The 288,358-nt window shown below is 39.7% G+C and overlaps 7 protein-coding genes across 21 annotated transcripts; 4 read left to right on the forward strand and 3 right to left on the reverse strand.

The window, feature by feature from the left end:
* Positions 1–11,177: 11,177 nt before the first annotated feature.
* RAD51AP2 (RAD51 associated protein 2) lies at positions 11,178–22,695 on the reverse strand. 2 transcript variants are annotated; one of them, XM_065833196.2, is made up of 4 exons: positions 22,611–22,695; positions 17,208–21,251; positions 15,046–15,147; positions 11,178–11,565 (listed from the first exon to the last, which is right to left on the reverse strand). In XM_065833196.2, exons 2-4 carry the CDS (start codon positions 21,211–21,213, stop codon positions 11,447–11,449), a joined length of 4,227 nt encoding a protein of 1,408 aa, XP_065689268.1. In that variant the 5' UTR covers positions 21,214–21,251; positions 22,611–22,695; the 3' UTR covers positions 11,178–11,446. The 2 variants fall into 2 exon arrangements, with proteins under 2 accessions (XP_065689268.1, XP_065689267.1); XM_065833195.2 differs by having other exon boundaries at positions 17,208–22,681.
* Positions 22,696–43,783: 21,088 nt separating this feature from the next.
* Positions 43,784–137,760, forward strand: VSNL1 (visinin like 1). Of its 6 annotated transcripts, none has more exons than XM_065835541.2 (5): positions 43,784–43,925; positions 44,460–44,592; positions 84,144–84,310; positions 135,305–135,520; positions 136,786–137,760. In XM_065835541.2, exons 3-5 carry the CDS (start codon positions 84,149–84,151, stop codon positions 136,981–136,983), a joined length of 576 nt encoding a protein of 191 aa, XP_065691613.1. In that variant the 5' UTR covers positions 43,784–43,925; positions 44,460–44,592; positions 84,144–84,148; the 3' UTR covers positions 136,984–137,760. The 6 variants fall into 6 exon arrangements, with proteins under 6 accessions (XP_065691613.1, XP_065691614.1, XP_065691615.1 ...); XM_065835542.2 differs by having other exon boundaries at positions 44,463–44,592; XM_065835543.2 differs by lacking the exon at positions 44,460–44,592.
* A 1,432-nt stretch (positions 137,761–139,192) lies between these two features.
* Positions 139,193–176,842, reverse strand: SMC6 (structural maintenance of chromosomes 6). 5 transcript variants are annotated; one of them, XM_065835535.2, is made up of 30 exons: positions 176,630–176,842; positions 174,244–174,396; positions 172,236–172,384; positions 171,292–171,409; positions 170,317–170,422; positions 168,060–168,196; positions 167,445–167,506; positions 166,684–166,764; positions 164,339–164,440; positions 164,040–164,159; positions 163,836–163,934; positions 162,009–162,155; positions 161,532–161,620; positions 160,901–161,065; positions 159,269–159,447; positions 158,017–158,218; positions 157,767–157,881; positions 155,905–156,065; positions 154,039–154,174; positions 153,067–153,147; positions 150,995–151,165; positions 149,685–149,822; positions 148,684–148,829; positions 147,879–148,004; positions 146,514–146,619; positions 145,174–145,326; positions 143,344–143,441; positions 141,941–142,059; positions 141,441–141,474; positions 139,193–140,937 (listed from the first exon to the last, which is right to left on the reverse strand). In XM_065835535.2, the coding sequence occupies exons 3-28, from the start codon at positions 172,377–172,379 to the stop codon at positions 141,951–141,953; spliced, it is 3,291 nt and encodes a 1,096-aa protein (XP_065691607.2). In that variant the 5' UTR covers positions 172,380–172,384; positions 174,244–174,396; positions 176,630–176,842; the 3' UTR covers positions 139,193–140,937; positions 141,441–141,474; positions 141,941–141,950. The 5 variants fall into 5 exon arrangements, with proteins under 5 accessions (XP_065691607.2, XP_071663190.1, XP_071663188.1 ...); XM_071807089.1 differs by lacking the exon at positions 141,441–141,474; XM_071807087.1 differs by lacking the exons at positions 139,193–140,937; positions 141,441–141,474 and adding an exon at positions 175,480–175,708 and having other exon boundaries at positions 141,615–142,059.
* Positions 176,843–176,844: 2 nt separating this feature from the next.
* On the forward strand, positions 176,845–197,777 carry GEN1 (GEN1 Holliday junction 5' flap endonuclease). 4 transcript variants are annotated; one of them, XM_065835540.2, is made up of 16 exons: positions 176,845–176,982; positions 180,756–180,953; positions 182,693–182,879; positions 183,871–184,047; positions 185,721–185,831; positions 187,691–187,764; positions 188,292–188,383; positions 189,161–189,311; positions 189,429–189,465; positions 189,572–189,652; positions 190,829–190,959; positions 192,719–192,780; positions 193,336–193,479; positions 193,698–194,819; positions 196,661–196,706; positions 196,968–197,771. In XM_065835540.2, exons 2-15 carry the CDS (start codon positions 180,793–180,795, stop codon positions 196,693–196,695), a joined length of 2,565 nt encoding a protein of 854 aa, XP_065691612.2. In that variant the 5' UTR covers positions 176,845–176,982; positions 180,756–180,792; the 3' UTR covers positions 196,696–196,706; positions 196,968–197,771. The 4 variants fall into 4 exon arrangements, with proteins under 4 accessions (XP_065691612.2, XP_065691611.2, XP_065691610.2 ...); XM_065835539.2 differs by having other exon boundaries at positions 196,661–197,777; XM_065835538.2 differs by lacking the exons at positions 196,661–196,706; positions 196,968–197,771 and adding an exon at positions 180,436–180,581 and having other exon boundaries at positions 193,698–196,002.
* Positions 197,778–214,138: 16,361 nt separating this feature from the next.
* Positions 214,139–214,651, forward strand: MSGN1 (mesogenin 1). The gene has a single exon (XM_065833215.2). The coding sequence runs from the start codon at positions 214,139–214,141 to the stop codon at positions 214,649–214,651; it is 513 nt and encodes a 170-aa protein (XP_065689287.1).
* Positions 214,652–223,081: 8,430 nt separating this feature from the next.
* Positions 223,082–235,500, reverse strand: LOC136099366 (zona pellucida sperm-binding protein 2-like). Its single transcript, XM_065833470.2, has 21 exons — positions 235,413–235,500; positions 233,838–233,930; positions 232,347–232,474; positions 231,584–231,727; positions 230,855–230,938; positions 230,149–230,316; positions 229,984–230,080; positions 229,664–229,887; positions 228,761–228,914; positions 228,476–228,684; positions 228,272–228,389; positions 227,911–228,116; positions 227,385–227,502; positions 226,501–226,670; positions 225,649–225,722; positions 225,443–225,570; positions 224,464–224,653; positions 223,909–224,050; positions 223,541–223,640; positions 223,320–223,398; positions 223,082–223,226 (listed from the first exon to the last, which is right to left on the reverse strand). The coding sequence occupies exons 1-20, from the start codon at positions 235,498–235,500 to the stop codon at positions 223,325–223,327; spliced, it is 2,709 nt and encodes a 902-aa protein (XP_065689542.2). The 3' UTR covers positions 223,082–223,226; positions 223,320–223,324.
* Positions 235,501–252,527: 17,027 nt separating this feature from the next.
* On the forward strand, positions 252,528–276,636 carry KCNS3 (potassium voltage-gated channel modifier subfamily S member 3). 2 transcript variants are annotated; one of them, XM_071807091.1, is made up of 4 exons: positions 252,528–252,678; positions 254,439–254,801; positions 272,036–272,220; positions 272,904–276,636. In XM_071807091.1, the coding sequence occupies exon 4, from the start codon at positions 272,953–272,955 to the stop codon at positions 274,435–274,437; it is 1,485 nt and encodes a 494-aa protein (XP_071663192.1). In that variant the 5' UTR covers positions 252,528–252,678; positions 254,439–254,801; positions 272,036–272,220; positions 272,904–272,952; the 3' UTR covers positions 274,438–276,636. The 2 variants fall into 2 exon arrangements, with proteins under 2 accessions (XP_071663192.1, XP_065691064.2); XM_065834992.2 differs by lacking the exon at positions 254,439–254,801.
* Positions 276,637–288,358: the final 11,722 nt, after the last annotated feature.

Below are 288,358 nucleotides of genomic sequence, written 5' to 3' on the forward strand. Positions count from 1 at the left end.
ATCTTTTCTAGGCAGATATACTTGGATTTGATTTCTCTGTGGAGTGGATTTCAATGGAACTGAGACTGAGTACTTAGACTTGCATACTTCAAAATTTATGGTTGTCTAGGAACTGAAGAGATGACACAGTCAGTAAGAAGTCAATTTGTTCTCCAAGAATCACAACTCATTACTAATGTTATCATCCCAGAGACTAATCCTCCTTCAAGAACTGATATTAACCTGAGACTGAGATGGCAAACAAATTCTTTTGGTACATGCATGGCTTCTGCTCCAAGAGTCACTGCATTCTTGCAGAATTCAGAGCTCCGCAACATAGGAATATGATTTTTTTTTTAAGTACCATCAAAACCATTGGAATTACATTCAACAAGACCACAACAAAAGCATTTATTACAATGTGCATTTAAGAGCAGAGATCTCAGAACACTATGTCAGAAAAGAGTATATGACCACTGCAGTGACTGCAAGGCATTCTAGCAGAAGTTGTTCCAATTCCTTCTTCTTCTGAAGCTCTTTCATCTTGTACAAATACTTAAATATTTATGAGGAGGAGATGAGAATGATGCAACAGGTTAAACACTCCTGCACTTACTGAGAAGGTGGAACAGGCAGCCATCAATTCCTGATAAATAATTACACAAAGTAGAACATCTGACATTGAATGTCTGAGTAAAGGTACATCCACATGGTATGACACCTAGAACATGCACCAGGTAGGCAGATGGTGAAGAAGTGAGGTTTCTTAGGGAGGATTTGAACTTAAGTCTCCCATACATTGTACAAGTGTCCTGACTGCTCACTGAGGGCAATGAGGGTAACTGGTGCTTAGAACTTAGTGCTGTATTTCTGTTGTTTACTTTCATTAGAACTATCTACACTGGAAACCAAATACTAAGTTTGATATTGAACTAAATGTTTCCTTAATTCAGAATGAATATTTTTAGCCTTTCATTACTATGAGAAAAACTTCAAAAAAAGTCTTCTCCAAAAAGAATATCTTTTAAAAAATAAATAAATAAAACTCCAATTCAGGTATTATTTTTCATGCTAGGCTCAGCCACCAAACAAAAATAATCTCTTGCACAGTGTTAAGAGAGATCACCCTTCTCATGAGGAAGCAGCATGACATAAATTGTCAGTAACTCACAGGAACACAGTAAGAACTGCCACAATTTAGAGTGGGACAAGTACGGCAACAACAGATGCAGTGTCTTGTGGTGGATACAAAGTCAGTACCACAATAGAAAGCCTCACAGTGTCAACAGGCTATGGCAGGGTCAGTTTGAGAAGCCATTAGCAACCCAGGCGTCAACAGCAGGAAGCACAGCAATGATAGATAAGTGAGCAAGAGACAGAAGAAAATAGTAGTTTAAAATTCTAAAAACCAGAGTTTTCTCCAGAACAGTAAAGCCAGGAGACACAGTCACATGGTAACATGGGAATCGAGAGGGATATTTGTAAGGTCATCACCTCCCTGAATTTCAGATGGTTCAGTGCCAATCAAACTGTATCAATTTTTATCAAATTGGGAAGCCCAATATCTCCTCTTTGAAACACAGCAAGTGTATTTGGTAGTCCAGAATAATGGATGATAGGAAATCTCTGATATCATATTTTTGAATTATCCTGGAGAAGTTGTTAGTATTTCTGACAGATTTCTACCCTGGTATTGTCCAAGTGTCCATCTGCAGTTACAGAGATATTCCTGAGCTCCTTGGAAAAGACTGTCAAGGGCAAAGCGGTAAATGACCATGTATGTAGATATTAAGCGCAAAGACTGACAGACTCCTACTGCTCCTCCTCGTGGTTGCCCAGGAACCTCCCTGTCCTATGCACAAGTGTCTCAAGGAATCCTTAAGGACCATCCCAAGGAATCAGGCTTAATTAGAATTTTTTCCAATCTTTTCCTTGCAAGAGAAAAAAACCTTGATGCAAAAAAAGAACCCTACAAGTATCAACCCTAAGAAGATCTGGCAATTGTCAAACTACTTCACATTTGACCTTACAATTAAAAAAAAAAAAAAAAAAAAGAAAAAAAGGACTTATTTCTCTCTTTTTATTTCCCCTCTCGCTCCTTGGAAGCCTCAGAGAAAAGGAGCTTTAACAGGGTAAGTGGGACTGCATGAAATATTGCTGTACTTTGGATTATTTTGTGCTGTTAATGACATAGTTCATGCAGGTGAAGATTCATTCTAGAAATAAAAGCAATTACAAATACAATTCCACGTTCAATAATATTAGTTCAGCATTTTAGTAAACGTTAACATTCACTTAATGAGTCCTAACATTGAACTATTTTTATTCCCTATAAAATCTAATTTCATTAACTTATCCAGGAAATGCAGGAAATTTCTTTGTTATTGAATATGAAAATACATTCAGCAATGTGCAGCTGGAAACTTGTTTGCACATATTCCTGGGGCAAAATGAAAAGTGGGTGGAGAATGAGTATAATGAAAGACTTGGTACAAGCTTGGACTCCTGATTTTTTTAATGGAAATTTTTTTAATAGAAGAGCACAAACATGTATTTTTAAAAGCTGGATGAACAAACAAGAATAGCTCTGGGCAGATCTAATCTGCACGGCTAGCACTTACATTATGCATTAAAGAATTCAAGCTGACATTGACCTTGGCAGCACTTACAAAGGAAGAATTTTCACAAGGATGAACACGTTCTATGCTGTGCCTTCAGTTTTGTGAACAGTCTTGTATTCTTAATTCAGTATTAACTATACTTATTTCTCATACCTCCATTCTTTGTACCCTATAATTATTTTTAAGCAATAACATACTAAATACAAGGGATAAAAGGGTAGTATAGTGTAGTATACAAGCATAATTCAAGCCTTCATCATCTTTTTAAAAAGATCCTCTCTGGAAATCTGTCAAAACATTTCTTCTACAGCTTTCCATCAAACTAAAAGCTTTTTTAAAGATATATTGCTAATGACTGGGTTAATATATATATGCATATAAAATAGAAAGCTACATAAAAAATGAACATAGGACTATCCACAAATACTTTTTTCATAGAGAGCAAAAGAAGAGTTACCTTTTAATTCTCATGGCACTCTCCTTACGGTATTTGCTCCAATATCAATATCATGTTCAGGTGCCCTTGACCATCACACTCCATAGGTTCCTGGAAATTGAAGATTTCTAACACTACTGGTTTTTTACAACATGCTAATCATTTTGAAGCTGGGTAACTCAGAACTGCCAGTGTTAATGCAGGCTTAGAGAAATGTGGTCAGAGAGGCCCATTGACACAATTCAACACCTGTCCATTCCAGAAGAACCTCTTGTACAGTGAAAATATTGGACAAGATCAGTAGTTCACCCCATTTGGTCAGTTATGGTGTACTTCTGAGGCATAAGCATAGAACATCTTTTCCATAAACATGGAGCGTTTTTCTTATGAGAAGAGACTGAGAGAGTTGGGTCTGTTCAGCCTGGAGAAGAGAAGCTGAGAGGGGATCTGATCAATACTTATAAATATCTCAAGGGTGGATGTCAAGAGAATGGACCAGACTCTTTTCATTGGTGCCCAACAATAGGATGAGGGGCAACGGGCACAGGCTGAAGCACAGGAGGTTCCATCCGAATATGAGGAGAAACTTCTTTACTTTGAGGGTGCCAGAGCCTGGAACAGGCTGCCCAGAGGAGTTGTGGAGTCTCCTTCTGGAGGCATTCAAGACCTGCTTGGACACATTCCTCTATGATCTGCTCTGGGCAAACCTGCTTTAGCAGATGATCTCCAGAGGTTCCTTCCAACCACAACCATTCTGTGTTTCTGTGATTCTGTAATAGGTGAACTTTGGCAAGCCCAAGCAGGTAAGTTGTGCTGGAGCAAGGCTGATCATAAGAAAGTCCAGCTCTTGTTGCTTCCCACCCTGCTCCCAGAACCTCAGCAAAATCTGGGATAAAAGCAGCTATGGAGAGGGAAGAAAGTGCGACAGCAAGAAAGAGTTGATACATAGGGTAAGGGGCACGAGGAGCTACCTTCAAAGCCTCAAAAAAATCTGCTTCAGAAAGAGTGGGAACGTTTGGAATTGATGAGAAGAATAAAACTCAAGATCCATCTTCAGACTAATCTATAGGACATTACCTTTCCCATGGTCAGCTCCCTGCCTGTTGCATACATATAAACCATGGCTTCATTCATGCATCCATCAACATACTCCTCCAAATAAACAAAATAATTTTAAAGATTCCTTTATCTACAGTGTAGAAGTAAATTGAAGATTGCTCTTTTTGGAAAGTTTGCTTTTCTTTTTGGCATTTTGCCTTCCTTAAATGTCAGAGCAATAAACAATTAATAAATCAAAGGTACATTGACAGACTGAAAAACTTATTGTAAGAAAGATCTTTGGGACAGAACCAAATCTTTGTTGCAATATTTTGCCATAAACAGTGAGTTTGTGATGAGAGGTCCTCAATGTTGTTGGAATGCAAACCTTAGAATAATACCATTTTAGTGGTGGAAAACACTTTAAGCAGCTATCTATTTCAGCCTTAGCTGCAAATTATAAATAACAAAGATTGTTCAACTCCTGCAGTCCATTGAAAACACTGACTCTAGAACATGCTTTCCCTAAGTTTCCTCACTAACCAATGGCAAGAGACAGTTCTGTCCCCAAAGTAGTTCAGGTCACCTTCAAGCCCACCTCATTGTCTTCTCTGGGCTTTCCCAAGTCAATTCAATCCATTTCCCACTTCTTCATGTGTAGCCATAACCTCTGTTGAAAATTGTGAAATATGTCATTGCCAACATGTTGCATTAGAGGATCCACAATTTCATAGTTAATGAAAATACATTTTGATTATACTTTAACACATGGTAGGTCTTACATGTACATATATAAATATATAAATATATATATATATATGCATGCTGACACACTTATTTTTCACCTTTCTTTGGTAAGCTTTGCGTATTTTTGCATACTTACAGTTTGACATAATGTATCTTAATGCAGAATTAGTCCAGGCATCTTTTTAGTGCATACACTGAATATAATTTGTATTGAATTTTCATTATGACTCCTGGCTAAAAATACTTCAATAATTCAAGGGGCCTCATGGTGGAAAGATGTTAAATGATGAAATGGAACATGCACTTCTTTTTAGCTATCAACACTTAGTGTCTTCTTCAGATCAAATATCAAACGGTAGCATATATAAGATTTCTGTTTTCTGTGGTTAACTTACCAACTCATGATGGAGTAGTTTTGCTTATGAAATTGATTATCACTTGTAAATGTTAAATTGCTGTATTTCATATAGACAGCTGTCAGCCTTTCATTTATCACCCGTATCATCAATGGAGAAATGTTAAGACCAGTGTCCTTATCTTCATTTTCACCTAAGTCATACTTAACAGAAGCAATTTTGTTCCAAATTAACTATGATTCTATGATTCTATCAATCCTTCTATGAAATTCTATTTTTCCAAGGTATTTTTAAAATGCATTCTGAGTTTACCTGACAGTCTTTCTAGAAATGCTCTGCTGATGGCTCAGCAAGAACACAGGAGGTAGATGCCTCAGCAGCTTGGCCAGGGAACAATGTGGGAACAACATGATGGGATGTCCATGTTGGAAGCAGAGCATTACAATCAAAATGGGATGTGAATTCTAAGAGCAAATGTTGAGCTCATCCTGAATCACACAAAGCTTCTTGGTAAGGTGTATTCACAAAAAGCCCTGGTACCATCTTGCTTGATGAAGAACGTTTTATTATACACAGTCATTCCAGCCATTTCTCAGACATTTTCCCTCAAAAGTTTGTCATCTGTTCTTGTTTGAGTAATGGCTTCAAACAGGAGAAGAAGTAACAGGCTTCATCACCTGTTTCAATTCAATTCCCTGACAGAGACAATAGCAGTACTTCTACTATAGAGGTGCTGTTATTAAGATGGATTTTAACAATCTTGCATTTGTTCACTTGTTAATCACTCACATTTATCCAAAATACGCTGAGAAGGGCAATGTTAGCTTTGCATCCAGCCATTCGAAAGCCAGATAAAAACGATACATTGAATTACTATTTATTAAAAATTCACATATATTTGTCCGTATAACAGAATTCAAGGCTTTCAGTAGGCTATAATTGAACCCTTTTGTATTAAATGAGCCATAACTATATCTTTTGTTCTAGTAGCTGATAAAAATGTTTCAGAAATTATATTTAACATTTTCTGCATAATTATTAAAGTATAATGGCACTTAACATTTGTATTTCTCTTACAGTCAGCATTACTAAGCTTAGTTAGTTCAAAAAATAACACCAGATACTATGTCTGGAATGAAAACATTCAAAATCTATACACATTTCTTTGAGAAAATATGCTAAGACATATGGCAGGATCTTTGCTTGGCGTATACACACACAACTCCAAAAATCATAGAATCATAGAATCATTTTGGTTGGAAGAGACCCTCAGGATCATTGAGTCCAACCATAACCTAACTCTAGCACTAAACCGTGTCCCTAAGAACCTTAACCAAAGGCCTTTTGGTTTTTATCCATCTCAGAGTACACCCATCCAGGTCATGAGCTGCCAGCTTCTCCAGGAGAACGCTGTGGGATACGGTGTCAAAGGCTTTACTGAAGTTTCAGTGCACAACATCCACAGCCTTTCCTCCATCTACTACATGGGTCACTGTGTCATAGAAGGAGATCAGGTTGGTCAAACAGCACCTGTCTTTCACAAACCCATGCTGACTGTACCTGACCACTTTGTTTTCTTTTATGTGCTGTGTGACGTCACTCAGGATGATTTGCTCCATGACCTTCCCCAGCACTGAGGTCAAACTGACAGGTCTGTAGTTCCCTGGATCCTCTTTCTAGCCCTTCTTGTAGATGGGCATCACATTTGCCAACTTCCAGTCAACTGGGACCTCCCCAGTTAGCCAGGACTGATGACAGATAATGGAAAGTGGTTCAGTGATCACCTCAGCACCCTCGGGTGGATCCCATCTGGCCCCATAGACTTGTGTGTGTCCAAGTGGTGTAGCAGGTCACTAACCATTTCCACTTCAATTATTTGGGCTTCATTCTACTCCCCATCCCTGTCTTCTGGCTCAGGGGGCTGCATACCTGGAGCTCAACTATTCTGCCTATTAAAGACTGAGGTGAAGAAGGCATGTAGTAACTCAGCCTTTCCCTTATCTTCTGTCAATGGAACAAAGCCAATTCATATCGCTGATTTACCCAGCTGAATGCTCACGTTCTTCTCTACGCTGTAAGAAGGTACCTGAGCTGTTCCAGCTGGTGGTGGCTAGGGAGTGGAGGCTGGCAGAAGGCCAGTTGAGCATCACCAGTGCCAACCCTTCCTCTGTTATTTAAGAGGAGGGCATGCTGTTAGTAGCTATCTCCAGCTGAAAGATCAGTGAAGCATAAAGTTTACATAATACCTCAGCTGGACTATTCTTTCTACTTGTCTGCATGGTCTGAGTTTTGTTCTGTTACTTGACTGATTGTCTGGGCCAATGGAGGTGGAGGACATGGGAAAATGGCTCAGTGGAGTAAACATATCTTTTCCCACCCTAGGTGTAGGATGAGGAATGACACAGGGAAAGGCTTTCCCAAAGAGATCAGAGAACGTGTTGTAAATACAGAAGTATCATTCCCAAATTGTAAGGAATCCTCCTATTATAGAATCACAGAATGGTTGGGATTGGAAAGGACCTCTGGAGATCATCTAGTTCAACCCCTCTGCTAAAGCAGGTTCATCAGAGCAGATCGCACAGGAAGGTGTCCAGGCAGGTTTTGAATGTCTCCAGATGTCACGGAGGCACCCCGAGGCTAATTTAAGGGACAACAGGGTCCAAAACAACTTTTATTAAACCGGTGAGAAACAGGGTTTTAGCACTCCAAAAGTGACTTAAATATAGGTTCGGGTATCAGTTGAGGAAAATTATTAAGGGGCAGCAACTAGTACAACAGGCGGTCCACAGAGTGCATGCACGTGGCTTCACCCAAAACAATGCCGGAACCACCCCCGAGTCCCAGAGGAGTACACACTTGCCTGAACACGGTGCGGGATTATTCTTAAAGAGATAAAGGTAAAGCGTACGCTCGCGATCGCGCGAGCGTAAATTTATAATACACTCGCAATTCTGTGAGGGATAATTTACTTACACGTGCGAATGTGCACGGAATACTACACGTGCTTATGTGGAAGCACGGGAGGAAAATCACTCGCGATTGTGCGAGGATAAATTTATAATACACTCGCAATTGTGTGAGAAAATAAAGTTACACTTGCGATTGTGCGAGGAAATAATTTAAAGTACGCGTGCAAATGTGCACGGAATATAAATACACTCGCCATTGTGCGAGGGTTTTACTCACACACGTGGCAGCAAGGCAAACGGGGTCTCCATCCCGGGGAGGAGGGGTCTCGGCGGCAGGATTTTCCTCGTGCTCCGAGAGACCGGCGACGATGGGCCCAGTCTCGACGAGAGAGTCCCGTTTTTATACTGGCTGATCAGACCTGACTGTAGGCATTCTAGAAGCTTCTCTGCACCCCCACACCGTGCGTGGGGCGCCCCTGAAGCCTCCAAACATCCCCCACACTGGTCACAGGTGCCCAGCAGCTCACTGGCGCCTGGGCAATCCCTTCTCCTAATGGCCCTGGCCAGGGTGCTCTGGGCCAAACAAAAGAAGCTGTTAGCCTCAAGTAGCAGAGGGAGGGAGATGTGCCTATTCCCTCCATACTGAAGGAGCGGGGGGGAGACAGGGGGGTTTGCATTCTGCCACACCAGAGAAGGAGACTCCACAACCTCTCTGGGCAGCCTGTTCCAGGCTCTGGCACCCTCAAAGTAAAGAAGTTTCTCCTCATATTCGGATGGAACCTCCTGTGCTTCAGCCTGTGCCTGTTGCCCCTCATCCTACTGTTGGGCACCACCAAAAGGAGCCTGATTCCATCCTCTTGACCCTTGAGATATTTATAAGCATTGATTAGATCCCCTCTCAGCTTCTCTTCTCCAGGCTGAAAAGACCCAGCTCTTTCAGTTTCTCCTCAAAGGAAAAATGCTCCATTCCCCTAATCATCTTCATAGTTCTCCGCTGGACTTCCTCCAGTAATTTCTTTTCCTTCTTAAACTGTGAAGCCCAGAACTGGACACAGCATTCCAGATGCGGCCTCACCAGAGTGAAGTAGAGGGGCTATCATTAACCTTTACCAATCTGAGCTAGAGAAGCTATTGGTAAGAAGTCACTCCTGAAAGCTAATTCATATTGGGCAGCACTGAAAGAGCTGTTCATCCAGCTGTGAGGACAATACTCCAGGGGAGACATTCAGATACCTACAGACCAGCTCTCCTTGCTCTGTGCTGGGTACACAATAAAGAACACTTTGCTAAAGAATTGTGATCCATTGGTACTTACTGGGATCCAGAGAAACTTGAGCTGATACTTCTTACAGAGCCCTGAGAAACCAGCATCCTTTTACTGCCTATTCACAACTAAAAAAACCTCAAGTCCTCACACGAGGGCTAAAATGAAGTACAAAGAAGACAAAGCAGTGACCTTCCATTGTCATTTAGGGGTTGCTACCAGCCACGAGTCCACAAGCTCCTCCACATTGTCACCCTGGTCTATAATGCCCAGTCATCCTCCCTGAGACAGAGAAATCTGCTCCTCACGGTGCAGGTGCTACCTAGTCCAGTCCATGACACACCCATCCAGCTGCCTGACTGGGCTCCTCAGGCTCACTGGCACATTCCCAAGGGAGCTGGTCAGTGCTCCAGCCTTAGGATCTGCTTCTGAATTGCTTTGGAATTTGTTTTCTAGTTGCCCATTTCCTTAGACCTTTTACACTTCTCCATGGATTGGGACTACTGATAAAGGAAGAATAGCTTCTTGTGCTGTGACCTCCAGAAATATGTTTTCCATTAGCATGGACAGATTTATACTTGCCTCCTCAAAGTATTAATGGGTAAACTAGTAAGTTTTACTGTGTAAAATTATTGTTAGACCAGGTGCATAGCACTTACTACACCTTTTGGACAACATATGGTCCACAGATAAGTTTAGAAACTCTTGTTTTAGAACCAGCTGTTCTTAGAAACAAATGTTCATTTGACATTTTTACTATTTCATGTGAGAATAACAGAAATCATAAATGAAATTGTAACTATTTTCTTAGATCTTATTGTCTTATTTATTTCCATCAATATTGTGTACTGAATTTCCTTTTCTTATTTAGAGATGCATACTGATATATTTACTATTAGGTATGACATATTCTGAAGGTTGCTGCTAAAGAGGCTAAACTATATAGTGATTTAATCTTTGCACTGTTGTTAGAGATTCTATGGAATAACTTATCTATCAATGTATTTTCCTACCGATTCATCTTGCTCAGCTTTCCTTCTGTCAGCTGCAACCAAGTACTATGTACTGGGGTTTACCATCACTATTCTGTAATGCTTGTTATACTGAAATTCTCGTACACCGCAATGTAAAATATGGTCTTTCTAAAAAAACTTTGTTCAGCTGCATACAGAGGGTTAAAAGATTTTTTCTTGGTATCTGTTATCAGATCACTCTTGTTCTGACACTTTCGTGATTTTTTTCAGACTTCACCCATATTTGTTTCTTGCTGTACTCTAGTTCAGTTGAAACTGTTGCTTTCTTTACTAGATAACAACAATATAAATATATTCATCATTATTAACAGATGTCCCCAACCAATATCTGTATGCTTCAATCAGCCCAAGTTTCCCTATTTCTTGGGACAGATAGTCTCCAGAATTTCTGTACTGGTATTTTGCCTCCATATTGTATGCAATGGAATCAGCACCCTCAGAATAAGACATTCTGTCTGTAATATTTACACTTTTCCTCCTTCCCAGCTCTGCACTGAAATTCAAGAGTTTTCTTTCTCTATAAGGACAGGTGCAGGGAACTCAAAGGAAACCCCTCCTGCACGGCAAATGATTTCTGAAGCCTAAAACATAATCTCCCTAGTTAGTAATTTAAATTTAGCTTCCTGAAATTCTCCTGTACACCTCTCCAAACATTTGTAACAAATTGTAACAAATATTCTTCAAAATACTAATTTTTAAAAAAATATATAAACACACAGAGAATTCTAAGAATGTCTGAGTAAGCCAAAGAATTTCAACAGTTTGTTTTAATAGATAAGAAATATATGTCAGATTTTATTAATATTACATAAACTTTAAAAGGGCCTCATCTTTCCATTAACATTTCTACTAGTAAACATTCATTATAATTCCCTTTGCTATCAAATATTCACAGGAGTATTCCTAAATAAATAACTAGCAAATACTGCAATATTAATATCTAAAAAAAACCCCATAGACCACAAATATCAAACTATCAACATAAAAACTTAACATAAAAACATTTCAACAGTTTTCAGGCAGAGTGACTCCATTTGAAGACTAGTAAAGGAATCCAGCAAGTCATTTCAGATACGGATGAAGCTGTTTGGGCCGAGCTTTTCTTGATAGTCCAATCCTGATGGGGCCCTTGCATGTTTTAAGAGGCTGCACTCTCATAACTTCATGGGACAGAAAGTATCCTACATTAAAAAAAAAAAGGAAATAAAAAGTGAAAGTAAAACCAGAATGAATATGATATACACCAGAACTACATACTGCCAAGATATGTACATTAGATGAAAGTTAATTACAGCTTCTCAGTCCTTTACTACATCCTGTCCCATTTCTATTTCTTTCAGGTTTAGAGCTTCTAAAATATTCTTTTTGGTTGAAGTTGTAATGCTAAGAGCTGGGTCACTACTTAGATTACTTCTAATTAGGATTTTCAACCTAACATTACAGAACTTTCCCGAGAGACTGGCAAAGGCACATAATTCAATACAAATTACCATTCTGGGACAGAGGGGACACGCTGAGGGGAGTCTGCTTCAATACTTGCCACTAGTCTGAGGGGTTTAGATGCAAAAATCCAACTCATAGAGCCCACCATCACTCTACTGGTGGTAACAATCATGATGCCTTGTCTTGTGCCCCTCATTTTACGGCAAGCAGAACTTGTATGAACAAGTAGAACAAGTATGTGGACTTTCTGTTCCATAGTCTATTAGGTAAGGTATACACCATCTAGCAATCTGGACCACGATTCAGTCATCCTTTAGAAGCTTTTTTGTTTTGCACAAAATAATACACTCACTGGGGAAAAACGGAAATCCACGGCCTAGTAAACTAGAGATTAGGACAATGAGTTATCTGGAAGAAGTAATAAACACATAAGAAGGTGTCAGGTTTCTCAAGATCCTTTCCAGTTCTCTTTTCCATTGTTCTATAATGAGATACTAGAGAGAGTGCAGAGGAGGCGACGAAGCTGGTGAGGTGCCTGGAGCACAAGTCTTATGAGGAGTGGTTGATGGAACTGGTGCTGTTTAACCTGGAGAAAATAAGGCTGAGGGGAGACCTTATCACTGTCTACAACTACCTGAAAGGAGGTTGTAGTGTGGAGGGTGTTGGTCTCTCCTCCCAAGTAGCAAGTGATATGACAAGAGAAAATGGCATCAAGTTGTGTCAGGGGAGGTTTATATTGGATATTAGGAAAAAATTCTTCCTGGAAAGGGTTGTCAGGCATTGGAACAGGCTGCCCAGTAAAGTGATGGAGTCACCATCCCTGGAGGTGTTTAAAAGGTGTATAGGTGAGGTTCTTAGGGACATGGTTTAGTGCTAGAGTTAGGTTATGGTCAGACTCAATCATCCTGAGTGTCTCTTCCAACCGAAATGATTCTATGATTCTATAAAACTATGAAACACTGAGCAATTAGCTAGGATATCAAATAGTGAGCCTATCAGAGCCTTAAGCACTCATTCAGAATTCTACTAAAGAGAGAGAAAAAAAAAACTCTAAGCCTTTCACAAGAATTTTAAATTATAAGATGAGAAAAAACCCAAAGCTTCATTAAGTAAATGATGAAATAGTTGTGCTGCTATGTGTTTTACAAGACTCATAAGAGTCAGTTGGCAGAGGAACTTGCATGTGCCAAAAGCAAATCAAGTGTTAAGGGTCTATATGCAGCCAGTAAACCATGGTGGTTAGTCATGCAGCATTGTAAAACTGCTGAAGTGTAAATCTTCTTGTCCCACCTAAGGATCTCCGTTCCAACACAGCCACAGTTTCTGAGGTAACAGTCACTTCACACGACTGAACAGTGAAATGTAAAACAAAGAACTCATTGATATCAGCAAGTATAAAAGCTGTACCTCCTAATTTTATAACTATGGGAGCAATATGCTGGATTAAGCCACAGGATTTCGGCAACTAAACTGGCTAAATTAATAGGCTTTGATTCCACAGCAGAAACAGAGTGATCATATCCAAGATACATAACCAACCCAAATCATTTAAGAGCATATGTGATGGCTCAGAATCCTGCTGAAAAATGGAGGGAGACAACCACATAGTAGCAAAACTTCAAACCTTAACTCCTATCAGTAGAGTAAACATAGTATTCCCCCTGACAAAACCAGTTATATTCTTTGCTCCAGAATAATCTGTAAGGCAATGTTCAATGTGAATGGAAGAAAACTGTCTCTGCCAACCACAGATTACAGCACAGCAGCAATGTACCTCCTCAAGGAAAGAAGATACTTAGCAGTTCCCTATTTGATATCAACAGAGAATGAATGATGAAGGGAATATTAAATTTTTTCTCATGTCTTCTACTGGAAGTGTACTGGGTGTCTGTTGATTCTGACAAAGCTCTGGAAAATAGGTGTAGAATGCCTTAGAAATCTGCCATTGCCCCAGAAATTTGTCATTGCCCTAAAAACTTGCCATTTCTCTAGAAATCTGTGTGATTTCTCAGCAACTGTGGGGAAAAAAAGAAGCCACTCATTGCTCAGGTTTTCTTCCAAATATTTCTAGAGAAGCTCAGATGGGAACTTAAAAAAGACTAGGAAGCAATGTAAAGGGACTATTACTGCTAATGGCAATGGAGAAAATGTTTGGTTTTCTTTGCCATTGGCCCTGTGGCCCAAAACAACAGGGAAAGAAGAAAGGGAAGATGATCCAAGTTCAGCCATATTTTGATCTTCTTCAGGATCCCCAATGGTCCACCTAGCAAGCTTCAACCCCATCTGAACAAAACTTCCAAGATTTTAGTATCAACCACCTTGTACTGTTACGTACAATAAACATTCTGGGATTTGAATGTTCCCTGAGCAATAATAACACCTACTACAAAAGTAAGAAAGAAGAATCTACCTGCCACAAACAAACAAAAAAAAAAAAAACAACAAAGAAGTGTAAGAAATATTATCAAAAGTTGACATATCTTCAATTAAAAAACAGGTGACAAGAACACCACGGGTCATCTGTAAATGTTCAAGATTTTCAGTCTCATTATTTCACAGAATGGCCTGAATGAAGGAAATTATTTTCTGAATTCTGGGAACAGCAAAGTGTGCACCAGCTTTAGAAGGTGCAATGGGGAATAAAAGTGAGTGAAAATATCTGTACATTATTTTACTTAGTGAAACAGAAGCCATCTGTAGCCTTTTACTCACAAAGTTTAAGTATTTCATTTCAGAATAAACCAATAGCTTTGTTTTAGTAAATGTTTCCAAATGTTACAAAAAAATGCAAAAGCTTGCTTTTTGAAATCTTAAGGAATCAATTGGCAACATCCTTCTGAATTTCCTTCCACAATGTGTCCAAATCTACAGCTTTTCCAAGAAAAGTATATAAAATCATGTTTTCTTCATAGTACATCTTGTTTACAATGTTTGAAGGTGCAAAGATGTTTGTTCCAAATGGCTCCAAAGCAAGCAGAAAAGGAAACCCCACATTGTTAGAGTTCTTTGCTTCAATCCAAAGTACAAAAAGGCTCATCTGCATGACTTGCTCTGTGACCCAAGCCAAAGACAGGACAGCTTTCTAGTAATGTACAATTAAATAAAATGTGATTGCTATGGAGAGAAAACTAAAAAGATAAGAAAGAAATACAGAAGTTTGATAAATAAGTTTATTAGCACTCATATTTGTGGCACATATAACATAATATTACTCTTACCTGCCTCTTTCTGTAAATTATACTTTTGTTCCTTAAGAAGTGTGCAGGATAAAAAAGCAGGGTTCCACGTGTATGGCTTATCATAAGCTGCATCAAAATAACCTTAAAAAAGAAGCATAAATACATTTAATACTTTAGCTCATTTCTATAAACAAATAACTAAGTGTATTTCATCTAGTTATCAATTTGCAGTTCGTGTTGATGTGACTAAAACAGATACGTGTATATTACAGGAAATATTAATGAAGCTACGAAGTCCAACTCTCAGAGGCTTGTCAGGAGCTATCTATACACGTCATGAATTTCTCCTTTGTACAGATGCAATGATGCAGTTTTTTAATTCTCTGATGACATATTATTTTTTCCAACTGGATCTTCTTTTTCCAGACTTAGGCAGAAAAGTGATCACTTAGTGAGCAATTTATCCAGTATCTGCTAGGTTTACACCTCTGGGGCAAGGCACGCAGGTGTAACTTGCAGCACATTACACTGTTAAAACTCCACTGAAGAGAATCTCCTCCGGGACTTTTCCGTGACACTTTTCTAATTGCTTCACAAACACTAATTACATTCACAAAACCCCTACAATCTTCACTTTATAAATTTAGAGCCAACTCTCCAAGAAATTGATTTCAGATGCTAAATTTGAGATGGCTGCATTTTTATCACAGAATTCAGCAAATATGACCAAAGTATATCTATTATTGACGTTATTTGCAGCTGTGAGAACTCATTATTTCTGCAAACTGAATTTCAGATACAAAATCTGATAAACATGTTGTTTGAAAAGTGGCTGAATAATTTACTTATCACACAGGAGTTATTTGTAAAAAAGGTACAGCATTCAACTGCTTTTCTTCTCAGTGTCCTTCCTTTACTCATTAAACATCTCTTCATTCTGCAGCAAATGGGGTAGGAGGGTTAGATTTTACAAAGCGGATTTCCTGGATATTGTTTGAAGCAGAGAATTCTGTTTCTTTAAGAAAAAAATATTTTTTTTAAAGAAAGGCAGCATCTAAACTTTAAAGAAACATAACTATAGTACTGCTCAAGTTTTGTGAGGGTCTGGTCTGGAAGCCAGAACTGTGAAGTACATATGCTCCCTTTATGGTGGATGGAAAAAACAGAATTCCATACAAGCAAAGAGACAGGCAAGAACTGCTTAGGGCAATGCCATGAGAAAGATTAAATGCAGGATACATTTAGAAACCTCCTGCTGCTTTCTGAGCTTAAGAAATTTAGTGTAGTAAACTTCCTTCACCTACTTGGGATCTATGGCCCAGAATTAACTTCCGAGGACAGATAATGAACACACTCTTAAGAGAAATATACAAATACCACACATGACAAGTAGTGCCTGCCACTCGTGAACATACTCATATATCTTTATTAATCTCTTACCCGGACTTGCTTTAAACTACTTATTTTCCCTAAGTAATGCTCTTTAAGCAGAAGATATTAGTATCTGTTTCAGAGGCAAACACATGTAAATGCTGCAAGACTGGCTGATGTGTTCACCTCCAGGTCTTAAACAAATCAGAGAGATTTAACAGGTGACTGTCACCACTGATCACTTAACTGCAAAATGATTTTTGGCAACTATTTGACTCCTTATTAACATGGCCTCCCAGAGAAAACAGACCTCTGAATACTATGCAAAATCCATTTTGAAAAGATGAAGTTCATCGTCATGACACTTCAAAAGCTTTCAGTAGAACACACCAGTTGTAAGGAAACAGTTGTCTCCTTTCTGAATATTGTATTGTGTATTTATTGTGTTCTCTCTGCAAAAGTGCATCTTACTGAGTTTTTAACTCTTTGCGGGATTTTAGGTCTCATTATGATGAAGTCCAAGACAAAAGAAATAATGTGCGCTAGAATTTGCATTAAGACAGGTAGGAGCAAGCCTGAAATTGGCTGTGTTCTGCGCTACAACTGCTACAGCACAGTGTGCAAACAGCAGTAGCAGTGTAGTTGTTTTGCATTTGGCTACTCATAGGCAGGTATCTTTTGTCCCACAAACCTTGTACAATTCAATGAAAACTCAGAAATTGTTACAGAATTACCCGAGTTGAGAGATACACCTTCACAGCAAACCAAATATTTGCCTAAAATTTTATATTTGCTTATTAACATAACAGCCAACAATTCCATGTGCTTACCTTCTGCAATAGGTGAATGCAGCAAATCTTCACTTGACAGTCTTGAAACACAATATTCCTTAGACAGTTTTTGGTCATCACTGTCATTCGACTTTTTTTCAGCTAATGAAATTTCATTACTGTCAATTATGTTTTGTCCTTCTACAGTACCACAGACTGAAGAAGAAATACACACTTTCTTTTGAGAAACACTTGTCACATCTTCAGCTACACCCTCAGAATTATTTAATTCACAATAATTGTGTGAGTTTGTTTCCAAACTAGATAAGTTGTTTTCATTTCCCTTGCTAATTTCATGAAACATATGTAGCTCTTCTAGCACTAAATCGAATTTTCTCTTCAGTTCAAATTCGCATGTGATTTTGTTTTCTAGAGGTAAATACTTATCTTTCACCACTTCAAGACATCCATTGTTCATTACAGATACATGCATTTTTAATTTCTCTTCTGCAGCAGTGAATGTTTTAGATTCATCTTCTGAATATGACATAATCAAGTCTTTCATTACAGTCTCACATTGACTTTCATTAGTCACATGCATTTGTTCATCACTTATCTCCTCCTGTTCTTTTACACATTCAGGATGTCGTTTCAAAGCTGCTGGCTCTAAAATAATGGCCTCTTTTGTCTGTGTGTGCCCTTGTGAAAAAAACTGCACTGTTTCCTTAGCCTGTAATTCCAAGTGTGTATCTGTCACGGCAGGACTTCCTTTGGATGGATATTGTGTCATGGCATTCATTTTTTCACTTTGTTTTTGTTTATCCACACTTGAGGAATCCCTGCAGTGTCCATCTTCACTTACTGCTTCATCTTTATTGACGAAAGATCTGCTGTCTAGTGGCAAAGGCACAAACTGATAAACACTTGAGGAAGCAGGAAATACATTTTCAAAATTCAAATATGTATTTTGATATTCTAGTTTTTCACTCGCTAAATGTGGGCTATATGCATCTATTATTTTGTAGCATTCAGGTTGCTTTGTTTGGCTATCTTGTAACAAGAGAGAATTACATTTTTCCGTAGTTGGCTTTGACTGTTCAGGTAGTATTAAGGTATCATTTGATTTAATAGGAAAATTATGAACCCCTTTTGAACCAGTGACTTCATTTTCCTCAGACAACATGTTTTTGACAGAATTGTCTTGGTTTACAACTGGGATCTGGTCAAAGTCTTCAGAATCAGTAGTAAGCGGAATTTTTTCATATATGTCAAAAATAGAAAAAGATTTTTTAGAAAGAAAATTATCAGAATTTATTTGCAACTTTTCTGACTTGGGAAATTCTTTTTGATCAGCATTTATAAAACTGGAAGTACCCGAGTATTTTTTCATGGTATATGTGGTTTCATCTGTGACTTCATTTGTAGACTTCATGTAATTTCCACATCCAGTTGTTTCAGCTTTTTTATTTTCACATATAACAAAAGGCAAAGCTTTTAAACTTTTCCCATGAAAAGAACTATTAAACATTTTACTTGGTTTCTTCTTCTCCTTCTTTACTGTATTTACTGATATTTCCAGATTTGCACCTTTACTATTTAGCTTTTCAAATTTCAGTTTTGAATGAGCAGAAAAGTAATTCCAAAATCTAACTTGTGCTCCTATCAGATACTGCATTTTTGTGATATTGCAGCAATACATCTTGTCTACTGAAGAACAATCAAAAGTGCCCTGCAGCAAGATTAGGCATTTAGCAACTAAAATCTGTCTTTTCATACTGGTTTTGTGACTGACTGACCCCAAACAGGTGCTGAACCCTCCACTCCCTCTGGGTAAGAGGTGGTGCTTTCTGACATGTGTCCCCTGACATAATCCACTCTTTTGGTGATGAAAGAGGGTTCCTCTTTTTAGGAAAGTGGACTCTTCTTCACCTAAAGATCTAGAAAAATGTCTTCTCTGGTATTCACTCTGTAATTGAAAACCAATTTGTTCCAAAAATTTAGAACGTACAAAGCAGGGATACACTTCATGTTTTTTATGAAATTCCATGTTTTGCCTCAAAGCAGGATCTGTGCAAGAGTTTAACTGAACTTGCATTCTGCCACATAAAGAATGTTCCTCCACTTGCATAGACTTTCCTTCAGCTGGCAAGGAAGTATTCCTACTATTGAAAAAGGAGGCAAGAATTGTCTTTAGTACTTCCACCTTCAGATGCTTTGAAATAATAGCCAGCAAACAAATACATATTTTATTGTTCTGGCTCATATTTATATTGCTCTTTACTAACTCTTTAGTATCACACTGCCCGTTTAATGTTTCACAAAAATAAAATCGATGTGTAATACCATCACCCGGACACGTGGGCATGTCTTTATACAAAGTTTCATTCCATGTCCTGACCCTTCGTAACAAAGTATTTTGAAATGAAAACTTTAATTGGAACATTTCCATTCTCTTAAATAGATTGAAACTCACTTTTGTATCGGGGAAATTCTGCACAATAATGTGAGGACAACTGCTTTCAAATAAAACGTTTTTAGTGAAGCACCTTTTGAAATCAAGTATTTCTTTTGTAGAGGGTTTTGATTCTGCTTCATACAAGCTAAGGTCACTGCTGGAATTGCGCGCACCACAGTGTATATCTAACTCATTTTTCCCCAATGCCTCTGTTGTTACTGGAATACTTGTCTGTATATGAAAAGCTGCCACACTCTCATTAGAATTAGTGCTTTCCCTTCCCGTTCTCTTCAAAAGATCATTATTGCTAACACATTTATCCTTCTGAATGCTTTTAGCGCTAATGTAAATGAGAATCCTTGACTTCTGGTCATCATCACATTCTGAATTCTCCAGCATTTCACATTTCAAATAATTTTCAGCAAATATTTGATTACATTCTGTGTCAGCGCTGTTGCCTCTGGAATAAGTTACAGATACTGTTCCTCCTTCTGCTAAAGGACTGCACTCTTGTTTGCTACTTGATGGGTAATTATTTTCTTTAAATTCAGAATCAACAATGGAAACTTTTACCCTGCTTTCATCATTTTTCAATTTTTGTTTCCCTGTCTCAGATACTTTTTGCACACCATTTATCTGTTTAGATTGAAATAAAGATGCTTGGTCTTTAAAATTCTTCCAATCCATCTCCTCCAAGTTAGTTGGTGGCATTTTACTATTCATTTTATTTGAAATGTTAGAAAATTGAAAATTTGGGATTTGCATTAGTTGTAATCTTTTAAAAGGCTTTAATGTTGGAACTAGAGATGATGAAATATCTTTTTCTTTATTATCTCTTTCTGTAGTAGTTTCACTATCACTGCTGGAGTAATCTTTATTTTCTGCATTACATACTTTTGTCAGGAAATTATTTTTCTCATGTTCTATGCGTGAAAACACAGAACTGGTGCCACAAAAAAATGGAATTTGCAAAAGCTGGTATTGTTTCCACTTTTTATCAGAGACAGACCTATGATTTAACAATTCCATCTGAAAAAAGTCTCTGTTGAAAGGTGTAACTGAAGAATTTTGATCGAGTTTGTTATCACCGTTTCTTTTATTACTGTATTCTATATTGTTGTTATGCTGCACTTGGGGTGTATTTAGTACCTGTAGGTTTTCATATGTGTTACCAGCATTCCACACATTGCATACTTTTGTTTCAGGAGGCTGTCCATGCACATTCAATGAAATACCATCTTCCATAGTAATTTGGTTTTCATTTTCAGGACTCCATTTTTTGTTGGGCAGTTTAGTTTCTGATACTCTACCTGGAAATCTTTCACTACTACAAGTTTGAAAATGGAAAAACTCTCTCATGCCAGTTTTTCTTGCAGTATCACAACTTTTCTTTTCTACTGCCCAACTGTTTTGTCTTTCTGATAAATCTGTAGGCTCATGTGGTGATGTTTGGTATCTGTCCATATAGTGTATGCTTTGTTCTAACTTCTGCTGCTCCTCTTTTTCTATGTTTTTTTGATCACTTTCTATTTTAATTCTCTTTGGATATAGGAACCATTCAACTTCATCTGACGATGCAGATGAAAATCTTTCAGAACATGTATTTTCCATGCTCACAAAAAATAAGTTCTATACTTGCTGAAACAGTCCTGAAAGATAAAGAAATATTGAAGTATTAGGCATAAACAATCTTTCAACAGTTTCCAAAACGTACAGGACACAAAACCAGTAATTCTATCATCTACCTGTGTTACCACATTGATATTTGTTCTGCGTACATTACATGCCTGAGATAAAGGCAGGATCACTGAACAACATTTAAAACCAATATGTAGCATTTAAGATAGAAGTTATTTACTGAAGTAAAAATGCAGACGTATGCAAAATTAAAATAAGTGATAATTTTACTGTGCCAACAAGTTACAGATTAATTACATTCTTCATGCATTTGTCACACTGTATTTTTGCCAAAAATGAATACTGAGAACAAATATCAAGAAAATAATGTCTACTGATTAACTTGGCTGAATCTGGGGAGTGGACTCTTTAAAATTGTTAAAAGCTGAAAAAAAATTCCAATCTTGTCTTCACTGTGTGTTGTCATGTGGAACTGCAGGCAAGTTTATCAAAAGTCCTCAGGTTTGATGAAACACTGTATCAGGTTGTCGCTTCATATATGAAAACCAGTGGTGTCACAGGCACAAATCCAGGTTGCTGAATGTCCTGGTGCCCATGGTGTTTAAGTGCACGCCTCCTCAAGTTAAGTGCACGCAGCAGGTTCGGTTTAGAAGTGATCTACCTAGTGTGTGGAACATAATTTGAGCAAAATGAAATTTCCTATGTCGATTGAGGGGATTTATTATGCTTGTGACAGACTGGTTCACCAGTATCTCAGAGCAACCCAGTCACCATGCAGAGCTGGCCTCAGAGAGCATACAGGAAGGGGTTCAAAATGTTTCATGAAGTGTATAATTAAGTTCTGGTTTAGTTTGTTTTGGTTTTGTTTTTTTAACCAGGACTACATGATTCAAGAATCAAGTAGCATTCCTAATTGGACAGGTTTGCTTCTGTAACGACACAGGTTTTTGGTAAGGAACGCTGCTGTGACTGCAGGAGACGCCTGTAAAACGCAGAGAGTTAAAATCAAGCCTGTGGCTCCTTCTCCTTCCCCGCAGGGCTGCTCGCCTCCCCCCATGGCGTCTCCCCCTCGCTGAAGGTGACAGGTCCCGCCTGCCCTGTCCCTGAGGTGCTTTCCCCCTCTAGACACCCTCCTCTTTGCACCAAGTTTTACCGTGAGGGAAACCGGCTTTCCCTCCCAGTTCGTACAACCTTTTGTCCCGACCCCGCCCGGTGGTGCCTCCCCTCACAGTGGCGAGGGGACACCCCTCAATCCCCCTCAGCCGACTCGCCCCGCCCCGGCAGCCCTCCTCGGTACGGGGCAGGGCTCTGGCTGCCCAGCACCCGGCTGCTCTCCGAGCAGGGAACACGGGGCAGCCTCAGCTGGAAACCTGGAGAACGGGAGCACAGCCCGAGGAGCGATCGGTCGGCGAAGGAGCCGCCACCCCCGCCCGCTCCTGGCGCCACGGCGGGGACAGCCCGGGGAGGCGGGAAAAATCCCTCCGCCCAACAACGCAGCACCGCACCGGTTGGGGGCCACTGCTTCCCTCAGCGTCTCCCTCCGCCAGCAAGGAAAGAGGCCGTCGGCTTCTCCTCTCCCGCGGGCTCCCAACGGGAGAGACGAGTTGGGATTTATACACCAAAGGCCACCAAGATGCTGTAGAAACTGCGGTTTGGTTGGAAAGTCCTTTCTTCCGTGCCTGAGCAAAGAGGTGTCACCGACTAGAGCCAAGCAACCTGCTGCCAATTATTTTTACAAGCCAGATGTATTTTTCTAAATTGCCTAATTCCTTAAGCATGAGATCCTGTATGTACAAAAGCTCGTGTCCATGGCCCTTTTCCACGCTCCTTCTGTGATTAATACAGAGCAGAAGATGCTTCCTTTTTTTTTTTTTTTTTTTTTACAGTAGGAAGAGTTGATTCAGCCAAAGACTTTATTCCAAAAATAACAAGTATTCATACAGCTTCGTGCTTTTGAAACAGGTGTTTCCTCTTCGACTGCTGAAATTTCATTTCTAAAAGGTTATTTTTTAAAGTTTGCGCTAAATTGGTGGCTTTAAAACCGTCAAGGGTGGGCAATAAAAATAGAAACATCCTTAGGGCCTGTTGCTGCAAATATTTTTTTTTAAGGATTATCGTCCATACTACAGTGAACAAATCCACTGAAGCCCAACAGATCCTTTATTCCTGGTAGTAAACATTATAACAGGAATTGTATAGAACTAAGCCTTAAAATAGCTTTCTCTTCGATATTTCTGCTTTTGTAAATAAATTTGGCTAATAAAAGCTTTCTAATACTTAAGAATTAATATTAATTGAATCAATCTTTAGTTAACAAGATATGTTTCCTGTTTATTTTTAAGCAACAAATAGTCTGACTGAAATCAATTGGATTACATTCACATTTTAAAATACGTATAATACCGTGTGTAGTGAAGGTCATGATTAAAATTAGAAATAAGATTTTAAGGCATGTAAGAGAGCAGAATATTCACCACGGTACTTACGTTTGCTACTTCTCTGCATTGGAAAAGCATCTAGGAAGCATTCCTGGCAAATAAATTATTGTGTTTTTCTGAAGTGGAATTGCTGTAGTGTTCACAACTGTTCATAACATCTTCTGAATAACATATTCCCCCACTTCCCTGCCAGGGAGAAGTCCCTCAGTATGCAGGGCAGACTGCAAGTAAATAGGAGTCACTTTAAAATAATTGATGTCTTTGAACAGTGGAACAAGGCAAACAACCAGAATCACATGAAAAAGAAGAATGCTTTTTCTTGCATCTACACAGCTGTAAATCAAGATTATTTATTAAACTGCATCCACTCGTTTCACGTCTATGGCTTACTTTGTTGTATATAACTTAGATACGTAGCAGAAGCTGACAGACTTCCACTGAAGCACATCCTGCATGCTTTGCACTTTTCAATTTGCAACTCATGGAAAAAAAAGTTCATACTACTTGTTTGCTGATGTTACAAATTGAATATAGCATATTTCTACTAATGGTGTGGAAAAAGACATAATTGCTTTCCCTGCTACTCAGTTCAATAATATTTTAGTAGGATGTAAACACCACATTTTTGTTGTAGAATTTTGATAATTTCAAATTTTCACTTTCTGTCAATTGCTTACATCTACATCACACATACCATGTATATCATTACTGTTATACTATGTTTGCAAGTTGACAAAGTGGGTCGTAGATCAGCTTCTTGATGAAGTCGGCAAAGAAGTTTTGGGTTCTGATGCAGCAATCAAATCTCAGAAATATTTCTTCACTTCAGACTATCATTTAAAACTCTTACAAACTCACTCTCTTTTTTTTGTGGATTTTGGTTTGTTTGGTTTTTTGGGTTTGTGTATGTGTGTGTTTTGTTTTTGTTTTGTTCAAAAATTGAAAAGAAAAACATTGCAAAATATTAAAAAAGAAAGGTCAGGAATAAATATTAGGACATTAAGTTAAATATCAACAAAGACATCACCAAAAATATAAAGATCAGGAAGACAACACAAATTTTACAGTCTTAATTTGTCAAGTGAGGCAGTGTCATTTGGCTCAAGTGCTTTATCTTAATTTAGCTGTGCTAGCTAAATGATTGCAGCCTTGTCCTTACAATCCATTGTAAGTAAACTGCCATTTTAGAACATGAAATTTCAAGACAGAAAGACTATCATGAACTGTAATGCTAAAAAATTCCACTCTGAAAGGAGCTCACCTTGTAACACTGATTGATCCAAGGTCATAATTAAGATTCCAAAGGAAATGTACTGCTTTACTAGGAAAAAGTTCATTTTGATACTTGTCTTATAAATGGGAAATTGGTCATTAACATTCCTAAAACTGTATTGTAAAAATTATGCTTTTTTAACAGCTTACTGTCACATGTCACACAATCACTTCATCTTTTAAAGTATTAGTAAAAAAAGTTGATGTATGAAAATACTTTCTATACTTTCTGTCACAAGTGCTGCATCTGCAGCCACAGATAACATACTTCCTATCTATAGATGGAATTTTGCAATAGTTTAAATAAAAGCTTCAGTCCTTCTCTTTGTTCCAGGGTAATCCTCAATAACTAAAGGTTAAGCTTGCTTAACATTCTTTGCTATAATAAAGATAGCATCACAACTTTACTCAATATACTTTCAATCATAAGGAAGCTAATGTCTGTCTGTATGCATTGCATGTATTAATTCCATATTCTGAGCAGTATGTCCATACTGACTAACAAAGAAAAAGTACCACACTGGGGGTACACTATGTTACTATCGGTTCCTCTGTGTATGTGGACAACAGTCCTAGGGCAATTCAGCAATATGTTAGTCCTTCAAAGCTGGATATGGAATAAAATCATTGTGAAAATCAGAGACTCCCTGAAAAGTTATTTAGCAAAAATTTGCTAATTGCTCAGCAACATTTCTTGAGATTATATTATTTTTATAGAATCACAGAGTCACAGAGTCATAGAATAATTTGGGTTGGAAGGGACCTTCAGAGCTCATCTAGTCCAAGCCCCTGCCATGAGCAGGGACATCTTCACCCAGATCAGGTTGCTCAGAGCCCAGTCCAGCCTGGCCTGGGATGTCTCCAGGGATGAGGCAAAGATGGTTTGGTGCTCTGATTTCCTCTGGTAATAGACTCTTCTGTCTCTTTCAAAGGCAGTTCTTTTACATCTTGAGGGATATGAAAAGAACAGGCTTAAGAGGCGTTTAAGAACTTAAGCCAGCCCCGTTTAACTGTAGAGTGAATCATATCCCTCTGTGACCCCTTTATTTTGTCCGCTGCAATGAAGTCACTGCTCGACTGCCTCATGTCCTATGCATTTGACAGCTGTCACTTTGAATAAAAACTGTTGTTTATTGGACTTGATATTTTGGACACATTCTGTTCCTATCACCTGGTACACTGCTTGATCATACTGCTCCATTGCTGAGACCATATCATTCTCTATTATATTAACTCCCTGTACAATCCGAAAGATGTTCTCATTTTCCAGCTGAAATACCTTGTTTACAGCTTAATGCCAAAACAGAAGTAGCAAAAAAATGCATTTTGAATACAGAGCATTAAACACAGAGATACAAAGGATCTTCATCCAATTTTAGCTGCCACTATCCATCTTCTTCACAAAGGGCAGGGAAAATAGTTCTGCCTGCCAGACAGTTCAAACCTCTTTGCTGAAAGTCTGCAGTGCTGCTGAATCCAGGTCACACACGTCCAAAGGCACTTGGAATGCAGCGTTCTTCTTTTCATGCTAGCAGGGCAATTAACTCAGCCCATATGATCCCTAAGCCTGATTGACTTTTGCTCAAGATACTGCATAGAACATACAGGCTTGCTCATAGAGCCATAGAAAAATTGAGGCTGGAAGGGACCTCTGAAGATCATCTGGACCACTCTGCTCAGAGCAGAGTCAGCTTTCCAGTTGCATCCAACTTCAGTCCTTGATCAGGCTGCTCTGGGCTTTTCCAGTCAAGCTCTGAGTATCTCTAAGGTTGGAGATTCCCCAGTGTAAGGCTGGAGATTCCCCAGTGCCTCTGGAGTGGTTGCTACAAAAAGCTAGTTGTAGCTGTCTTCTTTAAGTCTCTATCATGTACAGACTAACTAAACCATGTGTAACATGAGTTATATGCATAGTGATTCACTTTAGTCTTATAGCAGTATGTATTTCTGATAAAAAGCTAGTTAGAGAATAACAGATCACATTCACATGGCAAAGCTTAGTCTTAGCCACATCTGCTTATCACCTGTCTTTGACGTCCTTGGAATTAAGTCTGGTTAACAACAAACACAGCGTGTCTTCAGCCATCTCTAACTGGGTATCTTGTAGAAGTTGCAGGGTTTAGCTGCTCAGGCAGCTTCTCACACAAGCGGAGCCAGGTAAGAAGTGATAAAGTATCGCAGAAACTTGGGGAAAACAGAGTCTGTATTGGGAAGTCCACAGTGGAAAAGCCAAGTGTGAGCTGCACCCACACAACCTTCTGCCAAAGCATGTAATCAAAGTGCGAAACATCCATGGGGCAACTGAGAAGTTTCATAAGATTGTTTTCCTTATATTGATTGCACCTCAGTTCCTGTATATGGAAAAAGACAAATAAAATAGGTATTCTGCGGTTTTATGGCAGTAAGAGCAGTGCCAATTACTGATTTTGGTTCCTGGACTTTCACACAGAGGTATCTGACAAAGTGCATGACGTTTCATTTTGTGATAGTTTGGGGACGTATCAGAGGCAGGAAAATACTAAACTCTTCTAGTTCTCCTATCAGGGAAATTCTGAAGTCTTGTTCAGCCCCTTCTCATCTAGCTCCTTAAAATTAGGCAGATTATAATGCCTTTTTTATTGGCAAGAACAGACAAAAATTAAGTGTGCAAGATGAAAGCACCTTTTGAAGCGGAAAATCAAAAACTGAAGTGCACTTTTCAGTAGTGTGTATTTAGTCTCTACCTATGGCCATCAAACTTCACATGAAAACAAACTGACGGGCTTCACAAAGCCTTTGTTTGTTCTCTTTTTATTTCTGAAAAACTGTGCAGTTCAACATACTCATAAATTACCTGGAAAACTATGTAAGACAGATCACAGTTATCAGAGGTACTCAAAGCTATAGTTGATTGTGAAGAATCCCAGAAACATCCTGCAATACTAAATGACTGCATAACAAAACCATAGATAAATTCAGCTATTGATAAATGAGAGCTAATATGTAGAAGAAAAATAACCCTAACAGTACATATGCATTTAGTTTATACTTACTCACTACTGCTACTCAAGAATAAAAATATGGAGGAATCTGCAGAGAATCTCTGAAAACAGTAATTCAACATTCACCCATTCACCAGCACTGAAAAAAAAAAAAAAAAGAAAAAAAGAAATTATCAGGAAAACACTATTGATATCGCTATAATCCACAGTATGTAGAAATCTTTAATAGTGAGTGGTACTCTGGTCATCCCACCCAAAAAACAAAAAAAAAAAAAAAGAACTGGAAAGTGTAGAAAAACCTATAGTGATGATCAATATGAAACAACTTGCATACAAGAAAAAAAAAATACAGTGGGGTTTTTAACTGAAGAAAGGGGATGATTAATGGAGAGCAAGATATGATCCTGTAAGTAATCGGTAATATAAAACAGGAAAAGAGAAAAGGAATATTAACAGAAACTGGAATGTGGCTGTATTGGACCATACTCTGGTCAGTCTAGCCCAGTGTTCTAAAAGCTCAGGCATGTTGTCAAGAGAATAAGATTGGGATAAAACGTATGTTTCCTAAGAAGTCTCAGACCGCAACTATTTCTAGTTTGGTCACTGTCTACATGTGCAGGATTTCCATGTGTTTTTTTTTTTTTTTTCTTCTATATTCTGATCTCCCTTTAATTCCATGTGAACTTTTAGCACCCACAAAATTTGGGAACAAAGAATCTCATATCTTACCCTCAATAATTTAAAGAACAATCCCTTTTCATTTATTTGGAACCAGTGCTCTGCTTTGATGCCTCCCCTTTTTGTGTTGAAAGACACAGTGAACACTTAATCTAGATACACACCTGCCATGCTATTCATGTTTTTCAGACCTCTACCACATCCTGATCAAGTGTCTATTTTCCCAGATCAAAGAAGAGTCTTATTTGGTTGACCCCACTCCAGCAGCAATTCCATACATCTGATCATCCTTGGTACCCTTCTCTGAACCTTTTTTAATTCTACAATATCCTCCATAAAATGAGGGATCTGAAGTGTTTATAGTGGTCAAGTTGCAGGAGCTTCACATATTTATGCAGAGGCACACTAACGTGCTGTGGTTTGTTTTTTTATTTCTTTCCTAATAATTCTTAAATTCAGCTTGTTTTTTTTTGACTGGTGCTGATCACTGACCTTTTCATTGAATCATCTATCACAACTCGAGGAGCTGGCTGCCTTGCAGTAACGGTCATTTCAGAGCACACAGTTTTAAATGTGAAGCTAGGACAGTCTTTTTCTCCTCTGCAGCAGTTTACATTGCTCCCAGTTGAATTTCAGCTGCCAGTTTATTGCCCAACCTAACAAGGTCCTACAGTTCTGCACATGATTCCCATTTTTACTACTCTAAATAAGCCAAAATCATCAGTAAACTTTGTCACCTTTGTATGCATTCTCTTTTTTTCCAGATCATTTTTGGATGTGTCAAATAGGATATAAGAAATTCCTGGCAGGACAAGAAACAGGATATATCACTAAACTGACTGTTCCAGAAGATTAGCACAAACAAAATACAGTACTTTACATGCATAAGTAAATCGTGGAACTCATGGTAGCATGTAGTGATAAGGCTCAAAGGTAAAAGAGGTTTCAACACTAATAAAAGTAAAATTCAGGAAAGATACCTCCATAAAGGACAATGCCTTGACTGCAGACTAAGGTTCAGAACATCACGAAATGTTGATTGTCAGAAGGTGGAGGGTACTAAGCAGAGGATTATTTTATATTTGCATTACTTCATAGATATTTTCTCAAAGCATCAGCCAGCACTGGAGACAATCTACTGTGCCATCTGTATGCAGATGGGACATACACGTCTGATCCAGTATGGCCATTTTAGATTATTTTATTAGATATGTATTTCAGATTGTTATTAATGCATCAAAAATGTGCTGTAAATTTGCATTTTCAATAAGATACTTTATTCCAAAATGTGCTACTGGTAAAAAGTAATCAAGCCTAAATATTCATGAAATGATAAACTACTGGCCTTTTGATCTCAGAGCCCATTATACAGGTTGAATATCCATCTATCTTTAAATCTGCTAGAGATTTTTGAATGAGTTCTTCCTTTCTTTTTTCATTATTTGAACTATTTACAAAAAAGTATATCTGTCCATTGACAAAAGAGAAGATATGTTGATCTTTCAGCAGGCAGGACAGCATAATGGCATGTTTTGTCCTAATAACAGAAGGTTTTGACTTAGAGAGGAGTTGACTGGAAGTTGAAGAGCACATTACTCCATGGCAAATGATTCAGAGGGTGTTTTCATTACACATTAACCTCCCATAAGTTCTTCAAAATTAAAATGTCTTCTTTGGACATCAGAAACTGTTTGCTGTAATAGGATTGCAATTGAAGATATCATATTTCTTAGCAAAATATCTACTCCAAATTAATCACCTATGCAATCCATGACTAAAGCTCTCCTCCAGACACATGTTCCTCTGTTCCTATATATCAGCCATGGTAAATATTTTCTGAAGTCTTTAATTTAGTGTGATTGCAACACATTTGTCTATCATGAAGCAAGATTTAAATATCAAGAAATCAAATGTATTGCTTACATTGTAAGGGAATTGGGATATTATAGTTGATAGATGCATTATTTTTTCTTTTTTATTCTCCCCTACCAACCTGATCTAATAAATACTGTTATTTGTGGGCATAAAACACACTCGTTTAGTGAAGTGTCAAAATGCAGTTGTCAGGGGTTCATTTCTAGCAGGCACACAGAACTAACGAGAAGTAGCTGAAGTGGGTCACTGAGCATGCGGGCAACTTATGTGTTCCTTGTGAATTTTGTTAAGTCTCCAGATGTCATGGCTGTTAATGTAAATAATGCAGGTGGAAGCTGATTCCTGATTTTCCAAAAAGGGAAAAAGATTAAGCTTCTGAACTACAGAAAAGCTCTTCTCCTAGGTCTTAGTTGTCATCCCAAAATATAATTTGCTATCATTATACCAAAATGAAAACATTGTTATAATACACGGATCAGATCTGTATGAGCCTTGTATTTTGGAAACTGAAATTCTTAAGGTTCTTTGGTTCTAGGCTGGAAAACACCTAAGAAAGAGGTACATCTAGGACATGCAGGTGAGGTACATCTAGTACTTCAGAATAGCTGGTAATGTGCTGATTTAATGCACTGGTTCCTCACTTTTTACAATACAGTTTGTATAACAGAGCATTTAAAAACTGTCGTTTCATGCATTTAATAGGGAACAATTGGGAGTTGATTATGGCTTATTGTGAATAAATTATCTACTATATTTTAAATTATGACTAAAAGATGGGTGATGTAAACATTGTTGGCAAAACTGAAACTCAACAGAAAATCACGAAAGCAGGAATACTGTTGCTAGTATTTGAGGAAGCTCTAGGTTATAATGATGAAATACTCTAAACGACTGATAATCAAAACGGAAGTGTTTTTCCCCATGGAAGCACAATTCACAATTACTCGTTGAATTTTGGATATTCAATAACAACACTTAGACATCTTATGCAGTATTTGTAAAGTGAAACCAAGTGAACTTAAAATGTGGCACTTCCCTGTTAGTATCTTTTAAAATTATCTTAGTCTGAATGAGAGTCTCTAATTAAAACAACATAGATAAAATACTGTAGATCAAGATGCATATTTTAATTTGTTAGGACGTAAGACTGCAAAAAACAGGAAAAATTAGTAATGTGATACACTAAAGCATAGGAGTGATGATAAAAATGTTATGTGATCATTAATATGAGCAATCCTCTACCTGTTAAAAATAAATATAAAATAAATAATTGTAAATAAAAGCTATTTTATTTTTAAGGGAGCAGTGCAGCGTGCTGCTGTTAGACATAATATGTTAGACAACATAAAAGAAATACAGAATTCTTCATTTTTATTTCTTTAAAGCTTAAACAATCAAACCATAGGTTACTATCATAACATCGCTGGCTTTTCTTATTGAAAAACAACCATGGTCCTTTGTTCACATGGTTTCATGTATAAGATGCTTTATAACATACACCACTAATTCACAGTGTAGCTTCAGTGTCAATTTTTATACAAATATTTATTCACAAGTCCTCCTCTCCACAGACACAGAAAAACACTAAAAAATGGGAAAGTACTTAAAGCAGGCAAACACAGGGATAAAATACCCATTCATTGACATTCTGTTCTGCCCACCCTGTTGAGTGCCCTGGATGACAATATATTTTCCCGTGATCCCGGGCTTTGCTGCCACTGCTGGAAACTGAAAAGCACCGTGTCTGTGTCCAGCCAGCCCAGGAACCAGGAGGGATGGACGGGCAGGTTGGTTATTCCTCTCCGCTGTTTCACAGCATGTAGTGATTTGATATAGCTGAAGGTCAACACTATAAATGAGACATCCTAGCAACTGGTAAATGGTTTCCACACTGACTGCTTGCTAAAACAACTGCTAGGCTGTTTTGATTTAATAAGCAGTTTGCTTTTAAATGAAATGATTACACTTTTTAATCTATTTTAATATATTCAGGTGTTGCTAGCATTAAAGAGACATGGAATTTTAGTAATACTCATGGTATGAATAGAGACCAGTTAATTATTTTCATCAAAATCTCCTTTTTAAATGTTTTCCACAGACTCAGAAAAAAAAAAAAAAAGAAATTATGTGTAGAAGTAGAAGAAATTGAGCAAGGTGTATGGGGTCCACAAATCCAGGAAGAATTTAATGTTCTTTTTTCAAGAATACGAGTCAGAAATTTGCCTTCAATAAAAGACTTAGGGGGAAAAATGCTCTTTAAGAAGATGGAGCTTTTTCTTGAGGTTCATGCTGAACAACTGCAAAATGAGATAGCTTCCAGCTCCTGCTTGGCCCCATCGTAAACAGGGTCAACTATCAACATATGACGTAAGAAAGACTGCAGGCATTTCTTCAAGTATCTTGTAAACTGGCCACCACCATTCTCACATAAAAGGTACACAAATCTATATTTTTTATATTTGTATTGAATTATTACATATATTACTGTATAAAATAATATGTACATTTATGCAATTTTATATTAAATGCATTTTTATGTGTAAAAAGAGTTTAAAATGACGGTTACGTAGGTCTCTACAAAACCCTAATGTCCAACCCCCATTTCAACTACAGATAGAAATTTAGAACAGACCCAAGATGAGGAAAGAAAGATGATTAAACATCCATGAAATAGTTCAGATGTCCTGTTAAACATCAACACATTGGTAAAAAAGACAATTCCACAGAAAGACAAAAAAAATCAAACTACCCAGCTGCCTAAAAACCAACTAAGAGCCCAAAAATTTTATAAACATTTTGTAAAGAAAACATTTAGTACAGGAGATTGGGCAGTAAATAATATAGGTTTACCATCTTGTGTGTGTAGCTGCATATGCACACAGAAATTACGTATATGTACTATCCCATGTTTAAACAACTCAAATAGACCAGAAAATAAATATATCAAGAGAAACAACAGAATCTCAGTTATGCTACATTCACATTAAACTAAATGGGACACAACACTCATCAGTCTATCATTAGTTTGAAACGGCATCAGAGAGAAGGATCATGAATTACCAGATGTTTTGCAAAGACAAAGAATCTGGAACACAAGAGGACATTAAAATGTAAATCATCACTTTCGTAAGATATAACGCATGAAAAGGATCATCTTGGTAGTAAATGAGCTCTAAACTCTGGGCCCTTTCACTCTGTAGCTAATTATAACCTCACTTCCGTAATTTAAAAGTCAAACGTCCAGTGTGGGAGACTTTCATCAAGATGGTGATTCACCTCGGTCTCTAAGAGAGAAGAGATGTGTTGCCATGTGGTGGCATCTCCCCAACTACAGAAAGCCTAAAATGATTTGCAGTAATGGCAATTTCTTTATAATAAACATTAAAATAGGTACAATGATTTGCATCTGAGCTGCCGAAAGATCAACATGCTGTAGGTCCAAGAGGTAAATCTGCAGTTGACCTATTACCCATTTCTTACTGAATTTATCTAAAAGATAAGATTAAAACCAGAGTAGTAATTAACAGATTATTAGACTGAAATAATAGCACATGAACTGGCTCTCCCTATGTTTTCTAAAATACATTATGTCTGCAGGAGGGGGAATATAATCTAAATTAATGCAAATTTAACAGTTAAGCAATAGGGTCAGCAGTGTAGATCCCACAGATTCGAGCACCAGGAGTGCCATTTTTACTATTAGCAATATTTCTTATCAGTCTGAAAACTACAGGGTGCTTTTCACCTAAACTAATTTAGGACATCTGCATCTGAGCTAACCACTCAAGGTTCCCTTTATGGACAGTGGGGAAAAATAAGTATTTCTGGGCTGACATTAAATCTCAAGTATTTTAGATGTTTAGGAAGAGATAAATGATTAAAAATGCCTTTTTGTTTCAACTGACTATACTGGCAACACAGTGTGGCTACCTCAAATGTAGAGGGCTTCTGCGATGTCTGAATTTGATTAAGTTAATGTGTTTGCAATTAGGTGCTAATCATTTGAGAAGTTAGTGAAGTATTGCTTCAGAAAAGGCTGCAAAGAAAATAATGCAACAAAAGATTATGTAATGGACAGCATTTCAGAATGTAATGTCATGAACTCTAAATGATTATGAGCATAGGAAGCAGTTGCATCAGCGGGTAAATAAATCTGGACTGAGGGATGCATTAGGTGACTGTCCCATTGCTGGAAGCTAAGTAAGCTCACTAAGGATTAGGTGTCTCTATCTGGAAGAGCATTATGAAGCACAGACACGTCTTTTGGCCAACACTATTCTTTTATTCCCTGTTAACTAATAGTTAAGCCGCCACTTTTCCACTAGGCAAGCTCAGCAGGATAACAGAGGGAAACATCATCTTCACTGAGACTGATGCTTGCAACAGACATTTAGGCTGAGCTGCCTGGGCTCCCTCTTGAGTTCCTAGATTGTGCATGCCCGCAGAGTTGCTCTACTCAGAACAGAACATGCTCTGCATTTATTAGCAGACATCTCTCTGGAGCAAAAGGCATGAGGAGCTGCCTCCCTTCTCTGTCTTGTCCTTTCATAAGACAGCTAGGTAGGAGCACAGAAATTCTGTGCTGTAATCAGCCTCTGGAAAGCTCATGGTTAAGGTACTGAAGAAACATGAAGAAAGGACCTATCTTACCTATATACACCAGATACACACATACATATCCCAGTATATGTGTACAGGCTATGATGAATCGTTGTCTAGCAACATATGCCAAAGTACAGCACAATAAAGGCAGCAGGTCTAAATAAGTTTGCTTCATTCGTAGACCTACGTGGTTCTTGTTTAGTTGATTATTTATGCTCACAAATTTTTAACTGGGAAAATATTAGCTCTTTTCACTTAGAACAGCCTTCAGAATAAACAATTTTCTTTCTAAAATTATTTTAAAAATCATTATCCAAGGCAATGGATGACAGGCATATTACAAAGACATTCTTTAGCTATTCATTAACACTTCTGATCTGGAGAGACAAATTACTGCTCAAAAACTCAGGACTGTTGGGTCTAATAACCTTACATGAAGTAAATTATACTCAGCATTTCCCTAGACCTTGTTAAATCTGATGAAAAGATATAACAACTGATGGTAAGTTAAAATATCTAGTCTAAGGCCTCTATTAGTTTCTGGTTTTACTAAAACTCATCCAACTCAATATTGTTTTCATTTCTTGCTGTGGTACAGTGTTATATTACAATACTTTACCCAGTTAGTAGCAGTCTGTAGTCATATAATAATGAGCTAGGGGCAATCTTTCTTTGCAGTGAGTTGATTTTAAATTAATTTCAACTTACTCTATTATTTTTGGTTCACCACCCAAATTACAAACACTGCTGGCCTCATTATTGAACAAAACAGCACCTGGGATAACATGAAGTATGCTGACCAGTAATGTAGAAAACATGTAGAAAATTGTATAAGTACAAATATCATTATGAGTAAAGAAACGGAAAATTGGAAGATTAATTGTACAGTGTAAAGTACTGCATGACATGAAATAAACTACCAAATTCTTAAAAAGAAATAAAAGTCCATGTTAAGGATTAAAAAAATTTTAAAGCACATAGCTAACATTTATTATTACTATATTATACATTATTTGGATAAACTAACAAGTGTATGGAATAATGTACAAATATTTCTCATCAGTCTGCAGATACATATAAATAGACCACAGAATAGTAATCAGCTAGAAAAGTTGATAATGCTTATTTGAAACAACAGTTTTGCAAAGTATAGTATCTGGTGCATTTGTTTGAAACCTTCTGGCTTCAGGTCTGTGTTGCTACAGGATAATTTGTTTATGACAGCCACACCACACTGTTCCTTCTTTGGGTAGCTTACTTTGCTATCAGTGCTAAACAAATCAAAAGATCAAGTAAAAATATTAAAATTCTCTTTGTCCTACATAAGATAATAGGCCACATTTGAACCTTAAAATATAATATGCATACAGCTACTGTCTCTTATTTTTTGGTACACCCCTCCACTGGGAACAACCAGCCATTCTGGAAGAGGCTTGTGCTCCAGGCTGTTGGATGCAGCAGAGAGCATGGGAGATGCTCGGGATGCAGGAGTGAGGAGCGATGCTGGATGGTCAGACAGGGACCTGAGAGGGAAAACAGAGTGAATGGAAATTCAACAACAAGGGCTAACCACAGGGCTCCAAAAGGGAGTGGAAGTTCTTCAGGAAGGCTCAGGGAAGCAGAAACACTTCCCATCTGATCTTGAGCTATACCACCTCAGGTGGTTCTCACAGGGAAAGTGTTTTCAAGCTCTTAGAGTTTTAGGATCCAGGTTCTGAGAATAGCAGCTCTCTTCATTTTCCCCTCTTCGTCCTCTCCCGTCGAATACAATCGTCCACCAGTACACACATATCCTGGGTGCTTCCCGACGTCTGACTTCATGGGAAGGCCCCTGAGTTCTGCAGCAGGAACACATGGTGATAGGGTATGCTACAGAATACTTGTTCACAAGCCTTAAAATATTTGTTTTGTTTTCTTTTTCAGTTTTGTAGAATCATAGAATCATTTCAGTTGGAAGTGACCCTCAGGATCATCAAGTCCAACCATAACCTAACTCTAGCACTAAACCATGTCCCTAAGAACCTCATCTAAATGCCTTTTAAACATCTCCAGGGATGGTGACTCCACCACTTCCCTGGGCAGCCTGTTCCAATGCCTGACAACCCTTTCTGTGAAGATTTTTTTCCCAATATCCAATCTAAACCTCCTCTGGCACAACCTGAGACCACTTCCCCTTGTTCTATCACTTACTACTTGCAAGAAGAGACCAACCCCCTCCATGCTACAACCTCCTTTCAGGTAGTTGTAGACAGCGATAAGGTCTCCCCTCAGCCTCCTTTTCTCCAGGCTGAACAGCCCCAGTTCCCTCATCCGGTCTTCATAAGACTTATCAGATAGAAAAGAATGAAAATCAGTACAGTTAGCTCGGTATTAATATTTCTTCAATTTTTATATTATGCATTTTAATAAGTATTTACAAATTCGTATTTTCAAAGTTACTTCAAATAAGTGTTGATATTGCACAGCTTGTTTTCAGTGTGGTGCTAAATCTTTCACCATGAATGTGAAAAACAGGTTCTGTATTAGTGGTATGGGTGTATATCTTGTCACACATCTAAAGCATAGTTACTTGTGGAACCCATTGCAATAGGAAATTACAGAAACCACAGATATAAATTACTTAATAATGGCAAACTCATGACTAAGCAGCTCATCATGCCTGTCCAAATGTATTCTCCAGCTCTGCATGTTCCTAAATTTGAAATTACTAGAAAGGGAACAGTTCTCGTCAAAGAAACATTGTGTAACTGTTGTGCTTTTGATAAGCTTTTCTTAAGCTGACATCTCTGCTACCAAGACTAGATGCTGTGTGATGTATGTTGGGGAGAGAAGCAGCAGCAGCACAATTTTGGCAAATAGAGATGTTGGCAATTAGAAAGGTATGTATAGAGGACTGGCACTTATTTTAGGAGCTAACGGATATAGAAAAAGATGATCTAGTATTACAGATGGAAAGATTTCCTTGCAAATGGAATTATGAAACAGCTTGTCAATGTTTTGTTTAACATCTCTTTTCTCTGAAGACCACTTTTGTCTGTTGGCTTTGTGCTTATTTCGTGTCCAGTTGCCCACTTTCTGACATGTATATCCACTCCTAGCAGTACATTCTGCTTTTGCGATTATAATCCAAGAGTGCTGATTCACTGCTGTTTTTTCAAACCAAATTATATTAAAAAGTATTACTTCTGAAATAAAGACTATTATGAGAAGTCATCATGTCTCACAGTGCAGTTTAATTACAAAAAGATAACTACCTCAACGTGCACCAAGATTCAAGTACATTTTGTCCACAAGCAAGTAAACAATCCTGCTGCAACCTTTATTTTCCATCTACCCTTCTTGCATTATTTTAATAGAAAATACATTCATAGCACAGTGTAGAAGTGTATTATTAACCATACAGACCTGTATTAAAAAATTAATAAAAAATAATGACAAAAAAGCAAGCAAACTGAGCGAGATAATCTGGTGTCTAAAGCAGTTGGGTAGCATCTTGTTTGTTTTGATGTGTATTGCTAAAACTAAGTATTTCACAATTAATAAATCTGCTAACCTATCTGGAATGTGGGCTTTCAATTTATTATTACTTTCATTTCCTTTATTATTATTTCCACAGCCGTATTCCAATTTTTTATGTCACCATTATAGTATTTTAGCTAAGGACAATCACTTGTGTATCAAATAAGCAACCAAAGCTCTCATGGAATATCTCAAGACTGCATGACCATTTTGACTTCATAGGAATTATATTGTATATGTACGAGTTCTGTCTTGAGCTAAATGGCAGAGGAAAGCATTATACTATGTTTAGGACATTTGTAGAAAATGAAATGCTTCAAAGCTTTGTCATTCCTATCCTTCTAAACAACTATTATTTACTTGAAGCTTATATTTCTTAGGTGCAGAATGCCAACCTTCTATTTCCCCTTGGGCAAATCCCTCACTTGAGAGGAACAACTGGAACAACTTCTGTGGGAAACTCCCTATTGGGATAAAACTTGGGCTTCTGCCATTTACCTTTAGATGTTTCATTTAGGTACCTAAACTTACAAGTCTTTTTTCTTGGCTCTCAGTAGCCAGGTTCCCAGTCTGAATCACCCTGTCAGGGCTTCTTTTTACTTTCATTGACAGCAGGGGGAATGCAAGGAAACAGGAGAGTAACTTAGCTATCAAATATAAGTATCTAATGTTAGGCATTGTGTGCACTCCCCAGTTGTGACTGTATTATACAACATCCGAGATGATGTTACATAAATGATATTTTCTTTACGTTTCATTCCATGAGCCTGAGAAATTGAAGACAGATAATCTCATTAATAAAAAGAAGGAATTATAAATTATCTGGTTTGACACGTACAAAAGTGATCTGTATACATAAAATCATCCAAGTTGAGAAAGAAAAAATATTGGATTTATTAGTTAAGTAAGTACATTTTGTTTTATCTGTATTCTTAGGGACATTATTTAAAAATGAATGAGAGATGAATGTGAAAGATAATGCATACACATAAAAATGTAATTTTTGTATAATTATATATAGCACATTAAAGCAGCAAGACAATCTACAATCATTTTGAAGCTGATAATCTTGGTCATGCTCATTGTTTGCTGTTGAGTATTGCAAATCTCACCCTTTTCCAACTGCAGTGTGTTGCAGCAGCTTCATTTAATCCTAAAGCCTTGCAGCAGCTCCCTTCTGCCAATCCTCGCATCCGCAGTGCTGCTTTCAGCTCCCCACATACAGACAAGTATATTCAGTGAGCAGAAATTGCATGAAGGGAACACAGAAGGGAAAAAGCAAACCCCTCCTTTAGAGACCTGGCAGAACATAAAGGATACAGCTATAGATGTAGACATAGACTCAAATTTCTTCTCATTATTCTGCTGTTGACTCTCGTAAAATATATACGCAAATATATTGTTAGCAAGTATTGAGCATAAAAGCGGGGGGAATGCAACCCATGAAATGGTATTCTGCAATTAAATTGGTGCCTGTAAAACAGGAGATCATGTTAAAAAAATAAAATAAAATCTCATTACCAGTAAGCCACCTGCTGAGATAGTGACTCCTCTCAGAGTCAGTGTCTTTTAATATTGAATTCTCTACTCTGGAGCAAAGAAGGGAGAGAAAAAAAGGAGAGGAAGATCCTCGATTTCATTAGATTTTGATTTTCCCTCTGGAGATGCCTATCTGTCTCCCTTGACAAGATTAGAGGCTTAGGGCATCACTTGGCTTCTTTCAAAGGCATAAGCAGAACGTTTAGGAATCAAAGCCTAAAGGAGACCCACAAAAGTGATGGTGGACTGTAAAAGGAGTGTGTACCTACATTTTTGTTCTATTCATTCATATGCTAGCAATTATCATATTTACACTGTTCATTCTGAAGCTAAGATAAACATACACTAAATAGAAACCTTTGGGTCAGATCCTGACTTTGTTTAAGTCACTGTAGCTCCATTATGAGCAATCTGTTCTTTAGGTTCAAAAACGATTTAAAGCTGCTAAATGGCAACAATTAGTTTCATTTGCAAAATTCAAAGAACTGAATAGCAAGAAAATGAAAAATCCTACAATTATCTATATGATAAATAAGTGCAGTGCATCTAATTCTCCACAGTCTAAAATCCAATATTATGATTTACATAGATTAAAAATGAATGTTAAGTGGCTGAATATGCCAACGGTCTAAACTGGTAAATCCCTACACCCAGCTTACAAAAGCCTTCAGAATTGCGTAAGGTGTAGGACAGCACAGTGTATGATGTGTCATAACAACACAATTGCTGATCATGCCATTATTTTCTTTTCAGTAATCCTATGCACGGTTTAATAGGCAAGATTTGTTAAATTGTTGATTTACAGCAAAATGAAGCTTCTTCATGGGTGTTTTGGACTAAACACTAATACTATGAATGGGAAGGTTTTATATGTATTTACTTTTCTTATGGAATTTTGTATTGCATGGTTACATGAAAAAATAAACCAAAGTTTTCTACAATAACACCTCAGAGTCCTTATTTTTTTTGAATGAGCATCATGTTTTCAAATGCATTCAAAACCATGGCCAAAGTAACCTGACTTTATACAGAATTACCTAAATGTAGATTGGGAAAGTCATACATGAAAACATACTGTATAGTACCTTCTGCTTAACCTACACTTTTTTATAGTAGAAGAGAATTCCAGCACTGAATCCACTGAAAAAAAAAAAAAAAAATCATTATAAGAAAAGTTCTAATGTGCAGTAGGCAAAATGTTTTAAAATTCAACCTAAAGTTTTTGTTTTCTGAGAGCAAGCAAATGCTCATCACCTTTGTGAAAAGCATGGCCCTCAACAATATTGAAAGGCATGTCACCTACAAGTGCCAGTCACGTACCAGACAACCCTATGTCAGCTTTCAGCCAGGTGACTGAGATATTGTTACCTCGGTAGTCGTGAAAGAATGAAACAGCAGCAAAACGCAACTACAACACCAAGTAAATACCTGGTCTTACAGCCAACACAGAGCTCTGCGTTCCTAGGGCTACACGGCTGCCACTGGAAGAGTTACTGAAGATGAGATGAAGTCATGCAGTAACTGCAATATGGGCACCATCAAAATAGGTCACACAGAATTAATGTTGCACTGTGATGGTAAAAGAAAAACTTATAAAGAACTGAACAAGAGACAGAAAACATGAGGGAACCATGTGGTTAAAACTTACCAAGCAGATGCCGCAGTACATAACTTCCATTATGCTAAAGATGATTATTAATGATCTGGCAGGTCGAGCAAGCAATGAGGTAGGAAAATACGAAGATGACAAGAAATAATTTAAATTAATCAGAACAAATAAAACAGGAATTTCAGAGATATGAAGAACTGAATCACCTCCTAAGTGTTTGTTTGTGCTAAGGTTTGAATCAACCTAAATTTTTAGCATTTTCAGGCTGCAATTTTGCACCTCTAGAAAATCAAAATATGATCTGAGGAAGTGACATGCTCTGGGAAATTCAAAAAAAAGCATAGCATCCTAATATTGTTTTACAAGAAAAAAAAAATCTGGATGTAAACTTAGTGATTTTTGCTTATCATACAGGTAACTAATGAATTCAATTGTCTAATAGCAAAGTGAAAATACTGTATCTTCATGAGTTACAATTGAATTATTTGGGCATTTCAACAATAAACTAAAAACTATTACCATCTATCATGTATTATACAATCTTCACGGTTTTATTTTGTGTTTTTGGAAACAGTGAGTAGTAGGATAAAAATGGGCATGGCTTGATTTAGAAACCCTTTTTTGTACGTGCCATCGGTTTGCTTTCCTTTCACCTCCTTGCTGCATCCATCTGCGTTCTCTAGGACATGCTAAATATGCTTAATTTATGTATTCCAAACAGCCAGCAACAGAACTTGCCATGCGTGAAAGTAAACATTTATGTATGTCTTCGCCTTAGAAGGGCCCTACCAATTAGTTACATGCTGTGTAATGCCTAGTGAATGAGCCACGATCTTTACTTCTTCCAGAACAGCAACTATGATGAGAGTGACAACAGCAAGGGAAGGTCAACATCAGTTGGATTTTATATCGAAGGGCAAGATCAGTTTTCCATCAAAGGGCTGAACATTATGCAAGTTAACCTATCTAACCTTAACTTTGACACTGCTATAAGAAGCTTGCGGGAAAAAAGACACAGATCTAAGCGTGGCTTGCAATGCATGATGATGTCTCCACAGATGTGTGGTGGCTACAGGTGGCCCCACATGCTGGACACAAGTGCCATCAGCCAAAGGGCAGCTGCACTGCAGGGCCGTGTCACAGAGTCATAGAACAGTTTGGGTTAGAAGGGACCTTCAAAGCTCATCTAGTCCAATGCCCCTGCAATGGGCAGGGACATCTTCAACTAGATCAGGTTGCTCAAAGCCCTGTCCAGTGAATGACTCCAGGGATGGGGCATCTCCCACCTCCCTGGGCAACCTGTTTCACCACAGGTGTGATAGTTTCAGATGGCTCCATGCATTGGGTAAAACCATCCCAACTGAAGCGCTGCCCAAAAGGCACAGCTATGTCCCCGCATGTGCATGATGGCCACAGACCATGATGGCCACCAGGAGTGCCCAAGCAGGCCATGGGCCTTTTGTTCGAGTCACCAGGTGTGACATTGAGGCCACTTGGCTGAGGCAGCCATGGGGGCAACCCAGACGAGAGGCAACAGCCTCAAGTTGCACCAGGAAAGGTTCAGATTGGACATTAGGAAACATTTCTTCACCGAAAGGGTTGTCAGGCACTGGAACTGGCTGCCCAGGGAAGCGGTGGAGTCACCATCCCTGGAGGGGTTGAACAGAGGCATAGATGAGGTTCTTAGGGACACGGTTTAGTGCCAGAGTTACATTACGGTTGGATTCGATGATCTTGAGGGTCTCTCCCAACCAAATCGATTCTGCGATTCTATGACCCACACAGTGGGTCCCGCCCCGTCCCGGACACCGCACGGTTCCCGGTCCCCCCGTCCCGACGTTTCTCCTCCTCCCTCCCGCCCTCTCGCTCGCTCCCGCCAGCGCGACGCCCCAGACGGCCGCGCTCCCCCTCCCTCGCGCCCGCGCGCATGCTCGGGGCGCGGGGCGGTGCGTGCGCGGGGGGAGGGCGCGCGCGGGGCGGCCGTCTGCAGTGCGGGGCGGGCGGGCGGCGCGCGGGGCGGAGCGGGGGCGCGCGCGGCGGCGGCGCGGAGTGAGCTGCGGCGCGAGCGGCGGGCGGGCGCGCACCCAGCGAGCCCCGTCCCTCCGGCCCCAGCACCCCGCGGGACCCGCGGCCCAGCGCCCTCCTCCGCACCGCGGACAGCTCTCGGCGCCCTCTGTAAGTGCGCCCCGGGTGCTGGCAGCGGCGCGGGGATCAACCCGGGGGGGGGGCTCCGGTGGCGGAGCTGCCCGCCGGGCGGCGGGGTCGGGAGGGACGAGGCTGTCTCGGGTTGCCCCGCACGGGGATTTTCCTCCTGCGAGGGCGGCGGGGGTGCGTGCGAGTGCGGGGGATGGAGGCGCGGCGGGGGCTGCCCGGGCGGTGCGGTCAGCGCGGCCGCTCCTCAGCGCTCGGGGATCGTCCTCACTGGGAAAGTTGATGTGCGCGGTTGGGCTTCGCCGCCCCGTGTGCGGGAGTTGCTGTTTCACGGGCGAGACGGAGGGAAATCGCGTCCGCAGCGATTTGCCGCGAACTGTTGCCTGATAAGAGACCGAATCCTGCATCGATCCGGATATGAATACCGACAACATCAAAAGGAGGCATTGATCTGTCGCTTAATAATTTGCGCTTGGAAGTGTTTTGGTGAAAGTGGAAGTCTTTGGCGTTCTTGTTCATTTGAAAAGAGATAGCGAAAAGGTCGTTATTTTTTTCCAGTAGGGGAAAACAAAAAAAGAAAGACCGTGTGAAACCGAAGAGCAAGAGCAGTCCTCGCAAGGTCATCACACCCACTGGGAAGGCAGAAGTGCTCCCGATCCTTGCGATCGCTTTATTGATATTCTTATTGCCTGTAAGAGATTTTCTACTTTATTATTTTATTTTGTTTAACACGCGAGGTGTTTGCAGGGTAAAGCCTCGGGTTGCGGTTGCCGGTGGGTGCGCTCGCCTCGCCCCTCCGGCGGGGAAGGTGCGGGGTGGAGGTGCTGTGCTCCTGCTATTTAGTTGGGCATCAGTCGGAGTGAAAATGGAGGTGGGAGGAGATAACAGGAGCTGCTGTGCGATCCGAGTCATTTCCCACACGAAGGCGTGAGAAGGAGGAGGGAAAGGAGACCACGGGAGAGAGAATTTCATTTCCAGAGATCAAAAACAAAAGGAGGAGCAGGGTGAGGCAGATCGTGGGCAGCCGTGGGGGAAAGCGAGGCGTTTTCTGCGCTGACCGAAGCGCAGAGCAGCGCGGGGAGCTCTGCGGAGCCGCGGAGGGAGGGAGCGCGGTCGGGGGGCAGCCTGACCAGCGCAACTTTGCGCGCAAGCACCGCTTGAGAATGAGTTGTCCGCCGCCGGGGAGATGTGCTGTGTGTGCGGGGGTGAGGGGGAGGCATGCCCACCGGTGCTCTGGAGTGGCTTCTTCTGCCTCCTCAGCCTCCTCGTGAAGGGCTGTTTAGCCCTCAGCCCCCTCCGGGAAGGGTCGGATCCCGGGGGTGCGGTGCCGGAGGAGCGCGCTGCGCTCCGCGCTGCGGCGGGGACGCTTCCCCAGCGCACGGAGGTGCCGCGGCGGGACACGGGGGCTCAGCGCCGGGCGGGGCGGGCCTCCCGGGGCGGGGGCTGTTGGAAGGGCTCCCCCAAGCACTGCCTTCCCTCCCGCACAGCCCACTCCCCTGTGCATCGCGACCCTCCGCCCTGCGCCATTCCCCGCCGCAGGGCTGCCCGTGGTGCTGGTTCCCCCGCTGCAAGGCTTCCCCCTCCCACCGGGGTGTCCCCAGCCCCCCCCGCAGTCCCCCGCTCTCCCCACTGCCCCCACCGGGGAACGCCGCTCCCGCCCCCCTGCCGAACGGTCCCCTCCCTGCATGAAGCCACCTGCAAGGTCCCCCCCTCCATATCCTGCCCCCTACCCCGTGAGCCTTTCCTCTGATGAGGTTCCCCCCCTCCCTCCCCGGGTTGGCTGCTCCGTCCGCTGACCTGGGCAGACACGTTCGGAGATTGAGATGGAAGGCAGGCTGGAGCGGGAGCCTCATCTTATGCAACTGCAGACCCCTTCCCCCCACCCCTGCAGGAGCCCGTTTAGGGGCTTTTCGGAGGTGGGACGGGACTCTCCGCCTTCCTGGGGCGGGGAGGGGGAGCCCCAGCCCGGCAGTGCGGAGCGCCCGGGGCGGCCGGAGCTCCTTCCCCTGCGGAGTTACCGCCAGGGGCACCGCGCTCCCAAATGCCGCGTCGCCCAAAAAAGTGCAGCAATGCCGGGGGAGGAGGCGGCGATCACCTGCACCACCAGGCTTCTCGGCTGATAAAGAAACTGTGCAGATAACAGGGTAATTAAAAAAAAAAAAAAAACAAAAAACAACAAAACAAACACAAACCCCTGGCCTTTTCATTAAAATTGAAATGTGATTACTTGCACACCAGCGCCTTGGGCAATTAGCAAAACGCCAAACATATGAGTAAACTCCATGTTCTTGTACAGCAGATGTTATTATAACAGGCGTGTTTAATAGATAAAGGTACTTCTCCCAATAATTTTGCTGGCAAAATATTTTTAGCAATATTTTGTCACGAGTGTTTCTGTGTATAGGTGTTCTCTTCCTTCAAATATTAGAAAATTCAGCTCTTAGAGGTACCACCACCTTTTTATGAAGAAGATGCACATATTTACTAACCAGAGATAAAGAAGAGAATCCTCATATTCAGAGAAAAAGAAGTATGTGAGGAAGTTCAGTCTTTGTAAAATGTATATTCACTGGCCTTTTCAGAGTACATGCTTACTAGTAGTTTATTTCTGACACATTTTCAGACCCATTAGTTTTCACTACTACCTTTTACTTGACGGAACGCCTTTAAAAAAGTTTATTTAAGAACACAGTTCATTTATGAACACAGTTCATTTAAGAACATCTGTTTACTTGAAAGGTCTTCCAGTACAGTGTTGGAACAGCACTATCCATTTCAGGTTTGTGGACTGCGATCAATTTTAATTAAAACTTTAATTACATTTTGCTTCTCCATTCAAACAAAGCATAAAGTAGTCTGAGCTAATGCTGCTCTCAAGGAAAAATAAGGATACATGTTCTTAATCTTCATTGTGTATTATGCCTGCCTTTTAATTAAGGACTGATTCCTTATCTTGTTGGGCTCAATAGAAATTTAGCCACAAACTTTTCTGACATAGAACTGGAATATTTAATCAGTTTTTCAAGTTGCCCTATCTTATCACCACATACAAATGGATAGCCGTACATAGAAGTGCACCTCTCATTTTCCACTAATTTTTTTGACATGCCTTGTATTCTGGAGCGTCCAGCTATTGACGGCACCTCAGCTGTGTCGTCGAGTGACATCTGCTTCAGACTATCACAGCATTACATAACCTCACAACTGCAGAGCAGATGCCAGAGATGTCCCTGCTGCTGCCAGTGCCATGGAACAGTCCCCTGTGTGCACTCCCCTTATGTCACATACCAGAAGAGTGATAGCTGACATCACACTATGGTACCAGCCAGAACAAATGTGATGCTTTGGCCAGAGTGGTACGGCAAAGTCTAACTGGGATGTGATGGAGTAGGGTAGGACAGAGCAGAGCAGAAGGCACCTGATTGAGCCTGCAGAAACTGGGCTGGCTCTGTGAGACGGGAGCTGTACAGTGAGGCTGGCTTTGGTGCTCTTTGTCCCAGGGTGTGACGTTATGGGATGCGCTGGAGGTCCTGGTGTGCCTTCCAGCATGTTCCCGCTCACAGGGATGGGGAAGGGACTGCAGTACCATGATCCAACAGCTCTAATTCTCTTTTCGGTGTATTGGGAAGGAATAGCCCTCTTGACTTTTCTTTCTGTCTGTACACTCAATATAGTGGCGGGCAGGATCTGAATCTAAGAATATAGATTCCTTTTAACAAACACGTGAATATGGTGAACTTTGTTATGGGAGCTTTCAAAATTGTTTACTTTTCAAGCTGTTGTTCTGGTTCTGTTTTTCAGTTTTGGAATTCTAATGCACTATGCATTCCTGTTTTTTTTTTTTGCATTATATCTGTGCGTCACACTCGTATTTCAGATATTCAGTTCTGTAAATTTTGCAAATTCCTGTGGATTTCCAGAAGTTTTTGTCACTTGGGCAAATAATGCTGGCTAATCCTCTAATGGTGAATTAAACAGCAGTGTACACTAATTCAAGTTAGAGTTATAAAAATAAAAATATGATAGGCAAATTTGTTTTTAAAGGAATTGAAACTCACAGCACTTACCATGAGAAACTGTGCTTCTTGTCTGTGATATCAAACATTTTCAGCACTGGTCTTCACCTGTTTGTTTTCACTGTGTGTTGTGTTAGCAGCATGGATTGGTGCTAAATACCTTTTGTCATAACAGTCGTCTGAAAAGCACCTTGTTTCGGAGTAGTTTTGTTTGCCAGTAGATTTTGTACTTTCCTTTAAGTCCCACACTAAGTAGGGAAGAGCAACCGCGTTGTCTTTCTGCATTATTCTTCATGTCTAATTTTGCCTCAGGCTTCACTGTCATGAGCCTAGACCATTCCATCCATCCCCATTTTCTTGTCGGTCCCCGTTACCTACATATGCATACCTTTTGCCATTCTACACATCCTTGCCCTTTCTCTTTCTTCCTTGGGAGTGTAATTTTATTTCTTCTCCGATCTTTGTGTGCTTTAATTACATCTTTGGATTGCTTTTCTCTTTACCGATTATCTTCTTCACTGTTTATTTCCCTTAAGCCTTTGGAAAGATTGTGACTCGCTCTATAGCTGAAAGCGTTGCCTGATAGAGAGAGGAGTGCAGCATGAATTGGGGAGGCGATGGGCTCGAGTGCTGATGTAGGGTCTGAGGATCCGGATGGGCTCCCATCGCAGGGAGGCGCCTTCTTGCCTCAGCTCCAACCCTTTAGTCGTGGAAAGAATCTTTTGAATGTTGTACTGTTGTTCTGAGTGTAATAGCTATAATCCTTTTCAAAGATAATGAAACAGATGATTAAAAGGATACTTGTTGGTGGAATACAAAGTCTTCGGGTAGTGCTTGAAATCCACATTGATTTTTAAGTTACGATTTAACTTGCTAAGGATACATATGTATATTTTTTTTTCAGTTTATGTTCTAAACTTCATGTGGACATTATCCACAGCGTCTCAGCTTTCAGGAGCTTTTTCACACTTAGGTGTGAATATGACCCAAAGGACAATAATACACATGTAGGAAATGAAGGCAGATTATTAGAGGTGGTCTCATAGCTGAAAGTTATAAAAGATAAGTAATTTCAAGGAAGCAGTTGAAGGAGGGGAAAAGATAGAAATCCCTTGACACTCAGTTTCATTGATGTGTTTATAGAAATATCAAGTTGTTTTTCTTTGTGATTTTTCCCCCGAGGAGGGTAAGGAACAGAATATATTTTGTGAAATAACTTATAAAACCACAATTAATTGAAATAAACACTGTTCATTGGGGATGAGATGACAAATGCATCTCTTGCTGACCTAAACATGTGTATTCTGAAATTCTGATATCATGGACAAAGGAAGAAGTGTTACAGGTATTACTGAAGATCTTCTGCCTGGAACAAACCCTGTTAAGTCACATTTTAAATCCCAAACTGTACAAATATAACAACATGTTGTAGTTTCCCCAGTTTCACTGTTTTGAAAGAGTTTGCTACTTCCTTGAGTTTGTCAACAACCTATGATTTTTGAAGTAATGAGAAATGATAATTTGAGGTAATCAAGTGGATCTTTTAAGATAATTATAATAAACTCATTTCCTACTAGGAAGATGAAGAATTTTAAAATCGCTTTCTTTATAATCACAAAGCCATTTGAGGAAGACTAATCAGCATTACAAAAGTCGAGATTGATGTGCAGGAAAAAAAAAAAACGGCTGTAATGGCGATATTTTTTCTAACATTTACACTAATATATGTGAGGCACTAAACTTTTTTTACTAAAATTGTATTTAATCACTTTTGAATTAAAACATATTTAATTTTAAATAGTTGATAATTCCAGAAAAGCATAATAGTTTTTATCCAGTTCCACTGTATAATTTAGTAAACACCAGAAAGAATAATTTTACCTGTTTCTTGTTCAATAATTTAGACTTTCTCAAAGTTCATCGGTAAAAAGATGTAAAAACTGAGATCTATGATGGTAAAACTTACACATGGAATTATAACTTTTTTTGGGGAGGTCCTGCTGAGGTATTTTCACAGCATAGTTAGGCGTAAGAAAATAATGGAATTTTGTTTCGCTCCTGATGAGCTGAACCAACCGGTATAATAGCAACCAATGGGATTACCTTGGTTGTTTCGAACTTTGATGAAGATTATACTGTCAGCACTGTACAAGTCAAAATAGATACTCAGGAAGAAAACAAACTGTGGCGGTAATTTACAGATCTTTTAGACTAATAAATATAAGGCTCTAAACCTTTTGATGAAAATTACTTTAATTAGTTTTAACTTGTAGCTACATAGGAAGTTGTGTTCTAGAGATGAAAGCTTTGAGATTCATGAATGTTTAACTCTACAAGGGAGAATAATGAGAGTTTTAACCAAGTGTCTAGCAGAGTCCATTACATTTGACTCGGTGATGACTTTATTTAGTCTCCTGTTCATGAAACACATAACGTGTTTTTGGAGAAGAAAAAAATCTTGATTTAAACACCATTGATAATGGAATATTCATCTCAGTTCTCCCTAAACTTTCCTAATATAATTATCCTTAGTGTTAAAATGTACACCTTGTGTCTTGGTTCTGGACTTCATTACCAGTTCTTGAGCCACTCAATCCCTGAAGCAGTTGATGAGCCAGGTGTGTGTATCTATGGCTTTATTTCAGTATCTAAAAATAATTTCACAAAGGCAGTATGTTACTGGAGATAATTTTTTTAAATAAAAGATTAGTGTTCCACTTCTTAGTAGAAAACACTGTTACTCAAAAGTAGATACTGAATCGTTCACTATAAGATAGAATTAAATGGCAGTGAGGAGAGCTGAATATTACCCTTTTTGTGGACTGCGTTTGAGAATATCTGTGTATTTAATTAGACTTTATTCAGAATGGAGTCCTCTAAAATTAGAACATCTTGTTTATAAAAGCTCTTAGAATACAGCATATTTCTGTGTACTCTTGTCTGCTATATTTAGAAATACAAAGTAACTGAAGACTGTTAGAGAATGAAATTTGGGATATTAGTAATTTGAATTAAAATGCTTTTGGTTTTTAGTAGAAGTTGGTATATATAGAAAAAAACCTGAGATTTTGAAAAGTTAGTAAAAGTGAATATTTTTACAGGGTCTTGGCTCTGAAAGTAAAATCAGCTTATATAATGGATAATGCTGCAAAAAGTTATTTGTGCAAGTATTGCTGATATCCAGTCGATATCACGATAGTCTATGTTCTATAGTTGCAACAGAATATATAGTGTACTTTTTAAAAGCATTAATTTTTCATTTTAAATGTATTTTTTTTCAAATGATACAGATGAGTACCAACATTCAGGAATGGTCTTGAAATGCCTGTTCTGAATTGTATAAAAGGCTTTCAGTTTGAAAGTATGATAGCCTGAAAATGGATTTTATTTTGATGCATAAAACATTGGATCATATTGATGATTTTTTTGCGAATGAGACTGATTTATACAAAAGGACTGTATCTTCAAATGCACTCAAATGAAGTTAGACCTGTATTTTTCACCTGGTGTTTTTTTTGCATCTGACTTGCATATGTTAGTACTCTTGGATCTGGTCACATCAACTGCTTTGTAACATTAGAGGATGTGCTATTATGTGCTTCAGTGGGCTTGGAGTCTGGTCCTTGGGATCTGTGCAGAGTGAGAAGATTCAGAAGATCAGCATGCTTTTTGGCCTTGAAATCAGAATGTTACATGCTTTACCTTGTTCAAATTTTTATAATATGCATCCTTAAATGCGGAGAGCGAGAGAATCACAATCTGGTTTTCCCATATAAGTACAGAAAATATGCCTGCCTTCTTCTGTCAGTGAATTTCTGATGATACAACTGTATAACTGAAATGCCAAAGTGCTTAAGAGAAGTACTTTCTAAGGCTCCATTTTTCTCCTCAATTATGGTAAGTAGATCACAAAGTAGCCTTTATCATTCTTCATAAACAAGTTTTGTTTACAAGAGCTGTCTCTTGCTGTGGTACACATTGGGTGAATGGCTTAGCTGTTCAGTTCAAGGGCTATTTTTTTAATTTATTTTAACCCTTATCTGGAGAAATAGGAGGGTTGGAAGCTATTCTGATGCTTGACATTTTTCCCAAGTGTCTACCACGAAGAGGTGCTACTGGAACACAGATCAATAAGTAATATTAGTTTGTACATGGTTTTCAGAGGTGAATGTTACTCATCCAGGCTTCCCACTATGTTATATGAGACTAATCCTGAAGTGTCAGCAGGTACTAACTCTGCCTCGCATTTTATTTCATCCTTCAGCTTTTACTGACCCCTTTTTTCCTCCCTCTGTGGCTCTGCTTCCTCTCTCTGATTCTGCTCCAACACTCTCCTGTTGCCTGTGAGTCTCCCTCTCCTTAATGACACCTGGCTGTGCATGTTTCACCATGGTGGGTGCCTCCTTCAACTTGCATTTTAACTGTGGGTTTGTGTTTGTTTTTTTTAAACTGCGAGCTTTACAAAACAAGGATCTGGCCTTTGTATATGTCCTAGGAAGTGCAGTTGTATGTTCAGTGCCGTAAGGGTAAATATTTTTATTAAAATTTGAACAATATATACTGTAACTACAACCTGTGCAGAAAGATAAAGTACATGTTCGGGGGGTTCATGGAGTGTCTTTGAACCAATCCATGTCTGATAGCAGTAACCAAGTCCATCTCCTGCAGCGCTAATTAGGTTATGTTTATTCTGCAGTGACTAGGTTGTGAGTGAAGTATGCTGACATACTCAAACTAGCCCTAAACCCAATATATGATGAACCTGCAGCAAGCCAGACACAGCAGCGCAGTGCTTAGCATGGCTTATGTCCTGAGCCTTCCGTCCTGCCCTTGAGCAGCATGTGTGGCCAACACCACATCCCGCTCTGCCCCGGCCGGGCTGTTTGCTGCGGCACAGCGTCAAGTTAAAACCTGGTGCAGGCACAGGCTCTGTGCCAGCTGCAGGGACTGCGGTGTAGATACGCCCTGGAACACGTTCTGAACAGCTGGGTTTGTATCCAAATATCTCTAGACTGGTTATTTGTAAAAAAGAAGTCTGTAAGGAGTCCCAGTACAATGTGAACAGATGTTGAATACAGCTGTGTTCCTGCTGTGCGTCTGTCTGCTTTGTCTGTTGAATCACTCCCTTTCGTGCCCTGTATCTTGGTGCAAGGCCCAAGATGTAGCTTCTTGTAGATCGGCGTGGTAGGAACATAGCCTATGTATTTATTTTTCTTTTTTCTTTTTTTTTTTTTTTTTTTTTCTGGGTTGTGTAATGTCAGATTAGTAAGATGTGATACAGGAAACTGAAAATGTTACAGTAATTTAGCATAACATAATCTGCATTTTTTATTTCTACATACTGTTATCAATGGTCCTCCTATCAGTATGTGAATACCACATACCACTACGTACCACATCTTCAGCATGTACATATCACTTCATGCCATAACTTCTATGTTGTTTATTAGCTTAACAAAATATATAGATGCAAGTTCTTCAGTCACAACGCAGTTTTCTTTCTTTAACAAGAAGGAGCCGGAGAACTGTTTGTTGTTAATTGCTGTTACTTATGAGATGCATTACTTTAGATTAGCAGCTCCTTCAAATATTTTTCAATGAATGTAGATTTGTTCGCAATATGCAACTATAAATAAAACAGTTTAACAAGGTTCTGAATTGTTGCGTGAGAAATCCATGGTAAATATAAAATAATAAAGTAATTTGCATTTCCGTGTCAAACAGTCCTGTCATTACTTTGTATTGCTGTTTTAATGTTGGTGAAATACAGATAGTCCATTTAAGATTAAAAAATTCCTGCAACTTCGTGGTCTTCAAATATATGAAAAATGTGTCTCACCCTGACTTGAATTTCAGTGGGCATCTTGTTGGCTGAGGAGGAGACAGAAAAATATGTTGAAAATTCCACTTTCTTCCATATAAATTGCAAGGTGTCGCAGTACGTGACTCATTTCAGCTGTATGCGTCTCCCTGTTGCCCATAGGAGTGTGTTAAGTGATGACCAATAACAATATATCAATGTCAGCTCATCTTCAGATAAAATAAAGAGTTCACAAAACGTTCAAGGTTGTTCTGGGATTATATGTAACAGAGGTATCGGAGACTGTAATTCTCAGTGTTGCCCAGTAAACCCAACTGCTTACTGTTGTCAGCATTGATATATTCAGAAGGGCTACAATATCCAATGATTGAAGTTAGGGTTATCACTGTAAACACTTGAGTAATGAGATAGTCTTTTATAATGTTCAATCTATGAGAATTAAAAAAAAAGGATTGAATTCACACAAATTACAGGGGCAAAGTCACCATGTGTCAACCGTGCTGTGGTAATTGGCCATGCTGCAAAAATTCAAATTAGAGTAAAAGGGACTTAGATGTGGTTATACAGCAAAAGGAAATGCATGCCTTCGGTGGGCAGTGGCATTAGCAGTGATGTCGCCAAGCACAGGCATCAGGAAACATGTAGGAACAAATGAGAGGATGACTTCATAGTGTTTCATTATTAAAAATTCCCATGGAGTTGAATATGAACTGGAAATTTCTGAATCAATAGCATCCTGAGGTAGCTGGACCAAAGACCAATGCCACACAAATACAAGGACTCCTGTGGGCTGATCTGTTGGGTCCTTATTGGAAAAATTGAATAAAGGAATGGATTTGATTAGTGCAAAGTATATCCAGAACCACCAAAACACTTCTGAAGTGATTAGATTTAAATACATGGGAAAATCTGTTGGTTTGAACACACAGAGTTGACTAGAAATGTAGGTGTAAGTGTTCAGCGAGCTCATAGCCTAAGGGAGATGAGACTTGGGAAAAGGAGATGGCGTGATGGTGAATCATGTCAAAGATGTAGGAAGGATCAGAGCTGCAAGAATTTCAGTGCTAGGGAGAAGAAATTTTAAATGAATCAAAAAGGAAGGGGGAGTGAGGAAAAGGAGTAGGGTAGCATTTGAACGTAGCAGAAGGCAAAGGTGTCAGCATCTGGGAAAGACGGAAGGGTGATTAGCTAGAAAATTACCAACAGATTTAACACTTTTCGCAATTATTTTGGTTTTGTTAAAAAACTTTGCAGGGAAAATTTGAACTCCTTCTTCAGATACAATGATAGCCGAGCTGTACCAGAACTGTACTAGGACAAAAGCATCTGAGTTAGGTGTTTAGAGAGATCCTTACTGGGATGCCAATAGCTAGCTGAGCTGTGATAACTTTATGTATGTGTGAGATGGGTGATAGATGTAGCTGTTGGGCAAAAAGAAGGGGAATTGAGATGGTTTTAAGTCACACATAAGTGCTAAAAATGGCCAGAGAAACACCTCCAGTGCAGTCTCCCTTTGGCAATGAGTACAGGAGAATTTGCTCATCTAGAGCCATTTGGGACATGAAACTAAGTGGAGAGAAAGATTGAAAAATAAAAGTGAAGCATTCGCATAAGACTTTATATGTTTTCCCATCATATGATTCATTGATCTTATGACTGAACTGCTGCTTTTGAAAATGCTGCTTTTCTGCAGTAGAAAGCTGTTAAGTTTGAGGCCCTGATTTTGAAGTATTTAAATGACAAGTTGCTCATTGTTTTGCATTTGTGTTTATGTGCCATGTAGTTTTTCACTGGTGATGTCAGTTTTGAACGGGATATGACATCTACAGTATTGGCAGATTTATAGAATTTGACATGAGTTCATTCACATTGTGTTACATGATGAAGCAGGAGGCAGAAATGTGACTTGTCCAGGAGCTTTTATAAAATTCATGGCAAGGCAGGGGATGGAATCCAGGACCCTGATTCACGTACTGAATTAGTTGTAGGCCATGTTCTGTCTATTTGCTTGATCACAGTGCTATAGTGAAGTTTTTTTTAATGGGAGGAACTCAGTTTCCACTGCTAATTTGAAAGAGGTTGGGCAAAACCTCAAAAACCCTATTTCTACTTGTTACAAGCCAAGGTGGAAAGATGTTTGACAATGGTGGTAAGATGCAGGTGTTTCAGTCCTGTATATCAGTAAAGGCGAATCTCTTCCTCAAAAGAGTTGCCCATACAGTTCAGGTATCATTCCCATATTGATGAGTGTCTCCTGCATCCAGCAGTGAGATGGACAGTACAAGATCTGCTGGTAGGGTGACCACATTTTGAGGCTGAAAAGAATGGGGATGCAGATCTAAAAATCCGGATGAAAATGGTGTCCCATTGGACTTCAGGTGTGACACCGGTCTGTCCCAAGTGAAAGGTGACATCTGATTACCCCAGCACCAGGTGATCTATGTTCCTGACAGTGGGAGGATGAATGGTGGAACCAGCTTGTGCTGAGCTCTCCATCTAGCCCAACCCTACCTTTCCCAGCTGGGTTGTTCAGCCTGGAGAGGAGAAGGCTCTGGGGAGACCCTATTGTGGCCTTTCAGTGCTTAAAAGTGGCCTATAAAAAAACTGGGACAGACTTTAACAGGGCCTGTTGTGATAAGGGGTGATGGTTTTAAACTAAAAAAGAGGAGGTCCAGATTAGACATGAGGAAGAAATTTTCTACAATGAAGATGGTGAAACGCTGGCCCAGGTTGCCCAGAGAGGTGGTCGATGCCCCATCCCTGGAGACAGTCAAATCCAGGCTGGACGGGGCTCTGAGCAACCTGATCTGGGTGAAGATGTCCCTGCCTATGGCAGGGGGTTGGACTAGATGAGCTTTGAAGGTCCCTTCCAACCCAAACTATTCTATGATTGTATGATATGGTAACTGAATCTCATGCATCTGCTAGAAAGGGAAGCTTTCACTCACTTCTCTGTTAGCACCTATTCCTTTGTGGTTTAGCTCACTCAAATGACCTTTCTTGTTGTGGGTGAAGGGGCATGGCCAGTTTTTTCTTATACTGCTTTGCACATGGCCATACAGACCCTAGGGTATGGATAAGACATTAGGCAAGGGCATTTTCGAAAAATGAGAGGTTTTCTGCAGAGCGTATAAACCTTTTTTGGCAGCAGAACTGGATTATGGCAGATTAAAATCACTATGTAATCATCCTCCCATGGAATAATGGGACCAGTGCAGAGTTGTTATTGTTGCCTGCCCATGACCTGTTTCTGAGTGTTGTCTTTTCCTCTTGGCTCTCTGAGGTAACCTGGTATGAAGCTAAACAGTGCAGTTTAGAAATATTGACTACCCTTATAAACTCTTACAGAAGCAAGTGCTTGTGTGTAGTTGATGAACTAAAGATGAAATAAAATTATTAATGAACTAAAAGTAATAATTATTTTATACCTTAACTTTAAATTACTAGGACACCACCAATCTAATTTTGGAATATTTATAAAGTGGAAATAAGGAGGTATTTACAACTCTCCCAGGTTCCTGTGCTTTTGCTGCCGAGGGGTTGGTGTGATAATGATGATCCATGTGGACAGGAGCTGGTGAGGAGATGGGCTACAGCGCACGAATTGGGCTCTTTCACAGTGAGGAGAGGCATGTCTCCATTATTTCTGGGTTTTAATTGCATTGAATTAATTACATCCCTCTATTACATTTAAATATAATTACTACACAAGTTTTAATTATCAGTTTAGCCATAGTCCTTGACTTATTTTTTCTTCTTAGGTTTTTGCATTATGCAATACAGGTGTCAGCACTCCACTACACATATGAAAATTCTCATGCATACATGGTTGTCAAAGCACTATGAAACAACAAGGAACCAGATCAGTTTCTCATTTGGATTTGAAGCTATCCTTTAAAAAGAAGCTTGCAACTGACCTGCTCAGTTGTATGCTTTATGGTAGACTATAAAATGATAGAGCTCTCCTATAATATATAGCCAAATTCCATTTGGGATGTGCTTCATGGCTTTTTCTCTTGGACATGTGAAGCATTACCTAGAAATCAGTCTGACTGTGAATAAACTGGAACACAAATATTTCTCAGTACAGCGCGGTAAACAGGCATAACCAGTTACTTTCTGTTAATCTATGGGTTGTGCCTGAGATTTGTCTCTGTGGAAGAGTTGGCAGGAGTGACTGTTATCTGTTACTGCTTGTTTCAGAGGGGAATGGGTGTGACAATGTAAAGACTGAGACCTGGTAAAGACTGAGACCTGGTAAAAACAGTTTTTTAAAAAGCACTGGAGCAGAAGAAAACAGAAGGTACGTATTTTATGTGGAATGGTCCAGAAGTTGTGTGTTCCCTGTTTTTGCTTTGAAAAGTCTCTTTCTTTGGCCAGCTGTGGGTGATCATTACTTCTTATTTATTATTATGGCAAAATATTTAAAAGTGGAGTTATTTGAGCACCAGTCACACTGGATATAAGCCAATTCAACTCCATCAGGCTCCATTAAGTTGTTATATTGCTGTCAGCAAAGTCCACATTATGGAAGGCAAAAGATGAAAATCTGCCATATGTAGAGGGTGGTTATACAATTTCTTTTCAAGCATAGCAAGACTCCAGAGCTTGTACAGCAAACGTTTCAGCTTAGGTGTGTGTTCTTAAAGTAGAACTCCGTAGTCTGGTTGTTTTTCAGCAAAAGAGCTTGCCAGTTTTTTCTGTTCCTGTAGCTTCAGACCATTCAAGTGGACTTTTTATCGCTCTAAATGAGAAACTTAAAGTGGTTTAACTATAGTGGGATTTTCCTTTGGCTGGAACAGCCCTGCATCCCATGGCCAGCTGAAGTCACTTGATGCTTTGCTTTTTTTTCTGCCTGAGTCTCTTTGACAGCACATGCCCTAATGTGTCACTGCAGTTCTGTTTGCTCCCTGGGGGGCAGATGAACAAGCTGGGAGGAAACTGCTCATCCTGCCTTTCTTCCTGGGCAGCATCCATAGATCAGTAGGTAAGGCAGCTCCCTGCACTCTGCCATTCCTGCGAGCGTTTCTCCAGATCTCCCTCCCCCTCCGCCAAAATGAAAACAAGCCTCAAGAAGTAGAAAGGGAAGAATATGGCTGGTGGGAAGCAGTAAGCAGCCCTTTCTGTGGTGAGCAGATGAAGTAGCTGTTCAGAAAGGAGACTGTGATAGGAATATATTCTCTAGCATGGAGCTTACTCAACCTGTCTGAATTATTTCTCTTAAGTTTATCAGATTTTGTCTGGTTTTGTGTCAGGTAATAATCTCCTGTGCATCTGCGTTATACATGTATTAGCTCATGTCTAGACTGCTTTGGAGTGAAATGTACTTCCTTGGTTGCGGAGCGGATGGTGTGCGGTAAAACACAGAGGATGCTGCTGGGGTCCTGCTCCTGGCTCTGGTGTGGGCACAGCCTGCAGGCACCAGGCTCTGCCTGGGGTGGGCTGGGGACACCTGTCCCAGGGACGTGCCCAGGAGCTGGGACACCTCGGCAGTCCAGTGCACAGTCCGCCCCAGCACCCACCGCTTCAATGACACCTGCCACCAGGACACTCCAAGGGAATAAAGACCTGAAGACCCTACAGACAACTTGAATGGTAAACTACTTTTCCTAGGAAATAAACAGCCCTCATTGGTTATGCCCAGGTCACAAGTTTAACCTCACATTTCCTCGAGGCCTGTGTCAAGCTTTGAGGAAGAGTTTCTTACTTGGCTGTTACGCACACAGACACAGGATATCGTGCCATTACCTCTGCTCTTCAATTGGCTCCAGAAGAGCCTAACTTATTTTTCTCTATGTTACTAATGAATAAATTTGCAAATCTACCTTCTACCTCTGTGCAGAACCTCTATACTGTGTAGTATGGAGTATATAAAGTTTATGAAGTATAGAGCACCAGTGTGCATAGCTTGCGTAGGGATCTGGGGATTTAAGGGGAATCTTTTAAAATAGATTTAATTAAATTCAAATTTAATTTAAATATTTTAAAAAGGTTTATATATCTCACTGTGAAATCTTTAACAATTTTGGTTATTTTTAGATTGTAATTCTTCCAGTGAACTTCTGATAGCATCCCAGGGTAGAATCAATTATAGTATTGATTATCCACTATAATCAATAATAAGTTATATAAAATTTCTTTCTGAAAGTATCTAGGTCCATGGATCTTATACCTTCTATGTAAAATGAGAGATCACATTTAGGTAGCAAAGTGAATAGCAGAGGAGCTCTCCCATTCCTCATGTTCTTTGGGAAAAGCTATTCCAAAATCGTTCTATTTATAAGATACTCTTAGTCTAGAGAATTATTGTTCTCTGGAAACACAGCTGTGTCAGTAAGATGCTTTTCTGAAGAACAAGAAAGTGATGAAAGTGTTATTACCTTGAATTTCTCAGGAATATCTTTTGTACTTCCTATCCACTATCAATTTTAGTCTGAACTAATATTCAAGTATAGGCATGTCCATAGTGATTGAATCATTAGAAGAGTTTGGAAGGATTACAGAAACTTGAAAGATGGCAGTTATCAAAGCAGTAAAAGTAATTCTTTTTATGTAAGAATAAAAAGCTAAGCCTGAGACTCAAACCACAGCTCCATAAATGGACTTATTGCACATCATGTTCATAACCACAAAATCCAGGAGGTAATTACCTGGCTTAATCAGGCACAAAAGAAGGGCCGTCACAGGAAGAAATTACCTCATCCTGAGCTTGGAACCAGGACAAAACTTCTGGTCCTGAGAAACGTGTATTTACCCTTCTCAGGGTGTCCATGCTGTGACAGCCCACTCACGAGGCAGCTGGTGCTTAATATCTCCGTTTTGTCTCAATGACGCAACCAGCCTCAATTCTTTTTCCAAAAGCTCAACATTGTCCGAAATGCCACCGTGTGACCCGTGGAGCTCGCCGCTTCAGTAAGTGGAGCTTAAAGGACAGCCTACGCAGTTTCCAGGGTGTAGGAAACATTAGGAAATACTGACAAAATAATTGTGATGAAATAAATAGTATTCTCCGGCTGCTCTTAGTCTTACTTCAAAAACATTACTTTTTATGGCCACAGATTTTCCAGTGGGAAACGTTGAATGCAGTTCAGGACCAACTTTGTCTAGACTTCCCCTGGTCCTAACTCCAAGAAACTATTTGGCTCCTTGTGCACTGTAACAGTGCTAGAATTAAATTCTGTTTTCTGATAGAAAATCACCTCCTGATTTAGTGCCTAAGGCTGTTAATGTTAGTGCTACACAGAGACTCACATCAGCATTTTTGGATGGAAAAATAATTGTTACATTACTTAGATCTGTATCTAGTATCCTAACTCAGGTACAGCATCTGTGGCACATTTCGTGGTGTTCAGTTATCTAAAAAGTGCTCTGTCAGAGCATACCATAGGTATCTACGTGGTAGTAGTTTCGCTATTTATATTATGGTGTTCTACAAATATTAATAACACTGTGATTCAGAGTGAGATACAGCCGTAAACCTGTAAAATAACTCCCAACAGTTCATCTTGATAGTCTGTTGAAATTGGACTGCTCTCACTATACCCCCTTCAGGCTCACTGCCAATCTCATATTTTATCCTGAAATTCCACGAGGAGACACTCAAAACAAACACTACACTAGCAACAGCTTGCATTATCTTTAAGGCAATATCTAGCGTCAGTTTCACTTCAGCCTCTCTGTGGTTTTCTTCATTTGAAAATCCATAAAGTTTGACCTTTTGGATACATTTTGCTCTTATTTATTCCCTGTGTTGACTGCATTGGGAACTGAATGGATGTAGCTGAGCAGAGAATGGGAATATCGTAGATGCTAACCTGTTATGACTAAATTATCCCTGTTAGTCCCATGCTGCCAGCACCAGCAACTTTATATAGTGCATGTCTCCTCAGTAGCTTGCTTTCAGGATACAAAAATACAGCTGTTAGCTTTTTGTTTAAGTTTTCTTAGGAGGGAAAAAGAAAAAAAAACGCAACCTGGAAATTACAAGATTATTCCAGGCACCATTTCAGTTTTTTGTTCAGCAGACACTTTTTCTCTGCTAGCGCTTTTGAAAATAAGCTGATCTTGTAATTAACTATTAAAACCTAAAGGTGAATCTGATCAAAATAACTGATCAGCAAGGTCAGTATACCCTTGAATCAGAGAGGTTTGCTAATTTTGAACTTCAGTGTTTTTCAGAAAGTAGTGTGTTTTGCAAGAATAGAAGAGGTAGAATGTGGGATTGGGACAATATGAATGTGCACACATCGCTGCCAATGAAAGCAAAGCTTGCAGGTCTAATTTTAGGCTTTTCAGCCTTGGTATTGTTCCTTACAGCAGAGTTATTTTCCATATGATACAAAGCAGTCCTTTTTTCAACTTTTATAAAGTGCTTTAGAGAGTAAAAGCAAGGACAAAGTGAGTATATGTCATGGTTGAAAGCAAATCAAAGCAGCTTAACTAAGGCTGAGGTTAATGACTACTGCATGATATTTTTATATTCAGAGAACAATACTTCAAGAAAAGCAAAAACCTAGAGAAACATGTCTCGAGACGTGGAAATGAAGAGAGTTATACAGTATCTGAACTGGGACCCTTGAGTATGACTGGATTTGCTTCAGCTCGTTTAAGTACTGTGCCTAGATACCCAGTAACTTAGTCCTCCTAAAATGTCAAAATGACCTGTTCTGTTTGGAGAAGTAGGACTTCCAGGATATCTACCCATCTCTGTGTACTTGAAACTAAACATTGTAGATGCAGTGGGATGTTACAACTAATTCTTTATATAACACTAGATAGTTGCTGTTTTCTAAAGTTACCATTTACTGATACATTCATACAAAATTAGTTTATAGAATTATAAAATATAATACTCTAGAAATGTTTGTGTTCTGTCCTATATATGAATTTCCAAGGACTGGAACCAGTTGGTGCTAAGCCATTACCCATGGAAGTGTCAGCAAGTCAATGGTACTAAACCGTCAAAACTAATAAAAATACCTTTAAAAATAATTAAGTTAACATAGTCCCCATTTTTCATCCAAGAGAAGCTTATTAACCAAATGAACGAATGACAATGGCATACAAGGGCCAGAGAAATCAGAGAATATGGAGCTATGTGATTTTTATTAGTAAATCTAGACCCCAAAACGAACTGTTTGAAACAGGTTGGAACTGGCTATATTGGCAGAAAGGCCATTTCTTGGGAAGAGACCACATGGACTGCAGTAACGTTGAGCTGCTATTTTGTCCCAGAAGTTAAGCCAAGATCCGCTGCCTTGTCACCAGACTTGGGCAGCCAGGTCGTAGCTCGATTTGGTGGCGAGGGTGCAGCACAGTTTGGGACTCTCCCCAGCTGGGAGAGTCAGCTCAGGGCTGGAGTTATTTTTCATGCCATTCTAGCTGTCTAGAAGTTCAGTGCTTATTCTAAACTAATTGTGTAGGTTTTCTTTTTAGTCAAATGAGTAGGCATCTCCAGAATGCAATTAATCCCACTTATCTTGTATATATACTTTCAGCATGGAATGGATTGCCTCTTGGTGAACTGGGTGCCTGTTTCTCTCCATTGTGCATTGGAGCCTTGATGACTAGTTTAGATTAGGTATCCAACTTCTGATGGGTGCCACCCAGGTAGAAATAACCTGGATTAATCAAGTTCCCTGCTACTGACTGTGTAACAAATTCCCTGTTATTATTCTGTGCATGATTTGTGGATGCTGTGTTAGAAGAAGAGAGTCTTCTCTTGTTTTGATTTGCAAGAATTTCAAATGGTTTGGCATTAATAGTACAATTGCTCAGTTTTCTGTTGTCCCTCATCATACAAAAGTTTTTTAAATGGTGACTTTTTAATAATAAAACCCATTTTATGATTTTTTAAAAAAAAGAAATGTTTTCCTTCAGTTTCTTGAGGGAACAGATTAAGTTACAGATTGGCAGTTTGATGTCCTTCTGCATTCTGGCCAGGTTCTCAGAGTCGTAAATCAACCTAGCTCCTTTCAAGTTAGGGAAAAATAGTGTTTCTAAAAAAGTTTGGAGCACTGATAGTGGAATGGGGTGGAAGTATGACATCAGTGAATAACGAGCAGACTGTCGAGTGGCTTTGTTTGGTGTCAGGCACTAATTTGATAGAAACTTTGGGACAGTAATTGTTTAGTTGTTTGGGGTATTGCAGTGCCTCAGGGCTTTCCCTTGCCCGTCACATTTAAGATTTTTTTCATTGTTTTTGGCAACAGATCTATGTAGCAAGCAGAGCAGAGGAACAAATTGATTGTTCTCTTAACCTTAAACAAGGTTTTTCCTAGGTGTTCTGAAAAGTTTTTTTGAGAAATATAGCCAGTTTTAAAAAGAGAAAGTACAAATGCAAGTGATATCTCTGACCCCAGTGACTTTTCTGTTTCCATTTTATCCTTTTATCAGGGGCAGGCTGGCAGCAGCAAGAGTCAGGTTCGTTTCTGCATTTGTTCTGGGGAAAACAAACAAAACCAGTTCAAGCCTCCACCTAGAAACCCAGGTGATGAGATGGGTGGACAGTGATGCCTCCTACAAGTGACACACAAATAGGTGCACCCAACTCTGCTTTGTTAGTGTTGAGGAGAGAAGAAACGATATAGAATAACATGGAAATATACATAACAACCCCTCTCCCCAGTAGTTTGAATTATCTTTTTCTACTTGAAGATACCAAAATTAATCTTTTCCCTTTAGGGGTGTGAACTCCTCCCACACTTTTTCCTCTTATGCCATTGTTTAGGTGGTTGGGTTTCACCAAGATCCTTTAGGATATGAAAACATTGTGCTGTGTGTCTCACTTGCCATCACTGCTAATGAATGTCGCTGGTTCTGCTGCTCTTCCTGACCACTGGCAGCTCCTCTCCACAGGCATCTTCTCCTCCAGCTCATCCACAGTGATTTCAGGTAGTCAGAGGAGGATACCTGCACAAACCCTGCACATCTGCCCACATGTGAGGGACATATTTGCATCCATCTTGCCTTCCTCCCTGCATCTCACATCTGTAAATCACAGTGTTTCTCAGATGGCTGCCTTGGGTTGTTTAAGCTTTACATAACATAATTACAAGCTGCACAATTCACTTAGCTTTACAACCTGTTTTTTAACATAAAATGCTCTCCGATACTGTGTAGCATGCAGTATCATTTCAACATGCTGCAGCCTGCCCCCGGTCCCTCCTGTTCCGCGGCTGCCTCTCTGCGAGATGCTGGCAGCCGTGCCGGCAGCCTGGGCGTCCGTCCCTCTCCGCTCTTCGGGAGTGGTTGTGTTATCTTTGTGTCTGAAGATGCCAGGATTGTCTAAATGTTGATGAGATGTTGCCCAGATGAATTTCTCTGCAGTTTAAGCCAGCCTGTTTTTTTTTTTTTCTTTATGCATACACCTTACATGCTATGAACATAGCTGCTCTCACTGCTTTTGCTGATAAAAAGCCAAAGAAGGAAAAGAAAAAAGTGCAGGCAAAACACCAGGAGTGATGAGAATTGGCATTGGGTAGGGAATAGAGCCAGGCAGGAAGGAGGGAGGGAAGGAAAGTGGGAGCAAGAGTTGGGATGAGCTGATACAGATTTACTGGGACTGGTTTGGCAAGTGTGCTGCCAGAGATGGGGAGGAAGCCAAAGGTACAGGGAGAACATTGGATGAGGAAGAAGAGGGACAGCTTGGAGCTGAGATTCACAATCAGGTTACTGTTACCTAACTGTGTCTGACAGCAGAGCCGCGGTAATACTGCGTAGACGCTCTTAACACTAAGCATGTCTGCATAATAAAACCAGCTTAGCCTATATGTATTACATGTATACACATATATAAGTGTCGGTCTCCCTCAGAAACATTATAGCCAGTAATTTCACTGGGCTGTTCGAGCACATTCGTTACCCCACTCTGTTAATGTGCGGTCACAGCTTGGCACTCTCAGCTCCCCAGGACTAACGTTAATGTGGCGTGTGATTATTGGTGTGACTGGCTATTTTAATGAAGAATCAAATGCCAACCTGAGTGTTTCACAGTGGCAGTGTGTGAGAAATCGGGACCTTCAAAATGCTAAGAAATGGTACCGTGTAAAACAAGGTGTGGATGCACAGGCCAGCATTACAAAGTTCAGTGCCTGGCCTGCTTTGTATGCTGGTGTCATTCTTAGAAAGTAGAGGTGCTTAAGTTGCGTTTTGAGCAGGGAATGCAGCAACTAAATACTTCAGATGAGAAGCATAGCATAGCTATTTAGGTACTTGATCAGATTTTGTAAGAGCACACAAGCTGTCGAGACAGTCGATATGTTTATACTGAACATCACCTTGACTTATTTGAATAGAAATGAACCAGGCAATTAGATAACAACATCTCCATTAGCCAGTAGTCCAGACCCATGGAAGTGCTTTCATGCCTCTGTAAATCTGGCTCCTTATACCACTTGTCTTGAAGTCTATGTTTTTCCATTCCAAGATACACGCATTTTCCCACAGAATATAGTACGGGGTTTTTTTATAAGTGAGAAAAGTTTTTGATCTTTTTCCCTGGATCTATTTCTTGACATACACTTGTTCCCCTCCCATTTCATTTGGCCTTAGGAATGGGGCTGCTCTGGTCAGGAAAGATTAAGTGTCTTTTTTCCACCATGAAAAAGCAGGCAGATTTCCTAAATATCATTTCTTCTGTATTCCCTTTTGTCTTGGAGATTGAAAACTATTGCTACCAAAAGTCTATTATTTGGAGTCTTGTTCAGTTCCAGAGGGGATTCTGTAACAGGTTCTCTTCATACTCAGTCTTTTTGGAGTAATTTAGGAAAGGAAGAAAAAAAAAAAAGCTCCACAGCTTTAACCAGCTCAAACAATTATTTACCTTCTGGCAGCCAACAGTTTTTATATTGCATCCTCTGATTTGATTTACAAGCTGTTCCAAGCTGCTGGCAAATGCCACAATAGCTTTTAAGATTGCTCTGTTTCTTGCTGCTGGGTTTTGGGGATTTGGAGATTTTTTATTATTATTTTATTCCACTGTTTACCTTATTTCTAAGCTGTATAATTCCCTTAACTTCTCCCTTGTATTGTCACACCAGAGAGAGTTAACAGCTCTACCAGTGCAGCATTTAGCATATGCATGGCCTGATCCAACTATAGACCTCGTAGATTATCTGTTATTTAAAGCCTTAAAGCAAGACCAGGTGCCTATCTAAAAACTGTGTTCTCATTCAATGACAAAGATTGGAGATGTACCAGGATTTTGTGTATGAATTTCTACTATTTCCACCCTAAATGATCACAACACTTCTTCCCAGGATGTTAAAATACATGAATCTATGAAACTTTTAAATCAAGTTTTTAACCTTTAGTGGTAGCAACATTTTCAAGCCATCTTCTGTTTAGTTTTGAATGTTCTAAGTAATTAGTAGAACTTATTTAATATGATAAAAGATAGTAGGCATAAAACCAGTTATCACACATTTTTACAATTTATGGAGAGTGGGGGAAAAATGAAATGTAGTCATAAACAACTTGTGGAGTTGACAAGTGAAGCGAGAAAGCTTGCATATGAATTCAGATTACCTGTAACAGTCAGAATTAAATCTTGACTACGAAGTGCTGCATCATCATTACATAATACTGAATGTTGGCAAGATTAAACAGCAGGTGAATTTGGTGACCATAAGAGAAAATTAATGTCTGTGCGACAAAATAGATTGATGACTATTATTAACAAGTAGAAATCAGGAGAGGAACTGAGCATTACTGAGGATAGATCTCTAAAATTACCAGTTCATGACAAGTAGCAGTTAAAATGGCTACGAAAGGCTAGGACAGAATTAGAAGAATATTCTACTGCATAAGCATGCGGAGCATCCTATATGTAATTGTTGTCACTTGTATGATAAAGAGTTAGTAAAATCATAAAAGGTCTAGAAAAAGGAAGTAAAGTTGGTTAGGAACATGGAGCATAGGCTAGGCAGAGTCTGGCTGTTCCATGACTGATGAAGAGCAGGTGAATAAGAAATAGTTGCTGTTTCTCACAGTAAGAGAAATAGGGTCACCAATGAAATTATTTTATAACATTTAATTAAATTATGAAACTGATTTCCACAGGATGTTGTAGAGACCAAGATATAAATGTGGTCAAAAAGGGATCAGACAAATTCAGGAAAGCTAATTTAATCAGTGATTATTAGACATGATAGTCTGGAGAGTCAATGAAGAGACAACAGCACCTCCAAAGTATGACTCATCCCATCCGAGGAGAAATGTCTCAGATCAACTTGCTGAATCGCTGTTTGGAGATGATTGTGTCTCTGACTTAAATGACTATCGTAGTGTAGGCACCAAAATTTGACAGCATTCGTACATCCCACTGTAGATGTTGTATTAACATATACTGAAGTTGTGGGGCATTTCTGCAGTTAAAAAAGCTGTGGATGCAATTAAATTATGAAGATGACATTTAATATAAAGGAAGGATATTTTTTATTTGTCATCCAAGATATTCTTGTTCTTTCTTAACTGCAGTTTAATTTGTGTGCTTTATTGCAGAAGTATAAGAAATATGAAAGCAATTTTATCATCCTTAAAGCCTGTGGATTCATTAGAGAGGGCAACAACCATTTTTCATCATAAACCCTTTCACATCCACATTCTCCAACCATCAGTGAAGTAATCATGAGGTAATGCCAAGGAAAGCAGTGTTTGATATTTCTAGCTTTCCAGATTTTACAGACTGAAATAGCCCAGGGTGGCTGTCAATGCATTTGCAGCTGCTTGGTATCATAGAATCGCAGAATCATAGAATGTATTGTGGTTGGGAATAAAAGTATTTCACCCGCGGCCGTTTCCTGTCCCTTGGGAGCAGCAGTGCCTGTGAAGGGCACAGCCCTGTGAATGCTGTCCAGCCTGCTCCGCCTTCCCCGTTGCCTCCAACAATTCCCCCTCGACTTGGAGAGATGCTCCCTCGTAGACTTCAGCAAGACCCTCAAGGTTGTCTCAGAAAGTGCAACTCTGCTTTAAAATGGAACTGTCTTTTTATGGTTATTTTTGCTTTTCCATCCAGTATTTGGTATTTCAGGTCCACGGGCCTCAGCTGTTCCCAGGGACAATTCAGCAGCAGGCAGCCCTAAGTCAGGGAAAAACATCCTGCCCCTTGGGAATTAGAATCATACCTCATGCTTTCCAGGATTCATAGCCTATAATAATGTCTTTTTCTTGCTGGGTTTTCAAAAGTAGATTTCCCAGGGGGTACTTATCTTCCAGAGGTGAGCAGTAAATCAGAACAAAATTTTATTTTCCTAGACAACTTGCTGGAACTGCAGGCTGATATTTTAGATTTGTAATTTTGAGACCTTTGAAAAGATTTCTGAGTCAGCTTGTCTGTGCTTAGCAACCTCAATCAATTGCTTTATCCTGGTGGATGACAAACTCAAGGAATTCAGACAGTATTTCCCGTGGATTTCATAATCATAATACTTTGAATGTTGATATAGCTTTCATTTGTTTTCTTTCATATTTTTATCTGCATTTCCATTGCTTTTCTCTGTTTTGTTGGACGCATTGCTATGGCGGGTCCCAGAGCTGTTCCTTTTTTACAGCTTCCCATGTGCTTTGCCGAAGGAATTCTACATGCATGGATGTCCAAATAAAAAATATTGCTAGCATTTTTTTTTCTCACCTTTTTCTATCATCACCAAAAAGCTAACTCCTGAACTACATGTCCTAGAAAACCAGCATTTTAGAAAGTAATCTGAAAAACAAGATTTTAAAGTAAAAAACAAACAAACAAACAATAGACTTTACCTTGTGTGTTGTCCTTTGCAGGTTGAGGCACTGAAGTTGTTGTGGATGCTGTGGCACTACAAATGTGTGACATGTTGTATAGATCTCTGTTTCCTCCTCTTTCTTCAGTGTAGATTTTACTATTCTTGTCCGTGGTAAATACTACTGAAATTTAGACTGTCTCTCTTACTCTCTATCATTTATTATTTCACAAAGAAAAAAGCTTGTGTGCACACACACACAGATTAAGCTAAGCGAGTATATCAGTTTTATTAACACAGCTAGAATAATCGGTTGTTATAAAATTTGTTTCAGTAGACCTCTCATGGAACAACAGTTGGAAGAAATGATTCCAATTATTTTTAATGTATGAAACTACAAAATTGTGCAGTCCTTTAGCATGGGAGGTTTCCTCTCTCTCCCTGCCTCCCTCTGGCTTATCTTTTAGCAGGAAGACGATATGCTGTGATTCATACTTGCAACTTATGAAAAGCTCCATGTTTTACCTTGCTGTCTCTCAAAACTCTTCTACTATGTAAATGAAGTCAAAACTAGAAGAAATGGCCAACAGCTTTCAATTAATGCTTATCTGAGATTTTCTGGTTTATGTTTGTAATTAATTTTTTTTGTTATGAAGGACATACATGAGGCTTAGAGGATTGCCATTAAGGTAATGAAATAATAATGAGACTCCTGTACTGGGGACATAGAGTCTCCTCAGAGACAGCCAGCTTTCCTTTTACTTTGTCCTTTTTGCTCATTTTGCAGTTTCTATCAATATTAATGTCAGAATGCATTCTTTTTTTCCCTCAACATATAACCTTGCTAGGAGCTCTGTCATTCTTTTGAAGAAGAAGAGTTTGTGAGACTCATCTGTATTATCTCTCAGTCTTCTTTCAAATAGCTATAGTGGTGTCAAATAGCTATAGTATTTTCAAATACTAGGTAATGGTTATGTGCATTTTTATTGATGCTGGGTTTGCCCATGTAACATAGATGATCTGTACTGAAGAACTCATGTTCTTAATCTGCATTAAAGCCATTTTTACATTTTTAATTGATCGTGTGCTTTATGACAGAAGTTGGATTGGCAGCTCTGGAAAGTGCAACTCCTAAAGGAGGAAGCACAAGGAATACTTCTAATTTCAGTCCTGGTGGGACCAGGTCAGTTTCCCACTTTCCCAGCCTTGAACTTTTGCTCCCATGTCCATCAATGATACTAGTCAAGGCCAGCACCTCAACATCAGCGTGTTAAGCTAGATTAGAAAAACCTTACTTCCCACCTAACCTGCAGGTGCATAACAAAGCTGTCCCAGCATACATGGGGAGTAAGGGAAATCAGGCATTTTTCATGGACTCCAGAGGGAAAGCCTATAGATATAAACTTGATGAATCAATTTAGGTCTTTTCTCTGTCGGCAAAACAGGGCACTTCGGCTCTTAGCTGGCTTGTTGGGCTCAAGTTAGCTGTTAGGTGGGCAAGAACTCATTGAACTGATTTGGCTGCTTAGGCAGAGGTGTCTAGTGCCATCTGAAAAGCCCCGTGGGGCTGGCAGGTACGAACACAGTGACCAGCCGGACACCCTGTGTCTGCGCAGCTGTGCTGACTGGAGTGGCTGGAGTCACCCTGACCGACACTGGCTGGGGCATCTTGTCCTCTTGTTGCTGTGACATGGTTGCCAACCTGCCTGCTTAGAACTGCACTGAAGGAACTAAAATGTTATTTCAAATGAGCCGTCAAGCCACTCTGAGTACAACTGTTATTTATTCCAAAATATAAAAATCAAAAGTGATGGAAAAACTTTGGATTTCATAGTAGTGTGAGAAAGGAATTTTTAATTGAAAATTCTACCTTATGAAAATCCGTTTTGTGATTCTGCGACATCATGTTCAGGTTTTCTTATGTGTTTCTTTGATAGCGCTGCTACCAGTCAAATTTAAAGTATATTTTTCCTGTTCAAGCTGTTTACGTGATTCATTCGCTCACTTGCTTGTATGAGTAACATTTCGACTGCCCCTCAATGTCCAACTCAAAAGTGTAAAGCCATTGATTTCTTCCTGCAGAATTATGATTCATCTTCTCAGTAATGTATTTCCTCTGCATTTAATCATGCTCCATCTGAAGCAGTCACAAGGGATAGTTCTGATGATTGGTTTATAATGAATTTGGGGCAGGCTTTGCACCAATGGATCACTACCCACAATGATATAAACACTTCGTTTTGACTTTGAAAGGTTTTTAGTAAAATAAAAAGCTGTAATCTGCTTTCTTGCTAACCACTTCTGTTAGTATCTGTCATAATACAACCATGTGGCTTTTAGTAATGTAGTTGTTTAGCACGTAGGTCAAAATCAGCAGTTGAAATCCACTCATTCACAGCTGTCATAGATGCATGTGGAAAAGCAAGCTAACTCCAGAGTCTTAAACATTCCTTTTTCATGTAGAAATTGGATGGAAGCAAAAAATTTATGCATTAGCTTATATTTTTTTCAGTTACCACGACACTGTTTATAGACCATACGCTGATACCCCTGCTCAGAGTTTTACTCCATCTTTTGTCAGTCACAGTTGTCATCGCAGCACACAGGAGCATGAACAAGACAAAAAGGAGACCCTGATGCTGCTTTCTGAGTAGAGAACAGAGTGGAAACAACCTTGGCACTGATCCTGCTGCTGTTATCCAGCAGAGACTGGAGGAGGCTGTACCGTGCTCACCGTACCTGCCTCTCCCGGTGAATCCACAGCCATGAGGCAGCACCTTGCACTGCCAGACACGACTGTGGTGAATAGAGAGATGAATACTAGAAATGAGCTGGAGAAGACTAAACTTTAATACAGCATTTAGATGGTCACAGAGAGCTTTCTTATAAAAATAGTGTATTTTATAATAATAAATGTTCTTCTTACTCCTTGATGCCGAGACTTTACTTGGCTAATGACTATACTAAGGAAGAAGCAGGGAATTATGAGGGTACGATGAAACAATTTTGAGCAGCCCAATCTTTACAATCCAGATACTTAAAACTATTTTGGTTTTGCAGGGGCTGTAAAAGGGTGGAAAAGAGTTAATTTTTCCACTGCTTTGATGGAAGTAAATAGCAGTTTTGGAAAGACTGCCTCTGTTTGGTAGACCAGCATGTTGTACTTGCAGTGGCATTAATTACACTTGAACACAGGTTCTGATACATAGGAATAACAATCAGCCTCAGCGGATCTGTGTTATTCTGATGACATCAGGAACGGTGTTTTGATTCTAGGTTATCCACTGTCAATGAGCAAGGTAGGATTTTTCTTAATTCACTTTAAGTATGTAGAAATCCAGTTTCAGATCTGAGCAAGTTTACAAGGCTGCCTCTACAATGAGCAGAAAGAAAGAGGCACTTGTAGAAGGTGATTCATCCTGTCTTAAAATAAGTATGCATGTATTCATCCTGCCTCTTTCAGGCATCTCTCTCTGCATGGGCTGAATCACACTGAAATTTCTGGGCATCTCCATTGGCTGCAGGGGGACCAAAGATGGCTGACTATTTAAACAGCTAACGTTCGATGCGATTAATCCACCTTTTCAGGGAAGTAGGGTAGTATTGTTTAAGAGCTGTGATGAGGACTATGGCTATAAATGAAGAGTGAAGCCTGTACCATTAAGTGGAGCCCAATGAATTATGAGTCAGTGGTGCGGTCCGAAAAACACGTATATTGGATTCAAACCCAAACTAAAATGAGGCTGGAAGGGGAGCAGTAAAAGTAACTCTTGGTAAGCATACCAACTTAGAGAATTTGGCTTTGCACGTGTCAAACATAAGGGTATAGTTGCATTTCAAACTACCGATAAAGCAAACTGATAGCATATAAGAAGACCCACTGTAATATAAGTGTAGAGAAAGCATGTATTACTTTCATTTCTAGGCAATTACAACAGAATAAATCAGTATTTGTTTAAAAACAAACAGAAACTAAGAAAGAAAATTCGGTGCATATATGAACCATCAGTAGTGTTTCTCTCAAAGAAAAGCAGCATTTTAATTAACACTAGTCTCTACAAATAGACTAAAATTCTGTATCTCAGGCAGAAGAAATGTTGGTCTAGTTTGTCAAAATGAAACTAGATGAATGTTTACAGTCTACATAAATGTTGTCCCATGGTTGCAGAAGATTACATGAACCCACTCAGGGAAGCTGTCGTCTTCAGGCATGCCTTGTGAAGCTTCTTCCAAAAAGGAAAAGATTGCAGCAGCTGTCCCAGATACTGATGTGCGATACTGATTAGTGGATAGATCTCTGAAATGTGTAAAATTGCATAAACAAGAGAAACAAGGCTTGGAAAGTGATCAGCAGCGCCAATGCATAACTTGTTCCAGTAGCCAGTCTGAACTAGTGATGTCCAGGAGGTTATGGGTTTCTCTCTTGACATATCGGCATCTCATGAGGGAAAGCCTATTGGAAACCATATTCTAGAATAAAACCTTGGAGAAAGCAATCAAAACTGTTAATATGTGGTATAAAGCGTGTAACAAGCTTGTCACAGCAATCAAAGCTCTGATGTTGGAGCATTCCAGATAATCAGACTAACCATCACTCAGGTGATTGGAACAGTATTCAGCATAAGAATTATTAAAAAAAAGTCCAGTAAATGTACTGCATGCATTTTAAGATTGTTATTGACAAGGACAAAATTGAGGAGAATAGACCAGTGAAGAAAATAACTCGTTTCACTATTGAAAAATGAGGTGCCTTCCTCAACTCATACCACCTTGTTACAGACTGATCACCACAGCTGATAGAAGCTGGGCCAATCGCAAAATGAAACTATGGCAACAGATGTACTTACATGCTTGTCTGACAGTCAGCATTAACAAGCATATTGTTCTCTTCAGAAATTAATCACGGAATTCTCTAGAACATATAAGTCACCAAATTCTGTCGAAATATTGGAGAAGAAGTGGACATGAAAAAAAACAAAACAAACCAACAAAAACCCCAAGTTTGTGTTACGACATGCAACAAAACCAAATGATGGAATTAAGGAGGAAGTAAAAATTTTGTTAGGGATCACTGATCATCCAAAGCATAAGCTTTCTGTAGAAATACAGACACTCCATTTGGTCTGAAAAGAAACAGAAAGAGCAAACAAAAGAGGGATTTTGTCCTTGTCTCTCCAAGTCTAAAGCTGAGTGATAGAGCCTGGAAGCTCTTTTGAGCACTCGTGTCTTGTTGAACAACCTAGATGAGTCTTTGCTTTATGCTATGTATCTCCTCCCATGTCCATTTACAAAGGAGGGAAGCCAGCTACGGCATATCCATAAGCAATTCCCCAGTCCAGATGAGAAGAAGGAGCAGAAATAAGACCCTGTGATGTACTTCAGAGCACATGTCTGCAGGTCATTTTATACACAAGCTGCCACCTTCAGCATCAGGCTCTGAATAGAGTCCTACTGTGACCCACAGGGGTGCAGCAACAGTGGAGCCACTGGTGAGCCTGGTATTGCCCTTGATTTTCATGTTGAAAATGTAGAAAACTTTGGTTTATTCCATACTGAACAGAAAACAAATCCACACTTTTAATGAAATAAATTAACCTAGAGAAAAAAATGCTCTACATACCAGTTGTTATGTTAGAGCATCCTCCTGCACAGATTTTACCCTTTCAAATGTTTTTTTTATTGCTTGAATCTAATTGAATAGCCATCTCATTTCAAATAAAATTTTAAAATGTATCTCTCTTCTTTTTCTTAAACCTCTTCTCTCCATTTATTATTTAATTCCATTGGATAATTGCATTCCTTAATGTCATTACTCGCTATTTTTCCCCATTTCTTTTACACGGAGAGATCGCAAGCCTGAATCTGATCTTTGATAAAGCCAGTAAAGTAATCTGAAATCACTGGATTTATTACAGTTTTTGCTGTAGTGCAACATAAATCAGAACCTAGCCTGTTTGTTTCACCCTTAGTTTGAGGTTCATGTTATCAGCAGTAGATTATGACTGCTTCTAACTTCAGTATGATGGTACGCAAACACAAATTCTTATTTTTCGCTGATGGACTTTCCATTGTTTTGGGATGGGAGTTTGATTGCTTAAAATGAGTTTGATTAAAATCTCAGAAGAGAGCCTTCTATGTTGCATGAACGAGAAAGCTGATAGTTCAGGGTGAGTTTTGCTTCTGAGTAGGGAGAAGAACACATTCCAGAGGTCACTGGTGGACAATATACCTCTATCATGAAATTATATTAGCTCTACCTATACCTGATAATCAATTTATCACAAAATTACTACTGAAAGGATATCCATAGTTCTCGAGTCACAGAACCATTGGAGGTTGGCAGGGACCTCTGAGGACTCTGTAGTGCAAGGTTCTGCTCAGAGCAGGGTCAGCTGGAGCAGGTCCACAGTGCTCAGCATTGCCTGGCCCTGTTTGGCTTTCACCGTGACTGGTGCCTCTGTCCGTGTCTGGGGTGGTGCTCCTTGCCTGGAGATGAATTGCTTTCATCTCCGACACGTTGTCACAGCCCTTCTTCCTTGCTGGCAAAGTGCAGGCACGGAGCTGCTGTGTGTTGGGATCCGTGGGTTTTGAGAGAGGAGGTGGAGGATGAGACTGAGCCATGTGAGGGAGTCTTTTACCCCTAGGGATTTTGGAGAGCTGCAGATGCCACGCCATGTTGCGGTGTCCATCATGAAGTAGAGGTTCCTGGTCACAGAAGAGGATCTAGCTGTCTGGCTTACAGGAGAAACAGTGAAGGGAGAAAGACAACTGCTGTCATCGCTAGTTCCTTCTAAGATGGCTGACCCCTTTTTCAAAAGGTTTAAGATATCTGTATTGGGTTTGCATGGCAAGGGTTTGGTAGTGGTGGGCTACATGGGTGGCTTCTGTGAGAAGCTGCTGGAAGCTTGTTTGGTAGAGCCAATGCCAGCTGGCTCCAAGACACACCACTGCTGGCCAAGGCTGAGCCCATCAGTGCCAGTGGTAGCACCTCTCGGGTAACATGTTTAAGAAGGGGGAGAAAACCTGCACAGATGTAGCCAGAGGGAGGAGTGAAAATATGTAAGAGAAACAACTCTGCAGACACCAAGGCCAGTGAAGAAGAGAGGGTAAAAGTTGCTCCAGGCACCAGAGCAAGAGATTCTCCTGCAGGCCATGGTGCAGACCATGGTGAGGCCGGCTGTCCCCCTGCAGTCATGGAGGCCCACAGTGGAGCAGAGATCCACCTGCAGCCCAGGGAGAACCCCACACCAGAGCAGGTGGATGCCCAAAGGAGGCTGTGACACCGTGGGAAGCCCACGCTGGAGCAGGGTCCTGGCAGGACCTGTGGCCCCGTGGAGAGAGGAGCCCCACCAGAGCAGGTTTGCTGGCAGGATTTGTGTCTCCATGGAAAGGACCCACACTGGAGCAGTTCATGGAGGACACTGGAGCAGGGGAAGAGTGTGAGGAGGAAGGAACGGCAGAGACAAGGTGTGATGAACTGACCACAACCTCCATTCCCCATCCACCTGCACCACTTGGGGGAAGGAGGTAGAGAAATTGGGACTGAAGTTGAGTCTGGGAAGAAGGGAGAGGTGGGGGGAAAGTGCTTGTAAGACTTCATTTTATTTCTTATTATCTTACTCTGATTTGATGGTAAAAGACAAAATTAATTTTTCCCCAAGTCAAGTCTGAAAAGGCAGTGTCAGAAGTGGCATGAGGAGAAGTGAACAAGGCTGGGAATTGTCAGGAGTTATTATCAGCACACAGCTGGAAATTTGATAACCTGCTCAAAAATAATATTGAAATTATTCTGTTATTGTAGAATATACACATAATTATTTGCTTTCCCCACCATTTAATTGTTTTGGGTTTTGTTACCCCTATATAGGTATGTATGTTGGAGTCTATACAGTGTTTAATGTACTGTGTATAGATTTGCATTGTATCGAAGATTACAAAGACACCCACCACCCTTGCTTGCTCAATGCCTGAATTTCACATGTAGTCCCCAGGAGTCAGCACGTTCCTGTGGGAGCGTGTGGGCTGGGAGTGGGCAGAGGGGTGGGGATGGAGCACAGCTTTCCTTCCAGCCTAATGAGTGCCTGCCAGCACAGCTGAGCTGGCAAAGCGAGCGTTCTCATTTGCTTCTGGCATAGTCCACAAATTCATTCCCATTTCCCAGAGCCAGGGAAGAGCAAGAAAAATATGCACCATACAAGTGAACTCATTTAATGCACAGACCTCATGAGGGTGCAGAGATGTTGGTTGACTAACCCCTTCATCTCATGCAGGATTACTGAGAAAACAAGAGTGCGAACGTGGACAGGTGTCAAAGCAGCCAAAATACGCTGAGATAAGTTGGGGTAGCCCTGTTCAGTTAGGTGCCTGTGCCCAGGGACATAAGGTGAATCTCCCTGCACTCCTGGAGTCACTGCGGGGAGGGAGGTGTCTGCAATCTTCTCCAAACAATCCTCTGGATGAACCCTTTTTCTCTCAGCTACCCATGGAAGCAAATTAGTGAAACCAGGCAGCTACTGTGGGTACCAAAAGTTAAGTAGCATGACTGCCCCATTTCCCTCCAACTGTTTCACGGAGTCACAGAATCACTGAGGCTGGAGGGGCCTCTGGAGATGCTCCAGCCCAACCTCCTGCCCAAGCAGGGTTATCTGGAGGTGCAGTGTCCAGTTGGATTTTGAGTATGTTCAAGGATGAAGGCTTCACAACTTATCTGGGTAACCTCTTCCATTGTTGGATCACCTGCATAGTAAAAGTATTTTCTTACATTCAGACAGAATTTCCTGAATTTCAGTTTGTGTCCATTGCCTCTTGTCTCTCTGGGCACCCCTGAGAGGATGCTGGCTCTGCCAGTTTTGTTCCCCCCATTGGGTACTTAGAAACACATTGATAAGACCCCCTGAGCCGCCTTTTCTCCAGGCTGAACACCCCACCTCTCTCAGCCTTCCCTTGTATAACAGATGAGCCAATCCCTTCATCACCTTCATGGCCCTTTGCTGGACTCACTCCAGTGTGTCCACATCTGTCTGGTGTGGGGAGCCCAGCACTGGTCTCAGTGTTCCAGATATGTCTCACCCGTCCTGAGCAAAGGGGAAGAATCACCTCCAGCAACCTGCTGGCAACATTTTTCTGACGCAACTTTAAAATAAAATGGTTTTATATAGCTGGGTTTGAAGACAGCAAGCAAAATGACACACAGCTGGGTTTTTAGGGGCATGGTTGGATGTTGCTGGTCGTGTCTCCTCAAAGGAATCTGAGTCCTTTTTCAGCATAAATATGAGATCTTCAGCAGCACCAGTTTACCCTTTGTTAGGAAGAGACAGCCAGAATTACATTTGTTTGCACTTGGTCCCTTTGAACATTGAACACTTGCCAAAGAGGCCAAAGGGGAACAGAGAGGAGGGCAAAGAGGAAGCAGGTGGGAAAGGAGCTGTCATAGGAACAGTTTGGGGGTGTTTTGAAATTGTTAAACAACAAACAAGCTTCTGTAAGTCGTAAATCACTAACTTTTTTCTTTTTTCCTTCTTCTTAGGTCTTTAATAAAATTTTGGTTTATAAAACTGTGCTCCCACTTGCAGTTTAGTACTGGCAAGCCAAGTAGAGGCAGACCTGATAAACCTATGCAGGAATTGCTGTAAAATATTCCAGGGAAAAAACCTTGCCAGTGGCCAGGAGGTTTGGATGATGATCATGTGGAGAGCGGAGAGCTTTTGAAACAGCACAAGCATGTGTGGGACACGTGATAGCATTGCAGGATAGTTATCTAACGAAAGAGAGAAACTGGGAAAAAAACTGTTTTAAAACCAGTTATGGTCTTAAAACTGAGGAACTGTATTCTTCTTCCTGCATGTGACTTAATGCCTGTTACCTCCAAAGCCCCCAGTAAATCATATCAAATCAGTTTGCTAAGCCGTGCTGCTGAGTCATTTCAGAGCAACCCGCAGCTGCTGCTGCAGCCCTTTCCTTGCTCCAGGGCTGGCCGGGACCTCCTGAGGTCCAGCGGGGCAAAGAGCAGGTAAATACATCCTCACACTGTCCCTGCCTGCTGCTGGCACAGCCTGGACCGCTTCAAGCTGGGGACTGCTTGTTTAATAACATTCTGCCTTTTAGACCTGACCCTCCCATGAACCTGTAAAAGCAGCAATTAAGGTGTTACTTAATGAAGTATTGAAGTACTACTATGCTAAGCATTTCTGAAAAGCTTGTTTCTCTGGGTGGCTGACCGCCTCTTTGCAGCATTTCAGCCAAGATGGGTTTTCAATCTCAGCTTTCATTGCTGTTACTACTTGTGGCACAAGAGTAGAGTTTTAGTGTTTTTCTTGACCTCTAATCTGGGTTGTGCTGCCCTTGCTAATATTAATAAGCATTCTCCTGCCAGAGTAATTTCATTGGGAAAACACTTGACACCTTTACTAATCCTCAGTGGCACCCATGGACCTGGTTCTTTGTTTACTGCGAATCTCTTTCCCACAATGGTTTGGAGTCAAGGCATATTGCTTTTTTTGTTGCATTGTGGGTTTTCATTTCGCCTTTCATGATTTTTGCCAATCAGAAAACACAACAGAAGATGAATAACAGTGCTTGGATTGTCACATTGCATGGCTGGAAGCACAAGAGTTGGAAGCAAATTATAGTTTAAAAGAAAAAAAATTACTAAACAAATAAATGCTTGCAGAGTGACCTTTTCTTCTCTTGAAAACTTAGTGATTGTGCAGCTGTTCTCTCCTGTCTTTTCCTAATGTATATTCATAGATTTTCACAAGGAAAAAGCATGTTTGGGAAACCATGATTATAAGTTAATTAAAAATAGTTTTCATTTTAGAAAATTAAATGTGTTGGCAGGGGCATACTCATTGCTAATGGGTGATTGTACTTTTTCAATAATAATAAGAGATTCAATGAAACTCTAGAAGATGTTAGAATATGATTAACTAGATAATCTATGTATTTGAGTTTTTATTCCCAAATAAGCCAGATCTCCCAGAGCCAGAAGTGTGAGTTTATATTTGATAATTATATGAGACTCTTGAGCTTTCTTGCAGATTGTAATTCAATTCTATAAGAAAAGAACTTTAAAACGAGAAGAATTTGTGCCTCTAGGTACAGGAAGGCTTTGTGCCTGGCTTGGTCAGCTTGTTCAGTCCCTTGTCTCAAACAGAGCCTGACAGATCATGCACTGGAGCAGCAAATAAAGTGAACAGAACCCAGCAGGCCCAAATTATACCTTCCTCAAATACTGCCTTGGTTTTGTGGAACAAATAGTTACTCGAAGTGTTTATCAAGATGTCAGCTGTGTTTTTCATTTACTAGAAAACATTATATGGTGAGGTACATCAGGGATGTCTGGAAGGTGTTTGGGACTTATTGGACAACCGGTGGCAGAACAAGCAGCTGACCAAAACTGGGGACCTGTATCACAGAGCCAGAAAACTGGTGTCTTGTTTCTCCAAATCTGATGATAGAAAGGGTTATTTGTGGGTATATTTGTGTGGCTCTTCACTCATGTATTCTCACATATGTGCAGACACGCTCCATTTTCTGTAGTGTTACATCCGCATTACTGAAAACAACATAGCTAGCTTTGGAGGATGGTGCTCAGATTCACAGTTCTCTCTGCTTCCATCTCTGTGTGGTGCCAGGTCCAAGACCTGTAAAGCTAACACAATAAATACAGAAAAGTTGCTATTGCATAAAATTTGTCATTTAAAACCACCCAGTCTTTACCCATTGAAGATGCTTTTTTTGTGTGTGTGTAAGTGTCCTTGAGTTAAATATTAATGGGTATAAGAATCCAGGTGAAAAGAGTCAAGTAAAAGCACACTTGGATAAATTAAGAGAACCAGAAGATGCCTTATGCAGCTACTTAAGGTTGTTACTATAGTTGCTGAGAATCTTTAAGGGTCTCCTGGGTCTTAAGAAAAGCACAACTGCAAAGGGTAACACAGTTCAAAAGAGAGAAGAGAAAAGGGGGAAATAAACAGGCTGCTTAAAGATTAAAACAAATAAAACAGTCTGTTGTTTCACTTAAAAGCCATCTGAGTTGGAGCTAGAGAAATAACTATTAGTATACTTCAGTCTCTACGGGATTTAAATTCAGATTATGCCAAATTAGGTCAATGTCGTACATGAGAATAGGGGAATTTACAAAGAAAAGGCTGGGACAATTGTTCTAAATACTATAAATTGCAAACCCGTCGTTTAGTCAAAATGGCTAATTTCTGGGACATCTGCATGTGCAATTAGGCCTGTGGCAATTAACTGAGAGGTTGAACTCTGCCACATTTGTGCTAAGTTTACCAAAATGAGATCTTGGCAAACCTTCAAAGTGAGTTTAGAGCAAGCAGTGTGCTGCCCTTAATTAACAGCTGTGTGAGTCCTTGCAGCAGGTTCTTGTAGTTCGGACAAGATGCAGGGCCTCGAGTGAGCAAGCTCAGCAGCAACTTGCAGCCTTGGTAGAGGAGGGATGTGCAGAGCCTGAGAAAGGAGGATCAGCTTGCTGGAAGCACCCTAAGAATTGGTGGCCCACTTCCACCTCCAGTTACATCTGTGCGCAGCACCATGCACTTCTCTAACAGCCGTGTCCTGAAGGTGTTGAAGCATTTCTGGCTGGAGTTTCTAGTGCCGTGGGATGTAGCATTTTGTACTTTCTGATGACTGACCTTGAATACTGTGTTCAGTTTTGGGCCCCTCATCATAAGGACATTGAGGTACTAGAGAGAGTGCAGAGGAGGGCGATGAAGCTGCTCAGAGGTCTGGAGCACAAGTCTGATGAGGAGCGGTTGAGTGAACTGGGGCTGTTCAGCCTGGAGAAAAGGAGGCTGAGGGGAGACCTTATAGCTGTCTACAACTACCTGAAAGGAGGTTGTAGCATGGAGGGTGTTGGTCTCTCCTCCCAAGTAGCAAGTGACAGGATGAGAGGAAATGGCCTCAAGTTGTGCCAGGGGAGGTTTAGATTGGATATTAGGAAAAAATTCTTCCCGGAAAGGGTTGTCAGGCATTGGAACAGGCTGCCCAGGGAAGCGGTGGAGTCACCATCCCTGGAGGTGTTTAAAAAGCGTTTACACGAGGTTCTTAGGGACATGGTTTAGTTCTAGAGTTAGGTTATGGTTGGACTCGATGATCCTGAAGATCTCATCCAACTGAAATGATTCTATGAGTCTATGAATTTCTCAACTTTGTACCAGCTGAATGCTGCAATGAAAGACACCTTCCTTCTCAGTCTTAAGGATGTTTGTGCACCCAAGTCATGTGCAGTCTTGGCAAAGGTGTTTGCTGCCAGCCCTCGTTGTTCTGGTGGGCTGGGGGCTGGAAGGGGTGAGGACAGACAGGGCAACACCAGGGCCAAAGGGGACAGGGACCAGGAGGTGGGTCAGGCAGAGGCCTGGTGCCACCGGTAGTGTGGCACCGTGTCTTGGCCACACACAGACCAGGAGGAATGGTTAACTTTGCTCCTGCTCAAGAGAGGTTCCCATGAAGGAAGTTATATAAATATATTGATTCATTAGGACAAAGCAAACTGTGTTCTTCCGAGGAGAAAGAAGCTTCTCCTTCAAAATAGGGAAAGATGCCAAAAACAATAGATTAATATGAGGAATGGGTGGTGTTATGGACTAGAAATCGATGCATTCAATGTGGTGCTGTCATTAGAGATAGATGCTGTACTGGGAGATAAAAATGGAAATGCTAAGCTTGGCTCATGAAAGAAATTATTCATCACTTTGCAGTTCTCTACAGGACAAGTTAAGTACTGTCTGTCATCTGATAAAAAAATAACTGAAAGACATCTCCTGTCATGAAACAAGCTGTAGTAGAATTGGGAAAAAGTTTAAGAAAATGGTTTCTCAAAAGATATCTCAAAGGACAGGTTTGGTAAAAGGCCAAAGGACCTGGAAATACCTCAAAGGGCCAACATGAATAGTAATGAAATCACAGTATTTTTCTCTACGCATATGCATATTTTTTGTTTCTGTATGTTTTGTGTTTAGTTTTTTAAATGTGTATACAAAATATATATAACAAATGTAGTAGATATCTCCAGAGTTAACAGTGATGAAATATAAACCATGTATTGTTTATCAACTATGCAGTAAATATATAAATATACATATACTTACAGGTATATACATATGTGTAAATATACAGGTATATAAAAATTGCATTTGTTTTTCCCTTTTGGTTTCATCGTTTTTTGAGATCAAGTGTGTGGATTCTCAGGTAGCTTCCTCCCAGTGGAACATCTAATGGTGTACTTTACCAGCCTGTCTGTCCACAGGCTTGTACCTGTGAGGAGTAGCTGCTAATGTGGGTGTCATATCAGAAGAGATTTTCGAGACAGATAAAGAGAAATTCTGTAGACATTACGAATCTGTGAAAAATTTTTCTTAAGTTCAAAGAAAAAGTGAAGTCATTTTTTTCAGCCGTAGCATAAAGAAAACTAGAAATTACCTAATTTGAAGGCAAATGAACAGTCTGTCTCTTAGGCTTAAGACTTATACATGAAAGAAGAATCTGTCTTCATAGCATCTAACATTCAAGCGTAGCTTATGTTTTTGGTCACTAGTGAACGTGTGAAGCTATGTTTGACTAAACACAGCAGTGAGTATGAAAAAAGTGATGTGTTTGAGCTTTGTTGCTAATTCCAGTTTAAAATGTTCACAGCAGCTTGACTAATTGTATTAATTTATTTCTTCTTAAGGCAGAATGGGGAAGCAGAATAGCAAGCTGGCCCCTGAGGTGATGGAGGATCTGGTGAAGAGCACGGAGTTCAATGAACACGAGCTAAAACAGTGGTACAAAGGATTTCTAAAGGACTGTCCAAGTGGTAGACTGAACCTTGAAGAGTTTCAGCAGCTCTACGTAAAAGTAAGTTAAGTTCCTATTATGTGGCTGTCGAAAAAGTTGCAAAGTGATGTAAAGCAACCATATGGTCAAGAGTTGCCATTTGTTTAAACTCAGGAACACCTTTGCTAGGAGCAGCAGTGGCGAGTAGAGGGCGATAAACCGCAAGTGCTGCCCTCATCATCCCAGTGATTTGTATCACTACAGTGACCAGAACCAAAAGTTTAGGAAAAAAAACATGCTTTACCCTTTCACCTTTAAAGTGTGGTTGTGCTCCCATTCAATAAACCGCGCTGTACGTGTGTAATACCACTGGAATATAAATGGTGTGACTGCTGGACCTACTAATCTAAAAGACTGTCCTTCTTTTGGTTTCAACAAAAGTGGTGGTGTTTCATGGCAGCATGCCCTGCAGATAAATTGTGCACTGTGCAGAACGGATTTATTTCTCTAAATTTTAGGTGTTGTCTTCCTTTTTTTCCCTACTGTCCCTTTGCTCTCATTATATAGGAAAGGAAAACCAGGCTGGTTGGTTTATTTTCTTCTTATTTTTCATTGTTCTATCAAGTTGAATGTAGTATTTTCCTTATATTTATTATGTATTTATTCTGTAACAAGAAGAGCATGGGGGCAGCATAAGAAGTATATTCATGTTACGAAGATAATTATATTTTAATTCAGAATTGAGTGTCTGCCTAAAGGTCAAAGACTTCAAAGTAATTTTAATTAGGAAAAATATTGGATGGCGATGGTGAACAGTAGGATCGGAACAGTTCATAAATACAATGTGAGGCTGAATAAAAATAAAAAAGCCTTTCAAATATAAGTAGTTAATATTGAGCACACTGACAATTTCTGCAGACAAGTGGGCCTGTCTTTATCCATAATGCATGCTAAGGTCCTTTCTTAAATTTCTTCAGCCTAGAACCAGATCACATTTCAAATTATTACCTGGCCTCTTTTTCCTTCTAGTGAATGATCTAACAAAAAACATTGACTCCAGCTTATGTAATGAAGCTTCTGTCTTCATATTTCAATATTTATGGATCAAGTTGTTGCCTCGCAATCCTTTTCTTAAGAAACTACTCACTTCATAATAGCTGTTATTTTCAGATGAATGAATTTTTACTGCCTCAGATATTATGCTTGTTATTGACTGATAATTTACAGCTTCCATTTTGAATAATACTCGGTGCACATCCACCAAGATCAGACATTTGATCATTTTTCTTGTGTGTTTCTGAGACACTATGCTGGTCTTTACAAAATATGAGTTCCAAATAAAGTACATCAAGTGTTTAACCCTTTATAAATAATTATTTTCTTTTTGTCAAATTAATTACAATAAAGAGGGTTCTTTTATGATTTTGTGTGTTGTGGGGAAAGTTATCTTCTGAAAAAAGCTTGAAGCTGTTAAGGCTTCTTCCCTTTAAAGTGGCATTCAAGTATTCACAGATATTTCATAAGAGACTTTACTCTTGGAGAAATATCAAGAGAGTAAATTCAGTATTATATTTACAAAAACGGTAGCACAAAACATGATGTGAAGTGCACAGCAGTATTTTGCTCTTGAAATTTGGAGACAGTTCTGTTGTCTTATTAAGCTGCAATATGTGGCTTTTAGTTTTATGGCCTCATATATTTTTAGACATGCACATCAATTAAGATTGTCTCCCTTGCTTTGGTAGTTATGGGTTTTGAGATCTTCTCTGTAATGCTACTGTCATATATTTAGTCCACTTTATTGTCATTCTATATATAACGTCTATACGCAGGGCGAAATACTAATTTTGCAGAGGAGAAATACAATTAGCAGTACTAAATCCAGTGCTTTACTTCTCCTTCTGTCACAGAAATGTTTGTAAAATAATGGCCTTGGGCTCTTGGAGGAGGTAATGGTCTGAGTGCCGTCAGTGCTGGTGGCTTGGGCAGGTGCCAAACTCTTTAGTGACCAATGACAGAATCCGAGGGAATGTCAGGAAGATGTGCCGGGGAGGTTTAGGTTGGACATTAAGAAAAGGTTCCTCACCCAGAGGGTGCTGGACACTGGAACAGGCTCCCCAGGGAGGTGTCACAGTCCCAAGCCTGACAGTGTTCAAGAAGAGACTGGACAACGTCCTCAGACACATGGTGTGAACTGTGGGGCTGTCATGTGCAGGGACAGGAGTTGGACTCCATGATTCTTGTGGGTCCTTCCAACTCAGGACATTCTATGATTCTATGATTCTCCTGTGTAGGACACTCTGCCTGTAGGCAAAACCACAGGTGCCATCTTTCCAGGAGGGGCTGCCAGCAGGAGACCCAAATCTTTCTGATTACATTAACATCATTTCAGTTCCTTTAATGCATATTCAGGGTGAAAATGTATGAAGTGTATATTGATTAATAATTCCTCTACGTGTGCTTATAGTTGGGAGAGGTGACATTTTATCTGTTGGTCTGAACTGGATTGTATTGCAGAAAATTACCATAAATAAATATATTTTGAAAAGAAATACAAGCCTTACTTTCAGTTCAGATTTACATTTTCTTAAGATGACACCGTTTCTTTGTTCATGAGAGTTGTGTGGTCATTTTTTATGTGGATTGTTAAAAAGGGTCTTGGTCTTCTGACTAAAATGCGAAGAATGCTCTTCCCTTTTACTCAGACACAATAGAAAATATCCTCAGCTTAAAGAGCAGAAACATTTTAGGTTCTATCAGGAACATTATTTTGAAGTGAATTTCTTTCTTATCTCCACTTGCTTCACTTCCATCATAGTTACAGTGGGATGCATAATCTTGGATCACAGAAACTGCATTTTTTGGGGTGAAACTTAACTAGAAAACGTGTCCTGGAATCACACCTAATGTGCTGCTGTGTCTAATGCCTGCTTATAAGCTAGACTTAATCTAAAGTAAAACATCCAGAATATGTGTGATGTGTGGATATCACATCCTCAGCACTGAATCTTCTACTCTACGTATTTGCATCAATCGTACTGTGCTGTTCAGTGATGTAGATGAAGTTTGTATTGACTAAAGGGAGAATTACTCTAGTTTGGCTTGGAAGCCTTCCCTGTTGAAGTTTCCATTATGAATACAATCATGCAGTGCTTAAAATAAATAGCAGTTATACAAATGGACTCTGCAACGCTGTTAGTGGAAGTGTCTATAAAAATATTTAGTCAAGAACACCTCTTTTAAATAAAGAGCTAATAGACGGAAATATACTTTCTGCTGTTGAGTATTCATCATTGTCTGCAATCTAACAGGTTCATTAAAGCTATTAGTACATTTTGGGGTGGATAGATTCTTCTAGGGATCCAGAATCTGTGGCAAACTATTAGAGCTCATGTTGCTGAATAAGGTGAATGCTTCAGTAGGTTTTAAAATAGTTTATTGAAGAATTGTTTATATATGATAAACCCAGAGCCACAAAGAGACCTGAATGCTGAAACACCAAGTTACCTGCCCTGACAGTCTGCACAGGGCTTGGGAGGGGGAGAATTTTGTGGACACCATTCTGAGAAAACTGAAAATCAAGCCAGCACATTGTAAACAAATTTGGCAAGGCAAAATCACAAGGTAATGCTCAAGACAGGAATTTATATTAAATTCTACATTTCTCCAGGGTACATGGATCTGTTTTCATATGGGAATTGCATCTTTCAGACCTCTCCTGCAGAGCACTATCTAGGACATTAGAAGTCAAAGCAAAATCAAGTGACTGGAATCCTTTTTCTTTCTCTCTCTTAAGTAACGAAGATAATGCGAATGCTCATCTTTACCACAGCAGTTTAAGCACTCATCAAGCTGTAGGAAACTCTGAATCAATTATCATGTCCCTGTAGATTTTTAATTTGCACTGCTCACCCTTTCATTGCTCTACCTGTGATGAGATTGGCCCTTCTGGGCTGCTGACAATATCACAATTAACCTCTTTTTCTGGAGGAGGTAATGGTAAGTAGCATCAGACAGGCTGGAACCTGCAGTTTCCATCTTCAGAGTGAATATCCTAACTGTTAGGCTTAATCCCCGCTTGCTTTCTTCATTTTCCTTTTTTCTATCCTAAAAGTCCTTAATTCTTTTATTTTACATAAAACATCATTAGCATTGTGGGCAGAGAGCTGAAGGAATTAATATGCAAAAGTGTCATTAAAATAAAATATACCAATAAAACATTCTGGACTGTTCCTATGGTTTTTTAGGGTTTCTTGCAGTCTAGAGGGCCAAATACATTTTTCTTCAGATCTTTTGAATTCACTTGGTTTAAATGAATATGCCCTAGAGTGTCTAAGTGTTCATAATCAGTGCTAATGTTTATGCATGTTTATTAAGTGGAAAATAGGCTTCTATATTGTGATACTTCTTGGAACTGGGTCACTGAACATGAAAAGCATATCCTTTGGATTAATAACAGAAACAAGCACCTGGTCCTTTAACTGAAAGGGCAGGATTGGGAGTCATCATGATATAATGCTGGCATTAAATAATGTGATTTGCTTTGTGAATTTATTACACATTTCTTATTTAGCTATGTTTTGTGGGTTTACAGAGAAAGTTTAAATAAATAAAAAAAAAGTCATGCCTTTTGATTCATTACCATCAAATGGTTTGTCATATTTTTGGCTTCTACCTCATATTTCCTGCCTTGAAGGGAAATGGTTTTGAGTCCTTCAATTTAATATGTGTAGAACAAAAGAATCTCAAAAATCCATTGCAATTTAAGTGGGTATATTTGAAGCCTCTTTTTCTCAATCCAAATTTTCAAGGCAGACCAGCATCTTTCTAAAGACAGCTCAGTGCTCCTCAAACTGTCAGGTTAGAGCTGCATTTCAGGCTTTCAGTGGCTGTGAAGAAGTGGGATTCCAGAGAAGCACAGCTGTGTTTGCAGATGCCCGTAACACAGATGTGGTTACACTGGCAGAAACTAATTTTCCCCAGATCATCTCTTTTAACTGGAAGAGCTGTGCTTGTTTCACAAGTGCAGTTTGGCCACTTAAGTTCTCCCTATAGTAGGAGTACATTTTAGCTATATTATACTAATACTAGCTATATTATATCTAATATATTTAATATATTTAGGTATATTATACCAATCATATATAGCTAAAAATCTACAGCATATTTTGAAATCACACATTATAAAAAATGCTGATGTACCTCCTCATACAGTGATTTTAGCCCATGTGGTTACCACTTCCAGACGATCACATCTGGAGTGCTCGCAGTCTTCTGGACAGTATGGCAGCATGTTTGTTGGATGCATCACCTAAATTTAACTGCAACATAGAAAATATATATATATATGTATTTATTTATAAACATGACTCTAAAAACTCCTTAAACAGCTTCATAGTATTGCTGTGTTCTTGATTTTTTTTAAACTGATACAGAATAACAAAACTATTATTGTTACATTAGAACCAATTTGAAATAGTATTGGATGCAAACAAGTGAAACAAGGAATAGCTGATCTGAGGACCCTACAAGGTAGCTCTACACTAACATACAGAGACAAGCAAACAGGTTAGAAGAAGTAACAGTATTGGCATCAGTGGAAATTTGCTTTGTGGGCGTTTGTGGAACAATCTACAAGGTAAAGATTCTTAATGCTATCCTTAAACACTTGATACAAATCCTCAGATTTGAGACAATTACGGTAAAGTCATTAGGAACAAATGCTCCTAAAGAGGAAAAAACCTTTCACCAGAAGTACAGTGAAAGTTCCTGTGAAAGGAAAATTAATATAACAGAATCCAAAAGGCAATATGCTGAAAAGCAAATGTATTTGTGGTCTGGCATTATCACAGGGGAGTGCTTTTCAGGATGAAGTAAATGTTTAGTGCTCCAAAGCTGTATTAAAATTGGGTTCTGATAACTTCAAAACCAAAAGAGATCGCAATTGCTTTTCATACAGGACTTGGTTAAAAAAACAAAAGGCATGGTCTGGTTGCCTGGATGTATTCCATGCTAAACTGCTTTTGCCATTATTCATCCTTCTCCTCCATATAAACATGAATAGGCAGGTGCTGTGCCAAAATGCAGGTCTACTGGAAAACCACATAAGAGGCTTATTATATGTTTCAAAAAGAAGCTGAGATTGTCATGCATCAATTTTAAAACAAAGGGCCAGAATGCTTCTTACATATAAAACCCAAATCAAACAAATCCCAAAGGCAGTGTTAACTTTGAAGCCGACTTTGAATGATTCGGGGAAGGGGAGGATACTGGTAATATGCCCTTCTGCTGCATTTCTGTCTCTGCACTGATCCCAGAAAAAATAATGGTTTGGACTTAATATCATGTTACAGACCATCTTCTAAAATCTGTTTTTAGTAAACAGAGCTTTAAAGATCAGCAACCATGTTGAAAAGTAAAATACAGTAAATAAACATGGATTCTCATTTAAGCTGCAAAGTAAAATGAAAATGCTAATTTTCAGAAGAGGACCAGCACACCAAATAGTGAATTGTTCTGAAAATACAGCCATAAATCACAACATTGGATACTAAGAGCCTTTAACAACTTAGAATGGGGTCAGTTTAGATTGAAATCCTAATGTTACAGAAGCTAATAGGAGTTTTCCTTCCCGATCCTTATTCAAGCACGTAGGACTACTCTGAGCTCTTGAAAGTGTTTATCACTTTGAGCCCCAAGTCCTGTGAATTCTGGTACAAGCTCCATGAACATCCAGTTCTACAAACTGGATCTGGAGTCTGCAGAGCATCTCTCATCATGTGTGAAGAATGTATTCATTGCTAGCTGTCATTTTAAGGCAGCAGTTATGTAAAAACTAAGTCAGTATGGAGGAGTGGTGACAGTAGAGGTCCTGAAGTTAGTAGAAAAACAGTTTCAGAGGCAGAATAGGACAAGTCCTTTTCTTTTTGCAGCATTATGGCTAGTGGCTAGTTTTAAAGGCTAAAATATATTTTTCTTTGCTTCTGTTGCAGAGCACATAATGGCCCATATCCTCCAGACGATCTCTGGAGACTCTAAACCTAGAAAATTAGGAAGTCTGACAATTCTAAGAGATGAAATCTAAATAGCTAAATCTTAAGTGCTCCAAATAGCTTGTGGAGTGCCCAGACTTGTGGGATGAATCTTCTTGATGCTTGAACAATTCAGTAACATGCTGACACCCTTTGCATGAGAGGCAGGAGCGATGGTCACATGAATCCATAAAGCAGTCCAACTGTCCAAAGGCATCTCCAGGGCTTACAGAGTCAGCAGATGTGTGGGGATGTGAAGGTTTAGTCAAAACCTCTCATTATTACCGAGTATTGAATAGTTCTGTAATTCTGTGGTTGTATGTGGTTCCTGGAGACACTCTAAACTAACATGAAGTCCAAAGCATTGAGGAGAGCATGTCCGGCCAGGGCAAGATGATCCAGCCAGGATCCAGGAGATGATCCAGAAATGCTTAAAAGCCTCACCATGTACATGTATGCGCTGGTTTCCAGCATAGCCCGATAAAATAATCCAGGCTGGGTAAATTTTCCAACAATAACATGCAAATTACTTTTATTTCATCTTCTATTTTGAAGGAAGCTCACCAGTTCAAGAAACTGTCACGCATTTTTATAAGAGACCTTGTTCCTTTACAGCTCACCTTTGCTCCATGTTGGATTCCTCAGAGAAATCAAAACAAGTTTGGGATACTGTAATTATTTCTGTAGCGGAACACTGAGTTCATTAATGTGGTTATGACTTCCCTGAAGGGTACTACAGAAGGAGTGGTGCAGTTTGGATGGAGAGAGCCATTGTGAACATAAAGCACCTCAAACAAAAACAAGCAAACAAACAAAAAATGTGCAAAAAAAAAAAGTCAGAGCCAAGTCCTATAACTGTAGTGGTGTTCAAGTTTACTACAGTGCTTGTTTTACCATTGTTAAGTAGTCCTCAGAGCAGCTGTTGAGACCGATTAGTGGTTCATGACATTTACCCAACCTGTTTGCAAAAGTCAAGTGTTCGGGATTTCTTTCCTTCTGAAACTTATTTCCCAGCTCGCTTCATACCACCTCAGTGCTTTTCTTCTTATCACAAGGAAAGGTGCTCAAAAAACTAGTCAAAACCCTTGAGGATGTGCAGTGGAGAGGAGGAGTGGTGATACTGCCTTTTTTTTTCACATATATTCTCTTCTCTTGCAGGCTGAATAAAATAACCATGAATGGGGCATATATTATATATGGATAGTTGAGATACAAAAAGGTTAAACCACTTGCTTGGTGTCTTTGCCAAGGATAGGGTTGAAATGATACCATGGGTCAAAATATAAATGTCCCTTTATTTTAATTATTTGGAGTGAGATTTTTTTCCTACAGAATGACGTAGGATGGGGTTTCTTTGACTTGCTGGGTTTGTGCATGCACATTATTATGGCACTTCTGGCCAGACTTTAATCAACTGTCTGCTCTAGATCTACACTATGAACTGCAGTCTATGGTAAAGCTGTGGTCACGTCTTAGTGGAAACCTGTATTTTAGGTCTTCAGTAACTTTGATTTGGAAAACCAGATCATCCTAAAACTTTTCCTGAAGGCTAGTAAGTATGTGGTTTTGTTACTTAAGACAAAGTGAACAGAGGTCTTTCAGGGACTGTAGCTTGTCACATTTCTTGAACTGTAAACATTTCTGTTTGTTTAAAATGTAAAAAAAGCTGTTTGGTATTACTGGGTTCCTGAAGGAGCCTTTGAAACCAGGGCATGTCATTTCAGCACTGGAGGAAACTAAAATGATATAAAGTGTTTTGTTTTAAAACACTGAAGTGTTTTCCTCTGGTATCAAAGTCTGCTTCCAATATCTCACTTGTACACAAGGCCTGGGGCTGAAAACAGTGTTCCTGTTTTGTAAGATTGAACGGGAACTTGGTGCCCTGAACCGAGTCCCTTCACCCTGATGTGACGTCCCTGACTCCAGGCCTCAGCTTCACCTCCCCCTCTCCTCCTGGGGAACCTTAGTGATACCTGCTTCCATAGCTTCCCAGATACACAGCTGTGGGAAACTGTAGCTGGGTATGAATACTCCAAAACTGAAAGGGGTTCGGTTAGGCTGGACCATGGCTCTTGCGGCCATGCATTGCATCTCAGCCTGCTCCATCTGCTTGTAGTACTTGGAGATGGCAAATCACTGTTACCACTGCAGCGCGCTCTGCTGCGGAGAGCTATACCTGTGCGAGCAATGAAGTGTCAGGTGTATTTTCAGGGTTTTGTGGTATGGAGAGACATTTGGGAGCTTGCTTAGTTACCAACTTTAATACAGTATTTATTATCATGTAGACATTAGTTAAGATTCCAGTCAGGTTTCTACTAATCATAGTCTGAACATTTCCATTACCTTGGGATATCAACTTTATTTTTCTTCAATAAGAGTAAATTTCCATCTTTTCATATTTAATTAAGGCTCATAGGAATAGACTATTTGCACCAACAAATCTATTGATTGCTGAATTGAGATGACTTACCGCTGCTTGGCATGAGAATTAGCTAGGTATCTTAATTTTATATTCAATCACAAACAAAACAAAATGAGAAAAACATGGTTTGGAAGATAAAGTAATCAACACAAGGAAATTCAGACTAGAGGAGACTTTGCCATTTTGCTGAAATGCATATGGAACATTCTCAGAAGAGGTTAGTGTGAAATCCACTCTGTATAAGAAGTTCTGAAGTTTGGCTGTCTGGTTGCAGGGATAGCCCAGAACTGAACATGCAGCTTTACATAAAATCTCCCTGTAGTCCAGAGAAACAGCAATGCAAGCAGTAATGTAAATCAACACTACGGCTCACCTCAAAGTGAATATCAAAGTCAATTGGGGATTATTTCCAAGTAACAAAGCTAGTACAAAAAAAAAAACGCATTACAAATTCTTAGGTCATTAATTGAAATAACATTTTATATGGACCTCAGCAGCAGCTTTCAAGAGAAGTATATTCAATTACAAAGTTATTTCTAGATGCCCGTGTCCCCTTTCATTTGGAATGATACACCCTGGATTTACTGTTATCCCTTACTAGGAAATCACACACCTGCATGCATACTCATGACTCTTCATAGCTTTCTTTGAAAGTGATTCACTCATTTGCTCCCTGTCAAACTGATTGGGCTAGAACATGGTTAAAGCCCTAGCCCAAGATACACGAGTTTTGGCTGTCTGATTCCTGTCCCTAGTGCTAACATCAGGTACACAAGAACTAGTTAAAAGGAGCAGTCCTAGAATTTGCTTTCATGTTTGCAGGCTCCAGCCACCACTACTTCTGTCCATGTTGAGTAGATCTGTGTCTCTCTTCTAAATACCTTTTTGGTAGTGGAAACACTTGTATTTGTGTCGGTGTTTATGAATGTAGCAATTACAGTGCCTAATTTTATAATATGTGTCAGTGCAGATAATTATGTAATTAAACCATGTAACTCAAATGATGGAGTTTTCTAAGAATGGACCAATTAAAACAAGTTGAGCTGTGAAAAGCTCATGGGACACCACAGGTAGAGCCTGCAGATGACTTCAGGGACTGATCCCTCCTAGCATAGAGCTGTTTTCACCAGAATAAACTACAGCCAGCTGCTTTTCAGCCAGCTGCTAAACATGGGTAGCTGGAAGGTGATGCTCTTTGGATGTGGTCCCGGCAAAATGCAGATGTCCTCACTTCCTTCCAGAGTCTCCCTGCCCACACACACGTGGCTTAGCCCCGGGGGAAAGGAAGCAGTTGTTCATCCCTCTAAATCACTGCTTCCCACTTTCCCTCTCACAAATGCTGGTGTCACTTTGGAAGGCCGGGTGCCTTCATTCAGGAGTAAAACACATCTCCTTTCGTCAGGGTCCCATTTCTACATTTCAGTACGAAGCACCTTCAGCACATTGAGTCTTACATTCCACATGGGTTGGTAAACTTGGTACAGACATTATATATATATGTATATATATATATATATATACAGATTAGACTTCTCTAGGTTTCTTGATTCAGACAAGTCACTTAGGTGGAAATCCACCACTTTGAGTTGCTTAGTGGTGACCTAATCCCAAAGTTTTCTTGGAGTACAGTCATACTATTTCATGTATATCTAAAGCCACAGGAAGGTACCGCTGAGCATCAGCTTCACACTAATGGTACCGCGTACACAATTTTCTTCTTATCATTTCTGTTGCTCATTTGTGCAAAACAAGGGATGCCTTAACACTCCATTTATTACTTTAGAAAGTCATAATTACCAATATTGGGCTTTTTAAAATATAATATCCATACATGGCATTTTTTTGGTTGTTTGGATTTTTTTTTTAAGTAATACTTCAGATAACACTTGGACTGAGAAAGGTACGTTTTCTGAGTTCCAGTATATGGTAGTTCTTAAAAAGGCAGAAAGAAAACTGTGTTTAAAGTCTAGAACAGCTGTTTAAAGTGTATCTAATGTCTTTCTCTTCTTTAGTTGGAAAAAATGCTGGTGTGTAAAGTAAGGTTCTGAAATGAGGGTTTATGATAGCAACAGTCATATTTAATTGTAAGAGTGCTATGTTAATCTTGGCGTGAAGAAGCAATTGTTTATCTATCAATTAGTTTTTGCTACAGTTAAATACATCATTTGACAAGGGAAGCCCAACAAATTAGTGGCCTTGTGTTAGAACTGCAAACTCCGTGCCACAAATTAGCCCCTATGGTCTATTAGTCTATCCACTCATTTAAGATTCTTTTCCCCTGGAGTTTTTCTGTATAGCAGGAAAATGGTGTTTGATGGGCCTGATGATATTTTCACAGAGACATAAATTCTGGGGTTATTCTAATGCATGGCCAAGAACAGGGAGAACAGGGCAGTTTATGTTTCCCGTGTCTGCTGCACTGCAGTATCCTTGAAACATGAAAGACTACGGAAGAGAGCACATGCTCTAAGAAAACATGTAGGGAAACCTTATTTTCACTGTCAGAAAATTAAGTTGCTCATATAGAAAATAACTGCAGGTCCAGGGCGATAAAACTGAGTAAAAAAATAATGCTAACAAAAGGCAAATGTTGGAAATAAGTCGTCTTTCTACTCAGCAGTTTCTTTTAAAGTGATGTACCTCTTTGTTACCTTTGTAAGAATAATGACATTTCTCCAAAGAAATCAAATCTGTTTCCAAAGGCAGATCTTCACACACTCAGCATAAAAATGACATTAACATGTAGCCAAATCTATTAAAGACTTGTGCAAATGATTGCTTTGGCACACAGATTTCTAATAGGCATCCTATAGAAGTGGGCTATCAGGGGGAAATCAGCTCTTGAGCTCTATCCAGCGGGCGATTGTCAGCGTGAGATAAAAGAACTGTATTCTGGCTATCCGAGGGTGGAATTTTTCCTGCGCAGGCACAATAAATAGTTTTTGCTAGCAGTAAAGAGGCTGCCAAATCAACCTATCTGAATAAAAAGGATGTTGTGCTTTACACATGGGAAAAGTGCTCCAGAACAGTTAATCCCTATGAAAACATTATCCCCGCATTATCGCTAATCGTACTTGCCTTCAGGCAGTTTTCAGTTATTTGTTTCCATTTTCTATACATACAGCCAGTGTTCTTTATTTCCATGTGATTGCTCATCTCAATAGTTTTCTTTGCTCTCATCTATTCTGGGCTCATGCGCATTCATTTTACATATTGCCAGAATACTTTGGGCTATATTTAAGTTTCCAGATTCATAGAAACATTGTTCTACATACAGTGCTGTGAAAGCAAGCACACAGTCCTGAGAGGAACACTGATTTCTGTGGGATGGCGCATGTCACTGTGAAGTACACCAGTGGGCAAGAACACTTTTTACCTTTTCTCCTTCACTTTTATGTAGAATAAAAGCCTGGAATGATATAAAAAATCCATGGAAGTCCTGTGTATGTGTGGTGCGAGTGAGTTCATGTAACCCACAGGTTGAAGAAGTCTCTCCCAGGTTTTATTGCCAGAATGTTGGTGTAATAGCTTGGTCAAGGGATAGCTGAAGTCATGTTGTTGTGCAGACAAGATGTCTTGGAACCAAAAGAAAAACAAGGGGGAAAAACCCTCTTTACAAAAAGCAGTCCCTAGGTACTGTGTAGATCATTTACCATTTAACAAAAAGGAACTGTTAACAGTGCACAAGTCACATGTGTGGTGAAGTGGAAGCATTATGGTGGAGGGAGAGTTTGACCAAAGTGAGAATATTTCTTTAGTGTAGTCCATGATGGACTAAAAATACACTTTTTGAATTGTTAAAACTCATTTATTGTATCTGTTGTACTCATCTATTATATCTACCTTGCTGTCACTGGGTGAATTCACAGAATGCAATATAATGGTAAAGCAAAAGTTTTCTTCCACAAGGAGCAAAGTGCCCTCGTTCTTCCTTGAGTGGGCCAGAAGATGGAACCTCGGTGTCTCCAAACTGCTGTGCAATCCTGGCTGTCAGACATAGAGTCTTGAGCTACATCCCCATCCTTTTCTTGACTGTAATGTGCTTTTCTTCTCAGCTAGCTCATCTCCTCTTTCCTAGGGCACTGGTTAGATGAGTGGTGAAGCCTGATGTGATGTCTGTTCCTTTGTTGTTTTCTTCTGCAGCTTTTGAATTTCTGCAACTGTGCCTTGTTGCACTTTAACATAATGAGAAGCTTGCTGTTAGTTGTGTTCATTCAGCCTGTGATGTGGACTTGGTAATTTTATTTTGTCTCTCTCTTTACTTCATGTCATGGGGACAGCCTAGGTATTAATTTAGGCAGGTGATAAGCGCCAAACAGACTTTACTCTAACCAGAACTATTTAATGGAAAACCAATTAAAAATGCAGTTTATCAAAAATTATTCGGCACCCTGGCAACATTATAAAACACAGATTTGGATCCTGGTTCAGTTACTACACAGCCACTTCAGACTCAGTGGATCAGATCCCACAACTCTAGAATAATTACTCAAAGTGCGCATCTTCCCACTCATATGAAATGAGGACTTTCAGGGGTACCCAGAAGATCGCTTATCAATAAGACAAAGTGTCTCAATCCTCGAGGAGTGTTCCTTAGATGGCCAGTCTAAGGAGGAGAGTGTTCCACTGCAGACCTGCTGCTCTGAGGAAGACCAGCCCAAAACGGGGTCTCTGGGGGGCTCCATTTATACCCTAGTTGAATCTGAGCTGTGGACGTTTATTGTAGTTGTCCAGAGCTGTCAAGAAACTTCTCTCATCCAAGGCATTTTATTGGTCAAGGGTCCTGTCTGTCAACCATGAGGCGTGTGTATGACCACAGTGGTCCATTGGTGTAACAGTTCTTGGCGTTTCCAGAAGGAAAAGGGTAAAAGGGGGAGAGTGCATCTGCCACACCTTATTACAAGGGCAGTCCAAGATCAGAAAGCCAGCCTGATCCATTAGGCAAAGGTGGACCTTATAGTTGAAAACTTTTCGAAAATATGAGCCTACAAGCTCTTTCAAGATTCTGCATAGCAAGCAAAATGAGGGGGCATAGTTGAGTGTTCATTAGCCATTGTTAATGGAGCTGAACTGTCCAGAATCTTTCACTTGAACTAAAATGAAATATCTTCAGAAATATTTTTGAAATGCCTTCCTTTAAATCTTTGAACTTATCCATTTCTCATTTACTGTGTCAGAGGTTTAGGGTTTTTTTCTCTGTCTTTTTTTTATTTTTAATTTTTTTTTTTTTTTGGCAGTAGTGACAGTTATATCAGTGGTGGTGGTGTCAAACAGCACAGCTTTGAGAAATGAAAGGAGATTAAAAAGAAAAATGGAGGCTGGATAAGTGTAAGCTTACATTTATTTTTATAAACCTATAGATTTTAAAAATTAAGACAGACGATGAAGAGAATGTTGGCAGGGGGACATTGTCTGGACAATCCATTCCACGTTTAATGTTATACATCTAATAAAATGCATAGTTCTGAAGAACTGTATTGCAGTCTTTAAATAAGGTTATAAATGAACAGATTGAATAGCCAACGGTCCTGTTCAAATCCATGGAAGATTTGACACTTTCTGTGGGACTAAGATATGGCTTGCACTTTACCAGTTGCTTGTTTTATAATATATTATATACTCTGCAAAGAATAACAGATGGCCTTATGACTGGGTTTTGTTTGTATTTTGTAATGAGAATATGTTCACTTCTTTTTTCTTTTGTATGGAAATTGCTTCTTTCTTGGTAAGTTCTGCAAGCAAATAATGTGTTACGAAGCTCATCCTAAAATGACAAATATAGTATCTGGAGGCGCACAAGGGAAGATGCTGGACTGGGCACTCCTGGGAACTCCCATTCAAGCTATTGTGAGTTTTTTTCAGTTCACTGGCCCAACAAATCAAGATTATCACATCTGTTTAGCCAGATGGTCTTCCTAGTGTCATGAGGCAAGTACAGACAAAATACTATCTACAACTAGCAGAAGGATTGTATTGGCAACTTGCTGCAGAAAAGGATTTCTGTTATGGAAAGCCACTGTTGATGGCATTTGATGGAGAGTGTCCAGAAGAGGGCTATGAACTTGGTGAAGGGTTTGGAGGGGAAACTGCATGAGGAGTGGCTAAAGTCACTTGGTTTGTTTGGCCTGGAGAAGAGGAGACTGCAAGGGGACCTCATAGTGGTCTACAGCTTCTTCACAAGGGAAGGAGGAAGGGTAAGCATTGATCTCTTCTCTCTGGTGACCAGTGACAGAACCTGAGGGAATGGCAGGAAGATGTGCCAGGAGAGGTTTAGGTTGGACATTAGGAAAAGGTTCTTGACCCAGAGGGTGCTGGAGCACTGGAACAGGCTCCCCAGGGAGGTGTCACAGCCCCAAGCCTGACAGTGTTCAAGAAGAGACTGGACAACGTCCTCAGACACATGGTGTGAACTGTGGGGCTGTCATCTGCAGGGACAGGAGTTGGACTCAATGATACTTGTGGGTCCCTTCCAACTCAGGACATTCTATGATTCTATGATTTTCTAACAGGCAGAGAACTGAGCACCATGCCCAGCCGTGGCTGGGGTATGCAGGTGGCAACCTAGAAGACTAAGTAGTGCTCTGGTTGGGTTTTGGATTGCAAGTTAGGAACATGAATCTTCCTATTTATCTTCTGCTAATCTTGGGCTGACCCGCTTGATATTATCAGATCTTTTAACTTGTTTCTTTTTCCAGTAACTGTCATCAAAACAGTATTGTGTGTATTTTATGTTCATTATTCTACTTCTCTTTCTTTTCTTCTGCTGGATCCATTGTATATACATTAGTACTGTTAGGTCTATACTACAAAATTAGAAAAGAAGAAGGAGAAAGAAATCATCGCAACTGCTGTGCTTCAAGCTGAAAGAAAGTACCTGAGTTCCTTTTCCAAATTATCATTCAGTTGATTATGGCTTTATAATGAAGCTTCTCCCAGAGGCTGACCCAGCTGTGGCTAACTCCTAAGAATTTGCAGTGACTGGCTATTATAATAGAGCCCTTTTAGAGTTCAAATGTTGTGTGACACCTTTGTATAGTTACTCAAATGGGTTTTGTCCCTATAGACCTTGCAAATTCCATTATCACAGGAGAAACGTATGGATGATGTTATTACTGGAGAGCAAAGGCATCTCCAGTTGGCAAATCATCTCATTACGTGACAGATGTATGAGAGAGGTGGCAGAAACCATGCTCTGAAGAAACCTGTCTGCTTGTATCTAAATGGTGTGAGTGAGCTGTTAGAAGCCTAGAATTAGGAAGAGGAATTCAGGCATTAGTGAGAGGTATTTGAGAGAAAACCAGTTTTACATAATAAATTAAAAATGAATGCCAATTGCACGGTATCATAGAGGCCTTATAGTATTGTTCGGAACATATAAGCATGTTTTTTATCAAGGTCTCAAAATGTTTTCTTAGCAAATAGTAAAAATCACAGAGGTAAGCTCACTTAATACTTTTTTATTGTTGATAAAATCAAGGACCCCCTTTGATCATTACCAAGATTTTCTTCCTCTTTGCTGGAATCAAGATCAAATCCTGTGGACTCAGATGAACAACAGAAAAACAGAAGCTGAGATACATGAAGAAAAAGTGTACTTTGAAGCATTTCTAAACACTTTCTTTGCTTAGCCTAGAGTATGTTCATACTGAAAAGACAAAAAGGTTGTTTCTGACTTTTTATTAGTTTTATGGTAATTATTATAATTACTTTAAAAGTCACAAGCCAGGAAATTCTAAATGAGACAGTATAATTATAATATATAATCGTAATAATGCTTCCTTCCATTCCTCACTTGGGTATTGTGAGGCTTAATTAGTTAATGTTTGTACAGCAGTAAAATGCAAAACACCATGAAAGTATTAAGTATTTTTCCTGTTTTGGTTCTTCGATATAACTGATTATCTTTCACAAGATTCTTAAAGGGGGGCAATTTAAAAAGATCTGTATAAACCAAACTGTATTTTATATCTGTCCTACTGGTAGCTGGAGTGGCAAATCAGTGTTTAATTGCATCAGTATTTCTCATGAATATGCTGATACTGTGACAATGGATTTGACCTAGAAATATTTGTTGATTGTCATATTTCTAGGCCTTGCAACAAAACTGAAGTATTCTCAAGGGAACCAGAGGCACAGCTGATGGATATGAATAGAGAATGAGTGGCACAGGCTGATAAAGTATCATATTTAGAAGGGAGCAAAAAATCACAAATAAATGATGTTCAGCTGGAACAAATAAAACCTTCTGTGAAATATTCAGAATAAGAAGATCCGCTATTTCTTCCTTTCTGCTGAACAGAGTTCAGTGGAGAGAAAGCCTTGTGCAATGTGTAAATCTGCAATGTATAAACAACAAATGGAGTTAGAGCTCAGGGAATATGGCACTATAGACTAAAATATGATGTTTTAAATTATCTCTAGGTAGTCCCAAACAAGATCTGGGTATCAAAATAACTCATTTCCAGACTGTAAGAATCAGTCTGAGTTAGAAGTGGAAATGGAATTCAGATAATTATGGGGTCATTATTAGCACCTTTGGGGATAGCTCTCAGAGTCTGTGAGTTAAAATCCAGTACGTTCTCGACTAGCATCATTGCTTATTTAGTCACCCTCTTCTCCACGTTTGAGCTTCACCACAAATGTAAGGGTTAAGATTAATTTTTCCATCTGAAGACTAGTTTGTCATTTAGGCTCCACTCAATGGAAAGAGAGTGGCATTTCCAGAGGATTATTTATTTTGTCTGCCTTATACAAAACCACCTTCGTTTCTCTAATAGCTTATGGGCTGAAGAAGAGTTCTCAAAGGAATTTATCTGGTATTAGACATTTATTTTTGGAAGAAATTAATGATAGTATGGAAATGCCATTCTCCATTTACGATAAAGGGATTCTCAAGTTTCATAGCTCTCCTTTAGGCTTAGACAATTAACTTTTAGATGCCTCAGCCAAACTGCATCCTACATATGCAAAGAATTAGGCCATAAGTCTTTAATGATGTGCATGGGCACAACTCTCCAGGATGCTCCATGCCAGCAATGCAGAAGATACTGAAGGACATACAGGAAGGGACAGTCCTCATCACTGACCTGGGTCATGGTCAAGTCCGTTTATTTCCATTTGGAGACCATTTTAGGTTCCTTCTTGCTAATGGTACCATATAATTAAGAAGCTTCAGCTGCAATCCACATGTTCTTCTGGGCATATGAACCTATCAAATACAGATTAAAACAGGTATTTTTTTAAGCCGAGACCGAGTGCTTAGGAGTTGGCTTTGGATTCACATGGACACTTGGATCAGTGCTTGTAGAAATACATTTTAATGAAAAAAATGGAGAAAATATGAAATCCTAGTTCTATAAATGCAGTTAAAGTTTTACAGTTGACTTCAATGAATCCATTATTTCACTCATTAAACAAAATGGAGTGTGGTCTGTTTTATTGGTAATTATATGATGGTTAAAATACTAGAGTGATCAATATATAAAAACAATCATAATTAAATATTGACTCTTTTTTTTTAGCCTCATTCTCTCTATTATTTAGGTTTTGTCAGCTGGTTGGCTTTGTATTCAAGACTGTATTTTGTTTGGAAAGAATTTTTCTAATCTAATATTGTCACTTACTCTCCTTCCAGCCGCTTTATAAACATCCGCTTTTAGCAGGCAAGAGCTTTCCACTTCTGTAACCGCGAGAATTTCCATCATTGCATTTACATGTGTCTCAGCTGCTGCTAAGCAACAGGGCTGAGTTACCTGCCAAAGCTTCAATTTAAATCCCAGGTCTGTAAAAAGGATGGAGGGAAATATAGATGTGTAATATACTTAAAATAACAAGTGAAGAATGTGTTTTTGAAAATGTGTAGAAATGTGGAGGTATAAGAGGAATACAATTCCATTCTAGAGACGTGTAAATAAAGGTAGTATGATGTGTTAGAGAAAATTTAGAAGGTCGATCAGTTTGAAATATTTAGGTGATTTGTTCTTGAAAATAGACTGTTATCAGATCATTTTTGCTTTGCCAGATCTTTCCACGAAGTGTTAGGTCTATGTGCAATGTTAGATAATGGGCAGCAAGGAGCAGGGAGAACATCAAGTAGAAAACAACTAAATGCATGTAATATTCTTAAATAGACCTTATTTGATTCATAATATTTAGTATTGGTTTTGTTTCTTTTAAAGACAGATGTATTTATATTGGGATATGAAATGAGTCATTGTCAAGTGCTTTTCTAAGACTTGATTGACTTTCTTTTCTGTTGGTGTTTTTCTTTTTGGTCTCATGCCTTTGGCTTGACAAAGTGGGACTGTTTCTAAGAAATGATTTCGATGTTAGAAATGCTGTTGCAGTTAATAACGTTAGGATTTAAGGCTAAGGGCGCATTACGAGCGGTGCTGTACAGGGCACAAAGATGGTCTTTACCCTGCAGACCTTAAGAGTCTGCATTTAAAGAGGAGGTGGTGGATAGAGGGAAATGGACCATGAGAATAAAAGTGCACACTGAAGCAACACAAAGAGCCCCAGAAGTCACAACCTGAAGGCCTGTTGTCCAACCTTGGGCAGCCACAGACAGACTTTGAGAAGACATTTGGAAGAGGAGGAAATACCCCGGAGTGGGCACGCACTGGAAGGACACATAATGCTGCCTGCTCCAAAACCATAGATAGTTACAGGAAACATCGCTGCTTGTAGAGAAGAGCTGGTCTACATTTCTGCCTTGGTACAGTGAAGAAAGAGGTGCCACAAAGGCTGCAGGTTGAAGTGACAGGACAGGTAGATGAAGTTTGCAGCAGTGTGGGCATGGTGTTAACAGCAGGAAGATAAATTTTTGTAGGACAGAGAGCACTGTCAACAAGTTCAAACTGTTTGGACAGAGCAAATGACAGATCTTTTTCACGTACAACAGAGCAAAAGTTCTTATTCTCCTCGGAAGTTTGTTCGTATTTTTCCCTGCTTGCAAAGACATTGTATAATTCCTTAAGGCATTCTCTCCTTTAGAATAACACTACTAGCCAAGTAAAGCATTTAACTGTCTTTACTAAAGCACGTAAGAGAAGTTTCCTAGAAAATGGTTACTTTTCCATGCACTTCAAGGCACACTCTGATGAGAATACAACATCATAAAATGTCATTTTAGACAGGCGGTTTATGCAGTAGATGCCTAATATTTTCTTTAGTTTCCTTGGTTTGCTTGAAATGACGTATATACATGTAATCCCTTAACAGTAGGGTTGTAAGAAACAAAGCATTTTCACATGTATTGCTTGTACTTTGGTACACACTGTTTTGCTAACAAAACTGTTGAAATAAGGCAACAAAACTGTTGTGACATTTGGGTCAAAATATTTAGGCTGTGGAAAGCAATGGGACAAAACATTATGCAGAAAAAAATATACTAACACAGTTATGGCTGTGGAAAACAGAATAGAAAAACTGAATTTGCAATGTATTTTTTTTTTTTTTAAATAGGACTAGTTTATCTCTCTGTAATAAAACTGCACTGTATTTTTTAGAAAAAAATTGGCAAGTGACATGGAAAAAGCGACGTACAAGAAATTAGATTAAATCAATGGTTCAGTCTAAGTGAAAACAGATTATTTTTCTTCAGCACCCAGGTACCTATGTCCAGTTTTGTTATATTTCCATTATCAGCATCACTGGTACGAAGTTGCAGTTTATTCATTGGGATTTATGTATTTACGGTCTGGTGGGGAAGAGTCAACGCCATGTGCTCCTTTCTCATCTCTTGGCAATCTCCAGAGTGGTAGATGGGCATGTGTATAAAGGTAACACGGTTGATACCATTTACGTGACTTTCCAAAGAATTTGACAAAGCCCTTCACCAAAGGAAGAGTGAGTGTCTCCTAGATTTCTTTACAGTTACAGAAAAGGCTGCTCCCCAGGATGACCCAGAACCAGGATCTCATGTAAGGTCTCTGATTTGACCCCATGTGAAACCTGTCACTCTCTGTTGACTCCAGAGGAGCTTTGGGCCACAAGCTTGCCTTGGATAACCCCAGCCTTTGCAATTGCTCCCTTTAATATCCGTTCTGGGTCTTTAACTGGATTTTCTGCATTCCTGTATCTCACAATGCTTTATTATTTTTGTTGAATATAGTATGTTAATGCTGTTTTAAAGGGCAATGTATTCTCGGGCTGAACTGCCTTTTCTTCTGGGGATATATTTAAAACTGTAAGGAGGAGCAATGGTTATCTCATTTGAAAATCTCACTGCTATTCTCAGAGCAGTAATTGATATTTCAAGGGATATGGCTACCTCTTTCTTTCCTCATGTGTATTAAGATTTATAAACAAGGATCTTATTGCTCTTGAAGGCGCCAACCTGAAGTGCTTGGAATGAAGAGATTGTGTCATTGGCACCAGTGGAGAAAAGCCACGGGAAGAAAAATAAACCTCTAAATAATTTGATTACTACTCATGCCAGCACTTCCATTAAAGCTCTCACCTGGGCTCATGTGTTTTAACTTCACTGAAGTAATTTAAGTTAATGTACCTGGGGAGAACTTGAAATGCAAGATAAGGTTAAGACTGAATAGCATCACGGGTCACAAACAAAAGCCTTGTAAGTAAAACAAAAACAAAACAGGGCAAGAAGTTGTGTAGATGTGGTGCTTAGGAGCATGGTTTAGTGGTGGACTTGGCAGTGTGAGGTTTATGATTGGACACAGTGATCTTAAGGGTATTTTCCAGCATAAATGATTCTACAATTCTCTGAAAAACACATCTGGATGACATCAGTCGAGGAAATGACTTACTGTTCTTTTCAGTAGCCCTGTTGAAGTGGAGACTGAAGGAACCATGTCCCTTGGTTAACTAGCCAAGAGAATGAACCCCTTAATCCCACTGATCTTGGATGAGAACAGAGCCCGTGTTGCATCTGCTCCGACGTTTGCCAATGGTTGTCCTGGCAGCTGTGGTCACAGTGACCCCAGCCAGGTCTCCCCAGGGGACAGGGATTATGTTATAACCCCTGAACCAGCAGTTTTTGAAGCTGAGACCATAGGGCAGACCCAGAAAAAGCAGATAAGCTTTATTCCTGCCCCCTTCAAACTGTCACTGCAAAACATCCCTGCAAATTGCTCCTCTATGTTGAAGGAGTAAGTTGGCAATGGTGTTCCACTTGCAGATAAAATGGGAGCAGTCTGCTGCTAAAACAGTGTACTGGTAAAACAGGAACAGTCTGCTAATAGAGGGAGAAGTCAAAGTCAGGTGGACAGTTCTGGTAACTGACAGATAGAAGGAAAATAGAGTCCAAAAGCTGTGATGGTTTCAGTCAGCTGTCAAAACAATCTTTAATTCCTCTAGAGAGCCACCCATTAATAACTTAAGAAGAAATAAATCATTGACTGGTCTTGTGAGGCAATACTTGAACTCATTAAGGATATGTCTTCCTCTCATTGCCTTAATCTTTAAAAGACATCTTCCTTTTGTATATAAAAGCACTTTTCTGGCAAGAAGGTTTACTGATCTCAGTGAGAGATCCCTCTGCAATGTTGCACAACCAAGAACATGTTATTCTACCTTCTGTTGCTAGTGAAGGGCTTAACATATGATATGTGTAATCAATAAACTCTGCAAGCAGTAGCTGTTCTGCATGGTAAGCCTTATTTTTCACAAGTCAGGGTCCATATAATACAGTGTGTTTGCTTGGGTTTTGTCTCTTTTTCTCTTTGCCAGCTTGTGAGAAAAACATACTTCATCTGCCTTGGACAAGAAATAGCGACCTGGTATGGACGATTCAGTGCTAAGATCTGTGTCTTAAACATCCCTGTGTTATACTCTGGCTTCAGAAGCGCCATCCAGGTGCTAACAACCTGCGTAAAGGAAATTAAGCATTCCTGAGCAAGAACAGCCTATTGCTTGTGGGTGGTTTGATTTGGAAAAAGTGACATGAACAGTGTGCATTGAAGGAAAGTACTGCTGGGGAGAGTTTGTGCAAATGACAGGTACACAAGAGACCCTGGGTGTACCAACATAATATAAATAGTAAAGAAACATAAAAAATGTGCAATTGACGTAACAGATTCAATGGGAAATAAATTTAGGGCGTTTTCTTCTTCACCCAAGGTATGTGTGTGGTGCCTGCTTAATGGGTAGGGTGAGCCAAGTCACTTGAGCCAGTATTTAAAGGGAAGAGATGCTTCTCTGATGAGAAGTGCCCAGGAGGGAGTTTAAGGTTAGACCCTGCTCCCAGGAAACCTTCCATCCCGTGAGCTGTGCTGAAGGTGGTTGTGTCCCTCGGTTCTTGATTCCTACAGCAGAAAGCCCTTCCTGCAGCAGGGCACCAAAGCGAATTCAAGCCTTTCCACCAAAGTAGTGTTTCTGTTTCCTTTACAGCCCCCAGCGTAGTGCTTAAAGTACATGGGGGGGGTCGAGGTGTAGTCTTACCCCTGCTTGCGAGGATTTAAACTCAGTTTTCCGAACTCCTGTTAAGGTGCCTTGACACATGGTGCTAATATGTCTTTGTCAGTCTCCCTCAACCTCTTCTAGATGATGCTGAAGAAAGAGGAGCAGCACTCGTCTGTCCTGTGTCAGAGCTTCTGGCTGAGCTTGCTGGTTGCTCCTGGAGTTAGTCTGTCATTTAAATCTGCCTGGACAATATTTGCTGTCTCCTTTCTAAAGGAAATAAAGATGATGTGATTGAGCTGTGTGCATGTTTACATCTGTCTTTCTGACTTCCCGTAATGAGTTTTGAATCAATGTCTATGATTCATGCAATTTGGACAGAGGAATAAAAGTCTCAACACACAAAAAAACCAAAACAAAACCCAAAACAGTCCTACAAGTTTTCTATAACAAATATCCACATGAGCCCAGGCATGCCTATTAATATCCTCATGGAGGAAAAACACCAACATGCACTGAAACCTTCGTAGATACCAGAGAATTCACATGGGCATCTGATTATGAGATGCAATGATGAGTTTCTCCAAGTTTGCTGCTCAGGAGGTTATCTGTCCCCTGTTTAACAAGTTTAATAGCTCGTTCAATATTGTACTTATATAATTAAACTCTATTATTAAAGAGTTTAAGAAAGTATTTGATATTAACTCATTAAGATTATGAAGCCTGTGGAAGCAATCAAGTTCTTGTTTCTCTCCCATTCTCTTAATAACTTAATATAAGATAAAAATGTATTAAATTAGTTTTTTCTCTTATCATTCTGATTTACATTTATTGCTTAAAACTTAGTAGGTTATAATTAATAGCCTTACATGCAGATCTTGATAAACCTCCCTGTCATTGTAAGTTTGCAAGCCAAGGCTTCAGGTATGGACTGCAGACTATTTCATGGCATCTCAACACTCCAGTGATGTGATGCAGTGACTGTGTGTGGAAGAGGACTTCATTAATAAAGGTAATAACAGAATTTGCTCAAATCCCCCAGATATCAGCAGCATTGTTAGACTGGCATTTTTCTGTGGTTCATGCCTGATTTTCGAGGGATGAACAGTTCAGTGCCTCAGACAGCATTGCATGTGTTCATTCCATCCAGTCACAAAACAAGAAATGAAATCTGGTGACTTCACCCCCAAGTTTTCCCCATCAGTGATAGCTTGAGCAGCATCACCCAGTTCACTACCTGATGAACTCATATTAGAAAAGAACCGCTTATAAAGGCAATATAACTAGGGTTATATACAAATTATATTGGCAGGCAATATCATTCAATCATTAGAAACCATGACCTTGCTAAATGACTTTTGTTTGCATTATAGCTGAGTTTAAAAGGTGCTTCACTACGACACATCAGTATTTCAGCACAGAATAATCCCGATCCCTTCCACTGCCAGGCATCAGGTGCATTAGTCCCCATGTAAATTCAATTGGTTAAAAGATATGCCATAGGAGACTGGGCTGTGTTTTCTGCGTCACTTGTCTATCAACGTCATGTCATAAATTTACTCCACTCTGTGTAAAACTACCCAAATAATCTTTTATCATGTTAGATCATTAAAATAATCTTCTTTCTCTCTAATCTGGGATGATCATCTTTAAATGAGGTTTGGGGGTAGGGCTTTCCATTTGCCTGCTGTTACCAGCTAGTGATGATTATATTGAAATTAAAAGTCTCTAGAGCTAAGCTGTTAATGCCATAAATGATTGATGTATTATCACTCTTTGGAAATGAGTTTGTCTTGGAAGGGAGGTTGAGAAATCTGAAATCTGTCTGTTGCAGACCAAAAGGGACAGGTTGTCAGTTAGAAAAGTAAAGTAAAAAAGTGCGGATGTTGCGATTAGTAGGCTATTAATTGTAGGGAGCCCTCAGAAGGGCTGGGGCTTTGTGTGTGCCTTGGCAATGCATGGGCAGGAGAGGGGGCAGGAGGGTCCTGGAGGTGCCCTTTGTGCCGGTGGGGTGGTCCATGTCCCAGCTGCTCAGGTGGAGCAGGTGCCAGTGAGGGGGGTGCACTAAAGGGCCCCTCTCTGTGTCCATGTCCTTATGGACAGCCCAAACACAAGGCAGGAAGAACGCCAGGTCTTGGTGCAGTGGGGAGAGCTCCTTTTGTGAGGGATGGACACACAACTGCAGCTGGTCCAAGTGGTTGCTCAGCAGTGGAGGTCCCAGGTGCTCCCCAGGAGGTTGTACCTCCCTCCCTGTTCCCTCAGTGTTCCTCTTGGCTGGCTGTGCAGGACTTACTGCAATATTCCCTTCAACATCTAAATCACTATGTTGTTGTTTCAGATCAGGTTGGGGTGAGGATTTCTGAGGAAGATAAATCAATTTCAGCAAAAACTCTTCAACATGTAAGAGCTCTTGACTACACAGCCTCCCTCTGCTCAGAGGCTAGATACTCTGGGTTTGCAGACATGGTTTGCAGAATGAGCCATATAATTTAGGTTTACATCAGCAGTGCAACTCAGAACGGGGCTGCAAATTGTAGCACCTTTCAAAATGAAGAACTTTTAAAATGCAAAATGCAAGAAATTGACGGACAGGAGACTAGATTGCAGTACGCTTGAAGAAGAAGTTTCACTTAATGCTGAAAAAGCCTTTGGGATACAATCCCATTTCATCCAACCTGTTCACAAATTAATTATGCTAAGCAGGTTCTTTTAATTACATTGCTTGAAGGGAAAGCAGCAGAACATGTAAATTCCGTAAGAGAGAAAGCAAAGGTTTCCACTGCCAATTATGGAGCTAAATTCAACAAAGGCATCTGTAGCATGATGGGGCAGAATGTGATTATTTTAAATGAAGTCTAGAAAAACTCCTGAATTCCTTGTTTTTGTAAATGTCCTGCAGAACCAATTGTATCACCCTGGGCATATTTTTCCCAAATATTAAGACTTTCTGTTATGCAACTTTTGTGACACAGCAGCCTGTAACAAGTTAAAGCACTTGGCTCTTGCTTGGGAAGGATCAAGGGTATTGTTTGTTGTACACCACAGTGGAGTTCTGTACAGTGTGCTGAAATGTTTCTCCTTCCTCCAGTTTTCTGAGAAAGTCAAGCAAAAAACATCAGGTACTCGTGTGGTAGACACCACCACCATCTAGTGGTTACCTTACAGCTTGATGGATGGATGGCTGGAGACCACCAAACAGAATTACCCTGGAAACTGGGAAAACTCTCACCTGGGGCTGTTCTACCTCAGGACATTTCTGTATTGTTTATTTGTTTACTTAGGGAAAGTATTCAAATAAAAAAGAAATCTGTCAATAAATCTGTCCCTATTTAACAGCTGGAGAGGCTGTTGGAATGATCAGTATAGAATTTGCACAATTCTAAAAGGCAATATGAAAGAGCACTGTTTTTTATAAGAAATTGCTGAATATGAAATACTTAGAAATGTGATTCTTGCTTATCACTTACACAGTTCCAAAAGCAAGTGGAGGAGTTGTGCAAGGAAAATACTTTTTAAAAGGCATGGGCCCTTTTTGGGCACATTTCTTGTGCACTACAGCACTGGTCATTGTAAGGAAGAAGGAATTAAAACCATAGTTTTAAACTTTAAGCTACTCTTTTTATGCATGTTTGATGTGTCATTTTTGCAAATACATATTTTCAGATAATTTGACTGTTAGATGTAAAAATACTGTGCTTTATATAATAGCATCAAGAGTGCATTGTTCAAGGCAGGACCCTCCTATTTTCAAGACAGACGAGTCTCCTGTTAGAGGCAATTGCTTCTCTTCAGGCACTGTTGAGGGAACCTTGACAACTAGCTTAGATGGAATACCTGATTTTCAGACAGATAAAGTGAGATAAATCTCATCCAAAAAAATAAAGGCACAGTTATTACAGAAAAACAAACAAACAAAAAACCACCATTCGCTGTTATGAATCAAAGTTGATTTTTTAAACTTAGCCTTTACTAAATATATATATATATGTATATATATAAAATTTTTAGTTAAACATAGAAATCAGAGCTCTCTGTTGTGATCTGCAATTGGGAGTATCTGTCTTGCAAACTGTAAAATAATCTCTTACTTCCTGATGAGAATGTTAGATATTTCACATAGGCTTTGGAAATTCAGGCCTTTCTCCTATTGTAAAGAAAAGGTTTTAAAAAGGCAGCAGTAAGGAGTTCTGTTTCTTATTACTCATTTCTGGGTTTACCCTTTATTCTGATTATGTGAATTACAACTTCATCCTCTCCTTATGTCTCATGTATTGCGGTGACTCCTGAGAGGGACTCCAGGCTGAGGGGCAGCATGGGTCAGTGAGACGTGGCCACCTGGGCTGTTCCTGCAGTCCATGGTGTCCACTGTGACCCACCTCAGAGACACTAGTGGGACCAACAGCGTACATAATAGACTCTTGACTGGACCAAGATGTGAAAACCAGGGAGCTCCATGTGGGGAAAGACCCATGCTAAGGTCATCTTCTGAGTTGTCATATTCCAGGTTTGTTCAGAGCTCCTTCTTCCCTCTAAGCCTTGGCCTCCTTCCTTCCTTCCTTCCTTCCTTCCTTCCTTCCTTCCTTCCTTCCTTCCTTCCTTCCTTCCTCCCTCCCTCCCTCCCTCCCTCCCTCCCTCCCTCCCTTCCTTCCTTCCTTCCTTCCTTCCTTCCTTCCTTCCTTCCTTCCTTCCTTCCTTCCGTCCTTCCTTCCGTCCTTCCTTCCGTCCTTCCTTCCATCCTTCCCTTCCTTCCTTCCCTTCCTCCCTTCCTTCCTCCCTTCCTTCCTCCCTTCCTTCCCTTCCGTCCTTTCCTTCCGTCCTTCCCTTCCTTCCTCCCTTCCTTCCCCCCTTCCTCCCTCCCTTCCTCCCTTCCTTCCTCCCTTCCTTCCCTTCCGTCCTTCCCTTCCGTCCTTCCCTTCCGTCCTTCCCTTCCTCCCTTCCTCCCTTCCCTCTCTTCTTTCTCACGCCCTCCCTGGCTTCATGGCTCCACGTGTCACCATCTCAGCTGCTGGTCCTGCCGCCTGTGCTGCTGTTGTTGGAATGATCAGGGATAAGCCCTGGACCACTGTGAACTGGTGTCACACCAGCACTTTGTTGGAAGCACCAGCTGTGGACCTGGCCCTTGATCTGGGTTCAAGGTAGCAGAGTTTCCACAGCTCTCTTCGAACTCTTCTTTGCTTTCTTTATCCTCTGTTGCCTCACAAAGATTTATTACCCTTGCGATAGCTCAAGCTGACACTAATAGAAAATGAAGCTTTTCCGTAGAGGCCCTCTCTCAATGCCCAGTCAGTCCTTGACCTTCCTGCCTATACTTTTAACAGCATTACAGTTCTGTTGATCTGCTTTATTTTGCAGATACCACTAACAATTAAACTGGGACCACCATCTTGTTCTATATCACTGCCAGACAGCTGTCAGATACTAATGACTAGAGTTTGCTATGACCAGAGCTGGATTAAAACTGGTGACCTACATGTGGAAGACTTGGTATCTCATTACCTCAAGCCATTCACCCCTAGATTTCTTTGAAGTCTCGTGGTGTTTTCTGTCTTGCCCTTATTAATCACCTTTGCTGGTGTCTGCCTGCTTTATCCAGTGAAATGTCTGGTGATCGATATTCAGTGGTCCTCTCATAATTGCATGCAGTTTTCACCCATCCTAATTTTTGTTCTGTCTGATTGACCTTAAGAGATCTAGAAACTGGATAATAACCCAGGAGTAAGAAGATCAAAGCTTTTCACATCTAGGTCACTACTAATAATCCAGTGGTGGTCATTAGAGCATATGTTTAGCAGATGATGTAAATTCTTTCAATCCTCTTCCTTGTGGTCACAAAATAAAATGTGCCTTCATTTTATTAGCACTTTTGGTGACTTCGGTGGGTGTTTGGCTAATTGAGAACAAATCTGTGAGTAAGGCATCTATATTCAAGATCTGACCCCGGCTTAGTAAGCTGCTTTGTGACTGCAGTCATTTCTGTAAGATGGGAACCAAATAAAGATCCAGTGCTGGAGAATTAAGATGCTCCAGGCTGTCAATACAGTTTAGGCCCTGCCTTGCTGTGTGCTTCCATTAAGGTTGTCAGTGTGGGGGTCCTACAGAAAGCCTGCAGCTGTTGCATGTTTCCAGAGAACACTGAATATGAAGAAATAAAGGTTCTAGGCAGAGATCCAAAGCAGGGATGTTGCCAGGGTTCAGTCTGTGTTTTAATCCGCTAGCGTACAAATTTTCCAGACAGACTGGTTCAGCGATTCAGATGGTCCCACCCCGGCTCCTGGACAAAGCGAGTGAGACACATGACACATCCACGTGTAAAAGGGAGCTCTGTATGCTGCAGAGCTACTGCCAGATACAAAATACTGTGAAGGAACAGAGAAATGCTTTGAATTCTGTCATGCATGCTTTTGGAAGGAGAGTGATGTTATTAGCAGTGAGATTGTCTCCTGAAATAGAAATACATAATTCAGTTTGTGCTTCAGTTAGTTCTATTAAAACTTTGTCTTTATTTCTGCTGTCAAAATACATTTAGAACAAAACTTTCAAGTCGAAGGCAGGAAAGATTAAATTGCTGTTATCTTTTCAAGTTAAACTGACAAGAGATGTTGGTGGAAGGGGGTTCTGGAGGTAGAGCAGTGCCATAGGCTCTTTGTATCTGCTCCGCAGGCGGGGGGAGGACAAGCCTATGGGATCTCAGTGCAAGCTTAGGAATGTGGGGGAATCTTCCTTCCAATGTCATAAATGTTTCCAGTGAAAACAGTCGCTAATTTCAGGGCCCCAGAGCTCTGGCAGTTCCTTGAAGCTTGTTTGGATGCTGCCTGGATATTAGGAGCCCAGAAACTTTAAACAGTGTTAGACACAGGGACAGTGTTAAACTGACCCCCAGCTGTGGGAGCTCCTACTAGGTCCTTCATGCTTCAAACTCTCACTCAACTTTGGACAATCTTTAAGTAAAGCTGAAAACCTGGCTTTAAAAGTGCAATATAAAGCAACAAATTATGCAATATTCAAATGTGAATGACTAAGTAAATGGTTGGGACTTGTTCAGAAACATAACACAGACATAAAAGCCTCATCTTAGCTCATTGGTTGGCCTTGACATTTGTTTCTAATGCCTTAAACCAAAACCCAGCCTTTCCTTGGAGAATTTGCAAGACGATCAGATTCATGATCCAGGGTATTTAGAAACCAAGATCTCACCTGCTTTACTTGGAAACTGTAATTCCTGAGCTTTTCAGAGCAGCCAGAAATTTGCCGGCCCTCTGTGTAGTGCAGTTTGCTCTCGTGACTCGAGAGCTGTAGATGATTCAGCCATGCTAATTCTTGCCAATATCCAAAATTTAAAAAATGCTGTTTGTCATACTTGTGTCTGGACTTCTTGGTGGTCGTCCTGGAGAGAGCTACGTGCTTCTACACCATGCAATGTGAACAACAGGTCGACACCTCATAACTTCTGTATGTTGTATAACTAATGTCTTTATGTTGTATAACTGATGTCTATATGTTGTATAACTAATTTGCACTGAAACAATGAGTTTTGCACCTTCTAGTGTCAGCTCCGGGCATGTTAAACATGTGCAGATTGACCTGCAGTGCATGGGCAGACGCTCTGGTGCTCCTGGCACTTGTCAGATTTGCTGTGCTTCACTGGGGACTCAGTCTGCAAATGTGGGGTGGCCCTTTATCTGGGAACTTTTTCTTAAAGGCTACTTAAAGCAAATATTCCATGTAATTCTTCACACAAAAGTCCCAAGCAGATGGACCCAAAAAGTAATAAGGTGATGTGCCAGATATAAAAGTGGTAGAGTTGGTAGGCTGATAATTTATGTATGATCTCGCAAGCTCATTTATTCTGTTACCTTGCTCTGCTTGTACTCTGGTGTCCACCCGTGTGGGTAGGATGTGGGATTAGACTGATGCTAGCAAAGCACTTTGGGATCGCTCAGATTTCTGTAGGTGTGAAAACAGCTCTTCTAGAAATTGAAAACCTGTTATTAACCACACATCTTACAAATCGGTATAGCTAGCTAAATCTACAGATTGGTAGCTCTCCTGAGGCAATGGGAGCGTTGATAGCTGTCAAAGCACAAACTAGTTTGCTGTGACTAGAAAATGTACATTGCCCTCTTGTGAAAACAGTCAGCTCTGCTACAGCAATAGAAATATCCAAGGATACATTCAGTTGAAAAGTCAACATGTTCTGCCACTCTTTAAATATAGCACAGGTCAGTCTTTGCTTTAGACTGACATCTCGGAGTGTGCTCATAGGACAACAGAACAAAATCTTTCCTATTTATGTACACAGGGTAGGAAAAATAAAGGCCTTTTTTCCCTTGGCTCTCCAGTCATACTGGATTTCAGTCAGTTCATCAGCGTGCTGAACTATACTGTCACTGTATCACTGTGACAGCTTCACTTTTATTTCAGCTTCCTGACAGGCCTCAAACACAAGATATTGTGACCTCAAATTTGCATCACATTCAAGCCTCAGTGCCACACCATCCCATTCTCTCCCTGTCATTTCACATCCCTGATTAGAATAGTTTGTTTTAAATTGTAGATATTTACGGATTTTACTGGAAATTCAACAGGACTGTCTAGTTCATTAGTTCATCTGGAAAGGTTATAGGTTAAAGACAGCATTGTGGTTTAACCCAAGCTAGCAATATAACCACGACAGCCGCTTGCTCACTTTCCCCCCTCCCATCCCGAATAGGGGAGAAAATTGGAAGGGAGAAGCTCCTGGATTGAGATAAGCACAGTTTAATAAAATAACAAAATACCACTCATATACTACTAGTACTATAAGTAAAATGGAATATAAAATAAGAGATACTCAATGCAATTCCATGAACTCCATCCACACCAAGCAGCCAGTCCCAGGAAGCAGCACCTGGTCCCAAACAGCTGGTCCTGGAGAGAGAAAAGAGAAAAAGGCGGAAAGGCCCAGAGGCCTCTGCAAGCGGCAGACTGGCAAAAGGCTGAAATAAAGTCCCAAACAGAACTCCTGCAACCTGTCTCCATCCCAGCTCCAAGAAAGAGAACCGAGAAAGGCAGATCCCAACTCTTCCTAAATATGAAGCATGATGCTCATGGGATGGAATATTCTTACTGATCAGGCTGCATGTCAGTCAAGCTCTGCCCTTCTATGCCCCCCTTACTGCTTCACACCTGTGGGCAGAGCTCAGAAGGTCTTTGGCTCTCAGACCAGAGCAGTTAAAAACATTAACTCTGTCCCAGGATGTTATCTTCTTGTTCTCAAACCAAATCCAAACAATGACCATGCTAGATATGGGGGAACAAAAAAAAAAAAAAATGTTTATAACAGAATGAAGAAAATTAACTAATTTTGAGTCAAGCCAGCACAGACAGTTAAAGACAGGATAAGGAAATAACACTTGGTATTTCAGCTGAGAATTAAAATCTCATTCAGTATTCAGCCTATAGTCATGCAATCCTTCATATCTCAAGAAATCATGAAGTGCTCACTTAAATGGGATTCAGGTCATGCCTGCTGTTGGGATATATAGCCTGTCTTGGGATGTATTGCCCCATCAAGATGCAGCCTCTCTTTCTGTTGATGAAGAAGAATGGAGAAATGAGCTTTGGATTGCTGTTTGTCAGGCTGGCTGTTAAACTAAATGTGACAGACGGTTTAAACACTTTGTCTCGCAAAAATATTTTTTCAGCAAGCAGTGCTACCAGAACAGAGATTGTGTATTCACAAATGACGAATGCAGGTACTCTGGTACCGATTTCAGGACTGCCCACAGCTGAGTGTCAGTCAGAAATCTAGTGAATAAGAGAAGCCAGACACAAACATTTTTGGGCTGGGGCTGGAAGAAGTATCGATGCTGACAGCAGGTAGAAATTATTAAATTTAAGACCTTCTTTCTCTGCCAGCAGGGTTTTATTTAGGTTGAATTTAGATGGTTTTCTTTGTGAGTTACCTGGGCAGCTGTGAAAAACCTACCTTTTTCTGTGCTTACTTTGGGTATACTCTCATTGTTCCCCAAATGAAGAGCCAAAACCTCGACAAAGGGATTCTCCAGCTGGTAGACATGTGTGACATTACCATTGACCCCTGGGAGCTTCCGGAGAGTTGGTCATGTCCTTACACTCCAGCAGGGAAGACTGAGCTACGTCAGAGGTACAGACTCTTTCCGACACTTGTGTAAGATGGGAAGAACGGAGCTACCTCAGAAAGCAGTCTCTGATTGACCATCATAGATTTTGGTGCTCTCGGAATTCTCTCTCCAGCTTAGTCAGAAAACCCAAAATACTACCACTACCTGCTAATGGTTTATGCTCGAGTGAGTGCTTAAAATGTTCGCCGTGAGAACCCTGGTGCTGTGGTTTAGGATTTTACCTTCTTTCTCCTGAGTTGTCTCTGCCCAGGGTCATGGCAGATGATGCTGCTAAATCTGCCCTGGCAGCTGGACTGGGCATCCTCTGGGCTCCATCCCAGGCGCAGGAAGAAATGCCAGTGTTGTGTTTTCTAGTTGGACCCTACACCTCAACCTGGAAGACAAGCTTCTCCATATTTTGACAGCTCTAAAAAGCACTGGCGCCCATAAGCTTGGTTGGCTTTTTTTCTTTTCTTTAGACATGCAGTGTCTAAGGCATATTTCAGGTTTCTTCTCTCCTGTTGTTTAACAGGGACTGTATACAGTTCTTCTGTGTTTCTTGTTCCTTATTTGTTACATGCTGAGAGACTGAATTCCCTGGCTGGTTTGTTGAAGGTCTTTGCCTGGGCACTATTATCACCCTGAGGTATTTGTCTCTCATCAAGGAAAGATAAAAATAGTTTTAAGACTTCATTACAAGGAAATCTGGTTGTAACCTTAATTACACAGATGCTGACACCTCTCCATAAAGATCTCCTGCTATGAGAAGGGAGGCTTTTCCCTATTTTTGTTAGAGCGTGACCTCTAAAACAGACAATTCTGTCATATGTCTTAAATAAGATGCCACACAGAGTCTCTGTGAAACTACTTACATTTTAGAGACAGCTGCTTTCAGAGGGTGGTTGTTCATTGAATACCTCTCGCAGATGATTTATGAAGTTTTTAGAGGCTTGAAAATCCTTTGACCATCAAAAAGACCCTTTAAGCCAGGAGTGTTTTGAGAATGGAATGCAATAGAAAGGCAAATTCAGAACAGCCCCTGTGCTGGAGAAGATTCCCACCTGTTTTGTCTGTGATAATAGCGATCAACTGAGAGAATGCTTTCTTGTTTTATTCTCATCTTCTTTTAACTTTGGTTTTGATTTTTTTCTTGTTTGAGAATTTAACATCATGCTAGAATTAGCTCATTATTTTTCATCATTAATTACATCTGGTATGAAATGCGACTCTATCAAGTATGTGTGAAATACATGTCATTACTCTTCCTCTAGCAATAACTCATCTCTAGAGAGCATTATATGCAGTCAACTCCTAGAGGAGATACTAAGAAACCTGGGGGTGTCAGGAACTGGATTTTATGTCCCAGCTGTAACCTTTAAAAGGACGTTTTGGGAACTGGCGTCACCCAGAACAGTTTTCCTGGGAGGATCCCTCTTGATGAGCATAAACCAGCATCTGTCTGGAAAGTAGTTGGTAGCATAATAGTTGGTTATGATTACATAGTTTATTGTTCAACCATTGATGTTTATAGGGCTTTTTATTAATCTTTATTGGCTCTGGGGTACAAGAATATTACAGATTATGTGATGTGTTGCCCTCATAAGAGAGCTAACTTATCCAAAGGCATGTATGACTAATTCTCCTTTGAATTTTCACCTCAATACTGAATTACTTTTTGCCGTTATTGTCATTGTTGTATTGTTGCATGCTTGCTAAGGACTGAGTAGCTGTTGTGTATTCATGAAAGCCTACAACCTGATTTATTTAACATGTTTACCAGAATACTTGGGGGAAAAAGTCAAATCTATTACTCATATTCATTACTCAATGTGGAAAAGCAACAGTTGTTCCCCAGTGTGAGCTGCTTACCATAATTATACTGCTGGGCTGTTCAAATTGCATCAGTCTACATTTTTGAGTGTATTTTTGAGGTAATGTTTATTAATGGGAAAGATTGATTTTGGTATATCCCTCTAGTTATGTTTTGCTGTGTCTATAAATAGACCTCATATTTTGTTCTTGCAAGTGGATTCAGTTGGGCTTTCAAATTTTTAGAGATTTTTTTTTTGCAGCTGAGGGAAAGAACTCAAATGGATCTGATTTTGAAAAGAAATTGCATCCACCACCACAGTGAGAACATCAGTTTGACATTTGACATGATCATACTTTTATGTGCAATGGAAGTGGTACAGGTATCTTCAGCTGGTCTGTGCACAGAGGGTTACTTCATCCGAAGGAGAACATGTAACTACACTAAGCTTGTGTGGCAAATAAAGCAGCAAGGAATCAGTGCTAGAGAGGTGTATTGCTTAAGGGTTTTTTATTGTATCTTATTTTTAGCTGACTCCTAATTATGTTACTGAAACTTCAGTCATTATAATGGTGTCAAATAGTCCATGCAGTGAAATGTCCTGGTGTTGGAAGAATGAGCATGGATATTAGCTTTCTTTTAAGCATGAATATTGATGCATCTTTTTTGTTAGTATAGTTTTGTTCACGTTTTTAGATAATTTTTAATTAAAGGCAACTCATTGTCTGCAGAATTTACCATTAATTTTATACTATCTCTTTGTATGGTCTTACTGAATTCTAGTGTTAAGTCATTGATGGACTAAGTATATGAATATTTTTAAGATCTTAAAGGAACCAAATGGACTCCTAGCTGGTTGTCTGTCTTTAACAGAAGAGACTGCACTACCTCTTGTAGCTTTTTACTTCAGTGGTGGTTTTCTCCTGTTAAAAAAAGAGCTGAAATTCAAAGGTTCCACATACTGAGGGATTTGAGTTACTCAAGAAGGCAAATGCAAGGGAGAAGGCAACCCTGCCTCTCTCTTGCTTTAAATCAGCAAACAACACATTCCAGTTTACACTAATAGGTTTACAGATTTCTCTAAAATAAGTCCTTGTGATCATGGCAGATTCCCGGAAGAGTGGATAAAGCCACAGAAACCCACTGGAAGGCGATGGTACAAAGTTACAGTACTGACCAAACAGAATCTGTGGGTAACTTCCCCCCTCCAAACATCCACTTCATTTAAGTTGGTCTCATAAAAGTCTGCACCCTGAGGAGCTGATTGGAGTAGGAAGGGTGTAATGGGGGAGAAGCTCTACTCTGTGGAATGATACTGTGTTCTTTAGCTGGCCAGTTGCCTAAAAAAGAGACACCTTTGGGAAGCATCTAGTACTGAGTATCACTGTCATCAATATCCCCATTTTATCCACATTGGTTCATGAGCACAATCAGTACTGGCACAGCAACAGCATATCCAGGGGGATGGTGTCTCTGTGGGACAGCCATGATCCATATGGCCCACGGGGAGTTTTTCTACATCTCTTTCTAGAGATGGCAAAGAGCGTGAATGATGGAAAAAAATAATTTGTATACAAAAAGGATTTTGCCTTCTTGCACCACTTTAGACATGGAATGAGAATATAATACTCCTTTACATCCTTCCATTCATCTTTCAAAGGTCTTTGTTCAAGATCCCTTCTCCTTAATGGAGTTGATCTGTGGAACTAATAGGAAAAGAGACACTGTACTCAAGAGCTGTCATTGCTAGAATACCTGTGGTTTATTCTAGACCTGCCCACATGCCTTCATAATTCCCCAGAGGTGCTACAATGGGCTGTGTCATTCCCTCTCCTTTCCCACCCTAGGGAAAATCCATTGGATTCAAGTCACAAAGTCTTCCAGGCTTCTTGCACTGAGGTTTTGTCTTTCCTCTTACTTTTTCTTCTCTGTTGAGCTTTATTTTTTGTCTAAATGCTGCTCAGCCAGAATTCCTAGATATCGTGACTCAATAACTACAATAATAATACTGTTATTCACATGGGACTACAAATGTGCAACAACACTTCATGTAATGAAAACTGTGGGGTTTTTTTAAAGTCAGTGAGCTCAAGAGTGTTGTCTTCCAAGACATTTTTTTTCTCAGCAAGAACTGATTTAGTCCACTCCCTATATATGTACATATGTATGCATGATCCTTTGCATCAGGATGCTGGTATATCGAAGTTTTTATATACTGTTTGGCTCGTAAGTCTTGACATCAGCCCTTCAAAACGTTTGTGTTATAAAAGAAAGCCTAGATATGGAAGACAATACATAATCTTGCAAAGCTGGATTCTTAAAACTGCACTGTTCTGAAAGAGTCTCTTTTTATTATTCTCAATTGAAACAAACAGAAGTGTTACAGATGGACGGATCCCTAAATAGGGCTGTACAAAATTTTCAGAAGGAAACCAGAAAACCAATCTGCTCACAGCTTCATTGCAGAAGAAAAACTTCGAGACAGGCCTTGCAGCATCTAGAAATGTGGACCCATTTCCAGTTTCAAATGGTTAGAAACTTCATTTTAGTGTAGTTCCTCTGTGAGTTGTTAGATTGTTTTGAAACTCAGTACTGAAAATGAAAGTCAACAGTATATGCGTTGGGACAACATGGAAAAGAAGGACTCTCTTGAGATCTTGAGGTTCAGATCCTCAGTTCTCTGATACTCTCAGCTACAGCCATTTTCCTCCTCTTTCTGCAGTTTCCTTTCTGCAATACTGGGCTATAACAACTCCATATGCATAAGAATTTTAGGAAGACATATTACATAAGTATATGAGACAGTCAGATATTTCAGGCACAAGAATTTTTTCTGCAGTTCTGTTTGTATATTCATAAGATGGTTGTCTCAGACTTCAGTGACTCGTGTTTCAAATCCCTTTTTTGGCTGGAAATAGCACTTACTGTTGCTTCTATAGTCCTGTTCTTTAGGGAAATTTGCACTAAGGACTTTACAACACAGCAGGCACAGCACTCAAGTTAATACTCTGAACCTTTGGAGCCAAAACTCATTGGGAAAATAAAGCCTTTTTCAGAAATGAAGCAGAGTCGGATGATCTTTAATGGGGGAAAAAAAAAAAAAAAGAAAAAAGAAGTGTCCCAGATCAGTGTATTCTCCATCTGGTATGTTCCCAGATTCCTAAAGAGATAACATGGTGTCAAGAAAAAGGATGTTGTAGTTAGGCTGGGGCATAGCTACAGCACAGCAGGATCCTGACACTGTCACAGCCCTGTGCTATCGCTGACCTTGGGGTAGTGGAAGACTCTGCCAAACTTAAAATAAATAAAGCGTTCCAGTGCTGCTGCTCACTTAATGAAGATCAAAGAGAAACAACATTTAATCAGTGGTAGTCCTGGTGTTGTGCACTAGTAATACTAATTGTTTTGACAACAATTCTCTCTGAAGATTTTTTTTTGTTAGCACTGAGTAAGAACTGATCTGCTAGTGTATTGACCTATAGCACTACCACAGCTCAATTAAGTTTCTTATTGTCCAAATCTAATCAGAGAAAAGCTGAGATTGAAAATCGATTCATTTCCTTCTAGTTAATGACTAATTCCCCACAAATGTGAATATAGAGATTAACTTTTCAGCTTGAAAGTTTTTTTTAGAGGTGGACCCTGCCAGATGGATGTTTAAGAAGTGCAGCTTCTCTTTCCCCATCCATCTTCCTCCAACCTCTTGGCATATTTTGACTGTTTTTTTTTTTAAATTGTAGGTCTTGCTTCAGCTCCTAAATTCTCATGTATTTCTTCTCCATATGCTTCAAATGGGTATTTCTGCAGTGGCTAAAAACATCTGCAAGACAGGGTGACTTACTCCTTTATAATAATGTAAAAGATAGTTGCTGTCCTTAGAGGTCTGGGAATGACAAGAGACTCTTCTCTGATCCCAGTTCAGCCTCCAAGTTGTGAATTTTCCCCGTGAAGGGGAGAAATTAAATTTCTTGGCTCTTCTAAATATTACTTCTTTATGTGAAGAACAGCTGCTTATGAGCATCCCCATGTGTCTGTTTATGCATATGTGTTCACAGCATTAAAGCTACTGAGCAGAGACATAAGCAGCAAACATCGATGCGGTTTGGCAGTTCTCCCCGGTTCTTGCTCGTTGTACGGGTCCCGCTGCAGCAGTATCTGAAGTAGTTGCAATCCTCTGTCGTGTTTACCCTCACAGGGTGCCTCTGAGGTGGGGACATCACATGAATTTGCACGTGGAGAACTGAGACCTGGTTCTAAATAGTCATTTAGACTGTGGTCTTTGGTGATCCTCAAGATGATCCTTTCCAGAGGCTCAGTCCTATGGCTCAGCTGCTGCTGAAGCCTGTAGACCCACGGCTGTGGTTGGTGCCCACTGCCTTGGGACCCTCCACCAAGCTGAAAAGAGGTGGCTGGAGGCAGTTTTCCCAAGGTAGGACATTTTTACCTTTTACTGCAGGTGTGTGTAAGAGTGCAGCTTTATCAGACTCAGAATCTATGAGGTCAAAAGGCTGGAGGGTTTTTACTGTGAATATTAGCTGTGGGATGGTGTATAAGGTTCTTTCTCATGTTTCTGTATCATTCCTGCTCTGCAATTGACGTTAAAACCCTGATGTCTTTTTAATTCATCTTGCTACAGAAAATACCATGCTGGTTTCTGCTTAGCAGCAATGAATTCTGCCAGTGTTGAAAGGTTCACGTCTCTGGCTTGTCAGCCTGAAGCCCAGATTCATGTGTATCGATCCACTGCGATCCTATGGGGTAATCTCTTTTCTGATACTCAGCAAAAAATAATAAGAGTCCTTTTTCTGGCTGACTCGAGAGAAGAACTTGATTGCTCTGAAAGAATCTGGCTGGTAAAACCCATGCAGACCTGCAGTACAAGGTTGTGGTATTGCAGGCTCCGAACCTGCATTTTTCCAATGGCTCTGTCTCATGGAGTCTTTTTGTGTGTATGTGTGAAACACAATAAGAAGGCCAAAGTAGAGCCAGAAAATGGTCTTTATCACATGCTTTGGGTGTGAAGCTTTTTGGTACATGTATGACAAGCTGGAAGGAGATAATAACCCTTCGAAGTTTGATTGGGAGAAGAGGGAGAAACAGGAAAACTGATTGTTTTGCTCCCAGTTAGGGCAGCTATAGGAAGAACAGAAAATGAATCTGACTTCTGAAGTGGTGAAGCTGTATTAATATGCGAGATAATAGAATACATTGATGCAGTTGCTTCATTGCATATTCCGTCAGCAGAAGCTGCAGTTGTACACGTGGACAATCTAAAGATCATTGTCTGCATTGATAATCGTGCTGTTTCTTGGGTTACATTAATGCCTAAGAGCTTGGGTTTCAAAAGGTACAAACTCTGACACAGTAGTACCATTTATATTTGTTTATTTGTATTTTGGAAGTGTCTTGGTTTCAGCTTGGGTAGAGTTAATTTTCATCCTAGTAGCTGGTATAGTGCTGTGTTTTGGATTTAGTGTGAGAATAATGTTGTCAACGCACCGATGTTTTAATTGTTGTTAAGCAGTCAGAGATTTTGAGCTTCTCATGCTGTGCCAGGTGCACAAGAATCTGTGAGGAAGCACAGCCAGGACAGCTGACCCAAACTGGCCAAAGGGGTATTCGATACCATATGACATTATGCTCAGTGTTTATTTTGGGGGAAGCTGACTGGGGGAACCACTACTCGGGAACTGGCTGGGTATCAGCTGACTCGTGGTGAGCAGTTGCATTGTGCATCACTTGTTTTATAAATTCTTTTTTTATTGTCACTTATTATTATTATTATTGTTTTTATTCTTATTGTTCTTTCTGTTGTTATTATTTTCCCTTTATGTCCTATTAAACTGTTTTTATCTTAACGCATGAGGTTTACCTTTTTCCTGATTCTCTCCCCCATCCCACTTAGGGGGGATGATGAGTGAATGGGTGTATGTGGTTTTAGCTGCTTGCTGGGTTAAACCACAATAGGAAAACAGAGGTAATGTAATTCACCAACCATGAACAGAGTTTGTTAGGACTGTGCTTGGTTTTTCCAGCTTCATCTGCAAAGTAAAAATAGCTTAGCAAAAAAAAAAAAGCTAACTAGCCTGGTGATTGATACACACAAGATATGGTTGAGCAAGCCTCTGGGCTATGAAGTATTTTCCACAAAACCCTGCTGCTATTCCAGGCAGTTTTTACACGCATCGTTAACTCAGAAGATAGAACCAACCTGCCCATTTTCCTCCGGCTGTACCGTGGTGGAGCAGAGACCCAGGATCCACATCAGCCCCATTAGAGCGGCACTTGCTTCAGCTCATGTGGGGATCAGTGGCACCAATGCTGTAGCTGGGGGTGAGCTACTGAGAGAGCTTTTAGACCTCTCGCAGAATTTGTCTGCATAACAGAATGATAATGTAGGGTGGGGAGGAACAGAAGACAAGGAGAAGGTTGAGGAGAGGGTCCCGTGTTCACCACACATCTAAATATTGTGTCTGGGTTTATTGCAGCATCCCATCTCTAGCACAGTGTAGAGACATGGTCCAGTTCCACCCCCTGGAACTGCAGTAGTGAAATTAAATCATTGTAATCCTCACTTTATTTTCAATGCACATGAACAAGATGGCCCCAGACCTTTCAAAGGCATGTGATGTGCCTTTCTGTGCTGATGTGCTGCTACTCCGTGTCTGAGAGCTGGGAACAGGACAGGAACATCTGCATCTCTGGGATCTGAATCCCTTAACATCCGATTGAGTTGTTAATGGAAGCGTGCATAGCTGCTGAAATTACTTCTGCTTCTGTGGAGCCAAATTCTTGGGTGCTCGTTCATTGTCTGTTATGTCTCTGCAATAAACTTCTGCCTCGGAGCGCTCTGAGACTCAGATCCTCAGTGGTTATCTAAATGCATCTAAATGCTTTTCATTAAAAGGGCAGTTGGGGATAGGAGCCACAGAAGGACTTCAGCATAGTAAGGGGTGGTTAATTGCCTCTGGGAGCAGGATCTCCAAAGTCTAGACAGAAGAGATTTCCAAGGAAAGCCTTTGGAAATCCGCAGCTAAAACATTCGGACAGCTTAAAGCGGTGAGAGACCTGGCTATGAAGACGACTGCTCTATACCCTTCATTGCCTGTGTCCTTTTGTAGGTTTTGCCTCGATTTTTTAAAGGCCCTTGAGGGTCTGGAGTTGAATAACATTTGGATGTGTTTCAGTTCATTAAAGATCTCATCCAATGAACAGCAACTTGGGGAATAAGTTTTGACAGAACTAGAAAGTGGTGAGGAAATGCCTGCAAATTTAGCATGATCATAGGCCCAGTTCAAAACCCACTGAAGTAACTGGATTGTTTGCACTGGCCCATACTGCTAATAACATACATTGTACTTAGTATAATAGTGGTTAAGATCCAGATGAGATGAAAGGAGGACTGTGAAAATTATCGGAGTTAAAGTAGTTTTTAAAATACATTTATTGGGGGAAATGCTAGAATCCAAATCTTCTGTTTCCTAAAGGAGCTCTTCAGCCACTAATATGTTTGTGGTTTTGATGTCATTGTATTTGTTTGGTTGGTTTTTGGTTTGGTTTTGTTTTTGTTTATTCGATTGATTGGTTGCCTTTTTGTGTGTGTGTGGTTTGGTTTTGTTTTGTTTTGATGTGGCTTTTTTTTTGTTTGGTTGAGTTTTTTATTTGTGGGTTTTGATTGTTTGTTTGTTTGTTTATAAAATGTTTGCTCTCTTTCTGATCCCTTTAATATTAGTTCATGCAAGCTGTTCCCAGTTTGGGAACTCATCGTTCCCTGACCCATACTATGCTGTAGCTGGCACTTTTTCCTGAGCTGCCCATTCAATTTATCTCAGATAAGGGAGGCAAGTGAGTGTGGAGTTGCCACGTCCAAGCTGAGACCTTTCAGCAGGGGAAGGATGTTGCATCACCCACTGCAGTGATTTTGGAAAGCCTGTTTTGTAGGAAGCACTACAAACATTTGTAGCTGGGAAGAGGCCTAATCTAAAAATTATAAGGACTAGAAGTCACCTGGCCTAGGGACTGTGAAGACTTGCTTCTCTATAAAAAAAAAAATAAAAATAATTTAAGCTTAATTATTCTGCTCCCTCTACAGCCAGTCAGGGGAAAGTCTCTGACGCTTAATTTGACCACTTCAGGTGGTTCTTTGGAGAAGCCTCTTGCCATTGACCAAAGAGCGATGCGTGGCAGCGATCCGGGGTGCTGCTGTGAACATTGCTGCTCACAGCTCCATCCGGCTTGGCCTTGCCCTGTCCCATTGGTCCCTCCCCACCATCCCCACCACCCCTGGCAGGATGCTCTCCGCCAGCCCTCTCCGCTCCAGCGCTGGGCCTGGAGGCAGCTCGCAACCTTTCACATTCCTTTCACTGGTATTACTCTGGAGAGTGAGGGTGAGACGTAACATGAATAAGAGGGGTACGTTGTGCCTTAGCCATTCCTAATCCACACATCCTCAGGAAGTCTTGAAAATATATCTTTATTTATTCTAAATGTGTGTCTGTCCTGACCTGCCCTTGAACTGTGTGTATTCTCAAGGCAGTCAAATCTCTTCCAGACGGAGGAATAAAGGTACTGGCTGTGTCTTTGTGCTGCTATGGTTATGCTCTTGTTACATTAGTTTTCAGTTCTGTACCAAGCGGTGCTGGCAGGCGCAGGCACAGCCCTGCAGGTCACCCCTGTGCTAGGGCGGCACAACCTTCCCGACAGGTCCCAACGGTCGCAGCCCGTACGTCTCGTCCCCTTCTCATGCCTTCACACGTGAAGTGCAAGAGCATAGCACATTATAGTAAATTACCATTATTTTTTTATAAAGGAAGGAATTAAAAAGTATTATATTATTTTTTCTCATCTCCTGGACTCCTGTGTTTGCACTGCTGTCAGGAGCCCAGACTTTCATCCAGTTGAAGAGCTAGTGAGTAGCAACCTGCTCCCCAGTCATCGCAGACATCCCCCTTAGTGACCAAAATATCGCCACAGCTTTATCCTGTGGTTAAAATATCCACAGCATTCATATACTATAGTTTCGTACAGATTTAACGCTGTGGCTCTTGCAGAGTGGGAGATTGTGTCTGACTGGTGACATTTTGGGCCCCTCATCACAAGAAGTACATCGAGGTACTGGAGAGAGTACAGAGGAGGGTGACGAAGCTGGTGAGGGGTCTGGGGCACAAGTCTGATGAGGAGCAGCTGAGGGAACTCGGGCTGTTTAACCTGGGGAAAAGGAGGCTGAGGGGAGACCTTATCACTGTCTACAGCTACCTGAAAGGAAGTTGTAGCATGGAGGGGGTTGGTCTCTTCTCCCAAGTAACAAGTGATAGGACAAAAGGAAATGGCCTCAAGTTGCACCAGGAGAGGTTTAGATTGAATATTAGGAAAAAATTCTTCCCGTAAAGGGTTGTCAGGCATTGGACCAGGCTGCCCAAGGAAGTGATGCAGTCACCATCCCTGGATGTGTTTAAAAGGCATTTAGACGAGGTTCTTAGGGACATGGTTTAGTGCTAGAGTTAGGTTATGGTTGGACTCGATGATCCTGTAGATCTCTTCCAACCAAAATTATTACGATTTTACTTATAAAGCTGGGGATAAAACCTCAAGTCTGAACTTGGTCTCTCTATAGAAAAGGTTGTGGGTATCAGCTGCTACAGTTGTTGAGCAAATACACTCCAAAGTGCTTCTTACTTCTGAGGATCTGCAAGATGGGGCTTGACCAGCAGCTATCAGCATCTGGGTTCAAATTTAAGAAGTTTTCTATAAAAAGTACCTGTCTGAGCTTCTACCAGCAGCCAAGCACTTCTCAAAGTGCTCAGGTTCTTCACTCACGAAGGTGAACTGGGTGCCTAGCAAATAAAGTGAAGGAAAAAAACCATAAAGAAGTAGAAAAAAGGGTAACTCACTCCTTCCTAAAGTATGACAGAAACAATTGTATAAGGTGTTTTTCATGGGAGCCAACTTCTTGGATTGTTTCCACGTGCTGACCCCCAACAAAGCTCATGCTGCTCCTGGCACTGGCTGTGCCCCATTGTCCCTCTTCACTGCCTCAGCCCTTGGCAGAGCGGGGCAGGGCTGAGCCCCAAACGGGGCGTCTTGGCTTCTCAGGGAATCGGCAGCTGCTTCTCCCATCTTCTCCAAGCCTGGGATACAGGAGGTCCATCCCACCTCCTACTCTCCGACCTCCTGTGCTCTCCTCCAGCTCCCACCTCGGTGCTGGATGCTGTGACCTTACATCCGTGAGCAAGTTGTCACCTCAGTGTGTGTAGGCAGCACGTTCAGTTTCCTGTGTACTAGTCTAAATCTGGTTTTCTCCATTTTGTAGCAGAATTTCACTTTGAATAGAAATGCATCTCAAACATGATAAAACATTGCATGAAACACAAAGCACCTCTCAGGCCTGTCTGTAGACTCGCTCCACCCCATCCCACAAATGAAGAAGAGTCCCTTCTTTTTTGGACCCTTCCATCATGAGGGAATGTAAGGAAATGTATTTCTTCTGCATTTGTTTTTTTCTTTATATTTTAGTCATATGCTAAAGCTTTGGCCATATGCTTTAGCATATGCTTTTATGCTTTTTCAATAACTCCCTCCCAAAGATGATGGGACTAGAGTTGATCACAGAGTTGCCTGTGAACAGCATCACTTCAAAGATGCTAAAGCATCTGCAGCCATGCAGACAAATACTTCTAGATGTTTGATCAGTTTCCCAAAGATTAAGTTATATACAATTTGTAGATGCTATTTGCTAGATACTCCAGGACCCTTTGAAAGCTCCCCATGTACCAGAAAGGTGTCCAGAAATACTCTGGGAGCCAAGAGAATCTTCGCCAAAATTTGGAAACAGAATAAGAGAGATTTTTTTTTAGCAGGTCAGAAAACATACAGGCCAAGCAAGAGATGAGACTGGAGAAACAGAAACAAAGGAGTGACCAGTGTTTGGTCACCCATGGAGCTGAGTGCTGTAAAAAGCCCAGGCAGGTATAATTTGTCTTGATTTTTGGATGAAAAGGGTAAAGCAGGAGAGAATGCTGGTGTGGAGAGGGCACTTCTCAGTAGCATCGTTGCAGCACAAGGAAGGGAGTTGCTGTCGTACGTAGATTGATCACCCGGACAGAGGTTTGCAGAGGAGGCTGAAGAACCCAGTGGCTGTAGCCACTGAAAATCCCAGTTGTGTTTATTTGTTTTGAGGCATTCACTGAGCTCATGCCAGAGGCCAAATGAGGCAAAATAAACTACGCTTGTATTCCCCCTGCCAAAGATGGGTGTTTGTCTTCCAGTGATCCCTGCCTCCCATTGCACTTGGCTCAGACTAGGATTTAAAGTAGTTAACAGGCTGTGCCTTCATGGAAAAACAGGACTTTACACATTGCTAAGACCTCACTGTATTTTAATAGTGAAATAATGTTGTACCAGAGCTGGCTTATTTTGCTCTGTAATTGTTTTGGTTTTCTTTTACTCCATTTCTTATTTATGAATCATTTCAAAACAGGCCAATGGAAGTCTTCAAGCAGGTTTTTAAACAAGTTCTGACACTGTTTTAGTGTTTTTAGTTGTTCTGAGCTAAAAATAATACAAACCGGCAGGTACAGACTGGGGAAGAGTGCCTTCAGTCTCTAAAGGACCTTTTACTCCATTTGCTACCTAGAGGGAGGCAAACAGAGAGGAAAAGGGGAAAAAAAAAGTAAAACATCAATTCTGTTTGTTTGCCTCACTAGGCTGTAAATGCCAAGGTTTAGCTCTGAGCAGTGTCACCACCTTTCTTTCCTCAGAAGAGAAAATGTTGTCTTGTCCGTGATGAAAAAATTAGGATGCTTTTCTCCCTTCTACATGAGGTTAATGGTACAAGTGGCACGAGAGGTAGGCACAGCTTGCTTGTGCTCCTCTGGTGGGAGACCGAATGATCTGAGTTTCCTCAAGAGTAATTCAGAAATGGTCTTCGGCGTCTGTAGCCACTGACCCCTCCTAATCCCCCACTTCAGTCTTGGGCTCTTGAGCATTTCTGGGTGTCTGCCACTTGTTAGCCATTTTTGTAGGTGAGCTGCTTCGTTGTAGTTTAATTCTTTGGTCCCACCAGTACATTTATAACATTTCTCAGTCTGGGTCAGGGGAGAAAACACCTGAATATGTTCTTTTTCTCTGGACAGTGAAAAGGATGATGGCATTTTCCTCTGGCCATGTGTCTTTCTGTTACAGAGACTGCGGAGTGACAGTCACAGACATACCGATCAGGCCACATCCTCAGCGATACTCAGCTCTTAACCAAAACCCTTGGAAGTCTGCAAAATATTGAAGAATTTCGTTTAGTAGCCTATATGTCATGAGACAGTGATCAGTACAGATTTAAAAAGCAAGAGATTATTCTAATTGTCTTTTTGGCTTTGAACAGGCAGCAAGCTCCCAAGAAATAGAAAGGGTGGGCAGTGGAGTCCTGGAGGAGCTACAGGGCACAAGAGCCACTTTTTAACTTCTCACCAGTGATCTGTGGAAGTATACACACATTTATACACACACACATGAAATATCACCAACGTTAACATGTCCAGTTGATACAGAAGTTGAAGAAAAGGTAGATCATGAAGAAGAGAAACCTGTGAACAGGGTTTTCAGTAACCTGCAAATAACATTCAGGTTTTGGATAACATTCACATAACTTTGTTCTGATGTAACCACATAGAGGATTTTGAGCCCAAAGAGCCTGTTTGCTTTGACAGAAGGTTGAGGTTTGCACTACAAGAGGAATTCAGTGGGGACAGGCAGCTGCGGTCACTGCAGTCCTGAATGGTATGAGAGAATCCATGTATCTTTGTATGTGTTTAACGAGCCAAACCATGCTTATCATACCAGAGCCCAAAAATTTTTAAAGGTCAAAAAACAGAAAGTACAGAAAAAGCTGCAACAGTATCTTGAGGTATTTACAGCTCCATCAGTTTGGATTATCAAAACAGAAACAGCGGTTGGCTTGAGTACAGGCACGTAAGTTACATTTTCAGGAGAAGATGACACCAGATGCCTCTGTCAGCTATTGGAGAAGGGGCATAGAAGTAGCAGCTGGATGCTGACCCATAAAAAAGCAATTTTAGCAGCAATGTTAACCTGGACAAAATGCCACTGGAATGGGTGCAGTGTCTCTATCTCTTGGTGCCTCCACAGCATGTTCAAATATCTTCCCCAAAAGATACCTGGGAAGTGAGATGAGCATATTTGATACTTCTTCTAGGATAATACAGTGATTTGCATCCCTTTGGGGTAGTTCACAACAGGGCAGTACTCTGAATGAATGGAGGTGGGCAAATTGAACTCAGCTCTCTCCATAATATATACTACTAATATAATGCCACTGAGAGAAGCGATTGTATCACACCTCTTCGGCAATGCAAAAGTTATCCAGAATTACACAGAATCACAGAATGTTAGGGATTGGAAGGGACCTCAAAAGATCATCCAGTCCAATCCCCCTGCCGGAGCAGGAACACCCAGATGAGGTTACACAGGAAGGTGTCCAGGCAGGTCTTGAATGCCTCCAGAGTAGGAGACTCCACAGCCTCCCTGGGCAGCCTGGGCCAGTGTCTGTCACCCTCACTGAAAAGAAGTTTCTTCTCAAATTTAAGTGGAACCTCTTGTGTCACAGTTTGAACCCATTACCCATTGTCCTACCATTGGTTGTCACCGAGAAGAGCCTGGCTCCGTCCTCATGACACTCACCCTTTATGTATTTGTAAACATTAATGAGGTCACTCCTCAGTCTCCTCTTCTCCAAGCTAAAGACACCCAGCTCCTCAGCCCTTCCTCCTAAGGGAGATGCTCCACTCCCTTAATCATCTTTGTTGCCCTACGCTGGACTCTCTCCAGCAGTTCCCTGTCCTTCTTGAACTGAGGGGCCCAGAACTGGACACAATATTCCAGATGGGGTCTCACCAGGGCAGAGTAGAGGGGAAGGAGAACCTCTCTCGACCTACTGACCACCCCCCTTCTAATACACCCCAGGATGCCATTGGCCTTCCTGGCCACAAGGGCACAGGGCTGGCGTCTGAAAGAGAAAACAGTCACTTTAAAGGGAACTTTCAGGTTAGGACACCTTTGGCAGTGCAGCAGCGGCTGCTGAGACGACCTGCATGGCCCACAGTGCAAGCAGCCAGCTGCGCACCACGGTTTGCATTTTTAGGGCAAGACACAGTATCCAAATGGTCATTTGGCCTTGTCAAAGAAAAGCAGCAAAGACTTGCCATGGTCTACATCTGTATGTAGTCAGACAATTAGCAGCGCTCATTTCTGTATATGCCATGAGATCCCTAAGATCCTCCTTATGAAATTTGAGCGTATTATTCAAGAGCTCTGAGAGCTGACCACAGCCACCGCCAGCCTGCAGTGAGAGCTCTGGATGGGGACGTGGAAAATTGTACAAGGCAGATCTGCTTCCTCGGCTGGCACTGAAGTCTTTACCCTTCAAACTTACATTATTAAATGCAATACTTAGAACTGGAATTCCATAAAGCACAAAATGAGATGGATATAATATATATTTTAGGAGCACAAAAACCTCCACGAAATTATGCTGGGAATATAGAAACAACATTATTTGTGTATAGTCCCTGCACTGCAATGGGACTTGAGCACTGGTTTAAAACTCCCTTTCCTATGAGGTATGTTTTCTTGAGTCTTGGCCACAAAAATAGTAACTACTCTCTCAAATATCTTAAATCATACATTTCCCGAGGGGAAAAATTATCAGCTAAAAGCCTACATGTTAGTGTCATTTATATATTTTGTTAAGCTACAATCAGTTCACTGAGAACGGATATTAAACCTGAAAAGCATTGCTTTGTATTGTTTAACTGAATATCAGTTCTCAGGTACTTGTATGATGTTGGTTGGCAGATGAGAACATAAGTTCCTGGGTTTTTTAAGCTATGTGTGGATTCTTTTTTTAAAATAACTGAGGTTATGTAACAGCAAGCCCACACAGCTACTCGCTTGCAACATGTCAAGGGCTGGTTACTCCCAAGCAGAAAAAATACTGTTAAAATGCACCTTGGTTGTTGTATTTCATAGTCAGAGAATATTACATACGATCTCCCATTTGCACCCAAATTCATTCTAAGGTTCGCTAGATAATTCAGCTTTAAATTTGCATTAAATATATTTGTAATACAGTTTGAGGTAAGCGAAGATCATTTTGTAGAAATGAGTTTTTAATAATCATTACAGTGTAACTGTTAGGGAAGCTTTCACACAAAGCCCCCCAGCAACTCTTCCTAAATGCCTCACTTCAGTGTTTCAGAGTCAGGCACATCGCTTGCCCCTTGCATTGACCACAGTTCTGTTTATTGTTTTGTTTTGCAGTTCTTCCCGTATGGAGATGCTTCGAAGTTTGCCCAGCACGCCTTCCGAACCTTTGATAAAAACGGAGATGGGACCATCGACTTCAGAGAGTTCATTTGTGCCCTGTCCATCACCTCGCGAGGCAGTTTTGAGCAAAAGCTGAACTGGGCCTTCAACATGTACGACTTGGATGGTGATGGTAAAATTACAAGAGTGGAAATGCTGGAGATCATAGAGGTGAGATCAATTTGACACTCAAAAACAACGTGTCTGAACGTTCGTGAAATTTGATTACTTGTTCACGTACCCTTTAGATTTTAAGCACACAAGAGGCATCATTAAAAGCGCACGTTATATACATTCATCCTACACAATGGTACAAGCACACTAACATTTTAATAGATGTAGTCTTGAGAATTGCAGAGAGTATGTGCATATAAGCTTTTAAATATCCAGAGGTATTTTTTTTGCTGATGAACAGATTAACCGTAAGACCAACACAGCAAAGGATTTACAAAGCCCATCTCAAAATCACTTGACACCCATGAAATTACTGGTTCGCAGCTCAAGTAGCTGAAACCTTATTGGAGATTAACTTCAGATGATTACAGAAATTCACAGGGATAACATCACACTATTGCAAGTGAGCTCTCACAGATGGGCTTCAAGATGACCACAGCATATAACAGGAAGGATAAAATTTACCACCCTCATCACCTGCCAGCCAATCACCACAGTAGCTGTTAACAGATTTTGCTTACATATACTCATAAAAAACTATTAAAACGTGATGACTTCAAAAAATGATTATTCAGAATTTATGTGAAATATTTCAATGGAGCGGCTAAAACTGAAATAAACAGTTCATCGAGAGAATAGATTACAGCAGCTTTGCACTGTGAACCAGTAAGCCAAAGAAATTCATTCCAGGATGCAAAACGCAACCACCAAATTAAATGTACACCTAAAGAGCGTAAAACACATTCTTCCTTGTTTTAAGTATATGGACATGGGATTCTAAGAGAAAAACAAAAAAGAAATCTTTAGGGAAACTGGCAATCATTTTATTGCTAAAATATTTTTCAGAATTTGATCACGTTAAAAAAAAAAAAAAAGAAAAAAAGGTTAATTCGTATCAGAGAATGTCAGGGATTGGAAGGGGCCTCAAAAGCTCATCCAGTCCAATCCCCCTGCCAGAGCAGGAACACCCAGATGAGGTTACACAGGAAGGTGTCCAGGCGGGTTTTGAATGTCTGCAGAGAAAGAGACTCCACAACCCCCCTGGGCAGCCTGGGTCAGTGTCTGTCACCCTTACTGAGAAAGTTGTTTCTTGCAAATTTAAGTGGAACCTTCCGTGGTCCAGTTTGAACCCATTATCCCTTGTCTTACCACTGTTTGTCACCTAGAAGAGCCTGGCTCCATCCTCACGACACTCAGTCTTTATATATTTATAAACATTAATGAGGTCAATGTTGAATTTTCCATTTGGTTTCTTTCCAAAGGCCATCTACAAAATGGTGGGCACTGTGATAATGATGAAAATGAATGAGGATGGTCTGACGCCTGAGCAACGGGTAGACAAGATCTTCAGCAAGATGGATAAGAACAAAGACGACCAGATCACACTGGATGAATTCAAAGAAGCTGCAAAGAGCGATCCGTCCATCGTATTACTCCTGCAGTGTGACATTCAGAAATGAGCTGGTGTACGATGCGTCATAGACTGCACAGAAGTTTAATGTTCCATTCAGTTTGCAGCTATTTCCACACACACAAAAATTTGCTTGGACTACCTATAAATGGACTTGCTTCTTGTGTTTGAAACACTTGTGTGCATGAGAATGTCATTTGCTAAAGAATTTTAAAAGTATATATTATAAAAATAAACTGCCACAACGTGATGTGTGCAATGTCATTTCATAACAACCCTCTTCCTCTGAAGCCTGTGCAGCAGTCCTGTGCTGCAGTGAATTATATTATTTATTGTTCATGTTTTACTGATGCTAGCTCTGTGTCTCCTAGACTGAGTAATGTTAGTGACACTGAATTCCCATGGCAATGTTAACTGTTTATTATAAATCATGTCACCATTCTGCTGTAAAGTAGTACTGGACAGACAGGGGAAGGGCTCCTCAGCTCTTAAGTCTGATCCACACACGTGCTTGTATTGTCAGTGGATATAAATGTACTTCATTTGCATGCCTTTTAGGTTTGCCTTAATTCTTACCTCATTTGCATCCCTTCAATCTGGAAAGAGCTATGTCAGAGGAATGCAGTATAAAAAAACCCAGAAAATCCCGCGAAAATGATCCCTCTAATTAAAAATATAAATATATATATATAATGTTTAAAATATTGTTTTATTGGAAGTTTAAAGGTTTTATTGGAAGTGTATTGATCTTTGCCTGAATTTTCAAAAGCTTCCACAGAGGTTGCAATATATATGTCCCAAAATAAATTTATAACATTTGACCTTTTCCCCTAATTCTTATTTCATGTCTTCAGCATCGTAAAGAGGAAAAAAGAAAACAAAACCTTCTATTTCTCTGTCACTGTACAACTGGGAAATATATATTTCATTGCAAAAGCATGATGAAAATTTTGCACTCACTCAAAGAGTCATATTATATGAAACCAAAAGTTGTAGTTCTTGTATTGACCAAGACAGCAGCTGTTTAAGACGCTAATGCTAAGATTTAAGAGTTACCGACTCCACCTGTGATTACGTGGCTTCTCAAGCCAGCTGAAAGTCAAATACAGTTTATTTGCTTGGCCTAAATGTGGTCTTCTAATGTTCTTCCCTCCTTAAGTCAGTCTTTCCTCTTACCATATCGCACTAAACTGCCCTGTGTTTAATCTGAACAGATGTGTTGTTAAAAATCATTACTGATAAATTAACCATAAAGTATGATGATTGAGCTGGAATAGTGAAAAGAATCACTTTCCTTCTCTGTTTTATTTGCAACTAACAAGTTTATCCTGTGGCAAGTTCTGTACATCCCCAGGAAAGAATCAAGAGCTCGCAGAGTGCAGAACTGCAGATACAAGTCTTTCCTACACATTTCCCAGTTGCTTTAAACAGTTGATTGCTTGGAAGATTACAAAAAAAAAGAACAAAAAAAATTCTGAACATTTTACAATTGCATGTTTGATATTTCTTTACCTTATGAAGAAACAAGATGGTACACTTACTAGCTAAAAATGAAACAATAAAACATGACACAAACCAAATCATTCTCGGTATTTTAAAATTCAAAAAGTGGAGCTTATCTTAAAAGCGAGGGGGACAATCAAACAAAAAACCCTAGTTTTACTCATTTTGCTAACAAACATGGTGGGGGAAAAACACACAATTGTTGCCACAGCCATTCTCTCATATTTAAGTTTGTGTTCCAAACAAACAGCAAAATGCAGAAATTTCGACAACATTTTTTTAAAATCAGAATTTTACTTAGATTACCCAGGCAATATTCTTAGCAAATTAGAGACTGGTATACTTCATACATTTAGCTGTAACTTAATTCTGAAAATGTTATATTTCTGAGAACGATAGCCCCATGATAAGCCCACTTCAGCTTAAATTACTAGTTGTAGAGAGGATGTGGAATATTCCTGGGAATTTATGCCTCTTCACTTTACATACACTTACCAGAGAAGCGGCACCTCATTCTGCATTTCCCTGCACCTCAAATTCACGTAGCAGGATAGGCTCCGTTTAATGCGGCATTAAGCAATGTGTTGCCATCTGAAATGGCCAACAACTCAAACACAAGCCACGCTATGGAAAATCAGTACCGCAGTTCTTTCTCTAGGTAGCTGGTGTAGTAAATGCTGTATTTAAAGCACCAAGAGTAAGATATTTTTGAGACCTTAGTAGGATCACTGCAAAAACAAATGCATCCAAGCAAGTGCTTCAGTAATTGTTTATTCAGAACAAATCCTCTACCATGAAAACAGTTGCTTATAACCATTACGCAGTCAGGCACACATTTTCATCAAGTACAGTGGCAGATTAGAATAAATACAATATATTGATTTGAACAAAAGTGCAGAATTGTTGCCAACTGCTCCAACATTTCAAATAAGTCTATAGAAAATCTGGGAGACAGCTGAAGTGTTAGCACAGTAGGAATGCAGTAATTTTTCTTAAACTCCTTTCTCCACACAACTCATTATAAAAGTACTAATGAAGATAAATACTTTTCTCCTTCCTGCCTCTGCTTTATTTGTTGGATGCTGAAGAAAATCAGGAATAAATAAAGCTATGCCATTCTATCATTTCAAATTGTAGAAGCCTGAAACATATTCTAGTTTCATCATAAAACTGAGTCAAACTGAACATGTGATTCATGATCACGTGACAGGATCGAGGACTCCCAGTACGAACAAACTGGGCTTGTGTTCCAGACCAGTTTTGCCAAGTATGCACTTTGTATGGTTCCTGTTCCACCCAGTATTTTCACACAATCCTCAACAAGTTGCAAGTATCTTTAACATACGTTCCATGGAATCGCAAGATTATGGAATTGTTTGGTTTGGTAGAGACCTCCAGAAGTCCCTTGTCCAAGCCTGCGCTTGCAAGGAGGTGCAGCAGTCAGCCTGTTCAGACCTGAAAGGCTCCAAGGATGGAGATTATATAGCCTGTCACAAAAATGCTTTACTGCCTCATACCCTCATCATGAAGAATCCCTCCCCCCGGTTTATCCATTCAGAACCTCCCCACTTCAATTTCTGACTGTGGTCTGTCTGTCTCTCTCCTGACATGCACTTCAACATAAAGCCCGGCCCTGTTTTGTCAGTCAGCTCCTCATGGCTGCTGCAAGTCCCTTGGCCCATGACCCTGGGCTTTCAGAGGTAACAGCTGAAGCTTTTAAAAGATGACTAGACTTAATTCCTAAAGTCAGACCGCACTAGCACTGCAGTTAGCTTTCTCAGGGTATTTCCTTCAATTCTTCGACGGCCTCCATATTTCAGAGATACAGAATCACAGACTGGTTGGGGTTAGGAGGGATCTCTGGAGATCATCTAGCCCAACCCACCTGCTAAAGCAGGTTCATCAGAGCAGATCACACAGGAATGTGTCCATGTGGGGTTTGAATGTCTCCAGAAGAGACTCCACAACCTCTCTGGGCAGCCTGTTCCAGGGCTCTGGCACCCTCAAAATAATGAAGTTTCTCCTCATAATCAGACGGAACCTCCTGGGCACCACTGAAAGGAGTCTGGTCCATCCTCTTGACACCCACCCTTGAGATATTTATAAGCATTGATAAGATGCCCTCTCAGCTTCTCTTCTCCAGGCTGAACAGACCCAGCTCTCTCCGTCTTTCCTCGAAAGATGCTCCAGACCACTCATCATCTTTACAGTCCTCCACTAATTTAACACATGCTTGTGTAAAAACAAATAACATTAAAGAACACAAAATAGGAAGCAGCAGCTAAAACCAAATTTGGCTACAAAGTTAAGTTGCAGTACAATGAGGTTTTATTGAGGAATTGCTGTTTGGTAAAGAACTGGAGAAACTGCAGAACTGTTCTCTCAATAGTCTTAATGGCTTTTGTTTCCCCATAACATCCAAAAAAGGAAAAAAAAAATGCGTAATGGCCGAACTCTAACAAGTTATTGTTTTGGAAGAGCTCTCAACAATTTCAAGTTCCTGTTGAAAGGAGAACAGAAGAAAAAAAAAGTTAATTTGTGACAGTCTGAAAAATCTGGTTCTTTTTTCTCCCTCTTATGCCCAATAAATGCTTGCATTATTTAAATAAAGTGACTTTATCTTACTTCAACTCTTCTAGTATAGTCCTGGGAGGGGCAGGGGGGCTGGGACACCCAACAAAACGCAGGTCTACAATGCACTAGAATAGTTACTGCATTTCCCAAAACTCTCATTGCACATCAGTCCTCTATATTGGAAGGATTTCTGTCACTTTAGTTTGTTATAATGAATATCTACTGACTTAGTCTATACCTGCAAACTCAGACTGTGCAAGAACTTTATTGTAATTAAGAATCTAAGTTTATAAAGCCACAATTCACTAGGTTTTGTAAGCTCATGCCCAAAGAAACTCAAAGAAATAAACCCACTTTTTTCCTGCCCAGAGAATACACTGCAAATAAATAGTTCACTTCTCTAATTATGAAAGTACACACTGTACGTACTATTAGTTTCTCATATTCAGCTGCTGTGATTCCACTGGAAAAAAATGAAACATATGTCAAGTTTTACTGCATGTATTAATTATGTTTAAGAAATCAAGCCGAGCTATGAAGAAACCCACATTTTTAACTTAATGCTAAATTTAAGTGTGTAGACACACTAAAACATTACAAGTATCAGTTCTGACCATTTATTAAAATATTACTCCACAATTATACAAAATATATTTCATATTTGCCACAAGAAAAAACAAAACTGATAAAAATTTCTACTAGTTGGTGTTTAAAGATATCAAATGAACATTCAGGATTTTCTTATAACCAAAATTCTGCTTATTCTTGGTCTGTACACATACATTCATTCTTAAAGTAAGAAAAATTATGAAGGAAGCCCTCCTTTTCCTTAGAGTATCTAACAAAACATCCTCTTATCCAGCATCAGGAAGCAATAACTTTACACAGTTCATTATACATCCATCCTCAATATTATGGCATATTCATACACAAAGATACTTATTGATCTTCCTCTTCATCATTCCTATTTTTGAAATTCAATGTTCTTTGGCCTCTTTCAGGGTCTTGCATTCGGAGGATGCGAATACGGGAACTCGTAGGCAGAGAACTAAAAATAAAGTATGCATCATTTAAACAGTGTTTCTTCTCCACAAATTTGAGTATTTCCATTACGTATTTTCCTTTAAATAACTTCATTATTTTTCTTCGACAGTTTAAAACAGTAACATGGGGTGATATTCTGGCTTCACTGAACTGATACTGGAGCCAGGCTTCAGTAAAAGCTTGAGGTAAAGACAATGACTGATGTCAGTCCTGTGATTTCTAACACTTAGACCACATGAACTATAGAAAAGGCACTTTCAAGAGAAACTCCAAATGAAATCATGATTGAATATCGTTCGTATTTGCCTTACAGATCCTGAAGTGGCACACACTTTGCACATGCATAATCACATCACACTGAGAATTAACAACATTACTACACATACATTTCTACAGGCTCCTCCGCCAATTATCCTAAATGTAACTTTTCTGAAGGTGCCTCTATACTTTTGTCAAATTAAATGATTGCTGGGCATGCAACATGTAACAAAACATAACAAAACCAAGCTGCACTTGACTTATTAACATTTTAAACAGTAACCATACAGAAAATTCCTACATATTTATTGAATACAGTTTTAGAAATTCCCACCATGGCATTTCCACTTAAATAAGAGTAGAATGCCATTATTCTACTTTTTAAGATTTCAGTAAGGGAAGACAAGAGTAAATCATTTTGAAGACTACTTAATTATCCTATGCAGGACTCACTGATCACATTTGGCTTATAGCAGAGTTGGTTGCATAAGGTTAGAGAATGACTGTCCCTTTAAGTTGGGCAGGGACTTAAATGAAGGTTTTTAAAGAATTTGGGGCTGTTAGAACAAAAAAAAAAAAAAAAAAAAGTAGTAAGTTATCCGTTTCTAGAGCAGTGATATATTTAAAAAAAAAATCAACTCAAATGACTATTTTCTTGAATATACTGTAGTATTAACAGGAAAAGTGGAAAAAATGCAAAGTCTTCTGTTAATTTTGGGAGGAAATAGGCAGATACAGCACTAAAAGCTACCAGGAGCCTACTTTACACAACAAAACATTTCAAAACGTTGTTCTACTTAATATAAACTGATTCAAGTCCCACTGAACTACCATACTAAGAGACATTATGTAGACTGAAAAACCTATAAATTCCCAGAACCTTCAGCAATGAACTGCTTAATTGTTGATGTTCTACTGCTACAAACAGGAACATTCCTTTCTCCTTATATTTATTTTTTTCAAGTTATGCTCCTTGCAACAGAATTTTCTTGTAGTTCTTGCACCAGGAAATATAACACAGTATTATTACCTCATGCTTTGTGGGGTGAGCAAAATGAACTGTCGATGATGCTGAGAGTCAGCCACTTTGAGAATCATGTCCATTGCAATTCTTCTGTTAACCATGTCCTAAAGACAAAAAGATTTATCAGGTAGTGATACTGACTGTGTGCTTCACTGGCCTATTATGGCATAAGTGTTTAAGAATAAATTAATTAGAAAATACCTTAATAGTATATTAATTCTGGTAGGTTTTTCTAAGAGAAGTCTTAATAAAAACTAAGCTGGAGAAACATTAGGGTTAAATTTGAAAAACTACAAACTACAGCCTAGGAAATTCTTAAACTCTACTTATTAGTATACAAACATAATAAAAAGCTTCCATTGGAACAATCACACACTCCTACTTGCGATGTTTTCCTCTCAGCTTTGATACACACAGTACTTCTTACTTTATTGATTGCTGAGATTAACTTTTTAGTGGAATAATGCTTCCTATAAAATCCTGCCTCAAAATTACCTGAAAGGATTTAAGCACACCACGAAATCTAAGATGTTACGTAGCTTGTTTTTATTACTACTGTTATTATTACTATTTCTATTTTGAACACAACCTTCTGCATTAGGCTTACTGAAAAAGATGTGTGATGGGAAGCTATTATTAGCAGGGGTTAATCAAAGCTCTCTGCTCATCTATGCTGTTACACATGAAATAAAGTTTCTCCCTTGCAAATATGCTGATGGAGTCCTCTGGTGGTGAGGCTACAGAGTTACACCAAAAGTAACTGCAGAACATGGAGACAGTAAGGTTGCACTTACTGGCACCACAGTGGAAATACAAATTTGGTGGAATTATTTATGGAATCACTGAGCTGCAAGTTCTCTGCAGGGCCTACAGTTCTGAGCATCCAACCTTTTCTGGACAGATGGACAGACTTCTGTACAACTAACTTGTAAAAGAGGACCTTGCCTTTGGAAGGTGGCTGAAAAATGATTGCTTGACCACCTTACATGCATACTTTCCTTTTTGAAAGTCTTTATATACAAAGTATGTTATCTTTTTTTCCCCTCTAGGTCTGTGATTCCAGTAAATAAATCACTGATGGCAGAGGGATGCTGAAGGCAAAATTAAATAATCCGGTATCCACTCTTTGTCTCACGGAACTAAGTATTTTTTCAATCCTTACCACCCTGCCTATTAATGAGAAGGAAATAATATATATTAGAAAACTGATTCATCATCCGTCCAGGGAAGCTGTACACAAATATGTTGTTTATCAGTTTTAGCTGACGTTAATATTTACTGCTCATTATTCTTCATTGCAACATCTTGGAAAGATGCTACTAGGTGAAGTATAAAACAGGTTTCTGAGGAGCAACACTGAAATCAGTTGCGACACTTGCTCTGAAAAAAAACAAAACCAAATGAAACCCAACACACTGACCTCAAAATTGGTAGAAGCCAAAGCATGCGCTAAGCCCAAAACTACCACAGCAATATGCAGAGGCAACCTGTGACCAACACAGTAACAACTGCCTGGATAACTAATAAAAGTTATATTTCATTATTTTTGTGCTGAACTAAGGTTTAAACATGTAAAGTAACAGATGCTCATAGCTCTAGGTACCAACTGCAGAAACAGAAGCAGCTTCAAAAGTCACTAAACAAAGTGAACAAGATCCCTAACCAGTTTGGTTTTGAGGGATTTGTTTGTTTTTTTTTTTTTGTTTTGGAGGCTTGTATTCATTATTTACAGTTAACTATAGTGTTTTAAAAGCTAACCAAACACAGATAACAACACAACTATTTCACTAATATATAAAAATCAGAATGGCAAATGTAGTTTAAGTTTAAAGTTACCATGTAGACATCAAATTCATCCAAGCATCTAAAAGGAGATTCAGTAATGGACCACAGAGAAAGAATAAAACAAACTGTTGAGAAGGAACGTTCACCTCCTGATAAGGATTTCACATCATTGAGGGAGGCTTTGTCTTCTTCTCGAGGCTGAATCTTGAAATAAAAATATTAGAGCCATTTTTAAACCTGAGCTGGAGACTTACTAATAGCATCATAATTTTAAATGCGAGCACGTTACACGTGAACAGATAAAGATCACTTGAGAACAGTGATAAGCACTTCACTGCCACTGCCCTTCTGGAACGGGACGCTCCTCATCATTTCGTAACACGGTTGGGGATCACTGCAACACTGAATGACTCTATCAGTGTTTTCTTATTCAAGTCTATTTTTAATAGCTATTCAACAATGTTTAATAAATTTCAACCAGCGTAGTTATATTAGAGGAAAATGCAATGGTCACCAGCTACAATAGAAAAGCTGGTATTTGATTTACAGCAGGAGTTTCAAGGAGGAAGAGTTTCTTTACTGAAATACTTGAAACATGGTCAACAGTCCTTTAGTTCCATTGCCTATGAGGACATCTTGTGGCACCCCTCCTTTAAGAATAAACTTAAGCATCTTCTTGCCCTGTTGATTACATTATGCTTAACAAGCCAAGCAGGAAAACAAGAACTGTTTTGGAGTGGGGTCAACTCTTGCATGAGAAACATGAAACATCAGCTATAGAACAAAAAAAGTATTCTGATCAAGCCACATAATGACTTAAGACTTTAAGGACTGAGCTTGAGTTCTTCAGATACATATCCTTCACCTGTTAAATACATGTTGACATATTCCTAGTCAATGTTGTCACTACATACTTCTCCCCTGAATTCTGAAAACTGAAGTCTCTCACAGAAATAACAGTAAAAACTGCCATGACTAACATTTTTGGGAAGGTATGTTAAAAGATCCAAACTTACAGAATACACAGAAAAAAACATAACATAACATAACATTGAAGTTTTCCACCATTAGAAGTTGTTTCAATAATAACCAGTCATTATATAATCACACAGATTTCCTGTCAACAAAACAGGAATGAGTAATTTTGAAAGACTGCCTAGGATGAATAGTTAGTGAATTCTCAGCATAAGACCACAGTCTATATTTATTCCAACCTGCCCATAAAAAATAAGTTTTTCTTGCTTGTTTTCAACAATATTCAAAATCTAGTATATTGCGTTTTGGAGAGGGGGGAATAATTTATTCTATCCTTTGCAATGCATGTCCTCTAGCAGCTGATATTAAAAAATAAGCATGTATTACCACAATTGAAGCAATATGGAATTACTTACGTTTATTGAAAGTGTCTCATTCTTGTGATCAAAAAGTATTTTTCCAGAGCAAGCTCGAATACGTAATAAATGGTCAAAGTAGAGTTTGCATCGTAATGAAAGGAGCCTTAAATCAAGCAAACAATTATTAGTTCAGTAAGTTCTAAAACGCATGAGAAAGCGACAACAGATTTTTATCAACGGTTTCAGATCATGTTCTTTAATATTAAACCCTGCTCCACTAATAACTTCAAGCGCCCAAGCAGGTGACACTCAATACTGGACATATTGGAAAGAATCACTGACACAAGATAACAAGGTAAGAAATCCAGAAGTACAGGTTTTGTAGTTTCTACAAGTCTGTTCCAATAGACTGGAAGCTTTTTATATCCTTCTTCCACAACTCCATCAGAAAACAACCAAATCCCACTTCTTTCCTGTCCAGTATTAGGACTGCACAGTGAGGACAGAAAAGAATTTATGTGGACTCTGCTAGACTCCAGGAATTTAAGTGTTGAATATTAACTGCCCCCCCTGCTTTCCTTCCAACTCTAGCATAAAATCCCCCCCAGTAGAAGACACATTATACTGCCATCAAGAAAGAACTATGATACTTGAATGCATCTTAGAGTGGGATTTGTACTCCAATTTGGGCACTAGGAACAAGACTCTGTTTGACATATATGGGCACCATCAGGCAAGCATCAGAATCTGCAGGTCAGTCTTACCCACTAGTACTTCCAGATTTCCACCTGCAAAGGTTGGGATTCTCCTGATCGTTACTATTTGTCAGGATCATACTGGCACCCCCTCCAAATCCCAGATTAAAAAAGCACCACAGAATCTGCATTAATAAGTAAGGGACTAAAGCAAGAAAGGCGGCATACATTCCTGGTATGGATCCTCTGTGACAGGAGTAGTTTTCAAATTGCAAAATCTGAATAAATACCAGCACAGGCTGGAGAAAATTGTTCGGTCCACAATTAAATTATGTGAGCACAAATCACGTAAGCACAGCACCACTAGTTATACTCGGTGAAAATGAGCAACAGTCTAGATGATTTCAATGCTTGGATGGTGCTGATATTTTACCGACCAAAACCAGGACTGAAACAGAACTGCTTTGGATTAAGTCAGCACATCGGAGGCCCTTGGTGTGAAGCAAAATTGAGCCTTCAACTGATCACATTGTTCTTCCAGCTGTCAGTCCAGGCTGCCTCTAAACTGTCAGGCATGGTAATATTGGATCTGGGAGCAAGATTAGGTTAGAAAGATCTCTATGAATACCACCTTAAAGGTACCTCATTCTCACAGGTCTGCTCTGTAATTTTTTGCACTTACATTTTAGTCCATCCAAAACCTGAAATGAGAGTAAAATTAACTCACCTTAAGAACTGATGATATATTTTGAATCTCTGTGTCATTATTTCTTCCAGCAGCCTAATAAATTTCTTTAAATGCTTCACTTTACTGTTTGCATCCTCATATCTTTCCTTTGCATCATGAAATTGCCTGTTTTAATTAGCAGAAAGTTTAGGATCAACATGCATTACATTAAACCCAAACTGTTGTTGTAAATCCTGAAAATCAATTTGATAATCAAAGGATCTACATTACAGCTAAAAGCATTTGATTAATCAAGTTAGACACTGTTTACTAATTAAAAGTAGTCAAAAATTAAATTTTACTTCTATATTTAACTCTTTGAAAGCAAACTCTGACACCAAGGAGAATGAATGACTGGTCTCCTTGTGTTCAAGAATATCTAAAGTGAGGGACTATTTAAAATACACCACAGTTAGAACCTCTAGTAATTGCTTAATTTCTGTATTAGTTATTCAAACTAGAAGTATGCTTAATGCTCACTGCATCCCAGGGAAAAGGGCAGGTTATGTTCACACCACCCAGTCATAACTGGGATACCTCTAAACACTAAAAGGGTATCTGACTATTGGTAACTTCATAAATATCACACAGACACTGTCTAAAAATCATGAGAGGATAGTTCAAAACTCCTAAACCTCAGTAGCACAGGCTGATTGAGCCATCAGAGGAGCATGTTTTCACACCTTACTAGATGGTTTGAGTTCTAAAACCAGATATAAATGCATTGTGAGTCAATAAGAAAACTCTTCCTTTTCCTGTCTTTTCCATCTTAATTGAACTACTTTAGACATTAAAGATAACTTACTGTATGATTTCTTCTCTGTTGCCATGGCGACTATTTTCTGTATTTATCCTCTCTCTCAAGCGATTCATTTCTGCATCAAGACTCTTAACAGTTCTGCTGACCTCTATGCGCTCTGGGTAGATCTGCCTAGCTTGTGAAATTTTTTCCTAGAGTAATGTTTGAAATTAAATTAATTGTTACATTTTTAGACAAACTGTTTAGTCTTCACAACAAATATTTCGTGCTATGGAAAAGCATGGTCTCCAATCAAGAACAGCAAACCTATTTAACATTAATAATTTTACTAACAACATGTACAGGTAAGTAGTTATTTCAGTGCTAAGAACTGTACCCACATGAAATCTTTAATATGTTCACACTTCTTTAGCTAATACAAGTCAATAAGAAGCCACATTCACCGTATTTAAATAGGACGGTCTTCCAAATGTCTTTGCAAGTGTAATTTCAGAGTTTGTTAATAAAGCTTGATTAGATATGTCTTCAAAACATAAGGTATGAGGTCTGTACAAGGAAAAACTTAGCATCCAAAAAAACCCAAAACAATATGCAATTTAACTCTAAACACAAATTTTAAGGTTAGGTCACTTTAATCTTTTTCACTGCAAAATACAGAAGAGAAGAGTTCTATACGGGTAACCCCTAACTCATCTGTCAAGACAGAAATGATGCTCTGCCAGACAAAGAGAGGCCTCAATTCATTTATACAAATTACTTCTACTTGATTTAAACATAGTCAGCTTAAGACTCTCCTCCTCTGGAGACATTCAAACCCTCCTGGACACATTCCTGTGCAATCTGCTCTGATGAAACTGCTTTAGCACGTGGGCTGGACTAGAGGATCTCCAGAGGTCCCTTCCAACCTCAACCATCCCGTGATTCTGTGAGAATACTCCAGGTATTAATATGATCTGTATGTTGTACAAATTGAATGATTTATTATTAAATATTAGAAGGATCATGACTGTCTGATTTCAATAAAGGAAAAAACCGCACACACCTACCTCTAATTCTTTTTCCTTGGCAGCCAGTAATTCTTTATGCCTTTTTATGCAAGCCAAGCGTTCCTTCTGTTTGTCTTCATAGTGCTGAAAACGTTGTTTACTGTTTTCTACTTCTGAGTCAGCTTGGTTTAATTCATCCTGTTTAGAATAAATCAAGACTTGATAAGTGAACTGTTTGAGGTGGAATCCTCAGCATCTCTCTAATGTTTACTGACTTATCACAGATAATTATGTTGCTTTTAACATTGTCTAATTTATGTTGCTTTCAGTGAGACTACTCCTTCTAATACCCAGATGTTTTAACAGCAACTTTTCAGAAAAGTCTTCTCAGTTCTGACAAGAACATAATAAATGCTCGTAATGATTTTAGGGATTAAATCTTGAAAGGATGTTTTAATCTTAGAAAAAAGCCATCCCTTCTTCTAAACCTCCAAAAACTACATTTATTTTGCACACTACATTCTAGCCAGAACTTCTGATGTCTGTGTGACATCAATCAGAACTGCATTTCTGTGTGAAAATTCAGTATCTTGCTATACCTATAATGTGATGTAGACTATAGCAATTTCTGTACTATATAAGTGTTGATACAGTTGAAGTCATATCATATCTTTTCAGAGAGGCAAAGAGGTATAAAGAATGGCATAAATGAAACAACAATTTTCTTCCTTATCCCTGTCAATTTAATAGTTCATCTTAAAAAAAAAAAAAAACACACCAACAAAAAACCTCACCATCACCCTCCCCCCAAAAAATAAACCAAACAAACAAAACTTCAAAACCACAAACAAGAACACCAACTGTGACCAAAAGTAATGGAAGCTCTCACCTTTCCTAATCCTGCCTTAAAGCCACCACTTGCTATATGCTAAGAGTTCATCAAACAACTGCAGAACACACAGCAGTACATCTAATAGAAAATTCTAAGTGAAATTCTAAGTGACCAGTTATGAACCTTCTTAGCTAGGTCTTATCAGAAACAACCAAATAAACTACAACAACAAACATGGTGCAGTAAAAAGGAAAGTCAAGGAAACTATTCTTCCTTCCTTTTAAGTCCATGACTAAAACTACCTGGAAACAAACTCTAAAACACCAGAGCAACTACACTTAATAATCAATGTTATCTTCAAAATATTGCCAAGTTTATTTCTTGACATTCTCTAGATAGAATGCTTTATTTCAATTTCATAAGAAGACCTTAAATGGATCAGAAAGGAGCATACTCTTTTCTCCTGCTTCCTTTTAACCTCATTCCCAAAGTCACACAAAGGCATTGCATTAAAAATACAAGATGAATTTATTGCTACCTTAATTGGGCCGGCAATTTCTTCTACTTGATGAACTTTTTCTTTCACTTCTTCAAATTTTTTTTCAGCTACCTGGAGAATACCTTTCAGTTCTTCCATTTTCTTGCTTTGTTGCTGCATGTCTTTTATTACAGATTCCATCTTACCCTTATTTTCTTGAACTTCATCTTCCTGTCAAAATATATTAAAATGAAGAATAATAAAAGGAGACATACATTTGCAAAACACTGTACAAGATTTTTATTTTATTATTGCTACAAGGGTACAAGATTATATGCAAGTACTCTATAACTCTAATAAGAATATGAACAGCTCAATAAGGTTGTCACTAAAGCCCAGAAGAGACTGACAGATCTTGTAGCAGACCATTACATCAAATAGCAAAAGAAAAAGCAGAATTTCCTAATTATCTAACTGAAAATTAAGGAGACATTATTTGGGAGCTCTGATGAAAAGACTAAAGGGGATAGGATTTTGTGAAAACTTAGACATGCTAATATTTTACTACAGTGATTTTTTTAAACAAAAGAACAAGATAACCTCCCTCTGGATCTGTGACAGAATATATGCATTCTGTATGCGAAGCAATAAAGAGAAGAATGAGCGGATCATCGCTGTTCCCTAGACAATTCTGCCACTCGTAATGAATTATCATCATACGTACTTTCTGACTTGAAAAGACAGATATTCCAAAATGTGGGAAAAAAGATCTAAATGAAAGCTTATATTGCTAAGATTCTTTTTCACAATCAGACAATTGTGAAATCAAGGTAGCAACCAAAGACAAATATCAAGTGAAAGAACAGCAATTAACACATAGTAGTGGTCAGAAAGTTCAGAAAACAGGAAAACAACAAAAATCCAAGAAAGGAGTAAGGAGAAGCAAATATGTAAATCTACCAGCTGCATTAAGACCTTTATCAGAAGCAATGGTAAAAATTTTTATGTTCAAAACACAAGTGTCCAATAATTTTCAAACAGGAAGATATTCTCCTACACTAAGGTAACAGATTATTTTTTCCAACTCACCGGAAGGGCAAAGAATATCCTTTTCTAAAACCCAACAGAACTCGTTAATCTCAAAAAGAGGAAACCTTACAAGACTTTACAGAATCTGTAACGATCCCTTACTTTTTGAGTAAATTTTGAAACTTTACACGCCATTTGTGCACACATGCTGAAAGACTGACTAGCCAAAAAGTACGAGTTTGTGCTGACGTCACAAGTGACATCACCGATCCCAGATAAAATAGTGAGAAAACTGCATTTTAATTGAAACAACTTTAGTAAGGATTTTGTTAACATGTATCAGAGTGATTCTCAAAATTTAAATCTTGGCCACCTATACATTAGGTTATTACAGAGCAATAGCTGAAACTCATGGCCAAAATTACACTAATCACAATAGACTTTCAAACTTCTTTTTTGTGTTCTTAGACTGCTGTGCATTCATTTTAAGAACACATAGATATGAATAAGAACTTTGAAAAAGCCATCATACTACCGTGATCCTTCCATAGGGCGATCACTGAACTTGAGAACTGATGCACGGTGAAGCCGCAGCAAAGCAAGAAATGGGGGGTTCAGGGCAGAGCAGAAATGCTGGGACAGAAATTCTGCTCTAGAGTGGCCTATACCTGCACTTTGATGGCGTCACTTCGGACCTCCAAACCTACAGCACTGCTGCCCTGCAGAGTTTTACAGCACTGGAGGTCTGGAATGAGGAAAGAAAATGCAGGGAATATCCCTTTACAACAGCACCTTGCCTTCCATAGACCTGCATTGTTATTGCTTTGAAAAAGGGCAGAAGTAAGAGAGAAGGAAAAGAAACAAAACAAAACAAACCACACCACACATCGAAACCAAACCAAACCTGTCCAAAAATAAGTAACATCATGAAATCATGCCACTGACATAACTGTAGATGTTCTGTAAATTGGTACATTTTTCAGTGTTTATCCAACTCGTATACTACTTGAAATCTACAGTATTTACTTATTTCAAAGCACTGCCAACATTAAAAGACATTATTTCCTATCCTTATTAGACATAATTTGATATTCTATTCTTACTAGTGTACGGATGTCCACTGATTGGTGTTCTTCCCTATTTTCAAGATCGGCTATTTCTGCATTTGTTCTTCTTATTTTTACCTGAAAAAGAAAATAAATATTCTTAAGCTTATCTAAAGAGAAAAGTTCATATTTGTTCATTTAAGTCAACACAGAAAGCAAGATATTTGGTCTTTTCATTTCATTAGTGTCAACAAAATACAGAATTCTTCCCACTTACCTACAGAATCTGTTTTTACAAGATATAACTGAAAGTCACATACACTTTAAATCAGTAAGTTATTATTGCATTTTCATTCAATGTGACAACTGAATAAAATATACTTTATTTTTCCTTTAAATATTTATCTTCAGCAATTTGAGCCTACATGTCAGGAGGTTTTTTGCTGGTTCTTCTTTGTAATTTACCGAATATAACCTTATATAGTATGTATTATCTTACATTGCCTAACTGTAAGATCATCGGCCACCACAGATACGTATCCTATCTAGAAGTGCTGGAAAACAAAGAAAGATGACTAATAGTTGTAAAATGTTTTATAATGAAATTAAAAGAAAATCCATTTTAATATGCTGAATATGAAGTTAAGAATATAAATGAAAAGCATGAAGAGAAACAAGATTCTAGGAATGAAGAGGTGAGACTCAACAGAAAAAAGGAGAGCGAAGAAGGGAAAAGAAAGTTGCATCAAATATTGCAACAACTTCCTATTTGTGTAAAAAAGTAGCAGAAATTTGTGAGATTTAGCACAAGAGGAAAAAAATACAGTAAACGGCGCATGCTGGGATTGATGTGACTTCTGTTGTTCTGTTCTAAACGATGAACATAAGTAAACAACATGAAAGATAACAACAAAACTAGGGGTAAACATTAAAAACTTTCATCCACACCAAAAAAAAAAAAAAGTAGAAGTCAAAGTAACAGGGAAAGACTGACCAGTTTCTAAAAGTTAACACTGTACCTATTTTTACCTGTAGTTCTTTTTGGTGTCGTTGATGACCTTGAAGATGCCCTTCATTCTGCCTGATCTCATTTTCAATGGAATATAAACACTCCTGAGATGCTCTCAACTGTGCCTTTTTGTTTTCAATTTCTTTCTCCAAGTGACTTTATAAACAAAGTGATATTGAGATATTATATGCTACACAGATATTATCTATTACACACACAGAAATACACAAATAAAAATTTAATGCATGACAAGACAAAGGGTAAAAATCACTCCCCTTAAAAAAAAAATTGGTCTAAAGTTTGCTATGCACTGGATGTTTTTAAACGATCAGTAAAGAAACACCAAAGCTCTACAGCAGAACTCATGGTTAATAACCAGCAGAGAGATGCTTGATGGTCCTAGTTCAATGCCCAACAGATGAACCATTCGTGTAATTTGGGCCATCTCTAACCCCTGTTTGCAATTTCTGCAAACAGGTCAAGTGTTTGAAGTAAACAGTGGTGCCACATGTAGAAATATTACTCCACCTTGAGAGAAAAGAAATACTCTGACTATGGCAAAACACTTCTAGTCAGAGAGAAAATATATTAATGAGATACAAAAAAATATTTTATATAGTCTCATACTTTTCTTTCTACAAAGAATGGCATGACTAGAGACTTCCATCACTAATTCAGGTTGTGGTAAAACTATTTGAAATGCAAAAGAAAGATATTTCTTAATACTATTTACAGATGGCAAAACTTTGATATCATCTTTCACCCCTGCAAAAAGGGAAACCTTACTAATACTACATTTAAAATATAATCTAAGTGTTTCATCCAACTTTTGTTATAGATGCATAAAATGGACTGATCAAGTCTGATGCAGAATCAGTGTTTAATAAATTATACTATTCCAAATAAACGTGTCATTGTTTTAGGCTAAGTTCTGAAGAAGTGGTGGGGAGGTAAGAAGACATATTTCCTTTTTAACTGGCCTAAATCATTCTCCCTTAAGCAATGCTGGTAATGAAATGCCTATAACACTTTGAAAGTTGAGATAATCTTTGAGTGAAGTTCATTATATAGCAATATGAATAAAGTACAGTGAACTGACATATTTTCAGTTTATGGAAATAGATTTAACACTCAATTCAGTCTACACGAACAGCTATTAACACTGAAATTGAAATATTTACTTAATATGTCTGCAGTATAGTCTGAGCCTCAAAATAAAAGCATTCTCCTGTCCTAGCAGGCGACAGTTCAAGTTTCTAAGCTTTGAAATATGTTTGCCTTTTTAAACTACTGTTTTGAAAGTAATGAGAAAAAAAAAAAATTAAAAAATAAATTAAAACGGGGGTGGAAGAAGTGTAGTTTATCAGAGATACCTACACCATGAATTAGGTCAAAAGCCTGAAAAAACACAGATGCAAAGTTTGAAACCAGTAAGACTATGTGTGCCAGCACAGCTTTGGTTTCAATGATCAGGCTTCCTTTGCAGTAAACTATGAAATCACTATTCAGTTATTAGATTTTTAAAGAAACACCTTTGATTCCATGTACTTTTTCAGCAAGCATAAAATAAAAAGGAAGGCAGATTCCCTGGAGTATTCAGCTCAGCAAATCCCCACTTGCTGGGCAAGATTTACAAGCTGGAAAATATTTAGGTACAAGTCAGGTTTGTGCCTATGATAGAAAGGCATTGAAATGAAGAGGTTTTCCAGAAATCTTAAAAAGGAAGGATAAATCTTAAAAAAAACCAAAAACAAAAACAACCAACCAAACAAACAAAAAAACCTGGAGAATATTGAGTATTATATATGCAAAGAGACAAATATGCAATTCCACTCTTCACGTCAACATGTGCACTTTTTACAAATACAGTGTTACAAGATGCTGACCTTATTTCTGCTTCAACATCTTGGCTTAGGAACTTGGGTCTGAGGTAATCAGAAGAGTAATATCGTCTTTCAAATACTTGATCACCTTCAGCAGTGAAAGCTTCTCGACAATTCTTTGGGGGCCGATTAGATTGCATTACTTCCCGAGCTCTACGGCTACTCTGAAAAATACAACGTCCTTATCATTCCAATAGAAAAGCAATCAAAATTAAAGACATCAATTTAAAACCTGTCTAGAAGTTGTGACCCAGAAATAATTTCATTTCCTAATGAAAAATAAGAAACACAGTAATAAAAGGATGTTTAAAAAACTATAATATCAATAATCTGATTTTCTTAGTTGAATAACACACGTGTGTTCTCAAAAAATTCAGTGTAGTTGCACATCTCTTTTACCATATTACAAATTTATCTTCATTCTAAGTTCTGTAGTCTGATCTGTCCTTTATAATTTATCATGGGAATAAATGAATCACTAAGCAAAAGGTCACTATGCACATTTAATTATCAAAAGTGGAATACATACATAGGAAACAATGTTCCAAAGCAAGCCGTGAAGTACATCAAACAATATTCAAAGTCATTAAAATGTTTTTATCGTGATCAAAAAATACATTGCTACCAAAATAGTATGTAATCTTAATTCAACACCAGTTGATAGTCACCTCATTCAAATCCTACTTAATATCTGATTATTGCTGTCTTTTTTTATTTTACCAGACTCTATCTACAACTATGTTTCTTTGCCCTTTCTGATCTCAAATGTTTTAATTGTGCAGAGTTCAAAGGGGATCTGGTTGTTGTGGTAGGCGAAAAATAAATTAGGCTGTGAATTCTAAGAGGCAGCTCATAATAAGAGAGGGTGGCTGAATAGCCAAAAAAGAATTTTCAAACTCTCAAGCACAAGCCTGCTACAGCTATAGCTGGTACCCAGTTACCAGTTGCTGTAGGGGCCAGTTGCAAATTTTGGTAACACCCAGACTACACAAAACCAACACACCTGGAAGCCACCAATTAGTAAAGCAACATGAAACAGAGACAGAAGTTAAAGAGATCACACACACACAGACAATTTAGATTGGGGAAACTAGAGCACTTAGAGGCCCAGAAAGGCGGTGGTGATCATCCCAGGAAAAATAAGGAGGATCCTGGAAAGCCCAGGGAGAGATCTGTAGAGACAAATCCCAGGGAACAGCCAGGGATCTAGGCTTGTAACAGCCCACACAGGTATCTGTGAGCAGCTGCATAGCAGGAACCAATATATTTTCTGCTTGATCTTCCTGGACCAGCAGTGAGCTCTCTGCTGGGGACAGGAGTTGAGACCTATCAAGGTTGTATTGGGGGGTGGGCAGGGAAACAAGCAAGTGTGTGGAAATGAGAGCAAATGCTCTAACCTTGCTGGTTCTTAAATAAATCCCAGTATCCAAATCCATCCACTATGGGTTGTCAGTTTACTCTGTCTTGACAATGACTGAAAATTGCATCTGAGAGTCCATCGAATGCCAAGAGGGCCTTACTGGGACCCCTCCAGTGGAAACATCCATGTGTGTGTGCTGCACTGTAACACTGATAACTGATACAGTCAGGGTCTACTTGAGCCATCAGGGTCCTTACCTCTCCCCAGAGGGGAAAAAACAAATTAAAAACAAACAAACAACAAAACCAAACACAAAACAAATTAAATAAAACAAACAAACACACACAAAACAAACCACAAAACAAACAAAGAAAAAACACCACAACAAAATCCCACATCTTTCTCTTTTGTCAATTACAGGCACTATCAGTGAAGGTATTGTATCCACTCCATAAAAAAAGAAAATGCTTTTCTTTAAAGACCAATAGGAAGCATAGAGTCTTACTTTAATTAGCAGGATTGTTTCTATACCCCTCACATCAATCAAACAATTGGCAACCACTGCGTGATCTATTTCCAGTGCTGTGAGAACCGATGGAAATTCTGGATGAAAAACTCCTCTGAAAAAAAGAAAAAACACCATTCATAAAGCACTCACTAGCATCTTTAAAAAAAATTTGTTATTAGTTGAAAAGAACTATTTATAATAATATGAACCACGAAGACTAAGCAATAAAATTCAAAACATATCTCACCTGTGTCTAACATCATAAATTTCATTCTGAAATTTATTTACAATTATTTGAGGTCTGTGTCCATGCGGATAATACTCTGCCATCAGTTTTTGAAGAGTTCTCTCATCACTATGATTATCACAGCAAAATGCCTGAACTAGGCTCTTTAAACAAGATTCAACAGCCAAGGTCAGTTCTGCATCCTTTGGATGAATGAAAGCACCTAAATAAACATAAGAGACAACACTTCAGAAGCCGTGTTCCATAACAAAACACGCATTAGTGCATTTTTACCATTCAAGGGTTTTACTTTATTATGTTATGGGTTTAGTTGTTTTTAAAGAGTCTAAAATAAACTTTTCTTACATGAAGAAAAAAAAAAATAAAGAAGTTAACTAAAACAAAAGAGAACTCCACAACAGACAAGCTACCCTGAGAACACAGACACATAATTTCTCTTCCTATAGATACAACTATACATATTCAGGGGCCTACATTTTCTTCCAAGATCTTTGAGAAGTTACTGCTAACTTCCACTAAGGTGTCAATTTTATGGCAGCTCAGCAGGAGTATATCAAGGCAAAAATTCTTTATCTACAATTTAATGCTTGAAGGGTGAAGGCAGAGAAACAACTACGCTGCAAGTTAAACAGACATGAAGATTTCCATTATATCGCTTGTCTTCAGTAGCAGGTGTGTTTCCATGTTCTCATGCTGAAGCCATTACTCCCATTCACAAGCTGAAAATAGGATTCACTGTCAGAGCTGGTCAAAAATCAAATGAAACCAAACTTTCCCAGAAAATCTCAGTTGGTTCTGTCTGAATTGCTCCACACAGAGCATCTCAAGTTTGACAAAGCTCACAAGTCAGGCACCGGACATTTGGAACAAAGTCTGTCTGGGAGCTGGACAGTACTGTCATCCCCAAGGAACAAGGAGCCAAAGCACAGGCATCTGCTGTTTAGAGGGGGTGGAGGAGTCAGAGGGGTGCAATGAAAGTTTACCATTGTGACTACATAAAATACCTTAACAAAAACAGCTGGAAAATGAGGAAAAACAGTAGGTGTAACTAGTTAGCATGATAAAAAGGACAGAAGCAAAAGATAACCTACCAGGATAAAACCTTTAGCCCAGGAAGTACAGAAGAAAGATATTTAATGTATCTGAAGTTCCTTAAAGAATAAATAGTTCTTCTAAAAGACCACTGTTTATATTAGCAGCCATGCAATTAATCCCATGAGGAAACACCATCTCTTTCAGCAGTCATTCTTACCTAAAGGTCCAACAGGTTTGTGTTTAAAGCGCCCTTGTCTATAGGCTGTTTCAACTGCTTCAAGAAACGCTGGTACATGTGGTCCAAACCTTTTCAAGGTATTTGTTTTACTATCTTTCAGCTCTCTCAGATGTTTCTGCTTGGCATCCAGTGCTTGTTTCACCTCAAAGTCTTCTCTCCTAAGAGAACAGAATTTTTTTCAGTAGCAACAGCTTATGAAGCCTTAATTTGATTAAAATAAAGTCTCATTTTTCAAGTACAAATAGTATAGTGCATCAAGACCTCAATACTTCAATGTACAGCCAGCTACACACATGCCAAAATATTTTTATAGTTTCAAGAAACATGAGACAAAAAAGCAAGCAGGAAAATTACTACTTTGCAACTGTTTTACAAGACACTTTATTTCTAACAATTTATAATAAATTTTATTTCTAATCCATTTCATTGTCTTCTACAAAGCTCTTGAACAGAACACAAAGTAACTGCAGATTACAATAACTGATAAAATATATTTCAACTAATACATCAAGTGCAATAAGCAACCATTTTCAAATCTCTTAAGACAATAAATGACAACATCACCATAATCCTGTCTGGTAATCATTGTTCAAGTTCAGGTTTCCAAATCAAAGCCAAAGAGTGCTTTGTTTTTCTGCCTCAGGTATGGGCTAAATCGGTATTTTAACCACTTGCTTCAAAGTCTCTATAAATTTGCCTTTAATTATAGATATAATAATTACCCCTAAGTGTTATCTATTTCCTTATATTGTTTTACATATCTTGTGACATCATATCAGGATGTACTAGTATATTAAATAACATGAAAAATTTAAATCATAATCTGCCCATAGAATGATAAGAGAATAAGGGGCACATCGGGGGAGGAAGAGCATTAAACTGACAGTATGGATTTATATCAGGCTTTAAGTTACAGAATCACAGAATGTTAGGGACTGGAAGGGACCTTGAAAGCTCATCCAGTCCAATCCCCCTGCCAAAGCAGGAACACCCAGATGAGGTTACACAGGAAGGTGTCCGTGCGGGATTTGAATGTCTGCAGAGTGGGAGACTCCACAACCTCCCTGGGCAGCCTGTTCCAGTGTCTGTCACCCTCACTGAGAAGAAGTTTCTTCTCAAATTTAAGTGGAACCTCTTGTGTTCCAGTTTGTACCCATTACCCCTTGTCCTATCATTGGTTGTCACCGAAAAGAGCCTGGCTCCATCCTCATGACACTCACTCTTTACATATCTGTAAACATTAATGAGGTCACCCCTCAGTCTCCTCCATGCTAAAGAGACCCAGCTCCCTCAGCCTTTCCTCATAACGGAGATGCTCCACTCCCTTAATCATCTTTGTTGCTCTACGCTGGACTCTCGCCAGCAGTTCCCTGTCTTTCTTGAACTGAGGAGTTAGTAACACCTTTCACCTTTAATAACAAAACAGTTTTCTTAATTTTCCAAAAGTTTCTAAACTAAGTCATGTTGCACCAAAGACAAAAGTTTAACACGATAAAATAGGACAAACAAAACAAAACAAAACTGCAGCCTAACACCTGAGAGAATACAGGTACATAAAGGACCTCTTGTAACTTGAAAGTAAAACAGTTATATTCAAAACGTGTAACTTACCTAAGTCTTGTATGTTCTTCCTTACACTTACATATAGCTTGCTGAAACTGATCCACCTGTTGACCAATCATTATTTCTTCATTATGGAATGCCTTTAACTGTTCCCTTAAGTGTGCAATTTTCCTTTGTCTTTCCAACTTTTCAGGCTCTGAAACCTGATTTGCACTAGAAAAGATCATATGTCAGTATTTTAAAACCACACTGATGATTTATAAGTGACACCAACTTTTTTTTATTACCTGTATCATGCAAAAGATTTATGCATTAGAAAGTTATATCTAAGATTCTGTGCAATTACTAGATCTGCAAAGCACAGATACCACGGTATTTATCTTTTTATTTGTAATCACACATAACTGTCTTGTTTTGCAACATGATGGAAGCTTGAAAATGTATATTATCACCAACAAGATAGAAAAGCTTTTTTTCTACCCAGTTACCTCATCACCTTCTAGTAAAAATCTAAGTATGCAAAGCAGGATCAGAAATATTTAAATATTTAAGTGGAGCCTGCTAAAGTTTAAATCAGTACTTCTTGTTACTGCAGATTTTCTCATTCATCAGAAGAGCTCACTCTATGCACACCTATACCTTAATAAACATATGCTATAATAATTATATCTGTATTTACCTTCTTTTCAGTTCTTCAATTCGTTTACGTAGCTGTTCATCATCTTTTCCCAGACGTTTTAACTCAGTTTGGGAACGATTATAAAGTACCTATGAAGGAAATACGATACAGTAGTTTAATAAATAGAAACAAGAAAAATTTCAAAAAGACCTACAGTTTTGAGGAAATAAACAGTAAATTGAATCAAAACAGACAACCATCATTTGAATTTCAAGAATGTGAAAAAGCAATAGCACAGTTAATATGAATCATACTTATTTTTACCTAAGCTTAACACTGCTTAGCACCTGTGCAAAGATTAAAGCCCCATGGCCCCCAAACAGAAATTACTTGCAAGTCAGGCAAGAAATAGCACCTATTTTAACAGAACTATGGATTCTAGAAGCCTAGACACAGATGGAGAAGTATATTTGGGTAAAGCATGGACAATATTAGCGCTTTAAGCTGGTATGAACGTTGAAAGTTCTTTTTGCCTACCTCAGCTTCATTGACTGCTTTTCTTCTTGCCTGCACATCAGCCTTTGAAGAAACCCACTGAGGATGCAGGGCTTGTGCTTCTTCATTTATTGTTATTAACTTGTCTTGTATTGCTTTGTACTTTTCTTCTGCTTCCTTCACTTTTGCCTTCGGTGCAAAAAGAGAATGATACACAAAGGGTAATTAAGCAAAACTTTCTTCAAAACCTCTTAATGCTGTAGAAGAAATATCTCTCAAAAGAATCTGATGTGTCATTTAGGTTTTTTGCTAAAAAAAACATAAAGGAAGTCATTGCCACTAAGGATAGGCCAAGATGAAAATTACTAAAGGAACACACTCAGGAAACCAATGGACTACCAAATCTGTCAAGTAAACAGCAACCTTCTTTTCTATCTCATGGTTTACTCAAACACAGGACTCTTAATACAATAACACCAAGTAACATGATATGGAAAGAAGCTAAACCAGTATCTGGACAATGTTCCTTCAATACTACATAGACATGTTCAGCCATAAAGTAAAAATGCCTCAATTGTAAAATAAATAGATTTTTTTAAAAAAAAAAAAAAAAAAACATTGTCATGGTTTAATCCCAGACAGCAACTAAGTACCACACAGCCGCTTGCTCACCCCTCCCCAGTGGTGGGATGGGGGAGAGAATCAGAAGGGTAAAAGTGAGAGAACTTGTGGGCTGAGATAAAGACAATTTAATAAGTGAAGCAAAGGCTACACACGCAAGCAAAGCAAAACAAGGGATTCATTCACTGCTTCCCATCGGCAGGCAGGTGTTCAGCCATCGTCAGAACAGCAGGGCTCCATCACGTGTAACATTTACTTGAGAAGCCAAATGCCATAACTCTGAATGCCCCTGCTTCCTCCTTCTTCCTCCAGCTTTTATACTGATCATGACGTCATATGATATGGAATATCTGTTTGGCCAGTTGGGGTCAGCTGTCCTGGCTGCATCCCCTTCCAGTTTCCCATACACCTGGCATGGTGTGAGAAGCTGAAAAGTCCTTGACATATAAAACACCACTGTATTGTCAACATTACTCTCATTCTAAATCCAAAACACAGCACTACACCAGCTACCAGAAGAAAATTAACTCCATCTCAGCTGAAACAAGAACATCATAAATAAAAAAAAAAAAAAAAGAAAAATTTGTGCCAATTCAGAAACTTTGGAAAAGGTGTTTTAATAGACTGAAAACTTCAAAATAATGATGCCTAGTGTTTCACTGCAAGAGATACATTTCATATGTGTATCTGAATGCTTCTTTCTTGCTACCTACTTAGTCTTGAGTACCATCTAGAGAGTCTGTTAAATTTCCAGATGTCTCCTGAAATCAGATACTGATCTTTCTACAGGCAATGATACCCAAGAAAACCTACATGACAGATCTCTGAAAGATGCTTCGATGTTACAGAAGTAGATATCAAGTAAGTACTCTCAAAAATAAAACAATTTCAAATGCTGCTCACTGGTATTTGCAATGCTAGTAATTTCAAATTCCCAATCAAAAAATAATCCTTACCTCAAACAAAAGTATCAGCATGAAAACCACACACACTTACCCCTACTAAACAACACAAAACAAAATGTCCTGATATTATTGTCCAATTAAATGTGGAATGCAAATGTCACTGCTAAGTTTTAGGTGGCTAAAAGATATACAAATGGAAATGTTCTTAGCCATTTGTGAAAAACTAAAACAGCCAGCTTCCATAGCTTACAAGCTAAAGGACAATCATAGTTCAAATATTATTTTTATTCTTGAGTCAAGGAGCCAAAACTAGAGTGACATGCAGTCTAAACCATATATATACCTGGCACTCTTCTAGCTTCTGAATAAACTTCTCTGTATTTTCTTCTTCAGCTCTGATGCCTTCTTTGATGGGCTGTATTTCTTTTTCCATCTCACTCACCTAAACAGAAGCATCTATTATCATTTTTCAGAATGTCTGCAGCAGATTGGGAATAATTTGAAGTACGTTTCATAATAAGGAAACATATTTTAATAAGACATTTACCACTGCCCATGCCATTTTATGTTTCAAATCTTCAAGATGATTTCGCAACTCATTCACAAACCCAAAGCTTTTGTAACGTTCCTTTTTTTCAAAATAAAGCTGCTTAAGTTCTTGAAGACGCTTAAAAAAAAAGAGAGAGGTTCAATCATGAATGTAAAAATTGTGATATAATATGAAATCTTAGTAAGATTTTTTAATGTAAAGTTACTGAGACCTAATCAAATCAAAACTGTGTTTTAACTCTTATAGCTATTTCAGTGCTCAGAACTGTACTAATAATTACTTTAACTTTTACATACCTCTACTCCTTGTTCTATCTGATTACACGTATTCTCTTTAGTTTTCATAATAGATGAATAATCTTCTTTCATTTGTTCCAGCTGAGTTGCCTTCATAAAAAACTAAAAAGGAATAAAAAGATGCAGATGTCAGATTCAGCAGCTTATCTAAGCCAACTTTAATTATCACAAAAAGACCACTCATCCCAGTCTCTACGCGTGCTGAATCATACCTAAAGTAAAATAACTGGTGGGGTATTTCTGAATAATGAACTCAGCAGTGTCCTATTCTTTTTTTAATTTAGCGATGTCTTTAGAGAAAAGAAATTAAAAAAAAAGGTTTTGTAAGTGTATGACTGCTATAATAATGTTTCAGCTGGTATCTGCATAGTGCCAAGGCCTTTTGTTTCGCACCCTGCCCTCTCTGTCAGGGTGTGCAAGAGGTTTGGAGGGGCTACAACCAGGCAGACAACCCCAAATAATCAAAGGGATATTCCATCACAGAACACATTGTTGCTGTAGTTTAACCCCAGCTGGCAACTAAACACCACGCAGCTACTCACTCACTCCCCCAGTGAGATTGGGCGGAGAACTAGATGGGTAAAAGTGAGAAAACTCATGAGTTGAGATAAAAACAGTTTAGTAAAGCAAAAGCCATGAATCCAAGGAAAGCAAAACAAGGAATTTACAGAATCGACTCGGTTAGAAAAGACCTCAGAGATCATCAAGTCCAACCCTTGGTCCAACTCCAGTCCATTTACTAGATCATGGCACTAAGTGCCATGTCCAATCTCAGTTTAAAAACCTCTGGGGACGGTGAGTCCACCACCTCCCTGGGCAGGCCATTCCAATGCCTGACCACTCTCTCTGTAAAGAATTTCTTTCTAATATCTAGCTTAAATTTCCCTTGGCAGAGTTTAAGCCCATGCCCCCTTGTCCTGTTGCTGACTGCCTGGGAGAAGAGACCAATCCCCATCCGGCTATAACTTCCCTTCAGGTAGTTATAGAGAGGGATAAGGTCACCTCTAAGCCTCCTCTTCTCCAGACTGAACAACCCCAGCTCCCTCAGCCTCTCCCCATAGGTCTTGTGTTCAAGTCCCTTCACCAGTCTTGTTGCTCTTCTCTGGACCCGCTCCAGCACTTCAATGTCTTTCCTGAACTGAGGGGCCCAGAACGGAACACAATACTCCAGGTGTGGCCTCACCAATGCAGAGGACAGGGGAAGGATCACTTCCCTTGTCCTGCTGACCATGCTATTTTTGATCCAGGACAGGATACCATTGGCTTTCTTGGCCACCTGGGCACACTGTTGGCTCATGTTGAGCCTCCTGTCAATTAGTACCCCCAGGTCCCTTTCCGCCCAGCCTGTAGTGCTGCAGGGGATTGTTGTGGCCAAAGTGCAGGACCCAGCACTTGGCCTTGTTAACTTCATCCCATTGGAATCAGCCCATTTTTCCACTCTATCCAAATCTCTCTGCAGAGCCCTCCTACTTTCCAGCATGTCAACACTCCCTCCCAACTTTGTGTCATCAGCAAATTTGCTGAATTCATTCACTACTTCCCATCAGCAGGCAAGTGTTCAGCCATCTCCAGGAAAGCTGGGCTCCATCACACATAACGGTTGCTTGGGAACACAAAAGCCATCACTCCAAATATCACTCCCTTCCTCCTCCTTACCCTACCTTTTTATTGCTGAGCATGACATTGCATGATATAGAATATCCCTTTGGACAGTTGGGGTCAGCTGTCCCAGCTGTGCCTCCTCCCAGCTTCTTGTGCACCCCAAACCTACTTGCCGGCGGGATGGTGTGAGGAGCAGAAAAGGCCTTGACTCTGTGTAAGCGCTGCTCAGTAATACCTAAAACATCCCTGTTTTCAGCACAAATTCAAAACATAGCCCCATACCAGCCACTATGAAGAAAATTAACTCTACTCCAGCCAAAACCAGCAGAGTCACGCTCAGCAATAAAGAGGGAGAGGAGAAGGTTTAGGGGGCTTAGACATCTTTTCTGCAGGAACCAGCTGGGCATTGGTCTACCCAGGGGAAGAGGCAAGTGATTGCCTTCACATCTCCTGTTGTGTCTTGCCTTCTTTCTATTTACAGATTTTCCCTCATTTTTAAAATAATTTCTATCTCGATCCACAAATTTTCCTGCTTTTACTCTTCCTTTCCTCTTCTCCCATTCAAAGTGCAGGGAAGGGAAGTAAACGAGTGGTTGTGTAGTGCTTAGTTGCTTACCTGAATTAACCCACAACAGGTCACTGAAATTCAGAATTCTGACTTTTCTTTTCCTCCAAATGTCACCTCTAAAGATTTGAAATCAGTATTTTAATGTTTAATCAAAATGTTCAATGATTTTTCTTACCTTGTACTTGTCGCCTTCATTTTTAGACTGCAAAAAGTGCTTACTCATTTCTTGGGTCAGAACAGACACAGGATTATCTACCTGTAAAATAAATTATTTTCATTTTAATTAAAAAAGTTCCCAGGTAACTGCATATCCATGAAAGTTAGTAAACCATCTCACTGTTCCATGTCCAGTAATTTTGTAATAAGCTGAGAGAAGCAGATCCAGAAATTAAGGTTTCTACTCCTTTTTTAAAGTACAAAAAGCCCACAACAAACAAATGAAAAATTTTTAAAAATTCAACTCCATCAAGTACAAACTGGAAACACAACAAGGACAACGAAGAAACTGTTTCCAGGAGAATTACTGACCTCTAGAAAGACAGTGCCTATTTTTTTCTATTTATTTAACAAGATCAGCATTAGGAATTTTGTCCAATGCTGTTTAATATCTCATAATTTAATTGATCAAAGTATTGCATTAAATGCAATTAATTGCCCTATATATTCTTATGGAAGTTTCCACAAAATAAAATCAATCCATATTAACATAAGTTTCTATCATTTGAAAGGGTGAATATGTTGAATATTTTAAACTTCATGTGCACTACCCTTCCTTAATTACTTAAGCAGTAAAAACTTTCACCACCAAATTTCTGCAACAGCAGAGGTGGACTTCTCTCATTTAATGAAAATGGAACATTGCTTTTTATTTGAAGGATCATAACATCACATGCTGATGTCTTAAACTGCACAGAATTTGAACACACTAATAATTACCTGTATATTAAAGTGATCCAGTATTCCTACGAGTTCCTCTTTCTTTGAAGAAATTAAGGTCCCTAATGGTGAAAAAGGGAAGGAAAAATACCAGTAGGTCCAAATTAAAGAGACATACAATGTCCTAGACTTTTGTTCAACCTAGTGGTTCTTAGTAAATGTAAAAAAATGAGATTTGTATTTTTGTAACACAAATTTAGTTCTAAACAAGAAACACTGGTTGGCTGGGTTTTTTAATCTTTCCAATATATTTACACTTGTAGAGAAAGACATCTAATTACAGTTCCTCCTTGCCTCATAAACCCTCTGTGACAGAATTTACGTGAATCAGCAAATTCCACAAAAACTACAAAAGACTGAAAACTACGTTCAGCTTCATCACACTAGAAGATTTTCATAAAGACAAATAGTGTATGACTTTACACCATACAGATCCTGTCACAATTGCTTCTGACATGCTAAAATATTCTTAATCTAAGGTAAACACAAAAAAAGGACATCATCCTTGAATGATGAATGAAATGAGAAACATTATCTTTTAGTAATATGAAGGCATTTAAAGCAACAAAAATATTTAAAGAGCTAAGAGTGAGAGCAAAACAAACTACCACCAACCAGATTTGCTTTTCAGTCTATAACTTCTGCTTCCATCCAGGTTAATGTGCTGACTCACAATAATAGAGTCACCATACACTTCTGGTTTAAATGCATCTCTACCTTGGTTTCGCAGTGTTATGGAAATATCTGCAGAACTAGAAAATAAAAGTAATTAAAAAAAGACAACTAGAATTAGTTCCAAATCTAAAAAAAAATAAAAAATCAGAACAGTCTAATTTTCCACAAAGTGTCATGTCTTGTACAAGTCACAGAGAGTTGTGGTAAACAGAGTTAAATCCAGCTGGCAGCTGGTCATGAGTGCTGTTCCCCAGGGCTCAGGATTGGGGCCAGTTCTGTTTAACCTCTTTATTGATGATCTAGATGAGGGGATAGAGTGCACCCTCAGTAAACTGAGTGAGAGTGTTGATCTGCTGGAGGGTAGGAAGGTTACACAGAGGGATCGGCACCAGATGGATCGTTGGGCTGAGGCCAGTTGCATGAGGTTCAACAAGGCCAAGTGCCGGGTCCTGAACTTGAGTCACAACAACCCCAAGCAGGGCTACAGGCCAGGGGAAAAGTTGGAAAGCTGCCTGGCAGAAAGGGATCTTGGGGTGCTGACTGACAGGTGGCTGAACATGAGCCAGCAGTGTGTCCAGGTGGCCAAAAGGGCCAACAGCATCCTGGCTTGTATCAGGAATAGTGTGGCCAGTAGGACTAGAGAGGTGATTGTGCCACTGTACTGGGTGCTGGTGAGGCCACACCTTGAACACTGAGTTTAGTTTTGGGCCCCTCACTACAGGAAAGACATTGAGGTGCTGGGGAGAGTTCAAAGAAGGGCAGTGAAGCTGCTGAGAGGTCTGGAGCACAAGTGTGATGAGGAGCAGCTGAGGGAATTGGGGCTGTTTAGCCTGGAGAAAAGGAGGCTGAGGGGAGACCTTCTCACTGTCTACAACTACCTGTTGTAGCATGGAGGGTGTTGGTCTCTTCTCCCAAGAGCAGAAATAGCCTCAAGTTGCACCAGAGGAGGTTTAGATTGGACAGTAAGAAAACTTCTTCACCAAAAGGGTTGTGAAGCACTGCCCGGGGAGGAGGTTGAGTCACCATCGGTGGAGGTGTTTAAAAGATGTGTAGATGAGGTTCTTAGGCACACGGCTTAGTGGTGGACTTGGCAGTGTCAGATAAACAGTTGGACTCATTTATATTAAAGGTCCTTTCCAACGACCCCATTATTCTAGATTTATGTTGTGAGTCAAAACAGCGTTGGAGACACATGGCCAGAAAGGCTTCCATCTGACCTGCCTGCACCTTCTCTATGCTTCAGATAAATCATGAGCCAAAAGCAAATAGTTGTGAGAACAGATTTCCTCATCTTCCCTTCTCATCTGAGCAGCCCCATCACTAGGCTGCGGAATCAAGCTGCTTTTCGGCTGTTGTCCTATGCCCAAACTGTCTTCTGTAGAAAACAATTGCTTAGCTTCTACAGCCATCTCTAACCAAAATAACGCACAGCAGAATGCTTAAGATGTTCTAGAATAGATGAGATGTGGTTTCAATTCTGAATTTATATTTTCTGTTTCTAAAGTGAATGCTGAAACATTAAGTTATTATACATAAGGTAGGTACTGCCAACAATTTTACTCCAAATACCTCTGAAAGGAAAAGCCTGGGGCTCTGAGTTACAGCTTTAGGTAAATGTAAACTTTTAAACATCATATTCTATATTTTAATTGATTTCTCTGAACATGTTATCATCACTCTTGCAGCAGACATGAATCGACTTCCTGCAGAATAATCCACCTGTATGCCAGGGTCTCTATATTGTATATTCATTCATGTCAACAGAAAGAGAGAAAAAGAATTAACTTCATTGCTCATGGAACAATTATAACTAGGTTTCTATTTTTTTTTTCCTAACAAGCTCAGTTCTTCTGTAGGATATACAAGTACATCGTGGAAGTGATACACAAGAACCGGACAATACACAGGACGTACCACTGCATTAGCTAGCTCAGAGATAATAGTATGCTACTAGTAAACTACTGGTAAAATATCTGATGTGGTTTTTGTTTCTAGTTTTGTGTTTTGGGGTTTTTTTTGGTGTGTTTTTTTTGTTGTTGAAATATGTTCTCTTCAGTGTTATGCTTTTTATTCAAATCTGGTAGATCCAACAAAAGAACACAGAAAAACAAAGGCGAACAGAAAACTGACCAGCTAACCTGAATCACAATCACTAAACAACATGTTGAACCTTAATACTAAAAAACATTTTACTTACTTCTCTCCGTCTCGTACAAACATTTTTAATGAGGAACCTCTGTTAGTTGCAGTGGCTTTTCCACCAAGTCCAACAATAAGAGCAGTTAATACAGAACTTTTTCCACCTGTAACAGAAGCATTGAAATTTTTCTAAAAAGAAGTTCTGGCAACTCTTAAACAAAGATGTGTAGTATGAGTGACCTGGATAGACTGCTTATGTATTCGTGTACTTAAGGTCCAAATTGTGTCTTCCTTGAACAAACATATAAAATAGCAATAACTCTAGAAAGACACACACCACTTCCAAGGTTCCCCCTAAAAAAAAAAAGAGACACACAAACAGAAAACAAACAAAAAAGAAAAACAAAGAAACAAACAAACAAAAACCCCAACCAACCAAAAATCCCCAAATAAACAAAGCAATCAATCATGCTGAGCCAAACTTGTTACTTCTATTTAGCAATGAGATGTCCAATCTCAGGAGGAAAGAACCTCCCGTCCCTTACAAACATAGAGAAAACACATATACATCAGAAGAAATCAAATTCGCATTCCATTTATAATTATCTGAAAGGTTTTAAGCTCTCATTCAAAATTTATGTTTAATTTTTGAAATTCTCTCTCCAAAAGAAGGGAACTTGCATAAGTAAGGATCACTTTCTTCTATAACAGTTTCTACATGACATATACTTGGACAATTACTGTGTATCTAATAATGAACATATGACTACATTTAGCTTAAATATAAATTTACATACAATTTAGCTATGAAGATTTGTTTTCACATCATCTTTCACAAATCTCCAAATTTAAGACCTAACTTTCTCACCAGCCTTGAACTACTGGGATAGACCTGTCTGGTTCCCAAGTCCAAAAATGAATCCATCTCCATTCCTAACAGATGGCTAGCAATTATTTTTCAAATAAAAATTACATCTCCTAATGCATTAGCAAATGTGTTCTTTGACAAAGAAATAATGCGATTAATACTTACTTCCATTGTTTCCAACAACAAAATTGAGATTTGATCCAAACTGAAAAGGCCCCAACATTGAATGGCACATGAAGTTCTTCAGCTGGATACTTTCAATTATCCCAACTTCCCCTACACTCTAAAGAATTAGCAATTAAAACTGGTGGTTTGTACGCATTTTAATGAGATACAGTTTATCTATTTTAAATATAATGAGAATTCAAATGACAGTACCATATAAAACACCAATGGTTACAAGCTACAAGGACACCATGAAATGTTCCTTGCCAAAGCTGATCACTCACCCACAGTAACTTTCAGTTCTCCCCATAATTAACTTATAATTAACCCAATATAAAAGATTAAGATCATAGGTTCTATATAGTTGTCAGAGCAGCAATAAAGTGTATCATAGAAAGATTGTTACTTGATTAATACTATTTTTAAGAATTCTTAGCACAGTTTAGAACAAGGGAAATTAAATTAGATCAGGAAGAGAGAAATGAAACTGAAAGTAGGACAGTGTTTCAAACACTAGTTTTTTTTGTCCAGACATTTGAAAGTGTCAGCTATGCAAAACAAAAATGTGTTTGGTACTTATTTTCGTAAATAACTTTTTTTCTAAGTATTTTCTCTGCTTTTACTACAACCATAAACCAAATATACCATATTTGCATCAAACCAAACATGTTTCCTTTATTTTGTTATTTGACAACTACCATAGTATTCATTCTATAAAACCAAAATACTGTTATTTTATGAGCAATGGTTATAACTAGATAGCCCTAAAGAAACAAGGTAGGAATGAACTCATACAGAAGTCCAGACACTACCTCTTGTTTCTTTTGTATTGGTTCTACTGAAGCCTACATGCAAGGTACTTATTTCAATGTCAACCAAAGGCACAGAACCTTTTTATATCAAGTTTTTCTTATATCTTCTTCCCCAAAACTTTTTAAACATACCGACAGTAAAGAGAAACTACTATCAGCTGATGACTTTGAATTTTCTTCTTCATTAGACTCATCGCTGTGTTCATTTGTGTATTCTTGTCTCAGCCTTTTTTGAGATCCAGGCTTTGAAATACTTTCTTCCTTTCTCTTACCCATGAGTACTGAAAAACAAAAGTAATGAAAGATTGTAGGTTTCAGTCTTCTACATTAAAACATACCTACAGACCATAGCACAGACACACCAATTTATTTACTTTGGTAAAAGAAACTTTAAGATCAAAGCAAACATTGCAATAAACAAACACTTTTTTGGAACTGAAATCTCAGTGAATTGAAGCCTGAGCTTACTATGAAGAAGCTGTGTTAGAACAAAAGAAACAATTCTAATCAAGCTGAATTTGTTTGTCAACTAAAAACAGAATAAAACTTGATTCTGTTTTCCTTGGTATATAAGACTTTGGGATATTTGCCAAAATTGATTTCAGTTAGTAATGGAGTTGAAGATTAAGCTGTAAGAAGTACATAGCTATCATACTATGATCATCATCAGCCATGCTGGTTTGACGAAAGTGAGCTGCACAGCCAAAAATAATACATTAATTGTATGTGGTTGACAAGTGGCTAGAAAATTAACATGCAGAAGACATAAAAGTAGAAATAAAGGAAAATTTAGATTCATGGCATTGTTCCTGTGCTGTTTCTTGCACACAGCCACCCTGTTTTTGTGAGGCAGTGTAATGGGAAAACAGTAAACAAAATGCTGTAATATTGCTAATGAAGGATAACAATCCTCGATCTAGACAATATACACATATATTTGCTCTACAAACATATAAATAATTCACAGACTTCCTGAACTAACATTACTGGTCAGAAATGAAACTTGCAAAAGCAACAAGGCCTACTAAAGTCACATGAAACTAAAAAAACAGATATCAAGATCAGTCAAAACCTCACTTTTTCCATACCTGTAACCTTAGGGCATGGTTTTTATTCCCCAGAAGTACATATTACATTCTTCATACTTAGAGTCCCAAAGCACTACACAAAACATGAAAATTCATACACTTTTGCCCAAAGTAGAAGCAAGTTCATGTTTATACAAAAGCAATCTTTTTATTTGCCAGTATTTAAGCCGCTTACTGGTAACTGTCCAAAATAGGCTAAAACTGGTATCAGCTTCCTAGTTTTCTGACGTTAAAAAGTTTCTGAAATGGAGTATGTTCTCCTACTCAACCTTCTTTACCAGAATTTAACCTAGATTTCCCTTCTAGGAAAGATGGCAATGAACTTAAATGCACCTCACCACTTGAAACAAAATTCAGAGGCATTAAATGTAATTAATATTCACTGCTGTCGAAAGATCACTGCACACCATATGGCCTAAGAGTAGGCTGAGTTTATTTATTAAAAAAAAAAAAAAAAAAGGATGGTTTTCTTTCTAAATTAGATACTCTTCCATCATGCAGATCTGTATGTTTGTGTTGTTGTGGAAAAAGAGTGCTTTGTTGAGCAGCTTCTTTTACTTGTGCCAGCTTAATGTTCTGGTCAAACTTCATCCTGATTTCAACTGACGGAAGTTCAGACAGTTCATACTACCAAGTATCACCAAAAATAGCATTTATTACACAAAACACCACCACAGACTTTAAAAATTGTTATATCGTTACAAAAAGTATTTAATTTCTATTCTAGATATGCGTTGACTATTTTGTAAAATAGACCATCTGATAATTGACTCAGTTTTCTCTGACATATTATCTAAATGGTAAAGAAAAAATAATATGCATCTCCTTCTGTTAAGTGCAATGAGCAAAATTCAAAGCAAATGAAGAAACATAATGAACTTATCATCTGACGTTCTTGCAATAATTTTGTATGACTGGATTTCAGATCAAATACTGGATTATATCCATTAAGTATTTTTAGGGAATATGTCATTTCCATTTTATGTTATGTAGTTTAATGCCATACACACAGAAACCAAGGAGCAAACACACTTCATGATTCAGCTACATACTTTTTGTATGTTACTTCCAGTTTCCTACATTAACGTGTCTTTATGCTTTATATCAGGCTGAGAAAGAGTCGCTTGTATGGTCTTAGACTTTATCCATTGCCCAAACAGGAAGATACGTATTCATTTGATTTGCTGTTCCACTGACATCTTTCTCTAGAAAAAAGAAAAAATACCAGATTTAAATGTTGCTATTATTAATGTCCAACCTAACGATCAGGGCTATGAGTTCCATCATTATAACATGTGGACATTTAAGAAAAAGAGAATATTAAGAGTGGAAAACAGAACAAAATAACATAGAAGAAAACTAACTAGCATAATCTAAGCATGACGAAGTCAAAGGACCGAATAGTCTGTACCCTGGAGCTCTTGAAGAGCTGGTATTGCAAATAAAACTTAACTGGAACTGCACATAAACTTTATTGAAGTAGCCTTAGAAATTATGACAAGTACCAGGGGATATAATACCTCCATAGTATATAAAAAAAGCCTGAAAGAAAGAGAAACTGACTGCAGCAACAAGGGATCCACTAATAAGACTTGACAAGAAAGAAAGCTTTAAAAGAAAGAAATAATCAACATTAAAAAAATAAAAAACTCACAGAAAATAACACACACTTGACTGCTACTTTAGATCACCCTGATATTTTTGACAGAAAAAGTTCATTTTTTCAAATATTAACTGCTCCTAAAACTCTTACACCAAGACACTTATAATTCTCTTCATTACGTTTTCAATTAAAAAAAAAATACTTGATTTCAGTCTCAACACTACTTACCGTAACTTTAACAACAGTTTGGGAACAACTATTCAAGGCAAAGGAAAAGCACCTGATACGACCTATCTGAAGGTTATTAAAATGTGCAACACTACATAGAATCATAGAATCATTTTGCTTGGAAAAGACCTTTAAGATCAACAGGTCCAACCGCTAACCTAGCACTGCTGAGTCCCCTCTAAACCATGTCCCTAAGTGCCATATCTACAAGTCTTTTAAACCCCTCCAGGGATGGTGACTCCATCACTTTTCTGGGCACCCTGTTCCAATGCCTGACAACCTGCTCTGTGTTTTTCCTAATATCCAATCTGAACCTTCCCTGGTGCAACTTGAGGCCATTTCCTCTCGCCCTATGACTTGAGACTGATGCCCATCCATGTTCCAAGTTCACCAATGACATCTCTTCCCACAGTTCCCATTGCAATGCAGTTCTACAACTGTTTTCCTCTTTCCTTACCTGTCTGGTCACAGTCAGCCTCATCCAGAGCAGACACAACCAACCTACTGCCACCAATACTACTCCACTGCCTTTCCAGAAGCCTTGTGTTGGTCTGGTGTTCATGTAACACCAGAAGAAGCTGCCACTCAAAACACCCACTTCAACCACTCTGAACCCAGACCAGCTACAACCCGGACTTCCTTTCATCCAGTCCGCAAAACAAAGGTAGAGAAAAGGCATCAGAGATCTATGGTGGGAAGAATGCAAGATGTAGGAGGAAGGGAAGGCAAAGGGTAGGAGAAGAGAAAATACAGTTATGATCTTCTGCTGACATACAGTACACAGTATTTGTTTAAACAGAAGCAAAGATAGTTATAAACCATTAAAAAAATAAGTGTAGTGGTTTACAACAATGAAGGGAACAGTCACTATCTGTTGCACTCAAAAGGTACATATTTGAGAGGATCGAAGTCAGAAGCCCAGCTTCATACACAGCAGCGGAGTGCCGTATATTTTTAAGGGCTTTCAGAGCCATGTGTTCCATGTTAGATTACATGACTCTGATCCCCCTCCAAATACATTCACAGCCGCTGTCTACACTCTCCTATCGAGGCCCTGGGAAAGCGCTGCCTGACAAACAGCGGCAGCCCCACAGAGAGCGGCCTGAAATTCCCCCACTCGCCCCTCCAGTCCCACAGTTATTTGCTCCTTGGCCCAACATCTTTTCCGAATCTGGCTGGATCCACTCGCGTCCCAGAGAGCGACGCGGGTTCCCCCGCGAATGGCAGGCCCAGCCGGCAGCCGCTCCCGCTCCTTGCCCGCTCCGCCCGCCTTCGCAGCACCGCCTGCCAGCGGGCAAAGCTGGGCACCCGGTGGGGAGCCCTCAAACCGGGCAAGGCAACCACGCTGGAGAGTGGGCGGTAACAGCCGGTTCCAGTACCAACGTACCTCTCAGAAACACCTGCCAAAGCCGCTCTAGCGGGGCGCAGGGCTCCCGGTCCAGCCCAACCCGGCGCTGCCCTGACACAACCCGCTAGGACGGGGGCGGGCAACGCCGCTGCTCTGCGACCGACCAAGCTCCGTTCCTCCCGGCCGCCCCCCACTTCCAGACAGCAGAAGCGCGGCCGGTCCCAGCGGCACCAGCCGCCAGGCCCGCCCCTCACCCTACCTCTCCTCAACGCCACCGTCCAGGCCGTTACAACCGCCGCAAGCCCAGACGCGGGCAAACCCGAGCCCCGCGCGGCGGGAAGGTCGGACCGAGGGGCGGTGCGGCCACCCGGGTGCACACGGAAGAGCCGCCACGGGCGCGGCGCCTGCGCGCTGTCGTCCCCTGTCCCGAGGGGCCGTTTACCGCGCGCCCGCCATTTTCCAGAGGGCGGAGCTACCGCCGGGGCGGTGCCGCGGAGTGAAGTGAGAGTGAGCGGTCCCGGGGCCTCTTCCCGCCCCTTCTTTCCGCTGTGGGGGCCGCGGGAGCCAACGGCTGGGCCTGCTTGGGGCTCGAACTGGGACGTGAACTGGGGCGTAAGTCTCTACTAAACGCTTGGCTGGAGACTGGCTCCCGTCTCGCTCGACCGCGCTTCTGGCCCCTTTTCCCCACAGCCGTGTGAGCCGTGTTCCCTGTGGAGGTGTGGGGAACCACAGGGCGCCACGGGCTCGGCTCCGTGGGTCTCCGCTGGCGGGCGGGCAGGGGAAAGCGTTGCGGGAGAGGAGATTCCAGAGCCGGAGCCCTGAGCGGGGTGATACATGCACGTTGTAGTCACTGAAACTATTACTAGATGGTTTTACTAAACTCATCAGACTAGACACTTTTGATTTTTCACTGCAAGGTTGTTTTCCAAGGTTTTTGATAATTTCTGTGGCTCTCTTCCACATCCTCTCAGTTTTTGCCTCCTTTCTGAAATGAGAAACAAGAACTGGATGTAATACTCCAGCATGTGTCCGTTTATAGGCAATCCTCGTACTTCTGTGTGTAGTCCCTCTGTTGCTCTAAGGCAGTCACTAATCTAAGTATTAAGTAAGGTTGCTCCTTGGCACTGAGGCCAGCTGGAATATCACAGTCTGTGTCTGTACCCTTGAGTGCTTTTTATCTTCCGCGACAGGGTGTCTGCGTCCAGACTACTTTTCGTGAATGCTTCTTGGCAATTCCTGACACTTTGTCTGCATTTGGGAATTAACTGGGTAAATGCTGGCAGAGGCCAAAATCGTGCCAGTGACAAAAATGACCATGCTGTGGTAGCAGATGCGGTTCGTCCCGCAGCGGGCCGGGGAAACCTCCACCCCTGTCCGTGCGGTGCGTTCCGATCACCGGCTCTCCTCAAGGCGGGAGTTTTGAATGCTTGCAACTTCAGATATCTGCGCGCCTTATTATTTTGTTTTCTGGCGATTTCTCGGTTTGTTTTCGTCTGATTGGCGGGGGGGGGGGCTGGGGGGACGGGACGCGTAGGTGTTTGAGGGGGAATCTGTAAATGCTGAAGCACATCATTGCTGAGCTTCAGGTGCTCAGGTTTATTGGTAAAGCTGTGCCAGGTCCTGGGATATTGGGGGGAGGGAGTGGGAGAGTTCTTAAAAGCCTGCTGTCGGCTTTTTTTTTTTATTTTCTTACTTTAGAGGCCTCTGCTTGAGACATAAAGTGTATGCTTGGCATACCTCAGCAATGGGTGAAAGCATAACTTTATGAACTAAACTTCAGCACTAAATGTTTTCTGTAGATGTTTTCAAGTAATTGGCTATGTTTTCTGGCATGTAAAAAACCTTGTAGACCTTGTATAGTCTTAATACAGGATTTATAAAGTATAGAAGCTATATAACCATAGTACATATTGGACCAATGAGAAATTGAAAAGGTTTTGTGAGGATTTTTTTAGGTTATATTTCCTGTCAGGGATCTTATAATAATATGATGTCCTCATTGATTTCTAAGTATATGAAAAAAATCAGGCTCAGTCCCCCTTCTTTGGAAGTTACTGTGTTTCTAAGTAGGTTGAAGGCTTCTGATGACCTAAAGAAAATCTGAGTAGGTCACTCCTATTAAAAGTAGTAGATTTGTTTGTATATAGGACCCAGATCTAAATATTTTACAGAATATGCTCAAAAAAACACAAGCTGGTAAGTCTCACAGACTTTTGTAACTCAGCCTTATATATTGAATGAGGATAAGGAAAACTGTCCTCAAATAACAGTACTTCATTATCTCATAATTAAAAAAAAAAAGCGTTTTTTTTGGTAGTTTTCAATTCTTTTAATACTTTTTTTAATTCTCTAGTATTTGTAATCTTATGGATTGTTAAGTGTTTCTAGTGTATTTTTCTTTCCTGTTAATTAAGTACCATGTGACATTCCATAACAATATTTAGAAGCCAATGAACACAGTTGTTTTTTTTTTTTTAATTTGTGTTGTTGCAGACTGGCAGGAACCAAATTATAACATCAAAAAAGACATGTCCTTTTTTTTTTTTTTTTGCTAGCTGTTCTCTTGTTAAACCCCCCAGGAGCTGAATGTCATACTTCTGTTTTGAGAAGGTTTGGATACCTTTTGTTTGATGCCTTGTGCATCAGAGAAATTGTTCATCCTGGACTTTCAAGAAGTTATGCCGTGTGTTTGCATGCTTTATTATATTTTGAAATGATTTTCATATGCTTAAGGTATAACAGTGTCTAAAGCAGTACATGATGCCCTGTATGGGTGCAACTAAAATCAGGTTGAATTAATGAAGTAAACAAACGAATTTGAGAAACATTATTTCTGTGGAAAGTAAATCTTAACATGAGAACTTGGTTTGAAAACAACCTGGAATTCCTGCAGTGGCAGAAATGATGTATTATCGGTTAGCTGCCTTGCTTTAAACCAGTTCTAGAGTATAAAACAATGCATCGGACGGTGGTGGTGTTAGTGGGGAAGACTCCTAAATTTAACGTGGCCCAGTTCAGCAGAGGCCGCAGGTGTCATAGCTCATTGTGTGCCTTGCACAGATGTTGGAGCACAGGTAGCTCGCTCATCTAGTCATTGTTTATTCAAAGGAGAGTTTTATTTTGTTTGAGTATACAGTAGTTTCAGAAAAAAAGAAATGCAAAACATGCTAGATTTAATTTTATTTTTCTTTAATCTTCTACTATTGAGGGAGAAGAGGGAAACATAGAGAAATGAGCATGAGGCAAACTTTGTACAAGACAGTGCAGGAATAGATTGGTATTGTGAAGAGGAAAAGCGAAGTACATGCTAGATGCCTTGTATAGAAGTGACAAGGCATGAAAACCAGAAGAAAAATGAAAAAGAAAACAAGAAAATGAAGAAAATTACGTATGGTAACAGTAGAGCTCTATAAGTTAAATACGAGACAAGGAAACATACCACCTAATGGGTATATGTTTTCAACTGGTGTTCATTATAAGTAGTGCCAGTCACAAAATACTGAAATGAAAATAGTGAAAGCATACACACTGGCATATTTCTGCCATCATAGTGTTATACTTGTTGAAATGTTTGGAAGGGACCTCTGGAGGTTGTCAGGGCCGATTCCCTACTCAGAGGGGGACTTCCACCAGTACAGGATTAAACCACTAAGACAGTATGCTGGCCGGATGTTGAAAATATCTAACAGTGGAGATCTGCAACCTCTGGGCAACCAGTGCTGCAGTGTCTTCTGTCATTTTTTTCCTGAAGTTCAGTTTGAATTTTCCAGGCCAGAATGTGTGGCAGTTGACCCTTATATCATCTTGGAACACTGAGTAAAGTGCAAGTTCTGTGTTCATTGTAAATATTCCTCAAATAACTTTAAGCTTTTTCTATTTGAACTGAAACATTTTAGTGTTTAATTCCGCCACTTCAGATCAGGAAGTAATTTCCTCGAGAGGAGTGGTTTTTCTTTGTTTTTAAATAAAGCTTGTTTTATATATGTGTAAGGGACATGAGAGACTTGGAAATGAATGATCTTCCCCCCCACCTGCCAGCTGAGGTTTTTTTTTATTTACTTTCAGGCTATTAGCAATGGAAATGGACATGTTCCTGTGCGACCTCACCTAGGTGTTCCTGCTCCAGCAGGGGGATTGGACTAGATGGTCTTTTGAGGTCCCTTCCAATCCCAAACATACTGTGATACTGTGAAATACACAGTCTGAATAAGGTATTTAGTAATAAACCACCTGTGAACTGGAGTCACTACACACTTGGCTTGATTGCAAGTGTTCTTGACTCATAAAAGTGAAACTGGCGATAACTAAATATATTCTGAACCTCATGTTCATAATATGTCATACTTAATGTTCTGAAAGCATTTTATTTTGCTTGGTCTTCACAGCTAAAACCTTCACTTTGACAACAAAGAAGCTGCAACAATGGGAGTGACTAATCTGTGGCAAATCCTTGAGCCTGTGAGACAGTCAGTCAGCTTGAGCAGCCTCAAAGGAAAAACACTTGCTGTTGATCTCAGTCTGTGGGTTTGTGAAGCACAGACCGTTAAAAAGATGATTGGAGTAGTTACCAAGCCACACCTGAGGTATGGTATCCGTATAAATTGTTGCAGCCAAAAGTCTTGGAGCTGTATAATTTAGGTATGATACTTGTGCCAAATTTAAGACTACTTTCAAAATTCATATGACTGTTTTCATTCTGTTGTTATCACTTGTGCTACACATGTAAAGGTTTGAGGTGAAGGCTTAGTCATATTGGCTGAATTCAACTTAAAGCCTGGGTGCAAACAGTTCTTGGGGCCTCAGCTGTAGATAAGGATGAGATAGATATAAGCAGAACCATGTTTGTCGTACTGTATTATAGCACGGTGATATACAGATTATCAAGGAACACAAATCAATGTGCTAATTCCTATATATTTCTGAGGCTGTGTGATGGAAGGTAACATAGGAGTTACACCTGTTTATCATAGAAGGTTGGATGCTTGTGAAGTCAGAACAAACTAAGAGTTATGCATGCTCTAGCACGGTCTGGCGTATAAATTAACGTTCTAGTTAGACCCCATATTGAATTAAATATTTAAAAATCATTCTTCAGGTTTATGAGCCACCTGGAAGAATATGTATATTTTTAATTTAAATGAATCACCTACTTTAAGGATGTCCAAGTATTAGCAGCTGTAATTTCAAAGCACTGTTTTCTGCAAATGGCGCTGACAAAAATTAAAATATATACGAATTTTCGTAAATCTTCCGTGATTAGCTCAAGAATACTGAGTTACTAACTGCTCTTAGACATTCCCATGGCTTCTGTTGAATTTAGCTGATATGAAATACAAGCATCTTCTGAGAATAATTTCTTAAAATGTTATGCTTATGACCCCAGATAGATAACTGACTACAGAACTTGAAGCGTGACTGAAGTCATTACTTCCCTCTGATAGGATGTCCTGTATGCAGTGGAGTAAAAATATCAGTCCAGATCTCTTATGCTGTCTTTCCAAAGCAAGACAAAGGGATGGACAGATTTCTACCAAAAAAATAAATGTTTTCAGGCAGTTGAAAATTACAACCAATTACTCTAAAATACTTAGCAAAACAATTTAAGTGACTGATTTTTATATCATTTGTGTAAATAGAACTAGCGTCAAAAGAGCAGCTTCTCCTTTTTTACCAATAGCAAATGTACAAAATCAAAACTAGAGTAATGGTTTTTGCATGTCAATTGAAGAGATGAATGTTTGGTCTACTCTTTTTGAAAGATTGATCGTGGAATTCCTGGAGGAAGCGTATGCTCTCTGATACTACTGCTCTTACTGTTACTGTTATAGACCAAATAGTTATTGCTCACTTGCAAAATTCCACTCTTCAGTGATGCTGGTTTGCATATGAAATTAGTCGGCATAGCAATGGTATCTGAGTCTGTCTAATACCACAGCATTCAGTCACTTCAGAATCCGATGTACCTGTATTGATAATTTGGAATGAAAATTTTATAAAAGAATCAATGTGGGTATGTGTTTGGAGGCAGACTTTGGATATTGATTTGGTTTTTTTTTTATTAAGCCTTTTAAATTTGCTTACATCTTTATACCCCCCAAAAAATCTTTCTTGTCTTTACGTGTTATTTTCTTGGGAATTTTGTAAAACTATTATGAGTTCATAGTAAAACAACTTAACCAAAATCAGGGATATAGACAAAAGGTTCGTAAAAGGCGGAGAGAAAGCTAAGATTGTTCCTAAGGTAGGCTGAGGGATAGAAGTACAACATCTGAAGAAATCAGACTTCACTAATTCTGCAGCTTATCACCTTGTTTTATTGCAGAAACCTATTCTTTCGAATCTCTTTCTTAACGTCAATGGGAATTAAACTAGTGTTTGTCATGGAAGGAGAGGCCCCCAAGTTGAAAGCAGACACCATGAGTAAGAGGAATGAGATGCGCTATGGACCTTCAAAGAAAGTTGGAGCTGCAAGAACAGGGAGATCTTTATTTAAAGCCATGTTAAAAGAGGTGAGTAATTGAGGGCTGTGTTTCAGTATTTTAAATGTGATAGGAAGAAGTCTTAACCAAATTAAATACAAGAACTTGGAAGAATTTATAGTCTTCTACACACTAAATTTCAACAGTATTTTGAGTTTTGAGGGAACACATGCCTTTGAAATTGGACCTGAAAGCATCTGCTAACTGTGGTTGCAAAAGAGGGACAATGTCAGTTAGAATAGTTTCTGTTTGATGTGTTCCTGTGCATGTCATGCCATAGTGAGCCATAGCTGTAACTGTTCCTTACAGAAATTCAGCTTCCTTGTTCTTTAGTAGTGTTAGTATTGATACTTTTTTCCCCCTAGATTAGGTTTTACGTGAAGATAGGAATGTGTTGTGTACCTATGTAAGCTAAGTTAGCATATTTTTGAAGGGTTACACAGAATTTGTAGATGCTCATGGCTTCAGTAGATTGAATGAATCAATTAATGTTTTATTCTTAAAAAAATTCTAGAATATGTACTACTTACAAATTACAGAAAATATAAATTTTTAGTATATATCAGTATGTCTTGTACTGTGGTCCAGTCTTACTAGGTTGACAGTACTGTACTTTCATGCTTGACATTCTAAGGGGAATCTGGTGTCTGTTGAAAGATGTCTGTGCTAGCCTAGTATTACTGCTTGAGTAAACAACAACGCTTCACAAAGGTAGATATTCTTTTGTTACTCCTCTTTTGAAAACATCCTAAATATCCTATTTGAAGTGTAGAGATTTTTGTGAAGGAGTAACCATTAATCATGCTGTGTTCAAGTCCTGTAACTAATACATTGCTTTTAGTTGGATGTTTCTTTTGACTGTTATGGTAAACAATATTTTTCCTAAAGCAGTATTTGTATTGATGTAGTCTTCTATGGGCAGTGCAACAGTAGCAGTTTTTGTGTACACTTGTGTCTGAGAAAATATGTGCTAATAAGTGGATCTAATTCAATCTCTTTCCTTCTGGATTTTTTCTTCTAGTGTCTGGAACTGCTGGAGTGTTTAGGTGTCCCGTGGGTTCAAGCAGCTGGGGAAGCAGAGGCGATGTGTGCCTACCTAAATGCAAAAGGACATGTTGATGGCTGCATTACCAATGATGGAGATGTCTTTTTATATGGAGCTCAAACAGTTTATAGGAACTTTGCTATGAATGCAAAGGTGATGTCCCTCATTGTGTTCTTACCTTCTCTTTAGACTCTTCTCAAAAATGTGAATAGAAAGAAGGGACGTGAAACAATTACTTAGGTATTATCACACTTACTCTCTAGGAGTTGAGTTTGTCAAAAATAGTACATTTAAAACAGGAACATTTTGTTTGATTCACTGACAATCCATCTACTGGATGTGAGAGCAAAACTACTGAATTAAAGAACACTTACGGTTTTATGGTCTGTGTTTGTAGTGTCCTGTAATGCGTAATATAAAGCTAAGTAGCAAGCTTTTTTTCTTTTCCCCTCTTTTCCTCCTCTGCAGTGGAGAATTTGACTAATTTACCGTTAGGGCATATGGGAGTGGTCAGCCTCCTGGGTCTAATACCAGTGTTCGCACACTTGTATATTACAGGTTTGTCTTATTATTAATATACTTACAATTAATACTGTTAGTCTCCAATTGAACATGAATAGGGTAGGGATTATACATCTGTATCATAGTCAATTGTTGCGATTGTTAAAAAAATATAAATCAATTTATGACCTTGAGTTGAAGCGTTCACTTGTTGGGACTGCAGTTTTCCAGCACTGGTGAAAGGCAATGCTAAATTTCCATAATTTATACTTTCTCTATAAATCAGAGAAAGCTATGTGTGTTCTGTCTTGTGAATCTAAGAAGACAGTGGAGAAAAAATTATATTTGAGTTGGAATTTTAAATAATATTAATCTGAAAGACTGCTGAGAAAACACTGCAGTAATAGGAGAAAATCAATAGAACAGAAAAAAAAAAGTATGAACAATTAACTTTAAAAAAATAATAAAGTTGATGAAACATTATTTGCTTTGATGGCACTGTGATTGGGTTCTGTCTTGACCAGGCTCTTTTCTTTCATTCAGCTTCTTTGTCACTTATCAACAAAAATGAAGGCAGCCTGAATCTTTCAGGTGTACTTTGTTATGCATCTAAGTCAAAATAAAATAATTTTTGTGAGTGCATGTCTGTCAGGGGCACCTCTTTCAGAAAACTGGATTATTTGGGGTTGTTGGCTTGTGTGATTTTGGTTTTGTTTGTTTGTTTTTTGATTGTTTTGTGGGGTTTTTTTTTGGTGTGGTTTTTTTTTTTTGTCTTTTGGGGGTGAGGAGGCAGTGTCCTATGTTTCGATTCATGTTAATCTTGATTTTATGTTGTTGCATTTGAGTCCCTCTACCCTTCAAAGCTTCAGGTGTTCCTTTAGCTGATGTGTAATATGCTAGGTAACATTTTAATTTTTTTTTCTTTTTTTACTTGAGTAGCATATTAACATATTTACATGGATTTTAAAAACTACAGTTACTGAGATGATTTGCACAGCCACTAGTATTGGATAATGTTAGTTTTCCCACGCTTTTTCTACAGGTAGTGAACATTAAAAACACTTCTTGGCTTATTTTAGTTTCTTTCAATAGTTGGTGCTTATACATAAACTTGAAACTGCAGATATTCATGTGGTGTCCAGGCATTACATTATAAATTTTAATTGCTGCTCATTTTTTGCTATCAGACCCTGCTTATGGGATAGACCCATTTCCTGCACATGTTGCTGAATAGATGTGGGTAAGCAATCACAACTGAATGTGACTCAGGGCAGTTCCTTCCCTGATGTTACAGAAATGATGTGTGCAATAAATTTCTCTTGCAGGATCCGTATCTTGACTGTTACACGATGTCCTCTATTAAGGAGAAGCTTGGTTGTGACAGAGAGTCTTTGATTGGGCTAGCTGTTCTTCTGGGTTGTGATTATCTTCCAAAGGTAGGCAACATAATTATTTTTTTTCAATTTGGTAATTATGCTGTCTTGAGAAGCAATGAACCACATCAAGGGAGATGTGTGCATGCTGGCAAAACTGTATGCAGTGCATGATTAGTGAGATCTAGTTGAAGAAGGTGCTGTAAATTTTATTTGTGAAGGTTTAGAGATAATAAAAATGGTTTGTGAACATTAATCTTTCCAAAACTATTATGTATTATTCCAGGCTTCTTCTATAGTGGAGATTAAGACAAAAGTTGAAGTGTTTATCACATTGAGCAAAGGTGTGACAACGCTTTGTACCCATTCACGCATAAGTACATCCCTGGCAGAGGAGCTGTGGAAAATTAGAAAAACAGCTTTGTCTGTGCTGTTTGCAACACCTTAGTAGTGATGTTTTTGAACTGTATTTATTAGTAATACCAGTTCTGGATGCAGTTCAGATGTATCCCCTTCTAGTTCTGTCATTTGTAAATATATGGTTTATGGAGAAGCAGAAGTCATCTATTTGGAACTTTGCCTAATGAATGAAGTGACAGGGATTTCGCTGATTTCTACTTTTTTTTTTTTTTTTTCATGTGAGCTCCTGAATTTTTTTTGAGACTTTGAACAGAAGCTGTTGTAATGGCTCTTTGAAATGGAAAGGAAGTGAGATGAAACTTGATTTTCATACAGTTCATCATACAGTGACTTCAGGCAACAGTTGCTCCCGTTCACGCTTGCAGTGGATATCTGGTTATTTTTAAATAATTGTGTTCCAATTTGATAAAACTATCCTTTTAAACAAATGATACTGCTGAAAGAGCAAATAGGTCTAATTATTTTATTTTTTTCTGAAAGACTGTCTGCTGTTATAGGAATCTTTAAATAGCTGTTTATTATTATCATTACAAAATAAATGTATAAAGAGACAGGGAGTAAAAAAAAAAACAAACAGTGGCTAATCAGTGGTTATTGTAATGGAACTCGCAGTTCCTGGCACGCCAGGTTCTTGCATAGTCCTAAAGCGATGTGATTATGTTCTGTCAGATAGGTCTTTTGGGTTACTGCGAACTTCTAAGGAAAGCTCGATCACAGGAGTGCATTGGGAATGGGGATTGGCAGAACAGATAAAAGGGAATAATACTCTATAATTGTACTTACTTTCAATATATATCAAAATGGTGTGTCCTTTGCAGAAGCTGAGAGTCTGACTCTACCTGAGTGTATATCTGCAGTCCAATGAGAATTTCTAATTGGTTTTGAATGGAACTGGGAAAGCAGTGTGTATGTTTTAAATCATGGAATAGTTTGAGTTGGAGAGGACCTTTGAAGGTCATCTAGTGTCCCTCCTGCAATGAGCAGGGTCATATTTAACCAGGTCAGGTTGCTTAGAGCCCCGTCCAGCCTGGCCTCGAATGTCTTCAGGGATGGGGCATCTACCACCTCTCTGGGCAACCTGGGCCAGTTTAAAACCATTGCCCCTTGTCCTGACTAATAAGTTTATCCCCATCTTTCTTATAAGCCCTCTCTCCACGGAGCCTTCTTTTCTCCAGGCTGAACAACCCCAACTCTCTCACCCTTTCCTCATAGGTGACGTGTTCCATTCCTCTGGGCAGTTTTGCGGCCTCCTCTGGGTGTTTTGAGTCAGTCAGTTTTCACTTTTCAGCATGTCTAGGGGTTACAGCAAAGTTCTGGGTCTCAGTCTGTACACCAGGTTCCAGAAAAGGAACCTTCGAGTAAGTCCAGGCTGGATGGGACTCCGAGCAACCTAGTCCAGTTGAAGATGACCCTGCTCATTGATGTTATGAAGGCAACTTTTATGAAAATATAAATACTTTCTGTTTGTCATTAAATAATGTTTCATGTTTCTGTCCCTATAGGGTGTTCCAGGAGTTGGGAAAGAACAAGCTTTAAAATTAATTGATACTTTGCGAGGCCAGAACTTGCTGCAAAGGTAAAATGAAAATTTATGTTGTATGCTGAAGTACTTTGATTTTTTTCAAAGACTTGCTAGTATGTACTTCAGCTCCAAGACAATGACTGTAATACTTTAACTGAGGGCATGGGTTAGGGGAGGTTGCCACATTCCTAACTTAATTTGCTAAATTAATTTTGTGTTTTGCTAGGCAGGCTTCTTAATTGTTTTAAACATTAAATGGCTTCTAGCTCTTGAGCTAGCAGATATACTTTGATATATTGGAAAGGAAATCATAGGGACTGATAAGAGATTTTTGCTGATTTTTAATTAGTTTATGGATCAGGACATGAAATACAAATACTTTCTATGTTTGTTATGATAGTATGTGTGTCAAAACTAAAAATCCAACAATTATATAATGTACTGTAAAAAAAAAAAAAAAAACATAGATTGGAAAACTATTTCCCATGTAGATGACCGAGAAGTACAAAGCGTGTATTTTTCACTGTTTTAAGTATGAAAGTTAAAAATGTTTCTTAATGCTTATAATATCATCCTTTCAGGTTTGAGCAATGGAAAGAACAATTTCAGTATGATAATAATCCACCTCTGGTTGTTAAAAGGGTAATTCACTGTTCTGAGTGCCAACATCCAGGTCAGTTTGAAAAGTGTTGAATTTTCTTTTAAGCCTAATTGTTTACTTTTTTGGGGGAGAGTGGTGGGGCTTTTTTCTGTTCAGTTGGTTTTTTGGTGATTTTTATGAGTAGCATTAAAAACTACTTTCCTGTCATTCAGCTTCTGGGCTATCTTTGCATTTTAAATATTGTGTATATGAATCTTTATATAAATGTTTTTGAGGTTGGGAACTGCCTTTCTTGAAATGTGAAACTAGTTGATAGCAGATGGAATGTTGTCACAATGCTGTTTTAACCCTATCAGTAAAGAAAGTATGCTGTACAGGCAAGCAACTATTTTTTTAGTTGCCTGAATTGGTCTTGGATCACGAGGACTGAATCCATTAGCGTTGCTGAGTTTTGCTACAGTGTTTTCATAAAAGCAAATTAATGTTAAGGAACCTCAGTTTGGTAGTGAACTCATTCAAACCCATCACTTGGAGGAGAAAATCTTGTTTCAAATATATTATATACATTTGCCTTGTTGTCATGGGCTACTATAGTTTCTTAGTAGTAAAGTTTTCAGTGTAAGATCTGAAACCTTTGGGGGAAAGTCTTCAAAAACAATGCAAGCTTGCTTGTATTAGTTTTCACCGTAGATATAAAAATACAGCTAAAGCACTCAGATCTGCTTAAAAACTACCATTCATGTCAGATGCATGTGTGTCCTCAGCTTTGTATTTGTGCTGTTAGCTTTGTATATTTGGAGATTTTGGAAGCTTCTTTTCTCCTCATGCTTTGTGCATCTGCTTCTGTAGGTTCTTACAAGGAACATGAACGCAGTGGATGTAAATTCTGTGAAAGCACTAAATACTGCAAACCCAGCAACTCCAAATTCTGCTGCCCGTGTGAATGGCATCAGTTCGAGCAAGCGAAACAAGCAAGTGCAGTGGAGGACAATATCAGAAAGTAGGAATGTCTTGAAAATAGAACTGCTTTTCCCTGCGTTCATGTGCAGAGTGAGCATGTAAATTCTGCATTTTTCCCATTTGTATTCTCTTCCTAACACATTTGTTTTACCTGCAGAAAAGCTTACAGTTGTGAGGGCTTTCCATTCTCTGAGGTAACAAGCAAACCTATTAAAGATACTTTTTTTTATCAATTAATTGAAATTTCAGATTTCTGCCCTCTTAAACTGGCTTTTTTGTTGTTTTTTTCTTTTTCTCAAGGTTATCCAAGAATTTCTTGTAAACAAGAATAAATTGATCAAGATAAAAGAATGTCAAAGGCCAAATTTATTGTCCTTTCAGGTATGTAACAAAATACTGGATATTCAGCTCTGTAGTTTTTTGTTAGTAAAGAAGGCATCTGTGATAATTTTGATCTTAATTGGTAATTTAACTGGAAATAATAATTAAAGAATCTTGAAGCAACTTCTTAATATACCTTATTTTCGAAAGCTTTGAATTGAAGACACTGAAAAAATCCGATGTAAATAGGTATGTAGAAAAGTAGAAGAAAGAGAACTCAGAAACAGGGTCAGTTGCCACTATTTTGTTTTTCACTGTCTAGTATTACTAGATTGTGTTGCCTAGAGCTGCATTAGCTATACAGTGTATAAAGTACTATATGTACTATATTGTTGTATGGTGTAATATACGTTTCAGGAATGTTATCTTTTTTTGTGTTCATCCACCTTCTGTAAAAGGTATTGACATCAGGTACAACTTGTGTTTCAACTCGTACTTGTTTCATTGTTATACTGATGCAGTGCGTGGATGGTAACTTTGGGTATTATAGCAAGTCATGATTGTGGACTCTTTTTTTTTAATGTTAAACTTTTTGTTCAGTGACTTTTTTGGTGTTGAGATAACCAGTTTCTGTATATAGCAAGCAGAAGTGGCTTTTATTCTGAATGCTGCATGTTTTCCCAGAAACAGATGGCTTGTATTTAGCACCATACTGCCAGCTTTCAAGTTGAGAGACCCTTTAATTCAAAGTGCACAAAGCTCAAAAGTGATCCATATAAGAAATGCTAAATATTCCGTGAAGCTGCCTTTTTTCTTTTTTTTCTTTTTTTCTTTTTTTTTTTTTTTTGGGGCGGGGGTGGGCAGGGGGAAGAGTGTTAATATATGCATGTTAGCATTGTTTTCTAAGAATTATTTAATCTGTCATTTTCATAGCTGCTTGCATAGCTGATCTGAAGCCAATAAGGTGTTTAGCAACTGTCTTATCCCTGCTGCTGCCACTGCACAGCTGGTCCCTTGACTTGTTATTGACAGCTGATCAATCTGCCCTGTTACAGATGACTGTTCCTCCCTTGGCAGTGAGATAACGTTGGGCATAACACTAATGTATAAAAGCATTCTGGATGTTTTAAGTATTTAGTCCTGTGTCCTTCCTATATAGCTGTCTAAACATGATATTTAACAGAATAAGAAAGTTTTGAAGTTTGAGTTGTTTTTGGTTTTTTTTAATACTAACAGATATTTGCTTCTGAGAAGATGGAATGGCCCAAACATTACGCTTGTAAGAAACTGTTAGCACTATTGACGCGTTATGATATGATCCAGAGAAAATCTGGGTACATCGATTCAAAACAACTGCAGGCAATACGGTAATATAACTTGATTTCTTGAACTTGATCTGTTTACTTCTGTTGCTGGTTGAAAGTCATGGTTTTTTTCCTTTTATTTATGGAAATATAATGGTTTTCTTCCACCTCTGTTTCAAGCTTTGTGCTCATTTTGAATAGAGGTAAAAATTTACATCAGTACTTCTACTACTGCTGCATGAAGTAATACGGGTAGCAGTTTCCTTTCATCCTGACTGACAACGCCTGCTTTTTCCTATGCTTTGTTTCTATTCTGTTTCTCTGGATCTGCATGTAAGATTTTTAGCAGTACAGGTTTGATCCTCTGCTCAGGTTCTTAGGAGAAGTTTAATCAACTTCTGTGCTTCAAAATAAGAGCCTGGACTTAGAAATGAGTAGCTTCAAACTCAGTCATGATCTCCAATTCCTCATCAGACCTACCAACTGTCAGATAAAATCTTTGCTTTATAGCTCTGTTCTGCTACCCGTTCTTCTCAAAACAATGTTTTCATTCAGGACTGCTGCATTTGGTAGTATAAAAAAGTCCAAGTACCCTGTTATTAAAAATGGATGTGCAGGGGAAAAAAAAAAAAAACCAAATGAAACAACAAACAAGATAAGCATGTGTTGCTTTCCATCAGAATATTTTCTCACCATCCAGGTTTCTGTTACCCAGGGATTTTCTGAGCCAGCATTAGTACCTTATTCTATCAGCCCTCAAAGTGTTTTTTTTGAAATGATCTAATATTTTCCTAAACTTATGTGAACTTTTAGAATCTACACCATCTGTTGGAAAATACGAACTTCACTATGTGAAGGGCATTGTGACTTCTTTTAACTTTCTTATCTGACACTGTTGTTTCCCAAATGAAACCCAGATTTCTCCTGTCCCCCAAATACTATTGCAAGAAAGTTGGTAGTTTTTCTATGTTCTTTGATGCTGTTCAAGATTTTATAGACGTTAATTTTGGGGGACAGAAGGACAGTCAGTAGCAATGTGATAGTATCTCTTCTGGGTTGTAGTCTGTTAGATTATTACTTGCAGAGAAGTTTTTCTGTTCAGTGTTATCTTTCAAAACAGTGGAGAGACTGGACACTGCTTTTTAAATGGGTGGGCTAGATAAATTACCAGGGTTTACTTTGATGAATGAATTAATTTACATCTTCTGTTTGTAACACTTTGAGTATTTCAAAAGTTTAAGAAAACCAATCATGAGTGCTCTAGATTTCTTTTAACAAGGTTTTACATTAAATGCAACAATGATTCAGCAGGAACCTCTTCACATGTAGAAACCTATTAAACTGGGATATACATAATATATTTTTTTTAAATCTCATAAAGATTGACTGTCCCTGCTCAGGTCATGTTTTATTTTCCTTAATGTTTTTGTTCAAAAGATGTCAATTACCCTGCCTGGTCATTCAGAAAATTACTGTATATGGCAACTATCTTCTCTGTGACATTAGTTGGAAGCTGTAAAACTGATGTTTGTAGGGGTCTGCATTACAGATGTTTGTTACAGAATAGCTTTTTGATTTCTTGTTATGCTCCTCTGAGCTGTGTCATTAAATAAAAATGTTTCAGTGCTTAAATCTAGCCCCAAAAATTTAGTGTATAACTTACATCGTCTATATTTTTAAAAGGTATATTAATTTCATTATTACAAGAATATTTTTTACCTCTGAATCATTACAAATTAGAGCACTGAAATATTTTAGATAACTTTGATTTTTCATTTCCTCTTTAAACAAAATCATTTAATCAACTTTTTTGTTCTCACAGGATAGTCAAGACACGTATTAAAAATGGAATTCCTTGTTTTGAAATTGAGTGGCAAAAACCAGGTTGGTCTGTTCTTTATGTACATTACAGAACAAAACAGTTCATAGAAGAAAAAAGCATGCTTTAAAAAGGAAAAGAGTGCAACATTATGAGGCCATGAAATGTGGGTGACATTGGAAACTGTGCTATGAAAGCAGTAGAAAATTTGCATCAAATGTCATATATTCTGAAAGTAAAAGCTGTGCTTTACAGACAAAAGAAAATCATCTACCTAGAAAGCAAAGGTCTCTATCTTCAGGTACTTTTCTGATACATGTTAATAAGACCTGGACTCTGTATTTCATATCTTACTATGTAGCCGAAGCTGTGACTGTTTGCTAGCTAGAAATTTTTCTATGCTGACAGACTTCCATCTTTTAGTGTACCTGTTTGTGCCAGCAGAGTGACAGAAAGAAGACGACTTTACTTGTAGCTAAATTTCAAACATTGTACTGTTGACCTTTTTACATACCTTTTTTGTACTCAAATATTTCGTTTGTTGTTTTTCTTATTCCCTACTTTGATACATGTGTATGTAAAGGTCTAATGTACTTTCATTAATTTTTTTTTTTTTTTAGAACACTATGTTGATGCAGAAGATGAGCCTGTGGAGTTGTTTGTAGTCACAGTAGAAGAGGAGTCCTTGTTTCAGGCTGCGTATCCTGATGTTGTTGCCCTTTATCTAATGGAAAAGTCAGAAGTTCTGAAGAAGAAACAGAAGAGTAAGTCCAAAAGCTTATCTCTTGTGAAGTTATGGGTCTTGCCAGAATACAAGAAGCAAAAGCAACCAACATTCCTCCCACTGATGAGCAATATCATGTTTTGTCAAGATCAGGGCATGATCTTGTGCTTTTATTGTGCCATTTTATACTTTGGCACTAGGGAATCAGAACTGTGGTTAATATGCCATTTTGATGTGCCCTTTTTATTTTTTTTACAGACAGGAAAGACAGACCAAAAGAAAAGGAATTATCAAATGTGTGTGATGAAGTTAGCGATCTTCTGTCTCAAATGAATTTAAAATCTAGATGTGGAATTCTTCCTGTGCAAGACTCCGGATATAAAGATATAAAAACTCTTCCAGAAAATCAGACACACCAGAGAAATACTGAATCAGAAGATGCAGTGTTGGCTGCAGCTTCCTGCACAACTGTTCAGATGCCAGCATCAGCAGCTGCTCTGCCTCTGACCACATCACATTACTCGCTCTTACAGAGCATGTTGGCTGACTCATCTATATTGCCAGCACAGTTGACTAAAAATTCAGGGATATCATCATCTTCCTCTGTAACAGCTGGTCGACAGCTAAGCAGTTTTGATTTGGAAGGAACATTCTTCAGCACTTCACCAGCCCACAGGGGTAATACCCATGATCCAGCATCTGGCTTAACTGCATGCATGAAACACTCACATCCACTAGGTCATGAAGCAGCAAGAAATAGCTCAGAATATTCTGATGCTGTGCAGTCTGATCAACAACATTCTGATAGTGCAGATGATTTGAGTTCAGATGATGCTATGGGGCAACTTCATAAGTGGTCTTTAAGTGATCGAATACTTAAGAAGACTTCCGTTCCATCAAACCCTTCGTTGTCTGAAGATGTAGTGCAAATGGAGTCTTTGAAATGTTTTAAACAAACAAAGGAAACACTGAATCCTGATAAAAATTATATCTCTTCCTCATGTCAGTTAAATAAACTAGTACAGGAAAGTAAAAAAGTACTATCAGAAAACTATGCAAGGGAATCCAGCATGCACATTTGTCAAGATCAGTATAAAAAAGCTGACAGCCTGGCTGAAATTATGCTAAATGACCATAATATAAGTGATTCAACATCTCTAGCCCTCAGTGAGCAAACAACAAAGATGTTGCCTCCTGGGTGTGAAAAGTTTCCTGTGTCTCAAAAACCAGCAGATGTTGTAAGTGGCTGTCACATTGAAAAAGCCTATACTCGAACTTCGTTTAAAAAGACTGTGTGCAAGAACCCATGTTTGTCTAGTGAAGACAGTGATGATGGGAACAAAAATAAAAACCTGCAGAAAAAAAGGCAACCGAACCCTGGTCAGTTTAAAAAATGTTTTACAAAGAAAAGGGATAATGTTGTTACTAGCAAAAGAACTAACAGTGATTCAGCCCTTATAAATAAGGAAAATAAGAAAAAGACCAGTTTAAAAAAAGCTGTTAATAGTTTGTCATTGCAATTATCTCCAAAACCTTCCTTTCTAGGGGAAGTGGATTGTTTCCAAAGCCCAGAGCAGCCATTTGAGAGGTCAGGTTCTGGTCCCACTCAGCAAGACAAAAGTGCATGGTCAGACAGTCCCCTTCCCCTGTCTGAAAGACTAAAGGGAAGAATCAAAATCAATTAGGTTCTCCTTAAAATAGATTATGATAACAATTAGCTCCGAACCTTCAGCTTGAAGTTTCTGCAGTGTGCTCTATCAATTTTAATGGACACAGTTTTGATGAATAATAAGTAATGTGAAAATAATTGCATACTGGAGCTAAAGTTTGAAACTATAATGTTAGCAAAAGTACCAAATAGCCAATTATAGGCAAATGCCAGTTATTCTGGACTTGATTACTCTCTGAACTTGATACATAAGCATCAGAATGTAGTATACATAGAGCAGGGAGGTTAATTAATGAAATAAGGGGGTTTTTTCCCCAGACAATTGTGAGAATTTTTTCTACAGTTATTTGTCCTTCTGCTTATGAAAACAGACTTAGGAAAATAGTGCCTGCACTGCTGTTGGATATTCTTAATAACACAAAGTGATAATATTACTTCCCAACTGAAATTTTCCATTCTGCTCCACTAACTTAATTTTGCTAGTTTTAAAATGGGTTTTCAGATCCTGGGATGCTGGTTGTGTTGATTATCTCTGAAGGACCAGACAGAGACACACAGCAGATGTGCCTTGCAGGGCAGCTAAATTTAAATCTGCCATGTCCAGTAATAAACTGTTCTTTGAGTATGTGTACCTTCCAAATAATGCAATAAATGATGTGAGGATATTCCAGTTTCGTAGCTGTCGTGTCTATTGTTCAAGGAAATATTCGTTTTAATCAAACATTTATAATTTGGGGAATTTTTTTTCTTAAATAAGATATGAAATCTGATCTAACACTTCTACTTGCAATAGAATGAAGGTTAAGTTAGATAAAATCAGATTATGATGATACTGCAGAATCTTTGAATATTGTCATGTAAATGATTGTCGTTAAAGGGAGAACTTGAATACAATTGCGTTTTTGAAGCTGTTCTTCCTACTTCTTTAATAAAGAAGCAATCTCTGTTCACCAGCTCATTAGAAGGTGCCTCCTTGCCTATGTTTAAGTGTTCATAGCTTTCTATGAACACTTTCTAAGGCCACTTTTACTAAGATAACTTTAACAATAGGAAATTAGAATATCCATGCCTTAATGAAAATGTCAATTCTTTCTTCATAAAGACCAAGGCTTTAAAAGCTAGGAAGTTAAATTCCAGATGTGTTTAAGGAAGAAATAGGTAGTCTATAGATATAGACCTGTAATTAGCTGAAATGGTAGTTTCTTATTTTCCTCTGTGGGCAGAGGAAAAGCTTTCTCTGTGGAGAAAGCTTCTTTATAGTTGATTTTCCAAATGAGAAATGTATTATGGAAATGAGCAAAAAATGAAATCCAAAATATTGGAAACTTATTTTCGGTTTTGAAGATGGTCTTTTTCTTCTGGAGACTCTTACCCTCTCACATCAGCTGGGGGTAGTTATCTGGAGGAATGGAATTGCTGAGGAGGATGAGAGTAGTGGTCAATGGTACTGTAAATGGAGAGATTCCTTGTGTAGTGGTCAGTACAGGAGAGATCAGACCCTTTTTTGTGGAAAAACATTATTTGTTCTGTATGATTCTTTTCCTTGCTGCAGATACTAAATACCGAAAGTTGGAGTCAAGAGTTTGAATTTTTGTTTAGTAAGTATGCCAACATCATGTGAATGACCTTGCTTTTGTCCACTTCTTGTGCATGGGAATGTGCTCTGTTGTTGGAGGGATCATGAAATTTCAGCCAGTGTGTGGGTTTTTGTGGTTTAGGGTTTTGGCCAGAATTGGGGGGCAAGAGTGGGTTTTGGAAGGTTTTTTTGTTTGTTTTCCAGATCTGTCTGGGGTGTCTGCTTTAATGAATGTCTCACTGAAAACACTGCACCGAAATTATGACAAGTTCATGTTTTGCAGATGATGGAAACCAGAAATGAGAGATAATTATAAGACATCAAGAACTGCAGAAATAAAAAAAAAATACTATGTCGTTGACATTACTACAAATTAGTCTGCTTTCATAAGGTACAGTTCAAGCGTGAAAAGCAGAAAAATGTCAATATTTTCATTTGCAGTACGTCTCAATTTTGTGCAGGTATTCAGCCATTATTTTGGAAGCAGCAAGAGATGGGAAAACAACTGTATAGGATGCCCTCCCTCGTGTAGGCTGTTGCTTGAATTAAACTTGTGATTTGTTACAGAATGGAAACTACAATTTTTGAAGTATTTTGGTTCCTCATCTTTCTGTAATTTACTCAATCTAAGGTTTAGGGATGATTTTTCTCTTTTTTGGAACTGTTCTTACCATGCAAAGCTGACTGCTTTGCAGCCTCTCACACTTGCGAGGATGATGTTTAAATAATTTAAGAGGGTATCATGGACAAATTTCTTCTGCACGAAATATTCCTATGAGGTTATGTTGAAATGGCTGTAAGTATAAACGAATGTGATGTACCAGCCTTATGACCCTGAATGTATTTTCATTTATCATCTGTCGTGGTCAGCCCGAACAGGCTCTGTCAGGGTGCTTCATCCTAAGTAATAAAACTGTTTCTGCAATGGGGATGGGGCAAGTAAAGGATTCATCGTTCTTTGAGTCCTTTTCTGAAAGATTTTCTGCAGAAGGGCTCTGTCACCCGAGCACTATACCTGGTCTGTCAGTCCCGGTGTCCGCATCCCTCTGCCTTGAATGATTCCTGCAGACAAATAAAGCAGGTCCCTAGGTTCTCTCTTAGCAGTATAAATGTAATTATTTCCTCTTATAAAGAGGATTAAACATCTACTTTGATGTAGCAAACGATTTAGCATAGCTTAACAAAGGGAAATATTTATTTGGTATTGCTTGTGATTGTTAATATTTCAAGGTCCTTGAGGAATCAAGCGGAAAGGGAAATAAATGCTGTTTACATGGAATGTATACATAGAGAGCTACTAAAATAGAATATTTACATAAAAAAAAAATCTATATATCCCACTATCAAGCTACACATGCTCTTTTTTCATTGGAAGATATCACTGGAATACTTAACGTGTAAACTGGCTGAACAAAGGGAAAAATTCATTTTCATTGCATTTACCAATTTCTACTTTATTGATACAATTGATGGTAAATGTTTTGCTAGTTAACAGAGGAATTTCCTCATTTGAGAGGGGGATTATTTAACTTTGAGGATTTGCACAGACTGGGCTCTGCTTTTATGTCAAGAAGGATACTTAGAAATACAGCGGTGGAAGAGACTAATGGCAGCTGTTACTTCAGACAAGATAAAGTCTTTTCATGTCTAAAAAGGTGTCAAATCCTGCTGTATTATATCAGCAGATAAAAGGAAACCGTGGGTAGAATATTATTGAGAGTTGTTATAAACCCAAGTGCTACTGCCAAACCAGTAAACTCAGTGCTAGATTTAGCGCTTTTTCCTTCAGGAAACAAAACACTTTAACTGTTTCAAGAAAACAAAATTACGACGGGTGACAACCAGTCTTTGCACTGTTCTCTTGCTCACGTATCCTGCATCGTAGCTTCTATCAGTACTGAACTTAATTTAACTTCATAAGATCAATCACATATCAAACTTTAAAAGTTATTTAAACCCAAGCCTCATCTCCAGCCCCCACCCCAACTTCACTTGGCAAGGTTGGAGAGATTTTTGTCACTTCAAAGACTGAGCACAGCTGGAAAAAGGGAAATACCTTTGGAAATCTTGCTCCATGAAAGCGGCTATCTATACTAAACTCCTTCCTGATGGATATTTAAAGTGAATTAGCTGCCTGACTAAAATACAATGAAGGCAAAGAAGCTAACCGTGGATATTTTTAGTGACAAAATCGTGTAGAAGGAGCAGTACATTAGCATTTATGTAATTTTAAATTGCAATTGGCTCTGCTAGACCAACTCCCCATCCAAGCTCAAAGCCAAGTTAGTTTTTCTACCAAATGTTCTTGACAAAGTTTGAAGCTGTGGCAAGCTGTGGGTTTTCCTTAGGACATGGTGGGAGGAACTGTGAGTGTGGTCTGCTTTGGATAAATTTGTGAGCTAATTTAGCAGATTCACCCTTGTGTTCTGTCACCTTCCTCCATCCCAACATCCCACTGCTGCCCTGGCAGTGATACCACATTACAAGTAACAGACAAGATACCCCAAACCCTACAAACAGTCCATGTTTTATCTGCTGCAAACACATGAGGTTTGTGGCCTCCTTTCAGGTCTGATTCAGGCTGCCTTCCAGTCCAACATGAATGCCAGGTCTCAGAACGGCTTTAGCCTTTAAGACTCTCTGTTGCTCAGCCCACTGCAATGTGTTCGAAACATTTTATTTGGATATTTTGCGCTGTCGAGCTAAATTTGCTGCTTAATCTGCAGCTGGGTGGAAAAGAGCCCTGTGCTCAGGCTCGGGGTCCACAAAGCCTGGATTTTAATGGAACAAAGTTACAGCCACGCGCACACCAACTGTGCAGGGGCTTTATAAGACTTCTCGTCCAGACTAACGTGTTGCTAGTTTGCCTCATTACTGAATGGCCTTTTTACAAAATAAACCTTGCCAGTGGGAGATGGTATTTTCTAATTATTTACAGGGCTGATGTCCCAGTATGACCTAGGAGGACACTGCTGGGATGGATGACATCTTTCATATGAGATGCTGCTGATGGAACAGGCAATTAGCAGTTCATAGATGACCTTTTGGTAATGGGACAGTTTTATTAATCGCATTTTTCTATACCTAAATTGCTTTTCTGGTTCAAGTGTGGATAAATTTTACTTCTGTCCAGAAAACTTGCCTTCCAGTACTGGCTGACTGTCTCTTACATTCTTTTGACTTTATAGAAATTTGAAAGTTGCCTGAGAGCGTGTAACCAGAATTACTGCTTAGCAAACTTAATCAGGCCTCTTATTCTGCTGGGAAGATCAGAAGAATATGGGGTGTCTTTTTCATAGATGCTCTTAATAAATAGAGAATTTCAGCTAGATAAGGAGAAAATTTATTCAGTGCCCTTGTTGGTTTGGCTGGGTTTCTGGGAAAGCAGCCACATGACCCAATTATGGCCATGGAGCCTTATGGAAAGATGCATTGTCTATGGCGTGTGATTTCTTCCCCTCTGTCCTTCACTGATATTTTTTAACTACTGGCCAATTTCAATCATATTTGCTAGTTTCAGAGCTATACATTTTTGAAAATTGATTGCTCAGGGGAGAGAGAAAGACTTTTCATGTCTTCCTGAGGGAAGGAAATCGGCAGTGGCTCTGACGACAGCTGGTCAGCCAGGTGACACGTGCTCCCCTAAGCTGTGACACGGGCTATCTTTTGGCTATCAGGCAAATCAAAAAAGACAGAAGATGTGGGGCAGGAGGGGGCCTTGATGATGTAAAGGTGGTTTTGCCATGAGGGGTTATCAAAGACCTGAGAAAGGTGCTGCTGACATCATGGAGAAGTTGAGATACAGCCAAGGAGCAGAAGATCCTACAGTGGGGCGGCACAGGTCAAGTATTAACCTCGAATTCCCAAACACTTATGTTTTAAATTGTGGAATAACCTCCTGGGACAGCCCAAGGCTGCAGTTCAGCAGCTCTGCCCTTGTACAAACCTGTGCCCAACAGCTGTTCTTCCCATGTCTGCCTCCTGCCATGATTTTTACTAAGGTGCATCCAACCCAACATCTGCTTCTCTGTTACCTTTTTAAACTGAAAATCCCAGCCTTTGCAGCATGACTTCAGATAGTGGTTTACCTTCTCTACGTATTCACTTCGAACATCATGAGGTGTGTAGAATTCCACCTGGAATATTGTGTCCAGTTCTGGGCCCCTCAGTTCCAGAAGGATAGGAAACTGCTGGAGAGAGTCCAGCACAGAGCAACAAAGATGATGAAGGGAGTGGAGCATCTCCCTTATGAGGAAAGGCTGAGGGAGCTGGGTCTCTTTAGCTTGGAGGAGACGGAGGGGTGACCTCATTAATATTTATAAATATGTAAAGAGTGAGTGTCATGAGGATGGAGCCAGGCTCTTCTTGGTGACAACCAAAAGTAGGACAAGGGGTAATGGGTACAAACTGGAACACAGGAGGTTCCGCTTAAATTTGAGAAGAAACTTCTTCTCAGTGAGGGTGACAGACACTGGAACAGGCTGCCCAGGGGGGTTGTGGAGTCTCCCACTCTGCAGACATTCAAATCCCGCACGGACACCTTCCTGTGTAACCTCATCTGGGTGTTCCTGCTCCAGCAGGGGGATTGGACTGGATGAGCTTTTGAGGTTCCTTCCAATCCCTAACATTCTGTGTTTCTGTAATTCTGTATATTTGTATTTTCCCCCTGTATTGCTGTTCATTGTTGTTACCATTCTTATTACGCTAATTTTAAAAACTCATCAAATAGGTTATTCTGGTTTTCTGTTTTTACAAATATTCTTTTTGACAGTACTGTAAGAAAACACTGTGATAATCATATGGTTAAGAGGTTCTGAGATATAACGTAGAAAGGAAGCAGGATTCACAATGACGTTTTCCATTTTGTTTTGGTTTTGGGGGAGTTTTGGGGTGTGGGTGGTTTTTTTGTTGTTGTTTTTTGGGGGGATTTTTGTTGTTTTTTGTTGTGTTTTTTTTTTTCCCCAAAGGCCAACAAAAATACCAAAACAAAACAAAAAAGCTTCAAACAAAATAAACTACAAACAAAAAAGGAAAGAAAACAAAACAAACTTTAAAAAAACCAACCAAACAAAAAACACCAAAAAACCGCATAGAAACCACCAACACCTTATCCAGCACCATGCACTTTGCAGTCTCTGGTGTTAGTGGCTTGGAAGGTCTCCTGTAATAGCTGATGGATTTCCATATAGCAGCCTAGCAGAATTGATAAACAATTTTTAAAAATCCACTAGCCCTTTGCTTGTTCTGTTATCTGTAGCCCACCACAAAGGTCTTACAGAGCAAACATTTCTCTCCCTGCATTGATAAGCTGAAGAAGATAGCGGTATAAAATGGGCATGTGGGTCTGGCACTGAAGGTGCTTGAATTTTGCACAGAACCAAAAAATTTGTTCAAGGAAATTATATTTCTTCCAAGAATAGTGGTGTGGATCTTGCAACAGCTTCTTAGTGATAGCATATTTATTTTGTAAAATACCAACAAATTAAGTTTTGTTTTGTTTTGTTTTTTCTCTTTCTTATTGAAAACCAAAACCCAAACTTTTTTGAGCTGGGAGACCATTAATTAGACCTGCAGAAAAAATTGCTATCAACAATCATAAATGTCTTCCAGCTGCCAGGCCACTTTCACCACAGAAGCCCAAGACTTGGAAATGCTTTGACATGACAGTGAATGGGGAAAGGTTTTCAAAGCTTGTGCCCTTGTGATGGGACATCCATGTAGATACCTACCTATCCTTGTATAGCCTTCTTGTATTAACTCATACAAACTTGTTAATTGCCTCTTTCAATGATCCCGGTAAAGCTCACTTAACAAAACCTCTCTGCAGTTGTTTGTTTAACAAAACAGAGTGCTAGGGTTTTCCATTATAAATATAGTTCATTTTTTTAAAGCTCTTGCTCTTCAAGTCAATTAGATCAATCAAATATTCTATTGCAATACTGAAGCTATCTATATAAAAACAAGACATACTTCCTTTCAAGAAAGTAATTATGCTTTCAGAATAATGACAGCCTAAAATAAGGATGAGTATGGCATCTATCTGGAGAGCAAACAATTTAAAAAGTGCACATTAGAAAATTCCTTTAAATGTAATTAAAGCTAAGTCAGTTGATAATTGCTAGTACATAAATCACAGTAGCTCACATGTTGGCGTTTAAAAGGAGCAGCTTATTGAAAGTACTCTTTTAATAACCGATTGTCAAAGATCTCGGTTTAATTTTAATAGCAACATTATGAGAACACATATTTTATTTATGGATCATTTGAAGAATTTGTTATGCAGTTATTCTGATTAGTGGGCTATTGGACCATTAGCCAAATAAATCTAAAGGTAATAAAACTCACAGGAAGATAAATGGCTTTCTTTTTCTTGTTCTTTTCAGCCAATTCAGGCTAATTTAAGCCTTTCACAGAATGGTGATAATGAAGGATTTGTTCTCAGCAGTGTTATGGCAGGTGATTTGCATTTGAAAGTTTGACACATTTATAGGTCTTTGATCTTTTCCCTCCAGTGCTTGTGCCCCTGGCCGGACACCTACACACACGTTTTACCAGGTGGAAGATCTAGGAGCAAAAGTAGCTCTGAAAGTTATCCTGAAGACCTACACCAGAAAAAAAAGAAAAATAAATTATACAATTTGTGTCCAGAAAATATTATATGGCTGGATTTGAGTGGCCTTTATATAATGCAAGACAAAATATATTTGAACTTCTATTATTAGAGTTTCTTTTAAGCTAGACAAAGTCCTCATGGAAGATTTTAAAGGAATACAGAGTCTGTTATAAAGCTCACTGAGCTGTAAAGATGGGTTTCTTTTCTTTGAATTTATTGTTGAAATGGAACTTTTTACCATAGGACACTTGAAGAATTCTGGCATCTGGCGAGCTTGAGAAAAATCTGTGACAGCCATGGGGCCCTTTCTTAAATATGATTTTAATTTTTGCTTTGTATTAAAAGAAAATAAGAGATTTACTCTCTGGGCAGTCGATCTATCTTTGGACTGGAAAAGGAAGCCTTGAAAAACAGAGTGTTATGGTACCGTGAGCATATGTGAGCAAAATAATGCGTATAACCTAGGGTGTATAAAAATGTTCTTAAAGTTTACTATTTCACCTCAAAATAAGAGTCGCAGGAATGAGGAGGAACAAAGATGAATATTTGGAACAAGACTATTGTACCCCTCATGATTGTCCAAAACTTAACATCATCAGCTGATTTCTGTACTGGATCATAATGTTTAATTCCAGGTCTGCGAGTCAGGGGTTATTTTATTCTCATCACAGACTTGACTCCTAAGGCAGGCTGGGTTCACTAATCAAAAATTCCCCGCGTTAAATTCCTTCCTGTGCCACGAGTAAATGGTATTTCTCCAATCTGAGCTTTTCCTGTGAAAGAAGAGGCTTGCTGGGTTCCTTGGAGAAGAACAGCCTGTCTGATTTCCCAAAAAATCTAAGCCTGGAGGTGTCTGGCTAAATAGCTGACTTCAGGCTATATGTTGTATTTGGGCTCACCACTCCAGAATAATCAGCCTTTGATTAGTCATTGTCTGAAGGACATTGAAAGTAGCAGGGATTATGTAAATGGTAGCTTACTTTATGTGTACCTTAATAGGGAATCCCCAATAGCCCTGTTGAGTGTTGAGTCCATTTTTTTTTCTCCCCTCTCCTCTAAAGGTGTTCCTTCAATCTAAGAGTTAACTTCACGTTGGATGTACTTGAAAATTCAGTTCCTGGTACATTTTGTACTTCAAAAGAGAGCACTATCCATCTGTGTTACCTTGCTTTCAACTCATCACAGAATGTCAGATATCAGATAAGAGCAAGAGACTGATGAATGTGCATCCCAGCTTGACAGGGCAGGTCAATGTCAGGGAGAGAAAAGTTTTTCCTTTTTTTTTCTTTTTTCTTTTTTTAATCTCCAACCCATTTACCAATATTTACTTTAGGAAATCACTTACCTAGGGGCTCAACTGGCTTAAAGCAATATTACTTTGAGAAATTAGATTTAATTGTGATATTGTCTGCATTTCATATGGTATTTTGTAATAGGACAGTGTCACAAGCTTCAAGTTGCCCGCTGTGGTGGGCATCATATAGGTCTCTGCAGGGAGGTAATGCCTCCCCTGGCACTGTCTGTATCTAAGGAAAGGAAAGGTTTGGGATAGCAGGGGCAGAAGACGGGGTCTCTTTATGATCCTGCAGGTCAGTAGCAGGGCTGAGAACGGGACATTTGTGACCTGATTTCCCGGTGCTGGGACTGCGCTGTCTCCCCAGACAGTGCTTTACTGTTCTCCCTGGTTTGCAGCAAACTGGACCCTAAGTGAGGAGAATTTTAGCCGGGACCAGCTGCCCTCAAGATTTGCATACCTGCTGTTTTAAGATCTACCTGCTTATTCATGCGTGCACTGATTTTACACATCCCAATTACCATTAACTAAGCAGGAACTTAGGCAGGGTGCAAACCAGATGTCTGTGTCTCATCAGAGTGACGGGATGGCCAGCAGCAGTTAAATGGGCTCTCAGAGTGAAGGCAAGCTACGGCTTTGATTAGTAATCCCTTTTTTCCCACTAGTTCTACATTTTACCTTCTCTTTGTTTGACCTAATAGATTTATAAGCTTGACTTACTGGCCCACACCTAAGTTTTCCTAGTAGGAGTTTAGGTTTTTTGCTCTCTCATGTGTTTCAAAATAGAAAATAATGTAAGAGTTTTCTAAATAGCTATGGCCTGAAGTAAATAACTTCTTGCGACTTTACAACCTTAACTAAGACCTTACCTGTAACTCTATACTGTAACTATACCTACTGTAACTATTTGTTCGATAACCTGTGCTTTGGACTTCCTGAAAAGTCTGTTTCAAGTGGATAATTAAATGTTTCCTGCTTCTAACATTAACTTTGTTCATACAATGAAGCAGATAAAGAGAGATATAGGATTTTTATGGGCTGGGGATATTAAAAAAGCCATCATGTTCTACTGTCTGTATCAAGAAGTACCAAAAAGAGCAAGAAAGAGACTGAAAACCAAATAGATGAAACCTTAAAAAAAAAAAAGAAAAAGAAAAAGAAAAAGAAAGAAGGAGAGAGAGGAAAAGAAGTAATGGTTAGTCACAGATGGGATAAGCTAGAGGTAGATAAAGTGAGATGAGGTAGAAAAATCAAAGCTGATCATGAGGCAAAGGAGCAGGATCTTCAGTAGTGGAGAATACAGACCTCTGCACCATGCCCTTGTCACCTAAACACAACTGTCCAAAAATCTTATCAAGAAAAATATCTTCTGTCACCAGAAGTACAACAGGAAACCTATAATGCATCACTGAAAGGTCAAAGGCTTGTAAGACCAGGAACTTGATGTGTTCGTTTTCTCTTTCTCCCACTGTGAACTTCTGCAAAGAGTTTGGTTGCTCTTCTTTCCACTGTCCCAGCAGGTAGTCACAGGCAGGAGTAAGGTCTCTGCTGAGCCTTCTCCTCTCCAGGCTGGACAGACCCAGCTCCCTGGGCCTCTCTCCCCATACTCTGTGTTTTCCAGCCCCCTGGCCAACTTGGAGATCCTTCTCTGGACTTCTTATGTCAACCCACCGTGTTCCCCAGGACCCTCTGGTCCTCCTGGCCAGACAGCTCTGCTGCTGTGTAGGGTTATCCTACCCGGCACAGGGGTTTGTATTTGCTTTCCTTCCACCTCCTGAGGCTGCTCCCAGATAATTTTTTCCAGCCTGTCCAGGTCCCTCTGAACAGCAGGTCTGCTCTCCAGTACATCAACCACTTCCCTCATTTCAGTATAATCTGAAAACCTCTGTATGTGCAACATTACCTGTAAAAGAAATGGGAACAATTTTACTCAAGTGTATTCATGGGACTATTTCAACACTGAGTTGAATTTGTTAGGGAAAATTCATTAAAAGCATTCAGGTCACGTGAAAAAAATCCCAAACTTAATGTGCCATTTGTGTTAATCAGTAGACTGAAGGACAGACTTGTTTTTTTTTCAGGATTGAATGTGATTAAAATTAAGATTTAGCAACTTGCCAATAAATTTATGATTGCGGTTTGAAATCAATCATCTTCACCCATGGGTTAACCACGTGCTTGTGGACGCTGGCTTGAATAAGCACAACACTTTATTTCAGAATGTGAAATATGTAAGAGCTAAATAAAATTTGTAATCTGACACTTGTATGTTGTCTCTTACCCAGGCTATCGATCCACTTTATAATTATTAAACTGAACTGCAGGTTGTGCCCAGAGCACAACTTCATTTAGCACTGAGATGAAGCATGGTTTCTATTACCAACACACAGTAACTCTGCACATCAGTGTGAGGACGCGGGGGAGGAAGACATGAGCATGTACTGATGAGGAGGTTCACTGGATGAAAAGGAACAGCCTGATCTGAAATGTAATCACAGCAATTGAAAAATAGCTCCCTGTACAAGCACCCAGCTTCAGCTGTGCAGCTGGACTAGAAATAGTCACAGCTGAGCTTTTGATGCAATTTTCTGGGCTATTGGAATTTCTTGTAAGGTTTACCTAGTTTTTGAAAATTCATCATGCTGCAGACTGAACCATTTAGAGCCCAGGGCATGAAAGCCCATTATAGTAGCAGGAAAGCAAAAGTACAACCCTTGAACTTCCTCTGGGACCCTTAGGTGCTATCACGTTTTTTTAAAAAACACTGTGAAATCACTATCACACTTGGGAAAGGCAATCATCAAGCTGTTCATGGGAAGGGTAAAAGAAACACTTGGAGATAAATTATATTTTACTTTATTATTTATTAATTTTGAACTTATGCTTTTGGGTAGAAAATGAGGCATTGCTGGCTGATGATCCTGAAATATTTGCAACAGGTAACTCAGCACCCCTCCCATGAAAAACTGAAACACATCAGCTTCATTATGGCAGGCAACATTTTTTGAAACCAAGTGTGAAAGCTGATGCCATCAAGCTGCAGTAAATGATAATGGAGTTCTCCTACCAAAACAGCTTTTATTATTTTGATAATACCTGTTACTTTTCATTTTCTGAGCAAAATAAACCTTGTTAGTCTCCCGTTCCTCCCCTAGCTTTTCCCTTTCCTCCTGGCTGAAGTAGCCCGTAGACATTAAAGACCAATCACATAGTCAAACCTCCTTTCAACTTCTGTTAACAGGGGTATTAAAAAGGCATTCCTAAATATCAGCTGAAAACCACTAGGTAATAAACTCCTCACTTAAAAGGTGGATAGGTGTAAATTCCACACATAGGCCTTTTCATCTGGGCAGCCAGTTGCTTGGAGATCAGATGTTTTAAATGAATTGCAGAGCTGATGTCACTTGTCAGTCAATGAAGACTGCCACTATTTGGAGGATCAAATACTTATATTTGAGGATGTAAAGCAGATAGGTAGGTTCTGATACTACCAGGGCAATGCCAGAGAGATGCTTTTCACTACACAAAGCCACAGTAAAATCAATCGTACTTGCTTGACTGTTTCTTCTCCATGAGTAGGCTCTTAGTTTGGCATTTTGGAGTTGTGCCCTTGAGAACGTTAAAGGTTTTAAACATTTATGGCAGGATTTTTTAACAGCAGCAGAACTGGCCTATTTCTTGTGTTACTACAAATGAATAACAATGTTTATCTCTTGTGCTAGCCACAGGTTTGTTTGGCCAAAGGTGATGATAACAATTATCCATCCAATTTACACGTGGTTTTCGTTGACTATAGTAAGGGTTGTGTGCTCCCTTTCATAGGGCTGGACTCAGGATCAGTCCTCATTCTCTCTTACTGCCTTTTTTGTCTCTGGGAGCTGTAGCTGGGTATTCATCTGTGTTCTCCGTTATATTTACTGAAAAAAAAAATAGTGTTTCGAAAAAAAGGACCTGGTTGCAGAGATACAGTGATTTCAAACTGGCTCTGTCATTTTGAAACACACTGTAGAAAAAGTATGTATTTGTTGACCAGCTTGCTTACTTAGAAGCCTTATTTATTTCCGTTGAGGTTGGACCCAGATTAAACTGTCTTCCACATGTAGGAAAAAAGCTGCAAAGCCTACTCATTTAAAAAAATGCATATAGCCAAATTGAGGGAGAGCCTTGAAAAGGAGAGGAGCATTATCTGGTGGTTAATGTGACTCTGGATAACAAATGTGGTGGATCCTTTCCTTCCTTTATTGCTGGCTTGGGCATAAACCGAGGTGTTCAACACTACTTTTCAGAAGTGTTGAACACCAGCTGCGTCTGCTGAAGTTAGTGAGACCGGCAGCTGCTCGCCCCATGTTTTATACATGGGCGATTGACTCCTCATCCGCACCTCTGTAAAGCAAGATGGGAACAGCCACCTCCACAGTGAGTGGACAGCGTAACAGCTAATGCTTGGGAAACATCTTGTTAAATAAGAGATGAAGTGACTTTAAAAGCTGTTGAGAGATAGATATTTTTTCATGGTACAGACTTTAAGATGAGGCTTTATCGTCCGAGTGCTCTACAAGAATATTAGCATGATCTGCTTCTTGTCAATAAAATAAGTCTGGACTTCTGTTCTAATTTTAAAGGAGGCTGACTTTTACGGGATTAGTGTCATTGAAACACATTTATCCATATTTACTCTGTTTCAGCTTGCGTTCTTCCCATCCTGTATGATTTTTTTTACTTATTGTTTACAAGTCTGTTTCTTCTACCAAACTCACAGATTGGTGAAAATATATTCTAGAAAAAAAAAGTGTAGATCAGTCCTTAAATAACTATACATTAAAAATGCATTTATCTACCATACTTGTGAATGACAGCAATTATCTGGACAACTTATTTTAAATTTAAAACCTGAATCAGACACCTATGGAAGCTCTGAAAACTTTCTATTCCATGGGTGGTTTTTTTAAATGGAAAAATATTTGCTCCTTCCATGCATTCATGTTTTTCCTCCCTTCTATAATGAATTCAGAAATACGAGCAGGGAACCTTTCATTTTAAAGGAGATGAAGATGGAGAAGTTAGCCTTTACATTGCAGAATAAATTACTGAAAAGAAAATCAAAACTATCAGTCAAGCAGAAAATGCCATATCATTTTTTAAGTGTCAGTTCGTATTTTATCGTTGTTAGCCTCATATCTCACTACCTGTCAATGTTTTGACTTTACTGACAGACAAAAAGGGAATTCCTAAAATTTACGAGAGGTAGAATAAAATAAAGATTGCAAACTTTTGGTTTTTTTGGCATGGATTTATTTTCTAGGAGGGTGCCACCTGAAACTCTGGACTTTCTTAGCTCTTCGGTGAGAGAGCATCAAATGGCCATAGAGTGTAGAAAAATAAACCAGTCTATAGCCATGCCTTCCTCTTTATGGTAATTTTTAAGGCCTTGTTATAAAACAATGTGAACTGTTCTACCATCTCCAGGAATTTTTGCCTGTTATGGTTGTCCCTACTTTGCGAGATAATTTCCTAAGAAGTCTCATACTTAGAAGTCTCATACTTGCAGGTGGAAACACAGCACTACTCAAAACTCATTGATCCAAGAACAGCCAAATACCGTGGGACTCTGTTGACTTACATAGGCTATAGATCTTACAGGGATTGTGGCGAGAGACCTTATAGATCTTCCTGATGTGGCCAAAACTGAGGCACATTTCATCTGAGTACATTTTGGGAACGTGGGGGCTGTGGGTAGAAAAGGGGGGTTATTGTTTCTCAAAATTGTACCTCTGGCTGCTTCCTTAGAATCATAGAATAGTTTAGGTTGGAAGGGACCTTCAAAGCTCATCCAGTCCAAGCCCCTGCAATGAGCAGGGACATCTTCACCCAGATCAGGTTGCTCAGAGCCCCGTCCAGCCTGGCATTGAATGTCTCCAGAGATGGGGCATCCACCACCTCTCTGGGCAACCTGGGCCAGTGTTTCACCACTCTCATTGTAAAAAATTCCTTCCTCATGTCTAGTCTGAATCTCCTCTCGTAGTTGAAAACCATCATCCCTTGTCCTGACTTAACAGACTCTGCTAAAATGTCGGTCCCTATGTTTCTTACAGGCCTCTTTTAAGTACTGAAAGGTCACAATGTAGTCCTCCTGGAGTCTTCTTTTCTCCAGGCTGAACAACCCCAACTCTCTCAGCCTGTCCTCACAGCAGAGCTGTTCCAGCCCTCTGATCATTTCTGTGGCTCCTCTGGCCCCTCTCCAACAGGTCCATGTCTGTCCTGTGCTGAGGGCTCCAGAGCTGGACACAGGACTCCAGGTGGGGTCTCACCAGATTGGAGCAGAGGGGCAGAATCACCTCCCTGAACCTGCTGGCCACGCTGCTTAGGATGCAGCCCAAGATACAATTGGCCTTCTGGGCTGCAAGTGCACATTGCCAGCTCATGTCCAATCTGTCATCCAGCAGCACCCCCAAGTCCTTCTCTGCAGGGCTGCTCTCAATCCCCTCGTGGCCCAGCCCGTATTCATACCAGGGGTTGCCCTGACCCAGATGCTGGACCTTGCACTTGATCTTGTTGAACCTCATGAGGTTTGTATGGGGTCACTTCTCTAGCTTGTAGAGCAAACAGGGCCACAGCCCTTTCTCTGGCTCTGCGGACTTGTGTCACAGCAGAGCTTGTTTTCTTATGGGTAAACCCTTTGCTCACCCCTCAATGCCATTCCCTGAACCGCGGTCAGGCAATCATTGGGACATAACTACTCCAGTCCAAGCTAAAATAGCACCAGGGATTGCGATAGTAATAAATCAGGATGCACAACTGCAAGGCAGTTTTCAAGTGTGAAATTTAGCCCTATATTATTTGTAGAAAAGCTTGTAACTTTTTTCTTGCCTGTGTAACAGTTTATAAAAGCATAAACTTATAAGATTCAGTGATTTTTCATTCAACCAGAGCAGTTGTCCACATACTGAATATCCTCCCTTGATCATTCTGAACATTTGCCTGTAAGATATGAGAAAATATATTTCTATTGCTATAATTTGCATTACTCTTCCCTGCCTAATCTCATCTAAGTTCCTGTATATGAGAATGCAGAGGTGAAATCTATGTACATCTGTCATTTACAGCAATGGCATCTTGGACATGCACAAAAACTTTCCCCCCTTTGTGCCTGAGCAACATTTTTCCATGATTTACCCATAGATTAGGGGTATAAATCAACGAGCAACACACATTGTGTATAGTAAGCAAACAAGTGACCTGTTGAAATTTTTGCTTCTAAATTTGACCACATTTAATTAACATTTGATTCCAAAATCAAAAGTGCTGAGCAAAACAGTTTCGCTCAATATGTGCATGTTTAATAAATTCATATGTGTACGCACACATACATATATTTGCAAGCTCCTTTTTCTTGGCACACAGAAGTTCTTCTTCTCCCTCTAATTTTCATCCACTTGTAGACTTTTAATTGTTGTGTTTACCAAAAGGGAAAGACATATAAAGAGCTATAAACACAAATATGTGGAGGGAAAGAGAAAAGAGTGGGAGAGGGATTTTAACTGGGAAAATAAGAAGTCCTCTGTTTATACTAAATTAGACCTTATGTCTATCTTGTGGTCTTGTGACCATTGTCTTTGTTTTCAATGAAATACATTCAGTTCACCAAAGTAATAGAAAATACCTGTTATTAATTTTATTTTATTTATGTTTAATTTTTATTTGTAGCAGGTGTTTGTGATTCTTAGGGCTGTTTCAGCTCATTTTCCTTAAAGAAGAAGTAAAGAGTTCAGAATACGATCAGGTAACCATAAACCCCGAAGCAATCCTGATTGTGGTGGGCTGTGCCCCGAGTTTCCATGCGGGGTAGATGTCATCATGTCAAACTGTTTCAGCCTGGGCTGAAATGCTAAAATCCTTCACTTTTTGTTTCTTTCTTATTCATCATAGCATAAAGTCAATAAGTCTTGCACAAGCTGCTTCCCAGCATTTTGATCTCTCATAAAAATTCAGAAAAGCCTGTGACAAGTATCGGATTTTTAAAACTATTATTATTATTATTATTATTATTTTTCTGAGTGGTCATAGTGAGGGTTTCACAATCAAACAGAAATGGTATATTCCAGAAAGCCTCAGTTTGCTTTGTCCAGAGGTATTCTCCCCCTTTTTCAGAGTGGATTATGGTGCACACACAGGTTGTTACACAGAAGGAATCTCTTAAATAAATCTTACTTCTCTTTTTCTTCCAGGTTGGAACTTTCTCCCCTTATTTTCATCATATATCATATTGCGCTTCTGTTATGGGCTGGTGATACAAATTCATGGCTGGCAGCTGAGCTGCTCAGTAGAGCTGCAGAGCTCAGTAGTTTTGGACAGTTTTCCTGGCTCTCCTAATGATTTGCTGTATGATTTTGGGCAAGTTGCTCCTTGCCTTTGCTTTTCCATTTCCCTAGAGTAATAGAGAACATTAATCATCGCTGTAAGCTGTTCTGAAGCCTCAAGACGAAAATGCTCATTATTAATGCTATTCATTTGCAAGATATACATTTTCACTTGAACTGCCTAACATATAACTTCACTGTTGCGTTGAGTGAGGGCTGGAAGAGGGTTTTTTTTGGCAGATGAATGGATTCATAGAGGTAGAAAATTTTACAGAAGTAGCTTTTAGTCTTCTCTTAGGCATGCCTAATCTGTAATTTCCTTTGAATTAAATATCTATGTAAAACATTTGTCTGGGCTCAAAGTTTATACACTGTTTATTTTATTTCCTCGACTTCTTTTATTTTTTTTTTAATTACATTTTCCTATTGCTTTTTTAAAATGGAACTTTGACTGTGTTTATAATTACAGATTTCCTTTTTTGATTTAAAATAACAAATGAATACACGCACTGCAAGGAACGTACTGCTGTTCTTTCCTCCTTTCTCCTGTTGAAAACCAAAAAGATCCAGAGACAAGTTGCAATTTCATGATAAGAGAAATCCACAGAGCCATAACACACACAAATCCAAACAAACCGTCTTTGACTTTCACAATTAAGGTGCAGATAATGAGAGATTACTTCAGCAGCAGCCAGCACGGATCAAATCGTCGCTGCTGTAATGCCATTGCCTTCAGTTACACAGAAATCAGGGCTCAGTGGCTTAAATTCAGAGTTTGTGCTAGCAGTCATTACCTTTAAATTCTATGTCTGTAAATTGTTTTGTGAAATGGTTGATTTTCTTTTTCCTCTCTCGTCACTTATCCCCTCAGCACAACATTACACATAGATGCGCAGCCTTAATTGGTTTAGTTGCAAGAAGATAATGTTTTTTTCCCCCTTTCTCACTGTTGCCTGTTAGCTTGAAGGCTTTTTAGCTGAAGGTTGATAATTATCACTGAGAAGAAACTAGCACATCAGGAGTTCATTTTCCATCTTAGCACTTGTGGTGCTCCTTTGAACTCCTCTCGCCAAACCCACGTTCCCACTCTGTCACTTGGCTCCCTCCATCATAAAAAGGTCTCGGCAGCCGGCGGCTCCAGCCTTTGCTGGCAGGCAGAGGGCATTGCTTCTCCCCACCGCTCCTCCAGCATGGACAAATTGCAAGAGACGTTGATAAACATGGAAGACGCTTTGGGTTCGGAGCACTCCGTCTGCTTATCCTCCTGGGATTGGAAAAGCACTGCTGGGACTTTTGAGCTGCACCCTGTCTCATCTCCACACAGCTTGTCCCCGACGCCTTCCTTTGAATCCTACTCCTCGTCCCCTTGCCCAGCGGTGGTGGAGACCCCATACGGCAACGGCGGCAGTGTGGTGGGCTATGGCCTGGTGGACTTTCCTCCCGCCTACCTGCCCAGCCCCGGGCAGGCCCGGCTGCCCAAGGGCACCAAGGTGCGGATGTCTGCTCAACGCAGGAGGAAAGCCAGCGAGAGGGAGAAGCTGCGGATGAGGACCCTGGCTGATGCGCTCCACACACTGCGCAACTACCTGCCCCCCGTCTACAGCCAGAGGGGACAGCCCCTCACCAAAATACAAACCCTGAAGTACACCATCAAGTACATCAGTGAACTGACGGAGCTCCTCAACAGCGTCAAGCGGGTGTAGAACCACCCGGAGCACCCACCCCGGCACGCTCAGGGTCTTTACAAGCGAAAAAAACAGCAAAATTTCTTCCTCGCCAGAGTACGGTGGTGTGGGATGCGAGAGGAGGACAGAGCGAGAACCACCGTCGTACATAGGACGCAATGATGGAAGGTGATGTAGGATTGCCTAAAATCCTGAGCTGCAGGTTGCTGAGACAGAAGTCTTGCTTTTTGCTTTATGTCTTTTTTTTTTTTTTTTTTAAATAATAACCTTCTAAGAAATATTAAACCTAGCCTGATACAAAAGTTAAAGAAAAAAAGTCAGCTGGTCTTCCTAGGATTTACGTATCACTGTTCTGACTGATCTTCTGTTTAACAAGGACAATAGTAAATCCATAGGTTTCAAGATGAATTTTTAAAAAGTAAATGACAACAACACTATAGGAATATTAATTTGTAGGCACTTTAATATTAGGATGAAGAACATGCATAGTTAGTTCAAGTATTGTCTATTTATCCATGTTTCCACTGTACCTAAAAATGAAGAAACCAAGTAAGAGTGAGAACATCTTTGCTCGTAAACAAATAAATATCAGTATCGTAATCTGTATCTTGTATTATATATCTGATTGATAGATAAGTAAAATCTAACAATGACTGCTAAATGTTGAAAATGAAATATAAACAGACATTTTGTATAGATAAATTGCTGTTAAATCCTATCTTCTGTATTAATATATACACACGCATATAATATTTCTGTATTTAATGTATGAGAAACCCTTATTTCAATGTCTAGTAAATTATGGAGGGCATTTTTACATCAAACCACTAGAACAAATAAGAATAGGCTAAGTTATCTTTCTCTTCTCTGACATGAAATAAATTGATTCAGGTAAAAGATGCAAAGTTCTATTCTCAAGATGTAGTGAAACCATAACATCTCATTATAAAAAGCTGTTGGATCAGCCAGTAAACCTTTCTGTAAAACACACACATGAAACCCTCCAATACCCAGACAAATGAGGACAGAGTCTTAATCCTTAGCTACTTTGACTTATATCTGACAGGTATTACATAGGTCCCACCACACTACAGGAAACAAACAACAAAAAAAAGCTTTGTAAATCTCATTGCAAACTGATTCATAAGGCTTGGCTGTGCTGAAGCCAGCAACACACAGAGAAGAGCAAAACCCAGGGCTGTGCTATGTGCTGTGATACTTAATTAAGTCTAATTAACCTCTTCTCCATGGGGAGATGTAAGGCTCAGAGAGAGCAGCAGCCAGGAGGTAACAGGCTTGTCTCATCAGGATAGGCAGATCAGCACATCTGTGTGGGGCAGATGGTTCAGGCTTCTGGATACATCATACAGCAGAGGATCACAAAGATAAAATTTTATTGCATTTTATTTCTTTCCCCCTCTCATTCTGTTTGTTTGGAAGGAAATACAATTGTCTTGGTACATTGCTGGCTCAGTGGTCTTCTTACACAGTATGGGCATATTGGAGCAATCAGTGTGAAATCTGTCAGCATCTCAAAAAAGCAGCTACATTCAAATTTATGGAAGTAGCACTGTCACCCAAGATGTAACCACATGCTTCTGTTTTGGTTTAGCCCATGTTAGATTTCTTACAAGCTTCAGACATTCAGCAAGAATAAGTAGAATCATGTTTTAAAGCCCTATAAAATTGTCTAGCTAGACAAAATTTTTTGCACATTTGAAGAGCAGCACTCATGTCAGCGAGGTATCCCTCAGCATAAACCTGTGCAGCTGGTCCAGATTTGAGCAGATAAAGCATCGTATAGATAAGGCCAGTCTGGATTATGTTTTGCAAGAGAGTGAAACTGCATGTTACCTGTGGGATCTTGCACAGAACCATAACTGAGAGCTCTGTCCCATGTCCTTTCTCAAAGACTCTCGTTGTCACTGACAGCTGTAAAGGGGCATCTGCTCACTAGCTCTGGCAACCCCCCCAAGCAGGTACCCAGAAAGAGAGCCCTGTAATCCTGTGATAGGAGTTAAAGACCATCATCATTCACAAATATTGCAGTTTGGTATATTGTCTATGCTTAGGAAGAATTTTAACCTTATTCCTTAAGTCTTCCACACTTGAAATGACAGGTAATGACTACACTTTTCAGCTAGGAAAACCTACAGGGCCACAGTTAAAGCAGAGGAACAAGAAACTAGAAGAATCCACTTTTATTGCTAGTTTATGTATTTACCACGGCTGGTCATCCAGCATTGCTGCCTCAGTTTACCTATCTGCAAATGAAGTCTCTGGTAGCTAATGGCTACCTCTGTCTCCCTGCAAGTCCAAGTGCCCACAAAGGCAAGTCTTTGGGTTTCAGGAAAACACTTTACTGCTTCTGTGCCACTGAATTAGACCTTGCCTGTACCTATTACCTACCCCCAGAATCCCAGTGGCTGCTGTCCTACCTTTAAATACTTCAAGCTCCAGCATGGTGTGGCTGCATCTAGGCTAAGCTTAGGGGAGGACCTGCCCTAAGTCATTCCCTGTGCTGCAATAAGATAAAGCCCATGTCCAAGATGGAGTTAGTTTTCTAGAAGAGGTTGTACTTCTGCGCCGTTTGTTTGATCTCCTTTCAGGGGATCCCTCCTTTCACCTGTGTGTGAGGGGGGAAAAAAAGTGACTGAGGTATATGAGTACAAGATGTAGGATAGATTCAGTCTCCTGGGATTGATCAGGTTTGTTTTTCCCTTCTTAGAAAGGCAGGAGTTTCTGCTCTACCTGACAAAGAGCATCTCTTTAAACCCTTCCTTGTGTAATTCTTCCCCTTGGTGTAGACATTTCACTGATCCAGAGGAAATAATCGGAATTGTTATATTCTTGAGGGTGCAAGTCTTCTTGCCACTAAATGTTGGACTTTGATCATTTTTCAATAAAATAGAATACAGTCAAACTTCCTCCGCTTTTCTCTTTCCTTACTCCCAGGTTCAAACTGGAACACAGGAGGTTCCACTTAAATTTGAGAAGAAACTTCTTCTCAGTAAAGGTGACAGACACTGGAACAGGCTGCCCAGGGGGGCTGTGGAGTCTCCTACTCTGGAGACATTCAAAACCTGCCTGGACACCTTCCTGTGTAACCTCATCTGGGTGTTCCTGCTCCGGCAGGGGGATTGGACTGGATGAGCTTTCAAGGTCCCTTCCAATCCCTGACATTCTGTGATTCTGTGAATTTAGAATATTTAATTGGTGTGAAAAAGATCAAGTCCCTCCAGTTGAGGGAATGAGATCTGTCCCCCAGGACTATATTTAAGATCCATAAAGTTGTACTGAATCCCAACAGGAACACCATAGTAATCCATAGAACAGAGGCCAAAAGAGTGGACCCTCAGTCTGAAAAAGTTGCAAAAGTCACAGAAATAGAGGAAATCTTCCACATGCAATCATCTTCCCTTAACAGAGTATGTTAAAAAAACATACATAGAAATAAAGCTCAAGTAGCAACCCAACAATCACTAGAAGTCCATGGAATTAAACTCTATCCTGCTGAGGGACAGAGTTGTTTACCACATTAAAGGGAATGATACAGAAAAGAGAACTAGGGTTAGTCCCAGGCAATGGAATGATCTCTTTTGGCTCAAGGATCTCTCCCTTTTTCGGGTTCGCATGTCACTGAAGTTCCTCACTAACATGGAGAGCAGAACACAGATACCAAAGAAGAGACCACCACCATCAGAACATAGTTTTCTACTGCATTCACAGTTATCTCATACAAAAACTGGTACATGAAGTCATGCTTCATAAGTGATACTGGTCATAATGCTGAAAGGCCAGCAAATGAGCACTCAAATACTAAACAGAGGAAGGATGAGGAACATAAGATCTCATACAGAAATCCATTAATTGCAAAGTATTTTAGGAAAAGCCTTGAGATAGAGAAGCATTGCAATTTGGTTGAACTACAGGTCCTTCACTCTCGGTTTATTGATGAGATGGTTACACCATTCTGCTGCTCCTAGAGTAAGTCGCTAAACACAATTAATAGGTATCTTGCCTTTTAAAAAGTGCTCCCAGATGAGAAATAATAATAAAAACAAACAAATCAACCCCAAAAAATCACACCACCACACTTTGCCAGAGAAAAACAACCCAGCCCATGCATATGCTCTCCGTGCCCAAAGGCATTGGAGAGCAGTGCAGTAAAGGAGGCTGAAGGCAAGAGAAGAGATGAATGAGGGGCACTAAATGATGGGTAAGATGGCCAGACCCCACCAGCTGCTTTTCTGAGCAGCTCTTCATGCTCAGGGCTGTGCCCTTACCACAGCTCTGAGTTGCTGAGAGGCAACCAGGTGTGACTGTTTAAAGTTTCAGAAGCCAGAGAAGAGAGGGACTTTTGCCCCACAGCCATCCTAATACTTTTATTATGGAAGAAAAAGGCAGGACAGAAGTGATAGTTACATATCACATATTTTATACAAGCTCACTCCTCTGGTGCCATGAACCAGGCAGTTGTTGCTGCTGTCACCAGTGTGAGAATAGGCTCTGGGTTGCCTCTCATACCTCCAGAGAGACCAGAGGCTGTTCTGGCACAGCTGGAAGTATATGATACTGCTTAATTTATTGGAAGGTACACCGATGGAAAGGAGAAAGCCTAGTAAGTACGGTATTAGTCCAGAATTCAGGACACACACAGCTCTGCTCTCTAGGGCAGGCTTTCCACCTGAATTCAGGGGAGTGACAGCTTCCCTGCCCACCTATACAGAGGGTGCAGCAGCATGTTGCCTGCCAGCAGCAGTAACACCCACATAAACACTCTAAAGACAGTAAGGAGGTCAAGTTTCCTCTCAGTGGGAAGAGTGAGTACCTCAGAGAGAATATTCCCCAGGGATTAAAAGATAACACATGGAAGAAGCAGCAGAGCTCTCCCCCCACCACCAAAGCAGAGGGGAACCTGGGGCCACCCATCCTCACACACTGTGCTTTGAAATTCTACACTGAGGAGCACCATGTAGGTGCCAAGAGGTTTTATGGTTACACATTTGGGCTGCACATAGGTGTGCTTGGGAGGAAGAAAGCCTCCTGGCCCTTCCTTGGGGGAGCTGCTTATCTGGCAGCTGCTACAGCTCCACATTCCCTCTGCCAAAGGATGCCAGGGCCATTCCTTCCAGCTCTGCATAGCAGTAACTTAAAACAAACAAACAAACCAACCCAAACAAAAAAACCCACAAACAACAAACAAAACCCTCACCACAAACCAAACCACAACAATATACATGAACCCCAGCTTCTAAAGAACTAGTTTCTAACTTTTATTCCCCAACTTATTTGCCATACAATGACAAATGCTATTTTTGTACGTAACAGAAGGGAAAGCTGGTGTGGAGAAAAGTCCCAGCTCCCAGGAAAGCAGCTTGTTTTTAATAGGCTGTAGAAGTTGGATCCATCTGAACCCCTCTCTTGTTACATCCCTGACTTTTTGCTTCTCTAGACAACAACAGAAGCCTAGGTTTGCTCTGTTATCACTACACCAAGTACTGCAAGGAGACAGATGCAGCTTAGTTATCCTTCAAAACATTTATTTCTCAGCATGTGCCCATCTGGGATTTGGGAATCTAGCTAACACTTTGTCTTTCTGCACTCACATGCACAAATGAAAGAAGAAAGTGTATAGGAGGGACTAGCTGAAGTCTCAAACAAACTTGTGGCAGAAGCCAAAGCTTAAACCAAAGCTTCCCAGATCATTACATCACTATCAGAACACATTTTCCTCTGGATAGCAGTAGTTAACATTTATTTGTTTGCTGAAGACATTGAGATTTAAAACAAAAAAGTACAATTTCCCAAAAGAGAAAATTAATTGGGCTACAAAATGTGTCAGTTCTTAATTTTTTTCAGTATTAAATAGTAAATTGTTGTTGCTTTAAGTCACTGAAACAGTACTAGCCATGTCATTGAATATAGACTATTTTAAAAATGGGAGCTCTACGTTTCTATCAATGACCAGCTATAATGAGGCTATGTGTAGTACTGACTTACTGCCATTTATTTGAAATGGAAATAACTGTCTGTGGTAAACTTCTGTTATTGTTCTTATTTTCCTATAAAAACAAATCACACCAGACTTCTCTTTTCCCTTAGACTTTTATCATTCACCTGTTGAAGTTGCAGAAGACATTAAGCATAAACAAAGAAGATTGATCTGCTTTCAACTTGTGTTAACAGGGATATAAAAAAAAAAAACCATCCCAAATACCAGGGGAAAAGCATGTGGTCATAAAATATCCACTTAAAAGGCAGAGAGGTGTTGATATGACACTTGAAGCAGACTTTCTTTTTTTATATATATATAACCAGGAAGGTAGTTCCTGAATTTTAGTAAAAACAGAGACCTCTGAGGTAGAGAGAGTATTACTGTCATGTCTTTACAAGATTTTACTGATATTCAAATGGACTTTGTGTCTAGCATGTTATTGGAAAATCCATCAAAGAGCTTTATATAAATCCTAGTTCAACCACAGAAGGTGATTTCTCTCAATTTTCCCACATATGTTAATAGATAAGATGGGCCTTTATCTTTTTGATATCTTATTTTGTTAAACGGCATTAAGCAGAACTTTTAGAAGAGCTGAAGAGTAAAGCCACAGTTTACCTGGACATCATCTTGCTTTTCAACAGCTTAAATCCCCATCAACAGATGATAAATACCAAGATGCTGGTTAATGTTATGAAAAAAAATGAAGGTGTCTTAAAGGAGATTGTAAATACCAGCTTTTTATTCTCAGGTGATGCTGGTCTCAAGTCTTGGTTTGAAAAAAAGGATCAGAAATCCAGGAAGCCACAACTTAGACTGGGTTAACAGCACTGAAACAGGCTGCCCAGCTTTGTGCATGGTTCTCACAACAGCCCCTGGTTGCTGCATTTTTTCCCCCACAGCTCTAGGGGTGGATAAGGTGTCTCAGGCTACCTACAGCAATCCACACTGTGCCAGCAGAGCACTGTCACAACAGATGAAGATTGCCACCAACCTACCTGGAGAAAACACTGCATAACAGTCTAATTTTTGGGAAACACACAGGGAAGTCACCATACCACCTAAAGTGCCCATACTTACTTTCTGCTAGGTGCATATTATAGGTATCGCCTTTGATTTCTCAATAGATTGTGCCTGGAGACTGAGGAATAGCGAGTACTTTACCCACTTGGTTAACATAGGGGAAAGCACCAAGCACAAAGTCACTGATGTGTCAAGTCTGCTGTCAGGCTTATATGTTCTGCATTTTCCTTCCATTCCCATTCCCATATTTACATCTCATTCTTCAGTATCACAGCTCCGTGGATTTAGTCTTCAGCTACCACTGCAGTAACAAGGTAAGACTTTAACACAGTAGCCTCCTCTATTGGAAAACACTCCTGATGAACAGATAAGGACTTGATATATGCCTCATCAGGAAGCCCACATATATTTTTTTTTCCCAGAAATAACAGTAAAAGACATCTGCTACAGATATGCTTAGCAAGCAACTGGAAGACAGACAAGACTTACAACCACAAGCTCATAATTATAGCACAAACTGTTTAGTGGGGTCTCTATACAGGTATTATAGTGGCAGAGCTACAATAATTCTTGGGCACCCCACTTTTTCATGAAGTGCAAATAGATTCACAAAATAGTTTCTTGCTTAATTATATTACAGGGAATATCACTGAAGGCTAATTCTACTTAAAGTTAAAAAGCAGACACTCACTTTTGTATCTTTAGCCCTAAGGAATAATAATTCACGCTAAGCAATAGCTTTCCTTAGAACAGGAAAAGGCAGTATTGAATATGAACTGTTTTCACATCACTGTTCAGATGCAAAGAAGAAACCAAAAACTTTTCCTCCCATTAAAAAAAAAAGAATCTGACAGAAGGTCCTAAGGATCATGTTCTTTAATAAGGACAAACTCTTAATACACGGATTCTATCCACGAAGTGTTATGGTTACTGTTACTACAAGTCTTCACTAAAAGCTTTTTTCCTTCACTGACTCAGCTAAACAGTTACTAAGACTACCTGTACATGATTCCTCCCAAACTAGGGAAGGCAACTTGACATTGGATCTCACAGCAGTGTTGTGGCTCTGCCCAGTTTATAGCTTTTCTCTCAATAACCACTACAGGATCAAATATGTTCATCCCCATCTTGCTCTGAAAAACACTTTCTCTTACTGACATTAAGCTCCCTGCAACCCTTTGTTCAAACTGAAGCTATAAAAAAAGGCTCAAAGTGTTTTACAATTGACTTCACACCTGTTGCCACCTTCCTCCTCCCTACCTCAAAACAGCTGCTTCCAACTGCGAAGTAACTAGGCACAGGTTTGGGATGTGTTAGCTGAGCAGACTAGGTCAGAGGCAAGTCACACAAAAGACAAAGTTTGACACTGTATACACTAACTTAAAGATACATCCATACTGGTTAGCTAACCCTTTTTTCAGCAGGCACCTTCAATATATTTTCCCAGTAGATACTTCTGAGATGTCCTTACTTGTACATCTGGGCATGCTGTACTTGCTTAGGCCACTTAACTACAGCTTCATAAAACTAAATAGCTCTTGTTTAGTCTCTGCCAGAAGTCAGTGTCTTCACCTACAGGGAGAGGAGAATAATACAGAAGTCTGTTAGGTTACAACAGCAGTGTGCTTGGTATTTCAGTAATATAATTTTAAGATTGACACCAACCTGTGCTAGTTGTTCTCCTTCCTAACAAGTACTGCTCCAGATGACACTTGCCCATGTGGATATGGTTCTGCACTGCGGTCTAGCAAGACATTTCAACTTTTAATTTTCTGCACAACACATTCTAGGACAAGCAGTCTGTCACCTGACACAGCTCCTGAGAACATGTGCCATGTTGCTGAACAAAGATTTGGGATTGACCTGAAAAAAGCCCATTTTCTTACCAACTCTGCGTCTCCCAGGATTGCATCTCCTTGGACAAAGAAAGCCTGAAGTCTTTGTCTGCATAGTGCTGCATATCATCACACTGCAGTGGAAATACAGCTACAAGACAAGAAAATTTACATTATGCATAGAGGAATCTTATTTGGCAGACATCTGATTGTGTACTGACCCCAAAGGAGATGGACTGAACACTGCTAAGTGGCTAGTCATTATTTACTAATCTCATAGCTTTATACCTCCAAGAAAGTGGCTAGCAGACCCAAGCATCACCTGGCCAGCTGACGCTTAACAAAATTTGCTGCACGCACCACTCCAGGCTCACATATTGGGACTGCTGACAGCATGACAGACCATGGAGACATCTCACCTGCTCTTGTAACAGAGTTGTGCCTTGTACAAAGGTGAACATAATCACTGCAAATCTCTTTAAGTGCTGAGGAAATTTTACTCTGAGGCTATAATCAACTTCATGGAAGACAGTTCTGTAGGAGTCTTTGCTGTTTTCACACCTTTTTGGGAAAGTGAAAGAAAATGGAATTAACCTAAATCTTCATCACTTCAACCAGATCTTTAAACAAAGCAAGAAAGCTAAATACAGAGGAGCTTCCCTCTCTCCAGTTTCCTTAGGCCACAGAGGTATGGACAGAGCCTCCCCCATCCATGGTGCCTGCCTTTGGCCACAGTCAGGGTTGCTTCTTTTTTTCTTTCCAGCTGGAAGCTGTTAGTTAGAAGCACTTCTGACCACCAGAAGGCATAGCCACTGTGCTGGCATCAACATGTCCTCAACAGCCTAGCAACAATTGCTCATCAGGACAAAATAATGCATCCAAGCCAACACCTGTCCTCTTTCCCTCTCCTCCCACCTAGGGTAAGGGACCTTGTGCTGACCAGTTACCAAATCCAGGAGGGAAGCCCTCCTTACCCATTTATAAGGATGGGCCACTGTGGAAGGCTGTCCTGGCTTTGGGAGTTCGTAGCCCAGCAGTCATGCAGGTTTAGCTCCAGCCTCTCATCTTTAGGCTGGAGCAGTTCAACTTCAAAATACAGTGCTTCTCTCAGGTATTTTACCACAGGATATTCCAGTTTCTGGTAGGGCTCTGAATAGGATTTGTCTAGAAGAGACTATTGATGTTAGTTTCCTTTTTACATAGTAAGCATTCACAAGCTTTCTGCTTTACTCTTCTTTCCACCACCATTTACTCTGGCACAGTAACGCTATAACCTAGGAGAGTATGTGGAAGTTAACACATGGGGACAGAATGACAGTAAAGTAAGAACTGGCAATGAAAGCAAAGATCTGAACTTTATTCCTTGACTCTAAGGATTCAGAAGAAAGACACTCCTGCAAAAACCCATTGGAGTAAGATGCCTATTTAAAACTGTCTCTCTAAAGATACTTGGATTTAAAAAAAAGTAAAAAATTAATCAAGAGCACTTCAGTCATAATGAGGATTTGATTCAGGCTTCAGTTAGCCCTTTCTGCTAGCATAGTTACTATTTTATAGCAGTATTGTATGTAGCTGCCTTCTTGGACATACTTGGACATGCTTAACAACACTTACGGATTTGACAGGTGAAAAAAAGCTGTTATAACACCCGCTGCACAAGACTTCTAGCATGCCTAGGCCAAGTGGGAAAAATGACACTTAAGTCAGGATGACGCAAGTATCTGCCTGATCCACTGTAGATACCAGGTTTACGGCATTCTAAAGTGGAAAGCCTCTCTTAGAGGTCTTAAAGGGGTTTCCACTTCATCCTCGGAGATATTCAAAAGTCATCTGATCATGGTCCTGGGCAACTTGCTCTAGGTGGACTTACTTGAGCAGGGGAGTTGGACAAGATCACCTTCAGAGGTTCCTTACCACCTCAACCATTCTGTAAAATCTAATAAGAAAAGTTACCTTTGAAAAGCTTCATTGAAAGATCAAGATAGCCAAACCCTGGCTTAATACTGGGTGGTGGGTTCTTCTTAGATTCATACTGGACATCAACAGTCTGCTTGATTGCATACAAGCATGCAAATTTCAGTCTGAGGGAAGAGGTTCAACATTAGATTTTTAAAAACAAAAATACCTTGGACAGCCTTCTTCTAGGGAATGACACTTACTGGTATACTGGTGTATCATTGCCAGGTCTGAAATAGAGTACATCGTTTTCATATGTCATAGTTGTACTATTGAACTGGAAGAAACACATCATTACAAACAGGACAATTACATGAGAGTTTACTTTGATTTTGACACAATATCCACATCCCTTCACTTGACTGGCAGACTGCCCTGAGCAGAGTACACTTAGGAACAGCCAGAAATTACCAGCCAAGAGCCCTGTGCCTACTGAACTAAAACTGACAGCTATGCCATAGTCAAGAATAAAGAGTTTATTAGCTAACAATATCTTGAATATGACATAACACCCCAGAAAGGGAGTGCATTGGGTCTGAGAAAAAGACCTCAATTGTTTTACATTGACAAAAATCAATGTATAGCATGAGATGCAACACTTGTAGAAGCAAGCTGCATTTGCGGTGACCTGAATATGAGCATGATCTGATCCTTTGTTATTTTATCTGCTTTCTACTTATGCAGTACGTGAGTGGCAGGAAAGATCCACTCTAGTCTTAGGCTAGGTAGTCATCAGCAACACCTCACCAGCTTCTGCAAGGCCTCTGAGTATATTTCAACATCATAAACTCACATCCAAGTCCATTATCAAATAATTTGGGGATGTCAAACTAGAGTCTAGTTTCAGAAAGCACCTCTGGCCTTGAAAACAATTTCTACCAAATAAGAACTCCTGCCCAACTGAATTTAATAGCCTCAGGAAAAGAATGTTGATGTACTGCTAAACAAAACGTCAACTGTTACCTTCTTGCAGCTTCTACTCAATTGAATCTCTGCCAGCTCTAGTAACCACCCTACCCCAATACAAAGTAAAATTCACATTACTAAGCCCTTACCTTTCTACTTGTTCCACAAGTGTTCACATTGAACTTGAAGGTTGCAGTCTTCTCTGTCACTAGACTGGGTTTGCACTGTCTATCCCTCAAGACAAACAGGCTGGTGTCCAGGTCTGCAACTCCTGCCACTTTCACTGCAGTAATAACCACAGTGCCATTGGGTAGGCACTCTGAAAGATTAAAAGCAACCCATTTTCCTATAAATCTGGACTCAAACTCTCTTATTTTGTAGCCTAACACAAAGAGGTTCTGTATGGAATTGCTAGCAAGTTTTTTTGGCAGCTTACAAGGACTGGGTTTTCAGCAAGACTCCAATCAGTACTAACATCTGAATTTCTTCAAGTTAACTACCAGTAGAGTGTGAACTACCTGGACAAAGTTGGTGATTTCACTTAACTTTCTCCACCTGGGAACTCTCACCTTCTATCAGAAAGGTTTTTCTAGCCAAGATATTCAGTACATTCGATACTGGTGAGTAGCTTTAGAACAACTAATTTATATGCTGACCCTCCCCCACCTAGCAAAGTGTCCCCCCCCAAACAACAACAACCACCACCTAGGCATTCACCCACCACTCAACAAAACCCAAACATTCAATCCTGAAACCAGCCATAAAAACCTTTTTATAATGCTTCATAAATTTTGGAGGTGTGAGGGAAAGTAGAGTTTCCCACCTCCTTCTTCCCCTTCCTGTAATAGAGAGGGTAGTCACTCCAATCTGCAATTTGACTTCCCTTCTAGCATTTTACTTCGCAGGAAATCTGACAGGCAAACAAAATATCGCACAAGTAGAAACTCCAGAAACATTTCAGACTGCACAGACTTGTGTGACTTAGTTATGCAGTCCAAAGAGTTTTAACAGCTAATCCCCAACATGCTATTACGTATTAGTGCTGAAGGTGAAAATCTGCAGGAAATTGAGAAATCCCTCTTATTAGCCAAGGTGTTGCCATCCTTCAAGGTTAAGTAGAGTGAAGCCTTTATTCCAGAAGCATGAAAAACCTAGAGATGATAATCACAGGTTGAACAAAAGAATAAAGACAAACTGTTCAACTACAGTACCCAAAACCTAAGAGGGCAGGTTATGACATGACAAAGGTAATGGTGCTTGCTCAAAAATCAAATCCACAAAAGAGACTTTAGTCTAGAAGCCAACAGAATGAGATTTTTCTGTCATTTTGCAATAGAATGTGATACAAAATCCATTGCATTTTTTTTTCTTGTCTGCTTCTGCCAATACTAACTAAGGGAAATTGAAACGTTCTTCCAAAGGCAGAAAATAGTTCTCCATTAATCCTCTGAAGCCTACTTCAAAGGGAAGTTTTACTTCATCTTCAAGGACATAGCATATCATGTTCATATCTCACAGCCAGAACATGTCTTTTAACTGCTACATGCTGACATCCTTACCTCATATTTCAGATGGGAAGAAAGGAAAGGAACAGAGATTGCCAAGTGAGTGCCATTGTCCCTCAGGCTGTAATTGTACTTCTGCACAGCCTCCAGGGTGAGGTTCCAGTCTGAGATGAAGGGCAGCCAGTTTTGGTCCACATTCCCACGAGTGATGATGAGATGAAGGTTCCTCCCATCACAAAATCCTCTTGCACTGGGTAGTACTGTGATACAGTCAAGAGTCAGCCAGCCTGCTAGCTGTCATCAGAGTTTAATAAGGCTATTTAAGTCTGACAGTATCCCTGGCTGAAATTAGTCCAGGTAACAGCTGAGTTTACAGCCAGGTTGGTACAGTTTTGCCCAAGTCCCACTAGTTTACCTGCATCTTTAACAGCTGACACTGCTATGACTGGGACACTGAAGGTGTCGCTTGTTGGATGGGTTATGAACACAAGTGTGACATTCAGGGTGTGTGCTCTCATGTCTGCTTTCATGTACTAGGAAAATCAGATTAAAAAAATAAAATCAACAAGTTATATCTTCATTTCTACACCATGGTATGCTGCAGTGTCTTAGTACACACCTCTTTCTTAATGCTTGGTGCATCAAATTGGACTTGGATTACATAGGCTTTGCTTTCATTAGCATATTTGATCTCATATGTTCGATATCCATGCTGAACAGCTTCAGGTACAGCAACAGTTGCCCCCTCAATGGTTAAGTTCACAAGCTCCACATCTGGGAGGAACGTTCCCACTGTCACATTCATTAGCCTTGCACCGAGATTGGAGTCTGAAAATGAAGACAATAACATTAAGCTCTTAAAAGTATAAAAAAACTTCAGAAAACTCAATGTTAGGCTACTTACTGTTGGTTATAACAAGTTCTGCTTGTTCAAATGGTGTTTCTATTTCCTTGATGATAGTATATTTTGTTTGTCCCCATTTGTTATCTTCCCACTGATGTTCCAAGAATAAGTTAATGGCATATTTTGTCCCATGCTGTCCATTGTTCACCGAAGTCTAGGATGTCAGAAAAACATCCTTTAGTAGAACATGATTTTACATTAAAATTGTGTTGTACCATCTCAAGGTCAACCAGAGCTACAGCTCCAAACAATTGTCCTCAGCTCAGGAACAATAAACTCTTAAGTGGCATTTACTGTAACCCTATGAGTTTAAGTTCTCAGAATACTCAGGACTTCCTTTGGAAAACTGCCTCCCATTTTGAAGTTTCAAAGCAGCAGGGGACTATTTCACCAGTCAAAGGGCTCCTTCTGCAACCTCCTTTGAAGTTTGGTTGTTACAACGTTTTCCAGGATTCAGTTCACTCCAAGCAACTATGTTACTTAGATGTCTAGTCTCAGCCCACACCAATATCATACAGTCTTGTGGACAAATGGGTTGTTCCCACTCTCCTGAATTTTGTGTAAAATACAACAGAATCCACACATGCTTTACAGTCCGGGTAGGACTGTGTCCAAGGAGTATGACATTAGGACTGAAAGATGAAAGCTCTGTGTTAACCTGGGGAAGGAAACTAATCAATAGGTCTGTATAGAATTCTGTCCATCTGTGCTTGCAAGAAAATAAATTCTTCAAAGTGATGCTGACAAGAGCTACCTTTGGTTAGGGCTTTTGGAATATTTAATCTATCTTTTCTTCCCTCCACTCCCCCCACCCCCCCCCCCTCCTTTCTTTGGAAGGAACGATGTGAAGAATTATTTAAAAAAGGAACAGAAAGGCTGTTGCTCCTAACATAAGTCACTCACCTTATAATAGCCACCTTCTGCACCTATTGGTATCTTCACTGTAATTGCATTTAAGTCATTCAATAACACATATTTCCTGGAAGCCATTTCTTTGGCAGAAAGTTTGTGTAGATCCACACCAGCTTCAACAAGCACATCCTTAAAACTAGTTGCTGCAGTAGAGAGCAGTTGAATATATTTTGGAACAGTCCAGATGATTGTTTTGTTAGTGTAGTCCACACCATCTTAGGGACAAGATATGAAAGGCATCAGCTCATTATTCTAGTTGCAAGTCAGTCCCTGTACATTGAAGCACTGGAATAAGGTACTGCATTTCTCACCTACAGGACACGCCATGGAAGTATCCACCATCAGGATCATCCATCGCTCTCTGTAAAAGGTACTTGATCTCACCACAGAAAAGGTAATTCCCTGAGCCTGTAGGAAGGGATCTGGTTAGACATCCACAGCCTGGCAGCTTGCTGGGGCAGAGTGAGCATACCAACCTCGACCAGTTGAATTGACGCAGCAGTGTATGGTATTCGCAGCAGAACTCTGGTGTCCGTGGTGTTGAGTCCATAACCTGCACTCCAAGCATCGCTTACAAGAAACGCCTTTTTTTCCTCTGGCTGATGAAACACTATTTTCCATATTGAGGCTTCTTGTGCTTTTGCCTATTCAGGAAAACTCATCAGCAATTTAAACATGCTGTTCCAAAGTACCAGACTTACTGCATTGAACCGTTTACTGTATTAATCTGTCCAGCAGTTTTGTTGCTTAATTCTGAATACTGCTAGTGGGATACCCTTCCAGCTTCCCCGCCCACTACATAAAGCTTCACATATTAAGAGCACCAGAGATTAACTGCACTGTTGCATTACAAATGCAGGGTCCAAGAAGAAAAAAGGCCTACCCACTGCTCAATCCTGGGCCAAGAGGTCTTAGAGACAGATTTTGTTACAGTCCCTCACCTGGGCAACACTTAATTTATAGTGTCTTTGAGAAATCAATTTCCATTTCTTCCTTGGAGACATAGCTTAAAGCTGTCTGCATTTCTAACATACAAAATGTCTAATTACTAAAAATACTTGGTACAGGATTTCTGCTCTTCCTACTTAAGTGTTTTTTGAAAGGACACTTTGTACTGTGTAGACATATATTAGAAGGATGGTCATGCCTAGCTTTTACTAGGAAGAAAACCTGTGGTTTTACCTCTGGAAAGGCAAAAGTCCAGTCCTCAGGCTCATCTTGAACAAAGTCTTTTACAGTCTGTGGAACCTCCCTCCTGACAGAAACCTGAAGGGAAAAAGCTTCTGTAAGAGGTTTTCTGATGGCACGTGTTTCCTTGTCCTCAACACCCTACAAGTTCTATTTCAAGGGAGAGCAGCATTTCCTAGATGGATGGTTTCCTCCCACCAAGTAAAAGATCATGGCATAAGATGCCATCATGCATGGTGCATTATTTATAGTCCACTTGATTTCAGCTTCATTTTCTCCCTATCTTCCTATTTCTACTTCCAATTAACAACAGGATTTTGTTCTTGACACTCGTGTCCTCTTCTAAGAAAAATCCTTGTTCAGCTCTCTTCTCCCCATCAAATTCAGTACGGAAGCTTCCTTCAGAAAGAATGCATTTCTGTTATCTCAAACAAGGTTTGTTGAGGCAACATTCAGCAACCTCAATCTATTATCTTAACCTTTTGAATACCATGTTAAATTTATTGTCTATAAATGTTACAAGTAGGCTATGTAAGCATAATATAAATGCATCAGTAAACTCAAGATGCATGCTCTGTATTCGCTAGTGAGTTGTTCACGGCAGGGCATTCAAATTTTATTTTCAATACGCATTCCTAGCATCTAATCAGCTTCAAAGACAGCATCACCAAGTATTTACCTCCTTACCTTAAGTACTTTCCCGTAAGTACTTCTAGCACTTACCTCCATGTAGTTACTTTCACATAGTAACTCTCTGGTACTGCGCAGACCATAAGGACAACTTGCACTTTTCAGATGAGTTCTAATATTTTTCATATCAGGAGTACGAGATGATTTGATTTGTATAGTTACTGTGAACACATCTTTCTGCATGGACATAGGGAACATTTACTTGTTAAACTGGTTTTCCCTAGATAGGCACCTCCTACTGTTGTGACCTAAAAGGAAATTACAAAACCCACCCACCAGCCTCTGCAGGCTACATGCATATAGGTGTATAGCTACATAGGAACATAAATACTTTAGGGAACAGCTTCAACCTTACATGTAGCCCCAGAACTGGACAAAAAAAATGCTCCCTAAAATACAGCTGATCTTGTGTTCTATGACATAGTATGAGTGAACAAGAAGCATAAGCAGCCGAATCTGAGCTTTTACTCTACTGTCTATCAGACACTAAATACTAGAGCAGAGTGCAACACAGCTTCCAGGCAGAATTCCCTGTTCTTCTCCAAGAGAGAACAGTTGCCCTTCAAGGGCGTGTGTGATATGCTTCTTCATGGGTTCATCTGTAGGCCATTCAAATATCAATACTATGAAATATTCTCAGACCTCTGGATACATTCAAGGAAAATTAAAACATTTTCTGCTAACAGATGTTCAAGTAATTATGACACTTCAGTTAATACCTATCAATAATTCATTTGTCTTTCACATAAGGTCACATATAACAGAACTCTAGTCAAAATACCTGTAACAGACTTACCCCAAAGTGAGAATGGCAGCTTAGTGCAGATGCACGGAACTCGATGTTACTCCAGTTGCTGTGAGTTACTGAATAGCCACACTGTGATGCCATGGCCTCATCCAGCTCCCAGGCTATGCCAGATCGATCTATAGGCAATTAGTGCAGAGCAGTATTAATGAGTATAGCTCCCACTCTGCAAACTCCCTCAGCAACCTGTCCTTGCCACAGGGTTCAGCTGACTCTGCTTCAGTACAGCCCAGCTTCATCCCCTGGGCTCAGACACAAGAGAGAATTGCAAAGTGGTAGAAAAGGGTTGTAACCAAGTCTGTAAAAAGGTAGAACTGTAGACAGACTGGGACAGGGAATGCTTGCAGCCCAAGGACTTAACTAGGGAAAACAAAACAAACAAACAAATCGATCAACATGGAAAGATATTAAATCCTACAGGTGCAAAACTCCCAGTAAGCACAGAACAGTCAGTTAGGTCATCAGTATCAAAGCTGTCAGAATTGACAGGTGATGACAGGTCAGCAAGATCAGGAGCCTGATCTGTGGCTGCCAGAGGCTCATGTTTCTCTCCAATGCTTGTCTGGCCAACATAGTCTCTTCAGCATGACCAGTATGAAGAGCACAATAAAGCTTAGCCTGGATTTTTCTAGGCTACAAAACTGTCCCTGTGTGGGTTTTCTTTTTTTTTTTTTTAAATCTCTCTCTTCCAAAAATAATTGGTTTATACTTTCAAACTGTACATGTTCCAGGGTGTCTTTATGTATGGATGCAGACACTTGAACAAAGAACATACATTAAGTAGATTTCTACACAAGTTTAAGACTTTGGAGCAATGGATGTTTGGTTATAAATTGTATCTAGTTATCTAGCTAGCATGGAGAACTAGTTTAAAGCTGAGTTTACATTTTATGCATATAATCTTACACCTGATTACATTTATAGCCCAACAGTTATCTGACTCTGCCCTTCCCAGGCACTCCGTGATGCGTTTCACTCAAATACATGACTTACTGATTACCAAGCCTGTAGCCAGAGGCCCCAGCTAGTTTGTCTTTACTCCATTAAGAATTTGTATGTCTTCACCAGGTCCCTTAGCTAAAGCGAAGAAAGTGGAGAGCTACTAGTGCAAAATCAGTAGTGTAGTGCCAGCTTCTGATAGTGAATTTTCAGAACAGTACTAAGATGTGCTGTAACTGGAGAACATTTTCACCAGGAAGGAAATCCACCAGCATTAAAATGCCTAGAAACTACCATGTGCATTTTGATTCCAAGGACAGCCATGATTAGACTTCATATTGCTAAGTTAACACTCAACAAGGCTATAGGATAGGTTATACAGAAATAAAGGTAGCATATGCCTATTACTTACAATGATGTGCAACCTACTAAACACTGTGATCTTAGCATAATCCAGGGAATTCTAGTATAGGAGGACCTCAGAGGATTTTAAATATTTCACCCTGTGTAATTTTCTCTTCAAGTTCTTCTATATCAACTTACCAACAACAGAAAAAGTTAAGTGTTTGTCCTCAAAATATTCGGCACTCAGCGTTATACGCAAAAGGTTCCCCAAGCACTCTGAACTCATGAGTCCTGTGTTAAATATATTGAAAGGCTAGTAAGTAGGTGAGAAAAGGTAGCAGAAATTTGTTACTTCCCAGACTGCTCTATAAAGTCAGTGTTGGAACAGTTGGATTCCAGCACACCTGGCTAGGAGGTGTCAGAGTTATTTTTTAAACCAGCAATATTTCCAGGAGAAAAACCATCTCTGAAATCAGTATTCCAATAGTAACTGTCTGGTCAGCAGGCAATGTTATCTGCAGCAGCCAGTCATGGGAATAGAATTTTGGAACAGGGACAAAGTAGTGAATTAGCTGCCTCAATCTGAACAACTTAAATGGAATAAAACAGAAGAAGAAAGTCCTCCCACCATCCCAAAAAAGAGAGGGAAAAAAACCCCAAAACACCACCCCCACAAAAAAAAAAAAAAAAAAAAAAAAAGGCAAAGAAAACCCCCAAACCACACACACCTGCTCACAAGAGGAGCCACAAGCCAACTCAGGATGGGGAACAGCCACATCAGCTACCCATCGGCCTACCCTGCTCACTTGTCCAAGTACCAGAAGCTACTTGGTTCATGCTGGGAAAGGACCACACAGGAACAAACGGTATTGCTTGAGAAGCTCAAGTCTCAAGCTATCACTGCAGCATAAACTAGACAAAAGCTGCCAAACCTCTTTAAGGCAGGAAGCAGGTACAGACTGTTTCAAATATAGGCCTAGAGACCAGAGAAGACTTGTAATTTGACATATATTTCTAACAAACAGAAGTTTCTATGGGATAATGAGCTATGTAAAAATGCATTTCAAGAGCTGAGAGGATGCCTCTACAGGCAGAGATGGAACTCCCATGTCAGAGCTAGGAACATCAGCTAGATGTTGGTGAATATTACCTTACTCTGCCCATATTCCAAGCTGCCAACTTGATTCAGTACAGAAGCTATATCATTGCTCCAAGCTGGATAATGGATAAAACCTCCTCCAGTATCTTTTTACTTTGATCTTTGGTAAATGCTAACATGCTTATGCAGGACCTGCAATGAGTAGGGCAGACAGTCCTAGAACCACCCCTCTTTATCTGCTGTTCTGGGATCAGTCCTAGTTTTTAAGCAAGAAACTAAATTGATAGCAGATTTGGTTAACAAAAAATAAAAGTTTCTTCTCATGTAAAGCACTGATGTCTTTATAGTATTTAAAAGATCTTACATCGTATATGGTCAATAGCAATAGCTAGGCTCAAGGAAACAAGAACAATGATATAGTCCCTATTAATTCATCAGTCCTTGTTACCAGCATGAGGAAAGGTAGAAACATTTGCTTAATATGATGGTACGTAAACCTCAAGAGTGGCTGTGAATAGTTATCATTAGACATCTCTGTGTTTGGAGTTTCTCAGAAAAATGTGCAAATATTGCTGCTACAAGAACTTCAGATGCTTCTGAAACACACACACACAGATATCACCTGTGACAAAGCTTGGGAGTTGACATGAGAAAGCAGTTCATAGTAACATTACCTGATTGCTCTTGGGTCCATATTTCAGAGATTAACATCCCTATTAGTAACAACCTGTAAGAGAAGACACAGACTAGCAACAGCTTCATCTCTGATAACAACTTCCCAACAAACTTCTATGCTCAGAATGTTCCAGTCTGGATATTATACTATTTTCAAGTTTAGAACTACATGTCTAGATTTAGAAATTGCAAAAACAGAAGAACTAGAAAATTAGGAAAGGTAAATAAAAAGGTTGATATATTTGATACCTTAAATAAGACCAGTTATGTTTATCAGCCATGAAGCTCTCACCTCTGCATCAGACTCAGCTCCACTGCCCATTTGATCATCCTGTGATACTCTTTCTTTTACAGTTATACACAAACAAAAATTGCATTTATTAGTTTTGCCTAGGAAATCAAAGTCTTTCTGACTCCTCAGCATCTTAGGTGAAATAGAAAAGCTGCCACCTTTATATTGATGAAACTCATTTTCAGCTGTTTACCCTCTTAACTGCAGACCTATAATTCATGTCACCTGTTCATTTACTTTACTCATTAAATCTGCTCCTACCTAGGTTTGGTGCTTGTTTGTTCTCAACTAACAGGTTGCCAGGGAGCAGTTTGATAACTGGTGCTGTCCTGGTAAAGTATGTAGTAATTAATTGCTTCAGAATTGTTTCTTTTCACCCGATCTCTTCTGTGAAGAGTTTTGTACAGCCTCTCCTGGATAGCTGAAGTCTGGCACTGGCAAGTGTGTAAACTGCAGCTTTACAGAATAATAGAATGGTTGATGTTGGAAGGGACCTCTGGAGATCATCCAGTCCAACCCACCTGCTAAAGCAGGTTCATCAGACCAGATCACACAGGAATGTGTCCAAACGGGTCTTGAATATCTCCGGAGAAGGAGACTCCACAACCTCTCTGGGCAGCCTGTTCCAGGCTCTGTCACCCTCAAAGTAAAGAAGTTTCTTCTCATATTTGGATGGAACCTCCTGAGCTTCAGTCTGTGCCCGCTGCCCCTCATTAGGCATCCTCTTGACACCCACCCTTGAGATATTTATAAGCATTGATAAGATCCCCTCTCAACCTTCTCTTCTCCAGGCTGAACAGACCCAGCTCTCTCAGTTTCTCGTCATAAGAAGGAAATTTTTTACAACAAAAGGGGAAGGAACTGTTCATGTTTAAGGCAAGTGGTCAAACTAACAGTAAAAGGGAACCCGGAGAAAGGCTGATGTGTGTCACAAACTAAATGAAGATTTATGTCACTGGGTGACCTGTGGGATACCTAGAAAATAAATAATCCCCAAGATTGGGGAAAATTAACCCAAAGACTGTGAAGGAGTGGATCTGACCAGAAACAGATTGGAAGAAAGGACCCTGCCTTTGTTGTGTACCAAAGACAGAGAAGTTGTATCTGTGGCCCCAGGTCTGGATCAGTGATGATTTCTCACCGTCATCACTCTGGGTGCACACTGGTCACTGTGGGTGATTCATGGGATTGTGATGTCCCTGGAGTTACTCAGCTGAAATGCTGATGGTCAGAAGGTGGCCAGGTCACTTAGTGTTCAAAGGGGCTGCCATGCATTTCTGTAAGTGTTGAGCACCATTTGTGTATAATTATAGCAGTATCAGTAGCATATAGCAATAATACCTGCAATGTTATGTTATTATTGTATGTAATAAAGGGTGTGAGAATCCAGTATTTCTTGCCTTGGTCATCATTCAATTCAGCTGTCAGTTTCCCTGTGCAAATACATCCTCAACTCTCAGAGCCATAGTTCCCCTGAGGCAATGATAACTTCTTTCATGGCTAAAGCATTGTTTTCATTTCTCCCTTTTCTTTGTGCACTTAGCAGTGTTTTCTAGCAGCTTTAAGGACTGTTCACCTTGCACATGTCAGCACATGCCATTCTTCTGTTTGGAACAACTTTGCCAAAAGGCAAGTTCGGGAGCGTTTCCTAATGAGTGGTCAGAATTTCCCCCATCCTTCTCTCTCTATATATTTCATATTTAGTCTAAGCTTATATTGAGGATCCTTTGGGCCTGCGCTTATGCCTGTAACATTTGGGGTTTGCCCTTCGCTTTGCACATGCAAAGGCTGCAGGACCAAAGAGCTGGAGGGTTTATTTGTAATTAACAGCGATGTCCTCGAGAGGGAGCCTGAGACTCTCTCAGCAGCCGGGCTTTGCTCTTAAACCCAGCAAAGATTATGCAGGATCGTCTTAGACGTATATATTTTTGCTAGTTATCACAGCTAACCTTACTGCACTGCTCCCAGATAAAAAACCTAATTGAATGTAAAAAACAAAGTTTGCCATGCTCCAAGATGCTGGATTTTACCCCAGAAACAAGTTTTATTCACAACTGGTTCATATTGCTGTTCTTTCTTTCTGAAATTCCTTATCTGACAAATTTTTAACTTTATGGGGAGTTATGCTCGGAAGAATATAGTATACACCAAGGATACTATATAAATAATGGACTTAACAAATATTAAATAAAACCACGATTAGGCAGTCAGTGCTTATTTTTGAAGTGGACACCATTTGTATTATGGCTTTATTTCACTATGCAGTGTATTTTTACAATACTACAAAAAAGTTATTACACTTTCCCAGAACTTGTTTTTCAGTACCACCATGGAAGTGCCTGAGATTTCCTCTAGCTTGCATCAACTCTACCTGACATTCAAAGCAGATCTGTACTGTTGACAAGCCCATCACACCAGTTATATGCTAAACGTGAAGGTTGCTCATGCTTTTGAACCCCAAACTAATTTTAGTCACGTTTTCATTAATCCTTCAACCTACCAATACCCACATGCAGGCTGAGGTTATGGGGCAAAGTGGTAACCTGGAGGTGTCTTACTTGCTTCTTTCAGTTTAAACAGGATCATGATGACCAGCAATCATGTACTGGAATGCGTGAGAATTGCTCTAGTCCTGCTACAGCTCAGCCTTACCGCAGCAGTGCTGAAAGCATTGCGTATCTACCTTACTCACACAGTCACTTTTCGCTTGTAACCTTCTGGTTTTACCAATCAACTGATGATTAATTTCTAGACTTTTTTTTTTTTTTTTTTTTAATGTAGTGCATGTTGTCTTGGACCATAGTTATGATTTTGGGCAACACAATAACACAAATCTGGATTATTTATAACAAGTGAAGCCTAAATTACCAGCTGGCTTAACTAAAAAGCAAGAGGTCTTGTCTGTTGCAATTTTAATTTCTAAAGAACACTGAAACCTAAAAGGCTTTATTCATACTCTGTGGCCAAAATGTCCAAGATGACAGACAAAATTTTCTTCTGCCCTTTAAATGAATATCAGGGCAAGAAGAAGAAATGGTGTAGTACTATGTACACTTTCAGGGATAACCACCGTGTGGAAGGGTGTGCTGTTGTCAGCATATCCTAGTATTAGCAGCCTTTCAGCTGGTAGCTGATAATTCTCCCACAGCAAGCAGTGGCTGAGGATTAGGGTCAGCTCATGTAGTACCATGACCCTTGGATGAAGAAAAAAAGGGGATCTGTACAATTTGATATGGCTACCTGTTAAGCATACCTTGCATGGTGTTTTGGCTGTATGCAAAAAATGCATGATAAATTAAAGTCAAATCATAGTTCTTTTAGGATTAGGTAATAGATAATTCTGTGCTAATAGAATAATAAAACCCAGAGAGGTTTTCCAGTCTCACCCTTATAAATCAACCCTTGTAAAATGTCCACAAGGAAATGTATTACTCATTATCTTCACAGGGTTGCAGTTCAGAATAATAGATATTCAATCAACTGTTCTATCTGTCTCTGTTTCCTCCTTCCCCCATGAATCTGTTCCTAGACAGTGTGCTTATGGGCTAGCCTAATTCAAATATTTTCCATGAAAAAAAAAAAAAAAAGAGACAGAAAACACACAGTTCATCTGTAAGTGGTATCTGCAATAGCAGACACATTAGATACAACGAGGCCATTAACTAAAACTCTGCATCTTAAGCTGGGCTGTCTCTGTTGCAAGATATGCCTCCTCTGGGGATACGAATAATCTCCTAAATCAGCACTGACTTGATTTTCAGCTAGGCATAGTCCTGACATGGGAATACAGTAGAGCTAAGATCCCCGGAGAGTTGGGAAACCACCTGAGTTATGGGTGGTTTCCCTTGGGCTCCCCCATACGCAGGTGCAGTAGGTATGTTGATTGTCAGCTGACAATTCACAGATGAAACCAAGGACCAGCACGTTTAAGAGGACAAATGTCCCTATTAAAGTTTTATAAGGCGTACTACAATTGTCACTTCTTCTCTGAGTAGGGTATGTGTTTGAAACAGCTCCCCTCCCAGGAGTGTCAATCATGACTCTGTTGTCCTGTGAAGTGCATTGTGTTTGCACACAAACCATGCGTGGAGCCGTACCTCCACCTTCTCCCTGCTGTGCTTTCTGAATGTCATCTCCCTCAACATGGTGGTGCAAGAGCAGTGGATGTCCTCCCCTGGACCAGGACCATAAACTATGGAGTTATGTATGAGGTTGCATATAATTGAGACTATAATTCTCAAAGTTTCTCTGCATTAATAGCACTGAGCCAAATTAAGCAAAAGAGTTTCACCAGGAAGTGATTTGGCCCTTGGAGTCCAGATAGAATTTGAAAATAGGAATTTATGTGTGGTGGAGAACAGCCTGTGGAAATGTCTGGAACCGAAGGCAAAGCAATTTCGATTACTGTGATAGCACAAAAGCTCTTTGTGTAGACAATTTAAGACATCTGCCCATGGTCCAGACATCTGTGTGCAATGAATACCATTTTTGAGATAGCTCTTTATTTATCATTCAGTGATGTCCGTTAGTAATTGCTGCCCCCGTACAACCCTGTCTTTGTCTATATGTAGTTATATATGGTTACTTGACAACTGTAATAAACAAGGAAAGAATTACTTGTTCCTAAATGGAAAATACAATCTGTGATCTAGTTCTATTTCAAATGTAGACAAACACATTTTACTCTTCCATTCTTTCTCTTTGTCTGTATTTGAAGATATTATTACACATTTATATCCCTTAAAGTAATGGACACATAAACTAGCTCCTGTCATGCAGACGGGTCGTGCAGATATAATCCTTCTGTATTTTTAGTTCATCTTCAGTTTCAATCCTCGTGTGATGCTGAAGAACCTGAAACACTTGGGCCTGCACTCAGATGCCTGGCTTCTCTTCAGAAACAGATTTGTTTTCTTTGGTCACTTCTAATACTTCTCTGGATTTAAACTCACTATTTTACTGATGTGGAATCCTGTATTTTCGCTATTTATATAAAGTCATTGAGATCTTGGAATATCATTTACTTATCTAGCAAATAAGCCTTTGGTGCTATAAGGAAGTGAATTTTCTTTGGTGCAAGACCATGCACCAGTACTAATTAGGCTTTATAGCAACAGAGACAGCAAGTGAAAATAGTGTGTCATCTTCAGCAAATAAACAGATTTGTTCTGTCTGTTCAAGTAATTCCACAGAGTGTCTTATTAGCAGTCAAAATGAAGCAATATAGAATCAAGGGAAGAGTAATCTTCCCAGTGTATCTTTACAAAATTAACTTTTAAGTCTAACTGTAATTTATTTAATTATAGTTTTATGCTTGTTTATTGAAGTCTCTAAGGTTTAATGCTGTAGTTTTGAATCAACAACAATCTGATCCTCTCTAATTTCAGTGAGCTTTGGATTGGGATCTCAAAGTTTGAAGGATGAGGTTGTCTGTTCCCAACACAATGTAAACAGAAAAAACCCTCTCTTTTTTATTGATTGATTTATTTTGAGATTTGAAATTTCATTAAATTGCATCAGTGTTTATCGCGTTGTTCTGCTGATAGAGCTCTATATTGCCTGTGGGCAAGAAGATAAATTTAAACGCAGATGACACCTGTCCTTTCCCTAGAATTGGCACCCATCGACATTAACTTAAAAATCTCACAGCACTTTTTATAATGGTTAAGGGGCAACTCTGTTTTCTTTGGTATATTTCTTTGTTCTTTGGAAACAGATTCTAATCATAAAGACCCAAATGATGAATGACCTTCATGCAGGACCATGAAAGGTATGGATAAGGTCTGGGAATAATCCCACCTTGTGCGATAGATTGTGTAAGGAACCAGTGAATCTCTTGTATACAGAGACTACCCTATGGATGAGGCCAGAGAGGCAAAGCAAAATGGGCTTAACCTCCAATTTGACTCCATAGCAGTCTGTGGAAAAGCCTATGCAAAGGAAAAGCCTTGTTGGCTCGTGCGAACTCCCCTTCATCTTGAGCAATGAGACCAAACAGGAATCATTGCACTGAATCAGAACATTGAGATTGGAGTGGCTGCTTCCGATCTTCTGTGTGATCTTGGAAGTCTCATTAAACACCGGTATCTGTGTCCTCCATTTATAAGACAGAGTTAATAATATTTCACAGTACTGTTAGGCAAGTTACAGAAAAATTTTGTGAACTGCTCATACACTTCAGAATATGTGTACCAAAAAGGACATGCAAGTATGAAAGACTACTTCTGCTTTATTGTAGCTGCGTTATTTCAAATATAATCAATCTATATTTGCACTGCCTTTGGGCAACTACAGGGAAAACTGGGCCTAGATTAAGTATTTTACAGGGCATGGAGAAGTTTGTAGCATAGATAGTGTTCATACCTTTTCTGTGTTTCATATACTCATATTGATTCCACAAAAAATGTCATTGAACATTCACTAGTTCTAGTAAAAAAAAAATAGCATTACATTCTGATAAGAAGTTTGATATTTGTTTTGCTCCCAAATAGAGATAAAGAGCAGAAATTATGAAATACTTAGCAGAAGAGAAATTTCAGAACTGAACTTCTGTCCAGAAAGAAGAAGAATTCAGAAGAAATTCTGTCTGGAAGAACCTAAGGGCTTTGCTTCAGCTTGCTTTGATATTGGGCTGAGATCTCTTGAGGTTCTGTGGTATTATTTGGAGTTTATAGACTAAATGTCTTGTCTCACTGCTCTCCACGCTAAGCCAAATTCCCCTGCCAGACTTCTACACCCACAATGCACTTGGATATTTCGATGGATAAGAATGTCTGTCTCATGTCCTGGAAGATGTTCCATATTAAGAGGCTCCAGACAGTAGAGAAGAGCAGGAGATATTCAGCAACTGAACCAGAGTTTCCATGAGGTACCATGATAGCTGATGACAGTATGCCAATACTAATAATTTCAGAGTTGCGTGGACACTTAGTAGTTTGGCAGTAAGTCATGGCAAGTTTTAATATGGATACTGATGGCATCTTGCCAAAAGGAATTACTCTATAGTAAATGCAATTACAGTCGAGAGAGTCAAGATAGTGCTGAAATCCCAAGATGGATGAGGGGTGTGGAAGTCACTTTTACCCAACACAGAATAGCTATGAGCATCAGAAACTGGTTCTTAAAAACAAACCAACAAACCAAAATCAAAACAACAACAATTTATCAAACAATTGGATATTTGATTATGACCTTACTTTTCTAACAAGAAACTAGGAATTGTTCTTTCAAAATCAGTGAAGACCAGTTAGGACAAGATTGGTGTTGCATGACCCATGAACTAGCTCTGAATGGGTTCTGGCTGTAATTTCACTATGTATCTTGCAGGAGGGATGCAAAATTAGAGGTACTTAAAAGAGTTCAGGAGTACTTTTAGTTCAGCTTAGTGAAAACATGTATTATAATAGCTTGTTTGGCTCCTTTCAGAACAGGTTATGGTTTGACTATGCGTTTCCAGCAGTGGCAAAAATTCCTTAATGTCTTCCCTGCTTGGCTCCCACAATCTGGTAGACCTTTCCCTCTTTGTGCTGCAAGTTGCTGGCCACATAGGATCATCACTTCAACATCTTGTGGGGCAATGCTGTGTACAGAATTGTCCAACTGCACCACCACTAGAAGAAAACTCATATATTTCAGTTCTCCTAGATCAGTGCTGGCACAATTGGATGTGGGGAGAAGATCTCTGTTGCTTTGGCCTGGGGGAGGGACCAGTATGGAGATGGTGCACTGTTACTGATACCAGATATTCAAACAATGTATGTTTAGCATAGTAGATGTTTTGACTACTTCAGCCAGTTATTGCAGGGACAGGCAGGATTTGGCAACCTTGAACATTAGAGAGTGTGATTTGCTCCTTCCTTGAACTCAGATGACGTGGCTGTATTCAGAATGCCTAAGTGAGGCATCTGTAAGATGTGATTTGAGCATGGCAGGTAACTGCTAGAGAAGCCTCTTGAAAATTCTGGTTTAGATGATTCATATCCTTGTCTGTTTATAAAACTAATACATTATTGTGCTGAACTTGCAGGTCCATTTGCAAGCCTGAGCCTGCGATATTGCCCAGCAATAGCAAGCCTATCAGGAGAGTCCTGACTCTAAGAGCAGGAGAAAAACAGAGGGAAGAGCTGGGGAGTACTGGCTTGACTCTTTTTTTTTTTTTAATGATATAGGTGCCATACCCTAAACAACATATAAATACGCTATTCTAGATTTTACACATATTAGAGGCAAGATCACTATAGCCTGAGAATGATGTTAGACTTAGTGTTGTAACGTAATTTTACATAAGTTGAAGAGATGCCCTTTCAATATTATTTTTAAATTAAAGAGCAGCAATCTGACATCAGCATAGGAGTAGTGATGCAGCTTTTAAAACTGTCAACCTATTGCACATTAGTCCAGTAGATGTCCCAGGACTGCTTTCAGAGTTCCTGTGTGTATCAAGCAAATCCTGTATGTTTGCAAAGCAGTTTGCTTTAAACTCCTCTGCAGTCTCTTTATAGCACAGGACTGGGAAGCAATGCTGATGTAAAGTTGATTTTCTTTTGAGAAAACACTATGTGCTTTGAATGTCTTCAGCTCCTTAAGGCGATGAATGTTGTTTTTTTTTTCCTTTTACAAGGCAATGAGCAGTGGCTGATGTTCAAGAAAGTATTCATGAAATAACAGATTCTGCTGCAACTACTTTAACTCAGATATCTGTAAAAAATTCAAGTTTTATAGGGATCATCTGAAAAATTTTCATAAACCCGTAGGGGTCAAAAAGCTCCTGTTTGACACTGTGTTAGAGCACTCATAGTTCATCCAGGTAAATATTTTACTGAGTTCTGTAGTATTTATTGTATTTGTACAAGGGATCCTACAGTGCCATTAAAACTAAGCTCACTGTGGGATTCATATATTTTTCCATTAAACATTAGGTTGTTCCATTGCTGATTTAGAATTGGCCCACCTGTTTTTGCCTTGATATGCCTAGTCTCACCAGATGCATTGTTTGCATTCATGTTCATCTAGGGTTTCCACATTCAAACTGGGCATATACATAGATGTTTTTTTGCTGAAGGAAGCAGTTCTTAAAGCACCCGATTCAAATCACCATGAGAAAATGGATATAGCATTAAAAAGGGTTTCGATCAAGGTAACTATTCACAGCTTCCTTTGTGCAAATGTTAAATGCTGCTACTTTAATTGCATTTGATAGTAGTGGTATCCTTAAAAATCTCAGGACTGGGAAGAGGTTTATGAGTCCCTAAACTCATGTACTTACTACCATACTATTGCAGGCAATCTGCTATACAATCATTTTCATCAGTTGATTAAAACCCACTCCAAAACAAAATCAAATTTGTTGCACCCCCCACCTCGGTTGTCTAATGAAAGAATGTTCTAGATATTTATTTTCTTGACATTTGGAAATGTTCTAATTTTTATCCAAATTGTGTTCTTGAGCAGTTTATATTGATTTGTTCTTGTACCAGTACAGTTCTTGAGCCTAAATTATTCTTATTCTCCTCCTGGTTTTATTTGTCATTTTCAAAAAGAGAACTCATACTCGCTGTTACTCTTCATTTTGTGGACTGAAGCATCCTAGTCTTTCTTGTCCCATCTCTTACACTTGACTCTCCATTCCTCTGAACATCCTAGTAGCATATATTTCTGTGATATGGCCGATCAGAAGTGAATACAGATGAGGTTTCACCAGCACTATATATAATGACATGAAAGTTTCTCTGTCTCTACTGAAAATACCTTGGGTTTTTATCGTCATATTCTGCTGATGGCTCATAGCTATTCTGTGATGAATTACCTTAGTGACATCTTTCTCTGTTCTTTCCAGTCAGAACTTTGAACAGATGGATTCAGCAAAAGGCATATATGCTTGGTGCGTTTGAACTGCTGGATGTGAAATGACTCCCACTTTTAAGTGGCACAAAACTGTACCATGTTATATGCCCTGTTAATACAGCTATATGAAATGTAGCTTGCTTAGATTCAAAAAGTTTCCAGAAGGGCAGAGAAGCCCCACAAAATAGATATATGCAATGTGAAAAGTAAGCTGCTCATACACACCATTAAGCAAAAGCACAGCCTGTCTCCTGCTTAACCTTTCTTTGTTGAACATTAGACCTGACATGAGTTTGAAGCTTGAGTTTCAGAGATGTTAATGTTCTGGGTACAGGGAGGTTTTGGGGGAGACTATAGAGCATACCAAGCATAATGCTATGGAATATGTTGCTGTTTGATGGAAAATTAGATAACAGCCAAAGAAGACTTTGGCAAAGCAGGGCTTTACAGCTGATAGCAAAGCAGTGCAAAACACACAACTTCATCCACTTTTTCCACTCAACACCTACATTGTTAGTCACTTTATAGATGTCGTGAGGAGGGTGGTTATCAGTCATTTTCAAGGGCAGTACAAGCATTCCTTCTCAAACATCCATGTTTCTTGGTTGTGTCACTGAAAATGTGTTAGTGTCTCATCTGCAGTGGGCTGTGCAGCCATTTTGCTGGTGCTGCCATTTTGATCAGTGCTTCTTCTAGAACTGCTCAATCATAAAATAATAATCATGTAAATATCCTTTATCTTAACCAGATTTCCCTTAACCAGAGATTTCTCTGTTCTTTAATCACATAGAACACAATTCACTTTACATTACTTTTAGTCCTTTTATTTTAGGTTTTTAATATAAGTCGTTAGGCTTAAGTTTTTCCTGTAGTCAGTTGGATGGAAGTGAACAGCCCCAAAAAAACAGCGTGTCTAATATATACAAGATAAATCACTTGTCGCTGATAGAAGGTTGTCCTAGCTGATTATCCTAGACTGAAGACTTCACTTTTGGAATGATGCAAATGGCTGTCCTTCATACCATTTCACTAAAATTCAGTATCTCCAGAGCTGAAAGACTTCTGTATTGACCCTCTTTGGAACTTATATAGTAATTGTGTCAATGATCTGCCTCCACAGATTCTTCAGAATAGAAACTTTTTGAAGAGTGGACAAAAATCTTAGCTTTTAGTGTTGTTTTTTTCTAGAGCACATTGAATACAGGATGGTAATGAAAATGTAGTGATCCCTTTATACTCCAAGATTTTATTTGGCTAACCCAGACCCACAGGAATGCCATAACTTCTTTCATTATTCATGAGAAGAGCATGGTGGAATGCTTTCAGATGTAAATACCCTTACATCTCAATAATCAGTGCCATATGCCTCTGTAGCAATATTGATTCCAGGGATGTTTTTCTTTTAGGTATTGAAGGAAATCTTTGCAATTCCATCTTTCACCCACACAGTGACTGATGGCAAGTCAGAGAAATGGACATGTTAAGGACTTTAGAGCTCAACAAAAATGCAAAGTTCAAATCCACAAAAGGAAAGAAAAGAAACTAGAACTAGAAGAAAAAATACTGTAGATTTTGAGAGAAATAGAAAAAAGACAGGTTTAAAAGTTAAGCAGATTGGAACACGGCTATAGCTTTCATTTTGCTCTATTCATTTTACTGTTTCCTCACTTTCCAAACCCTGAATTTTAGGTTCTTCTCTAACCTTGTCTGTCATATCCAATCTTCAGGATTTCTTCTCTTGTACTCGATTGTATCACATCTACCCAAATGAAGCTATGTGCCTGGACGGAGTCTCCTAAGGGACTACCTTAGTAACACTGAATAGTAATAGAGCTGAAAACCAAGAAGAAAGACAGCAAAGAATAAATAAAGGGAAGAGAAAGAAGGCTGAAGAAAGAAGACCTCAACCTTCTTCTACTTCAACTTCCTAAGGAAAAAAAAATCCTCTATAAAATTGTAGGAGAAATGAAAATATTGCATACAATCCTTCTTTACCATTCTTTACAAACTTGCTTTTCCCACTAAAAGACCATCTTCTTTTACGTCGCTAGCTCTGATTAAAAAAGTAGCCACGGAGAGCCCAGTGTATTTGTTGTAAACAAGAATTCGGCTGTGACAGGCAAGCCAAATCATATCTCCAATGTGTAATTACTGTATTACTAGCTTGTCTAATGATAGCTGCTGTATTCAGCATTTCCATGCAAGCTGCCATTTGTATATTGTACTTCCAAGGCCCTGTTTCAGACCTATTCTGCTATAGGTCATGCTGTAATTTCGGATTAGTTTGAGTTGGGAAAGGTACCAGGCATTTCCTATGTACCTCAGTGAACAGTGATTCAGTAACTTGCTGTCTTTCATCTTCTATTAAACAAGTTCCTACATTAATATGTTTTCACAATAAATGACAAACATACTTTCCAGAAATGGAATATGTTTAATGCACATGTATGTTTGACTTCTTGTAAGAAATACGTCAATAGCCCAGTAACCAGTGAGTAGCTGGCACTGATAATTTTTTTTCCTTTTCCTTCATGGAACATGGTTCACATATTTCTAGAAACATTTACAGATGCTTTTAGATTCAAATGCCAGCAATGTTCTCCTCTGACTACCCATACTTTACCACCAAACTCAGCATTAAAAAATCAGTAGAAAATTCTGGAGCTCAAAGTTCTGTTCCCGGCTCTGCTGCAGATGTAGTGTTTCTTCAAGTTACTAGTTCATGCTGCCTCACAAACCCTTTTAAGCTCTTTTATCTTTTTTTGTGGTAATACTTTGTTATAATTGGAAATATGCAATTTAGTGAATTGAAGGTGCTATGTTGCATTATATGAAGTTATTTTCCCAGGCTAATTTAAGAGGGACCCTTGTAATTTATGAAGAAAGTTCATTTTCCTGAACTTAGCAACTAAAGTTGTAAATTCTCACTGTATTTCTTAAATCAAAAGAGACAGTCCACAGAACAGGAAAGGAAAAGCAAGTACAGGAGTTATCTGTTTCCAATCTACCTCTCACTTGTGACAATGTAAAAACATTACAACAGTAGTTCCTCTGATTGGATGAGAGGGAAAGCTCTGTGGATGTAGTGCAAACCCCATGTAAAACTCAATTGAATGAGACAACATGCATCCGGCTAGAGTGCAGATTAAACCCAGAGCTCTGCACAGAGAAACACGTAAGTCAATGGGAGAATGAAGAGTGAAGAGAGTGAAGATTTGTGTGGGTGGTTGTGCAGCAGGTGAGAACTCCCTGTGCTGGTGAGTGTGATGGCTGTGGATGTGCATCAGCAACGACTGCAGCAATGAGAAGCAGCATTGCAGTCCCTGTCCCACAAACCCTCCTGTGTGCTGGAGTGGGTGGGATTACAGCCAGTAGAGCAGACCAGATTCAGCCCTTGCTGACAGAACAGCCATTCTAATTGCCTTCCCCCCCCAAAAAAAAACCAAAACAAACCAAAAAACCTAAGGCAGAGTTACTGCCACTTTGTCCTACAGCTGTGCAGTTTAAATTCTGAGCATTTGTGGAGGAAGAACATTGAGTCTATTTGCTTTTAATAGAATCCCCCTGGTGTAACTGCTGACAGAATTTGGTTGAATGAAGGAAATTCAGGGAAGAAAACAAATAGGGGTAAAAATGGCCAGCCCCTAGGGATGGCAGCATTACACAAACACAACAAACTCATGCACAACAGTGCCCATTGTTGTTTCCAGTTTAGATTAGCCAGTGGCAGCTTGACTTTGGATAGACTCACTGCATGCTGTAGAGAGCCATGAAAAGGATGTGAACCATTTTATTGGGGGTTCACAATCCCTTCCGATGTAGCCATATGTTCACTAGTGCAAACTTTTCACTCCAGTCCACTGGTGGAAATCTTCTCATCTTAAGAGGGATCTGAAACAACAGTACTGTCTTGAGTTAACTTATTACCAGCAGGTTTGAAGGAGTTAATGCTAGTAAAAACTAGTCTGAACACTTTGTAATGACTTGTTCCAGAGTACAAATACTTCTGGTTGACCTTTGTCTAGAGCACAAAATCCTGTGAGCCAGACTTGTACATGCCACTTTCCCCAACAATCTTCATCTCACAATCATTTTAAGCCACTGAGCAACAGTTAACACAATTTTGCAATATTATAAAACACTGCAGTGTAAAGAAGATGATGGTGTTACAGCCTGCCATAAACAGCTATCAGTAAGTTTTCCTACCTCAGGAAACTAGAAATGACCTCTCTCTGTTTTGAGATGAACAAGTCAAGCAAATTCTGGAGCATGTTTTCAAATGAAGATGCAAAAACCTGCCAAAAACCTCAAGTCAACCCTCTGTGTAAAGGCATGATCACAGCTCACACTGTGTTTTAGTGGAAGAGCATGAAAAACTGCTGTGTAAGGGAAGATGCTTCTTCAGACAGCTCAGTGCTCAGACACTGCCTATGTGAAAAGAAACCATGATGCAACTAATATAAAAATAAATGCAATTCCTAAGTCTTGTCATATTTCTTAATGCAGATTAAAACAAAACAAAACAAAACAAACAAACAAACAAACAAGATGTCTGGGTCTGCAGAACACAGGGAGGAAAGAACTGACATTTCTAAATGTGCTACCCCCAAGGGACTGGGTCTGTTGTCCAGGAAAGAGCAATGCAAGATCATGCTGATGTAAGGAGCTGTAAGTTATGATAATGTAGATTATAGCTTGATAGACTCAGTAAGAAGCTGAGACAGCACATTTCTGCCCTCCATGCCAGGCACACTGGGACCATGGAACATAAGTAGTGTCCACAACAGTGACTAAGGACAGGGTCACCAGTGTCACTTGGCATGTCAGCCTGAGCAATGAGCCCACCACATCTCCTTTTGTCATTACAGATCTCACTGGGTGTTACAGAAACACACATGCCCTTGCTGCCCAGAGAGCTGCTGCTCATCTTCCCGGGCAATTTCCAGCATCTCATATTTTCACCTACGAGGACTTGGGTTGTGTAACCATCTGATGGGCTGCTGTGCTGCAGTATCGTTTCCTAACTCAGTGACAATATTTCTGCAGGATCCTTCAAATTTTATGCTGAAATCTCAAAATGACCCACTAAGATGACCTCATTTGTCTTCAGGAAGTATTCTGTTCACGTTCTTGTGTTTGGATAGTTCTGAGAATTTCACTTTGCACTCAGTTCATTGCTTTCTCACAAACTTTCTGTAACTAAATATCATTCTACGCAGGTCATTACTTTTGATCTTAATATTATTGCTGGTTAATTATGTTTTTGAAAAAAAACATATGTAGCAGAAATGCAGATTGCTGTGCAAAACATTGAAGGGCAAGCCATATTCTGCTGTGATTAAAACTGACATAATTAATGAAAGAAGAAGGTGATAAACAGTGCTATTTATTAATGCAGTTATATAACATAACTTATCAGAAAAAGAACCTTTTCTACCTGACAATAGTGACTTAAGGGGATACTAGTAAACGCAAGCACAGAGAAATATATTATCTTTGGATCTCCACTCTCCTCAGTCTTCACAACTGAGGACATTCGTAAGACTTCAAAATTATTACCAGGAACACAACAGCACAGGGAGTATTTATATTGACTCTATAACAAGGGGTCATTGAATTATTTTGCTTAAGTAATGTGTTGAATTCTAAGACCCCTTATCCCCCTCCCCCTGCAAAATAAAGGCAAAGCAAAACAAACAACAACCAACCAAACAAGAAAACCCAAACCAAAACAACCCAGCCAAACCAGAAAAGACTCAAAGGAGAATTTGCTGCATCATTTTTTCAAGGGAAGATTGATTAGGAAAAAAAATGACAGAAATAGTTGCTGAGCATTTTTTTTTCTTTCCCAAATCCTGCAGTTGGTTATGATGCTGATGATTTAGAGGACTTTTTTAATGAAAAGTTTGCAAAAGTTTGCAAAGAGTAGAGAAAATACTTTTCTTTGAGTCAAAATTTTTAAGGAAGGAATAAACCTCCATCCTCAGCAATATTCAAAATGATATCAGTGGAATTGGCAAAATGTTCCATGCTCGAAGCTCAATGTGGCTGTGCTTTGCAGTTACGCTTGGAGCTGGCCTGACTTCCCATCACCTTCTGACTTTGAGTGAGGCAGAAATGAGCCCTGATACAGACAACTGCTTCGGGACATAATACAGAGGAGAAACCAGTTACCTCTGCAGTATGTGGGGGACACTCCACATCTCCTGCTGTACAGCCGGTAAATAAAGCCGTGTGTTTGCCACTTCAGCAAATCAGCGCTAGTGAATCAATAGCAGATCAATCCCGCCCGCGTTGTCATTATCTGCGTGGTACTTGGCACCGTTGCTGCACAAAAGCGGGAAGGTAAAAGGCGAGCAGCTCAGTTTGTTGGGACCCGCGGCAGACGCAGAACTTGCTCTCCAGCGCTGCCGCAGCCCAGGGGCTGGAGGAGGCTGCGTCGGGCCCGACCCCCCCCGGTCCAGCCTCGGCAGCATCACCCCCCCAGGCGGGCTCCTGTCTCCCCGTGTCGTGGGCGAGAGGGTAACTGGTGGTGCCTGGTAGGTGGCTGCGGGAGGGAGAGCGACGCAACCAGGTCCCCACGTGTGTTCCGGGGACGGGGCCCGGGTGCGTGCAGGACCCCCGGAGGGCATTGAGCAGCACCCCCCGGACGCGGAGTAGGACTCTGGGCGCGGTGTGCGACCCCACGGATGCGGTACGGGAGCCCCAGGCAAAGTGCGGGGACTCTCCGGGGGAGGAGAGGCAGCCCCGGGGGCAGCGAGGAACCCTCCGAGGCTACGGGCCAGGATCCCCCGGCTGCACTTCCAGGGACCGCCGAACGGGACCGCCCGGGCATGACTCCCCCGGGTGCGGTGCAGGACATCCCAGGAGCGGTGCCCGACACCCCGAGGGCGGTACGGGACCCTCGGGGGCGGAGGTAACGCGGCTCCGCCCGCCCCGCCGGGACGGTGCCAGTCCGCTGCGGCACTGGGACGGGATCGGGGCGCCGGGGATGCCCGAGGCCGGGGTGGGGACTCGCCAGAGCCCGCCCGCTGCCGCCGTCCTTCCCCTCCCACCTCGGGCTACGCGGTGCGGCCCCGCGGTGCCGGGCGGAGCGCGGCGGGGCGATCCGTGGCGCTCCGCAGCTCCAGGTAGGCAGAGCCGCCCGCCCGTCCACCCGCCGCGCCCCGGCCCGCGGCCACGCTCCCCACCGCGGCGGGACGGCCCCGGGACGGGCGGCTTCGCGGGGAGGGAAGGGTGTGCAGCCCGGCGCGGCTCGGCTCGGCGATGGTTTCTCCTTGCATTTTGCGGGACAGAGAGCCGGGGGGTGAGGGCGAAGGAAGAAGAGAAGGGTATGGGGAGTGCAGCCTGGTACCAAGGGAGCCCCGGCGGGTTTCGTTGCTCCGCCGAAGTCTTGGCCCGAACTCTCCGGCTTGGGACTCGCAGCCCCTCTCCGTCCCCCCGGCTCTGGGGAGACGGCGGCGATGGGGACCGGCTGTCTTTGGCCCCCGCGGAGCGGACGGGGCGCTGCTAGAGCGGCCGCGCGGTTTTCCCGCCGACTTCCCCGCGGCTGCTTCTTAATGGCTTGTGCGGGAGCCGATCAATAGCGATGTCTCTAGATCCCTTTCGCATTGCAGAGCTCTGCCTTGCCTTTTAAAAACACATTTAGATTTAAAAGTAAGCTAGCTTTAAGCAGCCGTGAATCACTACAGTAGCCTCAATGGCTAAAGAAACGTGGGATAAGTCTCTTCTCTCTGCGTGGCTGATTTAAAGTAGACTTACTAAGTTCGGGATAGTTTTCCTGATTCTAGATCCAGGTGGATTTTGAAGAGGATTTCTCTTTTCAGAATAAAGACTCTTCCTTCGTGCTTCTGTAAGACTGAAAATCCCCACTGCTCATTTTCTGGATTTTCCTGCCAGTCAGCCCTGTATTGATATTATTTCTCTTTTGCCTAGTGCAAGGCACAACTACTGGTTATTCTGGGAGCTGAACTCAGTGTCTGCTGGGGAAGGTAGACCTCAAGATCTGAGCAGCGTCAGCGTATTGATTCCATTAGCAGAATTTACAGATCTACTGACAGATCCCTTTTAACACAGTCGCTTTCCCAGAACTGAAGTTCTCCTCAGAGCATCCTTCACTGGTCTAGGCCAATAGATGGCATAAGGTAGTCAGACTAACAGCCTAAGAGGACAGAGGAGACAGGAATACACTTCGTTTGGATTTTTGGAGAGTATGTGTGAGTCAAATTCTGTATGTCTGACTTGGAGTACCTTGGGAAGGTCTCATTTTCAGAAGCAAGTCCTGGGCCATGCATTCTTCTTTTCCTCGGTCATAACTGCAGCTCTTTCCAAAATCCTTCTCTGCTCTAAGCAGTTAGGGTTAAATCATCTGCAGTTTTGGTAGCATTTGATTAGTGTTGATGTCCTAAGCTCACTAGGAAGCTGAGGTGGCTTTTCAGCTTTGCAAGGTGTATTTAATATCTGCTGCTGGGGCTGGGGGAAAGGTGCCCATTGCAGCAGTGTTGAAACAGTAAACATTTGTGATGAGAACGGAGCTTTTCTTATAGAGAACTGTATCCTCTTCTCATTGCCTTCTACTTTTCCAGATTTCACTGCTCAAAAAAGTAATACTTGCAGGAGTGGAAGACAATTGATTAATAAAGAAAAACTTCTTAATTTCTGTGTCTAAACTTCTGCTAAAATAGCACTGTGGGTAGACAAAGAATGATTTTATGTTCTGAAATGGTGTAAATTATTTGTGTATGGGTAGGTAACTAAATCATAATAAGAGAGCTTTAACTGACAGTAATCATACCTAGCTTTTATATGGTGCTTGTTAGCTATAGATTTCAAAGCGGTTCTTTTTATAAAGATGTGCAGTATCCTTATTTCATTTTTTCTTCATTTACAGGAATTGAAGAACAGAAAAGACCCAGAAATAGTATCCAAATTTCCTAAGTCACAGTTCTTTATGTATCCGCTAGAGGTTTATACAGGCTGAAAAGATTTGTTTAAGTTGATCTTAAAATAAGAAAAATCTATATGTATTCATAACAGAGACATTAAAGATCTTTTTGAAGAGACCTTCTTCCTTGAACTCCATATCTAACTGTATGTCTTGTTACCAGTTTCAGCACTAAAGCAACCCACAGAAATGATAGCAGCCCTTCTACTTTCTATTTGTGAGTGTGGGGAAAAGAAAATCAATGAACAGAGGTTTTCAGCTGAACTGATACAAAGTCCAGTGTGATCCCGAGCACTGTTCTCAAGACAGGTGAGGTCAGATGTTTTCCTAAAATGTCCTTTGTAGAAACAGAGAGGTCCTGAAGGAGAAGCATTTCTTTGCTCACCCTCTCTAGCACTTAGCAAATTTCCCAGGGCAAGAAGAATAAAACCAGCCCAAACACGAACAGACAATAAATCAGTATTAAACTGCCAATATTGCCTTAGCTGTGGAATCACAGCTATAGGCAAGGTAGAATCAACTGTTAATACTCAGTGACAAGACCACAGGCCAGATTCAGCCTCAATACAAATCAAGGTTCAGCAGTGACTGAGCTGAGCTGCAGGGGCACCTCAAACCCACATGGAAAGTGGAAACTGCCAGGCTTTCCCTGCCCAACGTTGGTGCATCTGCCAGCGGTGTGCTCCTTGTTCTGGCTGAGCCCCTGGCAAAGCTGGCCTTGGACACATTGCCTCTGTGCAGGGATCAGTGCCAGGGACCGCTGCCACCACTGCTCCTGCGCTGCCTGCCCCTTGCATCCTCCTCCCTGCCAGCTGAGCAAGCTGAGCCCCACATGCTCTCAGGTAAAATAAGTGTCCCTTAACAAGGAATGTGGGTGAAAGGCAGATGCGCTGCAGAGTCTGATGTGAGCTACGGTCAGAGTGAGAAGCAGAATGTATTCTGTTGGGCAACATCTTTCCTAACAGTCCACCTTTCCTCTTGATTACTTGAAAACAGGTTGTGGCCATACTTGCTTATTGTCTTTTCTCCCGGAATCCCCCTCTGGCTAAGCCCATTTATTTGCAGTATGTCTCTTGTCTAAAGGCTCTTGATTTAAAGAACTTGTTTACTTGCTACTGGGACATGTATGTTAAAAAGACCTGCCCAAGGCTAATGACTAGAAACAAGGCTCAAGTCTCTAAACTCGCATCACTCTCTGCCTTGCAAATTTTCAGTTATGGGATGTCTGCCAAGGACACATAATAAAACAGAGCTCATGAATAAATAAAGTGTATTCCACTAACCTGTGGATATTTTATCTTGCCTTTGCCCCATCTCTTTGTTCTTATTTCTTGCTCTTCACCCAGCTTTTCTATTTAGCTTCTTTCTCCTTTTCTAGAGTCTACTTTCTCCTTTTTAATTTATGACATCATCCTATTTTCTTCCTGTGTTTCCTATTTACTTCCCGAGGAGGAAAACACCTCCAGGAAACCAGGCAGGGTGCTGTTTGTTTGCCCTTGTCCTCTGGTTCTCTGTGGAGGGCCAGATCCTATGCTGATAGGAGCTGTCCTTGACCTGTTCCAGTCAATGGTTCTGCAGCAGTTAATGTCAGGTAATCATCTCCTCCAAGGTGTAACCCCAGTATGCTTCTCCGTTCTTCACCATTTATTCTTATGCCCCGTTTCCTTCTAATCCCTTTTATTTTTCTATAATTTACTGATGCTTCATCCCTTTATACTCTGCTTTCCATTTTATTTGATCTTGTTTTATTCTGTCTTTTCTTACCATCGTTCATAACATCTCTTAAGTCCTAACAGTAGTGTGTTAAACTGGTGTTATCTGTCTTTTGTGGATAACTTGCTCATTTTTTCTTAGAAAGGCATTCTGTATGTGACAGTTGCTTGTAATGGTTTTCTTTGGTTTTCATTTTGCTCTGGAAGAGATGACTTCTAAAATATTTATCTTTCTTGTAGAGGAAGATAAGGCTGATCATGTTGGTCTTAGGTTTCTGAGGGAGTTTATTCCACACTCATGATCTTGTTTTCAAGAGAGATTTGTCTTCTGGACAGAAAAGCTTTATCACTTATGTTAGAAGGTACCATTGTGGTCACTGTTCTTGTTCTGGAGCTTAGTTTACCCTGGATTCAGGCCACTTGCTGTGTTATAGATAAAGCCTGAGACTTTCATGTTCATGCACTATTAGGAAAGGAGCTGGGCTAAGTCTGGAGTAAGCATGGTGTCCTCTGTGGTTGAGTTGTTGATAAATGTTGATATAAAGAATTGTGAAAGGCTTCACTCATTTTGGCCTCTCTAAATTGTTTCCCTCACTGATACCCGTTCTGCTAGGTGCTCCCAATGTCTTTGGTCTTAGCATGATTTTCTGTTCTCCATCCCTTCTACTCTGCGCTGGAGTGGCGTCACCTGGAGCACTGTGCAGTTCTGGGCACCATAGCATAGAAAGGATATAAAGCTACCAGAGAGTGTGCAGAAGAGGGCTATGAAGTTGGTGAAGGGTTCGCAGGGGAAGCTGAATGAGGAGTGACTAAAGTCACTTGGTTTGTTCAGCCTGGAGAAGAGAAGGCTAAGAGGAGACCTCATCACACTCTACAGCTTCCTCACAAGGGGAGGAGGAAGGGCAGGTGCTCATCTCTTCTCTCTGGTGACCAGTGACAGAACCCGAGGGAATGGCAGGAAGATGGGCCAGGGGAGGTTTAGGTTGGACATGAGGAAAAGGTTCTTGACCCAGAGGGTGCTGGAGCACTGCAACAGGCTCCTCAAAGATGTGTCACGACCCCAAGCCTGACTGTTCAAGAAGAGATTGGAGAAGGTCCTCAGACACATGGTGTGAATTTTGGGGTTGTCATATGCAGGGACAGAGGTTGGACTTAATGATCCTTGTGGGTCCCTTCCAACTCAGGACATTCTATGATTCTATTCTATGATTTCTTTATCTGCAAGCTCTCTGGCTCATCTTCTCACCCTTTGCACCAAAGTGCCTTATCCATTTTGCCTCTCGATCCTGGCAGGTGAGTGGGGACTGAGGTGAGAGATCTTATTTTACCAGCTCTTATAGCTGCTGAGGAACTGCTGGGAGGTGGCACAGTGGAGGCTGTTACAGTTCAGCCCTTTGGATTCTCCTCTGTTCATAGCAGCTGCATGCCCTGACTGCAGACATCAGCCTGACTTCAGTTTGCTCTGCGTCTGTTGCCATCTCTACCAGGTAGCTTTATTTCTTTAAGGTTGAACTTGGGCAGGGGCAGCTGCCTGATTTTGATCCAACAGAAGCGATCCACAGGAGGTAGCAATGAAGCAGCACTGAACCATCCTCACCTCTGCCAGCAGCAGCCAGAAATGCAGTTGTTCCCTCTCACCCTGCAAGGAGTTGTGCTGGCAAGATGTAAATGCTCTGGAAGTGAACCTATTCTGCTGGTGCTGCCTATGCTGAACAGGATTGTCTTGGGGTAAAAGCTAACAAATGAACTTTTCTCTTTTCCCTTTTTTATTGGGGAATAATTTGGTTTCACCAACCCATCTGTAAAAGCCAGCAAGGGACACATGGACAAAGCAGAGTGTGGCTGGCTTATTTATCTAATACAGAGATTTTTTTTTGCTTTCCTTTTTTTTTTTTCCCTCATCTTCCGTACATTTTTTCTTTTGTTCATCAACCTGGTCAAGTGATTTAGATGCCAACTGTTATCTTAAAATCCAGTTAATTCTTCCATGCTTTTAATCATTCTAGTCCAGTGCTATTCTAATGACAGATTCAGAGATCAACATGTGCAGAAGGCTGCTGGTCCCTTTTTTTCCTTTGGTTTTCATTAAAAACAAAGCAAAGACAGAGGCGTTAGGGGCTTGGAAATGTTGAAGTAGAATGTGTTGACCTGCTAGGTGATGTTAAACAGATCACTTCTCAAGCCCCAGGTTTGGCCTCCAAAGCACAGAGCTCTAGGTGTCCTCCTCACAACAGTTTTAAGTTAATAAAGTGTTATGAGATTTATGGACAAAACTGTAATAGTCTTGTAAAACTTAGTATTACCAATTTGCTGCCTCATATAGGGGACATCTTATATCTCTGTGGGTTTTTTTTTGTTCTTTTTCTCTGAGCCTAACAAATTGATTTTTGCTGTTGATGTAAGTACAGGCGGGTTACCTGTGGGAGGCAGATACCCAGCTCAGGAGAAGTCTATGAACAGCTTTGATTTGCATGGAAGAGTTAAGATACAACCTGGGTAGTCTGATAAAAATTGGAAGCATTTCTGATAGCTCTGCTCTTCTTGCTTCTCTTCTCCCTCTCCTTGAGCTGACAAGAGCTGATGCTGCTTCCAACAGTGCTGACTGCTGTGAAGGCTTCAGCTTAGAAACCTTCATACCAGGGGAGAATGTATTGCAGAGGTTAAGGAGATTCTCACTCTTCGCTTTAGTGAGAGAAGAATTGACCTCATAGTTTGTGAGGTGCGATGATAAATTTACAATATTACTTTAGTGTACGATTATTGTTGAACAGTATGTTTCAAAGCGGCATGGTGAAGGATTGGAAATTTGCCAAAGAAGACTCCTTTTTATTGAAGGTTTTATTATATCTTTTTTCTATTTTTTTTAATTGAAATTTTTCAGTTTTCTGAAACAGTGTAATTGCTGATTTAACTGGGTTATGATTCCAAAGCTGCTTTGTAATTTTATGAACTCTATTTATCGCCAGTTGAGAAAAGAACAAATAGAGCCATAAGTTAGGGTCTGATTTTGAAAATAATCAGCTCATTACAGCAGCACAAATTTAAATCAGTTCTTCACGTTTTAGCTCTAGCTAACATAAGCATTGAATGATGGTTTCAGTATGGCACTTTAGTGGCAGATACTTTTTTCCTGAATAAGCAGTTGAAAAGGATGCTGCCTTGTGTATTCTTCTTAAGCTAAGCAGGTCTGTGTGCCTCCTTGTCCAGTGCAGTGTTTGCACTGAAAAGGACAGCCAGTATAGATCAATACCACTCTTTAAATTTACCCATGAAATTGGTAAAGGCTGGAGCAGAACAAGTAGGGTACCATTTGTCCTTGCTGATATTCTAGGTCAGTGCCATTAGTCTGGAAATAGTAATGGTGTTTATGGTCCTATTTGTTGTAAGCTGTTCTTTTCAAGGAGTTGTGATTTTGTTTTACTGTTTGCTGTGTGTTAGGCCAGGCAAAGAGCAGGTTTTTCCTTAATTTTCATTAATTTGTTAGGATGGTAGAAAAGTGCAAATCTAAGGACAAATTATTCCTTTGGGTCTCATAGCATATTTGATACTCAAATAAGAGTTGTTGTGGGACACATTGAAACTTGTGAATCTGAAAAATGAGAAAAGCCTCATCTGCAAGCACTTGCTACTTGGCAAAGTGCTTATTCCTGCCTCCTTGGGATGCTCCATCCATCTCCTGGCCATGAAGCCAGCCTGTTCTGAGGTCTCTGTTAGGGTTAGAGGCAGGGGATGAGTTCAGCCTTCTTAAGCTATCAGGTGTCCTTGGAGTTGAGCAAAAACTCCAGTTGACAAAAATATTGAAGAACACGTTTATTCATTAGCTTGTAAGAAATCAAGTGTGACTTGAAAGAGAATCTTTTTATTTGTGTGTTATCTATCTCTGTCTGAAGACTTTGGACTGAGTCTCAGCTGGCATCTCAGACAGCTGCTGGTCCTAGACCTGAGACTTGGATCTTAGGCAGTCAGATGTGTTTTTCTTAGTGATACATCTTACTGATTTCAGCTGATATTGAGTGTTTATGCATTCAGATACAAAGTCTGAACTTAAAGATCTTTGGGGCCCCTGGGGCCTGTGGGAAACTCCTGTGCAAATGAAGTGAGAGTCAGAAATTGTCATTTAATTTTTCTTTCCAAGGTTTTACTGAGCACATACTGAAGCAGTTCATTCAAACATGGAAAAAAAAAGAAAGAAATGTAATTTCAGGTGTCTTCTTCCTCCTAGTGAGCTACGGATTAGCATTACTGCTATACTGAACAGCTTATAAAGGGAAACTACCAACTAAAACAAATATCTATTGCTCTTAAATTATTATTATTTTTTTTTCAATGCAGTATATGCTTAATTAAATCTCATTCTTTCTCTGAAGATATGTAGTCAGTCTCAGATCTTCCTCTCGACCTGTTGGTATGAATCACCTCCAGATTGTGATGCCTTCAAAATCCTTGGGGCTTGTTGTGGGAGTTTATGACTCTGTCAAGCTGAAGTTTAGCCCAGGCAAAAAACTAAGAAATCCCTTGTCCTGTTAATGTCTCCTGCAAAACCTCTGGACATTTGTATGCATCATTTTAGACATTAGACAAGTATGATTGTAAAAACAAGGTGGGAGAAGAGAGGAAGGACTGTTTGTGGCTTCTGAAACTGCTTCTAATTTGTTTTGGCTTTGTATTCTGTTCCAAACTTTCTGTCACTGGAAGGAAATAATAGCAAAAATGACACCCAAGCAACTTTATAGGGCCTGACGCTGGGTAGAGTAAATGACAATATTGTTATGGGCTGTGCAAACACATTTATTTATATTTCCAGAACCCAAGCTACACACATAACATCCATAGTACTGTATAAGTTGTACCGATGTGTGGTATTATTTAGCATATGTAAATCCAGGTGTTAGTAGCTGCTCAAGACTTCCTGAAAAAATGATGGGTAATAATACTGACAGGTGCTGAGATTAGTTACACTGGTAGGACTAATACTTACTAGCTAAAAAACTTATTTGCTGGCTGTTCTTTTTTGCGTACAATGACAATGCCTCGGCTATTTATGAATATTCAATTGAACAGTGATGCAATGTTGCAATTTTGTATCTTAGCCTGTCATGTAATTGCTTCACACATGTTCTGTCAAGTGTCCTTCCTTGCTGAATGCTTGGTGGGGACAGTCAAGTTGAATAAGCAGAGAAAATACCTTTGTTTTTTGAGGACTGAGATGGTTAATACTACACTGATATGCTGACAGGATGCTGTTAAAAGGGACTTCAGCATCCTGGAGAAACATCATCTGGGCTGCAGTAGCCTCATGCAACAGTATAGGTTGAGGGGCTGACTGGTTGGAAAGGAGCTCTGTAGAGGAGGACGTAGTCATCCTGGCAGGCAACTTATTGAACCCAAGTGAGCAGTGTGCCCTTGCAGTGAAGGCCAGCTGCACTCTGGGCTTTGTTACCCTGTTTTCCTGAAAATAAGACAGAGTCTTATGTTAATTTTTGCTCCAAAATGTGTTACTTTTTTATACATATAGCTGCCTGGGCACTATTTAAATTGACATTTTAAATGAACTATAATGAGGACTTTTTTTTTTGAGTAGGGGTTATATTTTGAACATCCTCAAAAATCCTGAAAAATCATACTAGGGCTTATTTTCGGGGTAGGTCTTATTTTCAGGGAAACAGGGTAGCAAAGCTATAGACAGCAGGTCCACAGAAGGAGTTATTTCTTCCTGCTTGGCATTGTGAGACTGCATCTGAAGGACTGAGTTCAGATTTTGGCTCTCCATTACAGAAACTGACATACTGGAGTGAGTCCTGCAGAAGGCCATCAAAGTGTTTGAGGTTGGAGCACACAGCATACAAGGAGGGTCTGACAAAATGAGTTTGTTCAGTCTAGAGAAGAGAAGCTGCAGGAGAAACCTTACTGTGGTTTACAGTTACCTGATGGGTACATTTTCTCAGATATGCATAGCAATGGGATGCAAGCCATTGAATCCAAGCTGGGACAAAAGACTATGATTGGACTTAGGGAAAAATATTTTCACCATAAGAGGAGTCCAACACTGGCCTAGGTTGCCCACAGGGTTCAGGAAATTCTGGAAATATTTAAAACTCAATTTGCCCTGAACAGTCTGCTCTAACTGGACCAACTTTGAATGTTGGGTTGGATAAGATGACCTTCGAAGGATCTTTTTCAACACAAATTAGTTTGTGATACTACCTGGAAAGCAAAGAGGGGGGCTTGAACAAAGTGATGTGAACATGTATCTCAAAATCTGAGTACTCTAAGAAACTGAGGCTTCTAGAGACCTAAATATAGGTAAGGTTTACACAATGGCTCTGAACAATACATCCACAGAGCTTGATCTGCTTCTAACACTTCTGTAGCACCATGCTGCAGTCTATCTCCCACTCTGAGGTGGCACCTGATGGACACAGCCAGCTGGCTTTACTTGTAGCATGGTGGACCAGCTGTATCCAGAAGTTTCTATGCTCAAGAGAGTTTTCTTGCAGATATTTTCTCCAGCTGCCTCCACATATCCACCTCTTAGCATGCGTCTTCATGTCATGCATACTCACACATTGTAAATGTTATTTGAATGCTTTCAAAGTGATTGTTGGATTGAAGCAGACCGCAGGACTTAGATAAGTGAGATCTGGAGCTGTGCTTCAGAGTTGTTTTGAGTCAAGATTATTTTTTTGGACAACACGGACTCCTTTAGGGACGTGAACATGCTTCAAACACAAAGGTTTTTACACTTTTTCAGTTGAATGTTTCACCCAAAATATCCACAAAACAATTGCTTGTGTTCTTGTTGCTTAAGAGACACTGCAAGTATCTTGGAGAATTTCACTGTGGTATAAAAACCTTTTGTTTATCTCTGAGATTAATAGACTTTTTTCAAAACATAAAAAAAATAAATACCACGTAACTTTAGCTATGCAGGCTGCCAAGTAAAATTAGATATTTGTAGACAGCCTGTTTCTGCTCTCCATACTCAGTGACTCCATCCCAGTCCAAATCTCCTCTAAGTATATACATCCATGGGCCTGAACTGCAGCACAGGATGCTCAAGTAGATGTTAGGAAAATAATTTGGAGAGAACAAGGGCATTCAGGCACTGGACTGGATTCCACAACTTCTCTGGGCAGGCTTCATTGTAGGAGATTACATAAACATCTGTCAAAAGTTGTTTAAGAATAACTGATCTTGCATGTGAGGGAGGGACTGAATTATATTACTCTCCAAGTTCCATTCCCAACCTAATCCGTAGTTGATAGTATATCACAAAAACCCCAAAGTGACCGAGATACGTCCATGACAATATTGTGGAGAGATATTTTTTTTTAAGTAGCTTATCCAAAAGCCAGAACTTTACAGAATAAAACTATAATGGGCTCAAAAGTTACGGATAACCAATTGACTGGTTTAGCATTGTACCGCCTGTGGCTGAATTGCCCTTTTATTTATTTTGGCCCTGTGGCTGAGTGCTAGTGAAGGTGTGGTTGGCAGCACAGGCAGGACTGATTTCACAAGTCTCCTAACAGATTTTTCTGCTACAATGTGTTGCAACATAGTCCTGGGTTTTACATTCATAGATGTCTCTTCCCAGCACAAGGTGGAAAAGCCCAGCTTTATGGGGTGCATAGATTTGTAATAATTCAGAACTCTTAGTTCAGGCAGTGAAACTGGCTGTTTGGATTTGGTGTCCTTTAGAAACATCTCACTCCCAAAAATAAAAAAAAAAACAAAAAAAAAAAGAGAAATATGAGAATAGGGAGGATATAATCTAGGAGCAGAAAAGGAGTGTTCTGTACTAGGAACTGGAGGACAGTTCCTCAGTGTCCAAAGTAAGAAATTAGAGTAACCAGATTTCCTTTACAATCAGGAGATGTACGATGAAATAACAAATGGAAAATTTTGAATATTGCATCAATCTTCCTGGTAATGAGTTAAATCTTAATTTTAACTCTCTATTGCCCTTCCGCAAGAGTTAAGAATATTCTGAATTTCACCAAATTCTATACTCCTTTCCTTAACGTGGAAGAGTTACGGTTCACTGCAGGTATAATTTGCTTCTGAGCAGGGGCTTATGAGCCATTAATACTCTTCTTGAAAACTCATGAGAGTCTTAAATGGTTCATGGACCTGTGTATTAGAGAAAAAAGATCATGTCTAATTGTTTATCCCTTTATGTTAGGCCTGGAGGGTTTGTAGTGGTGGGATAGATTGTATCGTTTATCACCTCTGCTGTCATAGCATAGCCTCTCAATCCAACTGCTGATTTCTGCAACTTTAGATATTCTAGTCTAGCTAAATGTATGGGTTTTTTAAATGAAGAAATATCCGAAGATGACATATTTCAGGAAAAATGAGCATCATTGAAATATGGTCATTAACAGCCTAGTTGAGCAGTTTTGCTGAATGCGAGCAGCAGCGGCATGGGTGTTAAACAGAGTCTACTGAACCTGCCACTGAGTCTGGTTGGAGACTGTCCTTTCTGTTTGTGAGAGGACTCCTATAAATCACTTTTTTTTTGGAGTTGCCTGCTATAGGGTTCGTCTGTCAGAATGAAATTGCTGGCTCTGGGCCCAGGTACCTGACCCTGTGTATCAGGGTACCAGTACCTGGTTTGGTACGTGCCAGCTATTGAGGAGACTGAAGAGAGTGCTGGTGTGGGGGGATGTCGGCTGCATTTGTTTGTGGTCTGCTGGTCTGCTGTTGGACCTCAGGCACGCTGGTTTCCCCTGTCTGGGTATCTGCACCATCTTTTTGCTGAGGTAGTTAACCTTTCAAAGCCAAATCACCTCTATGAGGTGGTACTACAGATTAGCACAATAGGAATAAAAATAGAATTTTTTTTGTTCATCATGTTTATTGGAGTAGTACTCGAGTGGGAACAATATAGGACTCAATGAAAAATGGGGTACAGAATACTAATTTGAAGAAGGGAATCTATAGAAACTGCCCTCATTGCAGAGATCCTTCGACCTACAATTTACAAAGTTTACTTCAGACAGTACTTCTTGTTTTGAAACGGTACTCTTGAGGGGTGAACCTGCTGAACAAGATTATTACCAAAAAATTAAACTGGAGAGAGAATTTATTTTGCCATCAAACCACAGCAATGCTGACCAGATCGTAATAATGCTTTGGGGATCTTCTCATCTTCTTAAATATTTCTGTAAACTTCAGCAACTGGGACAATATAGCTCAAGGAAATGCTTCATGTGGTCATGTCTGTGGAAGCCAACAGGTGTTTTAAATGCAGCATTATAACTATGTTTAATTGATGGGGATTTACAGGTAGATTTTCAAGCAAACACATTTAAGTCTGTCAGCTCCACTTAGTGAAGGTGGATAATGATCTTTTAATTTTATATGAACAGAATATAAATTGCAGAGACTTTTGGAATGTTGCAAGGTGCAAGCCTTGTTAACTGTTATAATATGAGTTATCTCCAGAAACTTTTCAAGCTAGGAAGAGGATACCTTTTTTTTTTTCCTTTAAATCATTTTACAAGGTGACATTCTGATAACTGGGAGCTATTAGATCTTGCTCCTTGCTCTTTTTGTTTATGAGAAAGCAATTTGGATCACTGACTGCATTCTCAAAGAAGCTTCTGTCACATTGATGCTACAGCTGGCGCTGTTTTTACTTGCCCCTTTCTCTTACCCATCCCTTGGCTTATGCTCTGTCCTTGCCAGCATCCTCTTAGTGGAAATCAGCAGGATTTCACTTTGGGAGAATTAATTTTATCTAGTATTATCCATATAAAAGTTAGACACCTTATGACACTAGTCATATAGGATGGTTATCTGGTCAATACAGAGATGGACTTCTCCAGTGGGTGATTCACCCCACCTGAAAATGTGCCTAAGATAAGTGGTATGAACCATGGGCTGGAGGTGCTTATTCTTCTGTTCTTGCTTGTGTTCTTTCGCTCTGAGTTATAATAGCTCCATTTCTTCCTTATGCAGTCTTTTGGAGGAGGTGATTTCCATTTTATTGCAAAGATACATGAATGTTTTGTGCAAGTTCAGTTTCTGAAACAGTCTGGTGACATCAGTAGAATTGTACCAGAGGTGAACTTAGCCAAGTAGGATCAAGTGGAAGTAACATTAGAACAAAATTTGGCCCTGGATATTTCAACTGAAACTTTATTTACCTAAGGACTCCTGGGAGGTTGTGCTGAATCCATTTTAAGAGAACTGTTGTTGCATAATTCTGTTATTTTCATGTCATTTAAATGCAATATCCTGGATAAAGGATGTCACTGCCAATGGAATGCAGAAAATAAATTACAACTGAGCAAATAATTTAGCTGATTAATTTATCCTCTTTGCGTCACAGAATGTCCATAACCACAGAGCAGTTTCTTCACGTGGTCTTGCTATTTGTGCTATGTGACTTTAAGTTAACCTCTACCTTCACAGACTGTGAATGGTTTTACAGTTAACTATGTCAAATATTAAAAGAGAGTTGATGGTTACAGCTTATATCACAGTGAAAGAGCCTGTGCCAAGTGAGATTGCCTTCCATTTTTTTCAGACTTAATTATGTGTGCTAAAGCAGTTATTACTGCCCAGCTGACAGGCAATAGCTTAACTCATACTAACTGGATTTCAGTCCAAAGCCTTAATTGTGGTTGATCAAGTAAATTATACATGTGTTTAGATGTTTTACTAGGCTTGATGAGTCAGAAATTATAGTACTTTCAGGTGGTGCATTAGACACGTATTTGCCCTATGATGAGTGGAAAAATTCAAACACCTCAAAAATCAGTGGAAGTGTTAATTCTGAGCTGAAGTTTATCAGGGTAATATCCACAGCTTTTAAAGGTACACAGATGTCTAAAACTGTATGTGTGTAGCTAAGGTGATCTGTAGAAGTCCTTAACTGTCAGGAAATTGGCAGAAATTGGAGCCCAGCTGGTTGTCTGTGTAATTAGGGGGCAGCACTTCAGAGGGGTTGGACTGGATGACCTTTTAAGGTCCCTTCCAACCCAAACTGTTATATGATTCTATGAAAATCTGATGGTTATTTGGGTACTCAAATAAGACTTTAAAGTGAATTTGATCAAGGCTCATTTTTTTAAATTAAACCCCCTAAATTTTAGTCTTCCAAGATCATTAAATTATTTGGAAAAAAATACCCTTGGGCTCTGTAAAGAGTTTGTAGAGTTACAGAGATTTGCCTGCCCTTTTGAAGTCACATCAATATTGTTTCCCTCTTGACTTCAGTGTGAGCAGGACTTGGTCCTTTTTATTTATATTCTTTCAACTTAGAAGACACCATCCTGAAATGTGAACTTTCTTAATTTTGAGAGGTTTATGAAGTACTACTGTGTAGCAAACAGGTGAGGCTGGAGACAACATAGCCGTGAGACAAACTAGTAGAAAATCTGTAGGGATGTGCTGTGTTTGAATATTTTGTGTAGCAAAGCACAACATAGTCTATCCAACTGTAAATCCATTCAACTTTCCATTGTGCCTGGGTAATCACCAACAGATTAATGCTAACAAAAGCTGAAACTGTCCCGATTTGGAAATACCGGTAGCTGAGGTACTACCATGCTCAAATGTGCAACATGTCAAAAAAGATGAGCTGAAGCTTGTGATGTAGAACATCACAGAGTACAGGGACTTTGTGTAGATAATACATGAAAGATAACTGAGAAAGAGAAACTTTGCTGACAAGTGAATTTGTGGTATCAGGATCTACATTTCCACTAAAAATCTCTCAGGGTTTTGTTCCGGAAGAAGTTAGAAACCACAGCGCTTTGGGGTGTGTTATACATCTGTGGCACAGCTCTCTCAAAGGGACCATATATAAAAACTTTGTCTCTGTGACCCTCATTCTTTGAGCTTTAGGGATTTTGCAGCGTGCTAAAAGCCCAAAATTTGCTATCCCCCTTCCAAGCCAGACAATGGGCCTGTGGCCTCACCAACAATTTGTGACTGCAGAAACGCTGGCTGGAGCCCATCTCCAAATTGGATTGGGAAGAGCTGGATCCTGTAGTTTTGTTTTTTATTCTAACATTTGTGTCATTTTCACACAGCTTCCTTTATGACTGGCTTTTATTTGGCCCTCAAGCTCAACATTTGGAACTTCTATTCGTTGGGGTTTTTTCATCATCTTGGAAAATAATGTTGATTCTTCCAGTAAACATCTTTCTTTTGTGTTTTGTTTCATTTTCTATTCTATATGAGTTCCTATCCAGTAGCTCATTGAAACAACTGAAGCAATTAAAGCAACCAAGTAACAAACATCTGGTATGTGTTTGCTTACTCTCTATACTCTCTCCAGGGCAAGTGTGTGCTTTGGAAGAGTTAGCAGTTTATTGTGTTATATATGAATACTTGTTGTTTACAGAAGATCAAAGGGGTTAATGTTGCATTTCAAGTTGAGAGTTGCAAAGTTTGTGGTAGCTCTATGTTCTTAAGATGTTCATGACACAGGCTTTGGCACTCCAGGAAAGCATCATTTCCAGTTGAGCACAGCTTTACCCTGGAGTTAAAAAGTTGGTTGAGTGAATAAAGGGTTGTGTGGAACAAAAGTTGTCATCTGTGGTCTTTGCCCTGTGGCTGGAGTCACTTGTTTAAATACCACAATTTGTTCTGATGGTGCCTGGCACAACAATGTTGTGGTCCATGACTCAGGGATGAAGGTCCCTGCAAGTCAAACAAGATAGTCTTCAAATCATGAAGCTCCTCTTGACATAGTTATCATGAATCTTTTCTGTGCATTCTTGCCCTAATCTAAAAATCACTTAACAGCAGTATTATAGCAAGTTCCAGATCATGGCCTTCCTAAGTAAGATCCAGTTTCTCTCTATATCTTGCACAAATTATGACCACTGTGCCCTCCAAACAAAGCAGTAGATTGCTTCTCACTGAATTTATTATACAGAGCAATTACACAGAGGCACCATTATGAATATCATCTGCATAATCAATATGGTTTTATATTGCCGTCTCAACAGTAAGTCAGAGTTTGGTGTACTAGGGATTTACTGAGCATTAAATTATTGCTGTGGCTGTTTCTGATTAAAACTTGCTTTCTTTTTGTTAGGAACAGAAATGCCCCCAGATAATCTGAGATCTCGCCTGGTTTTTATAGCACTAACTTACATTGCTAATGCTTTCATCTTAATGAATTGCTGAAAGTGAAGTAGAGATTTTAATCATTGATATTAATCAATAAAAAGAGTCTTTTTGGTTTTGAATATACTTTGACCACCAGTCACCCCAGTACATAAGGGTTTTTTTGTTTGTTTGTTTTTGTGTGTGTGTGTTTTTGTTTGTGTTTGTTTTTTAATTTATAGTTTTGTAAAACATAGCTTGGCTCTAGATCATGAGTGAAATGTGGTACAGTTTGTCAGCTGAGTCCTGCTGCTCTTCATCTGTGACCAGAGATCAGTGTTTTTGTTTTATGTCTTAATCATTCCTAAGAGCTCAGCCTTGCAAAATTCCTGGGGCAGCTGTGTCTTACAATCATTCTGTTAGCTAGTGCATACCTGTCTTCAAACTACATCTTAAGGTGTATAATCACTTCTATGTACGCAGTACATAGCCATAAAAAATGACTATTCTCTGTCTTGCTTGGTTAGAAAGCAGTATGTCTCATAGGGGGCTTCTTCCCCGTCTTCACCCATATCTTAGCAGAACAAGAACTTTATCTTGATTGTATGATAGGCTATGCACACAGTAAAATTAATGTGTCAAAATAATTTGGATTTAATATAAGTTGTTTAAAGGGGGTTGTAGTGTGGCCAGGAAAATAAATGCTTTTTCCCATTTTTAAAAATAACATTTTTCTTTCACTATACAAATAAAGCTCACTCTAGATAGATATCTGTTTTTGCAGAATTAATTACCACCACAAATATGCAGTTTCAGCATCTTCTGGGCCTGGTTCTTCGTGTGTTATATGTGTCAGTAGTTGTTATACACAGGGAGATTACTATGGGATTTTCAGTAGTTTTGTTTGGAATTAGTCCCATGAAGAAACAGAATACGTGAGGTTCATAACATCAGACACTGTGTTCCTACTTGTGTGAAGGATTATAAAAAAATTATACACGGAAAATAGTAAGAGAGAACAGCATTGAGTAGATCTCCAGTGAGGTTTGTGACAAACCTACAGAAATCTTTCTATGGAAGGAAGTTAAAGGTAAGGTGAGTGGGAAGGCCATGGCTCAGAAAGTCATTTGCAACTTCCCTCTAAACAGAAAAATGTATCTGTATGAAGAACTGATGTGCCTTAGTTTTTGTCCTGAAACCCTGCATTTTACAGATACTACAAAACAGCCTTATCTGGAGGGATTTGACTTCTGGCTAATAAACTCTTCAGCTCCCTGGGAAATTTGTCTAATGTGGATCTGTATCTCCATTTCCTTCTCTCCTTGGCATTTGATCAGAAATTTAATCCAGGTTTTAGGACTTTTCCTGTTTTCTTCTCTTGCTATAGTCAACAAGTGACAAAGACAGCATGGCACATGAGGGTTGACCCTACTGTGAAGCAGGATGAGATTGTCTCCCCTGAGGTCTTGCTGCAGTAAAAAGAGGCTGGGAGCTCTGCAACAAATGTGTCCCTCCAAGGCAAGCAGCCTCTCTGAATCAACCCAGCTGGGACAATAGACTTAGGATCAGTAACTGGAAAATGGCTCCACGTCTGTGATGCAACCAGTTCAATCAGTTTGTTTTAAAAATTATGAGGAAGTCAGTTTTGGATTGCATAGAGCTGCCTAAGACGTTGCATAGTGAATTAGTCTGGGTGACCAATGAAGCTGTAGCCAACAGTGGTGGAGATGCAGACTTATCTCTGTATTCACAGTCGATTCATATCAAGAGATCAGTTCAGCTCAGTCAAATCTTCCCTGCTCCACAAGATGCCATGGCTTTAGTTTTTTATTTGAAGATACAGAAAGAAAACACCCAGTATCTTGACAAATTCAGGGAGTGGTGCTACATGGCTCAAAAGAACTAGTCTATTGATACAAGTATCTGAGACTGAATGAAAGATGAATGTTGTAGCTGACAGTGAAGAAAAATTTTAGAGTGGGGTTATTTTTTTTTCTTTTGCCTCCTACTTGTTCTGGTGGTGTAAAGTGGGGCTCGCCCTTGAGACCCAGTATTCCAACCATCTACTCTGGCACTTATTAAATTGTACAGTGACTCCTGTTTGATGAAAATGCCCAGGTTTCTTTTCTCCTCTCTCGTGCTGATATACAGCAGAGGTGCAAACATGGCGCACACAGTATGAACAGGGAAACAGATGTAACCTTAATGACCTTCATTAACTGTGTCAGGAGACCTTGAGGAGCAGCAAAAGATATTCAAACTCTAACATGTCCCAACTTTGAATCCTAATGGGCGTAATTGCAAGAGGCACTGAAAGATGGACAGGTACAGAAATTACTGTTGTTCCTTGAGTAGCTTCCCCAAGCCATTAAAGAGCACCAAAGCAATTTCTTTGCATGATATTAGTCTACCTGTTAGGAACGGAGAATTGTGATGCTCTCTTGTAACATTTAAAATTCATTGACTTACATATTAAATTGGAATAAATTAGCTTAGAATACACCAATTAATGCTTAAATATCAGAGATTAAAAAAAATTTGCTCCCCTCATGAGGATGTGTATAATCTCATGACAAATGTAGTAACTGTCAATTTTAGCTTAAGACAACTGTTCCTTAGAAGGAAAGCAAGAGCTAAGTTCTACTGAAAAAGGTAACTTATTTGCTAGTAATTATATCTGCCTTTTTGAAATCAGTTTCAGCTGAATGATTTAGCTTACAGTAAGCGGAGATATTTAAATGTTCTGCTCTCTATCTGCAGGTATACACAGTTACTTGCTGAGGTAAAATTTCTGTGGAAGCTCGATCTCTGGAAGCTGTTGTTGCCAGAAATGACATTTCAACATCAACTTCTCAGCATCACTGTTGTGGCTGTGGTTATGCTGTGGCACAATAGGAAGAGCTTCTGCAACTGACCAAGGTCATAAGAGAGTTGTGACTCTCCAGGTGAGTAGGAAGGCAGGTAGAAAAATACCTTGAGGGAGTGCAGATACCCAAAAATATACTAGGTAAAACTCTGAATTGGAAAACTTCAAATGCACATTGGATACATTTTTCAAGAATACAGAATGCTCTTCTGTAGATTACTAGAAAGAAATGAATTGATACGACAACAGAAGTAATTGCAGTCGGCATTCAAACAGCTAATACTGAGAGTAGTGGATTATAAATTGCAGCATTGTTTACATCAATACAGCTCTACTGAAACCATAATTGAGAGACACCTGCTCTTAAGCTTTGTCCTAAATGTTTTGATGGATTGTCAATTTTTCTGTCTTTAAATTACTAAAGATTTTCTATCTCATCGAATTAAGCTTATTTCATGACTATTAATTTCAATGTGATAGTAGAACAGAGACTGATTTACTGATGAATTAGGCATTCTTCCTCCACACCAGAAAAAATTAAGGAGACTTAAATGAGAAGCTATTGCTTTCAAATTTGCTAAAGCTGGGCTAAAGGACCAAACTGATTTAAACTGACTTTTGTGAAATGCTGAATAATGGTGGTCATCATTTTGTTTCCTTTTTTGCTAAAGCATTTCACAGTAACTGGAGATGGAAGAAAGAATGTGTCACAAGAGCAAAAGTGAATTAAATGCTCTAACAATATCTTATATCCTTTTTCAGGTTCAATGTAATCTCATTGGACACCAGCAGTGGAACTCTACTGTTCAAAATGGTTTATGGTGAATTTTTTCGCAGACATGGCAAAGATGCAGAACTTATCAATTTGAATGTGGGTGGCTTTAAGCAATCAGTGGATCAAAGCACTTTGCTCCGATTTCCCCATACCAGACTAGGGAAGCTTCTCAAATGCCATTCAGAAGAAGCTATTCTAGAGCTGTGTGATGATTATAGTGTTGCGGACAAGGAATATTACTTTGACAGGAATCCTTCCTTGTTCCGATATGTTCTGAATTTTTACTATACAGGCAAACTTCATGTGATGGAAGAACTATGTGTCTTTTCCTTCTGCCAGGAAATAGAATACTGGGGGATAAATGAGCTGTTTATTGATTCCTGCTGCAGCAATCGGTACCAAGAAAGGAAAGAAGAAGGTCCTGATAAAGACTGGGATCAGAAGAGCAATGATAGAAGTATAGACTCCTCTAATGAAGAGTCATCCATATTTGATAAAGAACTGGAAAAGTTTGACAATCTGTGTTTCGGTGAAATAAGAAAAAAGATCTGGGTCAGGATGGAAAATCCTGGATACTGCTTGTCTGCCAAGTTAATTGCCGTGTCTTCCCTGAGTGTTGTCCTGGCATCAATCGTGGCCATGTGCATTCACAGCATGCCAGAGTTCCAAAGGCTGGATGCCAATGACAGAGAGATTGAAGACCCCGTGCTGGAAGCTGTGGAGATCACGTGCATCATCTGGTTCACTGCTGAGCTAGTGATCAGGCTCATCACTGCTCCCAGTCAAAAGAAGTTCTGGAAGAAACCACTGAATATCATTGATTTTGTCTCTATTATCCCATTTTATGCCACATTGGCTGTGGACACGAAGGAAGAAGAAAGTGAAGATATTGAAAACATGGGGAAAGTGGTTCAGATCCTGCGACTAATGAGGATATTTCGCATCCTAAAACTGGCCAGGCATTCCGTAGGACTGCGGTCTTTAGGTGCCACTTTGAGACATAGCTATCAGGAAGTTGGACTTCTGCTTTTGTTTTTGTCTGTTGGGATTTCTATTTTTTCAGTGCTTGTTTACTCAGTGGAGAAAGATGATGACTCATCAGAACTGCACAGCATCCCTGTTTGCTGGTGGTGGGCAACCATCAGTATGACCACCGTTGGTTATGGGGACACTTACCCAGTCACACTAGCTGGGAAGCTGCTCGGCACCCTATGCATTATCTGTGGGATACTAGTGGTAGCACTTCCAATCACTATTATTTTCAATAAGTTTTCTAAGTACTATCAAAAACAAAAAGCTATTGATCCAGACCAATGCAACAATGATCGCAAAGAGAAACGTAATGACCTACCTTATTTTAACATTAGGGATATTTATGCAAAAAAGATGCACTCCTTCATTTCTAGCCTTTCTTCAGTAGGAATTGTGGTCAGTGACCAAGATTCAACAGATGCCTCCAGCATCCAAGATATGGAGGATGTTTATAACACAACATCTTTAGAGAATGGTACAGGAAAATGAGTTGAATCACGTTCTCTTCCCTTTACTTCTCCTCTGATTCTTGGTAAATGTGGACTTACAAACTTCAGTGAATTTATTAAGAGCAGTTAATTCTCAGGGTACTTAACTCTCAGCCATATTTGGACATTCTTTGCTCTGAGGATGCCATAAAAGCTTCATTGTTTATATGAGGCTTTCAAATATGCCTCATATGGTGGTTTAGTTTTTACACAAATACTGTTATGCATTTTTTGGGAGAAAAAGTCAGGAAAACAGTTTTAAATGTGAGATTAGTGTTTGTTTGGTTTTGTGGTGTTTTTGTTTTTGTTTGTTTGATTGTTTTTTTTGGTTTGTTTTTTTTTTTTTTTTCCTGCAGCAATCGGACAGCTTACACAGAATCTGCTTTTATAGTTTGCTGCTGTTCAGATATAGATATATTACAAACGTGTAAGAACTATCACACAAGTCATTGAGATTTTTACTCCAAATACATCAGGAAAAAGAAGGAATTACATACATGTAAAACTGTGCTCACTAGCACACTTATGTAATCTTGGATTTGGGAACCCGTTTCCTAAGCTGGGACAAAAAATATACTGGTACATGTTGTTTTTACTCCATGGAAGCATAATATTTATGAGTTTCTTTCCAAAAGCACAATACAACTTTAATTTGCTAAAATAAATTAATCCCATTGTGCCTATATTTGTTCCCAGTGTCCAGCATGACCGAGTTCTATCAGCTCCTAAAGGGTCTAAATCATGAGTCCCAGGATGAAGTGTCTGGCATTGGGCTGGACAAGAGCTTATTGTACCTTTTAGCCATCTCTTCTGCCATTGTGAACCTAAGCAGTTCTGGTGCCTGGAGAGGGTCCTACTGTGATTGGGACCACCCTGGTGGCTTCCCAAGGGGGTTTGTTTTGTGGGCACTGAAGCAAATGTCTGTGGTGGTCTTCAGAGGTTATTGCTCCCTGCACACATGTATGAAGCTGTTTCAGCTCCTTTTTCTAAAGCTCATCTGTTGGTGATGGCAGCTTTCCTGGTTTGTACTGTGGGCTGGAACAGCGCTCATTGCCTGGCAGGGTGCTGAAGATCTGTGTGCTCCTCACCTCTCCAGGGATTTCTTATGTGGCCAGCTAATCCTGCTCCGGTTCAAACTGTATCTTCTAGGGTAGTTAAAAGGAGAGCCAGACCCTGAGCCTAGCATAAAGGCATGCTGGAGAAACTCCAGGACCTTATAGAAGTCCATAGTGTTTCTGGACACTCAGTTTCTTTCATTTGTCTAGTGACTAAATTAGATGCTGGGCAATAGAGAATCAAAGATACTGTGATGTTGATATTTTCCTTAAAGAGAGGCTTCACTTTTATTTTGATTTTATTTTTTAATTATTGGGTCAAATGCTAAAGCTCTTACTGAGTTTCTACTCAGTTAGATCAAACTCAGTAGGAGTTGACTTCAAGACTGGGTAAAACCAGAAGATGGTAGTCAATTTTGGCCTCTGCAAAGGGTTGTTTTTTCAGGTGTCTGCCAGGTTTTCTATTGAAAAATGCATTAAGCAAGTAGCTGAGGTGCCCTTATATTTACTGAGGCACAGACCTCTAACCTCTTTCTGAGATGGAGAAACATAAAAGAATAGGATGGATCAACCTATACCTCAGAAAGAGGTGTCTCGCAGGACTGCTGTGCACCAATATGGTGATGCGGGACTTAAAGAGAGTACTTTGAGCTTTGGAGAAATTTCAAATTTGGGCTTATTACTTGCTGAGTGTTCTAAGTGTATGTGATGCTTCACAAATAATTAAGGTTAATTCTTCCCATAGTTAGTGCAGGAATATCAAAAGGGAAAGTTAGCCTAAATGTGTTTTGTTCTTACTGAACAGTTCATGTTATAAAGATGCAATGATATCAAATATTGAATATGTATGTGTGTATGAATCTAATAGGAACCAGCAACTGTCTTGGTAGTCTCTGTGTAAAGATATGTTACATTGCCACTAAGTTCAAAAGCTATGAAAAATACTGTAATTAAACAAATACTGTGAGAAATTTGTATTAAATGGTTGAGGAAAGCCCGCTACAGAGAAATCTCATTTTATATATCAAGCATTACCCAAGGATCACAGAGTATACAACTTTTTGTATTAAATTTTACTGACTGGTAGTTTGTCATAAAATTGATAAGCTCTTGTTCAAACACATGAATCAGTCTTAAGGATGTGACACTGTTTAAGTTCTGGCTTTTTTTTATGTATAGATACAGCCTACAGCAAAGCGAGGCATGTCTTTTGGAACATATCAGAAGGTAAAGTACATATCCACATATCATGCAATGTCTGTTATTTTGATTTCTGTGGCAAGATATCTGTTTACAAATCAGGTGTATCTTAAAAAATGGCTTTGTTGCTTTCTGTTCCCTTTTCTGGAATAAATCCAGCACCTTGGTTTCACATAGGTGTCACTGGGAGCAGGATGTGAGCCGTATTTTGTGCCAAAAGATGCTCCCCTCGTGGCTGAAATATGGTCCTGTGCCATGCACTGGTACTAGAGTGCTGCAAGTGCTAAATGCCAGAAAAAAAGCAGATGAGAGCAAATACTGAGATACTGCATGTTCTTTCTCCTGGTAGAAGTTTTTAGTAAAAGAATTTACTAGTAAGAAATAAGCATCAGAGGCAATTGTTTATTATTCGGTTTGTTTTCTTCCTTGGTCTACAGTTACATATTCTTACTGTATAATATCGATGTCAAACAGAAGGCAGATTGTGTATTGTTTTTGTATTCCTGAACCACATTTTTCTCTTTAAAAAATACTTCCTAAATTCTCTCTACCCGGCTACTCTGTTTCAGACACCAAAGCACAGAAAAGTTTACCATTCAGATATGCATCCCACTTTGTATGGGAGAGATTTGTTTGTCTTTGTGTAAAACAGTTTACTAGCATGTTATTAGTTCCTTTGACTTGATGGAAACGCTTCCCTTTTGATATCCAGTGTTTCCGCAGTACTATCCATCCTCGTAGTGGTTTTCCCCTGTGTAGCATGGGAAGACACAGCAGCATCGTGTTGCAGTTGTCCATATGAGCAGCTTCCAACTGGCCAGGGGTATCACCCACCCATCCACCCACAGCTCGTATCTTGCTGGGAGCAGGCGCTGTCAGTACCACCATTTTTCAGTGTGTATTAGAAGAGGGAAAAGGCCAATGCAGAGGAATGAGAAAAGAGAGAAGGTAGGAAACTGTCAATCAAAAAGTGTAATGGAAAAACCTGAGGGGACCCAAGAAGAAAGGAAAAGAGGAAGAAGTTGACAGAGAGTCCTCACTTGTCTCCACTTTGGTTTGTTTTGGTTTTGTTTTCGCGCCAGTGCTTTTCTTCCTTTCCCTCCCCTCCTGCCTCTCATCCCCTTCTGCTACCACCCTGGCTTCACTTCCCACCCAGCCTGTGGCACAACCAGCATCTTTCTGAGTCCAGAAGGGCATATTTCATCCACCTGGCTGGCAGCAGGCAGTATTTAGCAGGCATTAAATTAGTGAGCATTCCTGCTGTGTCTACAAGCAGTCATTAACACGCTTATAAGCTGTACTTTTTTGTTAGAAAAGTCACAATATGGCTCAATGGAATGAATGTAAATGTGAGCTAAATAAACAGCACATCTGTGTCACGCCTATAAACAAAGTATTTCTTATAACTTAGGGAGAAATTGGTGTTAGGCACCATAATGCAAGATATTACCATTTAAAAGCAGACTCTGTGCCGATTCCTATGCGGATGGGTTACTGTCTGGGAACGCTGAGAGGATCAGGCAGATTTGACTGGCAAATGCAGTACACAGATTCACGGTGTGCCAAGGGCTTCTGACAGGCTGCTGTGTATTAATACATTTATTCATTTCCACACATTCCTAACATCCAGAGCAAGTGGCAGAAAACCACCAAGCTGTGGAGAGGTTCTCTAATATTTTTTTATTAGCTGACAGTGTTTGTGAAGCTGCTAATGCCTCTTCATCCAAAAGAGGACATTTCTCAAACAAAATCAGGATAACCATGTGCTAGATGTGCAACTTGTGGCTGATAACAGTAGCTCGGTCCCAATCGGTAAATATTGCTGTCTGGTGCTGTATGGCTGCAGTGTTGTTGCTTTTATTTCTGAAATGTTTATGCTCTGTCAATCAAGAGACAGCAGATGCCATTAAAACCATCTCAGCACTTTCCCACTGCACAGTAATTGTGGCGTCTCTTCTAAGCACAGCAAAATGTGTATGACTTACTGAAACCTGTTTGTTAGTTTTTTTTATATTTTTTAGTTAATTTTTCATGATAAGCCTATGTTCTACGCAAAATTTAGCAGAAGAAGCCACTGTGTGTGCCTAGACAAGTCACAATACTTTGTTATTTACCTCCATGCTGGGCATTGCACTCCTACCTGACTGGCACAAGTAAGGTAGCACAAGGAGTGGTAATTCACTGGGGGATAGGATAATGGCTGTTAGTAACAGGTAGTTAAGGAGTAAAAGACAGAGCTCTTGAGATGTGGTTATAGTTTATATATAATTGCATATATGCCATCCAAGCAGAGGTGTATGATAAAATCAGACTAAATATAAAGTATGACACTTTCCTTGAGAAACTACCTACATCTCATATCTTTTTAATGAATAAATTGAAGGGGGCAGTCTTTGGCCAAGGTTTTAGCAGGTCAAATGCTATAGATCGAGGGTTCTCTCATCCGCATATGTATCAGTTTTCCCACGTTCACACATATCAGTTTTCCCAAGTTCACATATACCAGTGGGAAGAGGAGACTTTGCAGCATCCCCAACAGACCCATGAACCTGTAGACTAAGGAACTGTATTCCTAAGATGAAATCTGGTGGTTAAGGAGAACCTTAACTGGTCCCGTATTTTGTCAATTAAAACTGATACCACGTGGCTTCATGTGGTGACTTATGAAGTTAATCTGCTCTCACTGTGTCTTCAAAACTATTTCAAGGTAGAGCCCAAGAAGGTATTGCATTACAATGGTTTATTCTTTAATTACTTTCTACTATTTGATGACATCTCTATTGTCTAAGCCATCTATTTTTTATGGCATTCGTCACTATTTCCACTGCAAATCCTACTTTAACTAATTTAGTGTCATTGTCCTAGTATCTCATGAATCAGCAGAAACAGAAAGGCACCCTGGGCAGCATTCATTTCCCCTAACTTCAGCTATTGTGTGGCTGGTCATTTGGACTCTCTCAACAGAGAAACAACAGACCTCCTTGGGCGATACCACATCCTGTCTGTACAAAGATGGGTCCTATCTGAACATGGCTATACAACAAGTCTATATGATTTAGTTAGGCTAGATATCTGGCCTTTATGTAGCTGAAGATAGATCTGATGCGTGCTAGATGATAAGACTTAATTATCTTCTGGTGGTGGCATCCTTCCCTTCTCAACACTGTCTGTGTAGGAAGGATTGTGTTTCTGATGTAGGTATCTAAATCTGGGTGACATGAAGCCAGACAGAAACTCATTCTGAAGCCTGAAGGCTGGTCAGTGATAGCCACTGGTTAAGGGTTAATCCAGTGTAATATCACTAAAAACAGACTCCTGTGCAAGAAAATGTGAACTTTCCCACAAAACCTTACTAGCTGTCTGTTAAGAGTCTATAATGACTCACAGGGTAAAGGTCAGTCTCCTGCAGTAATTAAAAAAAAAATGTAAGAAAATACCAGAGAGAGCAAACTGGTGTTGGCAGAGGCAGGCACAATATGCTGACAGTACTTTCGTTACCCAAATTTGCATTACTTCTTGGCTTTCTGTAACCCATATAAAATATTCTTGCTGTACCATGTGTTTCAAAACCTGCCCCTGTGCATTAACACAAATATAATAGTGAGCCAAGTCCCGGTATTACAGCTGCGAAGCTAGAAAAAAAGATGTGGGCTTGAAGAAATTGCAGAAATATCGTTTAGCTGCAACTACAACAGCTGCCTTGGTGGCAGAGGAGAAAAGAAGACCAGGTGCTGGTACATGGGTTCCCCTTTCTTCCTTTGCGCACTTACCGCTGAGCTCTGTTTGGTTGAGCATATAGGCTGAGGGACCCCTATAGCCTTGGAGGCTGCTCAACAGAGGTTTCCTGGGGCTGTTAAGTGTATGGACAGCTGTCCCTAGAAAGGGATGGGGTTGGGTGGGAAAATAATGAGGTCTGTATGAAATGACCTTTGGGGAGGTAGAATAATGTAATTGAATTTGGTGTCACCACCCTCCCGCACCTCTAAGGAGCAACCTGGGAGAGAAAGCAGAAACGAGGAATAAGTTCGAGGTTCAGATGTTTAGCTACAGACATTTGAAGGCTATCCTGTGTTAAGCTAAGGGCTTTTACTGAATCCCAGCTAGAGATTTGTGTATGACCTTGAACCCATTCCATTAGCTAGAATGACATGCTGTTTTCCCACAGGCTCTGAGTTGCAGGTACAACATGTCCTTTTCTCTAAGCCACTTTGTAGATGTGATGCTGTCTCTGCCTTTCACCCCGACTGGAGTTTGGATGTTTCTGAAGTGTTGCACACGCTATAAATCATCCTTGTAGCTTCCACCCCATTTCCTAGGATCCTGAAAACTATAAGTATGAAAGAGTTCAAACACTTGATCTAGTCCAATGTTATTTTCTGATGGCATCAAAGGCCATGCATTTCAGATAAAGGGATTTTCTATCCTCCTAAATTGTGCATTTTAGGACTTTAGGCAATTTTTTTTAATCAATTATTTGAAGACCAGCATAGGTCCTGAGACAAGGAGATAGGATAAGTTTGGCATTTTATTCCAGGTGTGTAACCCCAAGTACACAAAGAAGTATCCCATTTCTTTGTTTTTTGGAAAATTAGATTGCAGTCTTGCATATGTGGATTCTGGGGATGGGGTAACAATCTTGTTCTGTGGTGATGGAGAGTGTTGAGTGAAATGAAAGGCACATTGAAGTTAAGACGTTTGAAAATGAACATGCCATTTTTTGTGAACATTCCCCTTCACTCAGCACTCAGGACAATAATTTTTCATGTTCCAACTTTTTTTTTTTTTTCCCCTAGAGGCAAAAGCATATGGTACCCAAAATACAGCAATATTTTTCCTTGCTGGATATTTTTGAGATTAAATTAGTTCTAGTACAGGTGTGGAAAGAGAAATGGCTGGCAGGTATGAGGGGTGCTTGAATTTTTTGTAATTGATTTTGTGATTCTGTTCTTTTGCCTTTGGTATTACACATTTTTGCATTAACGTGTTTTTTTTTTTTTAATTGACTGAAGAATCAAAATAAATAATAGACAATATTTATCTGAATAATTTTTTTAGATAATTGAATCTGAAGGAAAAGATAGGGTACAGCATTTAAGTCTGGAGTGTTGTCAAATATACTGTTACAGGATTTAAGAATGAATTTAAAACTCATCAGAGGCATTCCTAAGGAACATACGGATTCATGCATAGGTATTGTTCATTTAATGTATCTCAAGCCACAAAACTGAAGTTCTAAGAGTGTTCAGTGAATGAAAGGTTAACAGAAATTCAGATATTAATCTGGTTCTGTTCTAGTTGCAGCTTTTGGTGCAGTAATGTACTCTTGGCTTTCAGACTGCCTCTGTAAATGAGAGGCTAGTGCTTTGGGTATTTTATATATCTAGACGTATACAGACTGATTGGACAGCTGTCAAAGCATTGTTGTACAGGCTTTTAGAAGTCTGGCACCAAAGGTAACCTCTGTTAATCTACCGTGCTGGCACTCGCTGAGGAGCTGCTGCATTCCAGGGGTGTGCGGTGCATGCAAAGTGATCCCATTAGGCAATGCAGTGCGAGCGTGCGAGTGGGAACATGGGGCTTTGCCAAGGGCACTTGCAGCAGAGATGTTGGTTTCTGCCAGCTTGCTTTCAGGGTATTGTCACCTGCCAAAAATCTGTATGTGCCCCATTTAATGTTCCAATTAATCCCAAGAAGATTTAGGTTATCTGGCAAGGGTTTAGAAAGTAGAAGGGTTTCTTGAAAGCAAATACTCAGACGAGGGGGAAAAGGTGACTCAAAGATTTTTTTCAACGGCTTTTCTGCCTTGTCATAGGGGTAATGACAGAGCAGGAATGGGAGTAGCATATAAAAATTTAGGTGGAAATTCAGTGTTGAGAGAGTGTTTAGTGCCACTTTGAGTCCATATGAAAATAAGTATTAGAGGAATCTGAGGATCAGGGTAGGAAATCTGCATGCGAGATATGCCACACAGCTCTTGTATACTCTATGCAATGGATGGAAAGAAGATGACACCTCTGCACCGGTGGTTTTCTGCTGCATAGCTCCACTGCAAGGGCTGCAGCCTTCTGTGCCATATCCATAATGTCCTTCTCAATCCAATGCCAAGTTCCTCAAACATTAAAATGCTTCATCAGTCCTTAAATCAGAGGAGAGATGCAATGGGAACAACTGGGAGGAGGTAATGGAGCAGGAAAAAGGGGCTGATGGCAAGAGCCGTGTCCGTAGAGAGGACATGCTGCAAAGATGCTTTGTGGGGAAATCTTACCCCCCATTTCTTGAAGGTTTTCCTCTCCTCAACTCCTACATTTTGGGAAGGTGACAGTCTAGCTCACTTCACTTTCTTTTTCTTTTGTTTCTTTCTGTACTTCATAGCATCCAAGAGGACTTTGGCAACCCATACTCCCCTTTTAGGCATACAGCACGTGTCAGGCTATATAATACATTCAATGTTCCCAGCTATCCAGAAAACTAATAGAAAGGGTGAAGGGAAGGAAGTCAGGAAGAAATGCTTTGTGTTGCTGAAATCCTATTCTCCCACATGTAATTTCAGTATCCTGTTCCTTTAAAATGCAGGTGACTTCCCCATCGCAAATCTAGTTCACCATACAAAAAACACTTGCAATAAACCTTTCACAGGCTGATTGATTATTTATTTTTGGATGGAGGAGAAAAAGAGAAGAAAAATGCATCACTTTTTGTGTGATGAAAAAAGGCAGGCAAAAATATTTGAATAATAACTCTCATGGTCAAATAATTCCACGGTTATCAGAGTGATCTTTGATGGACTAAATCATCAAAAAGAAACTATATATATACTTGAGCATTAAAAAAAAAAAGACAGGAAAGAAAAATTGCTGACTTTTTCCTATCTCTGACTCCTTTCACAGAGATTGAGATACGTTTCTCTTGGCAAGTCAGATGATGAACCACTTGTTAATTAAATGGCCAAAAAAAGTAGCTGAAAAAGGAGTTTGGAATTTGAGACAGCTCAGCTTGGAGGAAACCATCTCTGTGAACAGTCCTGTCAGCTTTCGACACCTTAAATAAAAACTATCTTGGGCAGGGTGAAGGCAGCTCAAGTGCTGGGGATGTGGACAGCTAAGCGTTTTGTTGTGGTTGTTTGGGAACAACAGTACTGAAGGGATGGGGAGCCAATCCTGCTTCCACCAGGAAGAGAAAACTGTAATGTGGCCAGCAGGACCAGGGCAGTACTGGATGCTCGTGAGGCCCCACCTGGAATCCTGTGTTCAGTTTTGGGCCTCTCGCTACAAGAAAGACATTGAGGTGCTAGAGAGAGTTCAGAGAAGAGCAATGCACTGTGAGGGGTCTGGAGCACAAGTCTGATGAGGAGCAGCTGAGGGAATTGGAGCTGTTCAGCCTGGAGAAAAGGAGGCTGAGAGGAGACCTTATCGTTGTCTACAACCACCTGAAAGGAGGTTGTAGCATGGAGGGTGTTCTCTTATCCGAAATAACAAGTGATAGGGCAAGAGGAAATGGCCTAAAGCTGCACCAGGGGAGATTTAGATTGGATACTAGGAAAAAATTCTTCCCATAAAGGGTTGTCAGGCATTGGTACAGGCTGCCCAGGGAAGTGGTTAAACATCTCCATCCCTGGAGGTGTTTAAAAGATGTATAGATAAGGTTCTTAGTGGCACGGTTTAGTGCCAGTGTTAGGTTAGTGGTTGGACTCTTTGATCTTAAGGGTCCTTTCCAGCCAAAATGATTCTATGACTCTCTGGTTCTGTTGCAGTGCAGCCGGGCAGGGAGTCTCAAGGAGGAATCTGGGCTGGCTCAGGATCTCTCTCGTCATGGGGAGCAGCGGCTTTGGGCTACAAAGCACTGGGATCTTCCCTTGCAGCTCTAATTAAAGTTTCATGTGATCCTATGCCAGCCATTCTGCCATACAGCACTTCTGGTTTCCATCACATCTTTTCCCTCTCTTTCTGACATTTAAGCTATGTAGGGCAGCAGTCGTCTCCCAATCTATACACTTCTTCCCTAGGGGGAGCACAGTGGTCGAAAATTGGGTGGTGATCTTGAAGAAGACCGCATGTTACTTGGAAAGTGGTGACTTAACTGCAGAGAAGTGGAAAAAGTTGAGGTCTTGTTGGAAAAGCTCATTAAAGTTTTTGCCAAGCTGTTTGAAATGATCTGTCTTTAATGAAAATCTAATGAAAAAAAAAAAAGAAGATATATTAGTTTGAGGTGGGAAAAACAATCATTCCCTGTGCTGTCCCATCATGGTTATGTAAAAAATAGTATAATTTATTACAGCAAACAACAGATTTTTCTGTTTGGTTGCTGAACCAAATTGTTTAAAATATTTATATTAAAATGACCCCTTGAGCTTTTTTTCTTTGACTAAATGTTTTATTTTATTTTGAGGGGTTAATTCTTTTGTCCTAATTAAATTTAGTCTGATTTGAAATTTAAAAAAAATGTCCACGATTAAAAAGTATTTTTTTTTTAGAATATGTTGAAATGCAACATTTCAGCATTTTTGGAAAAGAGACGCTCTCAGAAAATTTCACAATGAAATATGCACTGTTCCAAAATCCCTCCTGCATTTTTTGTTTTGTTTTTGTTTGGTTTGTTTGTTTTGTGGAAAATTCCCACCGTGGGCTGGATTCAGAAATAAGTTCTCCTCCTCGTCCCAAGATTTGTCAATGAATTTTCTATTCAAAAAAATTGTTTTCATCCAGTTCTAGCTGTGTTCTTCGGAGAATTCAGATGGAGCAAATAAGGTCTGTGTCACATCTATGATTGTTGTTGCTGATCCATTGCCTTCCCCTTGACATGCGTGACACTCAGATGGTGATTGGTAAGGAAAAGGGAATTGTCTAGTTTGCTCAAGACAGAAAATAAAAAGCAGTTACAAGTAAATCACATCCTGGGAAAGGAAATGAGCCCATTTTAACGAGTTTATGAGTGAGAGCTTCATTATGGAGCACAATATAAAAGAAGACACATAAACAGCCTGTTGGACCCCATCTGTTCATGTGATTCCTTAGAGAAGAATCTAACTGTGAACGCTGATCAGAGACAATGGTTATTTCTTTTAAGTAATAGTTACAAATGGATATTTATGTTCTTCTGCAACAGCTGGTAGATACATTTTGAATAGAGATCTTTCCAGTAAACAGGCTAACTTCGACCAGTAACTGGTTAGTGGCTGGTAAGCTGCAGTAGTGTACTAAAACGGGTAGGCAGGCCCAAGAGAGACATTGTTATAATAGTGTTTTTCAATATTTATGCTGTTTAGTCTAGAGAAGAGAAGGCTTGGGCAACTACAGCAATCCTAATGTATGTGAAAGGCTTTGTAAGAAGACAAAGCATAGGGTTTTTTTTCTGTACTGTTTAGGGAGAAAACAAACTGAGCTCAAGCCAGGGAGAGTGAAGATGCAGAGCTGATGGTAAAAGTGGGTCAAGAATTCCTCCGGCTCCCCTGCAGCCCCTTGCCCAACCCCATTTCCAGCTGGTCGTTATCTCAGTCATGCTGATATATGTCTATGTAAAGACAGAGCAGATTGCTTCAATGACCCATGTTTAAAAAAATAATAATTCTCTGCTGAGTGCATGGAAAGGATCTGTGAGCCTGAAAAGTTGAAAAGGCCCTGGATTACTGTCCTCTTGATGGAGACCCACCTCTTTTTTCAGTGACTCCATAGTTGTGGCAACAGTCTAAGATTTCATATAATTTTTTAGTTCGTTGGGGCTGGGAAAACTTATTCCACTAGGGGTCTGGCTCAGTGGCTTCAGTAAGGATTTTACTGGACTGCATACCTGTGTCACAGAGATGTCCTTGGCCCCAGGACTGGGGATGTGGTGAGGAGAAAACAGATGATGGAACCCCGACCTGTACATTTGAATTGCTGTTTTGACTCTATCTTGATCTTAAGGGGAGAAGTTGACATCCTTTGTGGTGTTGCCCAATAATTCTCCATGGCCTCATTGGTGGAAAAGGAAGAAGGACCTTCATGGAGGAAACTGGGAATACGTGACAATAGTGAGTGAAATAACTTCTTACTCAGCAAAAGGGTCCTTGGGAGCATGATGGAGACACAGTGACAGACTGTCGTGCAAATTCCAAGGCTAGTGTCAGTCTTGGGCATATTTGCCTATTTTTCTTGGTATAGATCATTTTGGTATGTGAGCACAATGTAGATGGGATTTATCTTCCCAGCAGCACCCTTGTGAGGAAGTGCTGATAATTCCATTTCATGTCTGATTTTAAAAGTCAAAGTGCAAACTAGAAATATTTAATCATCTTCTCTGTGATCTGTTCGATTTGTCATACATGTATTTGCATATAGTACTGAAAAGGTTTTTCTCGTGTGTTAAGTATATTTGTTATAATATAACTATTAATATTTTAATTATATAAATAGAGGTGAGCTGAACTACTGCAGTGAAATAGTGATCTTTACCTACAAAAAGCATTTAATGTGTCAGAAGTATTATTTCCACACCCCTCCCCTCTCCGTTAACTTTCTTCCATAGGAAATTTCAAAATCCCACCCTTCCATTTTGATTGGGAATGGGTTTTGATTTTGTTTCAATTTCTGTGGCAACAGGAAATTTTGTTTTCTGGCAGGCTTTGCACACAAAAGTCTGATTTCCATGGGTTCTTTTCAATACACTGGTTTGCATTTTTATTCCTGCTATTATTTTGAAATTCTGCCCTTAACCTCTTGACTCCATTTAGTTCACTGGAACCCAGTCTGTTTCTCTTTAGACAGGACAGACATGTTCCTTTCATAATTTCTTAATCTTTCAGATATAATTTGTTTCAGTGTGCTGATATCAGAAATATAGCCACATTTTATGCTTAGAATAGAAGTTAAATTCCTTAGAGGGGCATTATTACTTTTAAAATTACTTCTAAACACTAAACTTATTCCAAATCTGGCTTCAAGGTTGTGGAATATAACCTCTATAATTTCAAACTTAGGACCTGATTTTCTTCTTTACATTTTGCTTACATTCATATTTCTTCCCATGTTTGACACGCTGATCAACCAGTCCATATGTATGCTTGAAGAGTGCTTTATAAATAGTATAACAGCTACATAATCATTAAACTTTGTACTAAGTCTCCTGCAGTCTTGAACAAAATATTTCCATTAATTTCTGACTGGATGTCAGACTTCTGTGGTTTATAAAGCTTCATCGTTCACTGTATGAAGGACAAAATCTCTTTGTATTTAACACTGATCTCACCTGTGCCACTGAATTCTTTGCTGTAAGTGCTGTAAAGCTTCAAGATTCATGGTTTAAATTCAAGCAGCCTCTTGAAGTTTGAATGTGAGAGAAGAATAGAAGAAAGACAGGGATACAGTAGTTGTATTCTTCTGTGCTTTGACTACCTGTTTAGCCCCTTCCACAAGTATTGCTGAAACAGATTATGTCTCTGTGTCCCATTGGCAAGTGTTTAAACTGTGAATCATGCTGCAAATACTGTTGTGCCACACTGAGCCCAGCCAGTTTTCTTGCTTAGTTCCTCTCCAGCTGAGCTGGAATATGTACATGACTCCTTAACTGGAGGGGAAAATATTCCTAGTAAGTCCCAAAACCTCCTCCTACTCTTTGGCCTTTTTCTGTAAACCCAAGTCAGGCAGCACTCACAGCAACTGGCTGTGCAGATCTGCAGTCTTTCCTCTGATAAAA

The sequence above is a fragment of the Patagioenas fasciata genome, chromosome 3, assembly GCF_037038585.1.
Source record: "Patagioenas fasciata isolate bPatFas1 chromosome 3, bPatFas1.hap1, whole genome shotgun sequence".
Taxonomy (NCBI): Eukaryota; Metazoa; Chordata; class Aves; order Columbiformes; family Columbidae; genus Patagioenas; species Patagioenas fasciata.

What these genes read in the sequence shown, in the direction of transcription:
- RAD51AP2 (XM_065833196.2), bottom strand. Translation starts at nt 21,213, where the DNA reads ATGGAAAATACATGTTCTGAAAGATTTTCATCTGCATCGTCAGATGAA. An exon ending in GCATTCACCTATTGCAGAAG is followed by an intron (nt 15,148 to 17,207) that starts GTAAGCACATGG and finishes TTCTTTTTTAAG; the next exon opens with GTTATTTTGATGCAGCTTAT. An exon ending in TAATTTACAGAAAGAGGCAG is followed by an intron (nt 11,566 to 15,045) that starts GTAAGAGTAATA and finishes TTTTTAATGTAG; the next exon opens with GATACTTTCTGTCCCATGAA.
- LOC136099366 (XM_065833470.2), bottom strand. Translation starts at nt 235,500, where the DNA reads ATGAAGCTGTTGCTAGTCTGTGTCTTCTCTTACAGGTTGTTACTAATA. An exon ending in GGACTTTTGCCTTTCCAGAG is followed by an intron (nt 230,317 to 230,854) that starts GTAAAACCACAG and finishes TTTCCTGAATAG; the next exon opens with GCAAAAGCACAAGAAGCCTC. An exon ending in CTTCCCATCTGAAATATGAG is followed by an intron (nt 227,503 to 227,910) that starts GTAAGGATGTCA and finishes TATCATCTCTAG; the next exon opens with GTTTTTCATGCTTCTGGAAT.
- MSGN1 (XM_065833215.2), top strand. Translation starts at nt 214,139, where the DNA reads ATGGACAAATTGCAAGAGACGTTGATAAACATGGAAGACGCTTTGGGT.
- KCNS3 (XM_071807091.1), top strand. Translation starts at nt 272,953, where the DNA reads ATGGTTTATGGTGAATTTTTTCGCAGACATGGCAAAGATGCAGAACTT.
- VSNL1 (XM_065835541.2), top strand. Translation starts at nt 84,149, where the DNA reads ATGGGGAAGCAGAATAGCAAGCTGGCCCCTGAGGTGATGGAGGATCTG. An exon ending in TTCAGCAGCTCTACGTAAAA is followed by an intron (nt 84,311 to 135,304) that starts GTAAGTTAAGTT and finishes TTTGTTTTGCAG; the next exon opens with TTCTTCCCGTATGGAGATGC. An exon ending in AAATGCTGGAGATCATAGAG is followed by an intron (nt 135,521 to 136,785) that starts GTGAGATCAATT and finishes TTCTTTCCAAAG; the next exon opens with GCCATCTACAAAATGGTGGG.
- GEN1 (XM_065835538.2), top strand. Translation starts at nt 180,793, where the DNA reads ATGGGAGTGACTAATCTGTGGCAAATCCTTGAGCCTGTGAGACAGTCA. An exon ending in GTTACCAAGCCACACCTGAG is followed by an intron (nt 180,954 to 182,692) that starts GTATGGTATCCG and finishes GTTTTATTGCAG; the next exon opens with AAACCTATTCTTTCGAATCT. An exon ending in GTTGTGATTATCTTCCAAAG is followed by an intron (nt 185,832 to 187,690) that starts GTAGGCAACATA and finishes CTGTCCCTATAG; the next exon opens with GGTGTTCCAGGAGTTGGGAA.
- SMC6 (XM_071807089.1), bottom strand. Translation starts at nt 172,379, where the DNA reads ATGGGTAAGAGAAAGGAAGAAAGTATTTCAAAGCCTGGATCTCAAAAA. An exon ending in AAATTGCCGGCCCAATTAAG is followed by an intron (nt 149,823 to 150,994) that starts GTAGCAATAAAT and finishes TATTCTAAACAG; the next exon opens with GATGAATTAAACCAAGCTGA. An exon ending in ATATATCATCAGTTCTTAAG is followed by an intron (nt 146,620 to 147,878) that starts GTGAGTTAATTT and finishes GCTTGATTTAAG; the next exon opens with GCTCCTTTCATTACGATGCA.